Source organism: Telopea speciosissima, chromosome 10 (assembly GCF_018873765.1).
Source record: "Telopea speciosissima isolate NSW1024214 ecotype Mountain lineage chromosome 10, Tspe_v1, whole genome shotgun sequence".
NCBI classification, from domain to species: Eukaryota; Viridiplantae; Streptophyta; class Magnoliopsida; order Proteales; family Proteaceae; genus Telopea; species Telopea speciosissima.
The window spans coordinates 10868760-11146719 of NC_057925.1; the positions used below are offsets into that span (position 1 = coordinate 10868760).

Sequence of the window (277960 nt, forward strand, 5' to 3'; positions counted from 1 at the left end):
TCCTCCCCTGCATTTAACTTCCATAAGATTTGTTAACTCTGATGCGAACCCAATATTTTCAAAAATGACTCTGCCCTTCTAGAAAGCACCTTGCTCAAAGGATATCAGCTTGTGCAAAATGGAGGACAACCTGATTGCCATAATTTTTGGGATGATTTTATAAAAAAAAAACTTCCTAGGCAGAGAGGGCGGAATTGCCCCACCTTGTTGGCGTTCTCTACTTTTGGGATCAAACAAAGAAAGTTGCAATTCACCCCTTTGGTGACAATACCTTCCTTGAAGAAGCTTTGAAATCCATGGCAAACATCCCTACCAATAATGTCCCAGCACACCCTATAGAATGTTCCTGGGTAGCCTTCTGGTCCAGGAGCACTAGTGGGGTCCAAGTCATAAACTGCAGATCTGATTTCCTCATGCGATGGGATCTTGGTCAGCATAGCATTATCCAGATCAGACACTAGGGAGGGAATCCCAGAAAGAAGGCCTGCATCTCTAGCTGTCCTCCCACTTTTGAAGAAGTTTTCATAGTGTGCCACTAAGTGATCTCCAATCTCCACAGGGTCCTTCAAAATCGATCCATCTTCACTGACTAGTTCACGAATGTAGTTTTTGGTACGCCTCAATATGGTTGAGAGATGGAAGTATTTTGAGCATTGATCTCCAAACTTCAACCACTTCTCTCTCGCTTTTTCCCTCCAAAGTTTCTCCTGCAACTCAGTTGCTTTATTGTATTCACTTCTAGCCTGCACTTCTATTTCAAATAAATCCTCAGAGAAGCTTGTAGCTTCAATAAGGCTTTGCACTGCCCCCAGGTTAGCCTTAGTGCGGCTGATTTCATGATCAACATGGGGAAATACCCTTCTAGCTCATTCCCTCATGAGCCCTTTGAGGCATTTCTGTTTGCTATACACCACAAAAATAGGGGAACCCATGACCGGTTCAGCCCAAGAGCTTTGCACCATTCCACAAAAGTCCTCATGCTCAGCCCAGAATCGTTGCATACGAAAAGAGCTATTAGGTGGTCACGACATTGCTTCCATCTACATTGAAAAGCTTCCATCAACATTGGAAAGCAGAGCAATCAATAGCACGCTATGCGACTACCAAACCAAAAAAATAGCACGCTAGGCCACTTTTCTATTAGTCGTGCCAAAAATGATGACAAAAATCCATGATGATACCATTTGATGTATTTGATTTGAAATTCATTAATGATTTACATTCATCCATAATGAATTAATGTACAAAACTTATGACTATTGGTCACGGACATATACTTTTTATGTTAATGGTTTAAAATACATGATAGGTCATCCACTTTAGCTATATGATTGATATGTCTAAACACCTCATTTTGTCACGTGAAGAATGTTCCCGATAATGATAAAATAGATATTCTAAGGATCTCTTTATTATCATTTTTTATATTTGTTTATGGTGTAATTAAATGATTAATTAATGAAAATTATTTTCGATCCAAAAAATGAAAACTGTTTGATATTCATTAGACATAGTTTAGTAAGTATCTAGGTGTACATAATTTTCATAACATTTTCAAAAAAATGGGTCGCGTTCAAACTATAGAAAGTTAGCTTATTTAGAAAGACATTGGGGGCAAAGCTCATTTATAGTTTAACTGGTGGGTGAAGAAGGGATTCTTCCTTCACCTTGCTTCCATCTCAATTCCTTGAGACCTTCACAAAATCGTAACAGAGTATTCTTCACAAAATCGTAATAGAGCATTCTTCCCCCCCCCCCCCTTTATATATTTAAAAAAAAAAAATTCAAACTAGAGTATCCTTCGCCAACTTGTATATAGTTTAAGCCTGCACCTTCCCGTCTTTTTTAATCCGCCATATGTAAGTTCGAAATTATTAAGATACCCTTGAGAAAAATTTTTATTGAACAAAATTAATAAAACTACCCTGAAGAAACTTCGACCTTAATAAATTGGGTGTATTTTATTATAAAATATCAATTATTTGAAGATGGTACAAAAATGTTTTTATTTGACCATTATTTTTTTTTTTTTTGGTACGAATTTGAACATTATTTTATCACTACAAGAAAGCAGCTTAACAGTGGCAACAATTATCATTGTAAAACGTCCAAAAACCGTCATTATTTAAAGGGTAAAGTACATGTACCCCTTAGAATGCACCCAATATTCCTTGTGCCCCTAAGCGGTTCAATATTCCACATACCATTCATCAATATTCCACGTATCACCCCTGTTTTACACCCCAAATGTTAGATAGGTCCAATCCGTTAAATACCACCGTTAGATGTCAAAATTTTGACCATTTTACCCTTTGTTCCATTTTCTTAAATCTGAAAAGACTTAATTACCCTCACTTATTTGTTGCCCTAAACTAATTGAAAATGATCATTTTACCCTTTGTTTTATTTTTATAAATGAAAAGTCCTAATTGCCCTCATTTATGTATTACCCTAACTTAATTTGAAAAGACTATTTTACCCCTAGATATTTATTCTTAAAAACCCCAAAATATCTTCATCTTCCCCAAATCATCATCTTCTTTTATCGCTGACCTTCCAAACTGAAGATCGACTTCTTGAAGCTCTTGAAATCCAAGTTGTTCCCTATAATCCATCCAGAAAAAAAACAGTTTCAGAAAGAAAAATAATCAAAATCAGAAAATTAGATGTAAACAGGAAAGCCTCAACAAAATCCCAAAGAAGAAAAAGTTACCTTCTGGACATCTCTAGCAACTCCATAGCCATTGTAATACATCTGACCGACCAAGACCTGCATACCAGTATCCCCTGCCTTGGCTTCCTTGAGCGCGTCTTGAAACCATCTCTTCACGCAATCAGAGACCACTTCCTTCAGCGGCACACGAATCTGTCTCTCACTATTCTCCATTTTCAACTTTAATTGCTTCGATTCGACAGATTTAGCTGTTTCCGGTGAAAAGTTAATATTTTTCGATATGGGTTTTGCCTTTTTAGGATTTTTAAGCTTATCTGATGTAAGCCTCGCAAATTCTTGTAACCTCGCTGCAGAAGGGAGTGATTTTCCCATAAAACAAAGGATGGCAATATATGATCTATTCGCTTTGTTAGGAATAACAGAAGAAGGTTTATCTTTCCAAGTTCCAACAAATGAAGAAAGAGATTTACTTGACATCCATTGTCTGTTCCATTAGGAGATTTGAAATCTGCCCAAATCCTAGGAGACTGTGAATCTGCCTTAGTAGGATTTTAAAAGGAAGATCATTATACCGAACGGACAGACTTTAGAAAGAGAGAATGGGGAAGAGAGACACTGAAAAAAGGACAAACTCAAAAGTGGATTGTGGTGGTGTTTGGTGATGGTGTTAATGGTGGGTAGGTGGTGGTGGTGGTGGTGGTGGTGGGTATGGAAAAGAAGATGATGATTTGGGGAAGATGAGGTCATTTTGGGGTTTTTAGGAACAAATATTTAGGGGGTAAAATAATCTTTTCAAATTAGGTTAGGGTAATACATAAATGAGGGCAATTAGGTCTTTTCATTTATAAAAATAAAACAAAAGGTAAAATGGTCATTATCAATTTATTTAGGGCAACAAATAAGTGAGGGTAATTAAGTCTTTTTAGATTTAAGAAAATGAAGTAAAGGGTAAAATGGTCAAAATTTTGGCATCTAATGGTGGCATTTAACGGATTGGACCTATTTGGCATTTGGGGTGTAAAGCAGGGGTGATACGTGGAATATTGAGGGGTGGTACCCAAAATATTGAACCGCTTAGGGGGGTACGAGGAATATTGGGTGCATTCTAGTGGGGTATGTGTACTTTACCCTTATTTAAACCAACTACTATTTTTTAATCGTAGGAATCCCCCACGAATTGTATCGTATCTGTTTAATCCCGGTGATTCATGCATGTTTCTTATGAATCGTTATCTTCTTCTGTTACAGCACGGTGCTGTAAGGCATCGTACGGTGCTGCAGAGGCCATGTGGCACAACAGGTCCCACATGGTGCACATGGCCTCTCTAGCCACTGTACGATGCCTTACAGCACCGTGCTGTAACAGGAGAGGATAAAAATTCTGATTCTTACCGTGTTTGTCATTTTTAGTAAGATTTAAAAAATACTGTCGCGACAAAAATCTAAATAGCAGTGGCAATTAGCAATACTAAATACCATTATTTATAATTAATAATCTGGGCTATAATTACAACCACTATTAGAAAGCATTTGTTATTTCAGAAAAATTAATTTTATTATTTATCGCTCTTAATTGATAATGTATGGCCGCAGTAATTAATATAACAACGGTAAGTGATTTCCACTGCTAGGTATAGCAGATTCTTCTCCATAGCACAGATTTTTTTTATTGCTGCATGAAGGGATCATATAGCTGTGGTCAAAAACAAATACTTCCGCTCTAGGCTCCGCCTTTCTATCATCAAAGCACCATTTAATTGTAATATATGTGTTTTTTCGATTGTGTGGGTCCTACACTTATAAAGAGTTTTTAACAATCTTTTTAGTTGCATTAATATTTAAATTTCATTTTATTATATAATGAAAAATTATCCTCTCAGGTTTCTGACTGGTACAGTTCCTTAATGCTTCTAATAAGAAGGGTGGATCCTACCTAAACTGTGTGTTTAGGTAAAAAATAAAATGATTATTTCCACCCCTATAAGAAGAACCATACAAATTGAAACAGATTGGGAACATGAACGGATAAAGATCCATAGATATAACACCATTAATAAGTTTTTATTTTTAGTAAGTTAAATTACTTTCTTTTCAAGTGACACTTGGTTCGTAAAAAAATATAAGGAAGAAAGATACAAAAAATTTTCAAAAGCACAGAGTGACATCTACATTACATTTGTGCTGACGTCAGATTGAGATAATTTGTGGTTCAACCTTTGAGTTGCCCTTTGTTTGTAGGACGGTCGGCTGGCGACGCACATTGATAACGTGGCGTGTGTGACAGATTGATAAGACTGATAGCAGTGTCCTTGCGAATTTTTATCCACTCAATTATATTGTCCGTATTTAACATTAAATACATCTAATAGAAGGATGTGAATCTCAGATGGATCCCACTTTGAGCTGTGTGTTTGGGCAAAGGTTGGATAGTCATTTCTGTCTTTTTTTTATTAGATGTACTTGACGTTAAGTACTGGCAGTGTAATTGAGGGCATAAAAAACCTGTGCATGCTACACGCGTGAGAATGCATAGCCATTGAAAAAATATTAAAATTGTAGACAAATTTTGATACAAATCCAAAACAATCCTAAAGTTATCGAACCTCCCCAAGAAATAATTTCTATAAATAGGTGAACCCCTTATTTATTTTTTTGTTGGTAAACAGGTGAACCCCTTATTCAAAACCAATCTTTTGGAATCCAAGAAACCTATGTTGAACCCTTAAATAATAAAAAATTACCATATTGCCCTTGAAACACTAAAAAAATCCAAAAATTCTTAAAATGAGAAAAAATATATAAATAAATTTTATAATCCTCAAAAAAACGTTATTAGTCCTAGAAAACTCGAGGGAAGCCTTAGAAAATAAAAAATATTTAAAAATCTTAAAATATCCAATTATTGTCAAAACTCTTGATTTTGCATTGAGGGATCATTGCAACTTGGGGCCACACATCATGAGCTCAAGAACATTCTTTTGGCATATTTTTTTAGGATTTTTAATTCTAGTTGAATCTATTTTCTTTTCTATACGTGTACGAGAAATGTATACCTTTGAGGTAGTGCTTCTCTCAGTTCCTCGTTGGAAGAGAGGTTGTTGGAAGAGAGGAACAATGGTTCTCTTGGGAGTTGTCACCTAGATAAGGGTTTAAGATCCATAAATGGCTACATCTTAGGGGAAAGAATGAACTCCAATGGATAATGCTTTGGACTGCCTAAATCTCTGGGTAGGTTCAAAGTTATGGATGACAAAGGTGTTAAACATCCAATCTGCCCTACCGGAGGCTAATCTCCTTCTATTTAGATCATTCTTAAATTTATTAGTCTTATTGACTAGTCCTTTATATTAGCATGCATAGTAGATTTACTTAAATAAATTAAACCAGTCTACGTTGCAAGGTTGGAAAGCACATAAAGCATGTGAAAGCATATAAACTAATATAAACATGATACAAATGGAATATATGAAAAGAAAATTATATACATGAGAGAGATAGAATTTTGCCAAGATGCCTATATACCCTTACTAGGGATCAGGTCATATGTAATTGACGTAATGGAAGGATGGATAGGCTAGATATCGTTCTAGCACAAACGAACCTCGAATCCACAAGATAGAAGATAAGGACGAAAAATGACAGATTTTAATAGATTTCAAGATAATCCTTTACATACCCCAAAGAAACCTTAGATAATAGGTCAAGATACATTTCGAACTAATAAAAGTGGGCCAAAATTTAGAACTCACAAATTGCACCAAAATTTTGAAGCACCAGACGGTCTTGAAAACGAAGGGTTTTTCGGGTGGATACCTTTGTTGAATCAGGTTACTCTTACAATTTAAAGATCTCTACACGTCATTTCCGAAAAGATATTATAATAACGAATCGAATGAGAAATGACAAAGTTACACCATCCGGAAGTTTACGTTGGGATTTTTAGTATTTTCTGTCATATCAAATCACTTTTTGTCGGTCCAAGGAACCAAGGAACTAGGCCGATACTTTCTCTACATCAGTAATGTAGGTAGCTTGGTTGCGATCACATCAGATTCCTAACTCTTAGATGTATTTTAGGTATTTTCCTATTTTTCAAGATTTTTTAAGACTCTTTCTCGGGGTTTTTAGAACTATCTCTAGATTTTAGGGTTCTCCAAAACTTTGGGATTTTAATTTGTTAGAGGTGTGTTTTAAACTATAAACTAATGCGTTATTTATAGCCTTTAAAGAGGGGTATTTTTTTCTTGTAATTTACCAAAGGTGGCACCACCAAGGGGCTCTGGCGGCAACCCTAGGTCTCCTTGGTGGTGTCACCAAGGTTCTTGCTACATGGCAAGCCCGGTTGGCTAGAAAACTATGATTTGCTGAGTTTTGTTGGTTTATTGGCTGACTTTTAGGCGGTGATTTTGAGAGATCTCACTATCGGAATTTATGATCCATATAGCTTTAGAAATGTATTTCCATAGGATCTTTATCGTCCCAAGTACTAGGGGCGTTGCTGTTCGTATCGCGCAGCGCAATAGTGGCCATGTGCGTATGGTGAGGCCTATTGTGCAAACATGGGTGATACTGCTCTACATGATACACACAGCAGCGCCCCCAGTACTGGGGGTGATAATTTTCCGTAATATCCAATGATGTGAAGATCGATAAAATTTTTTACTAGGAACACAATCAAAACTATGCCCAAAGAAGGGGACGCAAAAATAGTAATTTTGATGAGATGATGGCAAAATAGTGTCATTTGCAACAAAGCGTAGATTCAGGCTAAATATAATAAAACAGACATATCGAAAAGGTTTCATTAGATTTAGATAAGGTTTAGGTAATCAACTCATTCTAGTAAAAAATGGTCATTTTTCACTGTACAACCTCTGAGAGCTGTGTGAGGCTCAATTTATCTAGAGGGCCCTCTAGGGTGACAAAATTCAGTATCTATACAATTTTCATTTGATTTTATTTAAACCATCGGAGTTATTGCAAAATGAACAGCAAAGGATTAGTTTCGTTCTAATTTGTGATACAAAATTTTCAAGCTTTTTTGGTTTAGTTTGGATTTATTATGGTGTTTTCATGTTGTTTCTAGGTAATTTACATCTTTTTATGACGGTTATTTTTTAAGTATATTTCATTTATTTGAACAATTTATTTTACCAATAAAAAATATCTTCTAATAGCCTAGGCCATTATACATGGTCATGCGTTGAGGAATCTATGCAGTAGTAATTTTTTGGGTTATTTTCAAATGCCCTCTTGAAAATGATCAAACTTATAATTGTCTCCTGAATTTTTATTAATTTTATATGCATCCTTGCTTTGCAAACTAAGTACCACTATAATCCCTGCCGTTAGACAGATACGTTACAACATAATGGATCCTAGTTTTTGAACTTTAATGGACCATTCTACTCCTGGATAGGATAAAATGACCATAATCCTTACCTGGAAAAAAAAATAAAAAAACTGCAACTCATCTTCCCCAAAACGTTTAAGGTTTGGAGAAAATGAGTTTTAGAAAATGAGTTTTTGAATCAGAAATCAAGAAGAAATTCAAATCTACCCCTCCTGATTTTCTCATGAAAAATTCGGGAATCTGTCCAGACATCAGTTTGGAAAATTGAATTTCTTCTTGATCAAAAGAAGAGAAAGGGAAAAGAGAGTGAGGTCTTGGAGCCTGGTTCAGTTGCAGAATTTTTTCAACTCGGTCAAGATTCGAGGTGCTAGGGTTTTGGCGAGACTTGTTTGTTGTTCCGAACGTTTCAGGTCTTCTCCGCCTTCCATCTCCAGCAAGGGGTGACCACAAGAGATCACATCTCAAGCAAGGCGAAATGGGAAAGGGTACGGGAAGCTTCGGTAAGAGAAGGAACAAAACCCATACACTCTGCAATCGTTGCAGACATCGCAGCTTTCATCTCCAGAAGAGCCGTTGTGCTGCCTGTGGATTCCCCTCTGCTCGCATTCGCAAAATATAACTGGAGTGTGAAGACTATTAGAATGAAGACTACTGGAACTGGAAGGATGAGGTATCTCCGTCATGCGGCTCGAAGGTTCAAAAGCAACTTTAGAGAAGGGAGTGAAGCACCTCCAACGAGCAAGGGTCATCAGAAATCATAGAAACAATGGCATAGGAGAAACATAATTTTGCAGTTGAAGCCTTCTGTTGATTGTATTTTCAAATGAAAATATGCACTTTTGCACAACAACAATTTCAATTAAATTGTCGATTTTGAATTAAAAAAAAAAAAAAAAAACTCGGTCAAGATTAAAAAAGCAACAGTTATTAATCCTCAAGTCTATTGAATCCAGGTGAAGGAAACTTCAGCAAATAAGTATTAATTTAACAATAGATTTCTGAAATTGATTCAGGCGGACAAAGGAGTTGCAGATCTGGTTCGCAAGTTGGTTCTCAATAATGACGAAAGCTCTGGATCTTGGACTTGGAGATTAAATTTGCAACTCAGGTTCCTACTAGATGCAAGCATTTAATCATACCAGAAAATAACATGTACAAATATGAAAAGTTCTGCAACTGAACCAGACGATGAACTCTGAAAAATTCTGATTCAAGAACTCATCTTCCCCAAACCCTAAACCATTTGGGGAAGATGAGTTGCAGGCTTTAAAGTCAGTTTGGTCATTTTATCCTATCCAGGGGCAGAATGATCCATCAAAGTTCAAAAACCGGGATCCTCATGTTATAACGTCTCTGTCTACCAGAGACCGTAGTGGTACTTAGTTTGGAAAGGAAGGATGCATATGAAATTAGTGAAAGTTTAAGAGACAACTATAAGTTTCATTATTTTCAGGAGGCATTTGGAAATAACCCTAATTTTTTTTTCCCTTCAAGTCATTCCTTTGATCGAGGTCCTTTTTTTTGTGTGGCTGTGTAGAAAAGTTCTTTTTATACCACGTTGCTTTATCTTGAATATTGATTTCAATCAATCATAAAGAGTCAATTTTAAATTCTTTTTGGCTTAAAATCTTAATGAAATGTATTTTGTATGGTAAATAAATACTCAAATTTTTTGTTTACACAGCGGTTGTATTAAACTCGTATAGTATCATTGTTGTACACATTTTACTATGCCGAATTTTCAAAAAATATAATTGTCATTCGATCCATTGAACTGACGTAAGTATCTGTACCTGTTTTACTGGCATTCCCGAACTTACCAACTAACGTTCTAATCCTAAGTTGAATATGCAACATGGTTAGGTAACTGTTTGATTTTATTTTAGAAATATTCATAATCTAATACAATATCAAAAAAAATGGAAGATCGATTTTCACTGAGTGGACAGGGTTCCTATAAACTTCTTTGGACCGTAACTTGACAAGTTTTCGATCTCATGGTCAAATTTTTCCTTGGAGTAATTTGGAATCGAATTTTTTGTGGGTTCTTAATTGACTTTAATTTAGGTGGTGACTTAATCTCTTTAGAAAACCCCCTAAGATCTTTTTAGAAGAAGGATCAAATTATTAGTAGCCACTTAAACGTCTTTAGAAGCTCCCTTTCCCTCATAGAGTGTAACAACTAATTTTGCCACCACGAAGACGCTATCGGTAATGATGGAATAATTACCATTCTACGCACATGAAATAAGAAATCTCATCTATATTGATATCCGTACACTTGCTCTCATTGACCCCCGCATTGGTGTAAGAGTTACATTATCAGGCAATGATGTGGGGTGTATTCAATACACGAGGCTCCCGTCACTGTGAGGTCTGAGGAGGATCATAATGTACACAGCTTTACCCCTAACTTTCACAGAGAGACTGTTTCTAGACTCAAACCCATGACCACTTGGTCACGATGGAACAACCTTACTTTGCATTCGAACCATGAGCACAAGCAGCGATCTCTTGCCCAAAAAAATAAATATGTTGGACCGAATCAAGTTGGATCAAAACAGTTTGAACCAACCCAGCCTAATTCGGAACCTAACACCTAGCCTACATCACCTCTACCCCACTTACCACTTACCACTTACCACTTACCACTTCACCTCGTCTTCTCTACACCACTCGTACGCCACTTGCCACCTCACCCTTTCCCATTTACACAATGATAAGCCTTCTCTTATTATATTCTTTTCCCAAAGTCTTCCCCTTCCCCCTCTCTGTTTTAGCCTTATAGACCTCCCCCTTTCTATCCATTATAACTAGACCCGGCCCTCTCCTATTCTACTGCCTTGGTTCCTTTCAGCCTCGTGCCACCGAGACCTCCTTCCCTCACTTTTGACAGTAGGCCACTTTAAAAATAGGAACTCACGCTCTCCTGCCACCCCTCTTTCACATATCACACACACCACTCACATCACTCCAGCTGACACTCTCCTGACACTCCCCACACACATTACACACCCCTGAGACACATCTCTCTCCCCATTTTATTGTCAAAACATCTTTAAGGGAAACCCTTTTCTTATACCTCACACATGCCTCTCTCTCTCTCTCTCTCTTAATCATCTCTCTTACTCTATGAATCAAGTTGTTGACTTTCCAGCCAACCACACCGCAAAATCCAGAAGATCCCAATTTTGGAGGAGGTTTCCTGACTATGTGAAAGAAGATGTTGTTGATCATGATGCTTATCGAAAATCTACATACCATTTTGGGTAGTCTATGGGAAGAACTTTGTCCTAATTATGGAGTTTCTTGGTACAGGATACTGGATATTTGTTTGTCAGTTATGGTTGGGTTGGAGTTTCTGTTGATCACCATGTCGATGGTGGATCCCCAATCTGATGTTGGGTTCTCTTATCATCCTGATGGATATGCCGAAGGTTGAGTGGGGGATTTTCAATATATTTTATCCTGTCCAAGTACGTTTGGACATTAATTCTGTACATTTTTTTTAATATACTCATTGTTTGACTTTATAACAATAAATTAATAAATAAATAAATAAAAGAACATTAATTTATGTATAATTTGAATGCCACAAAATATTATTGTAGAATGTTTTGGAAGAGATTCATTAATGAAGTGTTCTTACAAGAGATTGAAAAATATCAAACTCCAAATATTTTATTTTGGGAGTGTTTCAAATCTTTATAGGTGTTTTTAGAATATTGTACGAAGGTGTAGTGAGTAATGTGAGATGTGTAGGGGGCCAGGGCAAGGAATTCTCAATTACGGTTGTGTTGTATCAAGGATTAGCCCTAAACCCTTATTTGTTTGCGTTTATCATGGATGAATTAACAAAGAGCATCCAGGATGAGGTACTATAGTGTATGCTCTTTGCCGATGATATCATTTTGGTGGATGAGACAAAAGCAGGGTTTAACACTAAGTTAGAGTTGTGGAGATCGACTTTGGAATCAAGAGGCTTTAAGATTAGTAGATCAAAGACGTTGTATGTGATGTTAGCTTTAGTCACACTATGATGGATAATGACATGGTGAAAATTGGGGAGCGAGAGATAACGCCAAATGACTATTTCAGATATCTGGGGTCTATCATACACAAAGAAGGTGACATAGATGATGATGTTTCACAAAGAATTAAAGTAGGATGGACGAAGTGGAGAGAGGTGTCTGGAGTCTTGTGTGATTGATACATTCTTTTAAAGCTTAAAGGAAAGTTCTATAGGACTGTTGTCCGTCCAGCTATGATGTATGGAGCGGAATGTTGGGTAATTAAGAAGTGTCATACAACGAAGCTATGTGTGGCGGAGATGAGAATGTTAAGATGGATGTGCGACAAAACTACGAGGGATAAAGTGAGGAACAAACGTATTAGAGCAGATGTGGGAGTCACCCCGATCAGCGACAAGCTTTGAGAATGTCGCTTGAGGTGGTTTGGCTATGTACAACGGAGGCCTGGGGATGCTCCAGTAAGGAGAAGTAATTTGATGCCAATTGAGGGAGCCAAAAGAGCTAGGAGCAGGCCTAAAATGGCCATAGGTGAGGTTATGTAGAATGACATATATAGTCTGGGCCTTGTATCGAGTATGACCTCAAATAGAGCCTATTGGAAGGCAAGGATCGACATTATTGACACCATGTAGCTGAGATTTTTCTGAATTACTGAGCTATCCTCTTTCCTCTTACTTACATCTTTCACTTTTCACTACTTACTTTGCTTATCCAATTTCTTTTAAGTTTTTCTTATTTTCTTTTCCCTGTATGAGGGTTTCAGTTTTTCCTACTTTATTTTTGAAAAGATCCATGCAACCGACCCCATTTAGTTGGGATAAAGTTTGGTTGTTGTTGTATCTCCTTTTAATTGCCCTTCTGTCTTATTCCTAAAAGTTTTTTAAGATAAGGGTATAAAAGGGTTTTTTAAATAATTTGAAAGTTAAATATAATTATGTCATTATGAAAAAGGGTCATTACAAATTATTTGATACATTGAGGGGGTGTCAATAAGAATATCCCTTATTTTTGTTCTAATTTTGATCCTTACTCAAGCCTGAGTGAGAAGAACTATCTTATCCAAGAGAGAGAGAGAGACAGAGAGAGGAACTTGCAAATAGTTATATGAACTTAATTTATTTAAGGGCAGGATTGTTGCTTGATCATGTAGCGACACTATCGTGGGGATTAATGAGAGTGCGCGCAAGGGCATCAACACATATATGCTAATGCTATCCTAATCTAACTTCTGACCTGATATTGTTCCACTTTCAATCATATATAGAAGGAAAGGAAATGATTTTAATCCTCTCTAATTCCTAAAAGTGTGCAGTGTGGCAGTGCTAGGTGGCGATGTCGACACCTAGCAGCTCAGGCATTCAACGATCTGAACACAAGAGAAGTCAATGAATTAGGACCGTTGGATGTCCAAGCTGCTAGGTGTCAACATCTCCACCGTTCTTTTTATTTTTATTTTTAGGTTTTGTAGAATTAAGACCAGTGCAGTTCAGCCACCGTTAATTATAATTTTTTTTGCTAACCTATCTAAGAGACTGCCCAAGGTGACTTTTACTCCACTGACCTCCCCGGGCGGCTGCAAGAGTTGTAATCAATTCAAAATAGAGTGGAAAATCATCAATTCAAAATAGTGGAAAATCATCAATTTAAAATATAGTGGAAAATCATCTTAGGGTGGACCACGTTAACCTCATTCTGTTTTTCTCTTTCTTTCTCTCATCTATTATCTTATTCACTCGTTCCTTAACAGATGCTATCCTTGTGGTCATGAACCATATCCAGACTCTATAAAAGGGGAGCCAAGGAAGCTTGAAAACTCATAAGATCAACAATGGCATTTCCAGGCATTCCTCTTCACTTTGTTCTTCTTGTCTTCCTAGTCCTTTTTTTCAACTACTTCTCTCTTTCCATGAATGCATTACCATTCGATGATGCCAATGCCATCAACCGTTATGATTTCCCATGGGATTTTTATTTCGGTTCTGCATCATCTGCTTACCAAGTACTACTTCTTTTCATTTCCGGCCATTGTCATTAATAATGTTCTTATTGGATATCTACTTAATTTTCTCTTCTAATAAACATGTTTGTGTGTGTGTGTGTTTCAGTATGAAGGTGCATGGGATAAAGATGGTAGAGGCCCAAGCATCTGGGACACTTTAACACATGATCATCCAGGTCTCTCTTTCACTCAAAGAGGATAAGCAAAAGCATCTACGATTTGAAAGCCAGCAATTAAAAGAGTCTTTTCTACCACATGAAAGCTCTTCTTTACCTAAAGTTAGGGCAACCTAGTTAAGTCAAAATGCCCTATCTCACCACTTGGTTGGATCTCTTTTGTAGTAGACCATCCATGCAAAAGATTAGACCGAGTTTCCCTCCACCTACGGGTGGTAGAGGGCGGCAATGGGTATTGAGAGCTATTTTGGAACATACTAAAACCCCAGGAGGGGTTTGTGAACCCTAGGATGGTGGGTGAACAATCCTCTATGGGTAGAGGAAAACTTTGTTCCAAAATATATATATATATATTAACCATTTAGGTTTATAAAATTTTACCTTCAACCATTTTCTATAAATTTTTACCATTTAATTTTTAAACTTTGTCCTTCATGGAATTGTATGGTGGTTTATATGAACAGATGCCATAGCAGATAATTCCAATGCAGATATTACGGTGGATTTCTATCACCGCTATCCGGTATTGTAACACTGGATCTTATTTTGTTTTATTCTCACCTGACGCTTTTATGCTCTTATGCTTAAATTTTAGTTTTAAGTAAGTTATTAGCTGGTTTTGAATTTTAAACCATGAACAGTACTAGTGTGTGTATTAGACATTATATATGTATTTATGGATGGGGTGTGTCCAATGTTAACAGGAGGATGTCCTCAGGATGAAGGATATGGGGATGACAGCTTTCAGGTTCTCAATCTCGTGGTCTAGAATATTACCTTGTAAGTGAGATGATCATTTGATATTCATTCAAATAAAGATGACAAAATTATAAAAGAAGAGAAGTGCTCTTTGATTAGATCAAATCATTTCTGCGCAGAACTTCACAGTTTAGGGTTATTGGGGCGGGCGAGAGTAGTACTAGAATAGGTGACCACCACCTGGAAAGTCCTCGTGGTGGTCAGGTACAACTCAACCTTGCCCAGAAATCAGCAGAAGATGATTTTTTAAACTTTTTTTTAATATGTCTATACCAAAATACAAATATAATTTTTTTTTCTTATGTGCAAGATAATCCGATATTTACTTTGCTTTCTTTTGAAAAAATTTTAATTTTCAGATGGCACACTAAGCGGGGGAATAAACCCTAAAGGCATCAAATTCTACAGTGACCTTATTGATAACCTGAAGAACAATAGTCAGCTCTCTCTCTCTCTCTCTCTCTCTCTCTCTCTCTCTCTCTTCTCTTCTCTTCTCTTCTCTTCTCTCTGCTCTTTTCTCTTTGCATTTTTCTTATATAGTGGTTGTCCATCTTGTGCAGGTCTTGAGCCTTTCGTAACTTTATTTCACTGGGATTCTCCCTGTTTGAGTTAAAATAAAATCGCAAGCGTACGGGTCAATCGTAGCTACGCGTTGAACACGAGGAGATATACGCCACTCTATTTAACTAACTTAAAAGTAATGCAAAGTGAACCAAATTAAAGAGTTAAATTAAACTAATTAAACTAACGAAAATCAAAGCATCCTAACTCATAAGCATCTAACAAAATTAAGGAATTAAATCGGCGTCCTAACACATGAGCATCTAACCTATCAAACTAAAGCAAATTGAAAGGAATAAAAATGCAGCCACACATACTAACCACATAAAAAGAAATAAGGGAATAAAAATGCATCCATAAACCACAACCATATAAAATTAAAAGAAATAGAGGGAGAAGAAGAAGAAGATAGAGAGAGAGAGAGGAGAGGGAGAATGAGATTGAGAGTTTAGCTAGTAAATCCTGGATGTGCTTGTATGAATGCAATTGAAAAGCTTGAATACTTGCATAAACTTACCATGGCCCCCTCTTCTAAATCTTCAAGTCTTGTCATCAACTTAAGAACTTAGACTAGAAGGCTTAAAACCTAAACTAGAATTAAGAAATTACAACCCAATTGAAGACTTAAATTGAAATTAAAGCATAAACTAAACCTATTATAACCATTAAATGAAAATAAAAAAAAAGTAAACTAGAACTTAGAAAAGCCAAAAATCACAAATTAGAAGGAGAAGAAGAGAAGAAATTTCACTAAGTGAATGAGCCAAAAATTACACTAAAAACTGAATTAAAATTGAACTAGAAACTAACTAAAAACTGAACTAAAAAACTAACTTGTTACAAGCCAAAGGGCAAGGGGTATTTATAGGGGGAAGAGAGAAGAAGAGAGAAGAGGGAAGTGTACGAGAAATATTCCCTAAGAAAAGAGAATATTCTCTTCTCCTTCCTCTTTTACAATGCCTTGAATCTTAAGAAAACAAAGAAAAAAATAGAAAGAAGAAGAAGAGAAGATTGTTTACATAGACCTTCTATTTTTAGAAAAGTAAACTTCCAATTCTAACAAGTGCTTCCTTTTTTTTGTAGATATCTTCTCCAAGCAATAAAATCAAAGCATCTTTGACTTTTCAACCTTCCATAGGTGAGAGAATATCTTTCAAAATAAATCTATCCCAAGTAGAATTCCAGAAGTACCCTTGAGAAGTTGGAGGAGAGAGAGAGTAAGGGTGATGACTAGGATTCCTTCAAGAATAAATAAAATACCCATTCTGTCCTTCAAAAAACTTGGAGCATGGGGTACTTATATAGGCCTCACCATTGTGTTCCTTGCAAAAAATCACCCAAAATAGACCCAAATTTCGTCCAATTTGGAATTCGGGAGCCCAAGGTATCTCAAGTTGAAGTTGGACTGTCTAGAGCCTTCCAAATGGAATCTTTCGGGTAAAGGAAATATAACTTCTGGTTATTGCGTTAAGGCCCCTAGAATCCGAACTTTCACTTCACTTTATCCCCGGGTGACTATCAATAATTACAAATAAACCCCTATAGACCATTTTCGCGCTTCGTTACGGAAACGACCGTACCTTCTTCGTTTCAACTCGGAATCAAGTGCTGTTTGAATTGTTGCGAAGCTGACTCGATGGGCTACGTGTCCAATCCATTAACACCTCTAAACAGCTTAAAAACATTTCCTTAGCATGATATCCTTCATTTCACAAGAATTCACCTAAACCCTGAAAAGCACAAGAAAGCACCAAGTAACTCTGTTCAATGTGGTAAAATATATACTTTAAGCCCTAAGATTTCACACAGAAATGTGCTCATCAGATTCCCCCACACTTGAACGTTACTTGTCCTCAAGTAAAGAAAAAGAAAAACTAACCTAGAATGCAAAAAATCCTAACTCACTTTTGTAGGAATCACGGTTGCACTTAGCATGTGCAACAAGCCTTTGAACCCCTAGGTTACCCCTAGTGGACGAGTTGTGTCTCGTGGGTGTTTGCAGTGAATATACACCCAAAATGCAATTGTAAATGAATGCTACAAATTTTAATCATGGCATAAGTAGGACAGTGCACATAATCCCAAAAAGTGTTCAACTAAAGATCAAGGAGCCAAAGGTTCCCCCACACTTGAATTTTATCACCCCACATCAATTCAAGTAATAAGCATGCATCAAGATTAAGGGATCTCCTCATATTTTCTGAACACTACTCACCTTCAAGTAAACCACTCATAATATCAGTGGAACCAAAGACTTAGGCTTTGAGTATTTTTTACCATACTTTCTTTTTCAGGCATTAAGGCAAAAGCTTTTTTTTCTTTCTCAACAACAAACTTTTTTTCTACTTCACTACTGTTCTCTGAATGACATGGTGGAGCATACACCAGACACCCAAATACTTGGTAGCTTCGCTTTTTGCATATATCCATAAGACATTAAGACATTGATGCAAGAGTTTTTTTTTTTTCTTGAGTTTCCTTCCAAGGAATTTTGATCAAGTCACCCTGCTTTATGAGGCACAGTGCCCTGTCTAGTCCCAAGGAATTCCACTTTCTTTTTTGTTCCTTGTTTTTTTTTTTTTTCATTCACTTCCACTTTCATGCCTTGCCTTGCCACAAACAAATTGGTCTCAACTACTAGCCAAAAGATCAAAGGGTCCATAAAATACATAGAGTAATCTAGCCATCAAATGAAATAACACTCATATTTTCCAATTCAATCCCCATCACCGGATACAAACTAATTACAGTCCTTGAAAATGGATTTCTTTATTATTTCGCATGCTAGGGCACCTAATTCCCTCTCTCTCTCGCTTCACAATTAAAGAAACGTATGCACAAAACCAAACTATTGCCACAATCAAAATTCACCAATTAAGCCCAACATCCCCCCCCCCCCCCCACACTTAATTCATGCAGTGTCTTCAATGCCTGCATAAAAGAAAAAATAAGGATAAGGGAGGAGATGAAGGGGCTTACCAGATATCATCAACAAAGAGGATCATGAAGAGTCATGAGCTCTACAAAAAGTGCTAGGAGCAACAATAGAAATCTCAATCCATGGCCAGTAAATGGAGAAATAGCGTCAGAATCAGAAAACACTCGACCATGAATTTTAGTAAAGTGAAAAATAATACGGAAGTTAAGCAAAACTGAGAAATATCCAATAGAAAAATCTGTCCTCATGGGACAGTGAAAAATGAAGGCAATAAAACTCAGGCCATAAATCCTTCCCTTGTCTCCCATTTGCAATGTAGAACACCTATCATTTTTTAAAAAACCAATCAAAAACGGATCACAATAAGCATAAAAAGGATTATGAATAACCGCATTTAAATAATCATAAAAAATTGGAGGTTTACTCAAATCAATTTTAGCAATACAACTATTCGCTCTTTGCATAACTTGGTTTGCCAAATAAGGATCATGGAAATATGCTTGAAAGGCATTATGACTAACATTGTCCTCCTCAATAAAATCGTCAAACCTAGGAGGTTTGGACAAATCAACATGTGAGACAATGGAATCCTCAAAATGATAATTATCTAAGTTTTCCAAAGAGAGAGGGGGAGATCGAATTTCCTGGGTTTCTATGCAATCATAAAAATCTGATTCTAAATCAATAAAATCACTAGGCTCACTAAAATCAGAAATTTTAGGAAAAAGTTGGACTTCCCCAGGTAGCTCATCAAATCTCGTTCACTAATATCCTTAGGAGACTCAATCTCAACAAATAAATCATCATGAAAAGTAGCTTGTTGGGAATGACTCTCATTAACCTCAAACTGGGGTGGCGGACTTTCAATATCATTAAACTGGGGATGGGGCGGTTCAGGCTGACTAGGTAATGTACCCGTTTCCTCCTCTTGCACCATGGTTATCAGTTGAGAGAGTTGCTTCTCCATGGTATTTTGGCTTGTTGTGAGAAGGTCTATATATTTCTCAAGCTCATTCAGTCTGAACTCCTCACCCATGTTTTGAAACTCAAGGGGTTGGTGATATGGTTCAAGGAGAGGTGGCCCATTAAGATTTAACGGAGGATTGGGCATTGGAGGACCAAAATGACCATGATATTGGAAATTGGGTGGTCCAGCTTGGTTATTCCATTGATCCCACAAGAAATCAGGATGATGACTCCACCCCTGATTGTAAGTGCCAAAAGAATTGTATTGAAATTGAGGACTCACATTCTCATCACCATAGCTACCCCCATGAAGATTAGGGCATCCTTCCATAACATGGATTGTCTGGGGAAGTGACCAATCAAAATTTTCCGAAAGCTCATAGTTGGGTTGGGGAGCAAAATTGTATTGGGATGGTGTAAAATTGTTCTCTATCTCACTACTTTTGGCTTCCCTAACCTGTTTAAACATTTCCTCCAAAATCATGGTTGTCTTAGCATAGGTCCATCTTTCCCCCAAAGTCTTATATGGAAGTGTATCTCCCATTATTCTAAATTAACCACCTATCTCAAATTGAGGTCTCCCATAAAAAAAAAAGTTTAAAGAAAAATAAAAGACTAAAAAAAATAATACTAAAAACAAGAGGGAGCCCAAGGTAGATAGTACATCTATCCCTTAGAAATCGAAACAATGGTTCCAAAGCTGTAAGGTTGCCATATAGGTTGACAGCAAGGGAAGCCGTATAGTCTTCATGAGCCACCTACGGGCGACTCCAAATGCATTCTGATGTAGGTTGGAGGACTACTATACGTTTATGTTTCTAACGCTCTCACTATGTCGATTTCCTGTTATCAAGAGTGGTCACCTCCAAAGATAAGTCACATGCCAATCCAAACCACCCAACGAATCAAGGGGCACCAAGATTGGCTGGGTTTGGGCATATGAAGGACTTTAGATTGAGCGCACACTATTTGAAACAGATGAGAAACAAGAAGAGGTTTTCAAAAACTTTATTTTTTTTTTTTTAAAGGAAGAGGAGAAAGAGAAGAAACTAAAGCACTTCGAATTACTTAAAAATCAGAAAAATAAAGTGGTCAATAATCTCCCCGGCAACAGCGCCAAAAACTTGTTTGAGTTAAAATAAAATTGCAAGCGTACGGGTCAATCGTAGCTACGGGTCGAACACGAGGAGATATACGCCACTCTATTTAACTAACTTAAAAGTAATGCAAAGTGAACCAAATTAAAGAGTTAAATTAAACTAATTAAACTAACGAAAATCAATGCATCCTAACTCATAAACATCTAACAAAACTAAGGGATTAAATCGGCGTCCTAACACATGAGCATCTAACCTATCAAACTAAAGCGAATTGAAAGGAATAAAAATGCAGCCACACATACTAACCACATAAAAAGAAATAAGGAAATAAAAATGCATCCATAAACCACAACCATATAAAATTAAAAGAAATAGAGGGAGAAGAAGAAGAAGATAGAGAGAGAGAGAGAGGAGAGGGAGAATGAGATTGAGAGTTTAGATAGTAAAACCTGGATGTGCTTGTATGAATGTAATTGAAAAGCTTGAATACTTGCATAAACTTACCATGGCCTCCTCTTCTAAATCTTCAAAATCTTGTCATCAACTTAAGAACTTAGACTAGAAGGCTTAAAACCTAAATTCGAATTAAGAAATTACAACTCAATTGAAGACTTAAATTGAAATTAAAGCATAAACTAAACCTATTATAACCATTAAATGAAAATAAAAAAAAGCAAACTAGAACTTAGAAAAGCCAAAAATCACAAATTAGAAGGAGAAGAAGAGAAGAAATTTCAATAAATGAATGAGCCAAAAATTACACTAAAAACTGAATTAAAATTGAACTAGAAACTAACTAAAAACTGAACTAAAAAACTAACATGTTATAAGCCAAAGGGCAAGGGGTATTTATAGGAGGAAGAGAGAAGAAGAGAGAAGAGGGAAGTGTATGAGAAATATTCCCTAAGAAAAGAGAATATTCTCTTCTCCTTCCTCTTTTACAATGCCTTGAATCCTAAGAAAAAAAAGAAAAAAATAGAAAAAGAAGAAGAGAAGATCGTTTACATAAACCTTCTATTTCTAGAAAAGTAAACTTCCAATTCTAACAAGTGCTTCCTTTTCTTTGTAGATATCTTCTCCAAGCAATAAAATCAAAGCATCTTTGACTTTTCAACATTCCTTAGGTGAGAGAATATCTTTCAAAATAAATCTATCCCAAGTAGAATTTCAGAAGTGCCCTTGAGAAGTTGGAGGAGAGAGAGAGTAAGGGTGATGACTAGAATTCCTTCAAGAATAAATAAAATACCCATTCTGTTCTTCAGAAAAATTGGACCATGGGGTGCTTATATAGGCCTCACCATTGTGTTCCTTGCGAAAAATCACCCAAAATAAACCCAAATTTCGTCCAATTTGGAATTCGGGAGACCAAGATATCTCAAGTTGAAGTTGGACTGTCCAGAGCCTTCCAAATGGAATCTTTCGGGTAAGGAAATATAACTTCTAGTTATTGCATTAAGGCCCCTGGAATCTAAACTTTTACTTCACTTTATCCCCAGATGACTATCAATAATTACAAATAAACCCCTATAGACCATTTTCGCGCTTCGTTACGGAAACGACCGTAACTTCTTCGTTTCAACTCGGAATCAAGTGCTGTTTGAACTGTTGCGAAGCTGACTCGATGGGCTACGTATCCAATCCATTAACACCTCTAAACAGCTTAAAAACATTTCCTTAGCATGATCTCCTCCATTTCACAAGAGTTCACCTAAATCTTGAAAAGCACAAGAAAGCATCAAGTAACTCTGTCCAATGTGGTAAAATATATGCTTTATGCCCTAAGATTTCACACAGAAATGTGCTCATCAGATTCCCCCACACTTGAACGTTACTTGTCATCAAGTAAAGAAAAAGAAAAACTAACCTAAAATGCAGAAAATCCTAACTCACTTTCGTAGGAATCACAGTTGCACTTAGCATGTGCAATAAGCCTTTGAACCCCTAGGTTACCCCTAGTGGACAAGCTGTGTCTCGTGGGAGTTTGCAGTGAATATACACCCAAAATTCAATTGTAAATGAATGCTGCTTAATCATGGCATAAGTAGGACAATGCACATAATCCCAAAAAGTGTTCAACTAAAGATCAAGGAGCCAAAGGTTCCCCCACACTTGAATTTTATCACCCCACATCAATTCAAGTAATAAGCATGCATCAAGATTAAGGGATCTCCTCATATTTTTTGAACACTACTCACCTTCAAGTAAACCACTCATAATATCAGTGGAACCAAAGACTTAGGCTTTGAGTATTTTTTACCATACTTTCTTTTTCAGGCATTAAGGCAAAAGCTTTTTTTTCTTTCTCAACAACAAACTTTTTTTCTACTCTACTACTGTTCTCTGAATGACATGGTGGGGCATACACCAGACACCCAAATACTTGGTAGCTTCACTTTTTGCATATATCCATAAGACATTGAGACATTGATGCAAGAGTTTTTTTTTTTCTTGAGTTTCCTTCCAAGGAATTTCGATCAAGTCACCCTGCTTCATGAGGCACAGTGCCCTGTCTAGTCCCAAGGAATTCCACTTTCTTTTTTGTTCCTTGTTTTTTTTTTTTTTTCTCTTTTTTTTTTTTTTCATTCACTTCCACTTTCTTGCCTTGCCTTGCCACAAACAAACTGGTCTTAACTACTAGCCAAAAGATCAAAGGGTCCATAAAATACATAGAGTAATCCAGCCATCAAATGAAATAGCACTCATATTTTCCAATTCAATCCCCATCACCGGATACAAACTAATTACAGTCATTGAAAAGGGATTTCTTTATTATTTCGTATGCTAGGGCACCTAATTTCCTCTCTCTCGCTTCACAATCAAAGAAACGTATGCACAAAACCAAATTATTGCCACAATCAAAATTCACCAATTAAGCCCAACATCCCCCTCCCCACACTTAATTCATGCAGTGTCTTCAATGCCTGTATAAAAGAAAAAAATAAGGATAAGGGAGGAGATGAAGGGGCTTACCAGATATAATCAACAAAGAGGATCATGAAGAGTCATGAGCTCTACAAAAAGTGCTAGGAGCAGCAATAGAAATCTCAATCCATGGCCAGTAAATGGAGAAATAGCTTCAGAATCAGAAAACACTCGACCATGAATTTTAGTAAAGTGAGAAATAATACGGAAGTTAAGCACAACTGAGAAATATCCAATAGAAAAATCTGTTCTCATGGGACAGTGAAAAATGAAGGCAATAAAACTCAGGCCATAAATCCTTCCCTTCTCTCCCATTTGCAATGTAGAACACCTATCATTCTTTAAAAAATCAATCAAAAATGGATCACAATAAGGATAAAGAGGATTATGAATAACCGCATTTAAATAATCATAAAAAATTGGAGGTTTACTCAAATCAATCCTAGCAATACAACTATTCGCTCTTTGCATAACTTGGTTTGCCAAATAAGAATCATGGAAATATGCTTGAAAGGCATTATGACTAACATTGTCCTCCTCAATAAAATCGTCAAACCTAGGAGGTTTGGACAAATCAACATGTGAGACAATGGAATCCTCAAAATGATAATTATCTAAGTTTTCCAAAGAGAGAGGGGGAGATCGAATTTCCTGGGTTTCTATGCAATCATAAAAATCTGATTCTAAATCACTAAAATCAGAAATTTCAGGAAAAAGTTGGACTTCCCCAGGTAGCTCATCAAATTTCGCTTCACTAATATCCTGAGGAGACTCAATCTCAACAAATAAATCATCATGAAAAGCAGCTTGTTGGGAATGACTCTCATTAACCTCAAACTGGGGTGGTGGACTTTCAATATCATTAAACTGGGGATGGGGCGGTTCAGACTGACTAGGTAATGTACCCGTTTCCTCCTCTTGCACCATGGTTATCAGTTGAGAGAGTTGCTTCTCTATGGTATTTTGGCTTGTTGTGAGAAGGTCTATATATTTCTCAAGCTCATTCAGTCTGACCTCCTCACCCATGTTTTGAAACTCAAGGGGTTGGTGATATGGTTCAAGGAGAGGTGGCCCATTGAGATTTAATGGAGGATTGGGCATTGGAGGACCAAACTGACCATGATATTGGAAATTCGGTGGTCCAGCTTGGTTATTCCATTGATCCCACAAGAAATCGGGATGATCACTCCACCGCTGATTGTAAGTGCCAAAAGATTTGGATTGAAATTGTTCTTGTACGAGAAGGTATAATGATCTTTCTCTCTCTCTCTCTCTATTTAGTTATTTATTTATTTATTTTTTAATTTGTTCCTGTACGAGAAGGTATATGGACCCAATAACCAATGGCGATTATCCAGAAATTATGAAAGAACTTGTGGGAGAACGGCTGCCGAAATTTAATGCAACAGAATCACAGATGTTAAAAGGGTCTTTTGACTTCTGGGGCTAAATTACTATACTACCTCTTATGCTTTCAATGTTCCTCCAGCCGACCCCAACTATCTAAGCTATCAAACTGATGCTTGTGCCAATACCACCGGTAAGATGATATTAATACATCCATGGAACCCTAATATTAATTAATGATAGACTTATAATTCCCACTCTTGTTCAATATTCAATGTCAAAGGTGTTCGAAATGGCACTGCAATTGGTACACTGGTATGAGCTTTAATTACAAACTTACCCATCCCTGTTTTATTTTAAGTGATAAAGACAAACGGATCCAGATCCTCTCCAATCATCCATCCATTGGCTGGGAAGACTTGGACATGCATCCCAACATCTCCCCAATATCTGGGGATGCGTATCCAAGTTCTTCTCAACATTGGATGGATGGTTGAAGAGGATTTTTTTTCCAAAAAAATACACAGGTTCATATTAAAGTGGTGAACAGTCATGGTTGGCCGCACTAGTTGAATTCAGATTCTCTACTCATGTAGGGTACCACCCCAAATGGTGAAGACCAATGAAGTGGAATCTCCACCACATCTTTTTTTTTTTGGGTACACTCCACATCTGACATGAGTCAGATAGGTAAAAATTCCGTTTTATTGGCCCTCGCCCCTATGTGGGGGAGGCACACCACTTAGCCCTTCCTATCGATGTAGTTTGCACTTTTTTGTATGGAAAATGCAGTTTTAGGGAGCCTTAATGTTCCCTTGTGACACAGTAATCAAATTAATAATAGTGATGTTGCATTTGATTTATTATTATTATTAATTTTTTTTGGCAGACTGCTTCATCATGGCTCTATGTATATCCAATGGCCATGGGACAAGTTCTGAATTACATAAATGGGAAATTCAACAATCCTCTTATTTACATCACCGAGAATGGTAAGACTAATTAAAGATCCATCTTTTTTTTTTTTGCTAAAAGTTCATTTATATTAAAGGAAGAAAGAATGAAAAAAATACAAGTTGGTTTGAAACCAATACACCAACAAAAATCAGACTCCTACAACCTACAGTAATGCCATCAGCTAGAGGGGAAAGCTCGCAACATTAACATAGGAAGTTTTAAATTTCATTTCAAAATCAATTTCCAATGAAATTAATTTTCTTAATTTTGGCTACCCATGTAGGAGTTTCACAGGAGAAAGCCCCAGAATCGAAGTCCCTCAATGACACCGACAGAATTGAATACCTCAAAAGTCATCTATTTTACCATCACAGAGCCATCAGGTAAGTATCTAGAGCAATCCCCGAAATTGTCTATATAATATCCAAAAATCTCTATTCTTTTTTTTTTTGTTTGGGGGGGGGGGGTGTTGGTGTTAGAAAGAAAATATCATAAAATGCCAAAAGAAAACTACAGCACAGAAAAGTCCTTCTACCCAAAAGACTTATCTAAGTTGCTTTTACTTATGGGTTAGATACGGTTGTTAAGACTTCTCTCTAAGTAGGTTTTCATGATGCATGTCTCTCAACATTTATAAGATCCCCTAAAAAAATATGTTTACTTAGTTGTGAAAACTAGGATGTGGCATTCTTAATCCTACGAAAGCATGGTTTAGTTCATAAGGGACTATAACTGGGTTGAGCTACCTAGCTTGGTTATTTCAAATATGACTCTTCAACATCATCTACATTTTTCTTTTGAAATAGCCATAATGTATTGACTTGCCAATTAAAAGTATTCCATGATGCAATAATTAATTATTATTAAGATCAACCAAAATTTAATCCTCTTTATTTGGTTGTTTTATAGGGAGGGTGTGAATGTGAAAGGATACTTCGTATGGTCTTTGCTTGACAACTTTGAGTGGAACTATGGTTACACCACCCCATTTGGAATTTACTATGTGGATTTTGAGATAATACCGTCTAGGCTGAAGCGGATCCCAAAGGAATCAGCTAAGTGGTTGAAAGGCTTCCTAAGAAATGGAGGGGATATCAAGCTTCCTGTGTCTTCTATGTAGGATATAGAGCAGAGAGGTGTTTTAGTCATTACGCCTCTCTCTCTAATGTAATATTATGTGTGAGTGTATGTAGAATAAAGGGGACCGAGGAAGATTTTTCTCCCATCTATCTCTATCTGAAGATTGTGTGTGGGTGTGAATTGACTGTTTTGTTATGATATTGACGTTGAAAAATAAGTCTTAATAAATAAAAGTTTGCTTCATCAATTGCAATTGTGTTAGGTAATTGAGGTTGGTTTTAAGAGTGTAAGAGTAGAAGAGAAGAAATAAAGAAAAGAAGATAGAAGCATAAAAGTAAATGGGGAAGAATGTAGTGGAAATTCATCCCGAACTAATTGGTACGTATGAATTTAAAGTGTATTATTAAAATAAATATGAAAAAGTAAAAGATTCGAAGATATAGGATTTACGTGGTTCGGTGCGTTTATGGGGCAATCTCACAAAGCTCACTTTACAATTTAGGGAAATATACAAGTCACACACCATGCCCACAATATTGTACGTGGAATCCACTAAACAACAAATCTCACACTCATAGTATCACCCTCACAATCTCCCCAAAATAAAACAATTATAGACACTAATACACACTAAAAATTCCTAAAGTGAAAAACCCAACCCAAGTTAAGAACACCACTCAATGAATTCCTGAAATCTTTAGTTCTCGGTCGCTCTTCTGTGTGCAACTTTTGTCCCTTCCTCCCTATTTATAGGTGAGGTGTGTGGGATGCAATACCTCGTTCATGGTTCTATACTGGTCTCGTCTTTCCCCATTTTCTTCAAAAATAGCCGCGGTAGGTATGGGCTGTACCGACCATGCTGACCCCTTCTTTCAATTTTTCTTCTTCATTCATTTGCTACAACCTACAAAGAGAAGACGTAATGGGAATTGTCTTCTCATTCATTTATACCAATATTGTAATGATGGTGGGGGAGTTAATGAATTTTATTTTTTAATTGTCAATTCAATTTCACATTCTCTCACTTGAAGACTAATTTTGAAAATAACCTTCACAGCTCCGAATTGTTCAAAGGTCATTTTCGATCAAGTAAACACATGCCCAAAAGAAGTTTTGCATCATATGAACGTCTCTTTCGTAACAGGCTTCATCAAAATGACTGCAAGCCTGCAATATTGTCATTGGTGTGAATCTTTTACAGAGAGATTGCTCCATCTTCCACCACATCTCAAACAAAATGATATTTTACATCAATGTATTTAATTCAAGAATGAAACATTGGATTTAAAGACAGATGTAATGTACTCTGACTGACACAATAAATAATTACCACATTTTGCTTCATTCTCGGTTCATCAAGTAACCTCTTCAACTAGATACTTTTTTTACTTGAATCTATAGGTGTGATGTACCACTACAACAAAATCCAACATTAGGGAGCCCTAATTTGATGGATATAAGATATTAGTGAATAGCATTTTAGACCTCCAACATAAGGGTAGAATAATGATGATTGTAAACTTGTGAGTGAACCAACATGAAGGAAAATTTTTGCTGAAAAGAATATGCATCTCGGTTGGATTCAAGCTTAAAATAGAAAGAAGAGGGCATGATTTTACTTCGAAAGGGTAAGTATATTGAAATTTAACAGTAAATAAGAAAGTGTTTGTGGTCACTGAAAGAAGAAAAAACTCAAACTCTTACAAGAGGAAAAAGTAAAAAAGATGTTTGAATGTGATAAACGTGCTACAAGTGGGGCACAAGATTTATATATAGCTAGATGACTCTGTGGTGTGAATTGTACAGGCCTTGTACTTGAGCTTATAGTACGTATGGCTATATGTTAGACATACTAAAAATAAGGACAAAAATCAATGATGATCCACTCCGATGGATTTGATGATGCATGGTTTCACATATATTATTTCTGGGAAAGGATTAGGTATTTTAATTACCAGTTTTTGGTAAGTTAGTGGTATATGCCAACCACAAGGTTGGACATTGGAAGGCAAGGTTTTACCCGAAAAAAAATAAAAGACATTGGTAGGCAAGAGGAGTTCAGATCTGCTACCCACATGGGGATGGGTGGGGATAGATCTGAAACCTCCATGGGGTGTGGGACCCACATCCCATGGAGGGGTCAAATCAATCCCCATCTATCACCATGTGGGTGGTTGATCCTGATTCGAGGTCTTTTCCAAAGGGGAGGAAAGAGAATGACACATGCTGGGTATCTTGCCAGAGTGCCATTCTTTTGGCATTATTTATTTATGACAAAAAGAACATTGTCTGGTTGTGTTCCCCTTGCACCCACACACAAGGGAGTAAAATGATTGTCCCACCCCTCTTATTGGATGACCCTACACATCTCCTCGATACATAATCTGGTGCAAGGTCCATGTGACAAAGCAGCATTCATCTTCCCTTTAATTATTTATTAATTAACTAAGTAACTCCAAGACTCAGGCTAGTTTTCAAAGATTTAATAATAATAATAATAAGAAGAAGAAGAAGAAGAAGAAGAAGAAGAAGAATAAGGGTTGGTGTTCTATGTGGGAGAGCATAGTCCCTGCATGCGTGCGGGGACTAATGAGAGTATGCATGCACATTGGCATCATGGGGGCCAACATTTCTTCCTTTCACGGGGGATGGGGTAGTTATTTCACCTCCCTTTATATCTGGATGTGGATGGTTCACTCTTCGATTGAAAACTTTCTTCCTAATAATAAAAAGGGAGAAAGAATGCTACCTGGATGCGTGTTGTGCACTGTCTTGCACCCAGACACAGAGGCATGTGAAATTACCGCCACGCCCCCAAGAAAAGATAGAACTTTTTAGGGGTGCATTGGTCGTTTCTCGCACCCCTGTGTCTGGACACAAGAGCAATGAACCATACACGCTCAGTAGCATTCTCTTTCCCTAATAATAATAATAATAATATGGAGCATTCTCTCTGTGGAGCACAAGGGCTCGCAAGTGCAGTAACCAATGAAAGCACAAGCACTGACATCTCCGGGATGGGATTTTCACCTTTCATGAGGGCTGGCAATCATTTTGCCATGTCTTCCCCCGCCGGACTCGAGTCACTCGACTCCAAAAGTCCAAAATCAGATGATTATAAATAATAGGAAAATCTACTAAATGTAGATGTTTTAGAGTCTGATATGACACGAAATTTCACATGTAGATATCCAGCAAGGATTGTTCTTTAATAATCTTACATGAGGCTCAAAAAGGCAGTTGTATGGGCTTTCGCCAGTGTAGTTGTGACACGTTGAAGGATGATTTGGCAATTTCAATTATTAGACAGATATGTCTTTTTTTTTTTTTGGTGAAAAACAATTTCACACTGTTTCAACAATAAAATTTCAAGCATTGTTTGATTGCATAAAAATAAATTCTCATGGTGCTTTTTAAAAAAAAAAAATGGAGATTCTTTATGAGGTTTTTGGATAATATTTCATGGCATATTTCACACTGTTTTTGTGAAGCAAACATGGTGGTTGATAAATCGGCAAAATATGCAGCATCAACAACATTATCTTTAATCTGGGACATTGCGCCTTCATTCACTATCCATGATATTAGCTGGGACTCGCATGAATGAATAACCTTTTTTCTACCAAAAAAAAAAAAGATATTAGCTGGGACTCCCAAATGAGACCTAGATATAAATTTACTTAATTATTTGTTATCTTTTGATTGAGTTGTAGTTCTACTGATGGCCATGCCCAAGGTGGAGTAGAGACCCAATATTTTTGTTTTCTTTTTTATTTGTGTTGTATTTCCTTTCCTTTTTAATAAAATCATTTGCTGACGTTTAACAAAAAAAAGATGAAAAAAAAATTAAAACACTAAGCAAAAAGATCAGTATTCAAGTCCTGCATGCATCATAGTTTCCTTAAGTTTTTTAAACTTGGCCTCCTTAGCCAGTCTGTGAGCTATTGAGATCAGCCATTTATCTTAAGGCTGTGTTTGGTATGCATTCTAGGTCGATTTTGTATTCTTGGGCGATAAAAATAACTATTTTTATCATTCGAAATAAGAAATCGACTTTGAATGCATATCAAACGCTGCTTTAATTACTTAAACTTAGTTAAAACACTTAATAGAAATATATGTATATATACAAAAAAAAAAAAAAAAAAAATCTCATGACCAAGTATTGATTTTGCATTGAACCAAAATCATACTTCCTACATATGGTGATATCCATGCATCATACATATATAAATACTATGCTTCTCCTCGCTCAGTATGTACTGGTAAGTTTATCAGTATAGGCATATTAATGTCATAGTCATTAAAAAATCCAGAATGTTTTGCTCATATTTGACATGAAACCCCCTTACACAAGTCCAGTTCGGCTCCCTATGTGGGAACGGTCCCCTATATGGGGATCCACTGTCTATAGGGAGTGGAATCTATCTCTGAAGTGTGGGATCCACACCCCATGCATGAACAATGAATTCCCATATGGAGACCGTCCCCATAGGTCTAGACTAAAACTTCTCACCATTGTTTATCCATATCACATGAGTTAATGGATTTTATCCTTATCTCCTACATGTTATAATGGATCCCATGTGTTTTAGATAGTTTAAAACTCTAAGCCTAAATAATTGGCTAGGGTTTTCCCTTTGTACTATATATTCACTCCTATTGGAGAATTATACTTTAATGAAAACAAAACTCCAATATCATTATGGTTTACAGCAATCAGACTCCTCTACTTCCGCCTTGGGTTGTATTTTCGTGGGCCTCACATACAAGGCGGGTGGTATGTACTGCCGTACTCTTGTTTGAGCGTCTTGCCCAAATGGGGGTAAGGTGGTACTTTCCACCCGCCTTGAGTGTGTGGGCGCACAAAAGTACCGGATAGGCGGAAATAGAAGAGTCGGCAACAAAGCCCCCCGCTCCAACGAGCATACCTAAATCTAGTTTTTTTATATATATATTTTTATCTTACATCTTCAACGTTTTCTCTTCTTCTGTACTTCTACCATCCATGTCTGACGTCTGCTCCATGGCCGACTCCACCTTGCCCACGGCTTCTTATGGCCCTCTTTCTCTCACCGGTTCCTCTACCTTCTTGCACTTAAAGCTCTCCTCCAAAAACTATGTCTACTGGCGCACTCAGATTGAGCCCTACCTCATCCAGCAACGCCTCTATAATTATGTTACTGGTGACAAGCTCTGTCCTCAAGATCCAGCCCTTGCAACTACTTGGCGTGAATAGGATGCTCTTTTGAATAGTCTCCTCATTGCATGTCTTACTGAAAACACTATGGTCCTTGCAGTTGGTCGTAATCCCAACAAGGATTTATGGGATGCCCCTTCACGCTACCTATAGTTCGGCCTCAACGACATGAATATTGTCCCTCAATGTTGCTCTGCAGAACCTAACTCAAAAACCTGATGAGAATTGAGAATGTCATCTCCTTTCTCCAACGTGAAAAGTCTTTCTCACGAGGTGCATTGATGTCTGACCCTACAAAGTATCGGTCTATTGTGGGTGCTCTTCAATATGTTGTGGGTGCTCTTCAATATGTTACTCTTACTCGGCCTGATGTCAGTTTCTTGGTCAACAGGACATGTCAGTATATGCACATTCCAACGGAGGATCACTGGCAGCTTGTTAAACAGATCCTGCGTTATCTTCGGAGTACACAATCGCATGGACATTTCATTGAGCGTTCCCCTATACGCTCTCTTCAAGCTTTCTCGGATGCTGATTGGGCCGGTGATAGCACTGATCGCAAGTCTACAGGAGGATTTGCTATTTTTCTCGGGCCTAACTTAATTTCATGGACTTCTCGGAAGCAACGTACTGTGGCCCGCTCATCAACTAAGGTTGAATATAAAGCCTTGGCCGATGCATCAGCCGAACTAGTCTGGTTGGAATCTCTCATGCACGAACTGGGTTGTCCACTGGCTGAACCACCAATTTTGTGGTGTGATAATATCGGGGCAACCTACTTGTCTGCAAATCCATTTCCACTTTGTTCGTGATCGAGTGTCCAAACTGCAGCTGCAAGTTCAGTTTATTTCTACCCATGATCAGCTTGCAGACACACTTACCAAGCCACTTGGGTCAACCCGGTTCATTTTCTTAAGGGACAAGTTGAAGATTTGGCCAACCGATTCTCCACCTTGAGGGGGTGTATTGAGAGATGTCGACAGATATCCTTTCCTTTCTCAGCCATCCACATGTGATCACAGAATCCTACCACGTAGAACACAATCTCCACATGTGATCATGATATCTTACCTTGTAGGACTCAATCCCTTGAATAGGGAAACACAATATTTGATTGTAAATCTTTTGTAATCCATTCCTAGTTTAGAATAACTAGGATCTCCTATCTTGTATTATGTATATAAACTCTCCATTGAGAGGTATAAATCAAGGAATAATATTCATGTTATCACTGATGAACTAGCTGCTGCCAGTAAGCCTTTACCTACTGAGGATCTCAACATTCACATATTCTGTGCTCTCCACGATGAGTTTCAATCATTGGTTCCCACTATGATGGCCCGATTTGATCCGATTTCATTCACTGACTTCCATAGGCTCCTGGTAAGTCATGAGTATTTATTGCAATCACACTGAGCTGTTATTGATCCTTCTGCAGATGCTTCCGCCAATTTGTCACAAAATGTTGTATGAAACCCGTCTCTAAATCGAGCCTAATTCAAATGCCGACAATTAGGTGCAAATCTTCTCCAATTATTAAAGCCAAATTCATATCATTCGTAATCCGTGCCGATCAATTGTGTTTATCGATCGCCATTATAGACTGTCGTCTTGGCTCGATATCCAATTTTACCCTATGGGCCCCGCATATTCTAATTTTGCTAGCGACCCCGTGTCACGTGTCAGTACTATCCAAACAACACCCGATACCTAAATTTTCCAATTTAGGCATTGGAATCCACTCTGAATCAAATGAACTAATTTTCTAAAATCCATTCTTATATGGCCCCTAACCAATCAAGCCCTAAGGGCGATGTATATAAGCAAAACCTTGCTTTGAGAATTAGTTTCACAAAGCCTTAAAACTAAATCAGTTTGGGAGAAGAAGCTAGGAGTGGGGTTTTGCTTGGTGACTCTTGTTGGCTTGCATGCTTCAATTTCACTAAAATTTTCTTGTTAATCCATCAATAGGTAACCTCTAACTCTAATTTTGGTTTCAACTATGTTGATTTATATCAATTAAGCCCTACATGCTATTGTTCTTGAGTTCTTGTAACTCAATTGTCCAATTCCTTTCCTATTCTTACAATTTCTCATTTGGTATGCCATTGCATGTGTAATCCTTTGATTATACATGCAATTGGACCTAATTAACCTAAAACGTGTGTACATCATCTTCCCGAACCCCTGGGCAAATTACACTGAGTTTGGAGACCAAATTCAGCCAAAATCCTGCAATTTTGGGTTCTATCAAGGACCCGGAGTGTTAGGGACGGTTGACTGGACCTGGCAGGGCCAGAAGATTCGGATCTTTGCTGAGTACTATTTTTGGTCCAGTTTGGGCTGGGTTTAAATGCATGCCCTGTGTACCCTTTTTTAACCCTCTATAATTTATTATGGGGCCTTTCTGGTACCTTGTTTTCTCCTTTTTGTGTTGGGAAAACTTTCTTCCTTGCTTTGCTCAATCCAAGGGACAAGGTGAGTAGGGTTTGGCTTGTTTTTGGTGTGCTTTATAAATTGATGCCTGTATTTGTATGACACTCTTACATGCACTATGAGTAGCATCTAATTCTGGTTTCTTATGCTCTGATCATGTAATGTAATGCTAGTTCAAGGATTCCATGTGTGTTTAATTAGAATGCTGATAATACTATATGGTTATAATGTTGGCTGAAATTATATGATAGGAAATATTAATTTCTTAGGGATTATTTCTGTTAAGAATGATTGGTTGTGGATTCATATATTGTGGATAATTGTTATGAAATGGATTATGAATTGACGTATGCATGTAAAATCCTGTGGCCTTGAGTGAACGTGTATATGGAACACGGTATACTCTTGGATACAGCATGTCATCATCTAGAAATACATGGTTAGGATGGAAACCCCAAGTTACAACCCTTACCAGCAGGGGTTTAAGTGCTGGGTAAAGGCACTTGTTGAGCGTAAGTTTTCTCGTAAAATTAAATCAATTCAAACAGACTAGGGAGGCAAATACCGTTTTCTCTCCTCCTTTTTCAACACTTTGGGCATTGAGCATCAAATCTCCTGCCCTCACATTCATGAGCAGTAGGGGACTGTTGAACGCTGCAATCGTCACATAGCTGAAACCGGACTCACCTTATTATCTTATGGTTTAGTTCCCCACACTTACTGGGATTATGCCTTTGAGGCAGCGGTATATGTCATAAATAGAATGCCCTCCTCTGTCACAAACAACATCTCTCCTTATGAGATAGTTCATAATTGGGAATGGCTCAGATTGTGATCAAATTAATTGGGAATGGCTCAGATTCTTTCTTTTGGTTCGATCCTTGGATTCCAAATAGCCCTGATATTAGGAGCTATAGACTAAACTTTGGTGTTGGTCCTAAATCTCGGATCGATGTTTTTATACATGATAATGAATGATTTGAGTTTAATTAGATCTTTCTTTCCTGCTGATACTAAGCCTATTTTATCTATTTCTATATCTTCTGACTCTGACAGATGGAAATGTATGCTTGCCAAAGATGGGAAATTTACCACTAAACTGGCTACTAAGTTCCTATTGCCTTATACTTTAACAGATCATTCTAACCAACAATCGTCGTGATGTGTAGGAATTATGCTAAAATTCTTGTGGAAATAGATGTGGAGGGCGACAGACTCTACGAGATTCAAGTCGAACACATGCAACCTGGGTCGTGCGATCCGTTTTGGTTTCACCAATCTATTGTTTACGAGGACGAGATGGAGTGGTGTGGGTTCTGCAAGAAGGTGGACCACTCCTTGGTTAACTGTTATGTGAAGGACAAGGTGGACGCTGACGGCGAAGTCATGGGTGATGGCCGGATGACTGAGGTGCACGGCATTGGGGAGGATGGTCGAAGAAGGTGGCGAAAAAAGAGGGATCGGCCCCAGATCCACGCAACAAGCCGTGACATTTTAGGAAACCCAAATGGCGTGGTGATTCCTGATTCAAACTCTCCAATTTTGGAGGAATCTACAAGGAATGTGGAGATTGTTAGTGGAAGGCCAAAGTCTCCTACCTTTTTGGGTAGTGGGGGTGATGTGCTAAGAGAAAATTTAGAGAATATGGCTGAGAATAGAAGATTCTCTGAGATTGGGGGTACGTTAGAGGTGGTGTTACCCCCACTGTAACGAACTACAAGATGGCTCTAGTGATGGATCGGATATGGATTCCAGATCTGAATCCGAACCTCTCATGGACCATGCTGTGGAGAACAACGCAACTGGCGTTGTAGAAGGTAGGGATGCACATCCGACTCATGAGGAGATGCAAGGTGGGTGGACTCAGGTGTTGGGTCGGAAAAATCGTGGTGGTCATAAGAATGCCCCTCAAGGTGGTCGTATGGGTGGCCGTATGGTAACTCCAGTTATTGTAGAACTCGTCGTCAAAAGAAGGCAAAGCCTAGTGTTAAAGCGGTGGACACGATAGTAGAACAACACGATAGTAAAACAACACGATAGTAGAACAACCCTTGGTTGAAAAGGAGACTTCATCTCCCTTTTCACCAGAGGAGGCTTTTTTGGCTCGTGTGACTTTTGATCGACCTGGTGTATATGAGGTCCCCCGACGATCAAATAGGACAAGGACACCATCGGTGCACCTCGCAGATCCCCCATAGGCTAAAGCATGCTGAAGACTTGGGGATTCAGCTAAAGAAAGTGGGCATGAAAGTACAGAAGTGGACCAGTTACTCCCTCAACCAGTTCTGACACCTTGGCCTTTGTATTTGATTCCACAACTCATCTACATCACAACTTTTGCAAAAGAAATTATGATTAAACGTGAAAGACCGTGATCATTTTGAGATCACCAATCTAGATGTACAGTGTTTGTTTCAGTAATTAAAATTTTCTGTTTATCAAAAAAAAAAACAAAAAAAATTTGCAAGCTTTCATCCACACTGAAAAGTAAAAGCAATCAATAGCTAGGCCACTTTCGATTGAATTTCATGGCCTGAAAACAATAACTATAAAAAGGTTTAAAGAAACCGAAAGAGGTTACACAGAACCATGACTTTTCTGTTAAATTTATTAATGATCTACATTCATGCAGAACGAAGTAATGGTAAAAAATTATGACTATGGGTCATGTACATATACTTTTTTTATTTATGGCTAAAAATACATGATAGGTGATCGATCCACTTTAGCTATGTTTGAGAATTTTTGAGAATGGATCATCTGCACATATCAATAGGTGAACGTACATGTGAGAGTCAATCGTACTTTAATTTTGTTTCTATAAAAATCCCTCCTCGTGTTGTAATTGGCAAAAAAAGAACAGGTGATTACTTCACATGTACGTTCACCTCTTGGTACATATAGAGGAATCAAACCAAACTCAATTTTCCTAGATCAGAACGATGGAGTGTCTGGAAATACCCCCTTCCCACCTCCAGTGTGCCTGAAGATGGTAATCCCGAGAACGATAATTGTGTCGGAGCTGGGGAAGATGCTTAGTACAAGCTTAGGGGAGAATGATGGCCCTTCTACAAATCCGGAATCCTCCAAGTGGCATCCCTGTCTCCTCCTTACCTTCCTCGGATAATGTGAAAAAGATCATGTGCATCAGGGCTGCATGTGTAGCGCCAAGCTCAAGGCGGTGTGTTTTGACCGCCTTACCCCTGCCCAAGCGCCTTGCCCAAGTAAGGGTAAGGCGGTTAAAATGCACCGCCTTGAGCCTGGCGCTGCACACGCAACGTGGCTGCCCGGTTGCACAAGAGCCAGGTCCCGGATAATGCCACTTGGAAATGAGTCATTATCAAAAGCCCCTCTACCCCCATCATTCCACCAACAACCCTTCCTTACATGACACTGAATCATCCAATAAACCATCGATCTGTCCCTTGCCTTGATCAATTGGACCACCTTTCACCAGAAAAAATTAATATTTCAATTGGACCCCAACCTCATTCCCGATAATTTTTTTATTTTTTATTTTTTATGAAACAACAACAAAGTGAAGTGTAATCACATAAACCACCCACCAGCCCCACAAGATTAATCGACTTTTGGAACCGTAGAATGGCGAAAATACACAACACATACACCACACACATTCCCGATGTGAGACTAAATCCACCCCCTTTCTTTTGATGAAACAACAACAAAGTGAAGTGTAATCACACAAACCACACACCAACCCCAAAAGGTTAACCGAACCTCATTTCCGACCATGGAACCATCACCAGACAAACCTATATATACCATATCATCCAACGATCAGACACGTCAGTGATGAGCACATTTATGTGTGAAATCTTAGGGCATAAAACATATATTTTACCACATTGGACAGAGTTACTCGGTGCTTTCTTGTGCTTTTCGTGTTTTAGGTGAATTCTTGTGAAAATGGAGGAGATGATGCTAAGGAAATGTTTTTAAGCTATTTAGAGGTGTTAATGGCTTGGATGCGTAGCCCATCGAGTCAGCTTCGCAACGGTTCAAACGGCACTTGATTCCGAGTTGAAGCGAAGAAGTTACGGCCGTTTCCATAACGAAGTGCGAAAATGGTCTGTAGGGGTTTATTTGTAATTATTGACAGTCGGACAGGGACAAAATGAAGCAAAAGTTCAGATGCCAGGGGTCTTAACGCAAGAACCAGAAGTTATATTTCTTGTATCCGAAAGATTCCATTTGGAGGGCTCTGGACAGTCCAACTTCAACTTGAGATATCTTGGGCTCCCGAACTCCAAATTGGACGAAATTTGGGTCTATTTTGGGTGATTTTTCCAATGAACACAATGGTGAGGCCTATATAAGCACCCCATGCTCCACGTTTTCTGAAGGACAGAATGGATATTTTATTTATTCTTGAAGGAATCCTAGTCATCACCCTTACTCTCTCTCTCCTCCAACTTCTCAAGGGCACTTTCGGAATTCTACTTGGGATAGATTTATTTTGAAAGATATTCTCTCACCTATGGAAAGTTGAAAAATCAAAGATGCTTTGATTTTATTGCTTGAGAAGATATCTACAAAGAAAAGGAAGACTTGTTAGAATTGGAAGTTTACTTTTCTAGAAATAGAGCGGTCATGTAAACAATCTTCTCTTCTTCTTCTTTCTATTTTTTCTTTTTCTTAGGATTCAAGGCATTGGAAAGAGGAAGGAGAAGAGAATATTCTCTTTTCTTAGGAATATTTCTCCTACACTTCCCTCTTCTCTCTTCTCCTCTCTTCCCCTTATAAATACCCCTTGCCCTCGGGTTGTAAGGAGTTAGTTTTAGTTCAGTTTTTAGTTAGTTTCTAGTTCAATTTTAATTCAGTTTTTTAGTGTAATTTTTATTTCATTCACGTAGTGAGATTTTCTCTTCTTTTCCTATTTTTGACTTAAGTTCTTAGTTTTGATTTCAAGTTCTTAGTTTTGATTTCATAAGTCTAGTTTAATGATCGTAATAGTTTTAGTTTAAAGCTTCCTAGTCTAAGTTCCTATGTTGATGACAAGACATGGAGATTTAGAAGAGGAAGCCATGGTGAGTTTATTCAAGTATTCAAGCACATCAAGGTATCTTATTCTCCCTTTCCTCTCTCTCTCTCTATCTTCTTCTTCTTCTCCCTTTCTATTTTTTTTTATTTTTTTATATGGTTGTGGTATGTGGATGCACTTTTATTCCCTTATTTCTTTTTATGTGATTATGAAGTGTGGCTGCGATTTTGTTATTCCTTTCAATTCGCTTTAGTTTGATAGGTTAGATGCTCATGTGCTAGGACGCCAATTTAATCCCTTAATTTTGTTAGATGCTTATGAGTTAGGATGCATTAATTTTCATTAGTTTAATTAGTTTAATTTAACACTTTAATTTGGTTCAATTTGCATTACTTTTAAGTTAATTAAATAGAGTGGCGTATATCTCCTCGTGTTCGACCCGTAGCTACGATTGACCCGTACGCTTGCGGTATTATTTTAACTCAAACAGTCAGCTACTCTCCTCTCCCTCCTACCCATTTTATCTGATATCCGTGCCTCACAGCCGGCCCACAAAATCACCTCAATTAAAATCAAATCACTCATGACCTCCATACTTTAACTTATCCTAACCAGCTGGCGGTCCACAACCCTCATTACCCAGTACAAACGAATATCCTTCCCCACCCCCACCCCCCAGCTTGACACTTAACCACCCAACACCTCATAACCATCCGGTAATTCCTAACCACCCAGACATAAGAACCCCCTTCCAAACCCGAGATGAGAATGGATGAGAATGGATCATCTATACATACCAACAGGTGAACATACATGTGAGGGCCAATCATCTGTTCTATTTTTGCCATTTACAAGAAGAGGGGCTTTTATGGAATCAAAATTAAGATGTGATTGGCTCTCACATGTACGTTCACCTGTTGGTACATGCAGATGATCCATTCTTTCCAAACCCTCACCCCAACATTGTCCTCATGTAAATCATAGAACCAGGCTTGTTGTTGCGTGTGGAAATCTCCGATGCTTGGTTCGCCCACGGACGAGCCTGCAAAGACCAAGTGATGAGCACAAGAGAGCCGGTGTGGCTCCTATCTAGGACTCTCCGATGCTAAAGTTAGATCACCAGTGCAACAGCGTAACTGCGTAGTGAAAAGAAAGATCAGAAATGGCGCTCCATACCTGGGTATTTATAGAGTGAGGATGAGATGAGGCGGTTGGGAGAGTCCTAGTATGGTAGGAGTCCTTTCGGAAGGTTCTCTCGCGTAGAGCGGAGTGGAAAGCTATTTTTGGGGTCTGGCTCTTATTAAGGTAAGAGTCCATGTAGAGTATGATTCCGTGTTGCGTTGGGATCGTGGCTCGATCCTTATCCCGTGATTCTCGGGATGCGCTGACGTGGCCTGGAGATCCCCGGTGGGGCGCTATGACAGCTTCAGTGGAGGAGGGCGGCATGGTAGGTCGGCCTTGGCTGTCACCTCAGCCTAGGAGGTCGGCCCGAGAGGTTGGTCTCGGCAGTAAGCTCGGCCAGGAGTCTATGGCTGACCTGTATGAGCTCGGCCTCAGCCACCGGCTAGCTTGCGTGAGTCTGGCTCTGTTAGGTGACTTATCGGAGATGGGGTCGGCCCAGTTTCCTGCTCGGCCCAATTCGGTTCTCGGACTGAGGTCAGGTCGGCCATGTGGCAGCCTCTGATAGGTGGGGTGTTTTATGCCTCATCATAGGCCCCCCCACTCATCAGGGGTCGGCTCGGCACTGATGAGTGAAGTTTCCAGGTCTGCCTGTCTGGAAGATTTTTGCGGTCTAGCCAAGCTTATTTTTTGCCACGGATTTGACGTTGCACGGTCTGATGGTTGGGTGTCAGTGCCATGTCAGTAGAGTCATTATGGCAGGCTCGGGAATTCGAAACGTCCTTTGATTTGGGCCGTTGAATCATGCTGAGCTCTGCTCGGCCGTTGGATCAGTACAACCCAAGAATTATAAATAGGCGACTCCTAACTATTCATTCTTCACTGCTCTAAGTTATTGACTTCTTGCAATCTCGGATTCTTTAGCTCTGTAGCGCTCGGTGTTTACTGGTTCGTGATTAGCTCGGCCTTTGCTTCGTCCGCACTCAGCTCACCCTCAGCTCTTCTTCAACCAGTAAGTCTTCTCCTCCCAGTATATCAGTTGGTAGTAGTCTCATGGGCGAGCTGTTCGTCAGGGCGGCAGAGGGCTCTAGTCCGAGCCAAGAGCTCCCCGCTCATTCTCCCACCATAGACTTGTTGGGCTCGACTTCGGATGAGCCCGATGTAGTGGAGCCTCGTCAGGCCGAGGTGGCCGAGCCTCCGTTGTTCCTGGAGTTCTACCACGAGGCCCAGTCAATTACCACGGACCGAGCCGAGAACTCTGGGTTGTCCTCATCCGATGAGGAGTCAAGTCAGGGAGATTCTTTCGAAATGGGGGTTGGTTTCGGTCAGCTCATCTGCTGACACTCCTGAGCTCGAAGAAGGGAGTGTAGGCACCGTTCCAAGCACGATCACGGATTTTGACCTCTACTATTTGAGGATGACCTATGCCATCCCCGAGGACATTCAGCTCCGAGCTCCTAACCTAGGGGAGATGGCCTGCTACATCAGGCCCGGCGAGGTGGCCTTGTATGAGCTGCCCTTCAAGTATGCATTCAGGCTCCCCGTCCTCGGCCTGGTGGACCAGATCTTGGACCATTTCCATCTGTCCCCGGGTCAACTGGTGCCAAACTCTTGGCTGGTCGTGTACGGCTTCTACGCCTTATTTTGTGAGATGGGCCGAGGCGTAAGCGTGGTGCTCTTCTCTCGGCTCTTCTTCTTGAAGAAGTCTCCAGAAAAGGGGGGGTATTATTTCAGCCGCCGATCCGGGAAGAGTGCGTCCCTGGGCGGCCATAAGTTTTTGGTCGACATGCCAAGCTTCAATAAGCAGTGGAAGCCCCGCTTTTTCTTTGCTTCGATCCCAAACAGCCCTCTCCGAGCCGAGTGGAAGGAGATCCATTTGAATTATGTCAACAGGGTACTACCCCTGACCGAGAACGAGATGACCTCGTTTGAATTGATCTTCCAGGGTCCGCCCCTCGATGTCCTCCAGCTTCAGGACGAGGGGTTTCTTCAGAGGTGGCATATGACCCCTGGTAGGAGCCCGAGCCGAGCTCGTCTCTGTTGCCCGAGTTGACCCCTTTACTTAATCTTCTTTTCTTTTTCGATTTATTTTTTATGTTCTCGATTTCTCTTGCAGTGGTCGGCCACATTCCCTCTATGGATATAGCTCGGCTAAGGGCCGAGACCCTTGCGGACCGAAGGAAGAAAAATGCTGAGAAGAAGTCCCGGGGCGAGTCCTCCAAGGCCCCCAAGGGCAAGGCCGTGATGCCGGGCCCGTCCGACGCTGTGGTCGGCCTTGAGGCCGAGAAGAGTACGGGCCCAGTGGGGTCTCCGAGGAAAGGGAAAGGCCAAAAAGGCGAGAGGAGCCCACCAAAAGACACCAAGCGTCCGAAGCTCTCGGTCAATCTGACGTGTGCTGGCCTTCAGCCCATGGCTTCACCCCCCAACATCTCCCGATATGTCTTGGGGAGGGCCTCGGCCAGCAACGTTCCTGTTAGGCCGACCTGGTGCCTCTTCCCAGGGGACTTGGCATTGACGTCGGCCGCACATGCCAAGGAATGGCTGGACGCAGGTCAGCTGCCGGCCGACAGGGAGAAGCTTGAGGAGCTGTCTGACCCTGAGCTCCTCTCCACGCTGTTTCAGGATTTCAACATAGTGAGTTTCCTAGTCGGCTCTTGTGGTTAGGTCCGACCTATGTAGTCTGTCCTGATTTTTATTCTCATGCCTTTTTGCAGGGCTTCGCCAAGGCCGTGGAGACCATGCTTTGTTTTGAGCAGCTCTTGACCGAGAACCACTCCTTGGGCGTCCAGTGCAAGAAGGCCTACCAGGATGCCCAGGATGTCGTTCAGAGGCGTCGGGAGACCCAAAAGAAGCTTACTGCCACCGAGGCCAAAGTGGAGAGCTCTCAAGTCGAGGTGATCAGGCAGAAAGAGAAGGTCCGGGCTCTACAGGCTCAGCTTATTGAGGCTAGGAGAAGGCTAAGGAGGACCTGGCCATGGCTCGGGACGAGGCGATCAGCGACTATCTCCAATCGAAGGAGTACGCTGATGTGTGGCATGAGATCAGGAAGCCTCCCTACGCCGAAGGTTTTGAGGCAGGTCGGGCTGATCTCTTGGCCGAGATCAAAGCGGTCTACCCCGATCTCAATCTCTCACGCTTTGATGATGACGCGACTACCTTTGCCGGGGAGTTGGGAGATGAGGAGGGAGCCGAGGTCACCCAGGCTCTGCCCCTAGAGGAACCTGCGCAGACCGACCTCTTCGTCCTTGACGCTGAACCCCAAGACCCCCTTGCCGAGCCTGTCGCCGAGGTCGCCCCTAAGTTAATCGCCGAGGAGATTGAGATGTAAAATATATATATATATATATATATATATATTTTTTTTTTAGGACCGAATTGTCCTCATTGTAACCATGCCGAGCAGTCGGCCTGTACTAAATAAAAAGTCTATTTTTGCCAGAATTTGTCCAAGTGTTCTAGCTCAGCACTCTTAACCTTCTCTTCCTTGTGTACGTTGTTTTATTTGAGGTTGTGGCCGAACTGCCGAGTCGTTCCACTAGCCGAGCTTAGGGACTTGTCTATTTTTTACCCATGCTTCACGTGGTCGGCAGCTCGGCTATGCCATGCCTGAGGTCAATGTGATTTTCGCTTTGGTTAGTTAATGCACAATTCCCATCGGTCCAATTGGACAGGCTATCATATAAGCGGAAGCGTGGCCGAGCAGCCTTCCTGGCCGAGCATAATGCCTTAGCTTAGTTTCAAACTTTGTTAGGCTCGGCCAAGGGGGGAGTTTGCTCTTGAGAGGTCGGCCAGGTCTATGAGGACCGGTCTTACGACTTTGCTGCCGACCTCTGAGGGTCGATCTTCCGGGTCGGCCAGGTCTATGAGGACCGATCTTACGACTTGGTTGCCAACCTATGAGGGTCGGTCTTCGAGGTCGGCCAGATCTATGAGGATCGGTCTTACGACTCTGCTATCGACCTATGAGGGCCAGTCTTTGAGGTCGGCCAGGTCTATGAGGACCGATCTTACGACTTTGCTGCCGACCTATGAGGGTCGATCTTCGGGGTTGGCCAGGTCTATGAGGACCGGTCTTACGACTTGGTTGCCAACCTATGAGGGTCGGTCTTCGGGGTCGGCCAGGTCTATGAGGACCGGTCTTATGACTCTGCTACCGACCTATGAGGGCCAGTCTTTGAGGTCGGCCAGGTCTATGAGGACCGGTCTTACTACTTTGATTTAGGAGCTTGCAAATACGTTAAGTGGTGGAGAAAGACTTTATTTAATTGAATCAAACATCAGGGCTGAAGCTGAATACAAGCATACTCAGTTATTGAAAAAATTTCTTCAAATTTTTTGAGTTCTAAGGTCTCGGTACCTTCTTGCCCCCCGGAGTCTGCAAGCGATATGTCCCGGGGCGAATTTGCTTGGAGACTATGTACGGACCTTCCCAGTTTGGTGCTAACTTTCCTTGCTGCCTTAGCTGGGATGCGCTAAGCTTTCTAAGGACGAGGTCTCCTTGACGGAAGTGCCTCGCTTTGACTCTTGAGTCATAGTACTTTGCCGTCCTCTGTTGTTATGCCGTGTTCTGGAGTAGGGCATTTTCTCGAACTTCGTCGAGGAAGTCAAGGTTGGCTCTCAGTCCATCTTCATAGGTCTTCTCATCAAAGTTGAGCACTGGGTACGACGATGTCATAATTTTGACCGGGGCGAGGGCTTCGGTCCCATAAGCGAGGCGAAAAGGACTCTCCTCGGTTAGTGTTCTTACTGTCGTCCTATATGCCCATAGGACACTTGGGAGCTCTTCTACCCATCTTCCTTTGGCCTCATCTAACCTTCTCTTAATGCCGGCGAGTAATGTTCAGTTGGACACTTCTACTTGTCCATTTGCTTGCAATTGAGCTACTGAGATGGGTCGGAAGTCAGTGTAGAAGTGTTCGCAAAACTCTCGGAAGGCCGGGTTATTGAATTACGTGCCATTAACTATGATGAGCACTTTTGGTAGCCCGAACCGGTAGATGACCTTATCTCGGAAGAATTTCTCCATGTTCTTCTCAGTGATGGTTGCAAGGGGCTCGGCCTCAACCCACTTGGTGAAGTAATCGATCGCCACTACCACGTACTTCCTGTTTCCCGATGCCGGGGTGAAATCTCCGAGAATATCCATTCCCCACATAGCGGAAGGGATTGGGCTCAGCATTAAGGTCAGCTTTGTTGCTGGTCGGCTCGGGATTGGTGCAAACAGTTGACACTTCTCGCACGTCTTCACATACCTCATGGCCTCTTCTTGCATTCTTGGCCAATAGAACCCTTGTCAAAGTATCTTGTATGCTAGAGCCCGGCCACCCATGTGACTCCCGCATATTCCCTCATGTACCTTGGCCAAGGCATACTCAGCTCCCTTCGGTCCAAGGCATCGGAGAAGAGGGGCCGAGATTGCTCTTTTGTAGAGCACTCCATCGATCATGGTGTACTTGGCAGCTCGGATCTTGACTTTCCTTGCTTCGTCTCAATTCTTCGGGAGCAGGTCATTCTCTAAGTAGTTGACAATGGGGTCCAACCAGGTCGGCCCGTCCTCTTCAATATGCTTTACGCTTTCTTCTTGTAAGGAGGGCTTCTCCAAGATCTCTATGTACACTGATCGGCTCAGATATTGGAGGTCGGCCTCGGCCAACTTTGACAAGGAGTCAGCCGCGGCATTCTCTTTTCTCGGTATTCGAGTTATCTCAAAGTGTTCGAGTTCGGAAATCAGATCTCGTGCTCGGCTCAGGTAAGCTATCATCCTTTCGTCTTTCGCCTCATAGTCTCCATTGACCTGGTTGACCACGAGTTGGGAGTCTCCTCGCACCTTCAACCGCTTTACGCCCATTGCTTTGCTGACTCGAAGTCCGGCTAGGAGGGCTTCATACTCGGCCTCATTATTCGAGGCGGGAAACTTGAACCTCAGGGCATATTGGATCAGAAACCCTTCGGGGCTTACCAGGATCAGGCCGGCCCCGCTTCCTCCGGAGTTGCTTGAGCCGTCGACATTCATGGTCCAAGTCGGGTCGGCCGTAGCCCCGACCTCTTCTATTGTCTTTTCTTCCCCGACTTCTAGGTCGGGCCCTATGCATTCGGCGATGAAGTCGGTAAGGGCTTATCCTTTTATCGCCGTCCTCGAACGATAGCTTATATCGTATTCACTCAGCTCAACCACCCAGGTGATCAGCTGTCCCGAAACGTCGGGTTTGTGCAATATCTTCTTGAGTGGCTGGTCGGTCAGTACCGCGATCGGATGTGCTTAGAAATACGGCCTTAGTTTCCTTGCGGCCGTAACAAGAGCGAATGCTACTTTCTCGAACCCGGAGTATCTTGTCTCAGCGTCGACAAGAACGTGGCTGATGTAGTATATAGGTCTTTGAGTTCGACTTTCTTCCCTAATCAACACCGCGCTGACCGCTACAGGGGTAGCGGCTAAGTAAACTTGAAGCTCCTCTTTTAGCTTAGGTCGGCTGAGAAGAGGCGGGTTCTCCAAATATTTCTTCAGCTCTTCAAATGCTTCCTGGCATTCGTCCAACCAGATAAAGTCCTTCGGGTTCTGGATATTTTTGAGGGCCTTAAAGAACGGTAGGCACTTGTCGCCCGATGTCGACATGAATCGTGCCAACGCCGCCACTCGTCCGTTTAGCCTCTGTACTTCTCGGATCGTCCTTGGAGGGCTCATCTCTTGGATGGCCCTGATTTTTGTTGGATTGGCTTCGATGCCTCTGACAGAGACCATGAAGCCGGGGAACTTTCTTGAGGTCACGCCGAATGCACACTTGGCGGGGTTCAACTTCATTTGGTTCTTCCTCAATACGTCAAAGGCTTCTTCCAGGTCGGCCAGGTGGTGTTCGGCCTTCAAGCTCATCACTAACATGTTGTCCACGTAGACTTCCATGTTTCTTCTGATCTGCTCACAGAATACATAGTTCACGAGCCGCTGGTATGTCGCTCCGGCATTTTTCAATTCGGACGGCATGACCTTGTAGCAAAAATTTTCTTGGTCAGTTCAAAATGCCATGTATGACTCATCCTCCTCATGCATCATGATTTGGTTGTAGCAGGAATACGCATCCATGAAACTCAACATCTCGTGACCTGCCGTGGCGTCGATCAAGAGGTCGATTCGAGGTAGCGGGTACTCATCTTTTGGACAAGCCTTGTTGAGGTCGGTGTAGTCGACACACATCCTCCACTTCCCGTTCGGCTTGGGGACCATGACGACGTTAGCCAACCAGGTCAGGAATTTTTCTTCTCGGATGAACCCTGATCGGCGAAGCTTCTCCACCTCCTCTTTGATCGCGGTTTGTCGATCAAGTGCGTAGTTCCTTCTCTTCTGCCGAATTGGTTTTTGACCTGGATCTACATGGAGCCGGTGTTTAGCTATATGCCTGGGTATGCCCGTCATGTCGGCAGTCGACCAGGCAAAGACATTGGCGTTCGCCCTTAAGAAAGCTCCGAGCTGAGATGAAATGGGGTCAGGTCTTCCACGGGTCGTCCTCTCCTCTCGATAAGCTCATCCTGCTGATCCTCGGGGGGGTGTTCGACGCACATTGCCATTCCTTGGACATTGCCTTTGTTTTGCTTGACAAAAGTAGCATAGCACTCCCGCGCCTTCTTCTGGTCGCCTCGGACCTCGCCAACACCGTTCTCGGTGGGGAACTTCATCTTCAAGTGCGTCGGGGAGATGATGACTTGGAGAGCGATCAATGAAGGACGACCGAGTATGGCATTGAAAGCCACTATCGACCGTACTACCATGAATTTGACCTGGATCATCGCCTGGCATGGAGCTTGCCCAATCGTGACTAGCAGGTCGATTGAGCCCTTGATGGTCGTGGCAGCTCCCAAGAACCCGTGAAGTGAGGTGCCTTCCGGCTTGAGCGCTTCGTCGCCGAAGCCAAATTATCGGTACGCGTCTAGTGACATAAGGTCCACGGATGCGCCGGTATCGACCAATACACGGTGGATGGGTCTCTTCGTAATTTCTACCTGCACCACTAAAGCATCGTCATGAGGTAAACTTATACCTTCGAGGTCGGCCTCGGTGAAGGAGATCATCGCCGCGGCTTGAGCTTCTTTGTGGGCATCTCGGCAACTCGATGAACCGTACGTTTGCCTTAGCCTTTCAAGTAGTCTCTTGCCCGGGCCCTCCGAGGATAGTGTATATGGGAGCTCCCTTGTCACTGCTCTGCCCGAACCCGTCCTCTTTCTTCTCAGCTCGGACTTTATCTTCATCTCATTCGACTCGCCTATTTTTGGGCATCGGCTCGGCTCTTCTTTGATCCCGCTCTTCAGGCCACCGACCCCCACGCTCTTCACGGCCTCCTTTGACATATCGCTTCAAATGGCTCGCTTTTATCAGCTCTTCGATTTCTCTTTTCAGTTGATAACAATCCTCGGTGTCGTGATAGGTGTCCTTGTAGAACTGACATTATTTGTTAGGATTCCGAGATGACCCCGCTTGCATCGATCGGGGTCGGTGGATGTACCTACCGTCCTGTATTTGCATCAAAATCTCCTTACGTAAGGTATTCAGTGAGGTGTAATCGGGGCTCCGAGCTCGATCCGACCTGTCGGCTCGGTGATCCGTCCTGGGTCGTTTGTCTTCCCTATGGTCGTCTGTTGTCGGCCTTCATTTCCCTTCTGGGCCTGGAGAACCTTAGCCATATTTGTAAATTCATTACACCTCTCCAAGAGCTCGGCCAGGTTTCTGGTCGACTTCCTGGCCAAGTCCTTGATGAAGTCCATGTCTGCGAGCCCGTTGCTCATAGCCGTATGAGCCATGGCCTCATCCAAATCCTTGATGTCTAAGGATTCCTTGTTGAAGCGGGAGACGAAAGCTCGGATCGACTCGTCGGGCCTTTGCTTCACACTGAGGAGGTTGACTGTTGTCTTCTTGTGTTTCATACTACTCTGAAAGTGCGTGACGAAGGCCTGACAGAGTTAAACGAAGCTTATTATGGAGTTCGGCGGCAACCAGGAGAACCATGAGGTCGCTGTGCCCTTGAGGGATGCAAGGAAAGCCCGACAAGCAACAATCTCAGTTCCCCCGTACATGGTCATCATCGCATTGAAGTAGTTGATGTGATCTGTCGGGTTGGTCGTCCCATCATAGTTGTCGAAGGGGGGAGGTTGGAACCCGATCGGCAGTGGCGCTGTCATGATCTCAGGAGGATAGGGGTGATGACCGACCAACGAATAGGCGTCCGGGTTCGCTTATTTTTTCAATCCATCCACTTGCTCTGCCAAGTCTCGTAGCCGCCTCTTCAGCTCGGTTTCAGGTGCTCGGCCAATCGGCTCATCCACCCGGTACAGATTATTTTGCTCGCTCGGCCTAGGTCGACCATTTGGCTCCTCAGCCCGAGGTTGGTAGGCTCGGTCGTCCCGTTGTGGTCGGCCATTCTGGTCAGCTCGGTCTGCACCATCCTTCCTTGTTCTTCTTTCTTCCTGGAAGTTCAACCCACAGGGGCTCCCTTGATGTTCTTCTTGGGCAGGCGAGCTTTGACGCTGGGGGGTATGACGAGATCCTTCTCCTTGTCTAGCAGCACGTCTTTCATTTGGCTCTTTCCCTTGTTCTCGAACTCTCCTCCGCTGTCCTTCCTTTCCGAGCCGTTCAGAAAATACCGACCTCCTCGCTACCGAGCTTGTTGGTTCGATTTCCTGCCCTGTTCCCGGGCTTCGGCAATGCTCTTGCTCATCCCGTCGAGCGCCTCTGCTAGGGCGCGGAGGAGGAGTCTTCTGACGAGACGGGTGTGAGGACGTGGCTAGGCTAGGCTCGGCCCTACGCCGACCACCATTTTGCTGTAAATTTCTCTCTGCGCTGACCGGGGCTAGAGGGGGAGCGACCAGTGGTTGGCCCATCAGCCCGCCTCGGGCCATCTGGTTTATGAAGGTACGTACCATCTCGTTGGTGTGGAGCATCTACAACTGCAAGTCCATAACTTGTCGATTATTTACCGGGCTTCGGGGTCCAAACTCTCCAGTAAGGGGGGCGGCGCAGGTAGGCCTAGCCCGCCCAAGTTTAGCTCGGCTTGTACTCGGTCAGTCGCAGCTGTGGCTAGCACACCTCCCCCATTCCCACCCTCTGGTGGGGGAATGGGACTGATCATGGTGCCCGTGATGGGCTGCGCACCCCCTGCCCGAGGGGGTCTTCTGTTTATCCCCTGCCGCGAGGCTTTGGGGGGCGGTGATCTCCTCGTCTGCCCAACTGGCTGTGGCTCGTCCATACGGGAAGTCGAGCCATGCTGCCCTGATCTCGTGTGCACTATTATTGTTGCTCTTGAAGTTGGTAGAAACGACGATGGCCTGCTGATGTCGTTCCCACAGACGGCGCCAAATCTGTTGCTTGTGGAAATCTCCGATGCTTGGTTCGCCCACGGACGAGCCTGCAAAGAGCAAGTGATGAGCACAAGAGAGCCGGTGTGGCTCCGGCCTAGGACTCTCCGATGCTAAAGTTAGATCACCAGTGCAACAGCGTAACTGCGTAGTGAAAAGCAAGATCAGGAATGGTGCTCCATACCTGGGTATTTATAGAGTGAGGATGAGATGAGGCGGTTGGGAGAGTCCTAGTATGGCAGGAGTCCTTCTTTCGAAAAGTTCTCTCGCGTAGAGCGGAGTGGAGAGCTATTTTCGGGGTCAGGCTCTTATTAAGGTAATAGTCCATGTAGAGTATGATTCCGTGTTGCGCTGGGATCGTGGCTCGATCCTTATCCCGTGATTCTTGGGATGCACTGACGTGGCCCGGAGATCCCCAGTGGGGCGCTATGGCAAGTTCAGTGGAGGAGGGCCCGGCCTCAGAGGTCGGCTTAGGAGGGTGGCATGGTAGGTCGGCCTTGGCCATCACCTAGGCCTGGGAGGTCGGCCCGAGAGGTTGGTCTCGGTAGTAAGCTCGGCCAGGAGTCTATGGCTGACCTGTATGAGCTCGGCCTCAGCCACCGGCTAGCTTACTCGAGTCTGGCTCTGTTACGTGACTTATCGGAGATGGGGTCGGCCCGGTTTCCTGCTCGGCCCAATTCGGTTCTCAGACTGAGGTCAGGTCGGCCATGTGGCAGCCTCTGATAGGTGGGGTGTTTTATGCCTCATCACTTGTCTACTGAACAAACTCAATATCGTAAGCCCATAACCTGTACTGCTTCAAAGCCTAAACCAAAACGAAGGAGACAGACACAAATAGACGAGACAACTGACTCACATCTTGCAGCCGATGATCATTTTTTAATGGAAAACGCCTTGGTAGCTGGGGGAAATCATCCCCAATTAGGATCATGAAAATACTAAGTTGGAATTGTCAGGGATTAGAGAGGTCCCTGACAATTCAATCCTTGGGCAATATCTCCCGCTAGGACTGCCCTGATAGTGTCTTCCTTATGGAGACGAAGTGCCAAACTAAACATATCTGTAAAATCAGTACGAAATTAAAGTTGTTTGACTATTTTTATGTGAAGCCTCATATAAGATCAGGAGGTCTCGCTCTCCTTTGGAGCCCTCAGCTTAAGGTTATTATTATCTCTAGAGACTCAAGAATTATTGATGGTCATCTCTCAAATCCTCAAGGAGACGACTTCTACCTTATATGGGTGTATGGGGATCCTGTTAAAGCCAACAGATAGGCAATCCGGGATAAACTCATCATATTGGGGTCTCAAAGATGTTGGGATTAATCAAACCCACTTGTTTAGTGTGTGTTGAGAAAACAATAATCCAATGTAAAAATTACAAAGCAAATATATAGTCAAACACATAATAGAAATAAAATTGCAAGAAAGCAATTACACAATCAACACCATGAATTTTATGTGGAAAAATCTTCCAGTGTAGAGGGGAAAAAATCACGGGGCAAATATTGCACCAATCCACAATGAGAAAAAATAGGAGTACAATTGTTTGTCCAAACTTGAGATGTACAAACAATTGGAGACAATACAGTAGGGATTACCTCACAAAAAGCCAAACCAAGTTCTCACCACAAATACCACCTCTCACAAAGTCTCCTTGCTTTGAAGAAGTCTCCAAGTTGTAGTAGAAACACCAAGGCTCCAAAGTCAGTCCCAAATTCCTTGCTCCTTTCCTTCTCCTTCTTCTTTTCTTTCCTCTTTTTTTTGTTTTTTTTTTTGTTTTTTCAAGCTCTCTTCTCTTTTTCTCTGGTTTTTCCTTTCTGTTGTTGTGAGTTCTTCTCTGGAGAGCTCACCACCACACAGACACTGCCGAACCTATTCAGCCAGCCACTTTAAAAACCAAAAAACTAATAATAATAATAAAGAGAAAGCAAAACGAACATAGTCAAAATTGGCTTTCTCAAGATCCACCGCTTTAACCCATTTGATGGTTTAAGTGATAGGCACATGAGCCCTTGGGCTGGACATTAGTGGGCATGGGCTCCACCAACAATCTCCCCCTCCAGCCCATGAGGAAGGAGATCCGGCACGCAACTCCTCATTTGGAGTCCATCTCGACCAATGCTGTGCAAAGCTCAAGCTTCTTCTTGGGAACAACCTTGGTCATCATAGCTGAAGGATTCTTCTCAGTATGAATCTTCTTAAGCCGAAGTAACTGCTTCTCCACAACTTCATGAAGCCAAGGATACTCACATCATTATGCTTTGTATGGGAATGATATATAGCATTCTTGCTCAAGTCCATAGCACTATGACTATCACAAAATACCACATACTCTTCTTGCTTCAAACCCAATTCACTAAGAAAACGTTTCATCCATAACATCTCTTTTCCTGCTTCTGTAGCAGCAATATACTCAGCTTCAGTTGTAGATAGGGCAGCACATTTTTGCAATCTGGACTGCCATGACACTGCTCCCCCTGCAAAAGTAAACAAGATCCCTGAAGTGGATCAAAAAATTATTGAAGAGGAAGATCAAAATCAATTGTTTCTTCATTAGATAACAAGTCACTGATGAACAACAAGTACACCATCCAAAACTCGGCTAATCTAACCGTGTCCAGCAACAGAAACATGTTCTTATACTGTTCACTCCTCCCTTCTTCTTTTTCCTTTTATTTTAAACACTCCTTCCTTGATAAACTGTTGAGAATTTTCTTCATTAATAGCTGGTGACTGTTTCCTTCATGCCAAAGGCATGAGAATTGGCTAAATATTCCATCCCACTCCCCTCACCTCAACTTATAAGATTATTCAACCTTCCTTCCCTTTCCCCTTCTCCTCTGTTTTCTCCTTGCTTTTTTTTTTTTTTATTTGGTTTAAGGAGCAACTTCACACACCAAAACACCCATTCAACCAAACCAAAATCTGGTTCCATCTAGCCTTAAATAGCTAGTTTGAAATTCAATTAGACTTAAACTAACCATTAGGATCTGTTTATCCTATGAGATCCAGTTGTCCATTCCAATTTCACAGAGGCCCACAATAGCTAGTTTAAAATTCAATTAGACTCGTGAAAACCTGCACATATTTATCACAAAAATGTTATGTTTCTTTGTATGAATGAAACTCGATCCAAGTTTCCAACATTATCATAGTGTCACAGAGAAGCAGAGGATTCATTACCAATAAAATAAAAAAGTAATAAAATGCATAATTCTTCCTGTAAAGAAAAAAAGTCATATAAAAAGGACATACATATGTTAAAGGTGGAAATAGCTGCATCAGTAAGGCATCATACAGATTATTTTGGATAAATAGGACAGATATATGTTATAGTGGAAATAGTTGCATCAGTATGGCATCATCTAGAAAAACAATACGGAGACAGGAATAAGGAATCATTCATTCTGATATTTGACAAAGTATCTTTTCATATATGAGAGATATGTAAAACAATTAAATAATAATATGAAGAGACTTTGGCTAATTCCTTTTCTTTCTTTCTGTTTCTCTCTTCTTATTTTTTCCCCTTTTCAAACAAATAAATGAATCAGGAGAGGAGGAAAAGAGGAAACAAAAAAACAGGAATACAAACTTACATAGTGAGTTAGTGACCAAACATCAAACCAATACTTTGCATGGCTCTTCCTGGTTATGGCCTGGAAGACTGGATGTCTATGTTAGATGCATTAAATTGGTGTCCAACGCCAGAATCACTCGGTATATTATGTTAGCTATGATTAAATAGTAGAACCAGATGCACGGGTCTGGAAGTACTTGGTTAAGACCTTATAGTAGTCTGGGAAAGCAAAGGGTAAACTGGGTTATTTTGATCAAATTCAACGGGGTTTTCTCCATTTCCCTTCAGCTTCACTCTTCACCGGAATTCTGTCGAAGAAGATAGGAACGTCAGGGTTCCTATTCCCAGCAAATTCCTTCTTGATTGAGCATCTAGAAAGGATAATTTTCTGAAGAACCTGTGATCGCATCAAGAGAATTTCTATCCACTTGATCGGAAAAAGCTCCTTTTTGAATGCGCAATTTAATGGGGGTGTTTTCCAGCATATTCACGATCGTATCTATAAGTTGCCGGTCGGAGGAATCACCACTATAAGCATCTTTCATACTGAGAGGATCCAAGACTCCGGGGGAAGGCTTTAATTGAGCAAGAGATGTGGGGGTCTTATTCGGGGAAATGCCTAGGTCGTCTTCGATCAACGCCTCCTGCTGATGACGAATCAGGTGATATTCGTCATGTACAAAGAGACTTGTGGAGCACAACAGGAGCTTCGGGCTTGGGCTTCTTTGCTGAGCGACTTTATTACCTTTTAGTTCAACTCTGCCATGAGAAAAGACATGAACAAAACAAAATGAAACGATTAGAAGAGATATTACAGGGAAGAAGTTATTCAAAACAGTGCCAGAAAATGGAAAATGTGTGCGTGTGAGATGAGAAGGTGAGAGGGAGGAAGGAATGAACCTGTTATGCTTGGTCGTAGAAGAGAGTTTTTCAGCTGTGTGATAAACTTAGGTTGACGCTGAGAGCGGGGGTGAATCAAGGTCACCTACAATTTTCTTCCAATCTCTAATGGATACCGCACTGGTGATGTTTTCTCAATTACAATTCAAGATTGGTCGTGCAGTCCTGTTATTAACAATCACACACAGACACGTCCACTACACACCACAACGTGGTTGGGTCTACTAGACAGTGTCCCTCCACTCTACACAACACATATCTCAAATATATGTTGAAAATAAGTGTGAGACAGAACACCAGATATTTGGTTCGGCCAGAATGCCCACTTCCACAGAGGAATACCCGTATAGGATTTGTATTCCCTCAATACACTACTCAGATTTTGATATCTACAACCATCTAAGAACTCCCAACCCTGCTTCAATTTGTGCAAGCACACAAATGAGGGCAACTACCCCAATCTCTATACAAGCTCCCACTTGACAGAGTTACAATGATTAATTGCAAATAATAGAACCAAATCCCCCAATATAATGGCCAATATTGGCTTACAATCAAACTATTTTTTTTTTCAATTAAACATGCAACCAAGAAACTCACAATGGGGGATTTAGAATCGAGGATTGCCTCTTGCAGAGTAATCAAGCAATCATGAAGCCTCTGACGCATAGAAATCATGTCTGTGTACGCTTCACTGCTCAAACCATCTTTAATACGGAGTCATCGAGCATAAAACAATGATATCATCGATTTTCTATGCTCAGATAATTCTGCAACTACTTCCAATAGCTTCCTCTCGAAAAAATACCCAATTTCAAAAAAAAATCCGTCCCATTTGAACTTTTGATGGCCAAGATATGACCTTTCAAAGTAGGATGCTCCAAAACTAGTAACCAATGGTAAAATTGTAAATAACTAAATTCTTCGTGACAAAACCTTGTGTAACAAAGACACATGTTAGAGAAATTCACAATGCCATCTTCGTTAGAAATAAGTGGTGACATCATGCTGATGTCACACTCCCCTACCAAATCCTTTATTTCCTTTTTCTTTTCTTTTTTTTTTAAAGAATCCTGCATCAAATCTACGACGTCCAAGAGGAATCTTGCACAAGATGCTGATTCGACGTTTGTGGAGATTCTGAAACTTTATCAAATTAAAGGAAAATGACTATCTACAGAATGGTCATTAAATTTAAGCCAAAAAAATTTGGCTAAGTATAGAGAAAACGACCTTCTCCAGATTCATTCCGTTTTAGTGCAACGACAGGAAAAACTCCATACCTTCTTCGTCTAACATAAAAAATAAGTGAAACAAATTGCGTTGGAACCAAGACTCGACAACTGAAATTCTTGTGAAGATGTATTCACCCATTTCAGCCATTAAGGCTTCCAAAAATAGCTTCAAAGTGGACCCCACTATGCAATCCTATGAAATCGCAGTTTTTGATGTATGAAACCTTCACCTGCTGCTTAGGACCTTTGCCAAACACTTGTTAGAGACCCAAAATACTGCCAATATACATCCTCAATGTTCGGATGCCACCACAACCCTGCCAAATGACCAAATTGCTCTTGACATTGTGTAGAAGCTGTTTGACCATTTCAACTCTTCCAACTCACCAAAAACCACTGCCGCATCATCAAAATGTCTAGAAACGTTGTCAACAAGGACAACACAACTCTAGAGTGCTCCAATTGCCCAACACTATGCAATGGAGTTTCAGAGAAGCCATCATCTCTCCAGTGCGCTTGATGTTGTCAAGAATCAGGCACTCATACTCGGTTAGGGTTTGCGAAGCCATGAAAGCAAGCTCACAAAAACAGAGAGAGAAAGGTACAATAGATAGAAGAAGACAGAGGGTTTTGTGAGAGAGGTTTGTGATTTTATCGGGCAACAATTTCTAGCGGGTAGTAATAAAATGGTAAAAACAACTATTTTTTGTTTCTAACCGTTTCTATTGTTAAAAACAAGCATCTTAATTTTGATTTTTGTTATAAAAAATACTTGAAACAAAATGGGTTTATCAAATGATTTTTCTGTGCTATTAGTCTGTTGGGAACATAAATAACACAAAATCACCAAAAACATAACGTTATCAAACCCAATCAAGGTGAGTCACGTTTTTTAAAAATTTAATGCAATAATAATGTATATATTATTTAAAAATCAGAAAAATACAAAAACAAATATGGGGAAAAAAATTCAAGGAAGCATACAGCAACGCATTTTGAGTTTATACCATTGAACAAGAGAAGAGAATCAATGAGTTAAGGGTTTCTAACTGTTTTAGAATACGGATTTTTTTACGAAAAAGAAAAGAATGCGGAGTTATGATTTTACTCAACTCAGTTTCTAAGTGAACTGCTTTTATAGTAGACTCGTCGAGTTTGTCATGACTTGGGTAAAAATATTGAGTCGTATTTGACTTGGACGATTTATGACCCAATCTTGCCATTTCATACCCTGGCCTTGTACATGACTCTTGACCAGATTTTTCAAAATTTTGACTCCACCCGACGACTAGCCCTAATCAAAACCCAATTTTCCAACTATAGAATTAGTATCCAAATTTCATTCTATTAGATAACACCATGAATAAGCTTTTCAATGACAATTGCTTCGTCAAAATTTGACAAACAGATTGAAAGATATGAATTTTAAAAACTTTAAGCAAAAGAGGGAAAAAAAATTTTAAAAAACACGTGCTGACATCTGCATCAGGTTAGTGTCGACGTCAGATTGAGTCAAATTATTGGTCAACACATGAGTTGACCTTGGATGGTTGGCCACACACGTGGCGTATGTGATAGTTTTGTGCATGTCCCGTGCGCATCTAATTGAAAAAATATGGGGCAATTACTATCACTTCCCTACACTTGGACTATATTTACTAAAACTCTCTTATCTTAAATTTTTTTTCTGATACTCGCCTATTTTTAAACTTTTATATTTCCCTGTTCCCTCATGTTTTTAAATACTTGGCTTGTCCTTCCTTTTCAGCTGGTAACCTGATAATCTATATTTATCCATTCTTAGTGAGTGACTCCCAAGTTTCTTTTACTGAATCAAGAAAGAACTAACCGATTAATAAATTTTTAACAAGTTTGTTTTTGGCGAACCAATAAAGAACCAATCGATTTTTTTTTTTTGGATAGAAAAGAACCAACCGGTTAACAAAATAATAGGGGAGAAGATATCTAAGACCGTATGGAAAAAGAAAAAGACAATGATGTATCGATGTTTGTTAGGGACGAGACTGATTTGATACTAATTTTTATTATTTCTTTATTATTTTTTAGGAATATAGAATGTCACCCGGTCTAGGAGGTGCACTGGTATTTCGTTCATAGTTGTGTCTAATAAAATATTAAATAAATGGAATATCGATTTTCACCGAGTGGATTAGGTTCCTATGAACTTCATTGGACCGTAACTTGACAAGTTCTTGATTTCATGGTCACACCACTCACCTCACTCCTCACACTCTCCACACACATTACATACCCCCGAGACACATCTCTCTCCCCATTTTATTTTCAAAAGATCTTTAAGAGAACCCACTTTCTTACACTTCACACATGCCTCTCTCTCTCTCACACACCTAACACACACCCCTCAATCATCCATCTCTTTACTTTATGTTTTAAAAGAAAATCCTCTTACTCATGTTTTGGGAAAACCCATCTTTTACACCCTTTGAGAAAATCCATCTCTTCGCCCTTTTGTAATTCTCTCACACCGTATTCAAAGGAAAAGAAGAGAGAGAAAGACACATGAGTAGAAGGAGGGTTCTCTTTCAACTGATGAAGGTAAGAGACCCCATCTATTATTGTTATGTGTCTAATGGAATTCAATTTAATGTATGTGTGCTACATTGGGACAGTCTAGTATGGGATAGGTTAAAAGGTTTGATTTAAAACATTCTATCAGTTCTGGAGTTTTTTTTGCATCAGTCAAGTACCTAACATTTGGTATCAAAGTCAGACACTACGTCAGGGGTATGAGTCACAGAAAGGACTACCTAGGAGAGAGTTATCTAGAGTAGAGTGAAAGTTGTTAAGAAATGACTATCTCCCGTGGAACAGAGTGGAGTCCCTTGAAAAGGGCTACCTATCGCCAGAGTGAGAGCTGTCTAGAATGAGAGCCAGCCTAGTATAGAATAGATTACAATACTTAATTTAACGCATTCTATTAGTTCTAGAGCTTTTGACGTATCGATCAAATACCTAATAGTCATTCTCTTGTACCCAGTGAAATCCTCCTTCACAATGTAAGGGGAATGAAGAAAAAGAAGAGGATAGGAGAGAGAAATTGCCCTCTTTCAACTGATGAAAGTTGGGTCCCTTTCTCCCTCTCAGCCATTCTCCTAAATACAATAGAAGCAATACCAAAACTCTCAAAGAACACTTAAACATAACAGAAAAATCTGAGATTTCCTTTGGTACCATAACTGTGCCTATGGTGCCAATGCAACCAAAATATTGCTTGAATTGGGCTCTACGCCTCTAAGCGAAAACGGTCTTCTTGAGCTAAATGGAAGTGAAGGATAAGTATTTTCAACCCCCCCCCCTTCCGTTAATTCAAGATGTAGTACATCCTCTATGGCACAATTGCCCATAGCAGTCTGTGCGGTGTAGACTGGGCAGCACGCGCAATAATTGGCTTATCCCCGCTCAGGCAAGGCGTTTAGGCAGGAGTAAGGCAGTCTTTGCACGCACGGCTCAGTCTGCGCTGCTCAGGCCGCTATGCGCAGCGCACCATAGAGGATCTGGATCCGTGGTTCTAAGGTCCGCTTTTTATTTTTTACTACATGAAAGCGGTCCACCGTTAATTCTTACGGGAATGTGTTAATTAACAACATGAGATGGTGAATATCGTGATAAGAATGGAAATCATCTTTCCTTAAATAAGAATTGTAATCAATTCAAAATATAATAATGGAAAATCATGTTACCGTGGAGGCGTGATCGTAAGAGAACTCATTCTGTTTCTCTCATCTATTATTCTCTTCTTCACTCATTCCTTAACAGACTCTACAAAAGGGGGAGCCAAGGAGGAAGCTTGGAAACACATAAGATGATCCAAACAATGGCATTTCTAGGCTCTCCTCTCCACTTTCTTCTTATTAATGTCTTCCTACTCCTTTTTTTCAACTACTTCTCTCTTTCCATGAATGCATTACCATTCGATGATGTCAATGCCCTCCACTATTATGATTTCCCATCGGATTTTTATTTCGGTTCCGCATCATCTGCTCACCAAGTACTACTTCTTATCATTTCCGGCCATTATCATTAATAATGTTGTTATTAGATATCTACTTAATTTTCTCTTCTAATAAACATGTTTGTGTGTGTGTGTGTGTGTGTTTCAGTATGAAGGTGCATGGAATGTAGATGGTAGAGGCCCAAGCATCTGGGACACTTTAACTCGTGATCATCCGGGTCTCTCTTTCACTCAAAGAAGATAAGCAAAAGAATCCACCACATGAAAGCTCTTCTCTACCTAAAGTTAGGGCAACCTAGCTAAGTCAAAATGCCTTATCTTACCACTTGGTTGGATCTCTTTTTAGTAGACCATCCATGCAAAAGATTCGTCTGAATTTCCCTCCATCTATGGGCGGGAGAGGACGGGAATGGGTATTGAGAGGTATTTTGGAACATACTAAAACCCTAGGAGGGGTTTGTGAACCCTAGGATGGTGGGTGAACCATCCTCTATGGGTGGAGAAAAACTTTGTTTCGAAATATATATTAACCATTTATTTAGGTGTATAAATTTTTACCAATTCAATTTATAAACTTTTTCCTTCATGGAATTGTGTGGTGATTTATATGAACAGATGCCATAGCAGATGACACGAATGCAGATATTACTGTGGATTTCTATCACCGATATCCGGTATTGTAACGTTGGATCTTATTTTGTTAATGTCGCTTTTATGGTTTTGAATATTAAACCATGAACAGTACTATTTTGTGTATTAGACATTATATATGTATTTACGGACGGGGTGTGTCCAATGTTAACAGGACGATGTCCCCATGATGAAGGATATGGGGATGACGGCTTTCAGGTTCTCAATCTCGTGGTCTAGAATATTACCAAGTAAGTGAGATGATCATTTGATATTTTAAAGGATCAGCTACTCATTCAAATTAAGATGACAAAATTATAAAAGAAGAGAAGTGTTCTTTGATTAGATCAAATCATTTCCGTGCAGAACTTCACAGTTTAGAGTTATTGGGCCGGGCGGGAGTAGTACTAGAGTAGGTGACCACCACTTGGGAAGTGCTCGTGGTGGTGAGCTACAACTCAACCTTGCCTAGAAATCAGCAAAAGATGATTAATTAAACTTTTTTTAATATGTCTCCCTTCCACCAAAATACAAATATAAAATTTTTTCTTATGTGCAAAATAATCTGATATTTACTTTGCTTTCCCTTGAAAAATTTTTAATTTTCAGATGGCACACTAAGCGGGGGAATAAACCCTAAAGGCATCCAATTTTACAATGACCTTATTGATGAGCTTAAGAGAAATGGTCAGCTCTCTCTCTCTCTCTCTCTTTTTCTTCTCTTTGTGTTTTTCTCATATATTGGTTGGCCATCGTCTGCAGGTCTTGAGCTTTCGCAACTTTATTTCATTGGGATTCTCCCCAAGCCCTTGAAGATGCTTACGGGGGTTTCTCAAACTCTAGAATCGTGTAAGGAACTTGAGCCCTTTATTTGCTAGGCAGTACGGATGGGGTTTCAAATTTTGTTGATGGGTAAATCTTGAGATTCCTTGCCTATAAATCAAATTTCAGCACAAAAGGAGTTTTTTTTATTTTTTATGTTTTGTTCCCTTGAAAATACAGGGACAACTTTACATACATGGGGAGCGTATTGGATTGAATTTGGGTATGAAGTTTGTCTAGGTGCAAGAGCTACACCTCCAGAGTCTATTTTTTATGATCTCATTTGTGTACATGCAGGAATGATTTTCGAGACTTTGCAGATGTGTGCTTTAAGAACTTTGGTGACCGAGTGAAGAACTGGATGACCATAAACGAGCCTTATTGCTATGCTTTAAATGGATATGGTGATGGAACCTATGCACCAGCCCGATGTTCTACTTGGTTGGGTTGCAGTGAAGGGAATTCATCCACAGAACCATATATTATGGGCCATAATTTACTCCTTGCTCATGCAGCAGCAGTTGAATTGTATAGGTGAAACTATACGGTGTGTGCATTTATGGCTGGCTATAAAACTATTGACTAGTTACCATTGGGAGATTAGTCACACCTAGGCTGCTAACAAGCCTAACAGTTTGAACTTTTGAGATGGAAACTTTACAATTAGGGAGTGAATGAATGAAATTGCACTGTGTGAACCTGCAGGGATCTCATAACGGCACGATTGGAATAGCATTAAATTTTTTCTGGACGATCCCTTACTCCTCACACTTGGAACATATTAATGCCACCCAACGATCTGCTGATTTCAAGTTTGGATGGTGAGTCTCCTCCGTTTACAGTTTCACAGTGATCTCTCTATTTATTTTTTATTTTTATTTATTTATTTCTGTACATGAAGGTTTATTGACCCAATAACCAATGGCGATTATCCAGAAATTATGAAAACACTTGTGGGTGAACGGTTGCCGAAATTTAATTCAAAAGAATCAAAGATGTTAAAAGGGTCTATTGACTTTCTGGGATTAAATTACTATACTACCTCTTATGCTTTCAATGTTCCTCCAGCTGAACCCAACTATCTAAGCTATCAAACTGATGCTTGCGCCAATACCACCGGTAAGCACTCGAAATCCATACATCCATCCAAGCATGGAACCCTAATCTTAATTAATTAATTAATGGAGTTTAATCATCATAAGACTTATAATTAACTCCCGCTCTTGTTCAATATTCAATGTCACAGGTGTTCGAAATGGCACTGCAATTGGTACACCGGTATGAGTTTTACTTACAAACTTACCCATCCCTGTGTTATTTTAAGTGATGAAGACAAATGGATCTAGATCCTCTCCAATCACCCATCCATTCGCTGGGAAGACTTGGACATGCATTCTAACATTTGTCAATACCTGGGGATGCATGTCCAAATCCTTTCCGCCATTGAATGGATGTTTGGAGATGATCTTTTTCCAAAATAAACACAGGGTCAAGGCCAATGAAGTGAAATCTCCACCACATCTGAAACGGGTCAAATAGGTAAAAATTTCGTTTCATTGGCCCTCTCCCCTATGTGGGGGAGGCACTCCACTTAGTCCTCCCTATCAATGTAGTTTCCACATTTTTGTATGGAAAATGCAGTTCTAGGGAGCCTTAATTTTCCCCATGTGAAATAGTAATCAAATTAATAATAGTGATGTTGCATTTGATTTATTATTATTATTATTATTTTATTTTTTGCAGACTGCTTCACCATGGCTCTATGCTTATCCAATGGCCATGGGACAAGTTCTGAATTACATAAATGGGAAATACAACAATCCTGTTATTTACATCACCGAGAATGGTAAGACTAATTAAAGATCCATCTTTTCTTTTCTTTTTTTTTCTTCTAAATGATTATTTATATTAAAGGAACAAAGAATGAAAAAATATAAGCTGGACTGAAACCGATACACCAACAAAAATCAAGGCAGACTCCTACCAACTACAGTAAAGCCATCATCGGGAGGGGAAAGCTCGCAACATCAACATAGGAAGTTTTAAATTTCATTTCAAAATCAATTTCCAATGAAGTTAATTTTCTTAATTTTGGCTACCCATGCAAGAGTTTCCCAAGAGCTAGAATGCCCCATTATCGAAGTCCCTCAATGACATCGACAGAATTGAATACCTCAAAAGTCATCTATATTACCTTCACAGAGCCATCAGGTAAGTATCCAGAGTAATCCCCCAAATTGTCTACATAATATCCAAAAATCTCTACTATTTTTTTTTTTTTTGTTAAATTTTTTCTTTTTTGGGGAAGGGGGTGATGTTAGAAAGAAAATAACATAAAAATTCCAAAAGAAAACTATAGCACAGAAAAGTCTTTCCACCCAAAAGACCTATCTGAGTTGTTTTTACTTATGGGTCAGATACGGTTGTTAAGACTTCTCTCTGAGTAGTTTTTCATGATACATATCTCTCAACATTTATAAGATCCCCTAAAAAAATATGTTTTGTTAGTTGTGGAAACTAGGATGTGGCATTCTCAATCCAGCGAAAGCATGGCTTAGTTCATAAGGGACTATAATTGGGTTGGGCTACCTAGCCTAGTTATTAAATGGGCCTAGCCCAAAGCCACCACTCCACAAATTTTTTTTTTAGCATCATCCCACTCAATTGTTAGCGCGAAAGAAGACAACTACTAGCATAGTTGGTTGGTGCCTTGCCAGTAGAGTGCAGATTTCTAATAGAAACCAAAAAAAAATAGGTACCTACCCATGAGAGAGAGGCATGGTGGTTCAACAATAGGGAGAAGGAGGTTGGAGAAGAGAGAGAGACTACTTTGTAGTCTCTGATACCATGTAAAGTTCTAAGAGTATATGATTTTGAATTAATTACTCTTACCCATTTGACTGAGTTACGTCCTTCATTTATATTGTAAAACTCTTACAATAATGATAAGATTGGGATAGCTGGTTATACAATTTAAATTTAAAAAAATGGTTACACAAGAAGGATAAGATATGACATGATAAAATGGTATTTGAATTTGTAATCGAATTCCTTAACATAGGGGAATGATTGTTTGAGCCTACAACATTTTGTATACTCTCACACAATTAAGGATATGAATGGATAGTTGAAAATTCATAGCTGATTTGTATTCGTATCTGTTTAGAGGAATTTGTATTCGAAAAAAATATTTCCAAAAACTAATCCAAGTTTTGAAACTATTCTACCCAATCTGATTATAAGAATATGAAAAAATAGTAATTCTATAAATAATATTTTATTATGGCATTATCAGTTCATGACATGTTATTAGACAAAAAATTATCTAAAAGAAAAAATATTCATGAGGACATCTATGTAATTTCAAATATGATTCTTCACATCATATACATTTTTCTTTTGGAATAGTCAGAATGTATTGACTAGTTGATTAAAGTATTTCTTGACATAATAATTGATTATTATTAAGATTATCCAAAATTTAATACTCTTTATTTGGTTGTTTGACAGGGAGGGAGTGAATGTGAAAGGATACTCCATATGGTCTTTGCTTGACAACTTTGAATGGAACTATGGTTACACAACCCCATTTGGAATTTACAACGCGAATTTGGAGTTAATATCAGTTAGGCCGCCGCGGTACCCAAAGGAATCAGCTAAGTGGTTAAAAGGCTTCCTAAGAAATGTAAGGGATATCAAGCTTCCTGTGTCTTCTATGTAGGAAATAGAGCAGAGGGAGCAGAGGGGTCGTTTGGTCGTTTCGTTTCTCTCTCTATTCTAATATTATGTATGAGTGAGCGGAGGCGTCTTTTGGTTGTTTCATTTTGTTTGGAATTTACTCCCGTCTCTCTTTATTTGCAAATTGTGTGTGGGTGTGAATTGACTGTTTTGTTATGATATTGACGTTGAAAAATACGTCTTAATAAATAAAAAAGTTTGCTTCATCAATTGCAGTTGTTTTAGGTATTTGAGTTAGTTTTAAGAGTCTAAAAAAATAGAAGAGAAGAAAAGAAGATAGAAACTTAAAAGACAGGGGAGAAGAAGACGAAGGGTTTTGTGAGAGAGGTTTGTGATTTTATCGAGCAACAGTTTCTAACGATTGGTAACAAAATGGTAAAAACAACTATTTGTTGTTTCTACAAAACTGTTTCTGTTGGCAAAAATAAGCATAAATTTTTATTTTTGTTGTTAAAAACACTTGAAACAAAACGGGTTTATCAAACAGTTTTTCTGTGCTACTTGTGTGTTGGGAGCACAAATAGCACAAAAACACCAAAAATATAACGTTATCAAACCCAATCAAGGCGAGTCACGTTTTTTAAAAATTTAATGCAATAAATATGTATATATTATTAAAAAATCAGAAAAATACAAAAAAAAAGGGGAAAAAAATTCAATGAATCACATAGCAACGCATTTTGAGTTTATACCATTGAACAAGAGAAGAGAGACGATGAGTTAAGGATTTCTTACTGTTTTAGACTACGGATTTTCTTACCAAAAAGAAAAGAATGCAGATTTACTATTTTACTCAACTCAGTTTCTAAGTGAACCACTTTTATGGTTTTTAAAAAAGTGACTAGACTCGTTGAGTTTGTCATGACTCAGGTAAAAATACCGAGTCTTATTTGATTCGGACAATTTATGATTCAATCTCATCATTTTATACTCTGGCCTAGTCTACACGACTCTTGATCAGATTTTCCAAAATTTTGAACTCCGCCCGAATGACTAGCCCTAGTCAAACCCCAGTTTTCCAACTATGGAATTAGTACCCAAATTCTATTCCATTAGATTTTTTTTTTTGGGTGAAAAGAGATTCATTGCTAGGAGAGTGAAGTACACATGGAGTCCGAGTTACACAACTGGGTCAGCCATGCAGAGGACAACAGCCAGATCATCTCACTCTCGAGAGAAAAGGCCCTCCTAGCCAAGGTATCAGCTACATTGTTGATAAGCCTTGGAATAAAAACAAAGGAACATTCAACAAAACAGGGAAGTAAAAATGTAATGTCCTCTATTACAGGGAGAATCTCGACTGGAGGCCGGGCTGAGGGGTCTGCCAACAGGTGGATAATAGCCTTATTATCCGATTCCACGATGAGACGATCAATTCCTTCCGGGATCGCATGCATCAGGCCAATTCGAATAGCTAACGCTTCTCCTTGAGCAATGGTAGAAAAGGAAGCCGGGTAGGAGCAGGCTAAGATTGGTTTACCAGCCGAGTTGCTAATAACACAACCGAGTCCTCCAAGGGGATTATCCTGCTGAAGGGAAGCATCACAGTTGAGGTTTAAGAATCCAGCAGGGGGAGGAGTCCATTTAATCGACAGGTCTACCAAAGGTGCTGACGAAGGGGAACACACCTTACCACTCTCTGAGGCAGAAAGAAACTCATGAAAAGCTTTGGAGGCCAGAGCCAAGACATCCATAGGGGAGATCACAGTACCATTATGAAGAGACTCATTGCGTGCACGCCAAATATACCAACACATAAAGGAGGAGAGTCCTTGCACCCAGCGGCCTTGAGCTTTATCCCTCTTTGAAATATCTAACAAGTGAGAGATCCAAGCACTGATATCTGGAATGTTAGGAGCAGTGGTCGACAAATTAACAGAGAGAGGGCAGGCAAACCAAGCTGCTTGGGCAAAAGAACATTCAATAAGAATGTGAGTCGTGGTTTCAGGGGACGCTCCACATCTGTGGCATTGAGGATCAATAGATATTTGACGGTTAGAGAGGCCCTCCCCAGTAGCAAGACCAGAAGCACGTACAGGCTTTCCAAAGAAAATTCCTAATTTTTGGGCGAGTAGGACAGCTCCATATAGCCTGCCAAACCGTTTTAGGTACAGTGGGAATAAATGAGGGCCTTGTTTGAGTGCCATTCTCAACCTGATTATACAGCAGATGATAGGCTGTTTTAACCGAAAAAACACCACTCTTCGCTCCTCCCCAAACTTGTCTATTCTCACATGGAAAGAGAGGAAGCTGGATTCTTTGGATGGCTTGGAGCTCTTCAGGGGAAAAGAGACGGTGGAGCGGCTCTAAGTTCCACGTCCTGCTAATGGCATAGTTGCCCATAGTGGTCTGTGCGGCGTAGATTGGGCCATGCGTGCAATGATCATCTTTTTCCCTGACAAGGCGTTTGGGCAGGGATAAGGCGGTCTTTCCATGCACGGCTCAGTCTGCGCTGCTCAGGCCACTATGGGCAGCGCACCGTAGAGGATTTGGATCTGTGGTTCTAAGGTTCGCTTTTTACTTTTTACTACATGAAAGCGATCCACCCTTAATAACATTATTGCAGTGATCCACCGTTAATTCTTACGGGAACGTGTTAATTAACGACATGAGATGGTGAATATCATGATAAGAATGGAAATCATCTTTCCTTAAATAAGAATTGTAATCAATTCAAAATATAATGGAAAATCATGTTACCGTGGAGGCGTGGACGTAAGGGAACTCATGCTGTTTCTCTCATCTATTATTCTCTTCTTCACTCGTTCCGTAACAGACTCTCTATAAAAGGGGAGCCAAGGAAGAAGCTTGGAAACTCATAAGATGATCTCAACAATGGCATTTCTAGGCTCTCCTCTTCACTTTCTTCTTATTAATGTCTTCCTACTCCTTTTTTTCAACTACTTCTCTCTTTCCATGAATGCATTACCATTCGATGATGTCAATTCCATCAACCGGCATGATTTCCCATCGGATTTTTATTTCGGTTCCGCATCATGTGCTTACCAAGTACTACTTCTTATCATTTCCGGCCATGTTCGTTAATAATGTTTTTATTAGATATCTACTAATTAATTTTCTCTTCTAATAAACATGTTTGTGTGTGTGTGTGTGTGTTTCATTTCAGTATGAAGGTGCATGGAATGTAGATGGTAGAGGCCCAAGCATCTGGGACACTTTAACTCGTGATCATCCAGGTCTCTCTTTCACTCAAAGATGATAAGCAAAAGAATCTACCACATGAAAGCTCTTCTCTACCTAAAGTTAGGGCAACCAGCCTAGCTAAGTCAAAATGCCTTATCTTACCACTTGGTTGGATCTCTTTTAAGTAGACCATCCATGCAAAAGATTGGCTGAATTTCCCTCCATGTATGGGCGGGAGAGGACGGGAATGGGTATTGAGAGGTATTTTAGAACATACTAAAACCCTAGGAGGGGTTTGTGAACCATACGATGGTGGGTGAACCATCCTCTATGGGTAGAGGAAAACTTTGCTTCGAAATATATATTAACCATTTATTTAGGTTTATAAATTTTTACCTTAAACCATTTTCAATAAATTTTTACCATTCAATTTATAAACTTTTTCCTTCATGGAATTGTGTGGTGATTTATATGAACAGATGCCATAGCAGATCAATCGAATGCAGATATTACCGTAGATTTCTATCGCCGCTATCCGGTATTGTAACACTGGATCTTATTTTGTTAATGTCGCTTTTATGGTTTTGAATTTTAAACCATGAACAGTACTATTGTGTGTATTAGACATTATATATATATATGTATTTATGGATGGGGTGTGTCCAATGTTAATAGGAGGATGTCCCCATGATGAAGGATATGGGGATGACGGCTTTCAGGTTCTCAATCTCGTGGTCTAGAATATTACCAAGGAAGTGAGATGATCATTTGATATTTTAAAGGATCAACAATTCATTCAAATTAAGATGACAAAATTATAAAAGAAGAGAAATGTTCTTTGATAAGATCAAATCATTTCTGTGTAGAACTTCACAGTTTAGAGTTATTGGGCTGGGCGGGAGTAGTACTAGAGCAGGTGACCACCACTTGGGAAGTCCTCGTGGTGGTCAGCTACAACTCAACCTTGCCCAGAAATCAGCAAAAGATGATTAATTAAACTTTTTTTATTATGTCTCCCCTCCACCGAAATACAAATATAATTTTTTTTCTTATGTGCAAAATAATCCGATATTTACTTTGCTTTCCCTTGAAATATTTTTAATTTTCAGAAGGCACACTAAGCGGGGGAATAAACCCTAAAGGCATCCAATTCTACAATGACCTTATTAATACCCTGAAGAACAATAGTCAGCTCGCTCTCTCTCTCTTTTCTCTTTGCTTTTTTCCTATATATTGGTTGTCCATCGTCTGCAGGTTTTGAGCCTTTTGCAACTTTATTTCACTGGGATTCTCCCCAAGCCCTTGAAGATGCTTACGGGGGTTTCTTAAACTCTAGAATTGTGTAAGGAACTTGAGCCCTTTATTTGCTAGGCAGTACGGATGGGATTTCAAACTTCGTTGATGGGTAGATCTTGAGATTCCTTGCCTATAAATCAAATTTCAGCACAAAAGGAGTTTTTTTTTCCCCCCTTGAAGATACAGGGACAACTTGACATACATGGGGAGTGTATTTGATTGAATTTGGGTATGAAATTTGTCTAGGTGAAAGAGCTATGCTTCCAGAGTCTATTTTTTATGATCTCATTTGTGTACATGCAGGAATGATTTTCGAGACTTTGCAGATGTGTGCTTTAAGAACTTTGGTGACCGAGTGAAGAACTGGATGACCATAAACGAGCCATATTCCTATGCAGTGTATGGCTACGGTGATGGAACCTATGCGCCAGCCCGATGTTCCACTTGGTTGGGTTGCAATGAAGGGAATTCATCGACGGAACCATATATTGTGGGCCATAATTTACTCCTTGCTCATGCAGCAGCAGTTGAATTGTATAGGCGAAACAATACGGTGTGTGCATTTATGGCTGGCTATAAAACTATTGACTAGTTACCATTGGGAGATTAGTCACACAGAGGCTGCTAACAAGTCTAACAGTCTGAAGTTTTGAGATGGAAACTTTACAATTAGGGAGTGAATGAATGAAATTGCACTGTGTGAACCTGCAGGGATCTCAAAACGGCACGATTGGATTAGCATTAAATTTTTTCTGGACGGCGCCTTACTCCTCACACTTGGAAGATATTAATGCCACCCAACGATCGGCTGATTTCAAGTTTGGCTGGTGAGTCTCCTCCGTTTATAGTTTAATGTACAATGATCTCTCTCTCTCTCTCTCTCTCTCTCTCTCTCTCTATTTAGTTTTTATTTATTTATTTTAATTTGTTCCTGTACATGAAGGTATATATGGACCCAATAACCAATGGCGATTATCCAGAAATTATGAAAGAACTTGTAGGAGAACGGCTACCGAAATTTAATGCAACAGAATCAGAGATGTTAAAAGGGTCTTTTGATTTCCTGGGGTTAAATTACTATACTACCTCTTATGCTTTCAATGTTCCTCCAGCCGACCCCAACTATCTAAGCTATCAAACTGATGCTTGCGCCAATACCACCGGTAAGCACTTGAAATCCATACATCCATCCAAGCATGGAACCCTAATATTAATTAATTAATGGAGTTTAATCATACGACTTATAATTAACTCCCACTCTTGTTCAATATTCAATGTCACAGGTGTTCGAAATGGCACTGCAATTGGTACACTGGTATAAGTTTTAATTACAAACTTACTTACCCCTGTTAATGTAGTTTCCATATTTTTGTATGGAAAATGCAGTTCTAGGGAACCTTAATTTTCCCTATGTGACACAATAATCAAATTAATAATAGTAATGTTTCATTTGATTTATGATTATTATTATTATTATTTTGTTTTTTGCAGACTGGTTCACCATGGCTCTATACATATCCAATGGCCATGGGACAAGTTCTGAATTACATAAATGGGAAATACAACAATCCTATTATTTACATCACCGAGAATGGTAAGACTACTTAAAGATCCATCTTTTTTTTTTTTTTCCTTCTAAAAGATCGTTTATATTAAACGAACAAAGAATGAAAAAATGCAAGTTGGACTGAAGCTGATACACCAACAAAAATCAAGACAGACTCCTACCAACTACAGTAAAGCCATCATCGGGAGGGGAAAGCTCGCAACATCAACATAGGAAGTTTTAAATTTTATTTCAATATCAATTTCCAATGAAGTTAATTTTCTTAATTTTGGGTACCCATGCAGGAGTTTCCCAGGAGAATGCCCCACCATCGAAGTCCCTCAATGACACCAATAGAATTGACTACCTCAAAAGTCATCTATATTACCTTCACAAAGCCATCAGGTAGGTATCTAGAGCAATCCCCCAAATTGTCTATGTAATATCCAAAAATCTCTACTCTTTTTTCTTTTTTTTTTTTTTTTTTGGGGGGGGGGGGGGTTGATGTTAGAAAAAAATATCATAAAATTCCAGAAAACTTCTTTCCACCCAAAAGACCTATTTGAGTTGTTTTTACTTATGGGTCAGATATGGTTGTTAAGACTTCTCTTTAAGTAGTTTTTCATGATGCATGTCTCTCAACATTTATAAGATCCCCTAAAAAAATATGTTTTGTTAGCTGTGGAAACTAGGATGTGGCATTCTCAATCCAGCGAAAGCATGGCTTAGTTCATAAGGGACTATAGTTGGGTTGGCCTAGCTAGCCTAGTTATTAAATGGGCCTAGCCCAAAGCCAAGCCACCACTCCACAAAAAATATTTTTAGCATCATCACACTCAATTGTTAGCGCGAAAGAAGACAATGCTAGCATAGTTGGTTGGTGCCTTGCCAGTAGAGTGCAGATTCCTAATAGAAAACAAAAAAAAAATAGGTACCTACCCATGAGAGAGAGGAATGGTGGTTCAACAATAGGGAGAAGGAGGTTGGAGAAGAGAGAGAGACTACTAGCTCTGATACCATGTAAAGTTCTAAGAGTATATGATTTTGAATTAAACTTACTCATTTGGTTCGTCCTTCATTTCTATTGTTACAATAATGACAAGATTGGGATAAGTGGTCATACAATTTAAATTTAAAAAAATGGTTACACAAGAAGGATAAGATATGACACGATCATATGGTATTTGAATTTGTAATCGAATTCCTTAACATAGGGGAACGGTTGTTTGAGACTACAACATTTTCTATACTCTCATACAATTAAGGATATCAATGGATAGTCGAAAATTCATAGTTGATTTGTATTCATATCCGTTTGGAGGAATCTGTATTCGAAAAAATAATATCCAAAAACTAATCCAAGTTCTGAAACTATTCTACCTAATCTGATTATAAGAATATGAAAAAATAATAATTCTATAAATAATATTTTATAATATTAAAATGGCATTATCAGTTCATGACATGTTATTAAACAAAAAATTATCTGAAAGAAAAAAGATTCATGAGGACATCTATGTAATTTCAAATATGACTCTTCACGTCATCTACATTTTTCTTTTGAAATAGTCAGAATGTATTGACATGTTGATTAAAGCATTCCTTGACGCAATAATTAATTATTATTAAGATTATCCAAAATTTAATCCTCTTTATTTGGTTGTTTGACAGGAATGGAGTGAATGTGAAAGGATACTTCGTATGGTCTTTGCTTGACAACTTTGAGTGGAACTATGGTTACACAACCCCATTTGGAGTTTACTACGTGGATTTTTTGTCAAAATTGGTTAGCCCACCGCGGTTCCCAAAGGAATCAGCTAAGTGGTTGAAAGGCTTCCTAAGAAATGTAGGAGATATTAAGCTTCCTGTGTCTTCTATGTAGGAAATAGAGCAGAGGGAGCAGAGGGGTCGTTTGGTCGTTTCGTTTCTCCCTCTATTCTAATATTATGTATGAGTGAGTGTTGGGGTCTTTTGGTTGTTTCGTTTTGTTTGGAATTTACTCCCGTCGTCTCTCTTTATCTGCAGATTGTGTGTGGGTGTGAATTGACGTTGAAAAATACGTCTTAATAAATAATAAAAAATATGCTTCATCAATTGCAATTGTTTTAGGTAATTGAATTAGTTTTAAGAGTCTAAAAGAATAGAAGAAAAGAAAAGAAGATAGAAACTTCAAAGACAGAGAAGAATAATGCAACGAAAATCAAAATATGTTATTAAGAAGGAATTAAAAAAAAATAGAAGTAAAAGATGCGAATATATAGGGATTGAAACCCCCTGGACTCGGTAGCCGACTCGATCTTTTTGTCATCTTCCCCATTTTTAAATCCCACATCTTCGTTTCTTCGGAGAGACTGAAGAAACCCTGCACGTACGTTGTAAAGATTTTCGTAATCATCATCTTCTTCCCCCAAGAAAACCTCGTCAGCAACGGCGGAGATCGCTTCGTTCGATCTCCTCCGTCGCACTCATCCATGACTTTCTCTCCAACTGTTTGCGGATATGTTTCGTTTTAGGGTTTGAAAGCCATAAGTTACAACGTAAAATATATATATATATAACAGCATCCGACCTTGTCCAAATCAAAGATTAGATTAAGTTAGACGACATACCTGAAAGTGGACAATTTTCTTCCCCGGAAATAACAAGATTGAACCGTAACAAAGGAAAACCTAATCTGGAAACTTGGAGAGAGAGAGAGATTTATAAAGTTTTGAATTTGAGCAGCTGGGCCAGGATTGGGCCTGAAATCAATTTGTTGACGAATCGACAGACAAGAACTCAATCGCCTCCTCTCTATTTTTCCGACGAAGGAGATGAAATTGCAGAGGCTAGCGTCTACGCCGATGTTGTTGATGGCACTGCTGGAGGAGATGACAAGGAAGCCCAACTCATCTTCTTTTTTATCAAACCCTATAAATGATTTGGGGAAGGTGAGTTGCAGGTTTTTTCACCTTAAATGATTTGGAGAAGATGAAGGCAATTTGGTCAATTAAACCACAATTTTACTGTTTTCAGTCACTACCAGTTAATGGATTAGGTGTTTTGATTAATTAATTTGGAAAGCAGGGGAGGTATGTGAAATTTTCAAAACCTCATAGGTGAAAGTATATTTAAGGCAAACTTTAGGCGAGGTAGGTGAAATTTTCCCTTAAAAAAATGATTATCCTTGTAAATGGATTCAAAACATAGTACACCATTTCCTAAAACAAATGCCCTTATGATTGAATATGCAAGTTTACAAAGCACAACGCTTAGCACCATCAATGTACGATTTCTAGTTTCTTACATAAAAATCCTTTGTTTTTTTTTTGGTCGAATTCTTACATAAAAATCCTAGAAAATAGGAAAAGAATTTATGAATCAAATATGCATATTAAATTCACAATGGCTAAATGGAAGAGGTGACGTAAATTTCTGGCTTGATAACTAGTCAGGGTGGGGTGCACTGCTTGACCGTGTGGATGGGGTGGCTAATCTTGATCTTTCAACTCAGGTGTGTGATGTTCTTAATCAAGAAGGTATTTGATATCAGGATGTTTTGCAAAAAATTGATTCGGCCATGGTGCTTGATAATATCCGGAATGGAAATTTTTCTCGGTCAAGTAGGACGGATAGATTGGTATGGACGTGGAAAAGTGACGGCAAACTCTCTATTAAAGCCTTATGGAACGAAGTTAGGTTAGCTTCGCCGGAGAGGCCATTTGCGAAATGGCTTTGGAATCGGATGTTGCAATCTAAAAATGGTTTTTTTCAATTGGCAAGTGCTTTGCGGATCAATTCCAACAGATAATGCAATTATGGCGATGGGCATTCCCTTTGTTTCCAAGTGCTTATACTGTGGTAACCTGTGCGAGAGAAGACAACACATTGTTTGGTGGCGGGAGGAACGGCTAACAAGGTATGGGATTTTTTCTCAAGATTGGTTGACATAGAATTAGTACCTGTGCAATGTAGAATTTTATTCTGGCACGGACATGCTCATGGAAAGGGTCTCGGTGGTGTGATCAATGGTTTGCTTCCCTCTTTTATTATTTGGGAGTTGTAGAAAGAGAGGAACAATCGTAAGCATGGGGAAAGAGCTTGTTCGGTCAGTCACATTGTGGAGGTGATTTGTAATTGGGTGAGAGAAATTCCCTTTCTTCTTGCATTTCGTAAGTACCTGAATTTTCGGGACTCTATGGTTCTTCGATTTTTTGGGATTACTCAAAAATTGGTTGTCCATCGTCCTCCAGCCCCCGTGTTCTGGTGCCCTCCTTTCTCTGTAGTGAAGCTTAATATTGATGGTGCTTGCAAAGGAAACCCGGAGAAGGATGGTGGCGGGGGCATCATCAGAGGTAAATATGGTTCTGCCATTGCTGCGTTTGCTAATTACTATATATGGTGCTTGCACAAAAAGCATTGTTGAACTGAGAGCTTTGAGGGATGGTTTGAGACGTTATGCTAACTTGGGGTTAGTGGGGCCTATTGTTATCTCGGACTTGGAGGTGACTTTCAAGTGTGTGTCAAAACGAAGGTATAGCCTCTGGAAGGGTTGGTATTGGTTCCAGGAGATCATGGACATCATCAAGTCTACTAGGCCTTTGCTCTCCTTCATCTTTAGAGAGTAGAACAAGGCAGTAGACTGGTTGGCCAATTTAGCTTGTGAATCGACTTCTGATATTTATTTTAGTGGAAAGATGAATCTCCCTCTGGATCTTCGGCGGATTACCAGAGAGAATGCTCTTGGTTTTCCTGTGTTAAGGAGTCAGGCTTTCTGTTGCTTGGGCCGGGTTGCTTGTAAGGGCTGTGAGTTTTCTTTCTAGAGAGTTGAGGATTTATTTTCTATTGGGCTAGGGTAAGGCGGGTATGTCCCCCTATGTATTTGTTTCTATTCTTTGATTGAGCTTTAATAAAATCATAGGGGTTGGCCCAGGTCCTAGATAATATTCACGTTAAAAACAAAAAAAAAAAACTATGTAAAACAATGTGAGGTCTTTTTATTATGATGCGAAACCAAAGTTCTTAAGACTTACAGATCTAGCCAAATATATATATACATACATACATACATACATACATATATATATATAAAGTAATACAGATCATCCTGATGATGATGATGACTCTCTCTCTCTCTCTCTCTCTCTCTCTCTCTCTCTCTCTCTCTCTCTCTCTATATATATATATATATATATATATATATATATAAAGTAATACAGATCATCCTGATGATGACTCAACCTTGGAGCAGCATGTCTCCGTTGGAGAAGTTGTGGGCGGCCATTGACCATACTAGAAAACAATGGAATTCACAGAATTAGTACATAAAAAGTACACACAGTAATCAGTTCAAAAACCAATTTTCGAACCATGTGGCAATTTTCCAAAATAACATCTCCAAAAAGTCTGGAATAATTTCTTGTCTACCTTTGTGATAGACAAATAGAAATACAAGAGTGGATATAAATCAACTAAAATTTATTAAATGTTTTTTAACACTTAAGAAATATTACATACTAAATGAATCTGCTACAATGTTGTACTCACAATAAAGACTGGTTGAGAAAACTAGCATAATCAGTGCACAAAACTAATGGGTGCTTTGCATGGAATAGATCGATCGCAAAATAAATCACTTGTGTTACTTGATAAACAAGGATGACTTTAGATAGAAAAGAAAGAGCACAAAATTACATCTATGTCCTATGGGGAATATGGAGCATGCACAATATGATAAATACATTGAAAGCAATGGATATTGAGCCTCTAAAATCAAACATAATGAAAGGAACATTGCATATTTTTTGAAGGATTTTTTACATTTTTGACATTTATTATATTTTCTAAAATGCCATAACAGGGGGTAGAAAAAAGAGAAAAATACTAAACCCATATGTTTTGAGGATGAATTGGCCCAAGCCAAAACATGCCCCACAATTTAATTTTAGCCTTAAGCCTGAAACCAAAACATGCTCCACAGTTTCTGATTGGGCAAGTTCTAAAACAAGTTATAAGGGTTAAATTGTCCAAAATAAAAGCATTTGGGCCCGAGAAAATTAGTGGACATCAAACACAGTGGGGAGCATCTTGCATACAAATTTCAAAAATTTTGAAACACAATAACTATTTTTAAGAACGCTTCTACTCAGAACAGCTTACTTTCATTAAGAAAAATAAAAAATAAAAAAAAAAAAAATAAAAAAAAAAAAAGAAGCAAAAATTAGGAAAAATTACCATTGAAGCGTGGTGGTATCCTATATCAATGTAGTGACCTTTGGATGGCCAAGATTTGTTTTCGGTATCCACCAATAGCTGATCCAAGTGTGATTGCTTCAAATGACAAAATGGATGAACCAAGGATATTTGGAAAATTTTATAACAATATTAAAGAGGGTTTGCAGGCACTATAACTTGCACAAAATATAACAAGCTTCAATTTCAAGTTTTCATTCACATTTAGTAGTCAATACTTGGCCAATTCTGATAAATTTCGGACCCACTCCCCAATGAGGGGTCAATGTCCATTGAAGGGGCACTTTCATTTGCCACCATAAGTGATAAAAAAAAAAAAAGAAAAGGAAAAACAACACAAGGTGACAAAAAAGGAAGGACAATATTTTTTTTTTTTTTTGGAATTGGGAGCTTTAATATATATCTTACTTTTTTAGGTGGATGGGATAGGGAGGGGGAAGGTACCAGCCGGCCAGGAGACTCGAACTTAAGACTTCCTGGGGAGTATGGGCATGAAGCACACCACAGGTCTCCAACTACACTAGGCAATTGTTGGTGAAGGACCATATTTTCATTAGGCCACATTGAAGGTGAAGGTGAAGGTGGAATTTCTTTACTGTTGGTATCATTGCACTTTGATGGATAGTGAATAGCATTTTGGACCTCCAACATAAGGTTAGAATAATGATGATTGTAGACTTGTGAGTGAACCAACATAGATCTTCACCATTGGTGAAGGAAAACTTTAGCTGAAAAGAATATGCATCTCGGTTGGATTCAAGCTGAAAATAGATTGAAGTGGCCATTATTTTGCTTAGATCAGGGTTCTAAAGTACATTAAAATTTAACAGTAAATAAGAAAGTGTTTGTGGTGGTCACTCAAAGAAGAAAATACGCAAAATCTTACACAAGGGAAAAGCAAAAAATATGTCTTGATGCGGGCTCAAGATTTAAATATCGCTAGGTAACTCTTATGGTGTGAATTGTATGGGCCGGGCTTTGTACTGAGCTTATAGCACCTATTATGGCTATATGTTAGACATACCAAAAATGAGGACAAAAATCAATGATGATCCACTAGGATGCATTTGATTATGGTTTCACATTTATTATTTATGGGAGAGGGTTAGGTATTTATCAGTTTTTGGTAAGTTAGGGGTATATGCCAACCACAAGGTTGGACATAGGAAGGCAGGGAGGTCTTTTCCAAAGGGGAGGAGAGCGAATGACACATGTTGGGCATGTTGCTAGCGTGCCCAATCTTTTTCCATTATTTATTTATGACAAAAAGAATATTGACAGGTCACATTCCCCTTGCACCCACACACAAGGGAGAAAAATGATCGTCCCACCCTTCTTATTGGATGCCCATGCACGTCTCCACTGACACATATTCTGGTGTAGGGACCATGCAACCGGGGCAGCATTCTTCTTTCATTTATTTATTTATTTATTAACTCAGTAACTCTAAGACTCCGGGTAGTTTTCAAAATTTTAATAATAATAATAATAGGGAAAAGTTTTCATACACGGTCATGTATGCATGCACGGTCTTGTTCCCTCTCACAATGAATTGGAAAAGTCATAAACCCTCACCCATTAATTAATGCCTTGAAACTCCCACCCTCTCACACAGGTTACACGACCGTGTATGAAAACTTACCCCATAATAATAATAATAATAATAATAATAATAAGGGTTGGTGTTCTATGTGGGAGAGCGTAGACCCCGCATGCATGTGGGGACTAATGAGAGTATGCACATTGGCATCATGGGGGCCGACATTTCTACCTTTCATGGGGGGCAGGGTGGTCATTTCACCTCCCTTTATATCTGGATGTGGGCGGTACACACTTCAATTGAAAACTTTCTTCCTAATAATAAAAAGGGAGAAAAAATGCTACCTAGGCGCGTGTGGTGCGCTGCCCCTGCATCCAGACACAAAGGCATGTGAAATTATCGCCACACCCCCACGGAAAAACAGAATTTTTCCGGGTTGCGGGGGTCATTTTGCACACCCCTATGTCTAGCATAGGGACAGTGCATCGTACGTGCTCAAGTAGCATTCTCTTTCCTTAATAATAAGGGAAAATTACTTGTACACCCCCTAGCCTATTGCCCTTTTTCTTAAAATACCTAACTGTTCAAACAATTACTTGAACACCCCTTGCATTTTACCATTTCTTTCAAATAGGTCCTGTCCGATAGTTTAGTGATGATGTAATCCCTAAAATTTTTTGTAATGCCTAAACTACCCTTAAAGGGTAGCGAAATGATAGATTTACCCTTTCCTATCCTCCACCCTCCACTATCCATTCTACTCTGGTGCCTGTACCGAGATGTAGTCGCCGGAGAAGATGAAGAATGATCCATGGTGTCTCCAAGAGTGCTGGCGATAGAAGAAGTCGCAGGTTTAACCTTCATTCATTCATTCTTCGTTGTTCCAAAGAACAAATCAGTTGACAAAGAATGATGCAGGCTTACACGAGGCGCTTAGGGCATCAGTTTCTGAAGCCATAGCCTGCGTTCTCAATTCTGAAACCCGCTTATTCACTCTCAGGTAACTTCACTCGAACTTCATTTCTCTTCTTCCAGCGTTTCCTTTCTCGTTCTTCTTGTTTTTTTCCCTTTCTGAAATAAAGGGATTCGCTTTCTCTCCCTTTCTATGTCCTTAATTCATACCATTAATCTCATTTCAGTAAAAATCCGTCTGTCTAGGGGATTTTATTTCTGTTATCCACAGTTTGGATCATGAATTTTCTGTACCCATTTTGTTAGAAAAGAAAACCCATGGAGAGAATATTCATATTCACTCAAGATTGGATTTTCCTAGCAATCCATGTCTTTCCTAATTTAGAGAAAAATTGCTTGGGAGATAATTGAGTCACTTATAATAACTCAATATATCTATCCCATGTGAGCTTGCAATATGGGGATTTTGTGAGAGAAATATAAATATTCATGAGATCACAAATCACAAAAGGACAAGGAAACCTAAAAGCAAAATCGCAGAGCTCTCTCTCTCTCCTAGAAAAATCGTCTTCTCCCTCTCTTGTTCTCTTGGTGTTTGATCCTAGAGGTGGTCCAAGCTATTGTGTTCTTGGAACTGTGGAGGAGTAAGCTTGACCGTGGTGAGAACGCAAAGCTTACGTGGTGCGTAGAACGATTGAGAAAGGGCTATCATCGGTTGGAGGTCTTGCACTTGTGAGGCTTAGGTAATAATCGATCTCTGTTTCGTTCTATTTTGAATGACTTCTCCATCAATACTGTGATCTTATTTACGCTTCCGTTGCAGTCGCACTAGCGATGCCTTCAGTGGCATCAGAGCCTCTTTATCGATGGGGTTATTTTCAATTTTATTTGTTCATTATTTTATGATGCTCATAATTTTTATTCTGTTTATAATAAATATAAATAAATAAATAAATTTTTGGAGGTGAGATGCATGTGCGCATAGGGGCCGCAGGCTGGCTGCCTGCGGGCGCCCCTAGTCGCATGCACCCCACCCCTTGGATAGCCCATACCCCCTAGCTGTGTGCACCCTACAGCCTGCGGCATGCGTGCAAGGCTGCCAGCAGCATGCGTGCGTAGGCAGCCTTGCCGCATGTGATGCTATTGTATGAATGTGCACTTGTTTTTCCCTCTTGTTTTGCTTCACTTTGTGTTGCAGTTTTTTATAAATAAATAAAAAAAAATTTTATGGTTTCATTAATGAAAGGGATTTTCATTGGAGAAGATGAGTGGAGAGATTCTTCCTTTCACCCACCTTCCCCAATTTGGCATAATGGCTTACTATAATTGTTAGTTTATTTTAAGCATGTATGTGATGGCTTTGTGGGGTATGTATCATGACCATTATGATATAAGTTGTCATGGTAATGGCTATGTGATGTGCATGATCATAGTGACATTGGATTGTCATGGTAATGATCATGTAATGCACATAACCATTATGACATAAGTTGTCATGGTAATGGTTGCATGATGGATGCATTGGATGCACTTGATCATAATGGCTTGAATTGTCATGGTAATGATGTTTTATATGTTTTTGGGCAATTTTCACATAAATGTTGGAATATTATTTTTGATATTCATGTAAATAATGTGGACCATAGTTATGGGATGAATATAATTACATGCATTAGATGTATGTGTGTGCTAGGCATGGCATGGTTGTGATTTTATATGTAATTTCCTTTATTATTCTCTAAGCAGTCCAATTTTGGTGGACTGGTTTCCTGTTATGTAATTTTGTTTATTTGGAAAGGGTTGTAATATTTTTAGCTTAGTTTGAAAATATTCATTGTAACCTCGTGGATCGTGGATCGTGGATCATGGATCATGGATTATGGATCATGGATCGTGGATCGCAGATCATGGATCATGGATCAGGGATCTTGCCGGTTCGTTGGAGACAAGAATGAAGGAAGGACTTGCCTACTTGAAGTGTCCTTAATTATTACAGTTTTAGAATTTTCCTGTAATAGATAGTTGCATATGCATTATCACACTATAATTGCTGTAAGTGGGAGTGGCATATGAGGCTATGATTACTCCCATCCATTTTTAGTCAAAGTGAGTTTGTCTTGATTATGAACTCACATTGATTAAAGATGTTGTCCCATAACCATTGGTATTTATGTGTTTATAGTTTTCCTTGGATATATGTGTTATTTTGTTTATACATTGGATGTATGCTTGTGGTTTAATATGCGTTCCCGTTTTCCCTCATTATAATACAACTGTGTTATGAGAAGCCCTGGTTAGTGGGATTCTCATGGCCTCCCTTAGTTGGTGAGTGTAGAAATGTCATTGATCCACCCTTATAGATGTCAATAGGATAATATTAGGGTGAATTGGTGAAATTGTCTGCACTCATCTCACATGTAGAGAATATGGTCAGTGGTATGTGTTCTATGATAATAGGCATTAACCCACAAACACCATAGTTCCCTCCGAAATTAAGGGTAAACACTTAACTTGAGTGTGTGTCAGCCGATAGGAATGGGCATGACACTCAGGTGGCCAAATACATCGAAAGTCTAAGTGACGGGCAGAATAGTCCACCCAACCAAGATGCGAATGATGAACCCCGATAGGCTAAGTCAGGAGTATGAGGGTTGGTCGTTTCCAATTCATGCCCTACAAGCTAGAGGGAAGCTTGGGGTGTGACTGACCATTGATTGATCTTACCCCAGTTAATTTAATGATTGTAGATCATGCTAATTAGTAATTTTTGTACATCATGTAGATTTTAAAAATGTCAGCCCAAATGAACTATGCCACCCTTATCAAAGACCATGTTTTGACCGGCCCTAACTATGTTGACTAGAGGAGGAACATCAAGTTACTCCTGTCTGCGGAAGGTCTAATGTCTGTCCTGGACGAAGATGAGCCTGAATTCCCTAATGAGGAGAACCCAGAATCAAAGCCTGCCTATGAGTTGTTTCGACAGAAAAACTCTAAGGCAAAACTCCTCGTATTGAGTTCTCTAGAGAAGACCATCGCTGATTCGGTCAAGGATTTGTACTTGACCAAGGACATGATGGAGGAGTTGAAGAAGATGTATAGGAGGGAAGAATGTCATGCCCATCATCAACTGGTGACACTCCTCCATGGCATGAAGATGGCTCAAGGTACTCCGATTATTGGCCATTTCATGAAACTGAGGAACTTGTTCCTGGATCTGGAGAACCTTGGGACTTCATTCAAGCTGAATTATAAGACGAATGTCATCTTCCACTCATTGCCTCAGGACATCTACTGTCACGCCCCCATCCCAGACAAGGGATACAATACATTGTAAGGGGTGTCTAGGACGACGCATGTCATCCTACTAAGCTACCAGGATCACTGACACAGTGTCCCAACGCACAGTCATAACCAATATTAAAATAATATAATATCAGAGTGCGGAAAGAAAAATATTACATTCCAAAAGATCAATAGTTTTACGGAAGCGTATAAAATCAATAGTTACAAGATGATCAAAGTCTAGATGATAAATACTGTAGTTAATCCATTTTTCATTACCATCTAATATTGATCAACAAGGGTATAACAGTAAATGTTTATACATGGGCCTACACCCTAAAATAAACAAAAGGGGAACAAGTCCCTAGAATTGTCACGGCCCGTAGGTACAATTGTCACAAGGACACCCGTTGCCATGTTCCTCTAACACAGCTTCCGGCTCCTACGTACCTGCATCATAATCTAAAAATTGTGTACACGAGGGGGTTAGCTCTCCACTGAGCCAGTGAGGGGATGGGGATGCACAAACACACAATTCACATAGTCCAATGATGCATGCATATGTTAAGTAAATTTTTCACCTAACATCACAACTAAGTCAGAGGTATATGCTACTGTGACAACTCGGGAGACACTGTGGGTCACTTAACTTATCGCCACAATGAAACCTCAATTGTCACCTAGACCTACGCCGATCGAAGCCTCCAAGACCACTCAGTGGCAGACCCCTGATAACCAATACTACCATGACTGGTCTCTCCCACCTCCACAGAATCCGGTGTACTGATTACCCAACACCTAAACCCTTGTTGGTAAGGGTCGTAGCATAAGGGTGTAAAATCCTAGCCACAGCTACATGCAAGTCCTATCGTCCCGAGAGGTAATTCGGGCGCATCAACTTTTCATCTGGTTTAGTGCCCGGTTACCAGCACGACACGGCGCATACAATTCAATATGACATTCAACATAGTTTCTTCATAAATATATATAGTATCTGGGGTTCCGGCACCAGCACCGAGACCCATCAAAGTAAAGCATCTCCAATTAACATCATAACATTCATATATAAAAGTATGCAATATGCGCAAGCATGCTTAATAATTTATAATGATGACATAATATACAATGCAATAATAATATCAAGCCCAAACAACCAAACCCACTCACAATATGTGTTATGTCCCGATGTTATGAGTTGTAGCCGCAATTAAGTAACACGTCGCAAGACGAAAACTTTAAACCTAAATAAAGAGTGAAAACAGGGTTAATTAAGTAAAGGGACGGATCCCCAAAATGTCTCCCGTAAATCATTTAAGTATAAGGTTTTAGAGGCAGGGTAGTTTTATGGGTGGTTTCATGCCCAATTCCTGCAACCACATGTAAATCCTAGCTAACCAGGGGCTTAGGAAGGTCTCTGCCAAGGGCGGTTGCAGGTGTGGTTCCTCAGAAAATGAAACCGCCCATAAATCCGAGCTTTCTAGGGGCCTTCTCAGGGAGGTAATTTCAGGGTGGTTTCTTACAGGTCTGAAACCACATGTAAATCCTCACACCTGCAGGTCCAAAATCCCAAGGGTTCCATTTTCAAGTGGTTTAAAGCATAGGAACATCAAGGAAACTCCATCCTAAGCTCATTAGGGTTCTAAGACCTCTCTAGGTCCATTCAATCACAATAGGTTCAAGAAAAGGAACTGAGAAGAACCTAACCTAAAGCATAATAGGGTCCAAACCTTAAATCTCTCAAATGGAATGAGAATACTAACATTAGAGCTCATAATGGAGTGAAATAACTCCACCATAGCCTAGGCTTTAAGGTTCCATCGATTCCTTAGGTTCCAAGAGAGCTCTAGGTCGAATCTCTCCCATTACCCAAACCCCAAAACCCAAAATAGATGAAGAGAGGTGGGTTTTAATGGCTTACCTTCCCCAAGGAAGTGGTGCTCCACGTTGAGGGCTCCAAGAAGTGGTCTTCAAGCCTCCAACCAAGATTCTCCACCCTTCTTCCTCCTTTTCTCCTTCCTTCTCCTTTCCTTCTTTCTTCTTTCTTCTTTCTCCTTTCTCTCCTCCACGATATAGGTTAGATGGGAGAAATAAAGAGAAAGAATGCTTCTCCCCCCCCTTTGTCTTATTTATAGAAAATGGACCTTGGGACCTTTAAGTTAAATGGGTCAAGAGTTAAATTGGTGGATCCAAGATAAATGGGTCATTAGGCCAAATGGGTACTTTAAGTTAAATGGATCAAGAGGGCTTAATGGGTTGACCCATTAGTTCTATTTGGGTAAAAGAAAGAAATACCCAACTTTGGGTCAAATAGAGTTAGATGGACCCTTAGGTTAAATTGCCACTTAAGCCCAATGGGCCTCTCAAGCTAATGGGCCTGCCCACTAGTTATAATTAGGAAAGAACCTAATTAAAAGATGTGCCCACAAGTTATGGGTATAATTGCTCTTCACACGTTTTCCCAGGGCAAGTGGGACCCAAAAATAAAATATTTCCAACTCAACTAAAATAGCCCGAGCGGTCCAAATCTTGACCCGCACTTCGAGGGCATCAAGGGAAAGGGTAAATAAATAAAATTAAGGGCTAGAACTTACTATTTCTATGTCATGGTTTGTCCCCCATGACCCCGAATAGTTTTCTCTCTAGGCAAACTCATACTGTGGTCAATAATTTTGTAACTGGGTTTGACCACCAGTGAGAATAGCTCACCAGCATACGTGGCAGTGATAACTACACGTCACGGAGAAGAAATAATAATTAATTATGATCCGGGATGCGGGTATAACATCCTCCCCACCTTACAAGAAATTTTATCCCCGAAATTTGAGGCAGCTAGGGTCTCAAGTGATAAGGGTTGTTGGATAACAACATCCCAAGTCACCCACATCTTGAACTAAGTCAAAGGTCGAGTCAAGATGAGGCAGTGCCTACATGACACAGCAAGTCAGGTTCCACAATTCTCTTTTCCTTACAGGGTCACATTACCACAGGGGTGTGGTTCACAATAACCCTAGGAACATAGGGTTCCTACTACTAAGTTAAGTCTCAAGAAACAGAGGTTGCCTAGGTCTTCCAGATCAGGTGATACCACTCTAGCCTTCACTACTCTGGTCATTCTTGGATTACAGGATTTAACCTATTAATGTCCCAATATAGGGTTCACATTCTGAAGGCTTTCACATCTAGTTGTCTCATTACCTAACCCAACTTTAGAATGATTTGGAATATTGATGGAATCTCCTATTGTTCACTCCCAGTACGGAGGGAACGCATTTGGTGATCCATTACCCCATTCATATCTGTCGTTGGAGAAGGTCTTGTTACATCCTTCAGTTTTAGCTTTCACAACCTTTAAACCTACTACACAGTTATCCCATAGGGAAGAATCCACATCAGTCCTCTTTCGAGAACCAATAATCTTTTAATAGTTTTGGTCCAAGTCAACTCTTCAAGCAGGTCTCAATAATTTAACCTACTCGATCATTAAATTCATTATTCATTATCCTAAGGTTTGATCAACCAAGGTCAGGGCACCAACTAGTTACACAGCAAGGTCGAGGTAAGGTCATACTTGTAGTACCAGAAAATCACTCTAGTCACACAAGTCCAAGGTTCTAAGGGATATCTATATATATTTATCACACCAATACGTAGGCATAAATTCAATAATTACATTCACATCCCTATGGACATATCTGTCATCTAGGTCAATCCACAAGAACAAGAAGTTCTCAGGTACGGTTTGCTAAGTCCTCTTTTGGAAAGTCAAATCACGGTGGAGGACTTTCTCTATGAGTCTAAACAAGGTTTGGATGGACCAAGTAAAGTTCAAATAGAGTCGTCACTAGCTTGAGGTGTTATGAATGACTTCCAAATACACGTGACCTTCATGGCTCAATCACATAGACCAGCCCAAACCAGCCTATTACTTTCCTTTCTTAGTACCTACCCATAAGGTTTGGGTCCTTAAATTCACAGGGTCTAAGGTCTTCATCCTCAAAGGTAACTCTTCTCCTTTTATGTAAGAGAGGAGTCACAGTGGTTACCAATGCCTGCTAGTTCTTATTAGCTGGCCCAGTCGGGTACAAGTCCTAAGCTCTTTCAATTTCAAGGTATTAACTAAATTTAAGTGGTCCCCACAAATGGGTCACACAACGAGGTGTCCGATCTAGGGTATAGGCACATAATCATCACATATAGGTGTGGTCAAAGGTCTCCAAAAATCTGAGCTCAAAATCCTAAAAGAAATCTGGTGGACTCACGAGCGACGCCAAGCCTCGGTGCGTTCGTGGCTTCTCCGCAAAATAGGGAGAGCGAACTAACGGGCGGATGTGGAATGCAAATCCGTTCGTTCATCCGATCTCAGAAGTCTCAATGGCCGAGAGGGTGTAATTCAAACGGATCTACGGACGGACGTATGAGTGTGGATCCGTTCGTGATCAGCACAACTTTAAAATGATAATTTCAAGTGTTTTTTTTTTTTTTTTTTTTTTTTTTTGTGGGGCGGATTCACGACAAGTGGATCCGTTCGTTCATCTGTTCGTAGAAATTTAACAAAATAGAGCCACGAGTTTTAAAACTCACTTTTGGCTCCAAAGAAAGGACATAAATCGCAGGAGAAAAAGCTCTACTGGGACTTCCGTTCAAGCTTCCCTTAGGTGGTTTTTCTTGTAATCTCAAGCCTCAAGGTTCAACTCTCAGTTGTTCAAGATATGGCTTTCTTCCTATTTCTACTTGCTCTTTTCTTGGATTTGGGATGAATCATTTCAAGTTGTGATCAAGTTTTGATTTTTCTTGTAATCCCATGGCCATGTACACCAAATCCATACCAAATCGATTGGAACTAGGGTTTTTGGGTGTAATCAAGTCCTATTTGATCGATGGCACTAAGTTGTTGGATCCTTGTTTGATTATTGCATCTTTTATAAATTTTCAAGTCTTTGAAAACATTTTAGAGATTGTTGCTAGGTTTATCATGCCTAGTTGAATTTTACTTGGATTATGTCCAGGTTTTGGTTGTGGTAAAATCCTCAATTCACAATATTTTGGGAAAACTCTCCAAGTTCAAATCTAATTCTTTTACACGCCATAAAATCTCATAGAAAATTATCACGTTGTCTTATCTTCAAGCATATTCTCTTGTATACATGATTGTTGATAAAATCCTTAGAATCTTTCCTCTGTTTCTCAAATAAATAATTCTTGTCTCTTGTTGGGGTATTTTCATCCAATAACTTGCTCATTTGGTATTGATTGGGATGTAAAGTAACCAAAAGCACATGTTGTTCACATTGATCTCATTATTCACATCCATGCATTAGGGATCTCACATGGATTTTACATGTGCATTGATCTTATTCATATCTCTTCACTCCAAACATCTTCCTATGGTTATCATGTCTCATTTTCCTTATATGCTTTTGTCATAATACAATTTCCACATCTTGTAGACATTTCACTTCTATACTTTTATTTGTCAAGCATAAAGCTTAAGTTACCGGGGTAAGATATGCCACAAGAGGGGCGAGGGAAACATCAAATGGAGGTAATAAACACCAAAAATAGATTGGTTAAACCAAACAGGGCCAAAAATCCTTTCTGGCTTGGGCGGTTTTAGGTGTGGTTTCACTAAGTTGCAACCACAGGTAAATCCGGGCTTTCACAGAACCAAATTTTGTTCTCAGAAATTCGTGGATTCTTGGTGGGTTTCACAAAATTGAATCCGCGGGTGAAACCGCATGGCCCAAAAATTAAAATTTTAAAACCCGCAACTTAGAGGTTTATTTTCCTCCTTTAAAACACAACTCTAAAGCTCCGGAGAAACCTCAACTACGATCGTACTTGCTCTCTCCTCACTCCTTGGTGGAGTTTAGTGCTCCAAATTACTCCTCAACAACATCCAATCGCATTCAGGTAAGATCTCTCTTTCTCCCATCGATTTCTCTCAAGGAGAAACCCCAAAATCGATTTCAGGTTTATAAAACTTGGGATTTTTGTTTCCTTTTGCTTGGTAGGTTACTCACAACCTAATCTTAACCATTTTCTCATCATAAGCAACCTATACTAGGGCTTGCATACGATCTTGGCATCTAACTCAAGGATTTAGGTTGGATTTTGGAAAATCAAAACCTAATCAAATTTTTCTCTTCTCTTTTGCCATATTTGATTCGGTCTTACTATGTAGGCTTAGTCTACACTATTTTGAGTTGCCACAAACCAACTTTACTTGTTTCTCAAGATTCAAACTTCCAATTACAAAATCTGAAAATTCTTTTTGAAGCCCAAGGCATGCTCCATGATCGAACAAGTCTACTTCTTGTTTGAACTTAGGCAAACTCATACCCTGAATAGTTTTCTCTATAGGCAAACTCATACTGTGGTCAATAATTTTGTAACTGGGTTTGAGCACCAGTGAGAATAGCTCACCAGCATACGTGGCAGTGATAACTACACGTCACGGAGAAGAAATAATAATTAATTATGATCCGGGATGCGGGTATAACATCCTCCCCAACTTACAAGAAATTTTGTCCCCGAAATTTGAGGCAACTAGGGTCTCAAGTGATAAGGGTTGTTGGATAACAACATCCCAAGTCACCCACATCTTGAACTAAGTCAAAGGTCGAGTCAAGATGAGGCAGTGCCTACATGACACAGCAAGTCAGGTTCCACAATTCTCTTTTCCTTATAGGGTCACATTACCACAGGGGTGTGGTTCACAATAACCCTAGGAACATAGGGTTCCTACTACTAAGTTAAGTCTCAAGGAACAGAGGTTGCCTAGGTCTTCCAGATCAGGTGATACCACTCTAGCCTTCACTACTCTGGTCATTCTTGGATTACAGGATTTAACCTGTTAATGTCCCAATATAGGGTTCACATTCTGAAGGCTTTCACATCTAGTTGTCTCATTACCTAACCCAACTTTAGAATGATTTGGAATATTGATGGAATCTCCTATTGTTCACTCCCAGTACGGAGGGAATGCATTTGGTGATCCATTACCCCATTCATATCTGTCGTTGAGGAAGGGCTTGTTACATCCTTCAGTTTTAGCTTTCACAACCTTTAAACCTACTACACAGTTATCCCATAGGGAAGAATCCACATCAGTCCTCTTTCGAGAACCAATAATCTTTTAATAGTTTTGGTCCAAGTCAACTCTTCAAGCAGGTCTCAATAATTTTACCTACTCGATTAATAAATTCATTATTCATTATCCTAAGGTTTGGTCAACCAAGGTCAGGGCACCAACTAGTTACACAGCAAGGTCGAGGTAAGGTCATACTTGTAGTACCAGAGAAACACTCTAGTCACACAAGTCCAAGGTTCTAAGGGATATCTATATATATTTATCACACCAATACGTAGGCATAAATTCAATAATTACATTCACATCCCTATGGACATATCTGTCATCTAGGTCAATCCACAAGAACAAGAAGTTCTCAGGTACGGTTTGCTAAGTCCTCTTTTGGAAAGTCAAATCACGGTGTAGGACTTTCTCTATGAGTCTAAACAAGGTTTGGATGGACCAAGTAAAGTTCAAATAGAGTCGTCACTAGCTTGAGGTGTTATGAATGACTTCCAAATACACGTGACCTTCATGGCTCAATCACATAGACCAGCCCAAACCAGCCTATTACTTTCCTTTCTTAGTACCTACCCATAAGGTTTGGGTCCTTAAATTCACAGGGTCTAAGGTCTTCATCCTCAAAGGTAACTCTTCTCCTTTTATGTAAGAGAGGAGTCACAGTGGTTACCAATGCCTGCTAGTTCTTATTAGCTGGCCCAATCGGGTACAAGTCCTAAGCTCTTTCAATTTCAAGATATTAACTAAATTTAAGTGGTCCCCACAAATGGGTCACACAACGAGGTGTCCGATCTAGGGTATAGGCACATAATCATCACATATAGGTGTGGTCAAAGGTCTCCAAAAATCTGAGCTCAAAATCCTAAAAGAAATCTGGTGGACTCACGAGCGACGTCAGCACTCCGGGTGCGTTCGTGGCTTCTCCGCGAAAATAGGGAGAGCGGACTAACGGGCGGATGTGGAATGCAAATCCGTTCGTTCATCCGATCTCAGAAGTCTCAATGGCCGAGAGGGTGTAATTCAAACGGATCTACGGACGGACGTATGAGTGTGGATCCGTTCGTGATCAGCACAACTTTAAAATGATAATTTCAAGTTTTTTTTTTTTTTTTTTTTTTTTTTTTTGTGGGGCGGATTCACGACAAGTGGATCCGTTCGTTCATCTGTTCGTAGAAATTTAACAAAATAGAGCCACGAGTTTTAAAACTCACTTTTGGCTCCAAAGAAAGGACATAACTGCAGGGAGAAAAAGCTCTACAGGGACTTCCGTTCAAGCTTCCCTTAGGTGGTTTTTCTTGTAATCTCAAGCCTCAAGGTTCAACTCTCAGTTGTTCAAGATATGGCTTTCTTCCTATTTCTACTTGCTCTTTTCTTGGATTTGGGATGAATCATTTCAAGTTGTGATCAAGTTTTGATTTTTCTTGTAATCCCATGGCCATGTACACCAAATCCATACCAAATCGATTGGAACTAGGGTTTTTGGGTGTAATCAAGTCCTATTTGATCGATGGCACTAAGTTGTTGGATCCTTGTTTGATTATTGCATCTTTTATAAATTTTCAAGTCTTTGAAAACATTTTAGAGATTGTTGCTAGGTTTATCATGCCTAGTTGAATTTTACTTGGATTATGTCCAGGTTTTGGTTGTGGTAAAATCCTCAATTCACAATATTTTGGGAAAACTCTCCAAGTTCAAATCTAATTCTTTTACACGCCATAAAATCTCATAGAAAATTATCACGTTGTCTTATCTTCAAGCATATTCTCTTGTATACATGATTGTTGATAAAATCCTTAGAATCTTTCCTCTGTTTCTCAAATAAATAATTCTTGTCTCTTGTTGGGGTATTTTCATCCAATAACTTGCTCATTTGGTATTGATTGGGATGTAAAGTAACCAAAAGCACATGTTGTTCACATTGATCTCATTATTCACATCCATGCATTAGGGATCTCACATGGATTTTACATGTGCATTGATCTTATTCATATCTCTTCACTCCAAACATCTTCCTATGGTTATCATGTCTCATTTTCCTTATATGCTTTTGTCATAATACAATTTCCACATCTTGTAGACATTTCACTTCTATACTTTTATTTGTCAAGCATAAAGCTTAAGTTACCGGGGTAAGATATGCCACAAGAGGGGCGAGGGAAACATCAAATGGAGGTAATAAACACCAAAAATAGATTGGTTAAACCAAACAGGGCCAAAAATCCTTTCTGGCTTGGGCGGTTTTAGGTGTGGTTTCACTAAGTTGCAACCACAGGTAAATCCGGGCTTTCACAGAACCAAATTTTGTTCTCAGAAATTCGTGGATTCTCAGTGGGTTTCACAAAATTGAATCCGCGGGTGAAACCGCATGGCCCAAAAATTAAAATTTTAAAACCCGCAACTTAGAGGTTTATTTTCCTCCTTTAAAACACAACTCTAAAGCTCCAGAGAAACCTCAACTACGACCGTACTTGCTCTCTCCTCACTCCTTGGTGGAGTTTAGTGCTCCAAATTACTCCTCAACAACATCCAATCGCATTCAGGTAAGATCTCTCTTTCTCCCATCGATTTCTCTCAAGGAGAAACCCCAAAATCGATTTCAGGTTTATAAAACTTGGGGTTTTTGTTTCCTTTTGCTTGGTAGGTTACTCACAACCTAATCTTAACCATTTTCTCATCATAAGCAACCTATACTAGGGCTTGCATACGATCTTGGCATCTAACTCAAGGATTTAGGTTGGATTTTGGAAAATCAAAACCTAATCAAATTTTTCTCTTCTCTTTTGCCATATTTGATTCGGTCTTACTATGTAGGCTTAGTCTACACTATTTTGAGTTGCCACAAACCAACTTTACTTGTTTCTCAAGATTCAAACTTCCAATTACAAAATCTGAAAATTCTTTTTGAAGCCCAAGGCATGCTCCATGATCGAACAAGTCTACTTCTTGTTTGAACTTACTACTTTGTATAAAATATCATGTCCTAGGCATAATATGACCATGAATCTTTATTATTTATCATGTCATTCACATAATGGCCATGCCTTTCTTTTTTTTTCCCCAACTTCTTAGATCACAATTGGATAAAAAAATCAGAATTTGCTAGCCTAAGAATCTTACTGTAATTTAATTTGCTTTGAAAGGAAAATCAAGGGCTAGGTTTTGAACTTCACAACCTTACATTGATCATCTACTTAGGCCTTAGCATTCAAGGTACTAATTTGCTATCATTCTTGGCTTTTGGATGCAGGTTAAAACAACTAATGGCTCCAAGAACACAGCGTGCATGCGTTGAACAAGTTGCACCAACTGTCCTAGATCCACTATGGTTTCAAAAGATAGAGGACCAAGAGCTTCACCAAGACTACTTCCGCTTCAAAAATATAGTGGAAGGGCGGGATGTAGTGTTGGATGATCTCAAAGCTTACATGGTGGGGCAGAGATTCGAGGCATTGGGGTGGACCAACATTCTCAACCTTCCTGAACCATACTACCTGAAACTCATTCGCTATTTCTATGCAAATCTGGATACCGAGAACCTGGACACACAAAACTATCGGGTTGTTTCATGTGTCAAGGGGGTTCCTATAGCCTTCATTGCAGCACAGTTGGCCGGTGTTATCAACCTGTCCATTGGAGAAGAGAAGACCTACTATTCACCTGGAAGGAATCCCTACTCCTTCATCAGGCAAGAGGTAGTGACATTCTGACGGCTATCAGACGGTTGAACCTGCGAGTGGTGGATGGCTTCGATGAGGTCACAAAGCAATTCTCCGACCAGACTCGACGCCTAGAGGGTATCGAGAGTGGGGTAGATGACATCAACACCTTTCTTGGTCGCGGTGGTGGCGGTGGTGCAACGTCTAACCCAGCTTTCTCTCAACAAATTGAAGTTATTCTGGATCAATTCTTCTAGTACTTGTCTTAGGATGAACAACTGGGGACTTTTAGAAATGATAGACTTGTATATTTAATCTGAGATAAATAGAATCAAATATTTTGAGTTGGAGCAAATGGGATCTTGTATTCTGAGTTGGGAAAGGCACAGTTATGCCGAAGCAGAGAATTTGGAACAATTATGGTGTTTAGATTAGTATCTTTTGATTGAGCTGGATGGAATCATATGTTTTTGTTGGAATACATGAAATCATGAATGTTGAAATGGGAAGGATATGATTGCCTCCCAAGAAGATTTGAAAAATTGAATATTTGTAATTAATCTTATATGTATCTCTATGTATTTGCTTAATTCTTTCTTGTTTAAATCATTGTTGATAATTATGCTTGGTTATAATTGATTCATTATTGTTTATGAATTATTTATGACCTACTTAAGACTCAACCAAGCAATTATATAGTTGTAGCTTAACAGCCTATGGTTCAAATCCTAAGTGCCATGTTTCCTATTATCTTCTAGGTTCTTGTTTCACCACAATCAGTCTTCTCCTATGTCTGCACACAATCATTTATGTTCTTGAAGTTTTTTAGTTTAGAACCTAATTGTGGAGAGTAAATCAAGAGTCCGCAAGACTGTGGTCGATGCAGAGCATCATTGCTCTGATATCACTCTGTCACGCCCCCATCCCAGACAAGGGATACAATACATTATAAGGGGTGACTAGGACGACGCGTGTCATCCTACTAAGTTGCCAGGATCACTGACACAGTGTCCCAACGCACAGTCATAACCAATATTAAAATAATATAATATCAGAGTGCGGAAAGAAAAATATTACATTCCAAAAGATCAATAGTTTTGCGGAAGCGTATAAAATCAATAGTTACAAGATGATCAAAGTCTAGATGATAAATACTGTAGTTAATCCATTTTTCATTACCATCTAATAATGATCAACAAAGGTATAACAGTAAATATCTATACATGGGCCTACGCCCTAAAATAAACAAAAGGGGAACAAGTCCCTAGAATTGTCACGGCCCGTAGGCACAATTGTCACAAGGACACCCGTTGCCATGTTCCTCTAACACAGCTTCCGGCTCCTACGTACCTGCATCATAATCTAAAAATTGTGTACACGAGGGGGTTAGCTCTCCACTGAGCCAGTGAGGGGATGGGGATGCACAAACACACAATTCACATAGTCCAATGATGCATGCATATGTTAAGTAAATTTTCCACCTAACATCACAACTAAGTCAGAGGTATATGCTACTGTGACAACTCGGGAGACACTGTGGGTCACTTAACTTATCGCCACAATGAAACCTCAATTGTCACCTGGGACCTACGCCGATCGAAGCCTCCAAGACCACTCAGTGGCAGACCCCTGATAACCAATACTACCATGACTGGTCTCTCCCACCTCCACAGAATCCGGTGTACTGATTACCCAACACCTAAACCCCTGTTGATAAGGGTCGTAGCATAAGGGTGTAAAATCCTAGCCACAACTACATGCAAGTCCTATCGTCCCGAGAGATAATCCGGGCGCATCAACTTTTCATCTGGTTTAGTGCCCGATTACCAGCACGGCACGGTGCATACAGTTCAACATGACATTCAACATAATTTCTTCATAAATATATATAGTATCCGGGGTTCCAGCACCGGCACCCACCGGCACCGAGACCCATCAAAGTAAAGCATCTCCAATTAACATCATAACATTCATATATAAAAGTATGCAATATGCGCAAGCATGCTTAATAATTTATAATGATGGCATAATATACAATACAATAATAATATCAAGCCCAAACAACCAAACCCACTCACAATATGTGTTATGTCCCGATGTTATGAGTTGTCACCGCAATTAAGTAACACGTCACAAGAAGAAAACTTTAAACCTAAATAAAGAGTGAAAACAGGGTTAATTAAGTAAAGGGACGGATCCCCAAAATGTCTCCCATAAATCATTTAAGTATAAGGTTTTAGAGGCAGGGTGGTTTTATGGGTGGTTTCATGCCCAATTCCTGCAACCACATGTAAATCCTAGCTAACCAGGGGCTTAGGAAGGTCTCTGCCAAGGGCGGTTGCAGGTGTGGTTTCTCAGAAAATGAAACCGCCCATAAATCCAAGCTTTCCAGGGGCCTTCTCAGGGAGGTAATTTCAGGGTGATTTCTTGCAGGTCTGAAACCACATGTAAATCCTCACACCTGCAGGTCCAAAATCCAAAGGATCCCCCTCCAAGGGTTCCATTTTCAAGTGGTTTAAAGCATAGGAACATCAAGGAAACTCCATCCTAAGCTCATTAGGGTCCTAAGACCTTTCTAGGTCCATTCAATCACAATAGGTTCAAGAGAAGGAACCGAGAAGAACCTAACCTAAAGCATAATAGGATCCAAACCTTAAATCTCTCAAATGGAATGAGAATACTAACATTAGAGCTCATAATGGAGTGAAATAACTCCACCATAGTCTAGGCTTTAAGGTTCCATCGATTCCTTAGGTTCCAAGAGAGCTCTAGGTCGAATCTCTCCCATTACCCAAACCCCAAAACCCAAAATAGATGAAGAGAGGTGGGTTTTAATGGTTTACCTTCCCCAAGGAAGTGGTGCTCCACGTTGAGGGCTCCAAGAAGTGGTCTTCAAGCCTCCAACCAAGATTCTCCACCCTTCTTCCTCCTTTTCTCCTTCCTTCTCCTTTCCTTCTTTCTTCTTTCTTCTTTCTCCTTTCTCTCCTCCACGATTTAGGTTAGATGGGAGAAATAAAGAAAAAGAATGCTTCTCCCCCCATTTGTCTTATTATAGAAAATGGACCTTGGGTCCTTTAAGTTAAATGGGTCAAGAGTTAAATGGGTGGATCCAAGATAAATGGGTCATTAGGCCAAATGGGTACTTTAAGTTAAATGGATCAAGAGGGCTTAATGGGTTGACCCATTAGTTCTATTTGGGTAAGAGAAAGAAATACCCAACTTTGGGTCAAATAGAGTTAGATGGACCCTTAGGTTAAATTGCCACTTAAGCCCAATGGGCCTCTCAAGCTAATGGGCCTGCCCACTAGTTATAATTAGGAAAGAACCTAATTAAAAGATGTGCCCACAAGTTATGGGTATAATTGCTCTTCACACGTTTCCCCAGGGCAAGTGGGACCCAAAAATAAAATATTCCCAACTCAACTAAAATAGCCCGGGCGGTCCAAATCTTGACCCGCACTTCGAGGGCATCGAGGAAAAGGATAAATAAATAAAATTAAGGGCTAGAACTTACTATTTTCTTGTCATGGTTTGTCCCCCATGACCCCGAATAGTTTTCTCTATAGGCAAACTCATACTGTGGTCAATAATTTTGTAGCTGGGTTTGACCACCAGTGAGAATAGCTCACCAGCATATATGGCAGTGATAACTACACGTCACGGAGAAGAAATAATAATTAATTATGATCCGGGATGCGGGTATAACATCTACGGATCATTTATTGTCAATTACAATAAGAATAAACTTTTCGTGGAACTCCCTAAGCTGGGCAACATGTTACAAGAGGTGGAAGCTACATCCAAGAAGCAGGAAGTGGAGGTCTTGACTACAGATGACAAGTCTTCTTCCTCAAAGCCCAAGGGCAAGAAGAAGAAGAAGAAGGCTAACAAGGGCAAAAACCCTAAGGTTGGCAATAAGGGAATTCAAAAAAACAAGAGTAAGGGGACTTGTTTCTATTGTAAGAAGGACGGACATTGGAAGAAGGAATGTCGTGCTTTCTTGGCTGCTCAAAAAAAGAAGCAGGAGAAACAGGAAGAAGGTATTTCTGAAACCTTGGTCCTTTATGAGTCTAATTTGTTAGAGGAACCTACTAACATATGGTTGGTGGACTCGGGGTCTACTGCCCATATTTGCAACTTGTTGCAGGGGTTCAAGCTGACAAGAAGACTGAGTAAGGATGAAGTTCGATTGCGAACGGGTACGGGTGCTGAGGCCGTTGGAGATTTTACTTTAGTTTTTTATTATAGTACTTTAGTTTTGAGAGATTGTTTTTATGTTCCTCATTTTAGGAGGAATATTGTTTCTGTTAGTAGGCTTGTTATGGATGGTTATATTTTCCTCTTTAGTAATAAATTAACTATTCAATTGAATAATTCTTTTATTGCTTCTGGCCTACTAGATAACGGGTTATATCTCTTAAAACTGGTACTAGAGGTGAATGAGATCTCCAATAATTCTTTAAAAAGAAAATCAACCCAAGATAATTCTACATACCTTTGGCACTTGAGGTTAGGTCACATTGGAGTAGAAAGAATAAATAGGTTGGTGAAGGATGGGCCTTTGGAATCATTAAAGGTAGAACCTTACCCAACCTGTGAGTCGTGTCTACAAGGAAAAATGACAAACAAACCCTTCTCTAACAAGGGAAGAAGAGCCGAAGCAGTGTTAGAATTGATACACTCAGATGTATGTGGACCCATCAATGTTCAGGCGAGGTATGGTTACGAATACTTCGTGACCTTCACTGATGACTACTCTCGTTATGGATATATTTACTTGATGCATCACAAGTCGGAAACCTTTGATAAATTCAAGGAATTCCGAGCGGAGGTTGAAAAACAGTTAGGAAATTGCATCAAGTGCCTTCGATCTGATCGAGCAGGAGAGTACTTATCAGATGAGTTCAGGGACTATCTGAAAGAAGCTGGGATCATAACCCAGTTGACAGCCTCGGGAACACCTCAACAAAATGGAGTTTCAGAAAGGAGGAATCGAACCTTGTTAGGCATGGTCCAGTCCATGTTGAGTTATTCTGCACTGCCAATGAGTTTTTGGGGTTTCGTACTGGAAACTGCCATCTATTTATTGAACAGGGTACCAACAAAGTCTGTGACCAGAACACCTTTTGAGTTGTGGTATCGGCGTAAGCCAAGTCTTCAACATCTCAAGGTGTGGGGTTGCATAGCGCATGTAAAGAAACAACAGACAGATAAGTTGGAATCCCGAACAGATAGATGCTATTTCTTGGGATACCCTAAGACTACAATAGGCTACTACTTCTATGACCTTGTTAATCAGAAAGTCATAGTTAGTAAGCATGCGACTTTTCTTGAGGATGACATGATCTCACTGAGATCAGATCCAGTGGTCATTAAAGAAATAACTGATGACCAAGTACCTTCAGCATCGACAGAGGTTCCAGTTGACGTACCCATAGTTGAGCAACAGCCTCAAGAGCCTAGGAGGAGTGGGAGGTCTATCAGGCCACCGACTCGTTTGAACCTTCTCACGGAGGAGGATCAAAAGGTGGAAGAATTCCACATGGTGTCTAACTGTTCAGACACAGATCCTTATACTTACGCTGAGGCTCTTAAGGACGTTGACTCAGTGAAATGGCAGGAAGCAATGAGTAGTGAAATAGATTCCATGGATTCTAACCATGTCTGGACTCTTAAAGATCTGTCAGTTGGGGTAAAACCCATAGGGTGTAAATGGATCTATAAGAGGAAGAGAGGTGTGGATGGAAAGGTGGAACATTTCAAGGCAAGGCTGGTGGCGAAGGGATACACCCAGAAAGAGGGTGTTGACTATGATGAAACCTTCTCACCTGTAGCGATGATTAAATCTATTCGGATTCTATTGTCGATTGCTACATACCATGACTATGAGATCTGGCAGATGGATGTGCAGACCGCTTTCCTTAATGGTTATCTTGATGAGGTCATATACATGAATCAGCCATAGGGTTTTGTCTCTCTAAGAGAGGAAAACAAGGTATGCAGGCTGTTGAGGTCTATTTATGGACTAAAACAAGCTTCCAGATCATGGAACATCCGTTTTGATCAAACTATCAAGGATTTTGAGTTTGAACAAAACATCGATGAGCTATGTGTGTATAAGAAAGTCTGTGGGAGTGTCGTCTGTTTCCGAGTCCTATATGTGGATGATATATTGCTCATTGGGAATAATGTGAAGTTACTTTCATCTGTAAAGATGTGGTTGTCCAAAACATTCTCAATGAAGGATCTGGGTGAAGCCAGCTACATCCTAGGAATTAAGCTTGTGAGAGATCGCAAGATGAGGATGTTGGGATTATCACAATCCACCTACATTGACAAAGTGCTTGAGAGGTTCAACATGCAGGATTCGAAGAGAGGTAGTGTGCCTCTCAGACATGGAATCGATTTATCCAAGTCACAAAGTCCTCAAACTCCTGAGGAAATTGAGACTATGAAGAGAGTTCCTTATGCTTCGGCAGTAGGAAGTCTGATGTATGTCATGTTATGTACCAGGCCAGATATTTGTCATGCCATAGGGATTGTGAGTCGATATCAATCCAATCCAGGACAGGAACATTGGACAGCTGTCAAGGGGATCCTCAAGCACTTAAGGAGGACCAAAGATTACTTCCTTGTTGATCCATGAGATTATTCAGCGTGGCGATATAACCATAGCTAAGGTTGACACTACAGATAACCTATCTGACCCCATGACCAAGGCGTTGCCTCCTAGTGTTTTTGAGAAACATGTTGGGAATATGGGGGTGAAGTCCATGGGTGACTGGCACTGATGTACAAAACTCCTTCTATTTGAATAATAAATTCTTGTTTTGATTAGCATGATCAGTTGTTGAGCTCAGTTATTGTCCTTAGGTATTCATACCTAAAACTATTCACCACTGGCCGGGGATGGAACTGGACATCGCATCCGGCATGGTGGTCACATTGTGTATGCTTGGGGAGGTTATTTTCCAAGACACAAATATGAGTGCACATTTGGTGTGTGCATTGGACTGGATCATTGAGAATTTCACATGTGGTGTACTGTCAGTATTAAGAAAATGAGATTCTCTTAAGTAGTTCACGATTGGTCCCTTGACCTGAGGGGTCCTTATCGACGCATTCATATGTTGAGAGTTTTTGTATACCAACGGTTGATGTTTATCTCGACTATATATCGGTGCCTGGATTCTCATGTCTGATCATGTATTCGAAAGAGATGCCCAACACGGAACCTACAACCCATACGTTGCGAATATGTTGAGGAGAGTATTCTATACAGGATTGGACCCAAATCCGGATCCGATAGCATCTTCAAAATGTTTTTGAAATGTTTTTAGTTATATATATAAAAAATATTATCTATTTTCTTGAACATTTTGTTTGAAATGTTTTCTGTTGGTCCAATCAAGGTAATTGAATCTCTTGATCGGTGTATCGGTTCATTGAGGATTGACAGTCCCGTACACATGCCTTATATTGAACCATGCAACATTGTTTTGTGGGGGACTAATGCGTGTTTTAACTACTTACCTTGGGCGTAGGTTATTACATCTGCTTAGCATCTTCAATGGCCTTTTCTTAGAAGCTAAGTAGTATCCCATTGCAATCCTACCCCTTTCCTTTCAGTTCCATTCATCTATACGGTGACGATTGATCGTGATGTCCTTTTCATGATCCTCTTATAAGATTGAATCTTACAGTAGGATGGAGGAGATTGTTAGAAAAGGAAACCCATGGAGAGAATATTCATATTCACCTAAGATTGGATTTTCCTAGCAATCCATGTCTTTCCTAATTTAGAGAAAGATTGCTTGGGAGATAATTGAGTCACTTATAATAACTCAATATATCTATCCCATATGAGCTTGCAATATGGGGATTTTGTGAGAGAAATATAAATATTCATGAGATCACAAAATCACACAAGGACAAGGAAACCCAAAAGCAAAATCACAGAGCTCTCTCTCCCTTCTAGAAAAATCGTCTTCTCCCTCTCTTGTTCTTTTGGAGTTTGATCCTAGAGGTGATCCAAGCTATTGTGTTCTTGGAACTGTGGAGGAGTAAGCTTGACCGTAGTAGCAACGCAAAGCTTGCGTGGTGCGTGGAACGTTTGAGAAAGGGCTATCATCAGTTGGAGGTCTTGCACTTGTGAGGCTTAGGTAATAATCGATCCCTGCTTCGTTCTATTTTGAATGACTTCTCCATCGATACTGTGAGCCTATTTACGCTTCCGTTGCGATCGCACTAGCGATGCCTTCTCATTTTTTATTCCAGATTATGGGAGTGATCATCCACGGATCCACCAGCGATGGAGCACTGCCAAGCTTTTTCTCCAAGGTTGCAAACAACAATAAAGTTTTTGCTTGCCTTCCTTCTCTTTCTTTCTCTCCAGTCCACGGTTCTTTTTCAGAGAGGAGGTTACAGAAAGTAGTTTCTTACTTTTGTCTTCTCTGTTCTCTCTGTTTCTGTTTCTTCTTCTTTTTTCCATTTTTGTGGGTCGCTATTTCTTCCCAAATGTGGTTTTAGTTCTAGCAGAGATGGAGATTATGTTTACAAGGGAGGAGTGTTAGCGCAGAGTTTACAGTTACAGTTTTTTCCTGGATTTTCAAGTTCGTTCATGGTCACCGGAACTGTATTGCCGGTGAACCACGATGTTCAGTCCGCCACTGGCTGTCTTGATGGCAATGGACAACGGGACACTGGACAGAGATCGTGGGCGAGTCTGTTCCCTGGTGGGAAGGTGAAGGTTGGTGGGGGAGACCTACCATTTGTGGAGCCAGAGGTTGTAAATGGAAAAAAGGTTGCAAAGTGCACTACGTAGGACTTGACTGATGAGCAAGATCGATGGGAATCTGCTTTGGTTGGGTACGTGTTTGGTCCCAAGCCTACTTTCTCATCCATGAAAAGGTTTGCTAGTGAGAAATGGAGTCATGTTGGTGCAGTGGAAGTCTTTGGGTTTGAAAGTGGCATCTTCATTTTTGACTTACAAGGGGTCGATCTTAATCAACAGATTTTGGATGAGGGACCTTGGAGTCTTGGTTCCAGACCATTGATCTTGAGACCATGGTCCCCTGAAGTCTCTCTTTCATGCAAGGAGGAGTCTGAGTTACCTTTGTGGGTAAGACTTTATGGTCTAAATCTGCATTTTTGGGGATCTCAGTCATTGGGAAGAATTGCTAGTGTCTTGGGTCGCCCCATTTATATGGATAGCAAGACCTTGCTACGTGAACGGTTTTCTTTTGCGCGCTTCTGTGTTTCCATCAAAGCAGGAGATGGTTTGCCTACGACACTATTCCCATTGCTTTGGAGGATGGCACTATGGTGGAGCAATCAGTTCATTACGATTGGCTGCCTCCCTTGTGTTCTGTTTTGTGTTCAGTTTGTAAGGTTTACGGACATGCTGATAAAGGGTGTCCTATTGCTGCAATTAATCGTGTGAATGTTGTGAGTTCTTTGAGTCCAGATGAAATGCAGGTTGAGCAGCCTTGGGAGACACCGAGGAGGAGGTCTCGTGGCAAGCGCCCTCTGCCTACAGAATCTGCTTCACTTCCAGATGGTTCTCAGGCGCCGACGACGCTCTCTGTTCGTGGTGAGTCTTCGGTTACAGCAGCTATGGATGTGGAGGCGACATCTGGACACCAGCAACTGGGTATAGATGCCTCTTGGCCAAGTGTTGGGAAAGGTAAAGCGGTTAATGTTTCTGGAGGAGCAGTTGGTTCAGGCTCTAAACCGTTACGGGTTCGTGATGATGTGGCCTTGCATGGTAGTAACATGGTGGTTGGTGACACGTTGAAGGCCTCAATGGTGTCTTCTCGGGTTCCTTCAACAAAAAAGAATGGTGGTTCAAAGGTTTTACAAGTTGAAGGTGGTGACTCGTTGAAGGCCTCAATGATTTCCTCTCAGGTTCCATCAACAAAGATGAGCATTGATGGAAAGGGTTTAAATGTTGAAGGTGGTGACACGTTAAAGCCCACAACGAAGATGGCTGCTGGTTCTGGGGTTTTTAAACCTGCAGGTGGTTCTACTTATTTGAATGTTAAAGATGGTTCAGGTCCTTTGAATAAGGCTGGTGGTAATGGAGTTTTGAAGGCCGAGAATTCCGGGGTTACAAAATGTGCAGGCTCGGTAGTTGTGAAGGGTGATGATGGGGCTTCAGGTCAGCAGTTGAGTGGTGCTGCAGCGCCTTTGGTTTCGAAAACAGGAGCAGCTTCAGCTTCTATGAATGTTTTGGAGGGTTGCTCGGGGTCGGTAAGGATCTCATGTGGTGGTGTTGATGCGTCACTACCACGTGAAGCTGCTGTAGAAGGGGGTGAACAACATGAGGATTTACCAGAGGGGACTAATCACTTTGCTGCCCTTCAGCAACTGGGACCTGAAGAGAGTTCTCGGATTGGTGTTGATGTTAGTTCTTCAATTCGAGAACGTGATCGCAGCCCGGGCTGGAGTGGCCCTTTGCGACGCTCCTCCTCTCCCCAATCTAATTGATGAAGTTTGGTGCTAGGAATATTAGGGGGATGAATGACCCTGGTAAGAGAAGAGCAATCTTGGATTGGGCTGCTAGTAATCATTTGGCATTCTTTGGTTTACTAGAGACTCGAGTAAGAAGTTGTAAATTTACCAGTTGTTTTTGTATGTTTGGTAATCGTTGGTTCATTAGTTGTGCAGATTTCTTGGCGAATTTGTTGCATTCCTCGCAAGAGGTTAATCTTTGTATCGATTCCCTTCCCACAGCACTTTCTCTTTTAATGTAGAATGATGCTATGGAGAAGAAGTACTTAAGACTGTAATACATCTTGGTAATCTATAATATATAAGCTCCCTTTTAACCAAAAAAAGAGAAACTTTTCCCAATCCTATTTGCATCGCCATGCCCCTCCATGCTCGTTTGCTGCTTCATATTTTCATTCAGAACATTAAACAAACACTATGATGAGTATATGCGGGTTTTCCCTTCCACCATTGAAATGAAACCCAATGGGTAGTCCGGATCCTCTACTTCCACCTGCTCATACTTCCATGTGCGCCCTACAGAAAACAGGGTGCGCAAAGACCTTCTTACTCCTGCCTGAGAGCCTTGCCCGAGCTGGGGTAAGGTGGTCTTTGTGCACCCCGTTATGTGTAGGACGCACATGGAAGTAGGGGCAGGCGGAAGTAGAGGATGTGGATATCTCAAGGGAGACTGGTATGTTTATCGTCAACAGTTTGGCTCTTGTTGAGACTCTACAATGGTGAGCAGGGAATCTTCACGTACATGAGCGTAAACGACTCACAGTTGTTCGGATGGAATCCAATTTGTGAGAATATTCCATCTAAACGGTTATGAGTCGTTCACGTATGTGAAGATTCACCTGACTAAAATGGTAACCGTCACTTTCAATTGCATGTTTTCTTTTATTTTCTTTTTGGGAGAATGTTTTCTGTGCCGTAGTGCAGCTTGCACCCAGGCACATGGGCAGCCTATGTAGGGGGGCAGGGTGGTCATTGTGCCCACCACCATGTGCCTGGGCATAGGCTACGCTGCGGCACAGAGAACAACACCCCTTTTTCTTTTTTTTTGGAAGTTTTGATTTTGATTTGTTTTTTATTCTATTTATTGTGGAAGAATCGTTGGGCTGAAATGTTTCCTGGACAAGTGTATTTACATTTAACAAGCTTTATAAAAAATAATTATAAGAGTAAAATAGATATTTCTATTTAAACACTAACACCGACAGGTTTCAAAGAGTGTCAAGTAACTTTTTTAAAATTTTCATGGTGTAGAATTTTACCAAGTGAGATAGATGACCATTTGCATGTGACTAATTAATCACTTGTGTTGCTTGTAATTAATACACTTTAATTAATACACTTTTATTTTTTATGTCTTATTGAGATGGTACACTAACTGGGGGAGTATCTCTCTCTCTTTTAAAATTTTCATGATGTGGAATTTTACCAAGTGAGATAGATGACCATTTGCATGTGACTAATTTTTTTTTTTTTTTTTTTGATAAGAAACATATATATGAAAAACAAAAAAGTCTACGGCCCTAATTAACCATTGTTTTGGGAGTTAGAAGTATATAGTTTAAGTCCTATGCTAGCAAAGTAAGGAAATTTTGCATGTGATTAATTAATCACTTGTGTTGCTTGTAATTAAGACACTTCTCTTTTTTTATGTCTTATTCAGATGGTACAGTAAGTGGGGCTCTCTCTCTCTCTCTCTCTCTCACTTATAGGTGTAACTCGACATTTTCTTTTAATTGTCTCTTATCTTCTTTTGAAGGGTTTTTAAGATAAGAGTATAAAAGAATTTTCAAAAATAAATTAAAAGTGTTATATCACATCAAAAACTATCATTGTCATAAACCAAGTTCACATGTGAAATTGCATTATTGCCCTCACTGAAAAAAATTTGATATGTCATACCAAAAGAATAAAAAAGAAAAAATTTTAAATTATTTAACACCTTGAAGGGTGTCAATGAGTAACCAAAACCAAGTACCGAATCTGGATCTAGACCGAATTTATTATGGTTAAGTTCTGGATCTGAAAATATCCTTATAATTCGATTCGGATAGGATCTGTATTTGGGTACCTATTCGACTGATCTAACTTGATCTGAACCAAATACCCGCATTAATAATTAACAAAAACTCTTAATATTTTATTAGGTTTAAAAAACTCTAATTGATGGTTACGTGGTTAACTTAACCCTTCAATTCTCACTTCTTTCTCTTTATTCTTTACCGTTTCATTTTCTCTGGGATAAGCAAACTGCAAACGAAAGATCTGCCGCAGACTAAGGGTATCAATTGAGTGGTTTCTTACAAGTTTCTTATGGAGAAGCAAACATTGATTTATCTCGTGAAGATCAAAACTGAATGAGAACCGAACAAAAAGCGAATGGCATAACTGAATGTAATAACCAGATAAGAACCGAATACAAGAACCAGATTATAACCAGATCCGAATCAGGACCGTCCAGGAACGGATAGAATATTCAATTCTAGAACCATTCTACCCGGACTTGGTCCGGATATGGATCCCACTACCACTGTTTGGAACCAAACTAGATCCAAACCAAATAGCCGATTTCGTATCCAATTGACACCCTTAGTGTCAATAAGAAAATCTCATATATATAATATTGGAGTTGGATCACTACTTCATAATAAGAAAATATGTTTTGGTAATAATAAAATGGGGCGTTGTTCTCTGCCCGCAGCACAGCCTGCGCCTAGGCACATGGGGGTGGGCGCAATGACAACCCTGCCCCCTGCACAGGCCACCCATGTGCCTGGGCACAAGTTGCGCTACGGCACAGAGAACATTCTCCCTAATAAAATATTAACTCCAAGGTGACATTCTATCAATCCAAAGATATCTGGGTGAGGGTCTAATGGTCATGATAATATTGAGAATACTAATGATTTGTTTGAGTGTTGAAAGGTTTATGTGTGTGCATATGCATGCTCGCATGCATGTGGGTGTGTTTTGTGATCTTGTAGATGTTCTCTCTCTCAACAATTGCTTGGTCAGGTGGTTGATGATTTACCGTTTGGAGTGCATGTTCCCAGATTGTGTACGACTTACCTGTCGGTAGCAGTTAGAGTGGCACACTCATGAGGTGCGGTGTAATGACCATCTAACCCCTACCCGAGCGCTTTGCCCGAGCGTTGCTATGGCCGTTACGGGCAGCAGGCCGGAAACAATCACGATCGCCTAATTTGCATATTGTGCCAAAAAAGACATCCCCTCTCCCCCCCCCCCCCCCCTTCTACACTTGGTAATTGTAGGTGTGTGATGGATTGTCTTAACCTTCCCTTTGTAACTTTCTTCATCAAGCCCTTGAAGATGAGTATATTGATTTCTTAAGCCCTAAGATTCTGTAAACAACTTGAGAAAGCTATATTTATATTTGCCATCCCTTTCCTTTCTTTTAATTAAACAAAATCTCAAGGTGTTCATGCAGGAATGATTTTCGGGACTATGCAGAGCTTTGCTATCAAAGATTTGGTGGTAAAGTGACGAAATGGATAACTTTGAATGAGCCATGGACGTTCACCGTTAATGGCTACGCTCAGGGAATCTTCGCACCTCTCCAATGTTCCCAATGGCCGGGAAACTGTACCGTCGGGAATTCCTCGACTGAGCCTTATATTGTGGCCCACAATTTACTTCTTGCTCATGCAGCTGCAATAGATGTTTATAAGCAAAACTATCAGGTACCTAAATGGTTGAAAACAACTTTGACTCTGTAGATTGATATGTGACTCACTGAGTCCATACCATCCAAGTTACTTATATATATGACTTTAAAAAATAAAATAAGATCTGATAACCTCTGAGGAGGAACAATTATGAAGGTGACTCATATTCAGGCTATTCCACAAAATCTGTGAGATTAGCAATTTTCCAAATAAAATATACAAGAATCCTTGTAAAGAAAGAAATCGATAGGAATTCTTTTTAAATTTGTACCAGATCGTTGGACCATTTAGACCAGCATGTGTGGGGAAAGCAGACAAATTGTACCATTTGATTGATTATCTCTTTTCTCTTCCCTTTTTTTTTTAAAAATCAGGGTGGGAGTGTGTCTTGTGAAATGCTGGCCTTCTTTTAGGCCCATGGATTGGAATCGTTATCCTCTCCTGTTACAGCACAGTGCTGTAACGCATCGTCCGATGCTGCACAGGTCATGTGGCATAGCGGGCCTCACATGGTGCACATGGCCTCTGCAGCCGCCGCACGATGCATTATAGCACCATGTTGTAACAGGAGAGGATCAAAATTGTATGGATTGAGATATTGGTATTGGATCGGTTGGATTGATACGGTATCAGTTGATATCGATCCTGGGGCGAAAATTGGTATTGGTCGTTGAATCAATTTCCAATGTTGATCGGACGATCTACCCCAATTGGGGTCACAACTACTTTGGTTTTTGGTTGTTTCACCAAAAAATCCACCAAAACAAAAAATCTCTTTGGTAAACTATTTCAAAGATTATTTTTACATTTTGATTGTATGTTTGTTTATATTATTTCATTGAAATTAAATATTTTTCACCTTTTTTTTTTTTTTCCACTTTTATGACTTTCTTAAAAATTGTAAGATTTTCTTCTTTTTTTTTACCGATTCAGGTTGATACGGAGATTGATCACTAAAATTAGTATTTTTCTACTTTTTGACCAATATAGGCCCGATATAGGCCAGTATGGATCGGTGTCAACGGAGACCAATATCGATACCAATACCTCAATCCCTGCCTAGGCCTATTAAGTCATTCTCGAGGGAATGCATTCGGATGGTAAGATTGCTTTTGAGTGTTGTGATTTAGTGAAAGAGGAATTTGAGAAGATAGTCAAACTCTTCTCGTTCCTATATGCAGATTTGGAACTCCATTAGCTTTTTAGATAAAGCAAAAAAGGCATCTCTATCAATTACCCTTGTAGAGACATTGGGCGTAATCAGTTTATGGCTTCTTCCTGGGACGTCTCCCTTTGCTATACTCATCGACCCCCTCATCCTTTTTCTTTTTGGTGCTATGGTTGGCTGTGGGGCTATTGGATCCTCTACTGCCGAGCTGCCTGGCCGCACCCAACTATCGAGACACAGCAAGACGAGGAATGACCACTTTATATATCCCTGTCTGAGTGCCTTACCTGAGTGGGGGGCAAGGCAGTCATTTACCGCCTTGTTGTGTCCTGCCAGGCAGCTCGGCAGTAGAGGATCTGAATCCATGATTTTGTTTGGGTTATGTTGGGTGTTGTTGTATCCGATTGTACTCTAGGCAGCCTAGAAACATAACTGCCTAACCATCTTGAAAATTCAAATCCTGACCCATGAAATTTCCACCTTTTCATGGAAGCATGGCGGTTAGGTGATTACTATGCTTAGGCGTTCTAGAACACAACAACCCGTTAGCATTCATAAACCTATTTTTTATTCACCGAAAGAAAAAATGATATTAATTAAATATAGGGTAAAGTACACGTACCCCTAGAATGCACCCAACATTCCTCTTACCCCCCTAAGCGGCTCAATATTCCACATACCACCCCTCAATATTCCACGTATCATCCATGCTTTACACCCCAAATGCCATTTAAGTCCATACTAGGTATTAAATGCTATAAAATGACCAAACTATCCTTTGTTCTATCTTTTCTAAATTTTGAAAAGACCTAATTGCCCTGACCTATTTGCTAAAATTTAAAAAGACTAAAATGCCCTCATCTTCCCCAAATCATCATCTTCTTTTACATCCCCACCACCACCACCACCACCACCACCACCACCACCACCACCACCATTAACACTATCACCATCCCACCGTGAAGCCCCACCTCACTGTCTGTCCTCCCCTCCTGTACTTCCTCTCTCTCTCTCTCTCTCTCTCTGCAACTGATTGAAGGCGACGAACAAGTGAAGAAAAATTCTGGTTTGTATCTGATAATCATCCGGTGATGGAAGATCGGTCAGGCCTTCTGTTAGATGAAAGTTGGTGTTGCTGAAGATCAATTAATTCGAGTTCTTTGTGTCATCTACCATTTTCTCATTTTCAACCAAACCCAGATTTCCTTAAGGTCACTGTTCCACATTTTAAGGTAAAATAAACTCAAAGAGGTTTATTTAAGTGACAAAGATGAGAATACTTGTTGTTTATTGCTTGTAATTTGGTGTTGCAGGGCAATCCTGAAATGGAATTGTTTCAGGCTCGTTGGTCCTTTGTAAATAAAATGAAAACCTGTTGGCTAGCCTTCAAAACATTAATCTTTGTTTCCACTTTGAAGTAGAGCAGCAGGTTAATGGGGTTTTCCTAAATTTCTTTGGCTTTAATGGGACTGCTGAGGTGTGGAGAATCAAAGCCCTTGAGGATTTGGGGGTTGGCTAGAAAGGACAACTGTAGAGGGTATGGATATAGCTGTTCGTGCTCATCTCAATGGTTGGAAGTTTATATTCTTAATGATGTCAAGGTAATTAATTCGAGTTCATCATCTCCTTCCTCTTCCCGTTTCCTCCCCTATCCACCTTCAATCCCTGTGTATCAGCCCCACCTCTGGAATTAGCGAGAACGCCATTATTTTCAGAAGAATGGAGGCAACGCTGATGCGGTGAATGGTGGGTAGAGTCCACGGAAACCTCTGCGGATTGATGGCCAGCAGCGGCAGCGGCGCCAGCTCCGCCACCGCCAGCGCAACTATTGTGGTAAGCGTACATCTCCCTGAAAAAGAGGTGCTTTGAATTGAGTAACTTCCTCAACTCCTCCTTCATCTTGAGGGAGAGATTTTCCATTGTGTCTAGTAAGCTTTGGTTCTCCACAACCTTACAAGCCGTTCTCTTTCCGAGATTTTCCATTGTGTATTTGAAAACTAGGGCCTTAGAATCATTAGAGAGGACTCAAGATTCTCGCACGGAAAAGGATAAGAGACAATAGGAAAATTAGGGTACAATGGAAGGGAGGTGGGCGCGACCGTTGAGACTTGAGATGAGACAGTGCGCGAGAAAGTTCTCTTCTCTGAGTGATTCAGCCATCAATGGAGCTTAGCAATTATTTATTTCACTTTGCATTTTCGTGGCCTTCGATCAGTTGGAGAGAGAGAGAGAGAGAGAGACAGATTAGAGGGAAGAGAGAATGATGGAGGAAGTGAGGGGTGAACAAAGAGAGAGAGGTGGTGGTACCTGCATATTCGTTTTAAAGCGGTGGTGGTGGTGGTGGGTGACGGTGGTGGTGGGTATGTAAAAGAAGATGATGTTTTGGGGAAGATGAGGGTATTTTGGTCTTTTCAAATTTTGACAAATAGATCAGGGCAATTAGATCTTTTCAAATTTTAAAAAAAAAAGGATCTTTTCAAATTTTAAAAAAAATAGAAGAAAAGATAGTTTGACCATTTTATAGCATTTAATACCTGATGTGGACTTAAATGACATCTGGGATGTAAAACAGGAATGATACGTGAAATATTGACAGATGATAGATTGAATCGCTTAGGAGGTACGAGGAATATTAAATGCATTATAGGGGAGTACGTGTACTTTAAGGCTTAAATATATGGATGAAAGGTGGCAGGACTCTCAAAAAGGCTCGATTGGAAATAGCGTTAAATTCTTTGTGGAAGGTACCTTACTCCTGTAACTTGACAGACATCGTTGCTTCTCAGCGAGCCACTGATTTCATGTTTAGATTAGATGGTGAGTTTTGTTTTTATAGATGATTTGATCTCAAACCAAACCCATAATTGGCCCAAGCTCTATTATTAAGCTGAAGCCTAGTCAGACTTAGGTCTACATTGTGCTAGCCTGGCCCGTCATGTCTAGTGTTATTCTTTGGAGGGTTAATTATTTGTGTCAACCAATTTCTATCACAACTAATTAGGGATGCAAGTTTGGCTTTGTTCGCCCAAATCCGCCCTGATCCGACTTGAGTCCGAATAGGGCCTAGATTGAGGTACCTCGACCTTGAGGGGAATCAGGACTGAAAATTTCGAACCTTAAGTAAGGATTGATATATATATATATATACATTGTGCTAGCCTGGCCCGTCATGTCTAGTATTATTCTTTGGAGGGTTAATTATTTGTGTCAACCAATTTCCATCACAACTAACTAGGGATGCAAGTTTGGCTTTGTTCGCCCAAATCCGCCCTGATCCGACTTGAGTCCGAATAAGGCCTGGATTGAGGTACCTCGACCTTGAGGTGAATCAGGACTGGAAATTTCGAGTCTTAAGTCAGGATTGATATATATATAGAATGTGGGGATGGATGGATGGATCATCGCATAAGAAAAAGAAGGGGAACATAGTAGTTGTCGCCCTGCCAGGCAATAGCATTGGTCTATCAATATGTGCTTACAATATAATCTTAATCCATCAAAAGAGGGAAAGAGAGACTAACAAATAACATGGTATTTTGAATTTCCAGACCTGTGGTTCAGATTGGGTCAAGGTTTATCCAATGGATGACAGCAATGCTGAATTACATAAAGGGGAGATCTAATAATCCTGCTATTTACATCACTATGAATGGCAAGGGTATTGATTTGTAGAAAAACGAGAACCTAAAATGATGCAGAATAGAATGAAAACCACAAATAAACAATCACACATAATGTACACAAGGATATGATTCTGTAAGATCTAGTGTAGGTTCAAGTCCGAAAAACACCTGTATTGATGTATCCTATTATATATATATTTTTATAAAAAAAAAATAATATGATGCATGTATTTAAATAAAAAAATTCCCAAAAATTCAGGGTATTACATGTGATATCACATGTGATATGATTTCCGTTCAAAAAATAACAGAATATTGAGTGTGAATCAAGCTATAGCACGTACAATCCATTGCTATTGACCAGTATTAACTAGTTAACCCGTTAATTTACAGATTTGATCAATTAGACTCAAAATAATGAAGTTTCTCTTTTTTAATCTCTCTTACAGGAATATGTTAATTAACAACATGAAATGGTACGTGAAGCAACAGGTGGAGATCAATCAACTCCTAAGTTATCTTTAAATAAGAGTTGTAATCAATTTAGCGTGGAGTGTGGACGTAGGTCTCAAGCAACGAGGGATCTGGATCCTGTGGCTACTTCAGAGCTGCCTCTATTTTCGTGCGTCCTACACACAGCAATGCGGAAAAGATCGTCTTACTTTCACTCGGGCATGGTGTTTAAGCAGGGGTAAGGCGGTCTTTTTGCCACCTTACTGTGTCTGGGGCGCACACGGCAGTACAGATAGCTCGGCAGTAGAATTAGAGATATAGTCAGTGGTCCTAAGCCGTGGCTCCACCCATTGCTAGTGACCAGTATTAACAGGTTAACCCATTAATTTACAGATTTGGTCAATTAGACCCAAAATTACTGAGTCTCTCTTAAGGGAATGTGTTAATTAACAACATGAGATGGTACGTGAAGCAACACGTGGAGATCAATTTGATGATAAGAAATAGAATCATTATAAGAATGGAAATCATCTTTCGTTAAATAATAGAACCTTTCCACAATCAACTCCTAAGTTATCTTTAAATTAGAGATGTAAACGGATCGGATTTGGATCGGATATGGATCGGATGTGATCAGATCTAGATATTTTCTGGTCGAATACGGATACCTCTAAACGGAGATGCGGATTAGATTCGGATTTCGATCATCCGTTTACATCTGCCTTGTGTAACTTGGACCTTCCTCCCCCTAGCGGTTACAATTTGCTCTCAATCCATATCTCTTAGATCATGATTCTCTTTTCATCATATTCTAGAACCTATTGAATCTTCAAAAACCCTCAAAATCATTATTTACTTAATTTTTTATTATTAAGTATTTGGATTATTTTTTTTGGGACAGATTTTTATCGGAGTATTCAGATTTTTTTTCCCGGATATCTCTAAACGAATACGGATGTCCCTAAACAGATACGAATGCGGATTCGGATTTCGATTATCCATTTACATCCCTATTTTAAATAAGAATTGTAATCAATTTAGCGTAGACCTAGGTCTCAAGCACTTTTACCCAAAAAAATAAGAAAGGTCTCAACCACTGAGGAATCTAGATCCTCTAATCCCGAGCTGCCCCTACTTCCATGCGCCCCATACACAACAAGGTGGAAAAGACTCCCTTACCGTCATTCGGGCAAGTCGCTCGGGCAGGGGTAAGGCGGTCTTTTTGCCACCTTGCTGTATCTGGGGCACACACGACAGTACGGTCAGCTCGGCAATAGAGGAGCCTCACCCCCTCCCCCCCCCCCCCACTTCATCCAATTTGGATCCTCTACTGCCGAGCTGCCCGACAGGACCGTGCTGTCGAGACTCAGCAAGGCGGGGAATAACCTCCTTACCCCCTGCTCAGGCAAGGCGCTAGGACAAGTGTTAGGTGGTCATTCCCCACCTTGCTGTGTCTCGGCAGCATGGTCTTGCCGGGAAACTCGACAATAGAGGATCTGAATCCCACTTCATCTTTTGCCCTTTTTCTTTTTTTTTTCAATAAAGCTGATTTTAATCATAGATTAAAAAAAAAGCCGTGGCACCACCCATTGCTATTGACCAGTATTAACTGGTTAACCCATTAATTTACAGATTTGGTCAATTACACCCAAAATTACTGAGTCTCTCTTACGGGAGGGAATGTGTTAATTAACAACATGAGATGGTACGTGAAGCAACACATGGAGACCCATTCGATGCTATAAGAGAGTCCATATATATATGGCAGGCAATTAATTAGATGCCGAATCACATGATAAGAGTTGTAATAAATATCTTACCATGGAGTACGTGACGTAGGTCCCAAGCACCGAACCACATTAAACCCATCCTAGCTGTTTCACTTTGTTTTTTTTTTCCTCTCATCTATTCTCTTCTTCACTCGTAGGTTCCTTAACCCTACAGATGCTATCTATCCTTGTGGACATGAACTATATCCATCCAGACTCTATAAAAGGGGAGCCAAGGAGGAAGCTTGGAAACTCATAAGATGATCTCAACAATGGCATTTCTAGGCTCTCCTCTTCACTTTGTTCTTATTAATGTCTTCCCACTCCTTTTTTTCAACTACTTCTCTCTTTCCATGAATGCATTACCATTCGATGGTGTCAATTCCATCAACCGGCAAAGTTTCTCATCGGATTTTTATTTCGGTTCCGCATCATCTGCTTACCAAGTACTACATCTTATCATTTCCGGCCATTGTCGTTAATAATGTTCTTATTAGATATCTACTAATTAATTTTCTCTTCTAATAAACATGTTTGTGTGTGTGTCATTTCAGTATGAAGGTGCATGGAATGAAGATGGTAGAGGCCCAAGCATCTGGGACACTTTAACTCATGAAAATCCAGGTCTCTCTTTCACTCAAAGAGGATAAGCACAAGCGTCTACGATTTAAAAGCCACCACTTGAAAGAGTCTTTTCAACCACATGAAATCTCTTCTCTACCTAAAGTTAGGGCAACCGGCCTAGCTAAGTCAAAATGCCCTATCTTACCACTTGGTTGAATCGATCTCTTTTTAGTAGACCATCCATGCAAAAGATTGGACCGAGTTTCCGTCCACCTATGGGCGGGAGAGGGTGGGAATGGGTATTGAGAGGTACTTTGGAATATACTAAAATCTTAGGAGGGGTTTGTGAACCCTAGAATGGTGGCTGAATCATCCTCTATGGGTGGAGGAAAACTTTGCTCCAAAATATATATTAACCACTTAAGTTTATAAATTTTTACCTTAAAACTATTTTCTATAAATTTTTACCATTTAATTTATAAACTTTGTCCTTCATGCATGGAATTGTGTGGTGGTTTATATGAGCAGATGCCATAGCAGATAAGTCGAATGCAGATGTTGCCGTGGATTTCTATCACCGCTATCGGGTATTGTAACACTTGATCTTATTTTGTTTTATTCTCAACTGTCGCTTTTATGGTCTTATGCTTGAATTTTAGTCTTGGCCAAAGGTTTTCTGTGCCTGGGGCACAGGCTGCGCACACCCACATACATGGGGGTGGGCAAAATGACCACCTTGCCCCCTGAATGGCAGGAATACCTAGCCCATGTGTCTGGACGCAGACTGCGTTGCGGCACAGAGAACATCAGCCCTTTAGTTTTAGTTACTTATCAACTATTTTGAATTTTCGGTGTTTATGCCTGGGAATGCAGGGCTTCTGTTTTCTTGTAAGTTTTTCTCCTTTCAAATGAATCGTTTTAGCCCAAAAAAAAAAAACAAAAAAGCTGTTTTGAATTTTAAATCATGAACAGTACTGGTGTGTGTACAATATGTATCATAAATTTTTCAAACTCAATTTTGGAATTAACTAAACCGTAGATTGGTATTTAAAATATATATATATTTAAAAACTTGTTTGTCCAATTATTTTCTACCAAAATCTGTAAATACTTTCTAGCTCGGTATTTTTTTTCAAATATATATATATTTTGAACCCATATATTTTTTGACCTTTTCAATTGATTTCAAAGTCGTAAAAAAATTTTCTTAAATATTTCATTATGAAAAAAATATTTTCTTCTTCCATTTTTACATTTTTATGGAGGTGGTGTGTCCAATGTTAACAGGAGGATGTCCGCACAATGAAGAATTTGGGGATGACTGCTTTCAGGTTCTCAATCTCGTGGTCTAGAATATTACCTAGTAAGTGAGATGATCATTTGTAATTTTAAAGGATCAACTAGTCCTTCAATATAAAGATGACAAAATTATGAAAGAAGAAAAGTGTTCCTTGATTAGATCAAATCATTTCCGTCTAACCTTCTATTTGTTCTTGGAGCCAAAGCATAAAACTCCACAATTTAGTGTTCTTGGACGAGAGTAGTACTAGAATAGATGAACTCCTGGGAAGTCCTCCTACTGCAACCCTTTTTTTCTTGGAGCCAAAGCGTAAAACTCCATAATTCAGTTAAATTCCCTTTTCTTTTGGTGAAAACCGATTGTTAAACCAGTTAAACCAGAACTAAACATTAAACTATTTTGTAATTCCATATGGTCTTGGAACTACAACTCAACTTTGCCCTGCTCAGCGAAGATCGAGATTCTGTTTCTTTTCTCGATAGCTTTCTTTGTGAGTAACCTGTTAGTCCCTATCATTGATGGCATTGCCGAAGGTGTCAGGGGCTTTCTTGGTTAGGTTGTAGATGTCTCTTTTGTTTTGAGTTTTTTTTTTTCTTTATATTATATTCTCTATCAGTCTTTAAAACAAATGATCTTTAGCCAAAAAAAATTATAACTCAACCTTGCCAAAAAATCAGCACAAGATGTTCTCAAACTTTTCTTATGTGCAAAATAATCTGATATTTACTTTGCTTTCCTTTGAGAAAATTTTAATTTTCAGATGGCACACTAAGTGGGGGAATAAACTCTAAAGGCATCCAATTTTACAATGACCTTATTGATGAGCTTAAGACCAATGGTCAGCTCTCTCTCTCTCTCTCTCTCTCTCTCTCTTCTCTTTGCGTTTTTCTTATACATTGGTTGGCCATCGTCTGCAGGTCTTGAGCCTTTCGCAACTTTATTTCACTGGGATTCTCCCCAAGCCCTTGAAGATGCTTACGGGGGTTTCTTAAACTCTAGTATCGTGTAAGGAACTTGAGCCCTTTATTTGCTAGGCAGTACGGATGGGGTTTCAAATTTTGTTGATGGGAGTGGGGAGCCATGGGAGGGTGAGATACATATATAAATGAGGGTGAATGTTCTAAGCCGACGAAGTGGGGAGCCATGGGAGGGTGAGAGAGGGTTCATAAATAGGAGTATAGGGAGGGGAGGGGAGGAGAGAGAGAGAAAGAGAGAGTGCTGTTGTGGCCTATGCCACCGACTTAGAAACTTATCCGCTACATAATTAGGGAATTGGGGGAAGATGGTAATGGGAGCGCACGAGAAAGCATAACAGGGGTGGGTTGGTTTCTCTTTCTCTCTCATGGGGGTGAGGCTGTCATTTCGCACCATCATATGTCTAGGTGCAAGAGATACCCTTCCAAGTCTATTTTTGATGATCTCATTTGTGTACATGCAGGAATGATTTTAAAGACTATGCAGATGTGTGCTTTCAGTACTTTGGTGACCGAGTGAAGAATTGGATGACCTTAAACGAGCCATATTCCTATGCAGTGTTTGGATATGGTGATGGAACCTATGCGCCATCCCGATGTTCTACTTGGATGGGTTGCAGTGAAGGGGATTCATCGACGGAACCATATATTGTGAGCCATAATATGCTCCTCGCTCACGCAGCAGCAGTTGATGTGTATAGGCAAAAATATAAGGTGAGTGCATGCATGGCTGGCTATAAAACTATTAACTACTTACCGTTGGGAGATTAGCCCACATCCGCTATTAATAAGCCTATAGCCCCCCTTATATACCTGGGAGTCCCTCCACCTAATAGTTTGAACTTTTGAGATGGAAACTTTACAAGTCTACTATTATAATAACCTCCAAGGCCCACTACCATTTTTAGACCGCTAATTGTTGTTAGCCCCCGTTATACACCTGGGAGTCTGTCCACCTAACAGTTTGAATGAAATTGTACTATGTGAACTTGCAGGCATCTCAAAATGGCACGATTGGAATAGCATTAAATTTTTTCTGGACGGTGCCTTACTCCTCACACGTGGAAGACATTGATGCCAGCCAACGATCTGTTGATTTCAAGTTTGGATGGTGAGTCTCCTTCGTTTACAGTATAACAGTGGTCTCTCGAATTTTTATCACCTCCAATTCGCTGCCCACTCCAATGCCCTTCAATCCCTCACATAGGAGCAGAAATGACCACCTTACCCACTACCCGAACACACTGCCCAAGGTGGGATAGGGTGGTCATTTATACTCTTGTGTGAGGGATTGGAGGGAATTGGAGCGGGCAGGAATTGGAGGTGATAACGATTCTGGTCTCTCTCTCTTTCTTTCTCTATTTAGTTTCTATTTTTATTTTTTAATTTGTTACTGTGAAGGTATATGGACCCAATAACCAATGGCGATTATCCAGAAATTATGAAAGAACTTGTGGGAGAACGGCTGCCGGAATTTAATGCAACAGAATCAGAGATGTTAAAAGGGTCTATTGACTTCCTTGGATTAAATTACTATACTACCTCTTATGCTTTCAATGTTTCTCCAGCTGACCCCAACTTTCTAAGCTATCAAACAGATGCTTGCGCCAATACCACCGGTAAGTTGTTGAAATCCTTACATACGTCCATGGAACCCTAATGTTAACTAATTAGTTAATGGAGTTTAATCATAAGACTTAATAATTAACTCCCACTCTTGTTGAATATTCAATGTCACAGGTGTTCGAAATGGCACTGCAATTGGTACACCGGTATGAGTTTTAATTACAAACTTACCCATCCCTGTGTTATTTTAAGTGATGAAGACAAACGGATCCAGATCCTCTCCAATCACCTATCCAATGGCTGGAAAGGCTTGGACATGCATCCCAACATCTGCTCAATACCCGAGGATACGTATTCAAATCCTCCCCGCTATTGGATGATTGGTTGAAGAGGATCTTTTTTCAAAATAAACACAAGGTCAAGGCTAATGAAGTGAAATCTCCACCACATGTGAAACGGGTCAGATAGGTAAAAAATCTGTTTCATTGGCCCTCGCCCATATGTGGAGGAGGCACTCCACTTAACCTTCCCTATAGATGTAGTTTCCACTTTTTTGTATGAAAAATGCAGTTTTAGATAACCTTAATTTTCCCCATGTGACACAGTAATCAAATTAATAATAATGATATTGCATTTGATTTATAATTATTATATTTTTTTTTTGGCAGACTGCTTCACCATGGCTCTATGTATATCCAATGGCCATGGAACAAATTCTGAATTACATAAACGGGAAATACAACAATCCTCTTATGTACATTACCGAAAATGGTAAGACTAATTAAAGATCCATCTTTCTTCTTTTTTTGCTAAAAGATCATTTATATTAAGGGAAAATTATGTTTACGATCCCTGTACTTTGAATCTATTACGTCTACCACTCTTGAAAATTCATCTATTTCAAAAACCTCCTCTGTATTTTGAAAAAATCTTACAACCGTACCCCAACCGTTAGATTAGAACAGTTAAGTGATCCTGTCGCCACCCAATTTTAATCTTAATACCCATATTACCCTTAATAAAATCTCATTCCTTATTTACCCCCACTTGGAATAAAGAAATATTACCTTTTTACCCCCAAAACATCATCTTCTCAAAATGAAAAAACCAAAAAAAAACGAAAAACAGAGGAGAGAAAAACCTTCATCGCCTCTAAACAACCGAGAGAATCTCTGCTTCCATTCCCATCTCCGATCAATCAACGCCACCATCGCCAACCATTCTCATCATCGACGTCGCCATCACCGTCGAGGACCTCCAGTCCCTGCTACTCTTCCTCTCAAAGCCGCCACCCCTCCCCTACCTGCTTTTCCTCCTGTCTCCGTGAGTGCCTCATCATTATCTGCAACTCCTCCAGTTTGTCTCTCAGTCCCGCCTCTAGCTGTAGCTCCTCTGGTTAGCTTCTCTGTCCCGCCACTACCTGCAGTTCCTTCTATAAGCCCAAGTGCCCCACCAGTTACTAGCAACCTGAAAATGGTGTTTGACGCAACCATGACTTGAACCCAGAAATTGAGGTTGCATTCTCAAGAGGAACATGAAGGGGAACAGAAGGGATTAAGGCATGTGGATTATCGTTGTAATGGTATGATTGGATTAATGGAGATGGGTTTGAAAAATTTTCTCTCTCGCCATTGGTATTGAAGGTTGGAGGTACGTTCATGTTGATCCCACAACCATTGTCGGGATTCTCCTCTCTTTGATGGAGAGGTTGTTGTTGGTTGCTTTGGAAGAAGCGGAAGACGAAGGGAATTGGAAAAAAAAAAGGAAGAAAACTAACTCCAGAATCGAGTAATGCGACTGCAACTACAGCGATCAGGGTTAGCTTGAGCTCCTCTCCTGCAATTGTAGTAAAAGCACCTCGTCTGGAGCAAGGGACTCGGTTCTACTTCAGTGCTCCATAGCTTATGTAACGGCTGGCTGCTAGAATGCGACGATTGATTTCTGTGTCCATTTCAAACTCGTTACCCTCAAGGCACTCCCTGATCGAGCTATCGCAGGTGAATCTTTCTGGAATCCAACCTAATTGATAATCGTTACTGGCATCGACTTTGAAGATGAGATTACGAAAGAAAGATGACAGAGCGGGGGTTGCGGCCCTGCATGGATGGGGTTGCACAGGGGTTGCGGCAGGTGGGTTTGCAGGAGGAGGAAGTAGAAGAAGAAGACAATAAGAAGGGGCAAAATTGTCATTTTTTTTCAAAACTAACAGAGTTACTGCTCAGGGGTATGGACGTAATTTTAAAACCTTAGGAATGATAGACGTAATAGATTCAAACTACAGGGGTGGTAAATGTAATTTTCCCTTATATTAAAGGAAAAAAGAATGAAATAATACAAGAAACTATACAACAACAAAAATCATGACAGACTCCTACCAACTACAGTAAAGCCATCAAGGAGGGGAAAGCTCGCAACATTAACATAGGAAGTTTTAAATTTCATTTCAACAGCAATTTCAAATGAAGTTAATTTTCTTAATTTTGGCTACCCATGCAGGAGTTTCCCAAGAGAAAGCCCCAATGTTGGAGTCCCTCATTGACACCAGTAGAATTGAATACTTCAAAACTCATCTGTATTACCTTCGCAGAGCCATCAGGTAAGTATCTAAAGCAATCCCCCAAACTGTTTATATAATATCCAAAAATCTCTACTTTTTTTTTCTTTGGGGAGGGGGGTGTTAGAAAGAAAATATCATAAAAATGCCAAAAGAAAACTACAGTAAAGAAAAGTCCTTCCACCCAGAAGACCTATCTGAGTTGCTTTTAGTTAGGGCTGTAAACGGATTGGATTCGACTCGGATAGTGCTATATCCGCATCCGCATCCGCATCCAATTAGCTATCGGACGGATTCGGATAGTGCTAAACGGATACAGACACGGATAGGGAACGGATATTTTATCCGTTTACATGTAAATATAGCTTTTCAGACAGCTATATTCTATCCATATCCGAATCCGTTTAGCTTTCGGACGGATCCGGATAGTGCTAAACGGATACGGACATAGATACGGAAAAGGATTTTAGCTATTCATTTACACCCCTACTTTTAGTTATGGGTCAGATACGGTTGTTAAGACTTTCTCTCTAAGTAGTTTTTCATGATGCATGTGTCTCAACATTTATAAGATCCCCTAAAAAAAATATATTTAGTTAGTTCTGAAAACTAGGATATGGCACAAAGCTGTGAAAGCATGGCTTAGTTCATAAGGGACTATAATTGGGTTTGGCTACCACGCCTAGTTATTAAATGGGCCTAGCCCAGAGCCATCACTCCACAAAATCTTTTATTTGTATCATCCCACTCAATTGTTAGCGTGAAAGAAGACAACTGCTATCATAGTTGGTTGGTGCCTTTCCAGTAGAGTGCAGGTTTCCAATAGGAACAAAAAAATAGGCACCCACCCATGAGAGAGAGGCATGGTGGTTCAACAACAGGGAGAAGGAGGTTGGGAGAAGAGAGAGACTATTGGCTCTGATACTATGTAAAGAATATATGATTTTGAATTAATGACTCTTACCCATTTGACTGGGTTATGTCATTCATTCATATTGTAAAACTCTTACAATAAAGATAAGATTGGGATAGAAGGTTATACACTTTAAATTTAAAAAAATGGTTATACAAGAAGGATAAGATATGACACGGTCAAATGATATTTGAATTCGTAATCGAATTCCTTAACATATGGGAACGGTTGTTTGAGCCTACAACATTTTCTATACTCTCTCACAATTAAGGATGTAAAAGGATAGTCGAAAATTCATAGTTGATTCGTATTCGTGTCCGTTTGGAGGAATCTGTATCCAAAAAAAAGATATCCAAAAACTAAATCAAGTTCTAAAACTATTCTATCCAATCTGATATAAGAATATGATTAAATAATATTTTATAATACTAAAAATAGCATTATTAGTTCATGCCATATTATTAAACAGAAAAATATCTAAAAGAAAAAAGATTCATGAGGACATCTATGTAATTTCAAATATGACTCTTCAACATCATCTACATTTTTCTTTTGAAATAGCAAGAATGTATTGACTTGCCAATTAAAAGTATCCCTTGATGCAATAATTAATTATTATTAAGATTAACCAAAATTTTATCCTCTTTATTTGGTTGTTTTATAGGGAGGGTGTGAATGTGAAAGGATACTTCGTATGGTCTTTGCTTGACAACTTTGAGTGGAACTATGGCTACACAACCCCGTTTGGAATGTACTACGTGAATTTTGAGATGCAATCTTGGAACTTGACACGGATCCCAAAGAAATCAGCTTATTGGTTGAAAAGCTTCCTTAGAAATGATATCAGGCTTCCTGTGTCTTCTATGTAGGAAATAGAGCAGAGGGGTGTTTTGTTCATTTCACCTCTCTCTCTAATTTAATACTATGTATGAGTGTATGTAGAATAAAGGAGACTGAGGAGGATTCTTCTCCCTGTCTCTAGCTCTCTATCTAAAGATTAAGTGTGGGTGTGAATTGACTGTTTTGTTATGATATTGACGTTGAAAAATACGTCTTAATAAATAAAAGTTTGCTTCATCAATTGCAATTGTGTTAGGTAATTGAGTTGGTTTTAAGAGTGTAAGAGTAGAAGAGAAGAAGAGAAGAAAAGAAGATGGACGCATAAAAGTAAAAGGGGAAGAATGTAGCGGAAATTCGTACCATACTATGGTAAGTATGAATTTAAAGTGTACTATTAAAATAAACATGGAAAAGTAAAAAATTCGAAGACATAGGATTTACGTGGTTTGGCGCGATGGTCTATGTCTAAATGTCAATTTCACAGAGCTCACTTTTTTTTTTTTTTTTTTTTTGGTAGGAACAGAGCTCACTTTACAATAAGAGAAATATATAACCTACACACCACACCCACAATATTGTATGTGGAATCCACTGAACAACGAATCTCACTCTCATAGTATCACACTCACAATCTCCCGAAAAGGAAACCATTATAGAGAGTAATATATACTAACAATTCCTAAAGTGAAAAACCCAACCCAAATTAAGGACACAACTCAATGAATCCCTGAAATCTTTAGTTCTCAATCGCTCTTCTGTGTGCAACTTCTCTCCCTTCCCTATTTATAGGTGAGTGGGATGGGATACCTCGGGCATGGCTCTGCACCAGCCTCGTCTTTCCCCATTTTCTTCAAAAATGGGCACGGTAGGTATGGGTTGTGCCGACCATGGCTGACCCCTTCTCTCAATTTTTCTTCTTCATTCATTTGCTACAACCTACAATGAGAAGACGTAATGGAAATTGTCTTCCCATTCATTTATACAAACAGTGTAATGATGGTGAGATAGTTAATGCGTTTGACTTTTTAATTGTCAATTCAATTTCATATTCTCTCACTTGAAGACTAATTTTGAAAATAACCTTCAGAGTTCCGAATTGTTCAAACGTCACTTTCGATCAAATAAACACAAGCCCAAAAGAAGTTCTGCATCATATGAACTTCTCCCTCGTAACAGGCTTCATCAAAATGACTACACTGTTGTCATTAGTGTGAATCTTTTGCAGAGATATTACTCTATCTTTCTTCCACCACATCTCAAACAAAATGATATTTTACATCAATGTATTTAATTCAAGAATAAAACATTGGATATTTTTTTTTAGTTAAAATCTGAAATACAAACAGCAGTTTTAGTACATCTTGCTTGATTTGCTAGCTTATGTGCTAGATACACAACAAATCTGTCTTTTTTTTAAATCAGAAAGGTACAAAAGTCTCCCAAGATATGTCTACTATCCCATAGGATGGTGAAAATCTCCCACGGCCATTGTCTTGTTGGAGGTTGCATCCAATGAATTAGTTCCTCGCAGTCAGTCCAGATGTTGATAGGTACATCTAGGGATTCAAACATTGGATTTACTCCATCTTTTGCAGAGAGATTACTCCATCTTCCACCATATCTCAAATAAAATGATATTTTACATCAATGTGTTTAATTCAAGAATGAAACATTGAACTTAAAGACAAAAGTAATGCACTCTGACTGACACAATAAACAATTATTACATTTTGCTTGATTCTCAGTTAATCAAGCAACCTATTCAACCAGATACTTTCTTTACATGAATCTATAGATGTGATGTACCATTACAACAAAATCTAACATTAGGGGTGTTGATGAAAACCTCTAAATCTTATACAATTGTCTCTAAACTTTTAGGGGTGTGTTTTACTAATGCCGCATAAACATCTGTAGACACCACATTTTGACACCTTGGAAGTGTGTCTAGGCAATGATGGTCAAGGACGTAACTCGTGTGGTGACTGAATGGCAAGAATTACCAAATTACCCCTACCCCACTTTTTGTAACCAAACTGTCCCAAGTAGAGCCTAAACCCCTAACATAGGCGTATTTAACCATTTTAAGTCCACATTTAAAGTTTCACCCAAATCCAACACCTTTGTAAAAATGACCATTTTGCCCCTGGCACGGTTCTCTATATCTGGACCACCCGATTTAGTCCGAAATACTTTGGATGACCTCATTTGGTCATATTAAGTTTTCACGTAAAGTTTCGGCCAAATCGGGTACTTTTGTGAAAATGACCGTTTTGCCCCTGGTATGGTTCTTGGTACCCAAGCCACCCGATGTGACCTGAAATCATTTGGATAACTTTATTTGGTCATATTGTGCTTACACGTGAAATTTCATGTAATTTTGGTATCATTTGGACCTTGATCGGTGTGAAACACCATTTATGTGCTTTTCTCGATATTCATGCCATTTTTAGGCAAAATCCGACCATATCGGCCACACGGATTGAAAGATATCAATATTTGAATGTGGGCCTTTAAAATGGAATCTTTAAGAAAGAGAGAAAAATAAAATAAAAAGTTGACCGACCCGAGTCAGACCGAATTGACCCAACTGGATCAACCCGGCCTGACCCGACCCACCTGAACTGTCGGCAGGGGACAAAGCCCCACCATTTAGGCTGAGCCACACAAGGCCCATCACCCATGCCCACCTGCCCAGCAGGCCTAGGCACACGCAAGCCCAGGCTGCACAGCAAGCCTAGGCACACACAAGCCCAGGCTGCGCAGCAAGCCTGGCCACACGCAAGCCAACCCATCACTCCTTATCCTAGCCATTAATGCACCAGGGGTCTTTGAGACCTTTCCTCGAACACTTTTTTCCTATAAATAGGAGGTGTTTTAGAGAGGTTAGGGGGGGAGGAAAATTAGTGAAAAATTACCTTCACGTAGTCCTTGATCCCCTCTTTCCATCCATGGTTTTCTTATCCATAGGTTATGCTCCATTACTGATATAAAATTCCGTAAATACCCCTTCTTCACCACTCTTGCCATTCGGAGCAACCACACTTGGAGCGGCTTTTGGAGGTTTCTGGCAATACTTACAGTCAAAAAAAGGTTACTCAAGCTGAGCCCAGGCACTTCCACGCTTCAAGGGTATTTTTCCATATTTTCTACTTATTTCTAAGTATTTGTTTTGATTTTCTTTACAACAAAGGTTGTTTTTCAGTTATAAAAATGTTAAAAATAATTCAAGAGTGAGAAAAATATGAAATTTTCAGGGATGATGCTTGTCACTATGTTTGACATTCTTTAATTTTCTCAAGCTCCAAATCATTTTTTTGTGACATTTTTACCCCTGTAAAGGATTTCGGATTATGTAAAATCTGAACATGTGGGTGGGTATTTGGACAAAAGTGTTATGACCATGTTAAAGATCATGTTTTGATTAGTGGTAATGGGCTCTGGTTTGATCCAATTCGGATCTGTGATGGGGATTATGGAATGCATATTTCATCATGCTTGATTTTATGGAATCATTATCCACTGACATGCATGTTTGATAGTTTTTATACATTTCCCACCTCATTTAGGGGTATAAATGCCATTTTTCTAATTATAATGACAAATTCTGGAAAAATAGGAAAAAATGTTTTTATGCATGACATGCTGTTTTAGAATGGTTTAGGATGTTTTCATATGCATACGTGACCATCATGCTTGATAGATATGCATACAAAGTCATTTGCGCCCTCTAGGGGCATTTTGGTAATTTACCAAACGTGGGCCTAGGCTATCATTCTAGAAATATCATTTGGTGTGTTCAGTCATTTTAGGATGTTTAACATCACTTTCGATGCCTACAATGATTCTAAGTGTCTTTTGACACTTTTGCCATTTTGCCCTTAGGGGCATTTTGGTCATTTTGTGACCAAACCTTGCTTAGGACCCCGGAAAGGCTCCTCCTGTTACTTTCGCCGCATGTTTTAACATTTAATAAACATGTTTTAAGCATAAGTCAGCATTTTCATGAATTATCATGCATTTTCTACATGTTTGCCATAACAAGGGCATTTTGGTAATTTTTACCACCCCACATTTCCTTGCCATTTCATGTGCTCTTGATGATCCAAATGCATGATGTTAATGTTATTTAATCATGTTTTGCTTATTTACAGCATTTAAATATGATTTCATGCCTTTGTACATATTTTGGCCCTTTAGTGGCATTTTCGTAATTTTGGCCTATAAGCTGTTTTGCTTATCAATATAATTGTCCTTCTCCATGATATAATTAGACTTGGTTTTCTTTTTTACAGTCAACTATGTTTTAGACCATAGAATTGGGCTTTCTAATTTAGGTAAAATCCATTAATTAGCTTAACTAGGATGCCTAATGAACATAACCATCTAACCTAGTGATAGTAATCAAGATTAAAACATTAATCTTAATTAGCCTAACTAGGTTCATAAATTTCAATTAAGATAATAAAAAATCTTCAAAAAAAAAAATAGTTTAATTAGGTGCATAATATGTATAACACAACAGTACACAATAGAGTTTGGTCTAGGAAGACCGACCGTCGGCCGGACGATTGCTGGGTGCCTAACACCTTCCCAGCCCGTAACTTGACACTTACCCAGAGATCTGGGGCAGACCATCCATTGAATCATTGGAGTTAATTTAGCACCCCTTCTGCGAAGAAGGGGCACCATTCATGGGTCCTAGACCCTAAATCTAGGTGGCGACTCCCATTTTTCTATTTTTCTTCTTTCCCCTGGGTGCACGCTCAGCAACCCTCCGTCCGCTGCACCTACAACATCTCTAAATGTCATGCCACTAATCAGTTAGGGCCTTTAGAGGCATGCTAAGAAAAGCCTCTATTTTGAGTCATTTAGAGGCAGTTTGTTGTGGCAATTGTGAAACGCCTCTAAATGCTTTTTGTACCACTGCTAATACCAAATTTAGTAATCGAAAAGAAATCTTTTTGAAGCGGTTCATGTTAATATTGGAGGCATTTCACTACCGCCAATGATGCTTTTGCTTGTTAACATTAGAGGCACTTTACTACTACCTTTAAATTTTTTTTCTTATCTTTTAGGGGCAATTGACTAATGCCTCTAAAAAACATTGATTTTTTTTAACCTCTTTTTTCCCATTTGTTTTTGCTCTTTTTCCCCATGTTCTTTATAAGACTACATATACTTACAAAACTTTAAATGCATATCATGAGTGTTTTTATTTTAATTCATAATATGTAAACTATGTAACCAAATGTTTGTGTTTTTTTTTTGGTGAACCAAATGTTTGTGTTTTTATTTCAATTCATAATATATAAACTATGTAACCAAATGTTTACATGCAATTAAAAAAAAATGATTATCCTTGTCAATGTATCCTATACATCCATGTACAACATTTCCTAAAAAAACAAACAAATTCAATCTCTCAAATTTGAATAATGTTTGTCTGCTGCTGCTCCCATGATTGAATATGCAAGTTTATGAATAACTCTCTCAAAGAAACAAGCATTGTTGTAGCACAACACTTTGCACCACAGCCACCGTCCACCATAGGATGTTTGTTCAATTCCTACTGTCCAAACTAGCACCATATCAATGTAACAACTTCTAGTTTTATACATACAAATCCAAGAAAATAGGGAAAGAATACATTAATCAACTCTGTAAAATAAAGTGAGGTCTTTTTTTTTTGGTGATGGGTAAGAAAAGGTTCTTAAGACTTACAAATCTAAAAAAAAAAAAACTCTGTAAAGTAATACAGAGTTTGTTAAACCAGTATCCAAAAATATAGGCTAATTTGAATTTTTAGTTGAAGGTTTGGAACCCGAGGTCAAAGTTACCAGTACACTGTGGTGTAATGATCCCATGGTTGAATTTAATGAGATAGCCCTGCTGGTGAGGACCTACATACCGATAAGAAGTCAAACACCAACTCTTTGTCATTGTACAGTTCACCACCAAATGTATAGCTTAAGGTAGGTATTATCCCTTGATTTCTAAGGTCCTACCCGAATACATGATACATTAGGCCTATGAAATATATGGGGAAGGTTAATACACGAAGGCATTAACAATCGGGGTAACTCAGCATTGTTTCCGCAAGGAGAAAGAAGAGAATTGATTACCCAAATACCAAGCATAGGTAAGAGTTTCTAAACCTACTCTAGCTCTCCTTCTACCCCTTTACCTAGACCTAGTATCATGCACAAATCTGTTTTGTCTAAATTAAACCATCCTTGGTCATGCATGTTAAATCTATCCAAGTAGATACAATTGGGAAAAGCCAATGCAATACATGCATGCCTTAATCTCAGATCTGATTTCTTTCATTTACTCTGTCTTAGGCCAGAATTTAGTTCAGATGTTAGGATAATTAGAAATGAACCTTTTATCATCATTCATGTTTGGGTTTTCATGATTTGATTAAATTATAAACCTAATTCCTTTGCATGCATGCTTAAACCCAACCATAGGACCTAATCCTAGTTCTAGGTTAAACTAATGTTGACCCTCATCACCTTGAATGCTTGAATTAAACCATTTGCAGACCAAACATCAACTTGACTGTTTGATTTGATGATGAGAACTCAATTCCATACATGCATGCTAAATCCCAACTCAAAATCAAATTCTATTACTCTGGCAGATTGACCCCCACTTAGTTAAAATGATGTAACTCTATCATCCAAATTTCATTTGCTTTAATTCTAATTTTGTTAGAAACTAAATTCATAGATCTACATTTTATATATAAGGAACTATTGTCCAATTATGTCTCTAAGTGAGCTGAAATCTCACTTCAAGTTGTTGTCAATAATCGAATCTTTCAATTCTGGTAGATTGACCCTTGTTTAATAAAAATGACATAACTCCATCATCCAAACCTCATTTTCTTTGATTCCGATTTTGTTAGAAACTAGACTCATAGAACTTCATTGTGTTAGAAGAAATTACTGTCCAATTATACCTTTAAGTGAACTAAAACTTCATTTCGATCCAAGCAAAAACAGCGGATTAGAATTCTCTGGACGATTTACTGGGCAATTCCAAATGCCCAGTGAAAGACCCAGAGTTGCTGAATCAAGTATCTTTCATTCCAAACTTATGGGAACCTAATGTTTTGCAATGGGGATCCCCTCAATACATTTGCAATGACTTGTAGGAATCATTCGCCAGCCATGAACCCATGTGGGACCCACCTACCTAGCCTTGCACATAGAAAAGCTAGGAAATAATGAGTCTTTCTTATAACAGTCCCTAGCCAAACAAACCCTAGTGGACTAGGGCCTATAAATAGAAGACTCAGCTTTAGACATAGACTCCTACTGTTCAAAACATTGGAGGAGAGGAAAGAAAGGAAGAAAGAAAGAGAGAAGGAAGAGAAGGAAGGAGAAGAAGAAGGAAAGAAAGGGAGAGGGAGCTTGGACCCTTGGCCGAATACCTCAAGCCTTGAAGGTATACATCCTTAGAGCCCATCCTACACCCCTACCATGCCTCTTATTTATGGTTCTTGCATAAGATTCCCAAAGCTTAGCTATATAACCATGTATTACCATGTTCCCATATGCAAATATCATGTAGAATGCTTAGGAGATCATGGATCCTCGCATGCATGCCATAATTCTATGTTATTGCTCTTCATCTACATTCTTACAAACCCAGAATGCTTAAACCTCAGTTCCAGCCATGAATATAGCTTAGTTTTGTGACAAACCATGTACATAAAACATGAATGGTAGGATAGAATCATGGATCCTTACATGCATGATGCGTTTCTTACTTTATGACTTAGGATTACTACTGTAATATGCTAACATAGCTACTCTTGTACTGTTTTATAGGAATTAGAATGCTATGAGACTGATCTTGGCCTTGTCTTGCTTGAACCCAATCCATCACCCAAAATGGAAAACTATGATTAGAACCATGTAAGCTATCATAGGGACCTAAATATAAGTATTACTAACCTCTGGGAAGCATCCCAAATTGTATTGGGAAGAAATCTGTAGAGAAATTCCAATAGATGTTCAAAAATCCCGTGCTGTACAGACACTGGGCACTAGGTGATGCACTGGGCGATTCACCAAACGCCCAATGAAAGGCCCAGTGGCAGTTTTGTGACCAAACCTAAAACTTTATGGAATTTTACCCAATGCCTCCAAATGGTAATTAGGACCCAAAACCTATTATAAACCCCTAGCCCATACAGCCTTGTTGTTGTCATTACCTTGGGAGCACCAATGGCAATGATCCAAGGAAGGACCATGGGACCAAAACATGAGCCAACCATGGGGAGAACCATTGCCATCACTCCCCAAGGCTGTTGTGGTATAAAACAAAAAAAAACCCAGGAAGAACCCCCACTGTTTCTGTATTTTTCTCTCTGGGCAATTCAATGGGCGATTCCCGAAGGCCCAGTGAAAGGCCCAGAGATGCTGACAACACTGTTTTGTGTTTGGATTGGACTCCAACCTAATTCCAAAGCAACCCTAGGACTCTAAACCCATTCAAACAGTATTTAACATATTCTAATGATCCCATTAACATAGGTTATAGCCCCGGATACGAAGAATTGTTTCAAAGTTCAACTGTGACAATTAGAGGAACAAATAGGAATTAGTCAAGGTGAGTGGGCACCATATGTGTAGGTGTAACATAACTATTGGGTTATAACAAGGATAATTTACTTTACTATCTTTACATACTCTTATTCTTATTGGAATTACATTGGAAACTATTGATGATATGATGTAACTGTTGGGAATGCTTGCATATAAACTGTTAGCCTAGATGGAAATGAGGCTGGTGGTAGCCCATAGAATGGGATGCGGTTGACACCACCCGACTCGTACGATATCATTAAATTGTTAGCTTAGATGTCGTAGCCGGCTTGGAAATGAGGCTGGTGGTGGGCCGTAGAATGGGATGATTGGCACCACCCAACTCATACTATGTCATATAGAATGCATATGGTTAGGGTTTCATCACCCGTGCTACGTACCATTGCCAACAGGGGTTAAGGTGTTGGATGCCTGTGAGAGAACTAATACCAAAGATATTTTTCGGTTGGTTACCATCCATCAAAAAGGGGGATGGTATCACTGGATAATCACAGAGGGCTAGTGGGGCTAACCATGGAGTAGTAGATGCTAGAGCTGACTGATTTTCTCCGACAACTCAATGGGTGTATCGCGGGAAGGGGTTAAAAGCCCGCACCAGGGATACTTATATTGGGGATTGTAGTAGTACCTCTACCTGACTTGGTTTTGTTGTCAGGTGGATTAATTAATATAAATGAATCTCATGCATATAGACTTATGGTTGCGCTTGCATGTGCATGCATGGTTTATATTTCATTTTTGGGTTCGGTGGAGCTCACGCTCGTGCATATTTTCTTTTAGGTGATTTTGCAAGTACTGGTTTACTTTTGGGCGACGACACTGTCAATGGAACTGCAGATCTTCCTCATCTTATTGTTTTGCGACGATTTTGTGATTATTTAAGTTTCTTTCTTTTAAGAAGTGTAATTATCAGAATATTGTACCTTTAAGCATAAATGGATATGAATATGGCATAACGTAGGTATTTGGGATTTTATTATAAATGATATAAATTATCTATGGGTAGTTCAAGTCTTCGGTTGCACTCTGATATACATTTATTATATATCTACCTTTGTTGGTGGTTTGTGACATGTAAGTACTGCTTCTGGATCCCGAAGGATTGGTGGATATCGTAGGATATGCGGGTCACTTGCCCGAATCCTCCCAGGGGATGGTTTGGGGTGTGACAAAGTTTGTAGCATACAGCTGTCTCCATTGAATAAGTTGTGAGCCAAGGTCATTCATCATACCAGAAAGCAATGGCATTTGCAAAATTTGTAGATAAAAAGTACACACACTAATCACAAAAATTTTCAAAAACCAATTTTCAAACTTTCTCTATATAAGTACAAAGATGTATATCCTATAGTAACCATATGACAAATCCAAACATCCCCAAAAGTCTGGAATTATTTCTGGTCTACTATTGTGGTAGATAGAGCAAAAGACAAGAAGTGGATATAAATCAACTAAAATTTATAAAAAAATTTAACACTTGGGAAATATTACATACCAAATGAATCTACCACAATGTTGTACTCACAATAAAGACTGATTGAGAAAACCCCGTGAAAAACCTGTATCATCAGTGCACAAAACTAATGGGTGCTTTACATTGTAGAGATTGACTACAAACCAAATCACTTGCGTTAATTGAAAAACAAGGCTTTAGATAGAAAAGACAGAACAGAAAATGATATCTATGTCCTAGGGGTAATTTGGAGCATGCACAACATGATACATGCATAGAAAACAATGGCTATTGAGCCTATAAAATAATGAAAGAAACATCTCATATTTTTTTTGAAGTTTTTTTTTACGTTTCTGACATTTATTATATTTTCTAAAGTGCCTTAACAAAGGGGTAAAAGAAAGGAAAAGTAGCAAACCTAGGTTTGGAGGATGAATTGGTCCAAACCAAAACATGTTCCAGAGTTTAAGGTTAGCATAAAGGCTGAACCCAAAACATGCTCCACAGTTTCAGATTATGCAAGTTCTAAGAAAGGTCACAAGGTTCAAACGATCTAAAATAAAAATATTTGGACCCCAGGAAAATTAGTGGACATCAAGCATAGTGGGGGTATCTTGCATGCATAGAAATTTCAAAATTTTTTAAACACAAAATATATAACTATTTATAAAAATGTTTCTACTCAAAACAGCTTATTTTTACTAATAAAATAAAATAATTAATAAACCAAAAATTAGGAAAAATAACCCTTAGCTTGGGAGTATCCTAGATCAGAGGAGCGACCTTTGGATGGCCGGGATTTGTTTTCAAAATCCAGCAACAGCCTCTCCATGTGATTGCTCCAAATAACAAAATAGGTGAACCAAGGGTATTTGGGAAATTTTATAGAAATATTGAGAAAAGGTTTAAAGGTACTATAACTTGCACAAAATATAACAATTATAACAAGTGCATAATATTACAATGAATTAATTTAATCTCATTAAATTGAATTTGATGAACACATATCATATATCAAAATCCAACAGTTTGAGCATAGCATGTTGTGCTGACAAGATGATGGATCACTATTGTGTGAGAATCAAGCTTCAATTTCAAGTTTTCATCCACATTGAGTAGTAGTCAATACTTGGCCAATTCTGATAAATTTCGTACCCACTCCCCAATGAGAAATCACAATGTACATTGAAGGGACACTTTCATTTGTCACGAAAGAAAAATGGAAAAAGGAAGGACCATATATTGATTAGGTCACATTGAAGGTAAAGGAGGAATTTCTTTACTACTGGTATCAATGCACTTTGATGGATATAAGATATTAGTGATGATTGGGGTATGGTTTGAGAACATGAACGCTTGGGCATGCCTTGACATTTTGTTTGCCAAAGAGATAAGCGAGAAGAAGGAAGAAAAAGGAGAAGCTAGCAAAGTGCTATTGGAACTTTCCAATTAACAGTGTAAGAGTTGTACCAATTTGGTGGGACTTTGATAGGGTGGGGTGAAGCATATGTCATTAGATAAGGAAAACTTGGCATGCAAATGTTGTTTGGTAACTTTTCCACCCTAGTTAACTAAACACATGAATTTATCTTATTTGTGGGAAAGTAGTATAACTCTAATACTCCTTAAATCACACCCTACCAAAACCCTTCTAAACAAACGGGGCCTTAAGAAGAAGAAAGGAAAAATGTGTACGCTAAATGGATTTAATGCACGGTAAAGGATACGAGATTGTCTTGTGCTGATACCAATACGACCAATCCAACATAAGGGTAGAATAATAATGATCGTAAACTTGTGAGTGAACCAACATCTTCTTCATCATTGGTGAAGGAAAACTTAATTTTGCTGAAAGGAATATGCAACTCGGTTGGATTTAAGCTGAAAATAGAAAGAAGAGGGCATTATTTAGCTTAGAAGAGGGTTCTTAAGTACGTTGAAATTTAACAGTAAAGAAGAAAGTGTTTGTGCTCACTAAAAGAAGAAAAAACACAAAATACCTTTTCATGCAACATTAACTTTTTTTGGCAATGTCAATTATTAGACAGATATGTCATTGTTCCAATTAACTTTTTTTTTTTATACGAGTCATTGTTCCAATTAACACTTCAAATTTTAGAGCCTAATTGATTCATATACCTAATACCTTTTCATGCAACATTCTATATTTATCTTTCTTTAATTTTTTTGGATGAAAAAAAAAATTTATAATTCTAATTGAAAAGTTCAGTATTCAAGTCTTGCATGCATCATAGTTTCCTTAAGTTTTTCAAACCTAACCTCATTAGCCAGTCTGTGAGTTACTTAGATTAGTCGTTTATCTTAAGGCTGTGTTTGGTAGGCATTCTAGGTCAATTTCACAGTCTCAGGTGATAAAAACAACTATTTTTTTCATCTGAGAATGCGAAATCAACTTAGAATTCATTCCAAGAATGCATACCAAACACTTTAGTTAAAAACACTTAATAAATATATGTATAAATACAACAACAAAAAATCTCTAAACTCGTTAGTTTCTTGTCATAATTTTTATCTTTCGTTAGTTTCTTGTCATAATTTTTATCTTTCCACTTGGTGGAAATTCTTTTGGAAGTTGAAGATTCATCTCAAATTTCAAAATATTTTTTAGCATTTGTCAAATGCAGAACTTCCAATGAAGGCAACTTTATCCAAATGGCTTTAGATCGACCCTTCCTGTGCTTTCTGTGGAAGTTGTGCCAAATCCTATTGGTATTTATTCCTTTCATGTGATTGGGTTAAAGACATTTGGGCTGTGCTGGTCCATTGGGGTTACGAACGAAATTCTTATCTCATCCCTCATTGGAAAATTTATGCCTTGAGACCTTGTTTAATAGTAAATTAGACAAACAATCTTTGATTTGGTTTTTTCGGGTTTTTATTATTACTTGTTATTTCATTTGGGCTACTAGAAACAAGGTTGTGATTGGATTAGAAAAGCCTGATCCTACTTGGATAATGAAGCAGGTTGGAAAATGGTTAGTTGATTTAGATCTATCCTCACCCCCATTTTCATCCCATAATGTGTAAAACCTAACACGATGCAAAGAAGAATGGAAATCGCAAACACAATCACACAATGCGCACAAAGATTTACGTGTTTCGACAAGGTTGCCTATGTTCATAGTGAGATGAGATCTATTTCACTATCAATGGAGAATAGGGTTACTGTCGCTCGTTCCTCACACCTCTCTCAATTTGCAATATAGATAAAGAACTCTCGTTACAGATTTATAGCCACACCCTATACAGACAGGAAATTTACCGAAATACCCATATAGTCCTTAAAAAATTTTCCTCGGAGGCTGCGGCCCCCAGAGGCTCCACACAGCAGTCCATCATCAAAAATCAAGACACCAAAACCTCAACATAATGTATACGTAGGTGAGGAGAAGGAGATTGTATTATCTACTTTTTCCTGTCTTTCAAATTTCAACTATCCTATTTTAATCTGTTTAGGATACCAGACACAAAGAGTAATTTCAGCAGGGTTTATTAAGTCGTCCAGTTGCTTAGAACCAGAATTGTTCAGTATACGAATAGGTCTTGACCATGCTTTAAGCTTAGGCAGGAAGATAAAAGAAGTGTGGTGTTCCAATCATCGGATCGCTGATTTTCTTCCTTATCCAACCACTAATCCTTGGCCTTGGCCTCTTTTAAAAGACTTTTTGTATATAAATATTAGGGTAAATTACACATCACCCCCTGGTTGTCAAACAAAACTCAAATCACGACCTAGTTTTTGAAAATACTCAAATCATCCCCTGTATTAGATCCCAATATGACAAATTAGTCTCTACCGTTAGTTTTATGCGTTGCTGACTCCTTGGCTAGGAGGGCTTTGTCGTTACCATGCACAACTGATTGGCCCCTATCCTCTCCATGGTTGAGTGAGTTGTGTTCTTCACTGTCACCATGAGTTTTTGCATGTCTTATCCTTAATAAAGACTTGTTTACCAAAAAAAACTGATGATGTCAGCCAGTTAAATAAATTTAAATCCCTAAACTACCCTTGACCAGTGTTGATTTTCCTTAAATAAAGATGAAATCATGAGAAGATGAATGATAAATAGGAAGGATTAAAAAGAACCCAATGCCCGTTTTCTGAAAAAATGTCAAGAACATAGAAGGAAATGAGATGGGTAATTCTGTAGTTATCCTTAAATTGATGGACTCAGCAAAGAAAAAGCCCTATTTGATCATTATATAAGCAAAGAAAAGATTGTTGGAAGAACACAACATAGTTCTGTTTCTGGTAAGGTGTGTTCATCATCACTTTCCCTCTATTGGATTATTTTTAGTTTGTCGTTGATTTATTTTTGTTCCCTTGATTGATCTGTTTTCCATTGTTCGTTGTTGTTTTTTATAATGTCGTGGGTGTTTTCTCCAATGTTCTATAGATGGGTTTCCCGTTTCCGTTTTCCACTGCTCTACCTAACATTTTTCTTTGGGGATCGCATTTAGGGTTTGTTCGATGTCATGAATCATGATTATGGAAGAGTGCTCCTTGTAGTCGAAGGTTGGATAAAAATTAAAATTTGTGTATCTCTCTTGCTTAATGTTTGCTGGTCTTTCCCATCGTCTTGTGATATGGGTTCAATCATTTGAGTTTGATTTTTCCCCTCTTCTTCTAAGTTCTTTGACTATGGACAGTTAATTGAGTGTAGATTCGGTCTTATGATATGGGTTCAATCGTTTGAGTTTGATTCTTTCTTCTTTACTTATGGGAATTTAACCAGATATATCCGATTGTCTACTGTACTCTTTTTTTTTAGATGAAGATTCTTATTTCAACTAAACTTCTTCTAATTCATTGCAGGTTTTTTTTAGATGAAGATTCTTATTTCAACTAAACTTCTTCTAATTCATTGCAACCTGCATGTGGTCATCTCAGGCGAAAATTGGAGAAACCCACCTGGGTTTGTTGCAGAGAAGGCAAGAAAATGGAACCCAGGACGGGAAACTTGGGTTCCTTAACGTCGGAAAAGAAGAAGAGGATTTGGAAGGAAAAGATGGAAATGGGAATTTGACGCCCTTGTACCTACGATGACGGTGAGGAAGAAATCAGAATTACATGGATCTACTTATGAGGAAGAGAAGTCGATAGAAAGAAAAGAGGAGAGGAACCTGGGAAATGTGAGATAAAAACCAAATGCTTCAGAGGTGTAGCGCCAGTGGTGGTGGTGGTTAGCGAATGAGAATCCGGCGGCTGATCCGATGGTGGTGATGGTGGTGGGAGGGCTGTGAAGCCCCAACTCCCTGAACTCGTAGAGAACGATTGAAATAAAACCCTAATTATCATTTTTTTTTTTTTTTTTTTTTGTTTTATTTGTTTAAATCGAAAGAGGTAAATATGTCATTTCACTTTTTGATTTGATTTAAGTTTACACAGTTAATGTAGAGGGGACAGTTGATTATTTTCAAAAATCCAGGAGATGATTTGAGTTTCATTTGAAAACCAGGGGATGTGTATAATTTACCCTAAATATTATAGGACATGATATCTCGTTTGAACATAAGGGGGATCTGTTTTGTATGGCAGTAGCCCTTAATTTAGCTAAGTACGCCCAAGCTAAGAACTTTATGTATATTTCTGTTGCCTAGTTTAATATATTTTCTTTTATCATCAAGAAAAAAAAAAAAAAAGAAGGGTAAATTACACATCACCTCTGATCACTCCCTTTTTTAAAAAACTCAAATTATACCTTCACAGTACCGGTGTTAATTTGCTGTTAGTTATTAATGTGAAAAGATTATTTTACCCTTATACTAAAACATTAGAATTAAATTTACAATACTACCCTTCCTTCATCTTCAACCTAAAATACCACACCCCTTCCTTACAACTCCGCTGGCAGCACTGCCACTGCTGCCGCCTCTGTTTCGCCCTAGCCCTATGGTCCATACAATTCGAAGAAGAGTCGAACCACATTCTAAAAGAGGAAAAATCTAAACCATCATACCAAACTATCATCAACACGAAACTCAAAGAAGAAAGGGGGAGGGATGGGGCTTGGAGAAACTGATAGACGTGATGAAAGAGGAAAATTTTATGTATTTAGGATGATAGCATTTCTGGTTCTCTGTCTTGAACTTGGGTTTTTTTAAGTTTTTTTTTTTTTACGAAATTGGGTTTTTTAAAGTTCCGTTTCTGGTTACAGCAGCGGTAAAATCTAAGACTAAACAAATGCTTCTATTGTTGGATCCATAATTAAGCCTATGGATCCTTGGGATTGATGGATCTTTTTATATCCTGTAGTTTTGGGTTATGGATCGAGCCAAGGATCACAACCTCGTCTACCCATCCTCTATATTGTCCTTTTCCTTCCGTCTTGCAATAGAAATATTATACGTTGAACAATGTCCATAGTACAAAGGTTGGAAGCCGGAACGAGATCATGTTGCTGCATTTTGGGTTAACTTCATATTGATAAGAAATTATAAACGGAATGAGAAAGACTAGATTTCTTGTCCTTCATTCTTGTCGACCTTGAATGGCACCATCGGATATAGAAAAGCATTTTAAGAAAGTCAAGAGAATTTCACCATAAACGAAGAGAGAATGGGGAGAAAGAATGGAGGAGGGTTTTATATCTGAGTTTCGATTGAAATGGAAATTCAGGCTTGTGGCGACTTCGAATGGGAAAAATAAAGACAAGGACTCGATCTTAAATGAATGAAATCTTACCTCTGCTTCTACAATAGTTTCTCTGTTGGATGAATACCTAGGGTTTTATATCATCACAGACGAAGAGAGAATGGGGAGAAAGAACAGAGGAGGGTGGGGCCTGGGGAGGGGTTGCAAAGGAGAAGAGAGTGTGGCAATGGTGATCAGAGAGTCGCCGGAGAGATGGGGCAACGGTGAAGATTCAACGAAACTTCTGCCTTTTCTTCTCTCCGGTGAACTTTGCTTGAGATTGAGTTGCAGGTGTGAGGAAGAAGATGAATTTGGGGCTTTGGGGGGTTTTTTAGTTACAAGGGTAAAATAGTAAATCAACACTGGTCAAGGGTAGTTTAGAAATTTAAATTTATTTAACTAGCTGACATCATCACTTAACAACATAGAACTAACGTTAGGGACAAATTTATCATATTGGGGTCTAAACTAGGAGATAATTTGAATTTTTTCAACAATCAGGGGATGATCTAAGTTTCAATTGAAAACTAGGGGGTGATGTGTAATTTACCCAAAAAATATCTCATGACCAAGTATTGATTTGAAATTGAATCAAGATCATACTTCCTATGTATGGTGATCTCCATGCATCATACATAAATACTATGGTTCTCCTCACTCAGTATGTACTGGTAAGTTTATCAGTATAGGCAAGCACAATACTGTACTTGTAAGCATTTATGCCATACTTATTAAGAAACCCAGAATGTTTGGCTCATGTTTGACATGAAGCCCCCCTTACACAAGTCCGGTTCCGCTCTCTATGTGGAAACGGTCCTCCATATGGGGATCCCCTATCTATGGGTATTGGAATCCATCTCTAAAGTGTGGGATCCACACCCCATGGACAATGAATCCCCATAGAGAGACTGTTCCCATGGAATCATCATCGTCTATGGTTTCCTGATTGGTGCGGTTCCCTAGTGCCTCTCACAAGAGAGGCATGGGACCCACCCGAGGCACCTGACCGAACATTCTATCCGGTTGGAATCCACCCTCCTCTTGTGAGAGGCACTAGGAAATCGCATCAGTCAGAGAACCACATACGATAAAAATTCGTGAAACTGATCTCTAAGGTCAGGTACATATAATTGTTCAACTTTGCATTACCTCATCTCGGATAATAAACCAATTAAGAAATATAGAGACCATGTATGCCTCAAATATCAGATACACGTTGACATGATGAATCTTGATTTTTTAATCCAAGATCAAAAGTGAGGTCCAAAGAAGTTACATTCTTCTATTTGCCTAGCTAATCTTCTCCTTCTCTTTTCTTTTGCGTAAAAAGTAATAATTTCACAAGCGAAAAGTTTCTCTACATAATCAATTGATGGGTGTAGATTATGCTTACATCCAGAACTAAATTTTTGCCACTTGGAAGATGATGAAGTAATTTCAATCATATTGATATCCAGGTAATGATGTCCATCATATACATTCCCATGTGATGTGGACAAATATTCATCACCAATCGACATGCGCCACATGGCAACCCATGTGCGGCACCTGCAAAGGAACGTATAAATATAACTGCATTCACAATTGGAATTCTACTCAAAAACAGGAAGTTAATCCCAACTTGATACTGATACAATTGGTAACTTATTATGTTCCTATTATAACTCATGTGAATCTCGAGGAAAAAAGAAACTCCAAGGATTCTATTCCAATCAGGACTAGGATCTCGTGCACAAGAAGGGACATAACCCCTAAACCTTATAAATACCATGCTACAAGCAAGAGTTAAACAATTCTGAACTACTCTTCAGTTCCCATTTTGAATAATCTGATTGTCATACTGACTTGATCGTCGAAGAGTTTTCCCCGAAGACCAACTCCGGGCTCTAACTCTCTCCTCTGTTTCAGGTCCTTGGAATCGTTCGTTAAGAAGAAGATAGTTTCTGTCGAAAACATTTGGCGCCGTCTGTCGGAACGAAAAATATCCTTAACAAATATTCATCATGGTGAATACTTGAAACACCATGTGAATGGTTCCTTCAGAGCAACAACAAGGACACCCTGTTCCAGTCAACCCGTAACATCCTCATCCCATTCTGGAGGATGAGCTACAGCAGGCCCACCAGAGCCATGGATCTCAAAGCCACAACCACTAAGAAAATATACCAGCGGAACCACAAGCCTATGCCACCATGGCCCAACTTACTAATTTGTAGCAACAAATACAGCAGCAGATGATAGCCCTACAGTGACAGGCAATTACTGGAGTCAATCCCTCTCCCCCACCACTGATTCAAGTGGCAGTGAGGACTAGTTCACCTTCTCCAGATCCTAGTGCAAACCCTAGTAACTCCAGTGACCAGCATGGATGGGCGAGAACCAAAGCTGCATCCACCGCTTAAAAGGTGCAGTCACAGATGGCATAGGGCGAACTAGCCCTGAACAAACGGGTATGAGAACTGCATGACCAGATGCATCCCTGCCTAGCAAGCCCATGCATCCCCCCCCCCCCCATGGTCAGGGTCAATCAGGGTTAGCCCAGCCTGACCCCGAAGGCGGGTCAGGGTTGGATTTTTCTGGCCCTAAGTCCTGGCCAAGGCCTAGCTAGGGCACTCAGGGTTGGGCTGGGGTTTTAAAAGGCCCGGCCCAACCTGACCTGTTACAGCCTTAGTCTCAACTCTCAATAACATAAAATGGAACTTTTATCAAAAGAGAGAGAGAGAGAGACAGAGAGATGGTACGTAAAGAAGAATGAAGAGACGCATTCAGGTGGTTCTTGAGCATGAGTTCCAAATCCAGAGTCTATAAAAAGGGAGCCAAGGGAAGCTTGAGAACATACACATAGATTCAAAACAATGGCAGTTCAAGGCTATCTTCTCTTGGTTTCTGCCCTCCTACTCCTCCTTGTGAGCTGCGTCTTTCTTTCTGATGATCAGTTTGCAATACCTTGTCCTGATCCAACTTCTGTCAACCGAAGCGATTTCCCACCGGATTTCTATTTCAGGGCTGGATCATCTGCTTACCAAGTATAGTATATATTTATCTATTGCTTAAATTAATTTTAACTTGTCTTCATGGCTATGTTACTTGTGTTTTTAGTATGAAGGTGCGGCAAATGCAAATGGTAAAGGCCCAATTATTTGGGATAGCTTCACCCGCCAGTATCCAGCTCTCTCTCTCTCCCTCTCTCCCTCTCTCATCTGCCAAATGAGTGTTTATGACTTTAGTTGATCCAGTGATGGGTATCTGGTTGAGACTGATCAACAAGAAGCTTTGTGGACCATGCATGCTCTACAAGTCATTAGTTAACAATAATGAGTTTTGGATTATTTGCTATAAGCAAGAAGCTTTGGGTCCAGCAATATTTTCCCTTTGAAAGGCCATCAAAATCGAAAACCTGGACTCAAAAGAGAACAAAATATTCCTTATTTGAAAGGAAGCTCACTAATAAGTTTCTTATACAATGTGGGAAAAAAAATGAATAAGATTCATGATATTAAGTGTATGTTGGTTTTGAGGGATTTGTTGATGGTCTGTTCAGTGCAAAGGAGATGGGAATAAGGGATTTGTGGATTGAGTCTGATTCAGCCTCCGTGGTGATGTCGGTTCACTCTGCAAATATCCCTTGGTTTGTATTGCAAAGATGGATGGTTCTTAGACCCTATCTAGACTCTTGCAACTGGAAAATTATCCATTCCTTCAGAGAAGCTAACCCCATTACGTATTACTTGGCAAAGTAGGCGGCGAAATCTGGGCTGTCATGTTCTAACTGTGCCTTTCCTAGACACGTTGAAGATCAAATGGGACATGATGCCATGGGCATGCCGAGATTTAGATTTCTTTAGTGGTGGGTGGATTCCCTGCTGAAGGCCATGCAGAAGGTGGGGTTCCTGCCTGCTAATTTGGTTCTCGGTTGTGTCTTGTAATTTGTTCCTTTTTGTTCTTTAATGTCAATGACCTTTTAGCAAAAAAAATGTATGTTGGTTTTTGAGCAGAGGATATAACTGAACAGTCAAATGCAGATGTAGCCGTGGATTTCTACAACCTTTATCAGGTCATGTACTATTTTGTTCTCTTTTGATCGAGTCCCTACTCTGTTGATGGCAATGCCGAAGATGGAGCAGTGGCTCAATGGTCTTCCTAGCTCTTATAGTGCTGTACATTTTTACACAATTAATATACTCCTTCGCTGAATCATAGCAAAAAACAAAAAAATAAAGGTAAAAATCTTTCTTTATCCTTTGTTAATGATTTTGGTTTTATTTTGTTCTTGTTCTTATTTTGTTATGGTCTTTGACGTACTTGTATGCATTGGAGGAGCATTACCTTTAGAGAATGTATGCTCTTTATTTTCTTTTCAATTAAATTCCTTTTTATTTCCTCTCTCTATGTATATATCTTTATCAGCTATGATGTACTATGTATGGCTGTTATGTTATGCTGCTACCTATGTGGAGAAACATGCCATAATAAATAAAGCTTCTACTTATGCTTGATTATTGTGCTTCATGCTGATCACTCTTTGTTTACCATATGTTTTGATCTTAACTCGCCGCAGTTCAGTAGCAAAATCTCCCAAAAATCTATCCGTCTAAAAGTTTATCTATGATCCTTCACCTATAAGAGTAAGGTATATTTTAAAATGAATACTCATTTTGGGAGTAAAGAGACTTTTCCCTATCCCCATAAATATCACAATACTATGCTACTGCCTCTACTTATATTGGTCCTATATTTTACTTTATTCGTCGGATTCCTAGGAATTCCAAGGGTTTAAAAGTGGGTTGATCTCATTGCATAACTATGTCTTATTTATTGTTTAGAATTACTTAAAAATCATACACCCCTCTACACCCTCCCATTTTAATTCATTGTCGCTGTTTAACAGATGGTGCTCCCAATAATCTATCAGTTTGGTACACAACTTGATCCATCCTGGTTTTATTAGTCTCCCTTTTATCATGAATGCAAAAATTTTTAAGGAAAGATACTAAAGTTTCTCATTTGATGTAAAAAGAAGGGACATGAAGTTTCAGAATTTGGTCCTCTATTTTATGCCCAAGGGCTAAAGATAAAGCTTGGGAAGCTAGAAATTTTCCCTACTTTACATCGAGACAAACAGAGGAGAAAGAAATAGGATGCATATTAACTTGACTGGTCTAGATCAGCCTGTAGTTCCTGATATATCAATGTGAAAACATAACAAAAAGAACATAAATTGGCAGAGCTATCAGTATTTCAAACAACAGCTTCACAAGCAAAATTTGAATCTTTTCCTTATGTTACATACCCCACTTTTCATCAATTTTCTGAGACATTGTTAATGGCAGACTGAATTTGCTCCAGGGTTCGCCCCTTTGTTTCAGGTACTAACTTGGCTATGAATAGGATAGCTAGTGCATTAGTTATTGCAAAGAGGATAAAAGTACCTGAAAACCATAGAAACAACAAAAACAGGTAATTCCAACTGCTGTTATAAGTGCTTAGTGTTATGACTTTAAATAACATATTACTGAGGTCCTACCACACAGAAAAAAAAAAAGACATGGCAAAAAGTGATTATATTTAGCGACATTTCCACTCAGAGCACTAACCTCCACAATGAATTAATATCCTAGGCATAGTAAGTGGACTTAAAAATAGTGAAGTTTTCATCTTAAACAGACAGACGTTCACTCGATCAAATAGTAGATTGAGATTGGATGGATACTAGTATAGGTTTTCATAAAAGTTGAAAAAAGAAGGAATTTTTCTTTTCGGAAACGCCCAGTCAAGGAGGTAATAGAATGTGTCCCCCAATTGTTTCAGAAGGAAAGTTGGGAGACAATAAAGATTAGATAGATCAACAGGGGGATGAAGGAATTTGATAGATATTTATCTACCTGAATTGTAAATTTTCATTATTTATGTTTGTTTATGAAGAGAACCAAAAGGAATAATATGTCATACTATTCCTACATGCTCCATTAGTAAGGTTCCCTTGGTAATAATAATCTATAGTGCCTTACGATTTTTTCATGAGACCTTGATTTTTCTGCCACATGGCAAACATTAATGAGTATGATAGTTTATTATGAGGACTCCATGCCCATCAAATTGATCAAATTCAAGAACAAGATACACGCAGGAAGTAGTTAAAATGTGGGGTTGAAGTTTCACAAAATTACAACAATGTAATGATATTTTTTTTTAAGGGAGAGGGTTGGGCATGCCACCCGCTTCAGGTAAGCAAGCAGCCTTGCGCAATGGGAGGGACAGGGTGGTCATTTCCCATGGGGAGGGGAGAGAGATAGACACAGGGTGGGCACCCTGGCGGTTGCCCACCTTTTTCCCTTTTTTTATCACATGAAACAACCACAGCAGTGCTACATGGCAAATTGTGAGAAATGTGAAACATCACCATCACATATAACATAATGATGGATTTTCTGGCTTATTATTGAGTTTTGATGTGCCAATACTCTCGTACACACACACACACACTGGCGCACAGATACTCATGAATTCACTTACCATAGGAGCTCCAGCTCATGAGAAAATTAAAAGAATAGGAAACTACCCATGCCCCAATCCAGTTCACCAGAGTTGCCAAGCTGCCACCTGCTCCTTTAACATTTATTGGGAATATCTGAAACCAAAGCAAAGGAATGACTAAATCATAGAAAAGTGTAAATGGGAAAAATGAGTTCTTCAAATGTCAAATTACCTCAGACATTATAACAGAAGGGATTATTCCCATTCCAATTGAGAAAGATCCTATGAATACCTGAGTTTATTGATAAATAGGAAAAATTAAAACACAAGAAAGAAAAAAGGGAAAAGAAAAAGGAAAGGAATGGTTCACCAATCACCATGAAGAAATTAGTGCACCCTTAAACTATAAAAACTGTTGATGACCTTTTGCCAAGATGACCAACCTGCATTGTGGCAAATTTGATAGGTCCATGTGATGGAGGATTCTACATCCATGATCCATCTCATTGGTTGAATTTTATTGAAAGAAGCAGTGGAAATCCCTCAAAAGTGAGTATAAGTAGGACAGACACAGACAAATAGCATTAGATTCTATCTAAATGTAATGCAGTTCTAATAACTTTGTGAGACTTAAAACTCACTTTAACCACTTGTTGTTCATGTTTCAACTTTCAAGATGAAATTTGTTTGGGTCTTCCGCCATGTTGACTAAACATCACTAACAATTCTCACATGTAACTTTAATTTATTAACAAGGAGTATGTGCATAGATTATTATTTCATTACCTGTAACCCAATTAAAGCAAGTAGAGGGGCTCCTGTTGTTGCCAATTCGTGGGCCTGATTGCAAAGCAACTTCACGCATAAGACTACCGGAAAGCACAGATAAGGGGATTTATTAGGGTTAATAGTCTGGAAACTACCTTCAAATAGAAGGAAATCCCAACTAGTATGCAGCCTAAGACCAATCCTGAAGCAGAAACCTACAATGGAAAAACAATAATTTAAATCCATATTAAGAGGATTTATGTGACAAGTACAATTTCCCAAGGCATTTTGTGTCACTTTCTACCAATAGAAGAGGTCTTCTTCCAGCCTTATCAATTAAGGATGCACCCAATATTGCTACTGTAATCTGAAAAAGAAGATTAAAATAGTCAGTTCTAGTGTGAGAGGTCCAAATCTCCAGGTGAAGAGAGAAAGAGATGAACACCTGAATACAAGCATAAGATATTGTTCCAGCATTGGAAGGAAATCCTGAGGGAGAAAGAATGTTAACTTCCATGTTATCTTAACCAATATATTCGCTAGAAAAAATTACAGGGAACCTTCTTCAAAAGTTTTCGGTTGATAAATTCTCTTAAAAGATAGGAAATCCACTACTAGGAAAACTTCAACAGATTGATTGAAGCTTACTATGATCAGGTTGCAAAGGTAATACAAAAGGTATTATAATTATGAAGGCCTAACTTGGGACCATGACACAGTTCTATCAAGAACAAAATAGGGTGCTTGCATATGTCAAAATGCAATCAGCTTTCTCTCTTCCCTCAATGAGGTTGGCATTGACCAGTCCCTTTATGCTGGTCAAAGCTGTAAATCTATAGTCTGGATCAGCTAAGATTGATGATCTGATCCCCAATAACAATGCCTAAACCCTTGCTTCTAGCCGGAATAATTTTAAGCAAGTCCTTTACCTGCAGATACAAAAATCTCACTCACATAAAAACAAACTCCACTGAGTCCACCAAATTGTTGAAAGAACATCAGCCCGACTGTAATCTGATTGTCAAAGAATATTTCCTGATTAGAAATTACAATTAGAAAGAAAAAAGGAAAGAGTTAAACTTCAAAGCTTTTAAAAGCAAAAAACTAGAATGAAACAAGACATATTGCTTCAGTTTCATAATTCTACAAAAGGCTGCAGTACCCAGCCATTTGAGAAAAATGTTTACCACAACTAAACGTAAGTATTGCCTTTGATACAAATCCAGAGTTTTGGCTTTAGGGAGCTTCTGAAGAGCTTCTATATTATCCTGCAACGATATGGTCCCTTATCACATTAATTTCTTGTAGCAGTCCTTAAATTTCCAAGTGTATCAGTTTCTTTGAGTTTAGAACAACTTGAATGTCGGCTGCTTCATTAGAAATATCAGCATCCTTTCCGCGAAGTCGTTGAAGAGCAGCATAAAATTCTTTATGGTGGCTCATCTTTGCCTTGCAATCAAGATAAGAGAAGATTATATGAATGCCATCCTTTTCTCTGTTTCTCATAGAATGAGTAGGAGTTAATAACGTTTACATACTAAAATCACCCTACCAGCCATATGGGAGATTCTGGAATGAAGAATAGGCCTGGAAGCAGGATAAGGCATGGGATAAGTCCTGCAGAAATACATGTTAGTCCGTTCTCCTTTGTGAAAAGAGTGTTAGAGTGACAATTTTAAAAATCCTTAACAATGCTGAATAATGGAATATGTAATTAGCAAGAGTGGTTGACTTTTACCAACTAGAGCCAACATCCGCCATGGTAGAACTGTTCCTATGATGAGGTAACCAGACAATCCAATGGCAAACATAAGCTACAAGAAAGGGTAGAAAAAAAATTCACATGATCCCTTGGCATTTCCTTAATCAGTGATATATCTATAAAGCCTGAAGATGAATAAATATATTATTTTTATGAAATAGTGTGTTCTTTACAGCATTTCATGTAAGTTTTGATAATCTTGAGTCAGTAAAATTGTGTCAGGGTTATCTATTAAACCTGATTGATTGCTGTTAGACCTCCTCGAATATTTTTTGGTGCTATTTCAGCTATGAACACTGGTGCCTGATCATTCATTTTGCCATTACATCAAACTTGTCATTAAATATTACAGAGATGTCTACAATGCTTACATAATATTTATATCTAAAGTAGGATTACAGAGTTTTTTTCTTAATGCGAATAACAGGTAAAACTTGAAAAGGAAAAGAAGCATACCACATAGGAAAAGATTCCGGCTCCAAATCCCAAGGACAGTCTTCCAGCATCCAGTGGCAAGGCTCCCTATATGAAAATCAAGAGGTGGGGAAAGCGATTATGTTATTAAGTGGAAATGCAGAGATAGAAGTACCAAGTTTCAAAATTAAGAGTGGAGAACTAAAAATGAAAAAAAAACCTTCCCAAAGTAGATAGCAAGCCATCCTATGACATAGAAAATGGCTGACATTCTCATTGCCTGCATACATTACATGATACAATGATACACTTCAGAAAAATATGGATTATATTATTTAAGAGCATTAAGTTTTATAAGTTTAATGCTTTATGCCAATAAATCTCATTGGAATTTCCATTTGATTACCCCTTTCCGACCAATGAAATCAGCAATCATCCCACTTGTGATTGCACCAATCATTGCACCAATTGTCAAGATGGAAGCAAACAATGAGTACTGAAAAAAGAGTTGGAAATTTGGAGTCAATAAACTGAAGATTTGTATGTTTACAATGTGCTCATGGGTTACATTACAATTTAGTGGTCGGTTGTAGAAAACTGGTTTTCCAATATCTTGAAGTGCTCTCATAATCAATAATATCCTGATGCAACTGTCTAATTAGATTCCGTTGAATAAATCTGCAAAATAACCTCTGTCAATGATAGATGGAGATCCTTCCTGATGGCAGCCTGAGTTGGTGATGAAAAACCTATCTGAACAAAATAAAGTAATCAGAATGCATCATACTTCTAGGAGAATGTCTTATTTCAGGAATTTATTACAGGAATATGTTGATTTGATCACCAAAACAGAGTTTACAAGTTACATAATTAAGGAAACTAATTTAGACTATAACTATCTTGCCCCTCTAATGAATTTTCTTTCTGTTTAAGGCATCATACTAAGAAAAGTGTCTTAGCTAGGTTTAGGGTTCCATCAGATATTCAAAGATCATGCCCATTAAGTGAGTACTGAGTTTTATATCTTCAATAAGCAAAGATGGAGATGGAAAGGCAATGTAGATACTTTAAAAATCAGTTATGCCCCCCTGCAAGTCATATTTGAAATCAATTTACTGTTGTCAATCTTTGTTTACTTCTTCTGATTGAGACAAAATTAAGGTAGAGATGTAAAGGCTCTAAACTTACAGAGGATCCATATTCGAAAGAGCCACAAACAGTAACAAATGTGGTGAAGTAGACCATCCATAGATGTTCCTTGCTACTTTTGCTAGCTCCATCTACTCCACCATAACAACATTCATCCCTTTCATGATGTATAAGTGGCTCTCTTGTATCTTCTTGCACTCTGTTGTAACCATTTTCTATGCTCTCCTCAATGGCCATTTCTATCTATCAATTACACAAAAAAAAAAAAAAAAACAAGAGGAGAGAAAAGAGAGGGAGAGCCTTCTTCTCTTATAGTAGTGTGAGTCGTTGGCTCACACTCCTCTGTCTTCGTTTCCCCATTTCCAACCTTCCCATAACTTGAAATTCGGTAACAGTCAAAGAAGTTATCAACCCTTCCATGGGAGATTAATTGATTTTGTTGACCTTGCAAGTGATTAAAGAACTATCGAACCAAGAAAAAGTAGTTGTGATTGATCATTGAAAGCAAAGTGCACGACGGTTTAGAGTTGTCAGTTTTTTCAGTTTTCACTCTTCACAAGAAAAGTAAATTTGGTTGATAGCATTAAATGTATTTTTGACTCTTTGAAAACAACATCAACAACGTTCTCTGTTTTTTTTAATATCTAGGCTCGTTTATCGAGTATGCTTCTGCAAACCAGAATCCAAAAAGCTACTTCAATCCTTCTTCTTCAAGACATCAAAAGATGAGGAAAACGGTATAACACAATGCAGAGAAAGAGAAGAACAATGACTTACCTTCTATGTTTGGAGTCTCTTTCCTTAACCCCATCGGCGGATTTCTCTCTCTCTCTCTCTCTCTCTCTCTCTCTCTCTCGCATGGTTTCTACAATACCTGTTTCTCACTCGCAACCATTTTTGGGTGAAACCCACTTCAGAGTTCATCCCTCTTGGCGCTAATTTCTTTCAAGAATTTCAAAAGATAACTGGGCAAAGTGAAATGGACCTAACTCGGAGTTTTTGCACGACTCCGACAAAACTACCGAGTCAAGGGAAAATTAGTCTCACTGGGATCGAGTCTGGGTATTTCTAAGCTTGGGCGAGTTTCCAAGAATCTTGACTTGATTTTATGATTTTATGATTTTTTGACTCGATTCAGGTCCAAACCTGGTTTTCCAAGTGTTTCAAGTGCACATGGTCACCCCAGAAATTGATATGGGATCTGATAGGAATCGGCGTATTGGCCTTGTATCAATTGATACATCAGGATATCTTTTTCGTATCAGCTCAAATTTGTATTGTTAGAAAAAATTTAAATAAAAATCATAACAATTATTCTTCAGTAAAGTAATGTAAAGAGATGTAAACAGATATTCAAAAATCTTAATTTGATTCGCATCCGTATTCATTAAGGGTATCCGTATCCATTTAGGGATATCTGGGACAAAATTCAAATAATCCAAAAAAATATTTATCCGATCCGAATAGATATCCAACTAATAATAAAAATTAAATAGCTAATGATCTTAAGGGTTTTTGAAAATTTAACAAATTCTAAGGAAAGGAATTGAGAATCATGAGACTATGAAAAATTGAGAGACAGATTGAGAGTGAATCGCATCTGTCGGGGAAAGGAAGGTCTAGGATACACAAGTCAGGGATTTGATTCGCATCTGTATCCATTTAGAGATATTTGTATTTGGTCATAGAATATCCGAATCCGATCACATCCAATGCATATCTGATCCGTCTTTTTTTATTTTTATGAAAAGAAAAATATTATAACTAGGAAAAAGAAAGTACATCATGGCTATATTGAAGAATACTACAATGTTCCATTACGACCTTGGAAGCCAAAAACCTAACCTTATCGTAGAATTTATCATTGGCATTCTAGGAGAATTTAATACTAGTAAAATTTTTGGTTAAGTCAGCAAGCTCAAGAAAGAGGTTAACTATGATCCAAAGTAGACACATCATCAAAAGGATGTAGCAGATCGCATAGGTCTCTATTACTGCACCATATTCTTGGAGCTTGGCTATTAGTGAAAGGCATTTGAATCTCTTCTTCCCAAGTGTTAGAAACCCTCCCTAGGTCTGAGTTCCTAAGTTCTTTCTTCTTCCTTTACATCAATGGAACACTAATTTCTTCACCAGTTTTTCTAACCCCAAATCCCTGACCACCTTCAGGAACGAAAACATAACAAATTAGAAGAAAAGGAGCTGCTAGTGAATGATATGCCAAATAGCAAACAGCTGCAGCAAAGCAGTTAGATAGGCAGCTTTTGAGTCGCTTCCTGGACTACTCAGTTGATATAACATTTTCTATTATGCCATTACTGGTCAATGAGTGTGCCATATTTGGTAAGATTATTACTATTGTTTTCAAACCAAATAGCATTGGTTGAGATAGTAATGTACATTCAATTTGTTCTGCGTGGAGTCCCTTAATTTATCTATTAATCTGTTCTTCCAGTAACATATGAAAATGGGCTTGGTGATTTTGGCTATAAATGCCAATATAGGAATGTTATTTCATGTTGCTGTAGAATGCATTCTATACTCAGAATCTATTCCGAGAATGCACATCAAACACAGCCTCCTTTGGTGAATGTCTTCACCAATTTATTGTTCTGTTTTAGATACTGTAATCTGTGTTTTCCCCTTTGAAATGGAATTGAATTTCCCAGACCAGCTTCTTAATAGACTGCAACTCTAACCCCAAGGAATTAGATAAAATGCTTACTACTGCATTTTAGCTCCTTTAGAATTTTTTTGCAGCAGAACAAAATGGAACTTATGGAAGTGAGCCATACACTTGTTAACAACCCTGGCCTCTTTGTGATTGAACCTCAACATGGTGCAATGTTTATTAATTGCCCAATGGATTTAAGATATGTTATCTGGTTTTTGTACCACCAACTTCCGGTGCTAAGTGGATCATTCTTTGTAGCTGGTTGCTAGATCAGATTTCACTTGTGCTGGCATAGGGTTATTGTCCCAAAGTGATTGTGTCAATTACACTATTACCACTTGGGTGCAGACACTAAGCTCCATTTGTTTTCTAATTTTTATCATCTTTTGCTATTCAAATACACTAACATGGTATCATCTTTTGCTATTCGAATACACTAACATGTTTATGTAGATCGGTGAGTCTTTAGCCCAAAAAGGAAGAGCACCTGGGTTTGTTCCCAGGAGATGATGGTTCGAGCCCATCAAGACCCTCATACACTAAACCTTACATTGTTCAACAGCCATCAAGACTCTCATACACCAAATCTTTTGTACAACACCTGGGTTTCTTGTTTTGCATGATCTTGTATTTTGAATTAGGCAGTGGCTGTCCTTTCTTCATTTCACAAGTTTTTGAGAAGTGAAGCCACAAACCAGTAAACATCTTACCACAAGCCAGATCTGAGGTTTTATGGCTGTTTCTTCATTTTCACAATTTGAAAACAGATTTGATATACTGTTTCTTCATTTCATAAGTTTTTGAGCAGTGAAGCCACAAACCAATTCTTAGTGGCAAGTCATGAACCAAAAGACCTAGAAGATTGACGCTGTTTATTTCATTTGAAATGGAAGTTTAAGATACAGAGACGATAGTTATATAGCCAAACCAAATCCTTCAAGACCTTGTTCCAGTTTTAGGTCCTTCTCAAGCTCCTTGCAGGCGCCATTAATGCCTCACCTCTTTGTTCATATTCTGAATCAGAGCTCTCCTTTCATAAATAATCCAAAAGCCATATAAACTGAAAAGCCAGGTCCTTCTTAGAGGTCTCAAAATTCAGAAATAATCCCAAAGGAGAGCTTCATTTTCCCACAAAGTATAGATCAGTGTGAGCATACAATGAAGATGCATCAAGCCATTAAAACTGAAAATTCAGGTGCCAAGTGCATCATACATGAAAGGAAGATTATTTCCTCATGGCCTAATCAAGCCTTTTTTTTTTTTGGGTGGTTGGAGCTACCTTGGTTGTGAACAGTCCCAATTCTAACATTAAATGCAACACACTCCAATACAATGAACTCATCAAAAAACAGGGCTGAAGCAATAGCATGCCAATAGGAAATGAAGCAACATTATCTTCAATTAGGGCCAAACAAAAAATCATGAGTCTTGGTAACAAGTAAGTAAGTATTCACTTCATGATAAGAAATTAATAAAGAACCTACTAATGAATTAATGAGAGTCTTAATGGATTCGAACCACCATCTCTTGGGAACAAATCCAGGTGCTCTTTCCTTTTGAGCTAAAGACTTACTAATTGCTAAGTACTTTTAAGTGGGTTCTCCTCAGAAGAAAACAAATTGAAAAAAAACTGAGTTAGGTGTATTCTGTCACTTAGTAGTAGGGATTATTTTGGTACTCTAAGAAGAAGAAAACAAAACCATGTTCCCCACATCACAAATAATGGAGCTGCAGTTCTGGCAACATCAACTGCTGCACTGAATTTTTATTTTTTTTCAAAATGTCTGAATTTTGAATAAAAGGTGATCAAGTTTAAGTACAATTGTGAACAAGGGTTTAGACAGAGTTGCAAAAATTAGATTTCTTCTTTACAGATTCTTGGCTTGGTTTTAAAGAGGAAAAAAAACAAAAAAACAAAAATCAGTCTCATCATCTCTGATTCTTCCACTTTACAGGTAAGGAGAAGAAAATCCAATGTTATAGATTTTTCAGAGATTATTGCCTGTTCTTGTTGTCTTTCCTTTTTTTTCATTCCTGGTTTGTTCTCTGTATTGTTTGAACGTTCAAGGTTAGGCCATAACTATGCTTTTTGCACGGGCATAGGTTGAGAAGGTAGGAGATTACAAATGGGTTACTCTGATCTGGGAGAGTTCTAAGCTATGATGTTGGGTTAGCTAAAAAGGGATATTGCAAGAGCTATTTGAAGGAGATAATCAATTCAAATACGATTTCAGAAACTCCATTTTCATAACATTGAAAAGCAAAAAGAAAAGGAAAAAAAAAAACAGGGGAAATATTGGGAAATCAGAGGGGAATGCCTTCGAATCAGCAACCTCAGAAGTCGTCGTCGTCACAGCCGCCTTGGAGGAGAGGAGTCGCCGGCAGGTAGTGAGTGAGGAGAGGAGGGTTAGGTCTGCAAAAGAAAGGCAACAAATTCCAGCATGTTTTCCCTCTTTAATGGGTTGCTACTTTGTAAGGGATTTCTTCTCCAAGCAAGGGGGATTTGAAGTTAAGAAAAAAGACTGGCTTTGTTCTCCTTTGCTGCTAGAGACAGTGGTGGGGGTGTAATGCCCTATTGGTTGGTGAAAGACTGACCAAGGCCATGGTCATATCCCTTCTTCTTCTTCTTTCATATCTTCATTCTTTTACTACTTGTTTTTATTTTCTCAAATACTACGCAGGCTATTGCTTGGTTATTTTTTTATGTCTTTTTGCTGTTGGAGGGTTGCTGTAATGGTATTTCACTATGGTATATGTTGTTGTTACGTCTGAGTTTTCTGGTTTGAAGGAGAAAGCATACGGTTCCTTACTCTGGCTTTTCTTAGCCTCCCTTTGACTGGGATTTTGGGGTATTCAGCCTTGTGGATTGAGGGGTATTGTTAGCTTCTAAATCTTTAGTGACTTGCTGTTCTGCATTATCCAGCCATTGGAATGAATGGATTTTACATATGACGATTAACTCATGGAGTAATGTTTTCATATATATTTTGGTGAATATGAATAGTTCATTACAATTCAATGAAATTGCTGATGACAATGCTAGTAAGTGATCTATTTGTAGATTCTAGTATCCATAGTTTTTGGTAAGATCAGAAAAGGTCCTGCAAAATTGTCTATCATGCACCTATGAGATCAGCTGTAGCAGAAACCACAAGTCAAATCCAAAACTATGGAGAAGGGAGAAACATCTCTATCAGTGTAGGAACAAAGGGAATCAAAACAAGGTTTATTTCGACAAACCTTATGTCGAAAATCTTCTGTCCAGGGAAGACTCTGAGAATACAAAGGTTTCTTCTTCTCAGGAAGCCTTTTAAGCAATCCTTCTTCTGCAGCTGAGAGCTCTGTTTCCACGGCACAAGCCTAAAATGATGTGGAATCACAACCACAAAGCTTTATTAGACAAAATAGTTATTGGATTTAGGTCTTTTTGCTTTTCCTAAAGCTTAGGGATGGGATGGGATGGGATGGGATGGTGACTAGCGGAAAAAAAGAAGATACGCAAGGAAGGTTTGGGATGGGATGGTGACTCGTGATCAATCTCTTACATTAAGAAGAAGCAGAGGAAGAAGAAGAAGAAGTAGAAGTTACCTGTTGGATCAAGGCCGGAGCAAGAGGTAGTCGTCGCCGGAGCAGCAGGTGCTCTGAAATCTTCTCGCTCCAGGTAGTAGGTATGGAGTTCGTATCTGAATTCGTAGGTATGTAACGGTAACAAGGGGTGGGGTGGGAGTTGGGATGGGGTTAGTTTATTAATAGAGAATAGGGAAGGGCAAAACTGATTTTTCAAATTAATAGGGAATATAGAAGGGTAAAACTGTCTTTTCAATTTAAAACTAAAGTTAGCACTCAGGGTACGAACGAAATTAATTTATAGGGGCGATAGACATAATAGATTCAAACTACAAGGGTGGTAACTACCAATCATCGAGTCAACAACCAACCTATCAATGATCAACAACAACAACAAATACAGTCTTATTCTAATTTAATGGGGTTGGCTACATGGATCCAAACAAACAGAATAGAAAAAACATAGACATACGCCTAAAAAAATAGATTGGAGAAGAAGAATAGGGTAAAAGATGAGAAAAATAGAAAATGACAAACGGAATATTACAAATAAATAAAAAGATGAAAGCTAATAAGAGGTAAAAGGCACATCTCAAAATGTTGAGGATAATCTCAGTTAAATGGGATCTGTAACATGGATCCTTGCCCTCCAATAGGCTCTGTCCGAGGTCATACTTGGGACTAGACATAGAGTATGTATGTCCTTCCTTACCACTTCTCCTATAATCATTTTAGGTCTTCCCCCAGCTCTTTTGGCTCATTCAAATCTGAATCATATCACTCCTCCTTACTGGGGTTTCCCTAGGTCTCATTTGAATGTGACCATACCACCTTAAGTGACTCTCTCGGAGCTTGTCATTGATTGGTGCAACTCCCAAATCCGCTCTTATATGTTCATTTCGTATTTTATCCTTCCTTGTTTTTCCACACATTCACCGTTACATTCTCATCTCTGCTACACAAAGTTTATCAATATGACATTTCTTAACTGTCTAACATTCTGCTCCGTACATCATGGACGGGCGAATAACAATCCTATAGAACTTTTCTTTAAGTTTTAAAGGAATACGTCGGTCACATAGTACTCCGGACACACCTATCAATGATCATATAATCTAATAATTGTGTCCGTCTTCCGAATCGACCGAACTATAGCTAATGAATAATATCTTTTGCCACAGTAGAGTTGCCAATCGATTGGGCTAGGTCGGGTCTATCTGGGTTTCACCAATCTTAAGTTCTGCACCGTGATCGTCCATTTAACTAATTGGGCTGGGCCTAGACAGACTCTGTTGATCTTAGGTTATAATTAGGCTACTAGAATCGGGCCTTAACCGTGCTAGGATCCTTTTTAATTCTAAACGGTGCAGCCCTTATGATGACCAGATAATTCTCCTTGTAATCGATGTTTATCTAAAGAGAATAATAGAAAATGGGAGATTTGATATAGAACAGAAGATCTAAAGAAAGTGAAAAACTAATAAACAATCTCGCCTAATTGAAAAAGAATCATTGAGCCTCGAGAGTGTTATTACTGAATGTTTATTAGTGGATGGAAGAGAAAACTATGGAAATGAGAGAATCTAACAACGAAATTGGTTCAGCAGAAAAGGTAAATGTCGATTGGATATAAACATTAAACCCATATATAGACCTTTTCCAGAAACTTATTCGATTCGGGTTCTGATTTCCCGCAATTATCTTTCCTCCTTTGCTCTCTACAGTTCATCGATTTCAACCCAAACCCCAGCAAATTACTGAAAAATACCCTCCAAGTTTAAATTTGTAATTTTCGTTGGCATAGTTTATATTTATATTTATGACCTATTTATGAATAATCAATTATGATAATAGATTATGAGTTATAAATAATAATCGTCTGGTTATTATTAGACATAATAGATTATATAATGAAAAATAGGTTTGGTATGCTTTAGTGAAGAATATATTATGTATTATATTTTTGGTCACATAGTCTCTACACAAGTGTCTAGACCGATGTGCACACCTGGGCATCTACCCAAGGGTCAAAGGCGTCATCTCATGGTGCCTTGTGAGAGGATATAGAAAACACCACCCAGTAGAGATCTTTTTCCCATATATTATAATATATAGTAGTATATATCAGATTATAAGATACTATATATATAGTACATTATATATGAAATATCGTATATATAATATAATAAATATTATTTATATTATATATATACTATAATATACTATTTAATATGATATATGTTAAGAGAGAGGGTAGGGTGGGGGTGATTTGAGGTATTGGTTTCGTATCACCCATATTGGACGATACGTAACGATTTTACTAGTTGCCTATCCCAATACTATGTTGATATTGTATCGATGACACACTACGGACAAGGGGTAAAATAGTAAAAAATCTTGTTTTTTAAGGGAAATCAAGGAAAAATTTGTTTGATACAGTTGATCCAATATGGTATCATATCAGTTATGCAGGTGACCAATATCTGATCTGATACCGTGCACAAAAACCACGGAGAGAGAGAGGGCAAAAGAGAGGTTTTATTCAAATTTTCATTAATTTTATCATTTTACCCCTACTTAAGTAGCAATTATGCTCATGTTCATTAGTGGTACCCGCATAAATAAATATTAACAGCTATAAATCATAAACAACTCTCAACCTGTTTATGAATTTATGCTTATATCGATTTATTTTAATGATAGATAAGGGTCATAAATCATACCAAAGACATCTATTTATGTTTATGTATTAGATAAACATAAATTTAAACTATACCAAAGAGAGCCAAGTACGTATAGTCGATCGGGTTATGTCGGGCTTGGAATTGGTTGATTCAGTCGGGTGCTCGACGGGCTAGGACCCCTCACCAAGACCGCTGAACCCGACTCATTTGATAATCGGGCAGGGCTTTAACTGGGCAGGCTCGATTGGGTCTGCCGTGCTGGGTCTGGAATTCACACCCCTAGCTTTTGGAACTCGGGAAGTAAATTATTTTAGACCTTGACGAGTAAACTCAGACGTTAGCTGACCCTTAGCTCGACCCTTCCATATTGTAGTGTCTGATGAATGAATTTTTTTTTTTTGATATGAGGAATTAGTTGAGGATCTACCTAAGTTTTTGCATATTGAAAATGGTTCAAGTGCGGAGTATCGAATTGACAATTGGTCTCGGTGAAAACCGATATGACAACTGATACGCACTGAGTCAACATACCTCTGTAATATCAAATCATATATGGGTCAGTATTGGCAGAAAAAATGATTCTTCAATTGGAATAATGTTTATTACAAGAACCACCATCTCCTCCATTTAATTATAAAAAGAAGGGAGAATGTTCTCTGGGCCGTAGTGCAGGTTGCACCCAGGTATATGAGTAGCCTGTGCATGGGGTAGGATGATCATTGCGTCCACCCTCATGTCCTTGAGTACAACTTACACTACAGCATAGAGAGCAACAACCCAAAAAATTTTCTTCCATAGATACGACACTACATTGGCTATATCCACCACCACCCTCACATCATCCATAACTATCACCGTAGCCTTTGTGGTCACCTCCCTTGTGGTAACCACGATCTCTACCACCCTGATCTGGGTTTATTAGGTTGTAATAGAATTTAAGACATGAGCTCCAAAAAATGGTAAAAACTCTCCTTCAAAATCTTACTCGAGGCCCTTCTATCAGTAGTCTTCCTCACGGCTAAGAGTAAACTTACGCCTTCCCCCTCCACGAACTCCACCAACACCCTCCTCGACTGGACGGCCAAGAGAAACAAGCCACGTGTCCTCATCTCCAGAAACCAAGGTTTCTTCACTAGACTGCAACGGCAGAACTACCTTTAGCCGGCCTCCATTAAGGGAGCCCACAGATTGTAGCTCAGCAACGTTAGGCACCATATCCCTATCATGAACAAGGAAGGGCTTGGTCATTACTCGTTACCCACATTCAAAATATCATTGTGGGCCATATGGGTATGCTTTTCTCCCCTCAAAAGACATGTTATTTAATGAGGTGGGAGCCGCTAAAGAGAATTCATGTTCATTAGTAAGGAAACTTTAGCTCATGTTCTTGCATTCCCTCGACGTGGTAGGACCTCTTTTGATTTTGTTGTAAAAGTTGGGCCCCACTCTCCACAATAGAGAATAGAGAGACTACATTATTTAATTGAGAATCATACAGGCGGCACCTACCTCCCCACTTTGTAATTATGAGAAACAGAACACTGTACTAATTATGGAGTTTCTTGGTACATGATAGTGGATATTTGTATGTCATTTATGGTTGGGTTGGAGTTTATGCTGATCACCATGCGGCAGATGGATACTCAATCTGATCTTGGATTTCCTTACTTTGTTGATGGATATGCCGAATGTGGAGTTGGGGATTTTCAGTGTATTAATTTATCTCGTCCAAATATGTCTAGACAGTAATTATATATCTTTTTTTTTATTTATATTCATTGTCTGACCTTTTAGTAATAATAAATAAATAAACATTAATTTATGTATAATTTGAATTGCCACAAAATACTATTGCAGAGTGTTTTCGAAGAGATTTATTAATGAAGTGTTCTTACGAAAGATTGAAAAATATTGAATTCCAAATATTTTATTTTGGGAGTGTTTCAATCCTTAATTTTGGTGTATTTAGAACATGATATCTTCTTTTAATTGCCCTTTATCTTATTCCTAAAAGTTTTCTTAGATAAGAGTATAAAAGTGTTTTTAAAATAATTTGAAATTTACATATAATTATGTCATTATAAAAAAGGATCATTGTCATTCACTTTTTTTTTTATTATCTATGTGAAATGATACTATTACTCTCATTAGTAAAAAATTATATATCAAACTAAAAAAAGTAAAAAAGTAAAATTACAATTTTTTTTTGCCACATTGAGGATTATTAATATGAAAAAATATTACATAAATACCCTTATAGTGTTATGATGTGTACTACTTATGGTTCTAGCATTTATGCATTGTGCCCATATTTGCCTCTATATTAAGTTTCTTCTTTGTTGCTGAACCTTCAAAGGAAGATGTGAAAACATAACATGATGTTCTATGTACAGAAGACGCTCTACTATATTGCAAGTTTAAACCAATACATAAATTATTGGTTTTATTTCACAGGCTTAATGATTGTGATTGGTAGAAGAGCCAGCACTGCTTTGACCTCTCTGGTAAATGCTTTGAGATTTTACCCCAAAAAAAAAAAAAATGTAAATGCTTTGAGGGTTTATTCATTCTGAGTTGGAGCATAGAGTGAGCCTAAATTTTTGAGGCACTCCAGCAGTTGGGTGATGTAGGCAAGCTTTGCATCTTCTATTATTGGAAGTTCCTATCGGCCATTTCAGCAATACCCTACATTAATTAGAATATTTTTTATTAAGGAAAGTACGGGTTCAGTTCCGGAGATACATTTTCCTAATCGAAACAAGATTTTAAATATGAAAAGCTTGGTTCATAAAGTTTATTATTTTAAATGATTCTTATTATGAAAACATAAAATCTTCTTCAAAATTATTTCCTATTGGATAATGATCTATACTAGAAAGGTTTAAATCGAGAAAATCCAACAATGTGTCAAACTTGCCAATTGGGAAATCTCTATTTAAAAGAAGATTGACATTCCATATTCATCATTGAAGATCTATATTCATATTCCATTCCTATCATTAGAAGGTTTAATTTATGGAAGGCACATTTTCAATCTTGTCTTATTTTTAGAATATTATCATCTCACCCCACTTGGGATGAATTTATGAAGGCAGCCATCATTGAGATGATTTGAAGGTGAGAAAAGAGCATGAGAGCACGATTGAGGTTGGAGGCCATTAAGTTCCCAGACTCTTCAATAGTCTCCTTTCCTCTTTAGTTTGTTATTTATTTTTGGTATTATTTTGTGCCAAGGAACCCAATATGTTAAGGTATCTTGGGTTAGCTAGTTTACCTTGGATTAGTTAAGTTCATTTTATTATGTTCAATCTCAATCATAGGATTAGATGAGGCTTGAGAATTAAGGTTTTCTTTTTATTATTTAAATGTAGGTTGTTGGGATAATGGCAGGTAGTTTTTGAATATTTCAAGTTCCTCAATAATTGAGTCTTAACCTTGGAGTTCATTGGTGTCTAGAAGAACAACATTTTGTCTTGAAGAATAGCACGTGCATTTATTTTATTCTTCTCTTCTTCTTGTCTTCTATCGATTCTTAGCACTTTTTTTGAAGTTCACGCTTCATGCTTGCATCATTGGGTCATTCGGATTTTTCAACGAATACATGGGTTCCATGAAAATGGTTTGATTTGATTTTTTTTTTACTACATTTTCAAGTATAGTTGAATTGATTCTTTTCTCCATGGATCCTCTAAAAAATTGTAATGCTTGGAGGAGTAGTTTACCCGTTTATTAATTTTTTATTCTCTTAATATTGCCTAGCCATCTTCGAATCTAATTTAACAATTACCTTCATCTTCCTTGGTCATGTATAGGCTTCTCTTCTGTTTTTTGTTATGTTTTCACATCAGAAGATTTAAGCTTCTGTTCTTTCAGCCAAAATTCGGTATCCTCCTGGGTACCCATCATTGTTTAAGGAATTGAAATCAGAATCAGATCACCTGCTCCTGCCGATGTAAATAGGAATCCAGCCCAATTCCCGCTAGTGATTGCGGGCAAGAATTCTATGGTTCAGACCGACTTTCGAAACCTTTAATCTTGATACCCATTAAGAGTGTTAATCCGTTCGGTTTCGATGTAAGCGGTTCGGTTCAGTTCAAGCTGTTTAACTAAACAATCTCAACTTTGAAACCATAATCAAACCATTTATTAAACGGTTTCATGGTTTCGGTTTTAAACGATTCGGTTCGATTCTATAAATGGTTTCTATTTGTTTTTTGGCACATTTATGTACATTTAAGAGTATTAAACGATTCAATTAGGTTCAAACTGTTTAACTAAACAGCCTCAATTTTAAAACCATAACTGAACCATTTATTAAACAGTTTCACGGTTTCGATTTAAATGATTCGATTCGGTTTCAGTTTGGTTTTGACACCATTTACCCATTGTTCTTTCATTATAAGTAAGATTGTTTAAGGTTTAACAGTTCATAACTCAGAGATAATTAAACTTAACTCTTCTCATTCATCGCTACTTTTGTTTATTGTAAATCTTATAATGAAAGGACCATGGGTACCCAAAAAAAATCATTTTGTCTATAGAGAACATCATTGCCTAGAGATTTCAAGTAAAGATTCAAACTTTTTTGCCGAAGAAAATGATTTAAAAAAAAATGAATATCAAAAGACATTCATGATTGATTCTAAAATGTATAGTTATTTTGATATCATAATGAGTATTAGACAAATCTCATAGCCAACTGTTATAATCATTTTCATTAATCCACTTCATAAGCCCCCCCCCCCCTTTTTTTTTTTATCCCGAATATTATCTGGGACTCGGGGGAGGCCCCTTTTATTTGTAATAGTAAGAAAAAGAAATACAAGAGGGGACATAGTCGCCTTACCCCAACCGAAGGAGAAAATAATAACTCTCAAACACTCAAGAAGACCCAAACCCTTACACTTACATCAGTAGAGAAAACCAGATAAAAGCTTATTTCCTGAGGACTGGCAAACCAGTTTTATCTTCCCAAAGAATTCGTCCAAGGCCCCCTAGGAGCAAAGACCCAACATGGAAAACACTATTGGAAGTCATCTCGTGGGCCAAGTTAGCAAGCCAATCGGCTCCTCTATTGCTTTCCCAGAAAGCAAAGGTGATGGCTGGTCGAGTGGAATTACAAAACATTATGATTTCCTAGAACTAGTACCACCCCTTTCACAAATTACATTTCTTCTGATTTTTCATATTTACCAGCATGGCCGAGTTTGAATTAACCACAAACTCCGAAAAACCCAGGTCCAAACACATTTTTAGCCCATCTCAAAGAGCTCTCAACTAAGCCACCGAGTTAGTGCATTTCCCATAAAAATTCGAGAACGCCATTAGAACCGCACCTTCCCGGTTCCTAATAATTCCTCCCCCACCACCAAGACTTGGATTTCCTTTACACCCACCATCTACATTTAATTTGACAGCTACAAAAGGCGGGAACCAATAAATAGGGATAGGAGGTCTCCGCTTAGGAGGGTTATACTTTAAGTTAAAGCAATTTAAAATTAAAGACTCTCTGCAGCTAGCCGATTGCTTAAAATTTAAAGGATAAGGAAGACTATTCACCCAATCCTTGATTTTCCAAATAATAGTCCCCGTCGTGCGAAGCCTCACCATGTCTTCTGTTACTCCTTTCTCGCCATAGCTCCCAAACAATAAGAGAAAGCAGAATGCTAGTGATAACACCACATAGGCTTTTGGAGTTAGCAAAATTCTGCCATAATAAGATTCTACTCCTTACATCCTGGGGTTGAATCAAAACCACATCAAAAACATTAGAAAAGTGAACCCAAACCTTAGTAGCAGTACCTCCCTCCACCAGACAGTGGTTTACCGACTCCCTCTTAGGACTTCCGCAGCACGAACACTTGGACACAAGTGGAATGTCACAGGACATCAAAGAATCATCAGTGGGGATCTTTCCGTTAAGAAGTTGCCAAGTGAAAAAAGTAATCTTCATTGGAAGGAAACGATTCCAAATCAATCTAGCATAGGGTGTTAGGGGTTGCTGCTGTCTTATTTCATTCCATGCGGATTTGGTGGTGAACTGCCCATCACTAGAAGGAGTCCAAACCAGCCTGTCATTCTTGTTGGTACTGATAAATTTCCCATTAGTTATGCTATCCCTAACCTCCATCGCATCGATTTGGTTTAAGACCTGTGTGTCCCACGAACTATTCTCTTGGACAACATCCTTCACACACAAAGAAAGATCCCCCGATAGGGCATTATCCACAAAGTCGATCAGGGGGCCCACCACAAACCAGTTGTCCAACCAGAAACTAATGTTGCTTGAACCGAGCATCCACCTGGATCTATCAAGAAGGAAATCCTTGTATGCTAAAGCATTTCTCCAAGATTTTGACCCACTTCTACTAGGCTCTACCATAACGTAATGAGAATTCTTGAAGAATTTAGACTTAAAGAAAGTACTCCACAGGGAATGTTCTGAAAAATACACCATAAGCCCTTTAGTCTCAAAGAGATGCCAACATCTTCCAACAACCTAATACCCAGACCCCCTTCCTTCAAAGGTCTGCACCCCTTTCTCCAACTCACCCAATGACGACATTTGCCCCATTTCGAACTTCCCCAGAGGAAATCAACACAAATACCATAAAATTTTCTAAAGAGTAAAAAAGGAGAAGAAAACCCAAAAAGACCAAGCCCATGGGTCCAGACAAGGCCCAAAATCAAGGAAAAGTGACACTACGATCCCACGGCGCCGTGGACATTTCCATGGCACCGTGGGGGCCCACCACGGCACCAGTGTACTTTTTCCACGACGCCACGGAGGGCTGTGACATCAGCCTGCTGACGTCACCCATGGCGCGGTGGAAAAGTCCCCCACGGCACCGTGGATATCTACACGGCGTCGTGGAGGACAGACCCTCCCCTATAAATAGGAGGGTCCCCCTCCCTCCAAAGAGCAAGCTTTTCTCGGGTAAGGAGACCCTCCAGGGTTTGTTTTGCCCCCTTTTCACCCTCTTTTTCCCCGTCTTTCCCTCATGAGTATGTGAGTGAGTGAAGTTCTTCAACGTGGGTAGATCCTTCAGTTACCCATCCAAACATAGAGCGATTCTGCTCTTAGGTATTGTTATCCCGTCAGTGTACGGATAACGAAAAACCCCCTTCACAACCGTTATTCTGTCTGTATACAGATAACGAGAACCTCTTATATAACCGTTACGCTGCCTGAAGTCTGAGTAACAAAACTCATCTCGTATAGCCTCATTCTGTCTGACAAGAGAGAGACAAGTCGATCGTCCGTCTCCACCTGAGCCGTGGGACATCACATATTTCGCACTCGGTGCGCTTTCATTTATTTTGTGTATTTCTTTACAGGTATCCTTCTCTTTCCTTCTTATTATTTTTTGACATAATGTAGACAATTAAAGTAACTCGTTTTAGTGTACATAGTAAATGATTTTTCTTTCTTTGTCATGATTAGTGCATCATAACTTAGCCTTACATGTTAGTATAGGATATATTATTAAGGAAGAATATTCAAAAACCAGCATCTAGTAGAAAGATCGGTTTATCCGAGCGAGGTGGGTGTCTAACACCTTCCCACCCTCGTAACCTGACTACTTACCCTAAATCTCTGACCAGACCATATGGAATCACGTAGCCCTTTCCGCTAACCCCGGATGGGGCTACACTTAATGGGTCATAGGCCCTAATCCTAGGTGGCGACTCCATTTCTTTATAAAGTATGATCCCAATCCCCATGATGATATATCGGAACGATACGCCGTTATTCATCGAAGACAATCATTGTCGCCAAGAGGCTGAGGAACCTTCATCCTGAGGACCATGATACTTACATACACCATAAGCCCTTTAGTCTCAAAGAGATGCCAACATCTTCCAACAACCTAATACCCAGACCCCCTTCCTTCAAAGGTCTACACACCTTTCTCCAACTCACCCAATGACGACGTGTGCCCCATTCCGAACTTCCCCAGAGGAAATCAACACAAATACCATAAAATTTGCTCACAACCGCTTTTGGCAAATCCAAAGTAACAATAATATGTATAGGCATTGAGGCAAGCACATGCTTAAGAAGAGTAACTTTGCTTCCTACAGACAGAAGTTTTCCTTTCCAACCTGCAACCTTTGTTCTGACTTCACAACCCCCTTCAGAGCAGCTCTCTATCCACATCGTTGATGCTCAGAGGGTCCTAGTCTCCATAAACTGAGCTGACTGTCCTGCTCTGTCTCCACCATGGTTATCACCCTATGGCTACAAACACATAAATCTCAACATCTTCGACCTTATGTCTCCAACAGCTGGACCACCTATAACATGCACATCTAATTATTTTCTATTAACCATGGCTATATGGAAATGAAGCAATAGAAAGAAAAATAAAATGATAACCCACAAGTTTTTAACATACCAAGCACTCAAACAATCTCAGCTGTACTTTCTCCATCACGAGTTGTTAAAATTTTCAATTCTTCCATAACACCATTAAATGTAGTTTCCACCTGAACCAATATCAAGCTAATTATAATGCGTTGCTTGAATTTAAGCCACATCTCAAATTCAATTTCAAAAAAGATACTAGAACAGGATCAAATATTGAATACATTCCCACCAGCCACTAGCACTAGTTATTCCATTAACTTATGGAGGAATTAACACAATACCATAGATGTAAAAGCAATTAAACTAGTTAACAATCTCACCAATGGATATGATCATTATCTAATGGAGGATAATTAATGTTAATTAGTGCAAAAACAATTTATGATTTATGAAGAAATTTGAAAAGGGAATCCATATTGTTTGGATAGTGGAAGCATCATTGTCTATGGTTGTGAAAAAGAATATAAAGTAGGGCAGGCTTTGATGTTACAGGAGCAGATAACCTTGAAAATACCCCAAATTGGAGAGAGATGGTTGTGAATTGGGAGTGGATTGAAGTACTTGGGATTTATTTTTCGTTGTACTATGATAGTGGGGACCTGTCTCTAGGTGAAAACCATCCATGAACAGAGCAATTCAAGTATCCATAAGTTGGTTCTTACCTTTTTAATATGTTCTGCATCCAAATTTGGTTCACTATTTGATCTCAAAACTTATAAGCTTCTTGAAATAGTGTATTAGTGAATGAGCTCTAAGAACCCTTAAAGAATCAAGGTATCTTAAGAAAACCTTGAATCTTCTTTCAAACTCAAGGTTTGGGAACAAGTATCTAACCTTAAGTCGTCATTCCCGAAATCCCTCTCTGCTTGGAGTTAAAGACCTGAAACTAAATCCAAACCTGTACCTACTGTCTGGTTTAGTTTTAGAGGTTTGCTTTTATTTTTGTATCAAATTATTTGGTCTGTTATTAGTTGCATTCAAGAGGGCTGGGTTGAAGAAGATAAACTCTTCTTCTTGCAAATGGGAGAGATCTCCCGCCTAAATCAAGTTCAGTTCTTTGGCCTCCCCATTACAATCGTGAGGTTGAAGAAGATAAACTCTTCTTCTAGCAAATAAAGCCATAATAAGATACCTTAAAGAACCAAGATCTGCAGTCTTTCTTCCTCAAGTTAGGGTAAGCGTTTCACCGATACTCGCACTTCGCCACCTGGGACTCACATTTCACCGCCTTCACTGGAGGTTGCATGTTATGAATGGGAATCAAGGGGTAGGACAGGATAATTAGTTAGGATTATTGGTTAGGTTATTAGTTAATTAGTTAGGATTATTAGTTAGATCGTTTGTTAAAGAGGATTGAATTGTATTGCCCTATAAAAGGGGATCTCACTGTATTCATTGGGTATGAAGGAATTAATCAAAATCTCTATCTCTATCTTTGTTTCTAGGAGCTCGTTGCCCTCGAAGCAGCTTTATCTACTTTCCTTTCCCCTTCTGCAACCCCATCTTCCATTATCCTCCACTTCTCTGTAACAAAACCGTTACATTGCAAGCAAAGTTAACTCACCAACACCGGAGGTTTCTCTCTGCCGAAGGAGTGAAGAATGAGAGATGATGGAAGTTCTTCGTTTTCGAGAGGATTGGGGAGAGAGAGAGAGAGAGAGAGAGAGAGGTAATGAGATTTTTGGGGAACTAGAAAAGTTTTTTCAAACTTAATCATTGGATGATCACAAGCCACGTGTCTTACATCGGCTAGGGAATCGTAGGAACCGTAGGGTGTCAGAACCGTAGAGGAAAAAAATCCGACTTTTACTCACACACACTAGAAGTGTAGGGGAGAATGATAGGGAGAGGGGGGGACACACAATATACAAAGTCGATCCATTGACCTCCCCTGGTGCCTGCTCTTCAAGCGGAAGCTGCAAGCCAGTGCATTGTTTGTCTCTTTCTTTCTGATACAAAGCCAGATGTTGAACAAGGCAAGGCCGAGGTGGTATTAGAGTGAAATATCACTATTTCGTATTAAATTGATTAGTTTATAGAAGTTACAATATATAGGCACGTCATAGGCTCGGCCAACAGTGGCTGTTATCATATGTGATTCAAACTCGTCACATATGTTAACAACTAGATTACATAAGGAAGTTCAAATACAAAAGGAGATCTAGAGTTTAAGTGCAAAAGGGAATCAGAATTGGACATGGATTCTAATTCTGTTGTTACACCCCCTCAAGGTGAAGGGTCGGGGCATCAAAGCTTTAGCTTGTCATGCATGAATTGATAGCAGGCTGTTAGTAAAGCCATAGTGAGAATGTCAGTAATTTGATCATTGGTGGAGATGAACTGGACATTGAGTTTGCACTTTGCAACCCTATCACGAACGAAGTGAAAATCAATTTCTACATACTTTGTGTGGGCATAGAATACGGGATTGGCAGACAAGTAAGTGGCACCAATGTTGTCACACCATAAAATAGGAGGAGATCGTAGTGGCATGCCAAGTTCATCAAAGAGGGACTCTAGCCAGATAAGTTCTACGATGGTATATGCTAGAGCCTTATATTCGGATTCAGTAGAGGAACGGGTGACTGCCTTTTGCTTGCGAGAAGACCAAGGGATTAGGTTATTTCCAATAAAAATAGCATAGCCCCCAGTAGACTTTCGATCCTCACCACTACCGGCCCAATCTGGATCAGTGAAGGCCTGAAGAGTGGTGTTAGAGTTGCGATTCAGGAGAAGACCGTGACTGATAGTGCTCTTAAGATAATAGAGATTCCAATTGACCATGGTCCAATGCTCTTTAGTTGGAGAGTGCATATGTTGGCAAGCACGATTGACAACAAAGGCAACACCTGGTCTTGGGAGAGTAACATATTGTAAAGCCCCAACTACGGAGCGGTACTGAGTAGGATCCGAAAAAGGTGCACCCCCTATGAGAGATGGTTTTAGCATGGAAACCATAGGGTTTGGACCAGTTTGCAGTTAGCCATTCCAGTGCGGGATAGAAGATCCCCAATATAGTGAGATTGAGTTAGCATAAGACCTTGTGATTGCTTTAATGCCAAGGAAAAAATGCAGGGGCCCAAGGTTTTTGGTGGAGAACTCAAGGGCTAGTCGATGGAGAAGCTTGTTGACTTGAGTAGTGTTAGAGCTGGTAACCAAAATGTCATCAACAAAACCAGAACATAGAGACTATGATTACCAGACCGACAAATAAAAAGAGATGGATCAGTCTTGGATGCCTGAAACCCAACCTGAACTAGAAACTGAGAGAGCCTATGGAACCAAGCTCGTGGGGCCTGTTTGAGACCATAAAGAGACTTGTGTAAACGACAAACATGGTTTGGGTGGGTGGAATCTTCAAAGTCTGGGGGCTGAACCATAAATACCTCTTCAGTGAGGTTCCCGTGGAGGAATGCATTGTGAACATCGAGTAACCGGATGGGCCAACCATGACTTATTGCAAGAGCCAAAATAGTTCGAATAGTAGTGGTCGTGACCATAGGACTGAATGTCTTGGTATAGTCAACTCCCTATTGTTGATAAAACCTTTGGTCACAAGACGGGCCTTATACCATTCTAGAGAACCGTCCGTTTTCTGTTTAATCTGATAATTCCATCTGCAACCAACCAAGTTCATGGTAGGTTGGCAGGGCACGAGAGATCAAGTGCCATTACGAAGTAAGGCATTAAATTCCTCAGACATAGCTGTCCCCATTCCTGCACTTTGTTAGCCTGTGTAAAACAAGTTGGTTCAAGAATGTCAGTAGTCGTGGTGGTGTGAGCCTGTGGATGTCGGCGGGTGCAGAGTTACATGGGATGAGGGGTAGGCACGGTGCAGGTGGAAGGAGGGGCGTTATTGTATATGTCAATGAGAGTTCGGGTTCGGGAAGGGGGAGGTTCGGGTGTGGTAGGGGGAGATCGGTAAAGGGTATTAGGGGAGGGAGGAGGAATGGATGGGGTAGAGGGTATAGGGGTGAGGGGTGGTGATGGTTGGTAAGGTGAGGGTGACAACGATAAGGGAGGGGGAAGTGCTGAGAGATGAGGGAGGTGAATAGGGGCAATAGCCCATGGAGTGGTAGATTGGGGGGAGGAAGAGGATGGTGGTGTAGTAAAAGTAAACATGGTTTCATCACACTGAACATGGCGATAAATGTTAATTTTGTTGGTGACTAAGTCAAGGCAGCGGTACCCAGTATGAGAACCCAAAAAGACACAAGGGGTAGAACGAAAATCCATTTTATTGGTGTTGTAGGGGCGCAGATACGGGAAGCATCGACACCCAAAAATACGAAGGAACGAATAGTCCGATGGCTTATGGTGGACTAGCTGAAAGGGACATAAATTATGAGTAACTCTAGAGGGCATTCTATTGTTGAGATAGACAACAGTCTTAAAAGCAAAATGCCAGTAATGACAGGGGTTGGAACTGTGGGCTAGCAGAGAGAGACCCGTGTCAACAATGTGGCGATGTCATCGCTCTACTAAACCATGTTGTTTATGAGTGTAAGGACAAGACACCCTCAGAGAAATCCCAACTAAGGAAAAATATTGGGAAGAGTACGATACTCACCACCCCATTCAGTTTGAATAGCTTTGATTTCACGAGTAAATTGACGTTCCACTAGAGATTGGAATTGACGAAAAATATTGGAAACATCAGATTTAAAAGACAAGGGATAAAACCAAATATATTTACTATGATCATCCATGAAAATTACAAAATATTTATGGCCATGTATGGAGGGGGTGGGAGAGGGCCCCCAAACATCACTGAAAATAAGGTCCAAAGGAAATAAACTACGAGAAATAGTTTTCCCCAATGATAAACGATCAGACTTGCCTAATTGACAAGCAGAACAAACTTGACTTAGCCGTGTGGATTGACACGGTAAATTATTAACACATGACATATGACGAAGAAGACTCTCATGTGGATGACCTAAACGATGATGCCAGCTATCAATGGACGTTCTTTCAGAGAGACTTGCAGAAGGAGTGATGGGAGTGGACGAAAGAGTGTATAAGCCATTGTTATTCGGTCCGAAAAGGAGCACCGCCTTGGTTTTGGAATCCTTGACAAGAAAAAAAGAGGAGTGAAATTCAAAAAATACATTATTGTCTTGTGCAAATTTTTGAACAAAAAGTAGAGGTTTGGTAATGGTAGGTGCATGTAAAATATTAGAACGACGAAAAAAAAATCAGAGTGGAGGGATGGAAGGGATGCATCACCAATGTGTATAATAGGTAAACCCTTACCGTTGCCAACATGGAGTTGATCGTTATCGGAGTAGTCACCGTATGTAGAAAGAGAGCCAACGTCAGGGGTAACATGGTGGGTGGCACCGGTGTCGGGATACCAGGTCAAAGCCTGGAGGGGGGAGGTGGGGGAAGAAGAGGGGGTTGAGTGTTATAGGTTGCGGGTTGGGTAGCTGTGGTGTAGGAACGGTGGGTGGTGGTGGGGGACAGATGGTGCACCATTGGTTGTTGCTCTGGGAACAGCGACCACGGCCATGGCCACCATGACCACGGGGGTACCTGTGAGTGGAGATGGTTTGATCAGATGGATGGGGTTGGATTTTGAGTAAGTACAGAAGGGACGAAAGTCTTCAATTCAGGGAGAAGACCAGGGGTATATATGGACTTTGAAGTCCTCAGGTATGATAGTCTTGCCGGCAGCTTGAAGTTCATCGGCGATGGAATGAGCTTGTTGAAGAAATAAAGCCACGAATGCGTCAGGCTTTTGAATAAGCTCATTGAGAGCCAAATTGAGAGACACAATGTGAGTGGTAGAGATGGAGCCATAGGTGATGTGAAGCGCATCCTAGAGAGCTTTGTTGGTGTCGTTGCCAATAATGAGAGAAAGGACCTCGGTAGATAGGGAGCTTGGTGAAGGAAGTTAAGACTTCATGACTTTGGAGCAGGCCTAGTAAATCAGTGAAGGAAGGAGGATCGAGAGAGGCGTTAAGGTGGATTCTAATTCCGTTGATAGGTTGCAAGTGGGGACACCACTGGTATTCCACTATGCAGGAGTAATAGAATGAGGACCAAGGTTCAAAATCTATGTATCAATCTCAGTAGCGATCATGGCCAAAACCTTTTCGGATCGGTCAAAATCGGCCTGGATTGGTCAAAAGCACTCAAAATCGTTTTTTTATGGATCAGCTCCTGTATCGGTCAAGATCAATAGATGTTGTGCTATCGGATTGGACCGGCCGATATTCTTTGGACTGGTATCGATAAGTATCAATCAAAATAATATATAAAAATAAAAAAAACACTTTAAAAAATCAAATAAAATAAAATAATTTATGTTTTCCTCCGTGAAAAAATTACATCCACCTCCCTAGAGGGAGGGAGTAGGTGTAATTTTTTCGAACTACAGACGGTTGAAGTGACGTTGACACCTGACATGATAAATATAATATCTTATTTAAAAAATGATAAATATAATACATTATGGTAGATATTAAACTGTGACGTTGACATGATTAAGTATAAAATAATATAATATTAGTCATAGTCTTGAAGTGACCACTGGAGCACTAACTACTGATAGGAATCAGACCTTCAGAATTAAATATCGTTATATACTTTTTAATATATATTTTGAAGTTCTCGTATATATATATTATGAAGTTCTCGGATTGGATCGATCGATTTAAACGAGAATCTTGATTCAGGTATCATTTCAAGAGATCGGCCTGATCTTGGGATCGATCTCAGCCGATATTAATCCGATCCAATCGATATCGACCAATTCGATCCGAGAGCTTACGAACCATTGAGGACACGTCCAAACAAATTAAATAATTTCGTTTAATTTCTATTAAGATTTGGGGGATTTGGTGTCAGCTATTTATTATGTTTTGTTTTTTGTGTGGTCCATGTGCCAGCTATTTTGATACGGAAAGATGGTGATCTGTAAAGGCTAAATAAGCCATGATAATATTTGTATTTCTCGTTTCCCCCAAAATCCTATCACTTTCTCTCATCTATTCTCTTCTGTTTTTATTTTTTGATAAGGAATCTATTCTCTTCTTCAGTGGTTCTTTAACAGATGCCATCCTTGTGGGGGGTATGAACTTCACATCATATCTAGGACTCTATATAAGTGGAGTCAAGGAGGAATCTTGAAAACTCATAAGATCAACAATGGTATTTCTAGGCGGCTCTCCTCTTTACTTTGTTCTGATTAATGTCTTCCTACTCCTTATTTTCAACTACTCTCTTTCCATGAATGCATTACTATTCGATGATGCCAATTACATCAATAGGCATGATTTCCCATCGGATTTTCAGTTCGGTGCCGCATCATCTGCCTTCCAGGTAGTAATTTTTATCATTTCCGGCCATTGTCGTTAATGATGTTCTTATTAGATATCTACTAATTAATTTTCTCTTCTGATAAACATGTTTGTGTATGTGTATGTGTGTGTGTTTCAGTATGAAGGTGCATGGAATGAAGATGGTAGAGGCCCAAGCATCTGGGACACTTTAACTCATGAACATCCAGGTCTCTCTTTCACTCAAAGAGGATAAGCAAAAGCATCTACCACAAGAAAGCTCTTCTCTACCTAAAGCTAGGACAACGGGCAGCCTAGCTAAATCAAAATTAATGCCGGATTTGGCTCCTGTGCCTGCAGTGGGGGAGTTGGAGCGTTCAGCACCCCCTATGAGTAGCCGGGCTGCAAGTGCAGCGCCAAACTTAAGGGGTGCAAGGGGGTGCGTTTTGATCGCCTTATTTTGCCCAAGCGCTTTCTCCGAGCAAGGGTAAGGCGGTCAAAACGCACCACCTTGAACCTGACGCTGCACATGCAGCCCGGCTGCCCGGCACAAGATCTTTTTCGCTCTGAGATCGCTCCACTCCACCAGGCATTCAACGAATCCAATGGTAAATATTTCATATACTCTATTTTAAGTCCGTTTGGCTCACTCACCCGATCAGATTGAGTAAACCTGACCCGATGAAAACCCTCGTTCCTCCTCCATCTTCCCGGCGACGAACGAACGAACGAACGAACGGCGTAAGTTCCAGGTATCACACGTTATCGGATATTTCAAGCAGAGAGAGAGAGAGAGACCCAAATGAAACAAACCTATTCGATAGGACTCTTATCCTCTTGTTCCTTCCTATTGATGGATTGTGGCTTCGGAGGGTTACAATAGCTGCAATTAAATGGGAAATCAGTTTCGAAATAATACTGGAAGTAGTAGAAGGGGAAAAGGATAAGAGTCCCGCCACAGCTGCACAAGATTCAAATCCAGTAGAAGAGGGTGCGGCGAGAGCTTTGTCAAGGTCCACTATTTCTGAAGCCTCGCCGTCGGTCACTCCACGCAGCTTTGTCTCAAGAACTTTTTCAGGGTCTACTATGTCTGAAGCTTCGCTGTCAGTCACACCTCTCAGCCAACCTCCTCATCTTCTTCCTGTTCCTCAGAGTGGAAAAACCTTGAGAAATAAATATGCGTAGATACATGGAGAGACTCAAAACGGGAATTTGAAGAGAGCATCTAGCTCCCCTTCTTCTTCTTAGGCTTTTCCCCTGCTTCCATGGCTGCTTCTCTCAGGGCAGGGCAGGGCAGGGCAGGGGCGGCGCGGCGCGGCGCGGCGCAGGGGGTCGAGGTTGCAGGGGTTGAGGCGATGGTCAGGGCGGCAGTGGTTGGGAGGTGGAGGTGGAGGTGGAGGTGAAGGGGTGGGTTTGGGGGAGTAAGGATTCGGCTCGGATAGTACTATATTTGCATCCGCATTCAATTAGCTTTCGGACCGATCCGGATTGGATATTTTATCCATTTACATGTAATTATAGCTTTTTGGATAACTATAGTCTATTCGTATCTGTATTCGTTTAGTTTTCGGATGGATTCGGATAGTTCTAAACGGATATGGATACAAATACGGAAACGGATTTTGACTATTCATTTACATCCCTATGTGGGAGGGATAAATTCAGAAATTTAGAGCATTTTAGAGAAAGAGGTATCCCAAACATCAGTTTTCAAAAATTGGATACCTAAAACAATTTTTATGAAGACACCTGAGGTGTAATTTACCCAAAAAAACAAAATAAGAATCATAATGATCTTTGTTGTTCAGGACGACGGCAATGAAGTAGCTTCAGAATCACTAGTTCCCATCCAAGGAATTTTGTTGTAATCGAAGGTGACCTGAACATTTAATCGGGTCTGAATATTTCTCTCTAGATTTCAAGAATAGATACCCAAGAACAGTTTGCAAACCGTCTTATTATCTTCTTCCTCGAACCACCTTGAAATTTTAATTGAAGGTAATGCTAATGTTTAATCCATGGCTCTATATACATCATTCGTCGCAGCCGTTCAAAATGGCAAGATGAAGTTGATATCCTTAGAGCCAAACCCATTCAAGAGCAGAAAATGTAGAAAGCCAGAAGGGGGGGGGGGGGGGAATGAAAAAGGAACAAGGGTTTTCATCGGATCGGGTTTATTCAATCTGGTCGGTTGAGAGTCAAATGGGATTAAAATATAGTATATAAAATATTTGTCGTTCAATTCATTGAATGCCAGGTGGAGGGATCTCAGAGGGGTGTTGGATGCTCCAACTTCCGCCACTGCAGGACAGGAGCCAAATCCATTAATGCCTTATCTTACCACTTGGTTGAATCGATCTCTTTTTAGTAGAACATCCATGCAAATGATTAGACCGAGTTTCCCTCCACTTACGGGCGGGAGAAGGGGGAATGGATATTGAGAGGTATTTTGAAATATACTAAAATCTTAGGAGGGGTTTGTGAACCCTAGGATGGTGGGTGAACCATCCTCTATGAGTGGAGGAAAACTTTGTTTCGAAATATATATTAACCATTTAGATTTATAAATCTTTAGCATTTAATTTATAAAATTTGCCCATCATGGAATTGTGTGGTGGTTTATATGAACAGATGCCATAGCAGATAAGTCGAATGCAGATGTTACGGTGGATTTCTATCACCTCTATCGGGTATTGTAACACTGGATCTTACTTTGTTTTATTCTCAATTGTCGTTTTTATAGTCTTATGCTTGAATTTTAGTTTTGGCCAAATGTTTTCTGTGCCGGGGGCGCAGGCTGCACCAAGATATATGAGGGTGGGCAAAATGACCACCCTGCCCCCTGAATAGGAGAAATATCCAACCCATGTGTTTGGGCGTAGGTTGCGCTACGGCACAGAGAACATCAGCCCTTTAGTTTTAGTTACTTATTAGTTGTTTTGAATTTTCGGTATTTACTTATTAGTTTTAGTTACTTATTAGCTGGTACGAATTTTCGGTGTTTAGCCCAAAAAAAAAAAAAAACTGTTTTGAATTTTGAATCCTGAACAGTGCTGTTGTGTGTATAATATCTATCATAAAATTTTCAAGTTCAATTTTGAAATTTACTAAACCTTAGATTGGTATTTAAAAAAGAGTAAAGCTGTTTGTAACCAAGGTGCTTACAACATAAATTGTAACCTCATTTTTATGTCCAATATCAAAAACCAACTCTTACTTGCATCAGGGATTAAACTGCCATTTCACTTGTACGGTAGGGTAGAAGAAAAAGTTAAAATTCCAACCGTATGGGTATTGACGTACTTTTATTGCCATATGATGTAGACTGTAGAGAGTGGCCTGTAACTGCAAGTCTGTAATGGAGGAAGATGCTAGAAATGGCCGGAATAGGCCGGCAATCGGAGAAACCTTCCATTAAATGGTCGGGATTGGCCGGTTCTGTTACAATAGCTAGTTTTCCCTTGTTACTGGCTGCAAACTGCCGAAATTGACTGGAACCAGGAAAAGCATTGCCATGATTCTCTCTCTCTCTCTCTCTCTCACACACTCTGTTTGAAGCCCTCCCCCCTCATTTCAATGTTCAGAGTCGACGAAAAACCCAAAACTGCATTTTTCATAAGAGAAGAAAGGGCGCATAACCCAGGCCAAGAGAAGACTGGAAAAGGAAGTAGAACTGAGGATGAATCATCCATGGCCCTCAAGACTCTGACCCCTGTTTTTATGTCTACTTACAGTCTATCTTCTTCGTCTTGTCTTCTGTGAGTTTTCTGATTTAATCATCATCCAAACCCACATGAAAATTCTTCTTTAATTTTCCATCATATCTCCAAATGATTAAAACAACTGAAAAAGAAAGGGAAAAAAAACCCCAAAGCGGACACTCGATTGGCTATTTCTAGTGGTTATTGAGGAGGACAAATAAGAAAGAAAAGAGAGAATTCCACGGGGATTTGAGGTTTACCTCCCCCTCCAAAAAAAAAAAAAACTTCACGAACAAAGATTTGCAACCTATGATCTATTCACTGCTGCGTTTTCACTCTGGAAAGGTCACAACTCACAATAGGTAAGCACGAACAAAGATTTTCCGATGAAAACCTTTAGCGCTCGTACTGGGAAAAAGGGCTACTTTTGTTTGAACGAAAAGATCCTTCTCCGTTTTTGTTTCTTCTTTCTGTGTTTTCTTTTCCGTCTTCCTGGTTCCCTTCTCTTTTTTGTCTTGCTTTCCTCTCCGTCTTCCTCGTTCGTCTTCCCCAGTTTGATTTGATTGGAGTGTGTAATTCCCTTTTTATCCTTTAATCTGGCGAATCTTAATCACTTAAAACCATTTTAGTTCTCTTGTGCGTAAACTACGTCATTGACCTATATATATAAAAAGTGGAACTATACTGAGGGGTATTATAATCTAGTTAAAAAGTCTGTTTGTAACCTTCGTAGTTACAAACAGACGCACCGAAAAAAAAAAAGGGAAAAATATATATAGACTTGTTTGTCCAATTATTTTCTACCAAAAAATGTAAATACTTTGTACCTCGGTATTTTTTTTCAAATATATATATTTTTTTTGACCTTTACAAAATTGTAAAAATTATTATTTGAATATTTAATTGTGAAAAAAAATATTTCCTTCTTCCTTTTGTACATTTTCTTATGGAGATAGTGTATCCAATGCTAACAGGAGGATGTCCGCACAATGAAGGATATGGGGATGACCGCTTTCAGGTTCTCAATCTCGTGGTCTAGAATATTACCTAGTAAGTGAGATGATCATTTGAATTTTAAAGGATCAACTAGTCCTTCAATATAAAGATGACAAAATTATGAAAGAAGAATAGTGTTCCTTGATTAGATGAAATCAATTCAGTCTAACCTTTTATATGTTTTGGAGCCAAAGAATAAAACTCCACAATTTACTGTTCTTGGATGAGAGTAGTACTAGAATGGATGACCTCCTGGGAACTCCTTGTGTTGCAACCATTTTTTTTATTCGAAGTATATGTATATAAATATATATCAAGCTATCGAATCAAATAAATTCCCTTTTCTTTTGGTGAAAACCGACTAAACTAGAACTAGATTAAACTATTTTGTAATTCCATATGGTCTTGGAACTATAACTCAACCTTGCCCTACTCAACGAAGACCGAGATGCCATTTCTTTGTGAGTAACCTGTTAGTCCCTATCATTGATGGCATTGCCAAAGGTGTCAGGGCCTTCTTGGTTAGATTGTAGATGTCTTTTTTTTGTCTTCTGGAGTTTTTTTTTTCTTTATATTTTATTTTCTTTCATTCTTTAAAAGAAATGATCTTTAGCGGAAAAAAAAATACAACTCAACCTTGCCAAAAAATCTGCACAAGATGTTCTCAAAGTTTTTTGTTTTCTTTGTGTAAAATAATTCAATATTTACTTTGGTTTCCCTTGAAATTTTTTAATTTTCAGATGGCACACTAAGCGGGGGAATAAACGCTAAAGGCATCAAATTTTACAGTGACCTTATTGATGAGCTTATGAGAAATGGTTCTCTCTCTCTCTCTCGTCTCTTCTCTTCTCTTTGCATTTTTCTTATATATTGGTTATCCATCGTCTGCAGGTCTTGAGCCTTTCGCAACTTTATTTCACTGGGATACTCCCCAAGCCCTTGAAGATGCTTATGGGAGTTTCTTAAACTCTAGAATCGTGTAAGGAACTTGAGCCCTTTATTTGCTAGGCAGTACGGATGGGGTTTCAAATTTTGTTGATGGGGGTAGACCTTGAGATCCCTTGCCTATAAATCAAATTTCAGCACAAAAGGAGTTCTTTTTCTTTTTCTTTTTCTTTTTTGGGTAAAAGAACAAAAAGAGTTCACCAAGTGGAAAAATAAAGCCTTGAAAAAAGAGGGCCTACAAGTGGGTCCATGCAAATACATAGTTAGCTGAAAATACGGGGACAACTTCACATACATGGGAGTGTATTTGATTGAATTTGGGTATGAAATTTGGCGCATAGATAATCCATAAAGTGAACCATCCAAAAAACTTTTATTGAAACATATATAAATGGGGGTGAATGTTCTGAGCTGACAAAGTGGGGAGCCATGGGAGGGTGAGAGACGGTTCATAAATAGTACAGGGAGGGGAGGAAAGAGAGAGAGAGTGTTGTTGTGGCCTAGGCCACCGACTTAGAAACTTTTCCCCCTACATAATTAGGGAATTGGGGGAAGAGGCTAATGGGAGCTCAAGAGAAAGCATAACAGGGGTCGGTTGGTTTCTCTCTCTCTCTCTCTCATGGGTATGAGGTTGTCATTCCGCACCATCATATGTCAAGGTGCAAGAGCTACGCTTCCAAAGTCTATTTTTGATCATCTCATTTGTATACATGCAGGAACGATTTTCGAGACTTTGCAGATGTGTGCTTTCAGTACTTTGGTGACCGAGTGAAGAACTGGATGACCATAAACGAGCCATTTTCCTATGTGATGTATGGATATGGTGATGGAACCTATGCGCCAGCCCGATGTTCGACTTGGCTTGGTTGCAGTGAAGGGGATTCATCGACGGAGCCATATATTGTGGGCCATAATATACTCCTTGCTCATGCAGCAGGAGTTGATCTGTATAGGCGAAAATATAAGGTGCGTGCATGCATGACTGGCTATAAAACTATTGATTAGTTACCGTTGAGAGATTAGTCCCACATCGGCCACTAACAAACCTATAACCCCCATTATACACCTGGGAGTCCTTCCACCTAACAGTTTGAACTTGCAGGAATCTCAAAACGGCACGATTGGAATAGCCATAGAATTTATCTGGCCGTTGCCTTACTCCTCACACTTGGAAGATATTAATGCCTCCCAACGATCTGCTGATTTCACGTTTGGATGGTAAGTCTCCTCCGTTTACAGTTTAACAGTGAGATCTCTCTCTATTTAGTTTTTATTTTTATTTTTTAATTTGTTATTGTGAAGGTATATGGACCCAATAACCAATGGCGATTATCCAGAAATTATGAAAACACTTGTGGGTGAACGGCTGCCGAAATTTACTGCAACAGAATCAAAGATGTTAAAAGGGTCTTTTGACTTCCTGGGATTAAATTACTACACTACAGCTTATGCTTTCAATGTTCCTCCAGCCGACCCCAAGTATCTAAGCTATCAAACTGATGGTTGCGTCAACACCACCGGTATGCAGTTGAAATCCATACATCCAAGCATGGAACCCTAATATTAATGGAGTTTAATCATAGACTTATAACTCCTACTCTTGTTAATTCAATGCCACAGGTGTTCGAAATGGCACTGCAATTGGTACACCGGTATGAGCTTTAATTACCAATTTACCTAACCCTGTGTTATTTTAAGTGATGAAAACAATCAAATCCAAATCCTCTTCAATCACCCAACCAATGGTGGGGAGGACTTGACATGGACGGTTCATATTATAGTGGTGAACAGTCATGGTTGGTCCCATTTGTTGAATCCGGATTCTCTACTCATGTAGGGTACCACCCCAAATGGTTAAGGCCAATGAAGTGAAATCTCCACCACATTTGACATGGGTCAGATAGGTAAAAATTTCATTTCATTGGCCCTTGCTCCTATGTGGGGGAGGCACTCCACTTAGCCCTCCCTATTGATGTAGTTTCCACATTTTTGTATGGAAAATGCCATTCTGGGGAGCCCTAACTTTTCTCATGTGGCATAGTAATCAAATTAATAATAGTGATGTTGCATTTGATTTATTATTATTATTATTTTTTTTTGCAGACTGCTTCACCATGGGTCTATGCATATCCAATGGGCATTGGACACGTTTTGAGTTACATATATGGGAAATACAACAATCCTCTTATTTACCTCACCGAGAATGGTAAGACTAATTAAAGATCCATCTTTATTTTTTTTTGTTAAAAGATCATTTATATTAAAGGAAAAAAGATTAAAAAGAATACAAGCTAGACTGAAACCGATGCACCAACAAAAATCAAGAGAATCCTACCAACTACAGTAAAGCCATCAGTGGGATGGGAAAGCTAGCAACATTAACATAGGAAGTTTTAAATTTCATTTCAAAATCAATTTTCAATGAAGTTAATTTCTTAATTTTGGCTACCCATGCAGGAGTTTCCCAGGAGAAAGCCCCAGTATCGAAGTCCCTCAATGACACCGACAGAGTGGAATTCCTCAAAACTCATCTATATTACCTTCACAGAGTCATGAGGTAAGTATCTAAAGCAATCCCCCAAATGCCTATATAATATCCAAAAATCTCTACTCTTTTTGGTTTAGGGGAAAGAGTGGTGTTAGAAAAAAAAATATCATAAAAATGCCAAAACAAAACAACACAGAAAAGTCCTTCCACCCAAAAGACCTATCTGAGCTACTTTTACTTATGGGTCAGATACGATTGTTAAGAATTCTCTCTAAGTAGTTTTTCATGGTGCAATAATTAATTATTATTAAGATTAACCAAAATTTAATCCTCGTTATTTGGTTGTTTTACAGAGAGGGCGTAAATGTAAAAGGATACTTCGTATGGTCTTTGCTTGACAACTTTGAGTGGAACTATGGTTACGCAACCCCATTTGGAATTTACTACGTTGATTTTGAGATGCAGCCGCGTAGCCAGAGGCGGATACCAAAGGAATCAGCTAAGTGGTTGAAAGGCTTCCTAAGAAATATAGATGATATGAAGCTTCATGTGTCTTCTATGTAGGAAATAGAGCAGAGGGGTGTTTTGGTCATTTGCCTCTCTCTCTAATCTAATATTATGTATGAGTGTATGCAGAATAAAGGGGATTAAGGAGGAATCTTCTCTCGTCTCTCTCTATGTGAAGATTGTGTGTAGGTGTAAACTGACTGTTTTGTTATGATATTGACGTTGAAAAATACATCTTAATAATTAAAAGTTTGCTTCATCAATTGCAATTGTGTTAGCTAATTGAGTTGGTTTTAAGAGTGTAAGAATAGAAGAGAACAGAAGAAGATAGAAGCATAAAATTAAAGGGGGGGGGGGGGGAGAATGTAGTGGAAATTCGTCCCGTACTAATTGGTACCTATGAATTTAAAGTGTATTATTAAAATAAACATGGAAAAGTAAAAGATTCGAAGACATAGGATTTACATGGTTCGTTGCGATGGTCTATGTCTACTGTGCAATCTCACAGAACTCATTTTACAATTCGAGGAAATGTACAACTCTCAAACCACACCCACAATATTGTACGTAGAATCCACTGAACAACAAATCTCACTCGTAGTATCACCTTCACAATCTCCCCAAAAGGAAACAATTATAGAGAGCAATACACATTAAGAATTCCTAAAGTTAAAAACATAACCCAACCCAACCCAACTTAAGAACATCACTCAATGAATCCCTGAAATCTTTAGTTCTCGGTCACTCTTCTGTTAGCAACTTCTCTCCCTTCATCCCTATTTATAGATGAATTGAGTGGGATGGGATACCTCGTGCATGGTTCTGTACTGGTCTCGTCTTTTCCCATTTTCTTCAAAAATAGGCGCGATAGGTATGGGCTGTGCCGACCATGGCTGACCCCTTCTCTCAATTTTTCTTCTTCATTCATTTGCTACAATCTACAATGAGAAGCCGTAATGGGAATTGTCTATCCATTCATTTATACCAACAATATAATGATGATGGGGGTAGTTAATGCATTTGACTTTTTAATTGTAAATTCAATTTCACATTCTCACACTTAAAGAATAATTTTGAAAATAACCTTCACAATTCCGAATTGTTCAAACGTCACTTTCAATCAAGTAAACATAAATCCAAAAGAAGTTCTACACCATATGAATTTTTCCTTCGTAACAGGTTTCATCAAAATGACTGCAATGTTGTCATTGGTGTGAATCTTTTGTAGAGAGATTACTCCATCTTCCACCACATCTCAAACAAAATAATATCTTATATCAATGTGTTTAATTTAAGAATGAAACATTGGATTTAAAGACAAACGTAATGCACTCTGACGGACACAATAAATAATTATTACATTTTGTTTGATTCTTAGTTCATCAAGCAACCTCTTCAACCAGATACCTTCTTTACATGAATCTATAGGTGCGATGTACCACTACAATAAAATCTAACATTAGGGGCATTCATGAAAAACCTCTAAATCTTATACAATTGCCTCTAAACTTTAGGCGTGTTTTCTACTAATGCCGCATAAACATCTCTAAATAACGTGTCACAAATGAGTAGGGGCCTTTAGAGGCATTGTAAGAAAGGACTCTATTTTGAGTCATTTAAAGGCGGTTTGTTGTGGCATTTGTGAAATCTTTTTGAAGCGGTTCATGTTAATATTGGAGGCATTTTACTACCGCCATTTAAAGGCGGTTTGTTGTGGCATTTGTGAAACGCCTCTAAACGTTTTTCCTTCCGTTGCTAATACTAAATTTAATAACCAAAAAGAAATCTTTTTGAAGCAGTTCATGTTAATATTGGAGGCATTTTACTACCGCCTTTGATGCTTTTGCTCGTTAATATTAGAGGCACTTTACTACTACCTTTAAAGTTTTTTCCCTTATCTTTTAGGGGCAATTGATTAATGCCTCTAAAAAACATTGATTTTTTTTTTACCGCTTTTTTCCCATATGTTTTTGTTCTTTTCCCCATGTTCCTTATAAGACTAAATATACTTACAAAACTTTAAATACATATCAAGAGTGTTTTTATTTCAATCCATAATATATAAACTATGTAACCAAATGTTTACAATTAAAAAAATGATTATCCTTGTAAATGTATCTAAAACATCCATGTACAACATTTCCTAAAAAAACATAAATAAACTCAATCTCTCAAATTTGAATAATGCATGTGTGTTGCTGCTCCCATAATTGAATATGCAAGTTTACGAATAACTCTCTTAAAGAAACAAACATTGTTGTAGCACAACACTTGGCACCATAACCACTGTCCACCATAGGATGTTTGTTCAAATCCTACTGTCCAAACTAGCATCATATTAATGTAACAACTTTTAGTTTCTTATATAAAAATCCAATAAAATAGGGAAAGAATACATTAATCAACTCTATAAAATAAAGTGAGGTCTTTTTTTTTTTTTGGTGATGGGTAAGAAAAGGTTCTTAAGACTCACAGATCTAAAAAGAAAAAAAAAAAAAAAAAAAAAAAAAAAAAAACTCTGTAAAGTAATACAAATCATCCTGATACTGCCTCAACCTTGGAGTAGCATACAACTGTCTCCATTGGATAAGTTGTGAGCCAAGGTCATTCATCATACCAGAAAGCAATGAAATCTGCAGAATTTGTAGATAAAAAGTAAACACACTAATCGCAAAAATTTTCAAAAATCAATTTTCAAAATTTCCCCATATAAGTACAAAGATGTATATACTATATAATATCTAAGATGTATATCCTAGAGTAACCATATGGCAAATCCAAACATCCCCAAAAGTTTGGAATTATTTCTAGTCTATCTTTGTGGTAGATAGAGCAAAAGACAAGAAGTGGATATAAATCAACTAAAATTTATTAAATTTTTCAACAGTTGGGAAATATTACATACCAAATGAATCTGCTGTTAGATATTTTTCAACGGCAATGTGTGGGCTTGATTAATTATCGGGTCAATCATTGATAGAAATCAAGAAATACATGGGCTGACATGGCTTGCTACTTATTTTATTGAGATGGATCGGACCGACCTAGCTCATTGTGGAAGTGGGTTAGGGTTTGGGAAGTATTATAAATACAACTAATGAGAGGTCCCTGCAGTTACTATTCTCTTTTTTTTTTTCTTCACAAGAAAAGAGAGGTGTATGGGAGATTAGGAGACTAGAGAAGATTCCCATCACGGTTATCCAAGATTATTCGAGGATTCGCAATCATTTTTCATCGGATTATTATTGTTCTTCGGATTATTCTTATTTATTCTTCATCGACATACGCTGGTGCAAGGTACACATCGGTTCTCTTCTCTTTATTTTGTTACATCTGTTCTAGTTTACTGTATGGAATTGGTTTAGGGTTTCACAAGAAACCCAAGGATTTTTTAATAATTGGTATCAGAGACAGACCATATAGGACTAGAATCGATGTTTTGTATTGTGTCCATCAATTTTGAGGTTGACTGATCGACCTGTTTGATGAAATAAAAGAAAATTCAAAAGGAAGTAACGTAGATCGATTTGAGGGTATAAGCCGACTAGGAGGGGAAGATTTTCAACAAATCTGTTATAGTTTTCTAATGTTGAAATTCAATTCTTGTAGTAATTCACTGCTTTGATCCCGGTGCAAGTTCTATTGTTGTGCGGCTGAAACTGCTACTTTGTTGGAAGTTTGTTTCGGACAGCAAGAGAGGATTTTTCTGGCCAAAATCATAGTCCATCACCGTCGTCAGGGTGAGTAATATCTCCATGGCCGGCGGCATGACCGGCTGTGGGATTTAGAGGTCACCACTACAAAACAAAAATAAAAACAATTCTTATTCGATCCCACATCGATCTTGTTTCATTATGTTTTCTTATATATATAATATGGGTTTTGGTTCCAGCCGGTGGGGGTTCCGACCATTCGATAGCCAGTAATCTATCATCCAAAAGGTGGCGATGGGCCTCAAGGGCTAGTGTGGCCGGAGGTTGCCATCAGGTCAACCGCGGTCGAGTTTTCAAAATCCAAAAAAATTTTGGGTTCGTTTTTCATGTTTTGCATGTGGAAGATGAAGGAATATTTTGGGTTTTCCATATCATTAAAAAAATTAATAATAAGAATTAATGTGGTTGTACCAAGTGTCATAATGGCACTATGACTCATTCTTTTGAGTTTCACTTCGGTACGGTTTTGTTTTTCCTTGGAATGATAATAGTTGTTATTCTATTAGTTAAAACAAAAATTGTTTTTTAAAAGAAAACTCTAAAGAGAAGAGTCATAAAATGTTTCATTAATGTTTCAATCCCATAATGTTTGGCTTTATTGGAAAGTCGTAATGTTGTTTTAAAAGTAAAAGTTTTTTTTGGGTGAGCCTAGAACTGGTTCAGATCGGATCGGGTAATCAGGTCAACTTGATAATTGGTACAACATGAACCAGATCCCGGCCCAATAACCTGAATTGAATTGAACCAAACCTAATCAGGTTGGACCGTGATTCGGAATAGAATAAACTGGACCGAGAATGGATCACGCGTCACTTTCAAACAGTGTGTGAGGGCGTGTGGAGGCTTTGTTTGGGCCGCGATTGGTTTTGTTTTCTTCGTCTTTTCAAGACTTACAAGATTGTACTTTGTTTCAGTATTTTTGGCATCTCCAGGGACCTATTAATGACGATTATGCCACTTTGAACTATTTGGACTATTTTGGGTTACCCACTTCCACTTTGACGATAAAAGTGCGTGTCATAATACATTATGGTCATTTAATGTATTCCCTTCCACATATATTGCTGCAAATCAGATTGGAAAATTATAAGAGGGTAGAATGGAACCCACCAAAATGGCACATCCAATCCTTTTGTGATTCTGCCATAGCAACGTAATCGGTAACATATGTCCAAAGGTGATATTGTCAAAGTTGACGAATTGACACGCACACAAACTCAAAGGATAGTAGTCTAAGAGTTCCATTAGCCCAACGGTGATGGGATTTAAAAAACTATTGATCATTTACGAAAAGGTAGTGTGTTCACCCAAAGATAGTATAATCAAAGTATTTGGAATACGTGACCTAGGGGTTTTCTTATCACCCAAAGGTGGAGAAAATTTTCAAAAATCATCGATATCTCACGGTATTTGTAGTGCGATAAAATTATTATTTGAGGTGCATAGCCTAGGGGTTTTCTTATTACCCAAAGGTGGAGGAAAATTTTCAAAAGTTATTGCCTCGTGGTATTTGTAGTATGAAAATTATTTTGGAGTGCATAGCTTAGGGGTTTTCTTATCACACAAAGATGGAGGAAAATTTTCAAAAGTTGTTGTCTTCTCATGGTATTTGCAGTGTGATAAAGACGTGGGCATTTGACCCAAAAGGACAAAAATGCAATATGGTGATGATCATTATACGTGTTTGCTAGTAGTTTGTATGAATTGTTTATATTTGCTAGCTGAATTGATTTGATATGATCATGTTGTACTTGAGAAATATATATCCACTATATTTGCATGATTGAATCTTTATTTGTTCCTCTATGATGTCTAATTTTGGAAATAATTTCTATGGTTACATGACCTAGATTTGGATCTTCGGGAGTCCAAACTTGATGCATTTAGAAACACTATAGGAGACAAGATCATGATAGAAAATAGAACATGGAAAAATATAATTGTATATAATAGGCACCCCATGATGAAATTATAGGTCTAGGTGGTACTGGGCCACACAAAAATTTAACGGTTTCAAATACATTAAAGATCAAGTGTAACTTAGTAAGGACACATTAATGTTTTGAATTCAGGCGGTTGTTACAAACAGTGTGAACAATTTACTTGATTTAACGGGGTGAAACATTGTTTGTTTTAGTTAATCAGTAGGAGTTTATTGTCTGTGTTGAGCTCAGTGGGAGCTTGTTTATCTTACTGAACTGTTGTGTTGCATACTTGTTTTGTTTGTATATCTTGGTGCAAGTGGGAGTTTTATTTCATTTACTTAATTTGATATGCTTGTTTAGTGGGAGGACTTAATGGATTTATATTTCATTTTAATCATGACGTTTGATTAAATTTTGATGATTTGTGAATGTGTTTGTTTATGCTTGGTTTAGTATATGTATGCATGCAAATGTTGTTTGATGTGTTAAAGGCTATTTTAGCCTAAGGATGTTCAATTGGTGATGAGCCAAGGATGTTCGATTGGTGATATGCCAAGTCGTTCGGCTATTACTAGCCAAGGATGTTCGATTGATGATAAGCCATGTCGTTCGATCCTGTGAATATGACGATGTTCAAAAGTAATCTGAGTATGATGATGCTCATGATACATTCGAGGACCCACAAGGAATGATGACGATATTTATATGAACACAGACTTGTACGACATTCCTTGTATACAATTTTCTCAAGGTGGATCATGTTAGTAAATAAATCTTTGTTTGTAGATGACAGCAAGAGGTATTTTGTATATTTTGAAGCATATTTTCTGTTGTTACTCAACATTGATGTATTTGCTAACTGGATCAAGGTTTAGTAGCATTATAGTTATATTGAGATTCCATGATCACATTCGATAATTATGATTTTATAATTAATCTAACCCAAGTGAAAGATTATTAGATATTTTTCAACGAGATGTGTGGGCTTGATTAATTATCGGGTCGATCATTGATGGGAATCAAGAAATAAACGGACTGACATGGCTTGCTACTTATTTTATTGAGATTGACAGGATCGACCTAGCCCATTGTGGAAGTGGGTTAGGATTTGAAGAGTATTATAAATACAACTGCTGAAAGGTCTCTGCAGTTACTATTCTCTTTTCTCTTTTCTCCACAAGAAAGAAAAATGTACGGGAGTTTAGGAGACTAAAGAAGATCTCCATCGCAGTTACCAAGATTATTCGAGGATTCACAATCATTCTTCATCGGATTATTATTGTTCTTCGGGTTATTCTTATTTATTCTTCATCAACATACGCTGGTGCAAAGTACACATCGGTTCTCTTCTCTTTATTTTGTTACATTGTGTTCTAGTTTATTGTATGGAATTGGTTTAGGGTTTCATGAGAAACCTAAGGATTTTCTAGCATCTGCTACAGTGTTGTACTCACAATAAAGACTGGTTGAGAAAAACCCGTATCATCAGCGCACAAAACTAATGGGTGCCAACCAAATCACTTGTGTTACTTGAAAAACAAGACTTTAGATAGAAAAAAAAAAAAAAGAATAAAAAATGATATCTATGTCCTAGGGGGAATGTGGAGCATGCACAACATGATACATGCATAGAAAACAATGGCTATTGAGCCTATAAAATCAAACATAATGAAATGAACATCTCATATTTTTTTGAAGTGTTTTTTTTTTAATTTTTTTTTATTTTTACGTTTTGACATTTATTATATTTTCTAAAGTGCCTTAACAAAGGGTTAAAAAAAAAGAGGAAAAGTACTAAACCTAGGTTTGGAGGATGAATTAGTCCAAACCAAAACATGTTCCACAGTTTCAAGTTAGAATAAAGGTTGAACCCAAAACATGCTCCACAGCTTCAGATTCTACGAGTTCTAAGAAAGGTCACAAGGGTCAAACAATCTAAAATAAAAGCATTTGAACCCCAAGAAAATTAGTGGACATCAAGCATAGTGAGGGTATCTTGCATGCATAGAAATTTCAAAATTTGTAAAACACAGGAACTATTTATAAGAATATTTCTACTCAAACCAACTTATTTTTACTAAGAAAAATAAATAATAATTAATTAACCAAAAATTAGGAAAAATAACCCTTGAAGCATGGGAGTATCCTAGATCAGTGGAGCGACCTTTAGATGGCCGGGATTTGTTTTCGAAATCGACTAACAATCAATCCAAGTGTGATTGCTCTAAATGACAAAATAGGTGAACCAAGGGTATTTGGGAAATTTTATAGAAATATTGAGAAAAGGTTTAAAGATACGGTGAGATAACCTAGAGGGAGGTGAATAGGTTATCACTAGTGAAATATACCCTTTTTGAAATTATCTTCTAATTTGATCTTAAAAGTAAAGCAATAGAGAAATAAAGTGCTCAAATAAGAAGACACGGGATTTATAGTGGTTCAGCTAATTCAGCCTACATCCACTCCTCTCAATCTTGAGAAAATTTCAACAGTATCTTTCTTTCAGTACAATAAGTGAAAAGAACACATTTACAATCTTTTTCACAGGATAAGAGGATCCTAACTCTTTTTTCACAGGATAAGAGAATCCTAACTCTTTTTTACAGGATAAGAGAATCCTAATCTTTTTACCGGAATAAGAGAATCACAAGTATTAATCTAAGTACAATCTAGATTAATACACAAATGCTTTTTCAAATCAAAAGCATAAACAAATAAAAGAAATTGTGGTATAAATACCTATCAAAGGGTAGTGACATTTTTACCCTTTGTGTGAAACCGGTGCTTATATGATATGAATAATGAAAATGATGATGATGATGTACCTTTGATCTCTTTACGCGCGGCCTTTGATGATAATACTTAGAGGATGTGTAGAGAATAGAGAGCTTGAATTCCTGAGAAGAACTAGAAGAAGAAGCTTGAAGCTTGATGCACAAATCGCTCTCAAATGATTTAGAAACTCACATCTAATGGTATTTGTTGGTTGGTAGTTGAGGGGTTTCAAGTATTGTATTTGGAGCTTATTTGATGCTCCTTTTATAGCAAAAAGTTAGGTAGAGTTTGAGTGTAAACAAACATAAAATGGTTGGTTGCAAGGGGAATTAAAGGGAAGGGAAGTAAAATTTCATATTTAAAAAAATAACTTTTGTAATCATTACCCCATGTTACAATATCACTAACTCCAAATCATTCCATATTTGATTATTAAATTCCACTTTACTTTGCATACAATTCCCTTTGGTTTAAAATGTAAAATAAAAATGAGTTTTTTTCAAATGCCCCCTTTGAAAATGGCCAAATGTACAAATGCCCCCTTGAACTTTCACTAATTTCATGTGCACCCCAACTTTCTAAACTAAGTACCATTATAGTCCCTCCTGTTAGACAGAGACGTTATGGTATAACGGATCCTAGTTTTTGAACATTGATAGAACATTCTTCCCCTTAATAGGATAAAATGACCACAATGACCTTACCTGGAAGAAAAAAAAAACACCTGCAACTCATCTTCCCCAAATCATTTAGGGTTTGGGGAAGATGAGTTCTTGAATCAGAAGTCATTAATGGAAGTGGCAGGAGAGTGGTGGTACTCATCCCAAAAACTCCCGATTTTTTTTAGGGATTGGTCTCTCTCTCTCCTCAGCTTTGCTGCCTCTCTCTGTATCTCCTTTTAATCTACTCTTTCCCAAATTTTTGTTTTCTGTTCTATCATCGTTGGAGGTGAGGACTCTAGAAAATTTGGAAGAAAAAGCTAGGGCTGATGAAGAAGAAAAATCTGTGAAAGACAAGCAAATGAAGATGCAAAGAAACACTTCAAAACATTGGTTTGCATTTCCATTCGGAGAAGATGCCAAAAGAACAACTTAAAAACAAGAAATAACAAGACTAAGGAAGATAGAAATAACTCGTATCAAGTAACACCCCTCAATTTTGATATATAAGAATACCTCACTCACATCAATTCCTTTCCTATTGAGATTGGGACTAGAAGCTGTTGGTGCTAAACAATCTTCAACCTCAGTATATCTAGGACCTAACGGATAAAGAAGAGGAGCGTGCATATGTATGCGAATGACATAAACCCACCTTTCTTATCAAAAAAAAAAAAACATAAACCCACCAAAGAGTTCCTTTTATAGTGTAACAATGATTGGTGAAGGGAATGATGGGAAGACAAAGCCAACGAAGAACACCATACAGACACAAATCATATTCACAGATCCATAGTTACCAAACCTTTACTGATTCTTCCTCCACCTCCAACACCAATAGATCTGTGGCAAATAAAAATTGGGCCAGGAGCAGGTTGGAAGGACAGAGATTCATAGAGGGGAAGATAACTGCGAAGAGACACGGGGAGATGTTGGGCGTTATGTTGCAGCAACGAAGTGGGGAGAGGAGTGTGCGATGTCAATAGAGTGGAGTTGCAGCAGCGGATGCACTGAAAAGCTAGGATGCAAATAGGGGTATCTGAAGATCGATAAGCTTGGGCCGTGGGGGGGGTGTGGGATATTCCACCCGCCACATTTATTCCTCATGATTTCGTTACACTGCTGCAACACCTTGAGGAGACCAAGTACCACCACTCTCCTGCCACTTCCATTCTTGATTTCTAATTCAAGAGCTCATCTTCCCCAAACCCTAATCGATTTGGGGAAGATGAATTGAAGGGTTTTTTTTTTTTTTTTTTTTTTTCCAGGTAAGGTCATTTTGGTCATTTTATCCTATCAAGGGGCACAATGATCCATCGATGTTCAAAAACCTAGATCCATTATAACATAACGTCTCTGTCTAAGAGGAAGGACTATAGTGGTACTTAGTAGCAGGGGTGCTCATGGAATTAGTGAAAGTTCAAGGGGGCATTTGTACGTTTGATCATTTTCAAGGGGCATTTGAAAAAAACCCAATAAAAATTACATGTAAAATGCATCATTACTAAATATGGTAAGAAATTTAAGTAGTTATACAATCACATGGGGTAATGAATACAAAAAATTGTTTTTTAGGTTTGAAAATTTTCCTTTCCTTCCCTTTACTTTCCCTTGCAACCAAACGGAGCCTAAGGGTGTCAAATCGGAGCCTTAACTAAAAAAAGAAAACAATCGGACTAAACCAAATCGAACCGTCAACTCGTTAAGAAAAGATTTTTGAGCTTCATTGAATATACTAATCATTCACCCAAAAAATTTTGATTTTTTTTGTGGGAGGGGTGGGGGGGACTGGTTTATAATCAATTTGGACTGTTAAGACTTCTGAGTGGTGGTTTGATCGGTTCGAGCATTTGGGTTGATCCAGGTCTTAGAACACTAATAGCAACCTTGGTCATTAGAATTTTTACCAAACAAAAAACCTTGGTTATTAGAATTAACCATGAGGTATAGATGGTTGAACTAGTTGAACAACCCTAATTTAAAAACCGGACCTAATAGTTGAACCATTTTAGTGTTAAGTTCCCTGCTTTTTTCTGGTTTAACCATCGGTTTTCTGTCCCTGTGTTTTAATTTGAAGGTTTATGGATCCTATAAGCAATGGAGATTATCCAGAAGTATGAACTGTCTTGTGGGTTCAAGGCTACCAACATTCAATGAATCAGAATCCATAAAGCTAAAAGGGTCATATGACTTCCTCGGATTAAACTACTATACATACAGCCCAGTAAGCCATGGATTTTCCTCCACCCAACTCTACCCGTTTAAGTTCTTCCACTGATATATGTGCTGATCTTACAAGTAAGTAGTTGAAGTCATGGAAACCTAATTCCTTTTGTTTACTTTTCTACGGAAAGGAAAAGAAAAGCTTAATTATGCGTTTAAACTCTAATTACTATTTCATTTTATTTTACAGGTTTAAAGAATGGGACTAGCATTGGTCTACCAGTAGATGTTTACAATATAATCTTAATCCATCAAAAGAGGGAAAGAGAGACTAACAAATAACATGGTATTTTGAATTTGCAGAGTGGTTCAGATTGGCTCAAGGTTTATCCATTGGGAATGGCAGAAATGCTGTATTACATATAGGGGAGATATAATAATCCTGCCGTTTACATCACTAAGAATGGTAAAGGTATTGACATGTAGAAAACGAGAACATAAAATGATGTAGAAAAGAATGGAAATCACAAACAAACAATCACACACGATGCACAAAAGGATATGGTTCTGCAAGATTGCCTACTTTCACAGTGAGATGATATCTACTTCACTGTTAATGGAGAATAGGGATACAGCCGCTCATCCTCACACCTCTCTCAGATTGATTACAGAGAAAGGACCCTCACTATATTTATAGCGAAACCGTATACTTCATTATCAATGGAGAATAGAGTTATGCCGCTCGTAATCACTATCTATGGAGAACAAGGTTACAGCCGTTCGTCCTCACACCTATCTCAAATTGACTACAAAGAAAGAACCCTCACTACAAATATATATAGTGAAACCCTAGACATGCAGTTTACCAAAATACACATATACCCACTTAGTTGCAAGTGACAGAATACAAGACACCACACCCCCAACATGACCTGATGACCTATATGTCTTCATTAGGTAGAAAGAACTTAATGTATCAAATTTCTTGTTACAATAATTCATTTGAAATTAATTTTCTTTTGATTTGCCATGCATGCAGGGGCTTCAGACGTGAATAGAATTTCATTATCACTTCAGGAAGCCTTGAATGACATTATCAAAATTTGAACACTATCAAAGCTATCTATTTTACCTTCAGAGAGCCATCAAGTGAGTATTCAAGATCTCTATTCTAAATTTCTCTCTACTTGGTTGTTTTATAGGGAGGGTGTGGATGTGATAGGCTTCTTGGCATGGTCTTTGCTATAACTTTGAGTGGAATGCTGGGTACACAGCTCGGTTTGGTATTTACTACGTAAATTTTGATTCTCAGAATCGAACTGGAAAGGCCTCAGCAAATTGGTTTACCAAATTCCTCACAAATGAAGGAAATAATAATATTAAGACACTTGTGTCCTCTATGTCTGATGAGATAGAGTAGAGGATATCCTTTCCTCTCTATCGATATATTGTTAGAAGTCATGTAATAGGGGTAGTTTAGGAACTAATCCCATTACTAGTTGCCTTATTATGTAATTATGTTTTTCTTCTTTATTTCCCTCGTACCTCCCTAGGGAGGTGGATGTAATTTCCTATTTGTTATGATTGAATTAATATAGGTGTATGGAGAAGCCTCTCCAACACAATCGATTACAACCCAAATATTCTCTTCTCTCTTCTCTTGCTATCTTCTTCCTCCTCCAACTTCTTCCTTCTCTCTTCTTACCTCGTAAACCTAAAATCTAACTTGGTATCAGAGCAGGCTCAAGGTTTGAAAGTCGTGTTCGGTCCCTGTTTTCATTCTTTCTCTTCTCTTCGAAATCCTTTGTGTCTAAGGATTCCAAAGAGGAGATTTCTGTGTACAGCTTTGCTTAAAGAGTATGGAATAGGCTCAGTCTAACCTCTTTTGATGATCGAAGGATATACCTGAGCTGTTTTGAAGCTCTCTCGAAGGTTTAGATCTCACACAGCTGCTGCTACAAGTTCCGCCAGGTTTAGGTTCGAGTTGCGTTGCTACTATTCTCGGATTGCTTTTGTGTCTTGGTCGGGCTCATTTGCATCACCCTAGGACACTTATGAGGATGGCTATGATCTTCCTTGCTGATTGAAGAAGCCATATCAGCAGATTTGCTTCTTGTGTGGGATCCTCTGTTCTGCCCAGGTAAACCCGAGAGTGTTTACCCTTTTTTCTTGTTTTGAGCTACAGTTTGATGCTCTCTTGGTTAAGGGATGTGTATGCACAGCCTTTGTGAGGCCTTTCCTCTTGTTTGGAGTTGATACAACTCCTTGCAAGCTTTGTGGTATAGTATTATAAGGGACTGCTTGCTGGACTGATGTTGGAATGCACTAGAAGTGCTTGATTTAAGTCCTCTTAGAGATTTGCTGCTAGGACTGCTTCGGCAGTGTGCTATCCTAGGCTGCTTATTGGACTTTTTGCTTGTTTGGGTTGAGTGTGTACTCCCCACTTGTCTTTGGTGTTCTTGTTTATTGTCAAATCCCTTCCATCATGGCTGCTTCAGATGCATCGTGCTTGGTATGCTTGATTCACATCTCGTTGTCCCTCGGTTGGCTTATGAGAGTACTCACCAATAGATTTCTTTTGTAAAGCTTGATGGTACTAATTACCTAGATTAGTCACATTCTATGAGACTTTCTCTTAGGAGTAAGGGAAAACTTGGATATATCACAGGTGCTATCAAGGCTCCCACAGCTGGTTCACCTACTTTTGATAAATGGGAGACTGAAAATTCTACAGTTATGACATGGTTGATTTTCTCCATGAAGCCAGAGATTGGGAGAAGGTTTATAAGGAAGGAAACAGCCAAAGCTATTCAGGATAGTGTCTCTGTGGCCTTTGACAAAGTAGGTGACACTGCCAAGGTCCATCAGCTCCATCAAAAAATTCACTCATTGAAACAAGGTGACAGCACTATTTCTGAGTACTACAGTGCGTTCCTTAATCTTGTGGATGAGTATGATCATTACAGGGACCTTCATTTGACCAACCCAGAGGATGAAGCAAAGTGTATCTGACTCTTGAAAAGGAGTGTGTTTCCTCTTTACTTGGTGGTCTGAACCCTGATTATGAGCCAGTTAGACTCCAGCTGTTAGGCCGGTCTCCCCTTCCCTCTCTTAGTGAAGTTTGTAGTTACTTACAGAGTGAAGAGACCAGGCGGCTTACTATGGCACCACCACCAACATCATCTGAGAGGTCAGCCCTCAATTCTAGTTCTGTTCGAGACACCCGTGGAGGTGGTAGAGGCCCAGGGCCTAACAGTGAGGAAGCCAGTACTGTGGAGACAGTTGGTGCCAACGGAGTTAGGCGAGACAGATTTAAATATGATCATTGTGGACGCACTGGACACACCATGGATAGGTGTTGGTCTCTCCATGGTCATCCTCCTGGTATGCGTGGTCGTGGTGGCCATAGAGGGGGAGCTCGAGCTCATTCCGCGGTGGCGACTGATGCTGATGCCTCACAGGATGACTCCACCTTCATGGATGCAGTGGTTCGCAGGGTTGTATCACAGTTGAGCACATCTTCTACATCTAGTATGGCTAGATCCTCATCATCCTCAGCTTTGCAGGTCTCCACCTCAGCTTCTACTGTGGCCTAGTCTTGGGTCATTGACTCAGGTGCCACAGACCACATGACTGGTACGTCTCATTATTATGATTCCTATAGCATTTGCTCTGGTAAAGACAAGGTTAGGGTAGCTGATGGCTCCCTTTCCTCCATATTTGGTAAGGGTAATATCCCTGTGACATCATCTATTTCCCTCTCTTCTATTCTTCATGTCCTTAACCTTACACTGGATCTTTTATCTGTGAGTCATCTGACTAAATCTCTCAACTATTGTGTCACATTTTTTCCTTCTCACTGTCTTTTTCAGGATTTGGTGACGAAGAGGATTATTAGTAGTGGAGGTGAGGAGCAAGGCCTCTACTTTTTTGATCCATTTTTGCCCACAGCTCATTCCTATGTGTGTGGATGTAATGATAGTAGTTCTGTGGATTCTGTTATGTTATGGCATCGTCATCTTGGCCATCCATCTTTTGTTGTAATGAGGAAACAATTGCCTCACTTATTTTCTTCTATTACCTCTTCTCATGTTTTTCAATGTGAACCATGTATGTTTGTCAAACATTGTCGGTCTTCATATCCTTATCATGGTAATAGAACTGTTGCTCCTTTTCATATTGTGCATACTAATGTTTGGGGTCCTTCCCCTACTACTTCTTTATTTGGCTTTCGTTACTTTGTGTCATTTGTTGATGATTTTTCCCGTGTCACATGGACTATACTTTTGAAGCATAAGAGTGATGTTTGTGATGCCTTTCAGAATTTTTACCAAATGATCCTTACTCAATTTGAGACCCACATCAAAATTGTGCGATCTGATAAAGGGGGAGAGTACATGTTTCGTGGCCTTCAAACCTTCTTTACTACTCATGGCATTACCCATCAGCTAGCATGTGTTGACGCGCCCAACAAAATGGGGTTGCTGAGAGGAAAAATCGCCATCTATTGGAGGTCACCCGTAGTCTATTGTTTGGCATGCATGTCCCTAAGACCTTCTGGTCCGCAGCTCTTCTCACTGCCTCCTTTCTCATCAATCGTATGCCTACCAAGCTTCTTAATTTCAAATCTCCCTTGGACATCTTGTCTCCCAAGGCCTCTACTTTTTCTCTTCCTCCTAAAGTCTTTGGCTGTGTTTGTTATGTTCATGTTAACAAATCTGCCCGCACTAAACTTAACCCCAAAGCTCTCAAGTGTCTCTTCCTTGGGTACTCTTCTACTACCAAGGGGTACAAGTGTTATCATCCTTCTTCCCGCCGATGTATCATTTCTAAGGATGTTACCTTTCTTGAGTCAGTCCCTTTCTTTGTCCCTTCTCAGCATCCTCTTCAGGGGGAGAATTGTAGGAGTGAACAGGCTACTGATGATTTCTTTCTTTCTCCTCTACCTACATCTCCTTTTATGCTTGACATTAGAAAATACAGGACTGTAGATGTGGTTGGGGTTGATGACCAACCACCAGGGGGGAATACAGATTTGGTTGTTGAAAGTGGTTATGGTAAGGAGAAGGATTACCACATTACATACAAAAAAGGTGAAGGCTTGCATAATACAAGAAAGAAGACCTACCAAGAGTCCTCTTCAAATCCAGATCCACATCCTGAGATTCATTCTTCTCAATCAGGTGACATTTCTTCTCCTCCATCTGATTTGGACCTTCCTATTGCTATTAGGGAAGGGAAAAGAACTTGTACTAATCGTATATCCCAGTTTGTTTCCTATGATGCAATTTCTCCTACAGGCCTTGCCTTTATTACTGCTCTCTCTACTGTTTCCATTCCTAAGAATGTCATTGATGCTATGTCTGACCCAAAGTGGAGACAAGCCATGTCTGAGGAGATGATGGCACTTGAGAAGAATGGTACTGGGCAACTTATAGACCTTCCCAAGGGACATGTCCCAGTTGGATGCAGATGGGTCTACACAATCAAGTACAAATCTGATGGCAATATTGAGAGATACAAAGCAAGGTTGGTGGCCAAAGGGTACAGTCAAGTCTATGGAATTGACTACCAGGAGACATTTGCCCCTGTGGCTAAACATAACTCAATAAGAGTTCTTTTATCTTTGGCTGCCAATAAAGATTGGCCTTTATATCAGTTGGATGTGAAGAATGCCTTCCTTCATGGTGATTTGGAAGAGGAAGTGTACATGCAAACTCCTCCTGGTTTCAAGATGCCTTCAGCTGAAGGGAAAGTGTGCCTCCTTAAGAAGGCTCTATATGGTCTCAAACAGTCACCAAAGGCATGGTTTGAGCGCTTCCGACAGGCTATTCTGAAGAATGGATATTCCCAGAGCCAAGCTGATCACACTCTCTTTACCAAGCGGAGTAATGGTACTATCACAGCTCTCATTGTCTATGTTGACGATATCGTGGTCACAAGAGATGATATAGCTGAGATAAGTAAATTGAAGAGCTACTTGGCACAACAATTTGAGATCAAACATCTGGGTCCCTTGAAGTACTTCTTAGGAATAGACGTATCAAGGACCAAGAAAGGAATCAATATATGTCAGAGGAGGTTTATCCTTGACTTGTTGACAGAGATAGGGATGTTAGGCTGCAAACAAACTCTCCTATTGAGCAGAATCACAAACTAGGAGAGGACTATGGTCCTTCTCTTGTTGATGCGGAGAAGTATCAAAGGCTAGTGGGGAAGCTTATCTATTTCTCTATGACTCGGCCAGATATCTTTTATGCAGTGGGAGTTGTCAGCCAATTCATGCATGCTCCCAAGAGTGGCCATTTGGATGTTGTGTATCGCATTCTAAGGTATTTGAAGTCTTCTCCAGGGAAAGGACTGTTGTATGCAAGGCCCAACCACTTGAGAGTAGAAGGTTTCACAGATGCCGATTGGGTTGGTTCCATTACAGACAGGAGATCTACCTCCGGCTATTGTACCTTTGTGTGTGGTAACTTAGTCACCTGGAGGAGTAAGAAACAACATATTGTGGCTAGATCTAGTGCTGAGGCAGAATTTAGAGCTTTGGCACATGGAGTGTGTTAGCTCATCTGGCTAAAAAGACTTGTTCAGGAACTGGGATTCGACACTGAAGGACCCATGAGACTGTACTGTGACAACAAGGCTGCCATCAGTATTGCTCACAACCCTGTTCAACATGACCGGACTAAGCACATTGAGGTTGATAGGCATTTCATTAAGGAGAAGATAGACTCTGGTTGTATTTGTACTCCTTTTGTGAAGACTGGTGATTAGTTGGCAGATATCTTCATCAAGGCTCTTGGCTCTCCTCAGTTTAATTCTTTCCTAAGCAAGCTGGGAATGCATGATATATATTCTCCAGCTTGAGGGGGAGTGTTAGAGGTCATGTAATAGGAGTGGATTAGGAACTAGTCCCATTACTAGTTGCCTTATTATGTAATTATGTTTTTCTTCTTTATTTCCCTTGTACCTCCCTAGGGAGGTGGATGTAATTTCCTATTTGTTATGATTGAATTTATATAGGTGTATGGAGAAGCCTCTCCAACACAATCGATTACAACCCAAATATTCTCTTCGCTCTTCTCTCTCTTCTCTTGCTATCTTCTTCCTCCTCCAACTTCTTCCTTCTCTCTTCTTACCTCCTAAACCTAAAATCTAACTTATATATCTTTATCAGCTATTATGTACTACGTATGGCTGTTATGTTATGCTGCTACCTATGTGGAGAAACATGCCATAATAAATAAAGCTTCTACTTATGCTTGATTATTGTGCTTCATGCAGATCACTCTTTGTTTACCATATGTTTTGATCTTAACTCGCCGCAGTTCATTAGCAAAATCTCCCAACCATCTATCCTTCTAAAAGTTTATCTACGATCCTTCACCTATAAGAGTAAGGTATATTTTATTACGAATACTCATTTTGGGAGTAAAGAGACTTTTCCTTATCCTCATAAATCGGACTAACTCTAATTATATTGGTCCTATTTACTTTATCCATCAGATTCCTAGGAATTCCAAGGGTCTCATTTACATAACTATGTCTTCTATTTATTGTTTAGAAACACTTAAAAATCATACACCCCTCTACACCCTCCCATTTTAATTCATTGTCACTGTTTAGTAGATGGTGCTCCCAATAATCTATCAGTTTGGTATACAACTTAATCCATCCTGGTTTTATAAGTCCCCTTTTATCATGATGTAAATTTGGTGGCCATAACATGATGAACGCAAAAATAATAAAGTTTCTCGTTTGATGTAAAATGAAGGGACATGAAGTTTCAGAATTTGGTCCTCTATTTTATGCCCAAGGACTGCAGATAAAGCTTGGGAAGTTAGAAATTTCCCCTACTTTAGATTCGAGACAAACAGAGGAGAGAGAAATACAATGCATATTAACTTTAATGGTCTAGATCAGCCTGTAGTTCCTGATATATCAAAAGGAAAATAAATAAGACAGTACAACACTATTGTCATTGCATTTTATCTATGTGAAAACAAAACAAATAGAAAATAAATTGGCAGAGCTGTCAGGATTTCAAACAACAGCTTCACAAGCAAAATTTGGATCTTTTCCTTATGTTATTGTTATCGAGAGTTTGAGACTCTCGGTATTAGCGCCACGCTAATACCGAGAGGAGAAAGAGAAAGGGCAATTTTGGTCTTAGGAGTTTATTTTATTATTTGGTTATTTATTGTTATACCCTTTGTTTTATGTGTATTAACTGAAGTTTTGAGGGAAGAGAAATTTAACTCCTTTTCTCCAAGGTAATACGATCTTGGGGTTCTCTCCCTCTCTCGTTTTCTCTTCTTCTTCTTCTTCCCCTTCTTATGTTTCTGCTGTTATTCACATGGTATCAGAGCTATAGGCACAGTTACAGCTCTCGGTGGGATTCTTTTGCTCCTCTCTACAGCCTACAACTGAAGATTGAAGTGTGTGAGAGAACTTGAAGACTTGCGGTTTCTTCTACTCTTCGTTTGAAGGGGTGCAGCATCCTATGCTGTATTTTGGGACTGTTTAGAGACTAGTTCATGATATAATTAAGAACTAGGTCTTTTTTGGAGGTATTTTATGGAGTTTGATGGAGTAAAGAGTGTATTGGAAGCTGAAAATTAGAGTCGACATCACTTGTCAGGGTTTTGGATCGATTTTTGCAGGGTTTGTTGGAATCAAATTTTTATCCTATATGTTTGGTTGGATTTTTTGGAGAAGTACTGGACTGTTTCAGCCATTACTTGGAAGCAGAATTTGGGACAGAATTTTCATGGAATTCCTTCTCTTTACATTGATTTCTGTCAGGGTTTTGACAAAATCGATTTTGGCCAGGGATTTTGAGGTCCGAATTATTTCCTGAATGTTATCTCTTACTTTTTACATCTTTACTCCATCGGTTTGATCTTACATAATGGGTGATAATCCGAAGGCAGTGATGACTGAAGTTTCCTCTTCCTCCTCCAATCGTATCACTGAAAAGAAATTGGAGGGGATTACCAACTTTCAACAATGGAGAAATATTATTAAGTTGGTTTTGACGGGACGTGATCAGCAGGATCACTTATTCAAGATTAAACCTAATGATGACCCTTTATGGAATATTGTTGACAGTAGAATCTTGGGACAGATACTGAATTCTATGGAACATCAAATTGTTGATTTGGTGACACACATTGATACGATTAAGGAGTTGTGGGAGTACCTTAATGTTTTGTACTCTGGACAAAACAATCTTTCCCGCATCTATGAGTTGTCCCAGGAGTTCTATAGGGTTGATCGAAAGGGTCGTCCTTTAACCCAATACTTTGCTGATTTTAAAAGGATGTATGAAGAGCTTAATTCACTTCTTCCTATTACTTCCAACATGGAAGAAATGCAAAATTAGCGGGAGCAGTTGGCCGTTATGGGTTTTTTGGGAGGACTTGGGAAGGAGTTTGATTTAGTCCGTTCCCAAATTCTTGGTGGTGACAAGGTAGCCACATAGTCTGAAACTTTTTCCAGAGTTTTGCGTGTTTCTCGTGAGAATTCTCCGGTTGTTGATACGTCAGCTTTGGCCTCTTTTCGACCCAACCGTGAGCCCAATAGTAGGGCTGGTAATGGTGGTAGTGGTAATAGTGGTGGTGGTCGTGGACGTGGGGCTGGTTCTGCTAGACCACCTACTTTGGGTACTTAAAGTACTTCTGATGGTTCGAATTTGGTGAGGACTTGTCACCATTGTGGTCACCCAAGACATATCAAACATTTTTGTTAGAAACTTCATGGCAAACCAACTCAGCAACAGTTTGCCAATTCTTCTACAACTACAGAGTCTATAGCTTCCGTATCTCCACAGCCTGAGTGGAAGACCGTGAAGATGCCTGATGAGGAATATGCTCGTAATATGCCAGTTTCACTTAGTTTCAGATTTCTCAATCAACCCAGCCTCCAACCGCCACCTTTATTCAGACAGGTAATGCTACTGCCTGTATTTCGACTGCTACTCCTCGTCCCTAGATCATCGATTCTGGGGCTTCGGATCACATGACTGGGGTTTTAGGTACTCTTTCTTCCTTCCAAAAATCTGCTTCTAGTGTTATTTTAGCTAATGGTTCCTTAGCTAATGTGACTGGTTCTGGTACTGTTCATATTACACCTTCTTTATCTTTGTTTTTTGTTCTCTATTTGCCTTATTTCCCTTTTAGTCTTTTATCTATTAAAAAGTTTTTCAAATCCCATAACTGTTCTGTAACCTTTTTCTCGGACTCTTGTGTATTTCAGGATCTTACGACGAAGAAGATGACTGGTATTTGGTAGAGGTCATGAGTCGGGGGACTGTACATACTTGAGGACACTTCATCTATGGCGTGTACTGGTGTGGCGTCACCCTACTAGATTCATTGTCGTTTGGGTCATCCTTCTTTGGCGAGTTTAAAGCTTCTGGATAGTTATTTTCGGTCTCTTTCTAGTTTAAATTATGAGTCCTATCAGTTTGGGAAACTTCATCGTGTGAGTTATCCCCCTAGAGTTAATAAACGGTTTGACCAACCTTTTTCTTTAGTTCATTCAGATGTATGGGGTCCGTGTCCTGTCACTTCTACTTTGGGTTTTCGGTACTTTGTTACTTTTGTTGATGATTATTCTAGGGTTACCTAACTTTATTTAATGAAAGATCATTCAGAGTTATTTTCCATCTTTTGTGCCTTGGTGAATGAGATAAATAATCAATTTTCGACTCCTTTGCGTATTCTTCGTAGTGATAACCTTAAAAAATATTTTTCTGCTCCTTTTGCTGAATTTATGGTCCAACATGGCATTATCCATCAGCCCTCTTGCACTTACACCCCACAACAAAATGGTGCAACTGAGACGAAGAATAGACATTTAATGGAAGTTACTCGTTCTCTTTTGTTTAAGATGAAAGTAGTTAAATCTTTTTGGGCTGATTCTATTTTGACTTCATGTTACCTCATTAATCATATGCCTCCCTCTATTTTAGATGGTGGAATTCTCTTTTCTTTGCTTTTTCCTTCTATGCCATTGTTTGTTTTACCACCACGAGTATTTGGGAGTGTTTGTTTTATTCGTGATCATCGTCCAAGCGTTTCCAAGTTGGATCATAAGGTTCTCAAGTGTATGTTTGTTGGTTATTCTCACACTCAAAAAGGTTATCGTTGTTATTCTTTTGAGTTGCGAAAATATTTTGTTACCGCTGATGTTTCTTTCTTTGAGTCTACTCCATGTGATAGTTCATCTTTTACTGTGTCTGACTTGGATGATGATCTCCTCATTTCCGTTGTTCAGTCTCTTGTTCACCATGTTCCGCAGGCTACCTCATCACCGGCACCTCTCCCTATTGTGTTTCAACTTCACCAATGGAAAGAATGGGCTCCCCCACTCCTGCGAATTCTGTCCCATCTAGTTCTTCGCCGGCAGATCCTGAAATAGGTAATTCTCCTTCTCCTTTGGAACCTCCTAATCTTGATATTCCTATTACTCATCGTAAGGGTGTTCGGGCTTGTACCCAACACCCCATATCTAACTTTGTTTCCTATACTGGTTTATCTTCCACCTTTCATTCTTGTTTACAAACTGTTGAAAATCATCCTGTTCCTAAGTCTGTTATAGAGGCATTGTCCAGTCCTAGTTGGAAAGCTGCTATGAATGAGGAACTGTTGGCATTGGAGAAAAATCAGACTTGGGATCTTGTTCCTTTACCCTCAGGTAAATCTGCTATTGGTTGTCGATGGGTGTATGTGGTGAAAGGGAACCCTGATGGATCCTTGGCTCATTTGAAGGCACATCTTGTGGCGAAGGGATATGCCCAAGTAGATGGTGTTGATTACTTGGATACTGTAGTGAAGCTTGCTTCTGTTAGAATTCTGATTTCTCTTGCTGCTACTTACCATTGACCTTTGTATCAACTAGATGTCAAAAATGTTTTTTTCATGGGGATTTGAATGAAGAGGTTTATATGGAGCAACCTCCAGGGTTTGTTGCTTAGGGTGAGTCTGGCTTAGTGTGTAAGTTGAAGAAATCTCTGTATGGGCTCAAACAGTCCCCTAGGGCTTGTTTTGACAGGTTTACTGAGATTGTGTTAGCATGTGGGCTGACATGGTGTGGTAGTGATCATTCAGTGTTTTTCCGCCATTCTGGTGTGGAAAAAATATTTCTTGTGGTTTATGTAGATGATATAGTTATTACAGGAGATGATGTTTCTGGTATTGAAGGTTTGAAGATTCACTTGCAACAAATATTTCAGACCAAGGATCTGGGAAAGTTGAAGTACTTCTTGGGTGTGGAAGTAGCTCAGTCGAAGAAAAGAATTTCTCTCTCGCAGCGAAAATATATCCTTGATCTTCTTTCAGAGACAGGAATGTTGGGTTTTAACCTCTAGATACTCTGATGGATCCCAATTTGAAACTTATTGCTAATGATGGTGATGTCTTATCTGATCCTGAGAAGTATCAGAGGTTAGTTGGGAAGTTGAATTACTTAACAGTGACTAGGCCTAATATAGCCTTTCCTGTTAGTGTGGTGAGTCAATTTTTGTCTGCTCCTTGAACGTCTCATTAGAAGGCTGTTATACATATTTTATGCTATCTTAAAAGGGCTCCTGGACGTGGTCTTCTTTATAGTGATCATGGTCATGGGCGGATAGAGGGTTTTTCGGATGCTGATTAGGTAGGATCTCCAGTTGACAGAAGGTCTACTACAGGTTATTGTGTGTCTGTTGGAAGGAACTTGGTGTCTTGGAAGAGCAAGAAACAGATAGTAGTTGCTCGTTCCAGTGCAGAATCGGAGTATAGGGCCATGGCACATGTTACTTATGAACTGATGTGGGTGAAACAGTTATTGGTTGAGCTTGGGTTCGTTGATGATTCTCCAATGCAATTGTGGTGTGACAATCAAGTTGATGTCCATATTGCTTCCAATCCTGTGTTACATGAATGAACGAAACACATTGAGGTTGACTGTCTTTTTGTTTGAGAGAAGCTTCAACAAGGGCTGATTTATCCTTGTCATGTTCGTACAAGAGAGCAACTTGCAGATGTATTTACTAAGTCTTTGGGGAGTGTAAGAGTGGATTATATTTGTAACAAGTTGGGCATGATTAACATCTACGCTCCAACTTGCGGGGGAGTGTTATCAAGAGTGTGAGACTCTCGGTATTAGCGCGAGGAGAAAGAGAAAGGGCAGTTTTGGTCTTAGGAGTTTATTTTGTTATTTGGGTATTTACTGTTATACCCTTTGTTTTATGTGTATTAAGTGAAGTTTTTAGGGAAGAGAAATTTAATTCCTTCTCTCCAAGGTAATATGATCGTGGGGTTCTCTCCCTCTCTCGTTTTCTCTTCTTCTTCTTCCCCTTCTTATTTTTCTGCTGTTATTCACAGTTACCTATCAATTTTCTGAGACATTGTTAATGGCAGCCTGAATTTGCTCCACGGTTCGCCCCTTTGTTTCAGGAACTAACTTGGTCATGAATAGGATAGCTAGTGCATTAATTATTGCAAAGAGGATAAAAGTATCTGAAAACCATAGAAACCACACAAATAGGTAATTCCAACTGCTTTTATAAGTGCTTAAATTTATGACTTTACATAACATATCACTGAGGTCGCTAACCTCCACATCGAATTAATATCCTAAGTGTAGTAAGTGGACTTAAAAATAGTGAAGTTTTCATCTTAAACAGACGTTCACTCGATCAAATATTAGATTGAGATTGGATGGATACTAGTATAGGTTTTCATAAAAAGTTGAAAAAAGAAGGAATTTTTCTTTTCGGAAACGCCCAATCAAAGAGGTGATAGAATGTCCCCCTAATTATTTCAGAAGGAAAGTTGGGAGATGTTGCGTCAAGAATTGGGGACGAAGCATGAGATCCTCGCGTGCCATGCCGATCCTGCAAGGAAGAAAACAACACTAGAGTACCAAGCCGAGCCTAATTTGCCACTCCGATGCCTAAGTCAGAACTCTTTAGCAACAGATAATAAACCTTGAATTTAAATGATCATGGAAGGAAGTTACCCAGTTATTTATAGGCGATTGGTAGAGTTCCACAGGCAATGGCATGTCATATTAGGGAAGGAAGTTCCCTCGACATGAGTTTAGGTGATTTAAGAGTCCTTTTAGAGATATGGATAAGCTCTCCAACTCATTACACCTTGTCAAGCTGGATTGGGGCGATAATTTAGGGCCGTTAAGGCCGTTCTGGCTCTTTATCGAAACATGATTCCGTAGTCTTATCTGGGTTAGATATCGTGACCAAGTCGAACTGCTACTAGGGTCAGGTCGTTAGACTGGGCCTAGCTCGTTCGCGGACTGACCTTGCCAGTTGTATCATCGGTACATTCGGTCCTTAATGCGCATAACGTTACACCTGTCACCCTCCTATTAGGGAGACGATTTTATGACGTATCACGAGCCCCCCACTCCTTCGGACGCTTGCGTTCAGAGGGAGTCGAACAGGCCTCATTGAGGCCGCTTCCCTGCTTGATCTCTTGCTTCGAGGGTGTCATTAAGACATGACGACTGACGGTTGTTAGCCGCGTGATGGCTCATGTCACAAGTGACGCGTGGCTTTGAGCCAGTATGGTGCCTCAAGTAGGACTACCATCGTTCGTCCTCTGCCGCTGATTCCTTTCATCCTCGACCGTTGGATCCCGACGATTCGCTTTCCTTTCGTACCTATAAATTTGCAATCCCTTCTTCCCATTTCTTCTCCTGCTTCTTTGTGTTACCTTGCTCTCTCCTTGTTTTTATTTTTCCTATTCTTGGCTCATTCTTTGTTTCGCTCGTATCTTCGACTCGCTTGATCATTCCTGATCGGCTCATTCTTTGTGCGCCAGCTTGCTTTCTTCTTTTGAGTCATCAATCTTCACTTCGAGCCAGTAAGTTTTCTCTTCTTATTTCTCTTATGCCTTCTGGTACTTCCTCCTGAGGGCATAGTACGGGCTCTCACGAAGTTGCTAGGATGAGTGACAGTTCTGACCCTGATGTGAGTTCCGAGGGAACTCATAATGAACAACCCGTTCTATTTCGGTCTAAGAGCTTCGCAGCTCGGTACAGCCATTTAGGAAGTTCTTCGGCTAACCCGCCAAGGGAAAGCACCCTTGATTCTGCCCAAGCTCTCGAAGAGCAAACTGTTGAGGGCGGTCCGGCCCATGAGGAGGAGGAGGAGGAAGAGGCCCAAGAGGAGAAAGGGCCTAATGCTGGAGAGGATGATGACAGTGAGTCTGAAAGCTCTGACATTGGTGATGTCGATGGGGTCGTTCGAGGGGCAAACTCCTACGAGAGTGTCCTGAACGACTGGGCTCTGGCGGCTTTACAAAGCCAATATCAAATAATCCCTCAAGAGGTCCAGATGCGCGCCCCGACTAAGATCGACAAGGCATGCTACTTCTGCGAGGACGAAGTGTGCCTATATGAGGTCACGTTTATCTGCGATCTTCGACTCCCTGCCCGGGACTTTGTTGTGACCACCCTCCACCACTTTACTCTTTCACCTGGCCCCCTGGTAGCGAACTCGTGGAGACAGATTTTTAGTTTTTATATGTTTTTTACTCGGCTCAATTGGGAGTTAACTGCCTCCCTTTTTGCTTATTTCTTTATGTTGAAGAAGACGGTCGGGGGGTGGTACTACCTTTCTCTCCGCCCCCTGAAGGGGTCGCTGAAGTCAATTCACATATGCCCTAATCGGCCAAGAAGTGGAAGGATCGCTTCTTTTTTGCTCAAATGCCCAAAAATCCCCTTCGGTTGGAGTGGAGGGAAATCCGCCTCAAAGCCGTGAACTGTTTGCCCGAGCTGAGCCCATACAACCAAGAATCTGTCAGCGTGTGCTTAGAGGGCAAACCCTTTGACGTCGGCAAGTTAAAAAGGGAAGACCAACTGGCTCGCTATGCCTTGACCTCGGCTCAGGTTGAGTATCCTCGGTCCGGGTAGGTGGTCTTTTTATCTTGCTTTATCTTGATTTTGACCTGTGCTTCTCTGTCTGTGCTTCAGTGGACGTTCGACTGGACTGTAAGGCGTTTAAGGCCGATGCGGCTGAACGCAAAAAAAAGCTAGCGGAGGACCAAGCAAACCGCCAGAAGGCCGCTGCTAGCTTGAACATCGCAGGTGGATCTTCGAATGTTCTACCCCAGGACAAGGGTCATGTCGCTGAGCGCGTCCCTCAGGCGACTTCTGTTATGGAGGAGAGTCGTAAAAGGAAGGGGAGGGAGAAGCCTCTCGAGACAACGGATCTCCCCCTTCAGCAACATCCCAAGAAGAGCGCCCTTTCTGTGGGCACGAGCGGGGGGGGTGATTACCCTGGAGGACGACACCAGGGAACAGGGGAAAGAATGTCCTCAAAAGAGAGCTCGCCTGGTCCCCAAGTGGGAGATTTACGCGGGCGACTCCATCTTCGAAGACCCATTGATAGCACGGGAATGGCTTAAGCAAGGCCGCCTCCCAGCAGATCGTACCGCCATTGAGGACTTAATCGACGAGGAGCTCGTTACTTCCCTCCACCCGGTCTTGACCTTGGTGGGTTCTTTGATCCTCTATTCTCTCTTTTTTTTGGAAAAAAAGCCGCCTTCTGATACTTTGAGTTCGCCTTTTCAAGTTATTGATGCCGCCTAATGGTTGGAGAAGTATCACAACCTATATTTTGAGGAGAAGAAGGCTCGTAAGGCTGCGGAGGCCCAGGTGCTAGACTTGTCAAAGGACAATTCGTCGCTAGAGGATAAGGCCAACGACTTGGAAGGGGCATTCTCCGCTCTGACCGAAAGGAAGGATACTCTGGAGGAGGAGGTCGTTACCGCTGCCAAGAGGATCGAGGCTTTGGAGAAGGAAGTGGAGGACCTTCGGGTAAGTAGGGACGCGATCCGAGCTAAGGCTGTGGAGGATTTTAAGAAATCTCCTGAGCTTGAAGCCTTCGTCAAGGGGAAATCGTAGGAGGCGTATAACTATGGTGTCAGCGACACCGTTGAGTACGTCCTCGATGAGGACCCCAAATTTAATTTTGAAAAATTCGACGTGTACGTTCCTCCTCCGTCGAAGTCCTTGCTCAGGCTGCTTCTAGCAAGGTTGTCTCCGACGTCCAAGATCAAGATCGCGCTGCTGGTCCCTAACTTTTCCCTTTTCTTTCTTCTTCTTCTTCTTCCTTTTTTTTTTTTTTTTTTTTTTTTGGTAATGTCGGACCAGCCTTTGGACCTTGTAAAAAACCTATTCCTTCATGAAGTGAAGTTTTTATTTGTCTCGTTCTTGTGTTCTTTGTTTCTAGTCATTTTTCTATTCCCTTTGTGAATAGTCTTTTAGGATTGGTCTATTGTGCCCCTTGGGGACTTTGTGCCGACTTATGAGGTCGGTCTTTTGTGCCCCTTGAGGACTTTTGTGCCGATTCATGGGGTCGGCCTTTTGTGCCCTTGGGGACTTATGTGCTGACTCATGAGGTCGATCTTTTGTGCCCCTTAGGGACTTTTGTGCCGACTCAAGAGGTCGATCTTTTGTGCCCCTTGGGGACTTTTGTACTAACTCATGAGGTCGGTCTTTTGTGCCCCTTGGGGACTTTTGTACCGACTCATGAGGTCGGTCTTTTGTGCCCCTAGGGGACTTTTGTGCCGACTCGAGAGGTTGGTCTTCTGTTCATAGCTCTGAACTCGTAACTTGTAAATAATAGGGAGATGAACATGAGATTTTATTGCGAGTATTCGGAAACATACATAGGCCAAAAAGCATGAATACGAACTTTATTGATAAAAAATTTTCAAATTCTCCGAGTTCCAAGGTCGGGGTATTTTCTTTCCCCCCTAAGTCTTCAAGTTGTACGTGCCTGGGCGTATCTGCTTGGCTTGGAGACCACATATGGACCTTCCCAGTTGGCGGACAGCTTGCCTTTTTTTGCGGTTGTGATGCTCTTGCTTTCCTTAGGACCAAGTCTCCAGCTCTGAATTATCGTTCTTTTACTTTGGAGTTGAAGTAGCGGGCCGTTCTCTGTTGATAGGCCATGTTTCTCATCAGGGCGCTTTCCCTAACTTTGCCCAGAAAGTCTAGATTTGCTCGTAACCCGTCCTGGTACGTTCTCTCGTTGAAGTTGAGAACTCTATGCGACCCGGCCAATACTTCCACTGGTACCAAGGCTTCTGTTCCGTATGTTAATCGGAACGGGCTCTCCCCAGTTGGTGTACGAACGGTAGTTCGGTACAACCAAAGCACACTCAATAGCTCGTCTACCCACTTTCCTTTAGACTAGGTCAACCTTTGCTTTATCCCTGCCAGAAGTATGCGGTTCATGACTTCAACTTGTCCATTCTCCTGTAGGTAGGCTACTGCAATGGATCTGAAAACTATATGGTAATGTGCACAGAATTGCTTGAACTCGAGATTATTGAACTGAGTCCCATTGTCAGCGAGAGAACTTCTCCATCTGCTTTTTTGTGATTCTTGCCAAGGGCTTGGCTTCTACCCACTTTGTAAAATCCTTCCCCCTGAGGCTGGGGTGAAGTCACCGAGTATGTCCATTCCCTACATAGCAAACGGTATGGGACTGAGGACGGAAGTCAGTTGTGTCGCGGGATGATGAGGAATTGGAGCGAACTTTTGGCATTGCTCGCACGTCTTGACGTACATTCCTGCATTCTTGGCCAATAAAAGCCCAAGCGGAGTATATTGTATGCTAAGGCACGTCCTCCCATATGGCTTCCAGATATCCCTTCGTGTACTTCGGCCAGGGTGTATTGGGCACAACTCGGTGTCAAACATTTAAGTAAGGGTGCAATAACCGACCTTTTGTACAATTGTCCTTCAATCAAAGTGTATCTGGCCGCCCTTCCTCTAGTCTTTCTGGCTCACTATTGGGTCCATCCAACTTGGCTCAGTATCAATTTGGGCAACCTCATTCTCTTTCTCTTTGTGGGTTGGCTCGGTCAGTCTCTCTAGGTAGACTACTCTACCCATTTGGGATAGGTCGTCATTAGCCTATACAACGCATCCGCCATCGTGTTTTCTATCCGCGGTATTCTTTATATAGCGAACATTCTGAATGTCGCGATTAGGGTTTGGGCCTTTTCTAGGTAGGCGGTCATCCATTCATCCTTGGCTTCATATTTGACGTTCACCTAATTGACTACCAGCTGTGAATCACTCTTCACAACCAGTCCTTCGATTTGGACGACTCGGGCCACCTTCAATCCTGCAAGTAATGCCTCGTACTCAGCCTCGTTATTTGATGCCAGAAAATTGAAGCGTAGCGCATACTGTATTTTGAAAACTTCTGGGCTGGTTAGTATAAAGCCAGCTATGCTCCCCCCTGAGTTACTCGAGCCGTCCACGAACATCGTCCAAGATGCCTTTGACTCGTTCTCATCTACAGCTTCTTCATCCTGCTCGTGTTCGTCCTCGACCAACGTACACTCGACCACGAAGTCAGCAAAGGTCTGACTTTTTATGGCTATCCTGGTTCTGAACTCAATTTGGTACTCGCTAAATTCTACCGCCCAAGCTACTTGGCGGCCTAACACATCTAGCTTGTGCATTACTTTCTTCAGGGGTTGATCTGTTATTACTATGATAGAATAAGCTTGGAAGTAAGGCCGTAGTTTTCTTACCGCGACCACTGGAGCGAACGCGAGCTTCTCGATCTTAGGATATCTGCTTTCTGCATCTAAGAGAACATGGCTCACGTAATAGACCGGCCTTTGCTGCCTGTCCTCTTCCTTTACTAGTACTGTGCCTACTACCACGGGCGAGGTTGCCAGGTAAATCAGCAACTCTCCTTTAGGGTCGGGTCGTACTAGCAAGGGCGGCTTCATGAGATATTCCTTTTAAGTTTTCAAATGCTTTCTGGCAGGCGTTAATCCAGACGAAGTCTTTGGCTTCTTTGAGATTTTTCAGGGTCTTGAAGAATGGCAAACATTTGTCCCCGGATCGAAACATGAATCTAGCCAAGGCTGCTATTCTTCCATTCAACCTCTGGACTTCTCGGACCGTCCTCGGCGGGGCCATTCCTTGAATTGCTTTGATTTTGCTCGGGTTGGCCTCTATGCCTCGCTGTGAGACCATGTAGCCCAAGAATTTTCCTGAGGTGACCCCGAAGGCACACTTTGCCAAGTTCAACTTCATCTGGTTTTTTCTCAGAACTTGGAAGACCTCATCTAGGTCAGTTACATGGTCGCGGGCAAGGGTATTTTTTACCAGCATGTGATCCACGTAAACCTCCATGTTGCGATCGATTTGTTCCCGGAACATTTGATTTACCATCCTCTAGTAGGTAGCCCCAGCGTTCTTCAACCCAAAGGGCATTACTCGGTAGCAGAAATTCTCCTGGTCTGTCCTGAAGGCGATGTACGTCTCGTCTTCTTCCTTCATCAGTATGTAATTGTACCCCGAATAGGCATCCATGAAACTCAACATTACGTAACCTGCCGTGGCATCAATGAGGAGATCGATCCTAGGGAGCGGGTACTCGTCTTTCGAACACGCATTATTGAGGTGAGTCTAATCTATGCACATCCTCCATTTCCCGTTTATTTTGGGTACCATAACGACATTGGCCAACCAGGTGAGGAATAGCTCTTCCTGGATGAACCCTGACGTTCTCAACTTCTCTAACTCTTCTTTCATGGTTGCTTGCCGTTCTGGGGCAAAGCTCCTTTTTTGGTGAACCGGCTTTCTGATAGGGTCAACATGCAAGGCAAGCTCGGCCACGTGACGTGGGATGCCAGGCATGTCAGCTGCTGACCACGCGAAGACATCAGAGTTGGCCTTCAGGAACGACCTAATATGCTCACGTTCTTCTTAGGTCAGCAGTGCCCCTACTTTAACTGTTTTGGTCGGGTCGTCCTCCCTGATTGGGATTTCGAGCAATTGCTCCACTAGCTCGCCCCACTGTTGTTTCTGTTCGTCCCTGTGGTCACTTACTTCGACCGTGAACGCCACTCCCCTGCACTTTCCTTGGGTGTGCTTTACAAAGGCTGCGTAACATTCCCTTGATTTCTTCTGCTCAGATCGGTATTCCCCATTCTCCGTAGGGAATTTTATCTTCAGATGTTTCATGGAAACTATGGCCCCTATATTGTTTAGGCTTGGCCGACCCAGAATGGCGTTGAACGCTGATGCGACTCAAACCACCACAAAATTCACCTTTACAGTTGCCTGGCAGGGTGTTGTCCCGATCGTTACCAACAGTTCCACGGATCCCTTGATCATTGCAGACGACCCCGAAAACCAGTACAAAGCCTCGCTCTCAGGTTTCAACGCCTCTGGCTCGAACTCGAACTGTTGGTAGGCTTCGTAGGATAACAAGTCTACCGAGGCTCCGGTGTCGACCAGTATGCGATGCACCGGTTTGTTTGCTATCACTGCCTGAACCACAATCGCATCATTGTGTGGCCAGCCTAGCCCTTGAAGATCTTCGTCTAAAAAGGAGATCGATTGGCATGGCTTTGGTTTCTTGTCAGGCAATTCTGCTATGCCTACAAACCGTGTATGGGCCTTTGCTTTTTTGGTGGATTCCTATCCAAGTCCTCCGAAGATAGTAAGGATGGCTGGCCCAGTCATTTGGTTGGGCTCGGCATCATTTCTTCTTCCTCTGGCTCGTTCCTCGCGTCGATCACGGTCATCTCGCTGGTCTTCCTGCCTCAGCTCAACATTAGAGTTCTGCCTGTCCCGAGCACTGGCTCTCCGATCGTCTCTTTTCACGTACTGGTGGAGATATCCTCTCTGGATCACATCTTCGATCTCTTTCTTTAGCATTCGGCAGTCCTCTGTGTCATGGCTGACGTCCTTGTGGTATTTGCAATATTTCTTCTGAATCCTGTCTTCGGGCTTCGAGAACATCGGTCTAGGCCACTAAAGGAGATTTTGGTCTTGTATCTCCATCAGGATGTTCTTTTTTGAGGTAGTTAGGGGTGTGTAGTCTGGACTTCGGTCTCGCTCCTAGTGCAGATCTTACCAATCTTACTTCTGTCTCTTATCCCCAACCTTTTTCTCTTCTCGGTCACCCATTCTCTTCTTCTCTGGACCTTTGCCGTCGACGTCCTTTCGCACCTTCATAATGTATATCATGTTGGCATATTGATAGCAACGATCTAGGAGAGCCGTCATATTGTTGACCAGTTCTAGGGCAAGTGCCAGGATTAGTTCGGTGTTTGTGATGCTGTTATGCAGGGCATTGAATGCCATCCCATCGTCCAAGTCTTTTACCTCCAGCAACTCACTATTGAAGCGAGTGATGTAGTCGGGAATCAACTCGTCAGCCCATTGCCTCACTTTGAGCAGGCTAGCAGTGGTCTTCTTTTGCTTCACGTTGCTTTGGAAGCGAGTCACGAACACGCAAGCAAGTGTAGCCTTCGTAGCAACCAAACCATACAACTTTGTTGACTATGTCATTAGTTGAGCAAAGTCAGTCACCCACCAAGTGAATCGATAATTTCGATACTTGGTTCAAAGATCAAAACCTTGACAAGGGGATAGAGCCTTAACTATAGCCAACTCGAAGAAGCTCTTTATGGAATTAGGCTTCATCTTTGAGAACCAGAGGGTTGCCGCTCCTTTTAGTGAAGTGGGGAAGGTGCGACACGACATGACTTATGACCCTCTGTAGATGGACAACCTTGCATTGAAGTAGTTGATGTGGTCGTTTGGGTTAGTCTTGCCATCATACTCTTCAAAGCTTGGAGGTTTGAAGCCCTTTGGGGAGCTCGGCCTGCATTATCTCTACCGTGAATGGATGTTACCCAGGCGGAGAAAAGGTGTCCGTGGCTTTTCCCTTTTCCAGGACTTTTATCTTTTCGTCAATCTCTTTGAGCTTCTGGTCAAGCTCGTTCTCCTCTGGCCTAGGGACGTCCTCCCTAAGGTTCGTGCCTTGTCGATTGTTCTCGCGATCTTTCCCTTACTCTGTCTGCCTTGTATTCTCAGCCCGGTGGGCTTCTGATGAAGATCCCTGAACACTTTCCTGCCTTGTTTCGCTTGCTTCACTGTGGGTTCTCTCGGACAAGTGGACGGTAATGGATCGCCTTGGGAGCGATCTCTCCAGGGTTCCGCGGGAGCGGGTTGGTAGATCGCCTGTTCTTATCTCCACGACTGGCGGTGTTCTCCGTGCTGTCTGAGACGAGCTTGCTCTGCCGTGTTGGGGGCCTCGTCCGGTCTAGGTTTGGGCGCCTTTAGTTGTTCCCTCCACGACTCGAGGAGCATCTCTGGCTGCCCGCGTTGCGTCCTGGGGTGGTCGGACCATGGGTGCCATTATCGGTATCCTTGTCGGTCCTCGTGCTCCCCCCGCAACAAGGTTTCGTGCCGCGGTCCGATTAGGTTCTGGTCTCGGGTTCGGCATCCTGTGCGGTTGTATCTGCCTTATAAGGTCTCTGAATAAGGCCTCATGTTGCAGCAACTGGTGCTGTAGGTTCTAGATTTGTCCCACCGTGGCCGGAGCGGTTGGATCAATGGGTGTGTACGGTGGAGGCGGGGGCAACACTTCTTCATTGTGCCCGTTATTTACCCCCGATTCACTAGGTCCAGCGCGGGTATTCGCGTTGTTCTGCTGCACCCTTGTCTGCAGGTTGCGGGCAGCTCCCCTGGTCAGCCGAGTGACCTACTGAGCTTGACCTCCTCCCCTCTGAGGACTCTTGTTATGGTTTGCAGTGTTTCGCCCAGCCATTGAGTAGTAGGTGTGAGAAAGAAGTAGTTTTAGGAAATCGTTCCCACAGACGGCACCAATCTGTTGCGTCAAGAATTGGGGATGAAGCGTGCTGTTCAAGATCCTTGCGTGCCATTCCTATCCTGCAAGGAAGAAAATAGCAGTAGAGTACCGAGCCAAGCCGGGTTTGCCACTCCGATGCCTAAGTCAGAACTCTTTAGCAACAGATAAACCTTGAATTCAAATGATCATGGAAGGAAGTTACCCAGTTATTTATAGGCGATTGGGAGAGTTCCGCAGGCAATGGCGTGTCATATTAGGGAAGGAAGTTCCCTCGGCATGAGTTTAGCTGATTTAGGAGTCCTTTTAGAGATATGGATAAGCTCTCCAACTCATTAAGCCTTGTCAGGCTGGATTGGGCGATAATTTAGGGCCGTTAAGGCCGTTCTGCTTCTTTATTGGAACGTGATTCCGTAGTCTTATCTGGGTTATAGCTATCGTGACCAAGTCGGACCACTACTAGGGTCAGGTCGTTAGACTGTGCCTAGCTCATTCGCGGACCGACCTTGCTAGTTGTATCATCGGTACATTCGGTCCTTAATGCGCATAACGTTCACACCTGTCACCCTTCTATTGGGGGACGGTTTTATGACGTATCAGGAGACAATAAAGATAAGATCAACTGGGGGGATGAAGGAATTTGATAGATATTTATCTATCTGAATTTTAGTTTTTTATGATTTTTGTTTGATTATGAAGAGAACCAAAAGGAATAATATGTCTTACTATTCTTACATGCTCCATTAGTAAGGTCACTTTGGTAATAATAATCTATAGTGACTTATGATTTTATCATGAGACCTTGATTTTTCTGCCACATGGCAAACATGAATGAGTATGATAGTTTATTATGAGGACCCCTGCCCATCTAATTGATCAAATTCAAGCCTAAGACATGCACAGGAAGTAGTTAAAATATGGGGTTGAAGTTTCACAAAATTACAACAATGTAATGGTTTTTTTTTTTTAAGGGAGAGGGTTTGGCATGCCACCTGTTCCAGGTATGAGGCCTTGCCCAATGGGAGGGACAGGGTGGTCATTTCCCATGGGGAGGGTTGAGAGATAGACATAGGATGGGCACCCTGGCGGTTGCCCACCTTTTTCCCTTTTTTTATCACATGAAACAACCAGTGCATCAGTGCTTGCTACATGGCAAGTTGTGAGAAATGAGAAACATCACCATCAAATATAACATAATGATGGAATTTATGGCTTATTATTGAGTTTTGACGTGCCAATACTCTCGTACACACACACTGATGCATAGATACTCATGAATTCACTTACCATAGGAGCTCCAGCACATGAGAAAATTAAAAGAATAGGAAACTACCCATGCCCCAATCCAGTTCACGAGAGTTGCCAAGCTGCCACCTGCTCCTTTAACATTTATTGGGAATATCTGAAACCAAAGCAAAGGAATGACTAAATCATAGAAAAGTGTAAATGGGAATAATGAGTTCTTCAAATGTCAAATTACCTCAGACATTATAACAGAAGGGATTATTCCCATTCCTATTGAGAAAGATCCTATGAATACCTGAGTTTATTGATAAATAGGAAAAATTAAAACACAAGGAAGAAGAAAGGGAAAAGAAAAAGGAAAGGAATGGTTCACCAATCACCATGAAGGAATTAGTGCACCCTTAAACTATAAAAACTGTTGATGACATTTTGCCAAGATGACCAACCTGCAATGTAGCGAATTTGATAGGTCCATGTGATGGAGGATTCTACATCCATCCCATTGGTTGAGTTTTATTGAAACAAGCAGTAGAAATCCCTCAAAAGTGAGTATAAGTTGGACAGACAAACAAATACCATTAGATTCTATTTAAATGTAATGGATTTCTAATAACTTTGTGAGACTTTAAACTCACTTTTAACCACTTCTTGTTCTTGTTTCAACTTTCAAGATGAAATTTGTTTGGGTCTTCTGCCATGTTGACAAAACATCACTAACAATTCTCACATGTAGCTTTAATTTATTAATAAGGTGTATGTGCATAGATTATTATTTCATTACCTGTAATCGAATTAAAGCAAGTAGAGGGGCTCCTGTTGACTGTTGTTGCCAGTTCGTGGGCCTGATTGCAAAGCATCTTCACGCATAAGACTACCAGAAAGCACGGATAAGGGGATTTATTAGGATTAATAGTCTGGAAACTACCTTCAAATAGAAGGAAATCTCAACTAGTATGCAGCCTAAGACCAACACTGAAGCAGGAACCTACAATGGAAAATCAACAATTTAATTCCATATTAAGAGGACTTACGTGAAAAGTATAATTTCCCAAGGCATTTTGTGTCACTTCCTACGAATAGAAGGGGTCTTCTTCCAGCCTTATCAAATAAGGATGCACCCAATATTGATACTGCAACCTGCAAAAGAAGATTAAAAGAATCAGTTCTAGTGAGAGAGGTCCAAATCTCCAGGTGAAGAGAGAGAGAGAGAGATGAACACCTGAATACAAGCATAAGATATTGTTCCAGCATTGGAAGGAAATCCTGAGGGATTAAGAAAGAATGTTGAATTTCATATGTTACTTCAACAAATATACTCGTTAGAAAAAAATTACAAGGAACCTTCTTCAAAAGTTTTCTGTTGATAAATTCTCTTAAAAGATGGGAAACCCACCCTATGAAAACTTCAACAGATTGATTGAAGCTTACTATGATCAGGTTGCAAAGGTAATACAAAAGGTATTATAATATGAAGGCCTAACTTGGGACCATGACACAGTTCTATCAAGAACAAAATAGGGTGACTGTATATGTCAAAATGCTATCAGCTTTCTCTGTTCCCTCGATCAGGTTAGCATTGACCAGTCCCTTCTTGCTGGTTAAATCTGTCAATCTATAATCTGTATCAGCTAAGATTGATGATCTGATCCCTAATAACAATGCCTAAACCCTTGCTTCTAGCTGGAATAATTTTAAGCAAGTCCTTTACCTGCAGATACAAAAATCTCACTCCCATAAAAACCAACTCCATTGACTCCACCAAATTGTTGAAAGAACATCAGCCCAACTGTAATCTGATTGTCAAACAATATTTCATGATCATAAATTAAAATTAGAAAGAAAAAAGGAAAGAGTTAAACATCAAAGCTTTTAATAGCAAAAAACTAGAATGAACAAAAGACATATTGCTTCAGTTTCAAAATTCAACAAATGGCTGCAGTACCCAGCCATTTGAGAAAAATGTTTACCACGACAATATGTAAGTATTGTCTTTGAAACAAATCCAGAATTTTGGTTTTAGGGAGCTTCCGAAGAGTTTCTATATTATCTTGCAAAGCAGCTATATGGTCCCTCATCACATTAATTTCTTGTAGAAGTCCTTCAATTTCCAAGTGTATCAGTTTCTTTGAGTTTAGAACAACTTGAATGTCGGCTGCTTCATTAGAAATATCAGCATTCTTTCCGCGAAGTCGTTGAAGAGCAGCATAAAATTCTTTATGGTGGCTCATCTTTGCCTGCAATCAAGATAAGAGTAGATTATATGAATGCCATCCTTTTCTCTGTTTCTCATAGAATGAGCAAGAGTTAATAACATTTACATACTGAAATACCCCTACCAGCCATATGGAAGATTCTAGAATGAAGAATAGGCCTGGAAGCAGGATAAGGCATGGGTTAAGTCCTGCAGAAATACATGTTAGTCCTTTCTCCATTGTCAAAAGAGTGTTAGAGTGACAATCTTCAAAATCCTTAACAGTGCTGAATAATGGAATATGTAATTAGAAAGAATGATAGACTATTACCAACTAGAGCCAACGTCCGCCATGTTAGAACTGTTTCTATGATGAGGTAACCAGACAATCCAATGGCAAACATAAGCTACAAGAAACAGAATAAAAGAAATTCATATGATCCTTTGGCATTTCCTTAATCAGTGATAGATGTATAAAGCCTGAAGATGAATAAATATATTAGTTTTATGAAATTATATGTTCTTTCCAGCATTTCATGTAAGTTTTGATAATCTTGAGTCAGCAAAATTGTGTCAGGGTTATCTATTAAACCTGACTGATTGCTGTTAGGCCTCCTCGAAGATTTGTTGGTGCTATTTCAGCTATGAACACTGGTGCCTGATCATTCATTTTGCCTTTACAGCAAACTTGTCATTAAATAGTACAGAGATGTCTACAATGTCTACATAATATTTATATCTAAAGTAGGATTACAGAGTTTTTTTCTTAATGCAAATAACAGCTAAAACTTGAAAAGGAAAAGAAACATACCACATAGGAAAAGATACCGACTCCATATCCCAACGACAGTCTTCCAGCATCCAATGGCAAGGCTCCCTATATGAGAATCAAGAGGTGGGAGAGTGATTATGTTATTAAGTGGAAATTCAGAGATGGAAGTCCCAAGTTTCAAAATTGAGAGTGGAGAACTCAAAAATGAGAAAAACCTTCCCAAAGTAGATAGCAAGCCATCCTATGACACAGAAAATGGCTGACATTCTCATTGCCTGCTTACATTACATGATACAATGATACAATTTAGAAAAATACAGATTATATTATTTAAGACCATTAAGTTTTATATGTTTAATGCCTTATGCCGATAAATCTCATTGGAATTTCCATTTGATTACCCCTTTCCAACCAATGAAATCAGCTATCATCCCACTCGTGATTGCACCAATTGTCAAGATGGAAGCAAACAATGAGTACTGAAAAAAGAGTTGGAAATTTGGAGCCAATAAACTGAAGATTTGTATGTTTACAATGTGCTCAAGGGTTACATTACAATTCAGTGGTCGGTTGTAGAAAACTGGTTTTCCGATATCTTGAAGTGCTCTCATAATCAATAATATCCTGATGCAACTGTCTAATTGGATTCAATTGAATAAATCTGCAAAATAACCTCGGTCAGTGGTAGATGGAGATCCTTCCTGATGGCAGCCTGAATTGGTGATGAAAAACCTATCTGAACAAACATAAAGTGATCAAAAAGCATCATATTTCTAGGAGAATGTCTTATTTGAGGAATTTATTACAGGAATATGTTGATTAGATAACCAACCCCGAGTTTACAAGTTGCATTATTTAGAAAAAAAATTTAAGATTATAACTATCATGCCCCTCTAATGAATTTTCTCTGCTTAGGGCAGCAAACTAAGAAATTTGTCTTAGCTAGGTTTAGGGTTCCATCAGACATCCAAAGATCATGTCCATTAAGTGAGTACTGAGTTCTATATCTTCACATAAGCAAAGATGGAGATGGTAAGGCAATGTAGATAAATTACAAATCAGTAATCCCCTCTGCAAGTCATATTTGAATTCAATTTATTGTTGTCCATCTTTGTTTATTTCTTTTGATTGAGACGAATTTAAGGTATAGAGGTAAAGGCTCAGAAACTTACAGAGGAACCAAATTCGCAAGAGCCACAAACAGCAATAAATGTGCTGAAGTAGACCATCCATAGATGTTCCTTGCTACTTTTTCTAGCTCCATCTACTCCACCATAACAACATTCATCCCTTTCATGATGTATAAGTGGCCCTCTTGTATCTTCCTGCACTCTGTTGTAACCATTTTCTATGCTCTCCTCAATGCCCATTTCCATCTATCAATGCACAGAGGAGAGGGAAGAGAAGGGGAGCTTTCTTTCTTATAGTAGTGTGAGACGGTGGCTCTCATTCCTCTGTTTTCGTTTCCCCATTTCCAACCTTCCCATAACTTGAAATTCGATAATAGTCAAAGAAGTTATCAACCCTTCCATGGGAGATTGATTGATTTGTTGACCTTGCAAGCACTGAAAAAGTGCAATCAACCAAAATCTCTCTCTCTCTCTCGTAAGAAGAAAGTGACTTGTTGGTGGGAGAAAAATAAAAGACAGAAAAAGGAAAGAGGGTCTTCTAATTCTATCGACCATTGAGTCAACGACCGATCTGTGGCTAATAAATAATGGCCTTTTGGAACTCAGGAGGAACTTGTTTTAGAAGTCGATGAGTTAACTCAGAGGTTGACTGACACATAACTCGCCCCTTCCATATTGATTTCTTGACTCAAGGACTCATTGTATCGAATAATTCCAGCTTTGGAGCAAATTGGGCAATAAGTCAACATAAAGTAGTGTATAATGAATGAAATTTTATATGAGGAATTAGTTGATGATCTACCTAAGTTTATGCAGATTTTTTTTCTTTTTGGTGAAAAGACATTTTATTGATGAGTGAAACACAGGCTTCATTTACACAAAAATGATGGCCAAGGAGTGGAATTTGATCATTCTGTCACAACACTCAACGACAAGCCTCCCTAGCCAATGTGTGAGCTACGTGGTTAGCTTCCCTTGGAACATAGTAGAAATCACAACACATAAACTTGGTAGCAAGGTACTGAATATTCTGGATGATGGGGATGACTTGAAAAGAAGCATTCATAGGATTATTCTTAAATCAATGTATGACTTCACTAGAGTCCGATTCAACTCTGATCCTTGAAATTCGTTATTGGTCACGGTTTATGTAGATTGAACATGGTTCAAGTACGCAGTATTGGATTTGCAATTGGTCACAGTGAAAACCGATATGGGATCAGATACGGATTGGCCTAGTATCGGCTAATACACTGAGTCAGCATACCTTTTTAGTATCAAAATCAGCTATCAGTCAATATTGGCGGAAAAAATGATTCTCCAATTCGAATTATGTCTATTATGAGAACCATCATCTAGTCCCTTTAACTATTAAAAAAAAAAAAAGAAATTCTCCTAAATAGCTACGACACCACCGTGGCTATATCCACCACCACCCTCACATCATCCATAACCACCACCATAGCCACTGTGGTAACCACGGTCTCCACCACCCTAGGTCTGAGCTTATTAAGTTGTAATGAAGTTTAAGACATGACCTCCAAAAGATTGTAAAGGCTCAAATATGCCCCCATGGTCTACCCAGAACTTAGCAACTTCTTACCCCTAGAGTTTAATCTAAGAAATTTGGTAATTTTGCCCCCCCCCCAAATGTTTTGCTGAAAAACTTAGTGCTCTTGCCCCCAAAGGTTTATCTGAGAAGTTTGGCAATGTTGCCCCTAGTTACTTGTAAGATTTTTTCCAACCTCGCTTTCCCCCAAGACTTCCACCAAACTCATCAGTTCTTCTCCAAATTTCTCGAGCAATTCACCACTGGGAAATCCGTATACAATGGACCAGGATCCTCTGCAGTATCGGCAAAGCGGCAGTGCACATCTGATGGTACAGCAGAGCTCACGTGGCACACATGGCCTCTACTGTGCCGTCGGATGTGCACTGCCACCCCACCGGGTACTGCAGAGGATTTTAATTCGTAACCCTCCACCTAGTTTCAGCCTTATAGAGGACAAGATAACAAGAACGGAAATCGAAAATAGATAATGGAAAATATGCATGAAATGATGCAAATTCAAATGAACATTCCCCAACCTGCGGCATTAAAATTTTGTCATACATTATTTCAAGCCATGATTTCATGAGACCAGCCCCATCTTGTACTGCAATCTATAACCTTTTGATTGATATAAGTGGTGATCTATTCCTTTTACAAGAACATATCAAATCTTCAAATCATAGAACAACAAATTAAATGAATTACACAAGTAATATAAAATATATATATATATAGAAGAAAACAAATCATGCATAGACACAAACTAACCCTAAAAGCATCAAAATCCCATTCAATCTCCAACCGACTTGCCTTAGAAACATTGATAAGGAAACAGATCCTGATTCCTGCTTAACATCACTACCCCCTTCCTCATTGGGATTATTAAAATTTGAAGGTACAACTGTATCTGGTGCTGAATCTGCATTGTTCATATCAGGGCTTGCTGGACCTGGTGAATCCATTGATGGGTTCTTGAGACTTGGTGGCAATCCTTGGCCATGGGTCACATTAATCTTGAAATGTTGACCATTATCACATTGCTCGCCGTCGTAATCGCCGGAAAAAAAGTATGTCATTCCTTCTTTAACAAGAGGAATAGCTACTGTGACTGGTTGGGGGTTGGTTGCATTTGGATCTGCAGCTGACCATTCTGTGGTATCATCTAATTCAGCATCATAGTAATCACATTGCTTGTATGTTGTGACATTATATGTTTGGACAATGGAGTGATTACTATCAGTGTTGAAAACTGCATTACAGTAAAGAAAAATGTAAGATTTGCAGATGGGTAAACCCAATTAAAATTCTAAAACTTACAATTTTTCACTAAGGATAAGACTAAGTCTGTGTTACAGAGTGGAAGAATAAAATATCTATATATTCAAACTAGAGCTTTCTTTCAAAGAGAACAACTAATATCCACGGTTGGGAGCTTAGGAACTTAACAGTAAACACACTCAAATTCAAGAAATTTCACATAAATTAAGCCTACGTTGAGATATTTAAGATACACTCCTGTGAAAAAAAAAATAAGAACATAGATGGAAAGATCAATTGAAACAAGAAGAAAATTGAAAAGGGGGGGGGGGGGGATTTCATGATGGGAGGATTCTTTTATTTCTTCCATCTGCATCTAGTTCTATACATGCTCAAATGAAGATAGAATCATATAATTCTGCTGTGATTTGATATATCAGACAGAGGAAGAGAGAAAAACAAAATCCTACAAATAAATCACAATTGGGGATCTCTTGATATGTATGGAAAGCTCTCTAAAATCTTAAATAGATGTTAATTCCAAAAAACAATACAGAAAATCCTAAAAAACAAATCTGTGTAGTTGTAAACAGTGAATTGCAGATTTCTTGAATCGGGTGGACAAAATTATATCTCCATCAATGAAAATCTTCACAGCTTTTACTGTTTCTGAGTACAGAGTAGCAGTGACTGTGAGATACAACATAAATAGAAAGAGAACTTGAGAAGGAACCCAAAAAAAAAATACAGAGATAGCAAATAGAGAATTGTAGCTACAAAAAGGAAGAGATCTACAGTTCTATCTAAAAAGTAATTGCATAGTTTTGCTTAAAGAAGGCTTACTGAGGAAATCTCCCAAGCTGAAGTTCTTGCCCGCAACCCATTTCTGGTAATCCACTTTGGGATTTTGAAGTTTATCATACCAACCCAAAGAATCACCAACAGTGTAATTCTTGTAAGCTTGAACAGAACCAGAAAAAGAGAGAAGGAGACAGAAGAGGAAGAAGAATGTGATGATTGAAATGTGAATTCTTCTCTCCTCCATCTTTTCTTTTTCGGTCAGAGAAGTTGGAGGTGGAGATTGGCCCCTTTGAAGCTTAAAGAGAGTGAAGTGAAGATACTGCCAGCTTTTCTTCAACGTAACCTTACTCTTCTTCAGAATTACAAAACTGTTTTCCTTTCTCTGTTTTCCAGGTTTGTTCATTTCCCAATGAGCTGTTTGGCTGGTCAATATCACTGAACGAAGCAAAAAAAAACAAAAGTGTTGGGAAAAGGGATATTGGATATCTATTCCTAATAGCAAAGTCCAAGGATTTTGGCAATTCGTGTGTGCAAGGGTTAAGCCTATATATAAATACATTGCAAAACCCTAGAGAGAGAGAGGGAGAGAGGTCACAATCGAATTGGCTTCCCCATCCCCATCTCTCCTTTCTGATTGTTGTTTGAGTGAGTGAGTGACTAATCAAGGTTTTGAGAAAACATTATTATTCGTGGAGAAACTTGTATTTAAGGGATCGCAAAGTTGTACATGTGTGAAGGATTCATTGAGAAAAAGCTAAGATTGGATGAAGACTTTGTGAAATTTATCAAATGATTTCTTCCACTGGTTGCATTGATCCATTCGTTTCCATGGGATCCTTTTTAAAAAGAACTTCAATTCCACAGGTACAATTGAACAAGAATTAATGACCCTCAAAGCCTCCTTTCTCATCACGATTTAAAAAATCAGGATTGATTCCGACTGATTCCCACCGATGCTGCTTCGTTTTTTGTCAATTCGTATACCAATCCTACTCTGTTTTCAATTGATTCTGATTAATTTTGGTTGATTCTGACCAATTTCAGACGATTGGAATTCGATTCTATCCCCGATTCTGTTTTTGAAACCATGCTTCTCATCCACTTTTTACGAGGGATGTAAATGAATAATCGAAATCCATTTTCGTATCTGTGTCCGTATCCGTTTGGCACTATCTGAATCCGTCCGAAAGCTAAACGAATGCGGATATGGATAGGCTATAGTTATCTGAAAAGCTATATTTATATGTAAATAGATAAAATATTCGATCTGTATTTGTATCCATATCCGTTTAGCACTATCTGAATCCGTCCGAAAGTTAATCGAATACAGATGCGGATATAACACTATCCTAGCCGAATCCGATCCGTTTACATCCCTACTTCTTACCATTGATTATTCAATTGAGTGGCCTAAGTGGCATTGTTGTAGATTATAGCTGAATTAGGGTTATTTGGACGGACAAACCATATAAGTTTTCATTAATTTATCTTTCTAACTTTATACGTGGAGTGATAAGAGTGACAAGGAAATCTATGTCGGTGGCTATTTATGGAACCTAACATGTGATTATAGCTGGATGATTGATTGCTTTTCGAACACTTTACTTATCACACCCCGTCATGCGGTGCCCGCCCACCTCTACAGTCTACATCATCATAGTTTTTAAACTAGACCGGGAAATGACTCGAACCCGGTCTGGCCAATATTTTGGTCCAAACAGTTCACAAATGCCATATTTCTTAGATGAACAAAAAACCAGGTTCTTGTAAACCAGGACTCAGACCAATAAAATCGGAACCCAGATTGATTGGCCGGTTCATTCAGTTCTGGTTCTCTTGTTTGCCTCAACTCAACCCTAATAAACCTCATAGCCCATACAATTCAAGTACTTGGGCTTGGCATTACTCCATAACTACTGTATGGAATCCTCTCCCAAATCTTGTTTTGGATTTTTTTAACTCGACTAACTGTAGTTAAATGAATATTATTTAACTATCACAAGGACTTCCACAAATAAACAAGGACAAAGAATCCATTTAGCCACTTTGAGCAAGTTAATGCTCAGGTGCAATAATTGACTAGGTGTATGGTTTTTTGGGTCAAAATAATCTAGGTTGGTGGCCAACTTATCTGATCTGCTACATGTTAACGCTAGGGCAAGGTAACTTGAGGCTCAAGGCGTTGGTTTTTTTTTTTTTTTTCTTTGGTTTTTAGGGAAAAGAACACTAATCCATCGTGTGATTTCTATACATAGACATACGATTGTGTAAAATTACCACTTAGCCTCTAGTAAATTAACTAAAAGTTTGATGCACGCGCTATATAACCGGTTTGTTGGGATTAGAAAAACAATTTTCCAACTTTTTCTTTGGGATGTGAGAAATGCATAAAATTGCTATGTGCAATACATATTTTTTGTTTTTTGGAATTGGTACGTGCAATATTAATAAAACACAAAAGAAAACAAGAACATATACAAAGAAGAGGCAAGAGACTTATTTTAGTTCGATAAAACTGCCTACATTTACAGAGAGATTCAACTTCCACTATGAGAACCAAGAGAAGAGAAAATAGTAAAATACTTGAGATTGGATACCCAAACCAAAGCACCCATGTACACCCTTCCCTCAAGTCTCTTTCACTCTCCATACATTTACCTTGGGTCATTGCTTAGTTTTTGTATGCATTTTTGCACCCACATTGTATCTCTTGGACCCTCACTTAGACTCTCACATTTTGACTCTTCACTTGGATCAACACTACTCTCTTTAGTAAACATCTTTCTTCTCTCCTTTTCTACTTTGTTGTTTTCTCTCTCTTTAAAGAAAACCTACTAACTCACTCTCCTCTTGTCTTGTTGAATAAGATATTATTTTCTTTCTCCTTAGAAAAATCCACTAATTCTCTCTCATTATTTTGCTTGATGTCTTCAAAAACCAACTCATTTCCACTCTCTTGGAAAACCCAATCTTATTGAAGCCTTAACTCTTCCACTTATTTGGAATACTCTACCTTCTTGAAGAGTTCATCTTCTTGAAAAGTTCATCTTCTTGAAGATTCCACTATCTTAAAAAATCTCCAGTTTTTCTGCTCTCTTGGAAGACTCATCATTGTTGAAGACTCCAATTTCTCCACTAGCACATCTAAACCATTTAATCAACCATCAACTGATATAGATAAAAACCACCAAACCCAACATGATTAGCATTCTCTTGCCCTTACATTATTATTTTTTTAGGATAAGAGATCGTAGCCTAGGCCTCTAGAACTTGTATAGCTACCCTATAGACACTATTAAAACCACTCTAGATACTATTACAATAAACCGAATGTAACTATTACAACAACCACACCAACTTAGTTACAATTACACCAACCACAACAAATTACTACCACACCAAACAAACCATGGTTACTTTTTACTTTTTCAAACCATAGTTACTTTTACAAACCACAACAAACCAAGAAAAACCAAACCGGCTCAATCAGTGTCTGGACCAGTGTCACTGTCATAGGACCCATCTATATAATGGTGTGCCAAGAAATTGTCGTGATTCTCCATAATGCGGTGAATATCAGGGTCTTGGAGAATATCATTAGTCTCCCACGCATTGAGAGTAGTGGTGATGAGGCATTTCGGTAGGCGAGTGGGGTCCACTTAGTTGTGAAGACACATATTGCGCATGAATTGAAGCCATTCTTCTCTTCTTTCTGTGCGCTGATCAAACAGGTCATATGTTGAAGTGCCTAGCAGCTGCTAGAAGGTTGGGGAGAAGGCCATGTAATGGTTGGAGGAGATATTAGGTTCCACAAAAGCGGGGTGAATATGATCTGGAAGTCTGTAAAAAAGGATGGTGACAAATGTATCATCATTAGGGAGAGTGGACAGAATATCAATCCATCGGGAGATTGGGGCAAACAAAGTGAGAACCTTAGCAAAGTAGGGGGATACTAAGAGGCCAGGGTAGTCTCTACGGCCAGGAGGAAGTAGACTACTACTGTACCATATTAGGTAATGATGGAGGATAGAAATGGGAATGCATAATGCTATTTGATGAACAACAAGAAAATGCCAGAAAAAGACATAAAATTCTTTTTCAAAGAGGTAAAACTGATGGATTGTGAAGAGTGTGAGGTATAGGTAGGTAGGGTGGCACACCATTCATTTGTACTGGAGGCCATATTGGTATACTAGGAGAGGGAGGAGGTCCTGGTAGGTTTGTCTACTATATACGATCATAGTGTGACAAGAAATGTTGCTGTAGACCTCTGGGGGAAGTGTCGGTATGAGTGGAGCTGGATCAGGTTCATCTGGATCTTCACCATCAGGAGGATATGATGAGGATGCTCCAGGAATGAGAGGCATACAAAGGGGGAGGACAGTGGTGAAGGACTGTATTGGTTTTTTGGGACGGGATAGGAAGTCTGCTAGCACATTATCTTTTCCTTTGATATGTTTGACCTTGAATGACCATTTCGAAAACCAATCTGCCCATCTGAGAAGCTGTGGCTCTGGGAGAGTCTTCTGCCTGAACTGAAGCATTCTAGGAAATGATGACATGTCAATTTCTACCTGAAAAGTATGACCAATTAAGTAGAACTAGAATTTCTCAATACCTCTTTGAACTGCAAGTATTTCCTTGAAAGTGGAGTGATAGTGTTGTTCAGAAGGTTTGAACTGGGCACTGCGATAACCACAAACATATCTCTTTCCCTGCTTTTCTTCAAGGAGGACTGCCGCCCAATGCGTATCACTGGCATCTGTTTGGAGAATCCGAAGACCTGTTGATGGGATCTGGTATCCCGGAGAGGAGGAAGTTTTTGAGTAATGCCTTTTAGATGCTTGACTGCCGCTGTATGCTGGGATGACCATGGTGGAGGATTCTTCTTGAGGAGGGCATTCAACGGACCTGTATACTGAGTTTGGTTGGGGATGAACTCAATCGTGTAGTTTATGATCTCGAGGAACTACTGAAGCTGTTGAACAGTAAGTAGGCCATCAGAGAATTATAATAGAGATTTTCCAATATGAGGTTGGAGCTCATATTTTCCCTGGTCAATGGTAACTCTAAGGAAGTCTATCTTGGAAACCCAACTTGCATCTTTGAAGGAGAGAGCATGATTTCAGGTTTCAGGGTTATTGCATGGAACTGATGGAGTAATTGATGGTGCTCTTCTTCTATTTTAGAGAATAGTAAGATATCATCTATGTAGATCAACGCCTGAGATTGGATTGGATCATAAATTTTCATCATGACTTTCTGAAAAAGGGAGGGGGTGACCTTTAATCCGAACGGCATTACTGTCCAATGAAAATGGTATCCTAGGATACAAAAAGCTGTCTTGGTCCTATCTTCGGGATGGATTCCAAGCTGCCAAAATCCTACTTTCAGATCAAATTTGCTAAAGATGGTGGCTTCCGAAAGCTGCAACATCAATGAAGGTCTTGTGGGCAAGGGAAATTTGTCATCAGTAAGAAATGCATTGAGAGGCTGGTAATTGATAACCAGACACATCTTTCCACGATCCTTCTCTGCTCCTTTGTTGACATAAAAAGCTTCATACGCCCACGGTGAAGTTGTGTGTTCAATAAGTCCTTATTCGTGGAGCTGGGTAACTTCTTCTCGTGCCAAAAGGAGATGATCTGGGTTCATTCCTGAATGACTTGCTTTGGTTGGGTTGACATCTTCATTCTTCTTGAATGGTAGGTGGATAAAGAACTTAGGATTCTGCCAAAGAGGATGGGCACATTTGTCCAAAAATTCAGTGTGAGAATTTGCACATGATTTTGACAATATTTGCTATTGGATATCTGCAAGGGGTGCTGCAAAGAGATTAGAAAGATTTGTCCAGGGCAAAAACTACTTCTTGTATGTCAAGCCATCTGCACTCCATCGAAGGGATGGAAGTTGGCTAAGAAGGTCAAAGCCTAGAAGGAGATCTCTTCCTAGGAGGGTTGATCCTAAGACTCTATGGCGGACAACAAGGGTAGGGAATAGTTTTATTTGGATAAGTTCTTTGGATATGAAGTCAACTGTAAAGACTTGGCCATTGGCCACTTAGAAGTGCTGCTTGTGAGCTTTCCAACAATAGGAAGGGAGGACCTGGGGTGCAAGTATGGTCATGGATGCTCCTGTATCAAAGTATCTAATTACTTCAATAGGGCGATCATATGCGGTTGGTATGATAGGGACAGGGGCCAATGGAAGGGTAAGGTTGGAGGTGGATAGAGCTGGTAATGGTTGGGGTATAGATGGTGGTGAAATAGGGATAATTTGGTAGAGGGGTTCAAATTCCTCGGACTCATCTGATGTGTCTGAATATTCTTCTTCCGGGACTTCTATGGCAAACAACATGTCGGGAGAGAAATCACCATCAATGGAGTAGAGGGACTCAATATCTCCATCATCATCTGGGGAAGTAAATGGATCAATCATAGAAATAAACTTCTTGCATTTGGATTAATCAGGGCAACTTTTTGCAAAGTGGCATTTCTTACCACAAACGTAGCAACGATCAGAAGTTTTCCCTCTAAACTTCTTCTTCTTCAGATATTTCCATTTCTTCTGATATCCATGTTGATGTCTTCCTTTCTTCTGGAACCTGGAATGATGCCTTCTTTGTCTGCTTACATGTGACTTCTTTTTGGTAGGACAACTGCAATTATTGTCCTTACATTTGATCTTTAGATAAGAAGTGTTGCAAACATTGCTTAATTTTCCAGTGGTCTTTTCCCAATTTCTCCAAAATTCTTACTGGCTGCATAACTTAGACAGGGCAGTTAGGATTTCTTGGTATAGTCGTCTAAGAGAAACCTGTTGGATCTGGATACCTTGGCCTGTTAAGTTCTTTACTGCTTCTTTTTCGAATGGCTCTGGAAAAGAGTTGAGAAAAACCTACTTCATGTTAACATCATCGACTCCACCAAGAACGTAAAAACGTTCTGACATCCGCACATAGTGCTTGTCAAGATCTTTCCTTTGAAATGAGCAACATTTCATTTGGAAATATTCTTCTCTGACCTTGGTCTTACTGTTTTCCACTGGGCCTAGGAATTCGTTGTAAAGGGCAACAATGAATGCCGAGATTTCCATTTGGACCCATTGCATTTGTCTGTAGGGGCCGAAACTCATGTACCATTCTCTCAAGTTACCATGAGTACGGACTAGAAACTTAGTTAGTGCAATCTGTGAGGATGACCCTTCTTGAGCTTCTTCAGTTGTAAGCTATGCATGGAATTCTGAGAACCGTTGAGGCCATTGGGAATAAGGAATATCATCCAAGGTGAAGAACTGCCTGGGTTCCTGGGTAAAGAATTGTTGTTGTGGAGGATTGTCACTCATTGGAGGGAGATTTTCTGCCATGTCTTCTTCATCAGTGAGGTGCTCAGTGTGTTGAGTTTGGTCACTCTGTTCCTGAGTTGCAAAGAGAGGAGCTGGGTCTGAGGTGTCTGAATCAGTCTCAAAAGGGAATGGAAGGATAGGATAGGATTGGGGAGGACTCTGAGAGGGTTGAATAGTCAGGTTTTTGAGGAAAGAACTAAGAGGATTTGGGTTTTCTGCTGGACGGAGGGGATTACATGGGGTATACTGGTTGTAGTAACCGTTGTGGTAGAAGCTGGTGGAAGGTAAGGTTGGAATGGAGGGGGCCTTTGGCACTGAGGGGATCGAGACTAGTGAATGTGGGGCCAAGCTTTAGCCTTACCCTTAGACTGGGCCAAACTCCGTTGTTGTTGCTGAAGCTCCTTTAGCATTTCTGTAGGAAATGTGTGAGGTCCATCTGATACGGGGGAGACCGGGATCTGAATAGTTCCTGGGAACTCTGGGAAGAACGGGGTGTAGGTGATCATGGCTGGTGCCTATATTGGAGGAGGCTTTGGAATCGGGGCTTACAAGGTTTGAAGCTAATTCTCAAGTTGTTTCTTCTCCTCTTCTCGAACAGAGATAAGAAGAGAGGCATGTGCCATATCCTTCACAATAGTAGCAATGTGCATCAGCTCATGATGGAGATCTTCTATTCTTTGTTTGAGATAGCTGATGTTCAAGCTCTGCTCACTGAATTGCAATGCTTGGTCTGTTGCCATTTTGATCCACCGTGTTGGGAGGTGTTATCTTCCATTTATGCATCCTCTAGTCATGGTCAAGGTAATCAGTAGCTGGTGGGAAGTTCTTGCTTACTGAGAAGGAAGAGCTTGTTCGTGAAGAAGAGGATGAATGATGCATCATATAGCATGGCATAGAGGCTTCTGATGGTGGTTCAGGTGGTGGTGGTGGTGACGACGGAGGAGAACCTTGGTAAGGGGGATTTGCTGGGGGCTTGCAACATCCCAAAGGACAGGGTTTCAATGTACCATACTCAACAATGAACTGATACTTTCCTGGGTCATCTCCAAGGGGGCCAACATTAGGGCAACCTACTTTGTACTGTTGCCAAAGGGGGTTTGGGGCCCTCTTTTTCTTTCGTCGAGATCGCAACTGCGACCGCCTGGGTTCATCTTCTTTTGAGTCATTGCAGCAATCTGCACAATCACAGGTATCAAACCATTTATGGCCGAAGGGGCTTTGGAACTCATAGATTGGCTCACCGGCATTATCAAACGCCTTAATGGGTACATTAGGTAGGCGAGGCTTGGGGTCAGCTGGGAAAAATGGGAGCATGGGGCACATGTCTGTGGGTTGTGGAAAAGAGACTGAGACTCTTCCATCTTCAAGCCTTTGGTAAGTGGGATTGGTCGCAACCATAGGGGGTGGTGGCGGTGCAGCTTCTTGGTTCTGCTCATATGAAGTGATCCACGATTCAGGGATCAATTTAACCAGTTCAGTCGTGGAAAGTTGGCAGGGCACATAGGTGACTGTTGGAGTCTGGTCTGAGTCAATCTTGATGAATAGTGCATCATCAGTATGGCCAGTGTTAAGGTCGAATGAGTGGTTCTGCAACCTCAGCACATCTGGTAGTGGAGGGTTGCTAGTGGAGGGTTGCTGCTATTGATGATTCAACTTATGCTGCACCCGTGATTTGGACAAAAAATTACAAAGTATCTGGGAGCTTTGGATCACTCAAGGCAATGTTGTAATTGGGATACAAGATAAAGAACACTATTCCTGCATTGAGTGTGGTCTGAATGTTGATGACGGTGGCATGAGCATATCTCTTGAACTAGGTATCAAGAAGATCAATCTTGGAGGTTACTGGCAAGCCTTTGCGTCCGTGAAAAGTGAGAGCTATCCTAATGGTTCCAATGTGAAGATGCGTATAGCCAAGGGTTATCCACTGCGGATAAGATCCGGGGCTATTTCGATGGGGAAGTATTGCTCTTTGCCTGAGGTTGTGACTTGGTTCTAGGAATAGGGGGAAGCCTGCACATATTCCTTCAAGTCTGGAGTTTTTTAAGGAGTAACAATGGATCTGATCTTTTTGGTGAAGGAGACTTGGTTCTTCGGGAAGACACTGTATGGGTTAATGACGGGAAGCTCATAGGGTAGCTCTTCTCAGAGTCTGGGGTGTAGTTGATTTCATACAAGTAATCAACTTTGGTGGACGTAGAGGTTCGAAGTGTAACCTTTGAACTGGAGGAGGCATTGCTTGGTCGTGGTGGTGTTAACATGATTGAAAATGAGCCGTATCCTTGAGAGATGCTCACAATAGCAGATAACTGAGTTTGGACATAGTAGAGAAAGTAGTATCCTTGCAGAAGGTTTTTCGAGATACACTGGGCATAGAACGGCCTTTCGCCTGAAAACCCACTTTTAATCTCAAGGGACTTTATCGGCAAGAATCCTATTTTATAGGATTTGTCAAGCCAGAGTTTTCTGATGAGGAGGATCCTCAAAGAGGCAACCTCAAAGCATACTCATCGGATGACTAGAAAGAACTCAAAAATTTAACTAAAGGAAGCAGAGCTCCCTTGGATAAGGTAAAGAAAGATTTAGGCTACCATTGGCTCTGATACCAGTGAGATGGTTTGTATTATATCTTTCAAGGGATGCCTTATAATGGAGAGAAGGGTGTTATTTATAGCTACCCTATAGATACTATGGTATCAGAGCATTGCCCTAGGTGGGATTTTTACCCCTCCATAGGATTAACACAATACTTTTATGACGCAAGCGGGCCAAGCAACCAGGTAGCATTATTTTCTTTTATTTTTTAATGTTTTATTTCATATATTTTGTTTTTATAGGCTTGTGTACATAATTTTCGTAAACTGTGTTACATTGAATCACTTAAAATAAAAAAGAATAAAAGAAAGATGTCAAGTTTTATTCTATTTTCACATATTCTATGAGCATGTGTATATACATTTTGTACATCGAGATACATCGAATCACTAAAACCTTAACAAAATGGATCACTAAGGACCAGAAAATGAAACCCTCGATAGTCTCCTGCTCAGTGACTTCTACTCAGGGAGTCCAGCACTAGTTTCTTCAATAACGACTACGGTGACGAACTTCGACCTTGACTCTTCCTCTTAGTAAGTTTCTTTTTTTTTTCTGCTACAATTTTTTTTTAATCTTCTTCTTTTGTGTTTTTTCTTTCGATCATTATCTCTAGTTTTTTCGGAAACAAATGCATATATGGCCTTCTAAAATTTTTGAGACCTTCAATCTTCTTTTTCTATTGTAGTTCTGTTTTTTTTTCCTTTCTTTTTTCTTTTTATCTTTCTTCTTCTTATATTTCTGTGGCAATAGTGGTGTAGCCGGTTACTTTAATTCTGTGGTATATGATTTTGTTAGTCAAATCAAATTGTGCAACTGTTAGTATTATTCGTGTAATTTTGTCATTTTGTGATTATATTATTATGTAATCTGAGATTATTTTATTTTTTTGTTTCACTTATTTTTTAATGCTGTGATTATATGATTATGTATTTCATTCATTATGCAATTTTATTGTGCAATATAACCTTAACAGTAGCATCTAGGTTCAACCACTCATACACGCCCAGGGCACTTAGGCTGTAATGTGTCATGGATTGTTAAATTAACTTATATTAATTGAGTTTGCTATTGCTATAAAGTGTAATGGGCTGTTTTTATTCATGTATGTGTAGCTTAATAGTGACCAGATTTAATGGGCTGTTATACATTTAAAAAAATACTATAATGCGTATGCGGGCGCCTTGGTGCTTAGGGGGCCCTCCAATACCTTGGTCGCCTAGGCTCCTTGACAACTATGTGCCAAATCCTTGCTCTAAATTTTACTTATATATTTGAATGATATATCTTTCATCCTTTTCTATCAATTATATATCTTTCATCCTGAATGTAAATCATTTAGAGTAAGGTCACTTATGCTCTTGCTGTGTTTGGCATCCATTATCATATATCATTTTTCTTCCTTCAAATAACTCAACTCAACCCTACCCAGCCTTATCCCAATTAAATAGGGTCGGCTACATAGATTCTTTTTCTCTATTCAGTTCTTTTCAAAGCCATACTTGTTACTACTTACTAGTCCTTAGCTGTGCATGTTTTTCCTCACCACTTCTCCTAATGTCATTTTAAGCCTACTCCTGGCTCTTTTAGCTCCTCAAACTGAATCAAACCACCTGTCTACATATTTGGAGCACTCAAAGGCCAATGTTTCACATATCCATGCCACCTCAAACGACTTAATCACAACTTATCATTTATTGAAGCTACTCCAAAATTAGCATAAATTTGTCATTTCTTATTTTATCTTTTCCATTTTTACCACTCATCCATCTCAACATCCTGATTTCAGTTACACTAAGTTTGTTTATATATTGTTTCTTCACTACCCAACACTCAGCTCTATATATCATTTGTTGGTCATATATTGTCATATAGAGTTTTTCTTTGAGTTTTAAGGGAATTCATTGATGACACACAACACTCTGGGTGTACTCCTGCACTTCATCCACCCTATTATAATTCTTTGTAACATCATCTTCTATGTCAATAACAACTCAGCCTTATCCCAACTAATTGGGGTGTACTACATGGATCCTTGCCCTCCAATCGGCTCTATTCAAGGCCATACTTGATACAAGGCCTAATCTATGCATGTCTTTCCTCACCACTTCTCCTAAGGTCATTTTAGGTCTGCCCCTGGTTCTTTTAGTTCCTTCAACCTGAATCAAATCACTCATCCGTACTGGTGCATCCAAAGGCCTTCGTTAAACATGATCATGCCACCTCAAACGACTTTCCCTTAGTTTATCATGTATCAGCTACTCCCAAATCAGCTCTAATATGATCGTTCCTTACTTTATCCTTCCTTGTTTTGCCACTCATGCATCTCAACATCCTCATCTCTGCCACACTGAGTTTATCTATATGATGCTTCTTAACTGCCCAACATTCCGCACCATACATCATAGCCGGGCGTATCATTGCCCCTATAAAATTTTGCTTAAAAATTTTAGAGGAATACGCTGATCACACAACACTCTGGATGCACCTCTCCATTTTATCCATCCTATTTTAGTTCTACGGGAAACATCATCCTCTATGTGACATTCTTTATATGATTGAGCCCATTTACTTAAAATAGTCACTTTGTAGAATCTTCCTCTCATCAATTTTCACCATCTCATTATCTGTCATAGTGTAACCAAAGTTATTCACCATACTCCGTCGTTGTTCTACTTATCTTAAAACCTTTTGATTCCATGGTTGATCTCCATAATTCCAACTTGCCGTTAATCCTTGCTTTTGTCTCATCCACCAAAACAATATCATCAGTAAAAAGAATACACCAAGGAATATCATCTTGAATCTTTCTGGTTAAATCATTCATGATAAGCGTAAACAAATAAGGGCTTAAAGCTGATCCTTGATTTAACCCAATTGTAATTGGGAATCCACTACCTTGACCCCCAAAATGCATAAGATTAATTAAGGAATAGTTAAGTCTGAAACAAAAAGTCAGGAAATATTCAGGTATGGTTCAGGAAATAGGTAGAATCAGGGCAAATTTTATAAATTCAGATCAGAAGCTCTGATTGGCAAACCAACCTGGTCGAAGACCTCTATGGATAAGGTCTTGGATGCGACAAAACCTCCCCTTGATTTGATGGACAAATCTATCTCAGGTGGAGATTCAAATCAGACAGAAAATAACTCTAAAACAGAGCAGCCGCGAGTTAATCAGGGCCTTCTCAGATATGAATCATCAAGAACAGATTATTAAGAATGACAGTAGATGGATGAATGATGATTTAGCTCAAATACGGGAATAAATCAAAGCACATCATTATCGATTAATAGTAGATTCAAACAGTACCTTGTCGAAAAAAACAGAGTATAAAAAAGAGGATTGATAACTATGGCTTCCCACCTAAACAAGATTAGAATCTCACTGTCCAAGGATCTTTCCATTGAAGAAGACTTCAACTTTTATTCATCTAAATAGTCAGTAAGCCTTGGCTCTTACAATCTATATATTGAGAAATTAAATAACAGTCCTAATTGGACTAGGAAATCCTAATAGCTAATAGCAAACAATAGGGGTGCAAGTTTGGCCCGGTTGGCCCGAACCCGCCTGAACCGCCCTGAGCCCGAACAGGGCCTGGGCTAAAGATTTATAGGCCTGAGGGTGGGTTAGGGTAAAAAATGCCTGGCCCTGAGTCAGGGTTGGGTCGGGTCTAGGTTGAGGCCTCGTGCTCGGCCCGACCCTGATTTTGGCCCTGATTTTTTACCCTGATTTTGGCCTTGACTTTGGCCCTGATTTTGACCCTGAACTTGGCCTTGATTTTGGCCCTGATCTTAACCTGATGATGACCCCTGATTTTGACCCTGATTATGTGATATGCTAAATATCATATAAAATATAAATATATATTATATTTATTATATGATATATAATATTAAATAATTGAACTAGGTTTCACAATGCAAAACAAAACCAAATTAATTAATTCTTAGATGGAGACAATTATTCCAACATGATGCAAAATATTTTGTCCAAAAACCTTCCCGCAAGGCTGCAATTAGGGCTATCCAGCCTTTGTATTTTGTTTCCCTTTTTTGTTTCAAGACATTTTTTTTTTTCAATTAAAGAATGGAAAGTGGAATAGTGGCTGATCCCATGAATCTCACACACAAAAAATCTGTACGGCTGCACTTCATCAAATGGACATAAACCTTTAAAAAAATAGTAATTATTTAAACTTTAAAATTTAAAGCATAGTTGAAAAATCGGGTTTTGACTTGGGGCGAGTCACCCAAATCAAGTCAGAATTTTGGAGAACCTTGTCAAGAATAATGTAGACTATAGAAGTGCAAAGTTGGTACTTTGTAGGCTCAGTAGTCTATACTTTGTACTTTCGTAAACTAGATCAGGGTAAAATATGACGCGATTGGGTCATAAATTGTCCGAGTCAAATAAGACTTGGTATTTTACCTGAGTCATGATAAACTCGACAAACGACCAACAACAACGAGCCAACGAGGGACCAACTACAACGAGGGTAATAAATTGTTCAAGTCATATAATGTTATAAATATAATCATATTTATAATATTAAAAAAATAAAAAAAATGTGACTCATCTTGACCAAGTTTTACAAGGTTGACTCATTAGGGTTTTTTTTCTTTTCTTGAAAGATGAATCATGTCAAATAAGACATGATTTTCCTACTATATTAAAAAAAAAAAAAACACATAAGAAAGGTGAAAAGTCGAGAACCTTGATCTACAAGGCGACGCCTAGACAACAATGTCGTCGGTGAAGAATCAGAGCTTATCTACAGTAAAATACTAAAATCAAACCATGTCAATAAAGAATTGAATTAATCAAATTGCGACTTAGGTCGATTCAGAACCATATTTGGTTTAGCTCTAGACCTCTAGTGCTTTACTAAAGTACTATACGTCTATACCCATCAAGGCATCAACCTCTATAGCATCAGGGGAAATCGAGGAAAGTAAGACATAGATGTTACTACTTACTGATGTTAGTATGTCACAGAAGCAAAGAGCAAGAGTAAAAGAGAATTAATCATAAATGACCTAACTCAATAAATTATTTTTTCTTTGGATTAGAGCAAAATCATCAATTCAAGGGAAAATTAAACTGACCAACGTCTGGTCATTTTCTAAGATTGACAACTGACGAAATATCCATGAATCCATGATACTTGATCATATTTTATAATTTTTTAATCAACTTAGGTGACTCATCTTGAACGAGTCAAAACCTAGTTCAATTATCCATGTATAATTTAAATGTCAAATTTTAAAATGACCAGACCGATCCAAACTCTTTATTTTTTAAAAACCAGCCCAAAACTGAAAGTTAATAATAGTTTAATTAAAAACCCCAAAGCAAGTGAAATCTTTTTATATTTTTTGGGCTTAAGCAAGTAAAGTCTTAAAAGTTAAAACTTAAAACGAATCTCATTCTCTTAACCTCTTCTTTTCCCATTTTATTCGAACCCTAGCAGAGTAGCAGCCACAGCCTTCCCCCAAACCCCAATCGTCTTCTTATTCTTCTCCATCTCCATCTCTGTTCGGTTGCAGCAGCGACGACTCGGTTCGTCCTCTCCTTCTCCATCTCCGTTCGGTTGCAGCACGACAACTCGGTTCCTCCTCTTCTTCTCCATTTTCGTTCGATTGCAGCGGCAGTTTGCTTAAGGACCCCTCCCTCGCCAACTTTCTCTTGCAGCAATTACATTCGTGTAAGAATCTCTTTCATCTCATTCTATTGTGCATTTATATCTGGTTCTCTAAGATGGGGAACGTGGTCTGTGAATCAGAATTTTTTATTCGTTTCATCTCCCTGTTCTTGACTTTCATATAAAAGTCTCTTTATTTTTTTTTGCAGTGTAGATCTGTTGCTCCTCTCTGCTGCTACCACTCTAACAGGCTTGGTTCTCTGACTTCTCGGTTGCTAATACAAGAAGGTATAGCCGAAACCCCCTTGTGTCTTCTCTTTCCAGCTCTTGTGTTGCTTGTGAGTTGTGACAGCTTAATGTGACAGTTTAATACATTAGAAAATTGTTTATTATGATATTTTGTACAAGTTTTATCTATGGCTTTTGAATTGAAATCTTCTCTAAGATGGGGAACGTGGTCTGTGAATCAGAATTTTTTATTCATTTTTTCTCCTACTTCTTGACTTTCATATATCAAGGGTTAGGGTTAGGGTCAATAGGCCAGGGTCAGGGCCAATAGGCCAAGCCCGGCCCAATCAGGGCCAATCAGTGCGGGCTTGAGCTGGGCTTGGCCCGTCAGGATCAGGATCAGGATCAGGGTCAGGGTTTTTAGGCCCTGAGTCAGGGTCAGGGCGGGTCTGGGCCGAGCTAAGGGGATTCAGGGTTGGGCTAGGGTTTTAAAAAGCCCAACCCAACCCGACCCTGTTGCAGCCCCGGCCCAAACATAGCTAAAAAAAGAAAAATAATCCTAACAGGAAAACATCCCACGTGTAGTTGAGAGTGTTCAAAGCTAACTAAACAACTTAAAATAAAAGACTAACTAAACTATTGAAGTAAATCTCATATGTCTACCTTCTACCCATATTGTAGGCCCACTATAATGAAAACACATGGAATCAAAGGCCCATAACCCAACCCAAGGCTTATTTCTAATAAAACAAACCATTTATATGATTTATCTGCATCACTTTTCTTATCACTGGCCAAATTAACTCTCTAGGGACTTTATCATAAGTTTTGTCTATGTTAATAGCTTCAGTGGTTGATGTTCCTGGCATAAAACCAAATTGGTTATCCAAAATATTAGTTTCTTGTTTCAGGCGGGTTTCTCTTTCCCACAATTTCATAGTATGGCTCATAAGTTATATTTATCTATATTTATTACAGCTTTGAATATCACCTTTATCTTTATTAATCGATCAGAACCATAATATTTCTCCTCCATTCATCTAGCATTTTTCTTTCTCCAAAATTGGAAATATTAGGTGCTAAAAGGTTCATTTTGAGGCAGCCTTTTAGTATTTATTATACACCCAGCATCAATAATTATTACTTGGGAGCTTACCTAGTGGTGCAAGTAGATGTTTTGATGATAGGGTTCAAAAAGTTTATCCCACACCTGCTGAAACTAGTTTTGCACCCGCTTTCTGAATTCTGACAACACATAGGTTGAAGTTATATTGATGATACTCCTATTGTAGCAAATGCTAGGGATAAATGTGACATGGTTTGATTCTGGTGCTCTTTGCTGTTGTTAGTGGAACTTTTGTTCCCTTTGGATTTTGGAAGTTTGTATGCCTAGAATATTTAGAAAATAATCAACCTACTATGTAATTAATACATGAGGTCCCAATCAATCTAATCGTATCACCGAATGATCTACAGTTCGTTCACAATATATGATGGAGCAATCTCATGATGCTGTTCCTCCAACGGCTCAAGTTAAGGCTACGCTACGCCTTGGCTTAGAAACATATTCTGTGAATGCAACCAAAGGCATCATCTCTGAACAGCTGGTTTCGATGAAGGAGGAGAGCATGAGTATACTGAAGGGCTTCATAACTAGACACAATGCCCCTAATGATGTCCCTGAGGAAGCTGTGGAGGGCTCTTCTGAAGATGATGGTGAAGAACTTGAGAAGCCTCCTGAAAGACCCAAGAAGCGAAAATGACATGATTTCCCTAACATTCAAGAATTTGTATGGACTTGTTATTTGGTTACAAAGAGGATTATTGTAAAAAAAATTATGACATCTATCGCAGGGAGTAACTTGCATTTATAACATTTTAAAACATAGTCCTCAACTGGCTCTTGTTTTGACTTTCATGTACACTTTATGTTTCCTTTCTCATGTTTTTCTTAGCAGACAGTTACAAGGACAAAGGTCCAATAGATTAACTGAAGATTCTTTCTGGTAGCTTAGTCATATTTCTGGTGTTGGTGTTTGTATTGGCATTGGTGAACAGATACATGAAGAGATGGTATGATTAACAAGCCTATGGCTAAATATCTGGTTACAAGAAGTGAAACCCCCTGGATTCCCTTCTTTTATTCATATAATAAAGTTAGAAAAAGATCAATGTACTCAGCCAGTGGATAACTAAAACAGGGATGATGCTTCATCACCTCCATTTGACTTGTCCCCTGGAGACAAACATGGTAGCATGGTTCAGGCAGTTCGACCTTGCAAGGACATGTAGTACCTCAGTTTCAGGACTATTCAACTCTTAATATAATTCTACCAACACCAGAATGGAGAATGTTTACTGATCATTTATGAGTCTCTTTATTTATGTATCTCTGTTCTTGTTGTCGTTGGTTTCCATTCTTGTGGTTAACTTGGAGTTGCATCTTAGCATCACTTTGTGTACAAATAGGTATGGCTTGTATTTGGTGCAGTTTTTGATCAAACCATGTCCAAAGCTTTTGATACTAATCCCAATATGAACCTTAACAACCATAATAGTAGGCAGGGTTGTAGCAGGATTAACAAAAGAACTGCAGTCCCTCATTAATATTGAGAATGACAAAATTGATTAAATTCATCTAATTATGCTAACTCTTGCATTAAGGACTGCCCATGTGTGAAACACCTCTAGGGCTTCCTTCTCTAGCTTCTTGTTGCTTGTTTCTTGTGTCACTGATCTGTTACTCTTCGTAATAAGACTAATTGAGATGGGGATCTGTACTGACCTATTGGTAGTGCATTCTCCAAACACTCTTTGATTTGAAAATAACTTGGTCTAGCTGATTATGGTTAATTTCATTTCAGTTCAATGGGTTGTTATTTCCTTCACAGTTTTCCTGTCTTTCTGCATGTTGAGTTTAACAAAATTATGTATTTGACCTATTAATCGTAATCTGATAACACTACTTTAATGAATGCTTCGACTCAGGTCTGTCCTCGATCTGTAGACTTGCTGAATTGAACAGAGACCAAATACTCGGTCCTGAATGCCCAATTGATCCGAGTTTTATAACCAAATTTCTATTAAAATACATTATCTACTGTTAGAAAATAAATAACGAAAACTTTTAAGTTTGTTAATCTTGGGTAACACATGTTTCATTCTGTGCTACACATGCCAATATTTTCATTTGATTGATGTAGAGGTGAAGAAATCACAGGCACAACCATATACAGAAGTCCGGATGATCAATCATAATTGCTGGTAGTTTGAGAGATTTGAGGAGATTAAAGCTATGTGAAGGTATACATTCTCAAAATAGATTTTTGGTCTAGAATGCATTCTGATCGAGAAAACAGAGAAGAACTGGGTTTCAGATTGCAATTTATTCCTAGAATGCATATTGAAACACAACTTAAGGCTTTATCACTTCCATTGTCAAGCTCTGTGTTTTCATTCCCCCTTACCAAACTTATGATCTTTTACACTACTGTGTTACTATCTGATTTGACATTCTTATCACTTCCATTCTCAAGCTCTGTGTTTTCATCCCACCTTACTTGTGATAAAGCTATTTCTCTTTGAAAAAAAATGTTGACACCAGGTGAGACATTGTTCTCGGAATCGGGGAATCCACATGAGTCGGAGATTCAGGGACTATTTCAGGGATTACAAAGAGCAATGGAACTAGGCTTGACAGAGATGATAGTTTGGATGGATTGTTAGCAGATGATTTCTTGGTTGCAGCAAGGAATAAATGAATGATGGCTTTGGGAGGTTTTTAGTTTTTTGATGAAAGAAAATAAGTCTATAAATTAAAAAAGAAGATTAACTACAAAGTCAGGGTACTATACCTTAATGTTCCATTTTTAAAACTTGTGACTACAGAAATGAATATCAAGTATTGTTTTAAAACATCCCCATAGCCATCTTACCAATTCAGACTTCGGAAATAAATCCTCCATCTCTGAAGAGCATGTCCATATCTCTACTTATATGTATCCCATCTAAACACTTGCTTTGATCCCCACGAGGAAAAAAAAAGCTGTACGCAGTGCACAAGACTCTTGTTGTTGCGGGGTCTGGGGAGGGTCATAATGTATCTTTTCTTTAAATCCCCCTCGAGCTAGTATTGATCGACAAGGAATTCCTTCATGCAAAGCTCTCTCCCAAAAAAAAAAATTTGGGATGTACCTTCATAGAATACACTTCCTTGTTCACTATAGTAATTTATCATAAAATTAACGACTCCCTTGGTCGAAAAATAAACAGTGTTAGTGGTAATACAGAAGTGGGATGTTCCACTGAACATTCCAAATAAAATCCTTAACCATCAAAGTCAAGTGATCCATACACGGAGGAGGAATTCTAAAACTTATCTAACTCAGGTATCCATGGATTTTTCCAAAACAATGTAGACACCCCATCCCCAATTTTCCTAAAAAACATCTTCCTAAAGATCAATCTTACACTTGCTATACTATTCCATGACCAAGAACCCTTTTTTAGCTTATGTTCCATCCTCGAATAAATATTTATTATGGAAATACTTAGTTTTCAACACAAGCGTCATAGGCCATCGCTTCCAACTAACAGTCTCCAAACAAGGTTAATAATTAGAGTTCTATTGTGATTTATTGCATCTCTTATTCTTAATCCCCCTTTGCAAAACTTCCTCCATTACCTGATTATGTTTTTTGGAATTACTCCCTCCCCACAAAAGAATTGCATTGATCGAATCGAGGTTTTATTTTATTTTATTTTATTTTTTTGTGAAAGATCAAATCAAGTTATGACACAATCTTGGGAAAGAGGAATACAAACATCCAATAAGAGGAAACAAAAGATAAAATATATTGAATTAAAATGATGAGCTTTCCAACCAGCTAAGCTTTTCTCCACTCGATCTATAACCGATCCTACGCCCTTCACCTTAGATCTTGGGTAGAAAAGGTTGGTGCCAAGTTAAACTGCGTTAGTCCCCATATGATTTAACATCTGGCAGATCACACATGCTTCATTTGGCATTTGTTGATGCAATGTTACTGAAGTACACCCCACTTTCATGAAAATTTATTTTTTATCTAAAAAATGTCAGGAAAAAGATCAAGCACATCTTTAGTTGAAAGAACACCATCTTAGTGAACCTGCAGAATATAAACGTATTATCCGCATTCAAGGTGTATGCGCTCTTCCGGTATAGGAGCTGGTGCATGGGCTTTAGCTTGTAGTGGCAAGCCATAGCTTTCAATTGCTTACTCCCTGTTCTAAAACAGTTGTTCTTCCGGGTAAAGGTATCGTTAATTTGGTAAGTTATCTAATTTGGTAAGTTATCTAATGTCGAGACAAGCATTAGCAGCAAACCCAATATCGACTAAAGACTTTAATTAATACCTTTAATAAAACCTTAGGCTCTATAAACTCTAAGCAATCTAGATAAAACCTCCATAATAGTGATAAAGATAGAGGGACTTAGAGGGCATCATTGCCTAATAGCCCTAGATGGTTCAATAGTTTCAAAAGAACTATCTTCCAATTTGATTAAATATGAAGCAAAAGATATCAAATATCCAACCTCAAACCCTAGATACTAGAAATAGCTCTAATCAAACCCCATTCCACCCTTTCATATGCCTTTACAGGTCTAATTTCAGTGCTAAATAACCCAACTTGCCTTTTTTGTGAGATAAGGAGTGAAATATCTTTTGAGCAATAATGATGTTGTCAGAGATTTGTCGCCCAGAGACAAAATCAATGTGCAATGAGGAGACAAAATAATTTAACAAGAGTCTAAGTTTCTTAATAAGGATTTTAACAATAATCTTATAAGAAACATTACATAAATCAATCGGGTGAAAATCTAAAGATTGCACAACATTGGCTTTCTTGGGTATGAGAACCAATGAAATTAAATACAATGTATGTAACTTAAGTCTTTTTCTAATATACATATTGTCAAGCAGGGGAGGGACATGGTTTCTATTACTCATGGTTCCTAACAAGGCAAAAAATGGCTAAGTTGTACGTGGACTGATGGTAGATTGATTTGAGCCCAAATTTCATTGGGAGATATGACCTACCTCTCCTGCTCATGTGTCATTTTGGCCAAAATATATTCTTCCATGTACCAAAATCAAATGGACAATAGTGGTTAAAATGACCACTAATTGGATGATTCAGAGGATCCAATTTAAGTTGAAATAGTTTAGACAAAAAGGATTGAGGTTTCTAGTCTACACAAAACATGTAACCTTATTTGCTCCGTGCACATTTGTATTCATGTGAGATGAGATTAAATTTTATGGATATTTAATCCTCAAGGTTCCTTGTTAACACATTAAGTTTAAACTAAAATAAACTTTTTAGAGTAGCAAAGTAAAATAGAAAAATCTAGGATCATCGAAGTGGTGCATGAACATATATGAAATAATAAAGGACTAAGTTTTCTTCCACCCATAAAGAACGGTCCATCCACCTTCATAGGATTCACAAATTTCACACCCTCTCTCGCCCTACAGTGAATGAGATCCCTTTTTCTGCGGGTAATAATAAATAATGGAATGTCTCATTAAAAAAAAAAATAATGAAACATAAAACTAAAATTTGACACATAACTAATTAAAATTATTTTCAAAATATCCAATGATTAGAATTATCATATCATCATTTCATGTAGCATAAGTGGTGCACAAAACTTACACCAAAAAAAAACAAAAAAGTGGTGCACAAAAACCAGGCAAGTTAAATGTTCTATGCAAATTATGAAACCTTTCAACCTTTACTTCCCTTCTTTCTAATAATTTTGCAATATTAGAACTCCAAATTCTTCAATTCAGTAGCAATGGTGGCCATTAGGTAAGAATTTTGATTTCCATTCCAATCTCAGTGACTGGAGATTCCATTCTCAGAATCTATTCCAATGCAACAAAGGTTCTTCTTGCTTTAGCATCCAAACCCTCAAATCCCAACCCTTCTTTTACCTCCTCTCATCCATGGAACCTCGCAGACCTTCAAGAATGGTCATCGATCCCAAAATCCGTCAGGTCGGCTTCGTAACCTTCAACCCTGACGGTGGCTCTCCACGTCCTGAACGGACCCAATTAGGCACCTCCGCCTCCTCGCCGACCGCCAAGTCTCTCTCCCCTGTCATGATCCCTCCACCTCGCCACGCCTCAGATAATGTCTCATCTTCTCGTGCAGTTCAAGTTCATGTTCCCATGTCTCCCCTTCGTAGGTCTTCCATGGGTGATGATATGCGACATGGAAACTGCGATCCTTCTGACTCTCTTCTGGGTACTTCTCCTTCTCCTTCAAGTAAGCTTGATGATGGGGATTTCTTTGAAGAGGATAATATGTCTTCCACTGGTTGGATTGTTGGGGGATATCCCGGAAAACTTGCGTCGTCTTTTCCTGGCCCTGGGTTCGATTCTTCGGCCGCAAAATCGATTAAATTTCCGACGGTAGCAACCAATCTGATCACTGCTTCTGTGGTGAAAATCCCTACTGGTGTCTCTGGTATGCAATTACTTGTATGTTATATTGTAGATTCTACTTTGCATTATTACCTTTTTGTTTTTGTTAAGGAACCCAAATTGGCCAATTAAATTAGAGGCAGAAGAAACCCAATTGAGCCAACTCTGTAATATAATTTGTTGTTCATATACATGCTTTCACATTGAAGTCTATGAACTTTCTCTTGTGATAAGGTAATTCAGTGCCAACCCTGAACCAGTGAGATCCAGATGGAGATCAGCTTGCAACAGGATCGTAGGGGAAAAAAAGACGAACCAAACTAGGCAAGCGAAGACAAGAAAGATGGCAGATAGTTTTGGTCGATTGGTCTAGTTTGCAGGGAGAATAATCCAATAAAATTTGATCAAGATTATATAATAAAGAATTTCTCTAATTAGGACATCAGAAGCCAATCAGAATTTCAGGGAAATTGGTAGCAGGGAAGTGAAGGAATGAAATAATATCAGTGGTTAACAGTCAACAGAACTAGAACAACAGAGATTGAAATCAGGTTCAAAAAGATAGAATTTTTAAGAAGTTCAGTTGAAATAGGATTCTGAAAAATCAATGGAAATTTCAGGTTTCTGAAACCAGAATGAAACTAGAAGATAACAATAAATCAAAAGAGGAAATTAAAGTTTAAACAGAGCAGAAACTTAACTAACAGAATTAAGAGAGGAAAATAGCAGGCACAGGATATGGAAAAAGTGTAGAAACTAACCTGAATATCGATGGAAGAGAAAAGTAAGAATGGGAATGATATGATCAGGAATCCACCTGATCCGTATGGTTGGAATCCCACCATGGTGCACTACTGAATCTCACAGCAGTAAAACACTCTTGAATCCCACAAGAGTAAACACACTTGAATTTCACAAATGCAAGCCTGAATCCATAGACCAAAACAAAGCAAAAACCTTCCATTAATTCATCAAAATTCATTGGTAGGGCATAGCCCTTACATATGTTCAAATAAAATTTCAAATAACAGACTCAAACTAGGCATTAAATTCCTCCAGCCAATAGTTTACTATGAATATGGTCTTAACTGACTAAAACTCTGCATTAAATAAGAAAGAAACAACTTAAACAAGGCTGGACTCATAGAGACATATTCCAGCCTAGCTAAAACACTTTAATAGAAAATAAAAATAGAGAATAGGACTCTAACTAGACTAATTAATAAACTAAATCCCATATTCCTATATCTTATCCATATTTTAAGCCCGTTAAAGTGGCTTATTACAAAGAAAATCCATTACATCAAAGGTCCAAAACATATGTAACCCAACCCAAGGCTTATAACCAATAAACTAAGCCCACTTCTGTGTATTTTTCTGCATCATAAGTTTACTTGATGTACTTAAAGAGATTCTGTTCCAATATTTAACCATATCCAATGATACTTCATCCTGTTCTCAAAAGTTTTTCTTGTTGTATATCCTGTGTTGGTGGTAGTTGAAGTTTTCCCTGTAAGCTTATGTCATTTTTTACATCAGGCATTGAGTTGGAGATCAAGTACATTTGTCTTATACAGTCCATGTCCTTGTTTCCTGGAGTAATGATAGATGCTTAGAGACAGCAACTTTCACTCTTCAAGTATGCCTATCCATAACAAAATGTAGCCTTATGGTTATCCTCTCCTCTGTTTTGAGCTTTCCTGCTAAAAGCAGTACAATAGTTTATTAAATGATTGCCTGCCATGAAGTTTAGATGTGGAATTTCTTCCTTCATTTTAGTCTTATCGTAATGTTTATGTAACTAAGAACGAAAAAGCTATTGCAGAGAAACGTGGAGAATCAGGGGTGGAACTGCAAAATGAATGGGTGGAAAGTTCAAAACCATTGAAAGAAAAAACTTCAAAAGCTGAAAGGCGTGCCCTTCAAGAGGCACAACGAGCTGCCAAAGCCGCTGCAAAAGGTGCAGCTTGTTCTTTGCCTTTTTTCTTCTCCTTCCAATCTTTTCCCTTTAGAAGATTACTGCTTTCATGTAGAAAACCTAGGACCTGTAACTGGTAACTTGAGAGAAGAGAAAAAAGAGAGAATGAGAGAATAATAACTTGTTGTTCTCATTGATAGGAAAGCCCCTCTATTTATAATAGAGGGGAAATTACAAATAGAAAGGGGAACTCCTAATCAGATTAGGAATTCCTAATCATGATAGGATTCCAAGTTACAATAGGAAAAGAACTAGAACTAACAACTCAAACTGAAACTAAGACTAACAACTCACAGTAGAATTAGGACTTGACATAATTAGAAACTAGGACTCCAACTAGGACTAGGAAAATAGAAGATACACATATCAACCAAATCACTGTTCATGTGAACAGTGTCACATGAACAGTACTTCAACACTCCCCCCCAAGCTGGATTATACAAATAAGTAAAGAAAGAAGATCCAGCTTGAACTAAAGAAAAAAGAACTCCTAATAATGCTGACATTTCATTATGTGACTACATTGTTTGGCATCGAGTATCCAATTATTTGTTTTGTAATTTTACTTCTGTATCCCATTTTTGTTGTTGACTATATGGAAACTTACTTTTCCATTGAGGTTTGCTGAAAAACTGTTTAGATCTTCATAGACATTTCGAAAGGCAGTTACGGAAGCCTATTTTCTTTTATGTTCGTGGCCCGAATTTTTTATATATCAATTTGTAGTGTTTTTTGTGGGAGGTACCATTTTATGCTTTAATGCATGGAGAAATGATGGCACCATGGTTTGAGAACTCGGTTTCGTTACTGGTTTTGCTCAGCCAAAAAACTGAGTTGGGCCGAGAGGCCCGAGATCTCGGCGAGTTGGTGTACTTTTTTTTTTGAACTCGTTTGATGGTTTCGGTGGGCTTTTGGCCTAGTTTGGTCATGAAACTTGGTATACAGCCTATTTTGGGCCATTTAAACACAATGACACTATCAAATTTTCCAAAATCAAAGTCCAAATAGGAGTTTGACTTTGGATCCTAGGTTGGTAGGCTACGATGTACTAAACTACCAATAGGCCCTATTCTACACATAATTTAGTAATAGAAAGCAATCAAAGCATACAATTAATGTAAAACGACTCAATTACTTAAATAAGCATTAGAAATGTAAAAGTGTAAAATATATCAATATTAACATATACTTCTATGATTCCAAGCCATAGTTTCGAAGCAAGTTAGCCTCTGTATGTGACACATAGGCTTCCCATGTTATAGTGCTGCTGAAGCATTGCACGTACTCTTCCACATAATACATAAAAGTGTTGTCATCAACTATCCGAAGGAACCCTATCCTAGGGTATGGATGAGGCGGTTGCGATGAGATTGATCCACTGTTATTGCCACCAGGCTGCTGAACTACCATTGGCATGTATGGCTGGGTTTGTTGTAGATCTTGCAAATTTAATGATTGTTGACGTATCTCCGCGCAATCCAGCGAGTTTTCCGTCGATGGGATCAAAACCAAAATTTCAAGTTTCTTGGAGCTTCCTTGTCAAGATAACCGAAAGCACTAAGACCAATCGAGATGTCAACTGGTTTGGTCGAGTTAAAGCATAACCTGAAAACTTACTTTTCTATTGAGGTTTGCTGAAAAACTGTTTAGATCTGCATAGACATTTCGAAAGGCAATTACGGAGGTCTATTTTCTTTTATGTTCGTGGCATGACTTTTTTATATATCAATTTGTAGTGTTTTTTCTTTTTTGTGGGAGGTACCATTTTATGCTTTAATGCATGGGGAAATGATAGCACCATGGTTCGAGAACTCGGTTTCGGCACTGGTTTCGCCCAGCCAAAAAACTGAGTTGGGCCGAGATCTCAGCGAATTGGTGCACTTTTTTTTTTGAACTCGTTTGATGGTTTCGATGGGCTTATGACCTAGTTTGGTCATGAAACTTGGTATATAGCTTATTTTGGGCCATTTAAACACAATGGCACTATCAAAATTTCCAAAATTAAAGTCCAAATAGGAGTTTGACTTTGGACCCTAGGTTGGTAGGCTACGATGTACTAAAACTAATAGGCCCTATTCTACACATAATTTAGTAATAGAAAACAATCAAAGCATACAATTAATGTAAAACGACTCAATTATTTAAATAAGCATTAGAAATGTAAAAGTGTAAAATATATCAATCTTAACATTCCCTATGATTCCAAGCCATAGTTTCGAAGCAAGTTAGCCTCTGTATGTGACACATAGGCTTCCCATGTTATAGTGCTGCTGAAGCATTGCACGTACTCTTCCACATAATACATAAAAGTGTTGTCATCAACTATCCAAAGGAGCCCTATCCTAGGGTATGGAAGAGGCGGTTGCGATGAGATCGATCCACTGCTACTGCCACCAGGCTGTTGAACTACCATCGGCATGTATGGCTGGGTTTGTTGTAGATCTTGCAAATTCAATGATTGTTGACGTATCTCCGCGCAATCTGGCGAGTTTTCCGTCGAAAAATGGGATCAAAACCAAAATTTCAAGTTTCTTGGAGCTTCCCTGTCAAGACAACAGAAAGCACTAAGACCTATCGAGATCTCGACTGGTCTTGATTGAGTTAAAGCATAACTTAAAGGGGGGTTTGGTTCAGTGATGTCGATCTCGAGCAAAACATTGTAGTTTTCCATTTCGTTTTCCATCTTGTCTCACCTTTTGAAAATAGCAAGATATTACCAAGATCTCGCCGTTCTTGTTCCATGGATGGCACTTCAGTTTATTATAGAATTGCCATCATTTCTTTGTAACTTGGGTATTTGATATTCGGTTGGATCCATATTGATCCGAATAGGGTGTTTTGAAACCTGGATTCCGCATCAATTGGTATCAGAGCAAACCTGGCCGATAGATCCAACCCTCTTACTGAAGATCCGTCATCCATTAACAAATTCAACTTACATGAGAGAAGCTCGATGAGATTCAGCGACAATGCAAGGAGACTCCAACGACAATGCAAGGAACTTAAGAGCCAATTGTTGGTCACATCTGATCCTATGGACACTTCCTTCGACCACTTGATCTTAGTCGTTGAGCAAATGGTGGAAGAGCCAGAAGACGATTCACCAATGATGGGAGACGAGATGGCATTGATTTTCGTTGAAGATCAACTTGTGGAATTGGATAAACTGGTTGATCGTTTGAGTGAACTGGTCGATTTTATATTTCCATGTTACTACTTCAACAACAAACTTCACGTCGCGGATTTATATTGTTCGATCATGGTTTAATCGATGATTTCATACAGTCAAGGATAGATGCCGATTGAGTGATGCTGATTCTCCCATTCTACAAAACTCAAGGTTGAGTTTTTCTCGTCACAGGGGGAATTGATGTAGGTGCACTTCCTTGGACTGACCCAAATCTGTAGGGAGCCCAGATGGAGATAAACCGGTCCAATTGGGTTTTTAAGTCTAGTAGGATATTTAGGATTCAATTTTGGGATAATCATGTAATCTTTCTTTTTTGGGTAAATTATGTAGGATATTGGGTTTAGTGGTTTGAGTTGATTTTAGTTTCCTAGTTTAAGAGTTACTATTTTTAGAAGTTTATTTTCTTATTAATATGCATGTAACCCTACATCAGAGTTTAGATTTGAAAGAAATGAGAATGGACTAAGATTGAGTTTGTGTTGTTGAAGCCTGTGTAGCGTGCGATCTCCCTCCCATCTCTCTTTTCTTCCCTCTCTCCCCTTCCCTTGGATTCTCTCTTTCTCCCTCATTCTTCTCTTCATTTTTCTTCTTCTTTTCTGGATTTTCTTTTCCCCATTCCCTGCTCTGGCGCAGACACAGTCTCTCACGATCAAGGCTGTTCTTTTTTCATCTCGTCTTCTTTCCTCTTTATATACTGGGCATAAGATCCCCATCCTTGGGCATCGCTACCTGTATGATCTGGTGGCTGAAACCCATGTGGGCTGTGAGATAGCAATCCTAATCCACACTTGTTTTATTTCTACCTCCAGGTTTGAGTTCAGACATCAAATCCTCTCTCTTCACTTGCTGTTTTTGGGGTGACCCTTAGCTGCATTCAAGAGGGTTATTGAATTGGGAACTTTGCCCTAAAATATTATATCCAATAAAGCTCCAGAGAAGAAGATCTCTTCTTCGAAGTCGCCCCTGGTTTCTGCCTCTGGTTTGTGCTGGAGGTAGGAGATGATAACCCTCCATTCATGATTTCACTTCCTTTTTTAATTTTGACTGACCCACTTTCTATATTACCCCTCACTCTCTCATTATTTACTACTTACCCTTACTAGCCAATAATTATAGAACCCTCTTGTATCCTCTCCCTCATTAGCTACCAATATCTTATGCAGAGCTACAGCCCATCATCCGCAAGAAGAAGAAGAATAAGCTGCTGTCCAAGTAGTATAGTCAGTAGTGTTAGTGGTGGATCATACTTAGTTTTTTTTTTAGTGTTTTTTATGTTTTAAGTTGAACCGGCCCAAACTGGTTGAATCAGTGGTCCAATTTAAGTGACTTGAGTTACCTTCATGTTATTATGTAATTTTCTGTTTTTTGTGTCCACACCACACTCCCACGATTTAGAAAGGAGTGGTTTAATTAAGTCGGCTAGGGGTCCTTTAGACTCCTAGGCTGAGTAGGAGTAGAGGCTTTTCAGCCTATTTAAATTAATGGAATTCGTGGAGCTTATTCATTCTCCACTTTATGAAATTAAAAACTGCTGTTTGCAACTGCTGCTTCTCTTCTCCTTGTGAGATTGCTCTGTGTTTGATCTAGGCAAGGTGGGATTGGTGTGTGATCCAATCGACATTTTGCAGTGCGAAGCCTGGGTGGTTTGAACAAGCTCTCTCTCATGTGTTCTTCTTCAAGACTCGATTTTTCTTCAAGTTTCTGCTGCTGCCATCATTCCCCCTGCATCTCCAAATAAGTATGAAGCTCCCCATCCCTAATCTTCTGCTCCTAAACCTTCTACAGCCCAACCCTATCATTCCCCTTTTATTTTCCTAAATTTTCCTAAACCTAATTCACTCACAGCCTTAACCCACCATCAGAATCCATTCAAATTTAAACTACAGCACCCTCACAACCTCCCTCACACTCGATCCTGACTTTTGCCCCATCCCACCATCAAAACCCTAAATTCCTTTAACTTCCATTAAAAACCCAAAACCCTAAATTTCATTCCAACAACATCCAGCCATCACCAGTCCATCATACCTTGGCCGAGTGACTCTCTCTACCCCTAGAGAACTCGACCTAAAGCCCCTGCCCTAATTCCATCTCTAAACCCTAGATCCCCTCACTTACACTTTTTTAAAAACCCGAAACCCGAAACCCTAACCTGCTGTCCTTTGAATTCTCTCACTTCCATCCATCAAAACATCATCACACCAATACTGATAGACTCTTCTACACCTGTGTAGCATAACCAACCCTTCAAACCTTAACCTAACCCTAACCCTAATCCTAATTTTGACCTAAATTCACATTTTACCCCAATCGGACTGCCTGTTCACAGCAGATCCTGAAGCTTTGGCTCCTAGCTGGTCTCTTTGCCACCTAGGACTACATTAATAGCCCTTTCATATTTGGTTAATTACGTCCCTACCACTTCCCCTTGATAATGTAGTTTATTACAGAATTGCCAGTGCTTCTTTGTAACTTGGGTATTTGGTATTTGAATGGGCCCATAGGGATCCAAATAGGGTATTTTGACCTGGGTTCCGCATTTGGAAAAGAGAGTTACCTGCAAAGAGAATGGTTATACGGAGAGACCGGTCCTTATTACAATGAATAGCTCTTTGAGATTTTCATTTCAAACTTGACTGTCTCATATTAGGGGTTGTAAGTTGGGCTGGGTAGTTAGATCAGTGTGGATCCAATTCCAGTCTGTGTAGTCTGGACCTAAACCTTGACCAGGTCTGAATTCATCATAAACTACTGTAACTTAGCAGCCCAAAATTCTTGTTTCAGGCTGAACCATGCAAGCCACAAACTTGGTAAGCTTGAACACCATTTTCTCAAGGAAATTTATGTTCTAAAAATTATGTATGTATACATGTATACAGTATGCATGTGAGGAAGCATCCCAAAACAAAGTTCATTGAGTATGGACCAGTGTAGGATCATAGGCTTAGAATGGGTAACCCAGATTCTAACATCAGATCGGGCTCAAAATTGAGTTTAGTTTTGGCTCTGCCCTTGCTTGTTTTTGACTTAGTTTTCCTAGCACAAGTTGCAACACTAGCCTCAATGCATGAGGCTGAGCAACATGAATTCTTGAAAGATGGATCTCGTATGTGCTTTTTGTGGTGCCATTTTTAAGCATGGCTGTGTTTCCCTGATGCTGATATTATCAAAATCATAGGCTTCTTTCTTATTAAGATTTTTCTTTATGAAAAGTATCATAATTATTAATATCTTCGTGTAATTTTATGAAGGATTGCTGTTATGATGCTGTTGAATTTCAAGCTTGCTGTTATGTGGTTTTCTGCCATGAAGAGGCTAATGTGGCTTATTCCAGCCAAAAGCATGGGGTGGCCTCTGGATTAGCCACATATAGAGTTCCCTTCTCAATGCCAGCTCCATGGTCCATCTTGTACTGCACTTTTCTCTGTTAATAGCATTTGAATATTCTTAAATATAAATCAGGCGTCGAAAAGTGACTTCTGTTGTCATTAGAGAGACCATGTAACATAATTTTTCCTGATAGTTGACCATAATTGAAATAAGATGAAAGAAAAAGAAGAAGGTCCTTATTTCATTCTCTTTTGGTTCTTGATATTTTCGTCTACAATGGCTTATATTTGTATGACTTAAAAAGATTTGTGACCATTTACTCATATAGTCATATCTTGTCATTTATCTCAAATGCCTTGAAGGTTTGACGGTATTCCTGACCTGGTTTATCTATCTTTTCTCCATTTAGCCTCTATAATATTTTTATATTAGATGTCTTTTAAAGGTTTGCTATACCCTCTTGACGTTTGGATTCTATTTTAGTGTCTTATACAATCTATCTTCTGGGTTTTTGTTGTCACTGCTGTTCATTATTTGTTCAGCTTTGCTCAATTTTAATATATTCCGGCATACTGCCACTAATCATCTGACCATTGTATACTTCTTTTTAGTTGGTGTAGCTGAAGGAAGTAAGACTCCTACGGCTTCTGGAGGACCACCTCCAAAGAATGCAAAACAAACTAAGACTCTGAAGAATTCACAACAGAAAGATGTTTCTCCTAGAGCAGCTTCTGTTGCAGTTTCGGAGAAGAAAGGAGGTGATCGCCCATCAGAAAAAGATAGGAAGAAAGATGTTCCTCCTCCACGCATGCAATTTGATGACAAGCAACGGGTTGAAAAGGCTAAAAGGCGTGCAGTGGTCAAACAAACTGAAGCTAGAAACAGAGTTGAGTTGTTTAGGCATTTGCCTCAATATGAACATGGAACTCAACTTCCTGACCTTGAGTCAAAGTTTTTCCTACTTGATCCAATGCATCCTGCTATTTACAAGGTACTTGGTTTAGCAACTTGGTGGAAATGTCAACTTAGATCTTTTTATCATATGTATATGACTGTATACTGGTAACCTCAGACATGGCAGCTGGACTTCCAAGATGGTTTTCCTTTTTTTTTTTCTTTTTTTTTTTCATATTTTAATTATTTTTTCTGTTTGTCCTCCAAGTGGATTCTGAGGTTAATCATCTTTTTAGTTTCCAAATTCAGATATGGTGTGGATTTGTTGTATTAGTTTGGTGTTGGTAGAGTACTTTTAGTTCTGGCTCTTTTTATTTCATTGTACCACTATGTATTTCTATGTATTAATATGTACCACTATTTTGCTTTATAAATAAAATGATGTTAATTATAGAGTAATTTTTATTTTACAGTTTTCTCTTTTCTAATATTTAGTTTATAAATTATTGTCAGGTTGGATTACAGTATTTGGCTGGAGATATATCTGGTGGAAATGCTCGTTGTATTGCAATGCTCCAAGCTTTCAAAGAAGCCATTCGAGACTACTCCACACCTCCAGAAAAAAATCTTAATAGAGATCTGACTGCAAAAATCAGTAGTTACGTTTCTTTTTTAATAGAGTGCAGGCCCCTTTCAATCAGCATGGGAAATGCAATTAGAGTTTTGAAGAATCTAATCAGCAAATTACCTGTGACACTTGGTGAGTCAGAAGCAAAAGTAGCTCTTTGTGCAGATATTGATCGTTTTATAAATGAGAAGATAGTACTAGCGGACAAGGTGATAGTCAGGCATGCTGTGACAAAGATTAGGGATGGGGATGTACTTCTCACATATGGCTCATCCTGTGTTGTTGAAATGATGCTATTGTATGCCCAAGAGCTGGGGAAACAGTTCCGTGTTGTGGTAGTAGACTCCCGTCCAAAGCTTGAAGGACAAGCATTAATTCATAGATTGGTGGCGAAGGGCATCAGCTGTACATATACGCATATAAATGCTGTTTCTTGTATCATGCATGAAGTCACAAGGGTTTTTCTTGGGGCTGCTTCAGTTTTGTCTAATGGAACAGTTTACTCAAGGGTTGGAACTGCATGTGTAGCCATGGTAGCTCATGCATTCCATGTTCCAGTTTTAGTATGCTGTGAAGCATATAAATTTCATGAAAGGGTGCAGCTTGACTCAATATGCTTTAATGAATTAGGTAGGTCCATCTCTGAAACAGTTTGTGCTATGCTAATTTTAGTTTGCATCATGTTCTTTCAACACTTTTGTCTTGTACAACCATTACTTTTTGCAGGTGATCCAGATGTTATTGCAAAAGTTCCTGGAGGAAAGGATGTGAACCATTTGGATAATTGCACGCATAGTGAGAATCTTCAACTTCTGAACCTTATGTAAGTTCTCTGGAGATCAAATACTAGAACCCTGACAAGCTTATTTTTGACCCAGCTGATTTTCATAGCTCTTACCTTGGTTTGACACTGTTACAGGTATGATGTGACACCTTCAGATTATGTCTCAATGATTATCACTGATTATGGCATGGTAAGTTATATTTATTTTAACCTTACAAGTTTTCAGCCTATCTTTATCTGGAAGTATATTGCAAAATATGCTTCTAGGCCTTCATAAGTGGAAGGTTCAAAGCTTGGTCTTGGAAATTTAAACCGATTTATTAGAATCTAAAGTGGTCAATGTCCTTAGCTAAGTGTACATTGAAGTATTAATCCAATGGGTAGGGGAGGGGTTAACTACCTTTGTGGGAGTCTAGACCACTAATCCTTAGCTGTGCAAGCTCTTGCATGTTCAGTGGTAAGAGAGAAGTATTACTTGTATATTTTCTTTTTCTCTTGGATTTCTATGCTAGGATTGAAATTTAATACGTAGATCAGGAGGTTTTTGAATTGCATTGAGCAGGATTTGTCTAGGTGACCCAATGTAATTGGGTTTGTCGGGGTAGGATTTTTTTTTCCTTGGGTGGTGGGGGTGTAATTGGGAAAATTATCTGGCTCCATTTCCTGCCCGGTCCATTTCCCCAAGTCCCTCTAATAGGGGGGGGGGGGGTGGACCCCACCCAGGCAGTGTGTTCGGGCAGGGGTAGGGTGGTCATTTCTGCCCCCTATTAGAGGAACCTGGGGAAATGGAGCAGATAATTATCCGTGTAATTGTCTTTGTTGAATTTGAGCTTGTGAATGTGCTTGAATACATCGTAGATAATGCTTGCTTGGTTGTTGTATTGAGCATGCAAAAGTTCTTGGTGGTCTTTTTCTCTTTTCTTTTCAATATACCTTTGATATTGGTTACTACAAGAAGGTCCACGATTGCCACTTTGAATTAGTTCTGAATGTTCATCTGCTTTCAGGTCCCAACTACAAGCGTCCCTGCAATTGTGCGAGAATACCGAAGAGAATGCTTATGGATATAGAGAGGCCCCACATGGCCTATTCCATTAGAGAACCATGACAACATAAACGTACGTTTCTTAACCAATTACCATACTGGAATTCTTCCTACAGGCCCGTGGTCATGAAGCTGGGATAATAAGACATTAGAAATCTGTATCATTTAGGTCCTTTTTGGAATGATTGATTTATGCCTGTGAAAACTTTCTAGTGATTTTTGTGGCCAAATGTGTGAGTTATTACTAAAAGTACTGCAGAAATATGTGCAGAGCTGATTTGGAACCAAGGCTGTAGAAGGGTTCTAAGTCAAGCTTCCCAAGCCTCAGTTCAGACCAGAACCTACCAACTAATGGCACATTGACATCCCCACAGACTGCAGGTCCTTACGAAGATGACTGTGGCAAGCCATCCTTAACGTACCTTTATGAGGGAACCAATTAGTTGATCGTTCTGGGGTTCATATTCACTGTTGACATTGTCTATGGCCCATGGGAGTTGTAAATATAGAGAGAAGCAACCATTTTGCTTAAAATGTTAAGTTCTGATCTTGTTTTTGACAACGGACCATGCATGCATTACTGTTTCTCCCATTGTTTGTGAAAATAAAACGCCAGACCAAAACCAGGTTCAACAAATACATGCTTTCATCAATGCAAACAATGGGTTTTCCTTTTGTGATTGTTTTCTGTTTGTATAATGGAAAATATAGATATTGTAATGAGGAATGTCTAATTCTGTTCAATGGCAATGTAGCATATCACTGAAGGTACAAATCTGATCTTTCCTTTGGTTGAATATGGAAAATATAGAGATTGTAATCAGGAATGTATAATTGTGTTAAATGGCAATGCACGTGTATGAAAGAAAAAAAAAAGTTTGATCAAGTGTATGTCATTAGATTGGGTCAGTCAAGTATGGGATAGGTTAAAGGGCTTGATTTAATTCGTTCATTAGCTCTAGAGTTTTTGACATATCGATCAAGTATCTGACATTTGGTATTAGAGTCGGGTATCACGTCACGTATTCGAGTAACGGAAAGGGCTACTTAGTGAAATCTGTCAAGAAATGGCTGCTTACTGCCAGGTACCCCAACCTAGTATGAGATAGGTTAAAGGGTATCAAGAAAGGGCTACTTATTGCTAGACAGAAACCTTGGGGCTGAGTGGAGTTAAGAACGAGGGTTGTGGAAGTGTGGTAGTTTGTTATGTGCCTAATGGGATTCGATCTAGTGTATGGGCGATAGATTGGGTCAGCTTAGTATGAGATAGGTTAAAGGGTTTGATTTAATGTGTTCCATCAACTTTGGAGATTTTGGCATATCGGTCAATTACCTAAGACAACTAATCCTTGAGGATAGAAGAACACCCGACAAGAACAAGTATTAAAAGAAGCGTTAGAGTTTACTACGATCTAAAGAGATTCTTGCATAAAATCCTGATCAACCCGGCGAAATAAGGGATGCTAGGTTTCTAGCTAGTGAATCATTCAAGTAATGGGATGTATATCACCAAATAGAAAGCATAAAGTCATTCTGAAACTCCTTCAGTGTAGGAAGATGGAAGGCACATGTGCCTTGGTAAAATATTCGAGCATCTTGTGAGAACAAGATTCACTTTAACTTTTCGAAACATAGAAGCAGGGTTTTAAAACATAGAATCAGGAACGGAATCAGTCATTGGTGTCGGTGCTCAAAAGCCCTAGAATAGGTCCTCATATCCAAAAATAGGGAATTTCTAGGGTTTTTGGGTATTAATAGACCATGTTGGAACAATGGAAATCGGGATTAATAAAGGTTGATTCACTGATCTGATTCCTGATTCTTAAAACCCTACTATCAAGTGCTTCTCTCATTATTAGTGTAATGATTTAAGATCATCTTATTTTTTGTTTAGAGGTCGGGGACTGATCACGATCAGTGCATAAAGAAAGAGATGAGCAAGAGACGAAGGTTTAACGTGGTCCAGCTTCCCAGGATAGGAAGCCTACGCCCACAGCAGGAAATCCCTCTCTTCACTCTTTATTGGGGGGAGGGTTATCTTGTTCCTTAAATAAAGAATTACATATGTGATTGGATAAGAATGAACAACTCATAGAGCCCCAATTACGCCCATTATTAGTTGTAGAATCCTGATTATACTCCTCTACCATATATGCGGGATTTCCTTCCTTATCTGATGCGCTAATCTCGCTAACACTCCCTCTCCAAGTTGGACCGAAGATATCGACAGAGGTCAACTTGGATAGCAAGCTTTGGAAGACTCCTCCAGATAAAGCTTTGGTAAACATATCAGCAAGTTGGTCTTTACTCCGTATATATGGAGTTTCAATGATCTTGGCTTGAATTTTCTCACGAATGAAGTGGCAATCGACTTCGATGTGCTTCGTTCTCTCATGGAAAACTGGATTGGAAGCAATGAGTATGACTGCTTGATTATCACAAAACAGCTTCATGGGTAGGCTAGAGGATCCTAGGCTGAGCTCAATAATCAAGGAGCTCAGCCAGACTAACTCACTTGTAGCTAGTGCCATTGCCCTGTATTCGGCTTCAGCACTTGAGCGGGCAACCACACTCTGTTTTTTGCTTTTCCAAGTGACCAAGTTGCCCCCAACGAAGGTACAAAAACCGGTAGTAGATCTTCTATCAATAGGAGACCTAGCCCAATCGGCATCAGCATAACCCACAATAGTAGTGTGACCGTTTTTCTTCATCCAAATTCCTCTGCCAGGACATGACTTTAGGTATCGTAAGATATGATCAACGAGGTCCATATGCCATTCAGTAGGGGAATGCATGAATTGACTAACGTAGCTAACCGCATACATAGTATCAGGTCTTGTAATGGTCAAGTAGATTAACTGTCCAACTAGTCTCTGGAACCGGCCACTATCTGGCAGCTGCTTATTTTTGCTATCAAATTTGCTACCATAATCCATGGGGGAGTCAACAGGTTTAGCTCCAAGTTTCCCTGTTTCTTCCAATAGGTCTAAGGCATATTTTCTTTGTGACATAAACAGCCCTTTACTGGACCTAGCAATCTCAATCCCAATGAAGTAACGTAACCTCCCTAAGTCTTTAATGTCAAACTTCTCATTTAGATATTGTTTGAGCTTAGTTATTCTGAGGGAATCGTTCCCTGTAATAACAATATCATCCACGTACACAAGGACTACAACAATTCCGGTTTTACCTCTCCTAGTAAACAATGAGGAGTCAGATTGTCCCTTTTTAAAACCAACAGCCAGGAGAGCAGAGCTTAATTTTCCATACCAGGCGCGTGGAGATTGTTTTAATCCATCGATAGCCTTGTTGAGTTTGCAACAATAACCAGATTTATTCCCAAGAGTGTGGCCAGGGGGGAGGTCCATATAGACTTCTTCTTCAAGGTCACCTTGCAGGAACGCATTTTTAACGTCCATTTGAAATAAATCCCAATCATAATTAACAACCACTGATAATAAAACACGAACGGTGTTCATTTTAACTACTGGAGCAAACATTTCCTTGTAGTCGACACCATAGGTTTGGGTATATCCTTTTGCAACAAGTCTGGCTTTATATCTCTCAATGGAGCCATCACTTTTGTGTTTGATCTTATAGACCCACCGACACCCAACATGGCGTTTTCCATCGGGAAGAGGAACAATATTCCATGTGTGGTTTTTATCTAGAGCCTTGAGCTCTTCATCCATAGCCTTGACCCATATTGACAAGGTCTTAGCTTTAGAGAAATTACAGGGCTCTCTATGAGCATCTATTTTAGCCAAAAAAACCTTTAAATTTAGGAGCAATATTATCATAACATAAATGATTCTGAATTGGGTAGGCAGTGGCATAGGTAAAATCATGTAACCTGACAGACGACTGAGTGACCCTTGTAGATCGACGAATTGGAACAACCTGGGTATGGGTAGTTTGAGGATCCCCAGCAGGTTGAGTATTACCAGTGTCTGGTTGAGTATCATCAGTGTCGTTTCTCACATCATCCCCATTTTCATCAACTTGAGTTGTATCAACCTGGGTATTACTCCCAGCAGCTTCAGATACAATAGGCAGAGGAGCAAATTCAAAATCCACATTAAATTGACTATAATCAAAGTCACCACAATTGGTCTCCCCCTGAATTTGATCCCTGTCAGGAAATAACATGTTAGGTTCATCAAAGTGAACATCAAGATAAAAAATCACCTTTCCAGCCATGTAATCATAACACTTGTACCCCTTTTTAACAGAGGAGTAACCAAAAAACATGCACCGACGAGCCCGTGGGTCAAGTTTTGCACCGGTTTGAGAGTGGACATAGCACACACTTCCAAAGACATGGAGGTGGGAAATATTAATTGGCCGGCCAAGAAGCCCCTCCATGGGAGATTTGAAATTGAGCACCTTACTAGGAAGGCGATTAATCAGGTAACAACTTGTGAGAATGGCATCGGACCAAAAACGCTTAGGAGCGTTGGCATGAAAGAGGAGAGCCCGGGTCACTTCGAGTAAGTGACGATTTTTCCTTTCTACAACGCCATTCTGTTGAGGCGTGCCAACACAAGAAGTTTGGTGAATAATCCCACGGGTTCTAAGAAAATTCCCAAATGGGCCATTGGTATACTCTGTTCCATTATCAATACGTAAAACTTTAATTTGGGCATTGTACTGAGTTTGGACCATGTTATAGAAATTTTGGAACTCAGTTAACACATCGTGTTTGGACTTCAGTAAATACACCCAAGTAGCACGAGACTTGTCATCTATAAAGGTGACAAAATATTTAAAACCATCTCGGGAATCAACAGGAGCTCTCCCCCAGACGTCAGAGTGTACCAAATCAAACAAATCTTTAGAAATAGTAACACTATGAGGGAAAGGTAACCGATGCTGTTTAGAATAATGACAAATCTCACAATTATTGGAATTAATAGAAAAAGACGGATTCAAGGAATGTAAAGTACGATCCGATGAATGTCCTAATCTCCAATGCCACAGACGAGCCATCGTTTCTTTATTTTGCTGAGCTGCAAGAGCAATACCAAGAATATCCAAAAAATAAAGACCATTTTGGAAATGGCCTTCACCAATCTTCCTCGAAATTCTGTCTTGAAAGGTTACCTTATCAGATGAAAAAATCACATCACAGTTTAGTTCCTTGGTCAGCCTACTAACAGATAGTAGATTAGAAGACAGGGAGGGAACAAATAATCCATCAAAAGATCTAGAAAAAAGATTAATCTTTCCAAGTCCTTGGACCGGCACATGAGTGCCATTGGCCACTGTGATAGGAGAGGCACCAACATTGGTGTTTAATTGAGATAATGGATGAGGGGAGCTGCACATATGATGCGTGGCTCCAAAGTCTATAATAAACACATCTTTAGACAAAGTATTAAGGGCAAAAAAGTTACCAGAGGTATGAGCCATGTGCCCTGCATCAATCGGTCCACCATTTCCTGTAGTGAAACTACCATTTTTCATCAAAAGAGTTTGAAGCTGCTGTGCCAACGTTCCAAGAGATGTATGTAAATCTGGATTTGTAGTATTCTTAGCAGCAGTATTGGCATCAGGAATCTTAGAGTCCACCCCTTTCTCTTTACTTGGACGAAGGTGTGGATACAAAACCCAACAACGGTCTTTGGTATGGCCATCACGACTACAATGGTCACAGTGATATCGTCCTTGATTTTTACCACCACGGCCACGAGACGAAGAGGAAGATGATCGCTGTCCTTGAGAAGCACCAGCGGCAGCAAGGGCTGAATTTTCAGGTACCCCCTCGCTACTGGATTTAGGTGTATTAGTCATGGCACGACGACGAGTTTCTTCTCTATGAACAGTGGCGCAAACTGAAGCAAAGGAAGGAAGAGTATGACTCAATAGCATTTGTCTCCTTAAATCTTCATATTCAGATTGCAAGCTTGCCAATAACTGAAAGGTTCGATCCTGCTCCTCTCGTTGAGTATAGATTTCAACAGAGGCAGCAGGGGGACGATACAGCTTTAACTCGTCCCACTTGCGCTTCATATTACTGAGATGTTCGGTGAAAGATTGATTTGGGGCTTGCTCCATGTGTGAGAGCTCTTGCGCCATGTATGAGAGCTCTTGCTGTAATTCAAACACACAAGTAGTGTTTTCAGCTTGCCCATTCATGTCCTTCAATGAATCCCATAAAGCTTTAGATGTATCTGAGTAAGCAAAGATTTCATAGACTTGTGGATCCATTGAATTGAACAACCACGACATGACCAAGTTCAAATTTTGGATCGATTGAATCAGGCGCTTTGGTGGCACCATTGATGTAACCGAGCTTAGAATGCCCACCAAGAGCGACGGTCACGGCTTTCGCCCAAGGCAAATAATTAATACCATTAAGGGTGAGAGACGTGAGGCGATTATGTGTCTCGGTCACCTTATTTGTTTCAGATGCAGAAGATGAACTAGAGGATTTTTCCATTGCAGCAATAATAAAAAAATAGGAGAACAAAACTTATCTATAGAATGACTGAAGACCAAGATGGCAGCGAACAGATTCATCCCAGGATATCACGATCAGTGCATAAAGAAAGAGATGAGCAAGAGACGAAGGTTTAACGTGGTTCAGCTTCCCAGGATAGGAAGCCTACGTCCACAACAGGAAATCCCTCTCTTCACTCTTTACTGTGAGGAGGGTTATCTTGTTCCTTAAATAAAGAATTACATACGTGATTGGATAAGAATGAACAACTCATAGAGCCCCAATTACACCCATTATTAGTGTAGAATCCCGATTATACTCCTCTACCATATATGCGAGATTTTCTTCCTTATCTGATGCGCTAATCTTGCTGCTAACAACTAGTTGGGTTTTGTGCCTCTTATTACCAAGATCTCTTCTTGACAGTCAACACTCTCATTATTGGTACTTAGCTTCAAAAGCACTGCATACGACAATTTGGAATGGAGGTTTATAGAGCAGCTTCATTGAAAATGGGTTTTTTTTTTCTCTTCTTAGGTCAAATTAATCATGTTGTGCATTACATCGATATCCTACCATTTCTTGATTAATGAATCTACTAAGCCCTCTTTGCAGTGATAAACAAGGTTGAAAGGAGGATTGATCCATTTGATCAAAATCAGACATAGTGGTTTGCTGATTTCTCATTTGTTATTCGTCAATGATTGTCTCTTATTTTCCGAGCTCCATTTGCAAGAGGTGTGTAACTTAAAGGCTTGCTTAGAGTTATATAGCAATGCTAGTGGCCAGGCGATAAACTTTTCCAAATCATCGCTCATGTTTAGTACTAACACACCTTCCAAATTCAAGAGGTGGATCTCCCACGTCCTCAAGACCTAATACGGTTCAAGCCCGTATAAGTATCTCGGCTTATCTATTGAATTTGGACAAACCAAGACTCATGTCTTCCATGAGGTTCAAGATAAGCTATCTCAGAAATTGTAAGGCTCGAAGCAGAAGCTTTTAACGTACGCAGTTAAAGAGATTATGCTCATGTTGATGGCTTTCTCTCTTTGCAATTACACTTGTTCCTACTTCAAATTGCCAATTTCGCATTATGACTTTGAGGAAGGCTGTTGCTAACTTCTTTTGTGGGGAAGAGGCTGGGAAATCTAAGATCCATTGGGTTTCATGGAACCGTCTATGCAAATCAAAGGATAAAAGGGATTTGTAACTTTTGGAATTCCAAACTTCAATACCTCGCCTTTCTAACCAAGGTGGTGTGGAGATAGTGGTATTCCCTAGAGAACCCATGAGGTGCAATTTTTAAAGTCCATATATTACCCAAACTTAGAATTTTTTGTAAAGAAAAAAGGTAGGAAAAATGGGGTTTGCTGCCATTAAACTTGACATGTCAAAAGGCATATGATAGGGTAGAATGGCAAATGATTACTAACCTTTTTCGTTTTCTTGGCTTTAATGAACATTGGATTTTCCTGGTGTACTCCCTTATTTCTACCTCTTCCTTTTCTTTCAAAATCAATGGCAGCCCTTTTGGTTTCCTTTAACCCTCTAGGGGCCTTCGACAAGGTTGCCCTTTTAGCCCTTACCTCTTTCTCCTAGCTATGGAAGTCTTATCTAGGCATTTGGATGCTTGCAGGGACATTGGACTTTTTAAAGGTATTAAAATTGCCCGAAGTTCCCATGAGATCTCCATCAGTTCTTTGCGGATGATACTTTCATTTTCTGCAGAGCTACTGAGGATGATTTTTTAACAATAAAGTCTATCCTTGAGCTTTTTTCTGATATTTCTGGTTAAGAAATTAACTTTAATAAAAGTGAAATCTCTTTCAGTAGTAATGTCTCCCATGCTCATAGGAAACATCTTTGCACACTCCTTCACATGAAAGAAATGACCTCTAAATCTGTTTATCTCGGTACTAATCTGTTTTGCAACAGATCCAAATACAAGGACTTAAGCTTTTTAGTGGAAAATGTGCGCTCTAAACTTGCCACTTAGAAAGGTAATTTCCTTTGTTTTGCTCGAAGAAGAATTATGATCCAATTTGTCCTTGCATCCACTCCGTCTTACATAATGTCAAGTTTTCTCTTTCCCCAAAAAACATGCCAGGAATTAGATTCTATTAATCTATGTTTTTGGAATAATGACCTTGCTGGCAAACAAAAATGCCATCTGGTTGGTTAGGATTCTATCTGAAGACCTTTAAATTAAGGAGGCCTGGGAATTAGGAAGTTTTTTTACCCATAGTAAGGCCTTAATATTGAAACTTGGATGGAGGCTTCTTTCTGAACCATCTTCTACTTGGGCAAATGTGCTTAAAGTTAAATACTTTCCTAATTCCTCACTTTTTGACCCTAAAACCATGTTGAAAGAGGGTCGTGGACTTGGAATAGTATTACTAAGACCTTACCAATCTTGAAGAATATGGTCTTTAGACAAATTGGTAATGGTTTCTCTACCTCTTGTTGGCATGATCCTTGGGTTCCATCAGACACAGGTAATTCCTCTCCTCAAGCTTTGTGTTTAAATCCCAATTATATCCATGTATCAGACTTTTTGACAAATAATATGGGATCAAATTAAATTACAAGCTTGTTTTTGTCCTACTTCGGTGATGAACATTCTAAGGATCAATAACTCATCATCTAATGATACATGGAGATGTTCATTAACAAAGAAAAACTCAACTTACATCATCGATTTAAAATTTTCTTTTGGCGTGTCTTACATGCAGGACTCCCAGTTAGAGCCTCTATTTCGAAATGGCTTCCAGTCGACTCTTCATGTATTTTATATGGCTCTTGTGATGAATCGATTTAGCATATATTCTTATCATGTGATTGGACTAAGCGTATCTGGGCTTCTATTCCTCTTGGACTAAGAGCTGAGCATCTCTCTGGCCCATCCTTCATCACTCTATGTGCATCTTTACTTGCATCCTCCGATCTTGATAAACAATCTATTTCCTGGGTTTTCTCTATTTTCATTAGAACTTCTTATTATATATGGTTTGTAAGGAACAATGTTATTATGCGTGGTACTTCAGCTGATTCCTTATCGGTTATCAAATATGTTTTAAAATGGGCAAATGATCTACGTATCTCACCATCTACAATTAATTCATTTATAATATATTCACCATATAATGGATCGCCTAGTATATCTCATACCTCTGGTTCTAACACTATAATGAACCTGTCTGGTATAATTGTCGCAGGAGTTTTTGAACCCGCTTCTAAATTAGTCCAGTGACACTTTAACATTTTGATAGATGGACAAAGTTTTCTAATAGATGCAGGTTGCATAAGTGTACATGACCCCATGGAGGCAAAACTTTTTGGTCTTCTACAAGGATGGGAAAGAGCTAACAAGGAGCAGATCCCCATAAGACATGTAAGGTTATGCAACAAGGACCTCGTTTAGCTCTTTATTTCCAAGGACTCTTACCTTATACCCTGGAACCTTATACATAACTTTTTTGTTTTAATTGAAAAAACTGATAACTTTGAAAATATTACTTTTCATCTTTGTAGCATCCTGCCTGGTCCAAGGCTCGTCCATTATTGTACTTACCCGTTTAAGGTTTATATATATGTTTTTCTTTCATAAAAAATAAAAAAAAAACTTTGCAGCTTCCCATTTTAAGCTCCTGACTTCACAACACAATCTGATTTGTTAGGAGTCCACTCATTTCTTTTGAGGAGATAGGTATAAGCCAAATAAAATCTAATGGTTATCTTGAAAGCGTCTATGTAACTCTAAGGATATTGGGGTTTTTTACATGAACTTGATTTTGCTTGGGCTTCTTTTATTAAATCAATTCACTTCCCTAGGGGTGAGTTTTTAATGTCACGCTAAGATAATCAACCATCATGGGCATGGTGTAGTATCTTAGAAGGGAGGAAGGTGCTAAAAGTGGGGATTCTTTGGAAGGTTGGTATTGGGGAGAAGATTAGAACTTGAGAAGATAATTGGATCCCCTCTTTATCAAATTCAAAGTCCAACTTTCTCAACTGTAAGGGAGTACAACGGTTTGTGTATTTAAATTGATTGATCAGAATAATCAGGTGTGGAATGCCGTGCCACTCGAAACTCTCTTCCACCTATCTGAGAGGGCAACTGTTTTGCAAATTCCACTTGCTCTTTTTTTAATCTAAAGGATCATTTGATATGAGGGCATCATGGGATGGTCATTTTCAAATCAAGTTGGCTTCTCACCTTCAGTATGATCAGTAAAGATCAAAGGAGGCTACAAATCCTTCATCATGATAAGCTCTTGGAGCAGTACTCTGACTTTGATTTGGAAGAAACTTTGGAGACTACAGACTCTTTCAAAATTTAAAAACTTTATTTGGAGAGCATGTGCAGGTTTGGTTTCGGGGGAAGGGCTACTACTTAGACATGTTCCTATTAATCAGATTAGTCAGAGGTGTGATGAAGTAGTAGAAACCCCATCAAATAAGTTCCTCAATTGTCCATTTTCTCAAATTGTATGGTTTGGATGCTCCTTATCGTATCGACCTCATTGAACAGGTGATTTTCAATTCAAAATTAGATTCAAAGTTGGGATCAATTTAACCACCTTGGGGAGAAGATAAATAATGAGCTTCTCCAATGGTGCCACCATCATTTGTTATTCAAGATAGTCTGCAAAGGGAGAGATGTGCCGAGGATCCGCCCCCTTTTTCGTTCTAAAGCTAAACTCTGATGTTGTACGGAACCAATATCAGCACAAAGGTAGTCTCAAGATTGTTATTAGAGACCATTATGGCCGGATACACTTTGCCAAACTGAACTTGCATCCTTCTCTTTTATTCTATTGGGTGAAGCTACGTCTATGCGTGATGGAATGCTTTTCTTTTTTTTTGGTCGAAAGAAAGTTATTGAAGAGAACGGGAAACACTCCCGGATTCTGAGACAATAACCTCAGATAACCAGGGATCGGAAATGGGCCAGACCATCCTTCCCGAAACGGATAGGGCCCTCCTGGCAATGCAATTTGCAATAGAATTAGCAGTCCTTGAAACAAAAGAAAAACTATAGTCATCCAAGTAGGGCTGCAACAACGTCGGGTTGGGCTGGGCTTTTTAAAACCCAAGTCCAACCCTGAGTCCCCTTAGCTGGACCCAGGCCCGCCCTGACCCTGACTCAGGGCCTAAATACCTTGACCCTAACCCTGACCCTGTCCCTGCAATAATTAAATTAAAATAACAAGTCTAGAGAAGATGTGAGAGAGGTGGCTTGAACCCAAAACCTCTTGGTAGCAATTGATTTTTCACAACACAAACTACTAAGTGCGCTAAGCACTTGTTTGTATTGGTAATAGCTTCTATTTTTTAATAAATAAAGAAATTTCTTCAGTGCCAAAATCAGGATAAAAAATCAGGGTCAAAATCAGGGTCGAGCTGAGCCCGAGGTCTCAACCCTGACCCGACCCGACCCTGACTCAGGGCCAGGAATTTTTGGCCCTAACCTGCCCTTAGGGCCAGAAATCTTAGCCTAGGCCCTGTTTGGGCTCAGGGCGGGTTCGGGCCGACATGGCCAAACTTGCAGCCCTACATCCAAGTATGAAGTGATATGTCTAATATCCTCCAAGATCGGCAACACCTTCAGATCAGTGGGCTACAGTCATCCAAGTATGAAGTGATATGTCTAGTATGCGTGATGGAATGTTAGAACACTATCAGATAGTGTTGCGAAGATTATAATGGAAATATACTGCAAAGAGCTCTGGTCTTACGCATCAAATTCATTGGCTACAATGCCTATAGCAGTGCAACCTATGATAGGTGATATCATTCATTTGTCCGGTTGTTTTTAGGAATCTAATTTCAATTGTTCCTAGGGAGTTGAACAAAATCACAGACTCCCTAAGTAGGAAGACCATGTCGGTGACTTGTAGGACAATTTGGCCCAATTTCACCTGTAGTTGACGAAATCATGTATCCTGCCAACTATGAGTTTGCCACGTTTGAATGAATAAGTTTCCTTCTACAAAAAAAAAGGAAGAAAATTTAGTATAGCCTATGTGATATATATACTAATCTCTTTTTGTAATAAAATGCATAAGTTGTGGTTTAAACTTTCATTTATATACTAATTCCTATTTATTTTATAAATTTTGTGGTATTTCAGTTTTATTTTCGAACATTTATATCAATTAAATACGAAGACCGGTTTAATCGGGTGCACCGAGGTGTGTAGCACCGTCCTTGGTCCACAACCTAATTCGAACCCATTCTCATGGTTTGGCTAGTCTTTATTGGAGTCATGTTTTATATGTGGGTGTTAGGCCTTAATTTAGGTGGCAACTCTCTATTCTGTTTTTTTTTTTCACAAGAAGAAGATAAAATGGTCCCTTAGAGTAGATGAGGATGAAAATTCAATGTTTTTTGTGTGTGTGTGTGTGTGTGTGTGTGTGTGTGAGAGAGAGAGAGAGAGAGAGAGAGAGAGAGAGAGAGAGAGAGAGAGAGAGTCCTAACTAGCCTAAGGTTTCGATTTTCTTGTACCTTGTGTGATCAAGAGGAAAAAGCTGGAGCTCTCATAAGCATGGTTACATGAAAGAAAAGAGAAATAAAATGTATGAAAAGCTAAAAGTTGAAGAGAAAAGAGGAGGGAGATGGAGGACATATTGTGAATATCTATGAATAAAATTCAAATAATTTGATGTTTATTTTTCTTGTTTGAGAGCAAGTATGAATCTAGAATTATTATTTTACAATGGAAGAAGTTGTCAATTTTCCCATCATGAGCATTAGCCTTAACGAGCCCAAGGTTGCTTAGAATACCTTAACATTTTAATGGTTGTAGGAGCAACGCACAGACGAAAAATTGTGTTTTCCACGGATGAAGCCTCATGGAAGCCAAGGGAAGAGGAGCAATGACAAGGTCTGGTATTGTTGCACGAGGGAAGCGGGTTAGGGACGATGTTTCAAAGTTGTCAAGCAAAGAACCATAGCAGTAGGAAGAGGTGATGGGAGCCTTGGTATCAGGATTGGTGATGTTTCAAAAGCTAAAGTTGATGGAATATTGGTAGAGAGAAAAGTCTTACCCCTATATAAAAGCGCAAGTCAGAACAAGCAAGCAAATCCTTTAACCCCATGTTGGAAGGCCAAGGACAGGGGCTTTGGGCCGAAGACTAGGGGAAGTTTAGGAGAGATGGGGAGACCCAACAGCTGCCAGGCAGACGGGCATAAGCTTGCTTCTTCACCATCTTATCTCCCCCCCCCCCCCCAAAAAAAAAAAAAAAAAAAGAAGAAAAAAAGACCACATGTCGGACAACTGTGGAGATCGTCTTGCAATGACGACAAGAGGAACAATGGAAGAAGGGGGAAAAGGATAATGAGAGATTGAGAAGACGTCGAGGGTTGAGTGTTAAGGCTCGAGGAGAGAATGTTGATCTCATAGAGTTGTTTCGGATCGTGTAGAGAAATTTTCTTTTATTCTTTTACTCTTGTTCCTATATTAGAAATTGGACCGATTTAATCTGCAGGAGCATAAAATCAAGCCGAATTTGTCCCATATGATTCCGCTCCCAAACTACTCTTGAAGAACA

General features: G+C 39.4%; 6 protein-coding genes, 1 long non-coding RNA gene and 3 pseudogenes across 7 annotated transcripts; 6 read left to right on the forward strand and 4 right to left on the reverse strand.

The window, feature by feature from the left end:
- The first annotated feature begins 256 nt into the window (after nucleotides 1-256).
- On the forward strand, nucleotides 257-8900 carry LOC122643074 (annotated as a pseudogene).
- Nucleotides 8901-13886: 4986 nt separating this feature from the next.
- Nucleotides 13887-65845, forward strand: LOC122643217 (annotated as a pseudogene).
- A 1105-nt stretch (nucleotides 65846-66950) lies between these two features.
- Nucleotides 66951-68009, reverse strand: LOC122643218. Its single transcript, XM_043836864.1, has one exon. The coding sequence runs from the start codon at nucleotides 68007-68009 to the stop codon at nucleotides 66951-66953; it is 1059 nt and encodes a 352-aa protein (XP_043692799.1).
- A 769-nt stretch (nucleotides 68010-68778) lies between these two features.
- LOC122643219 lies at nucleotides 68779-73730 on the forward strand (annotated as a pseudogene).
- A 34216-nt stretch (nucleotides 73731-107946) lies between these two features.
- Nucleotides 107947-124510, forward strand: LOC122643220 (beta-glucosidase 24-like). The gene is made up of 15 exons (XM_043836866.1): nucleotides 107947-107988; nucleotides 114521-114530; nucleotides 116137-116216; nucleotides 116325-116394; nucleotides 116863-116921; nucleotides 117622-117697; nucleotides 118395-118472; nucleotides 118552-118639; nucleotides 119073-119322; nucleotides 119604-119719; nucleotides 120010-120227; nucleotides 120349-120380; nucleotides 120843-120945; nucleotides 122671-122770; nucleotides 124306-124510. Exons 1-15 carry the CDS (start codon nucleotides 107947-107949, stop codon nucleotides 124508-124510), a joined length of 1527 nt encoding a protein of 508 aa, XP_043692801.1.
- Nucleotides 124511-146445: 21935 nt separating this feature from the next.
- On the reverse strand, nucleotides 146446-225465 carry LOC122643221 (sugar transporter ERD6-like 7). Its single transcript, XM_043836867.1, has 18 exons — nucleotides 225262-225465; nucleotides 224763-224825; nucleotides 224491-224568; nucleotides 224305-224364; nucleotides 224129-224194; nucleotides 223910-223975; nucleotides 223649-223724; nucleotides 150005-150069; nucleotides 149809-149901; nucleotides 149640-149720; nucleotides 149382-149466; nucleotides 148898-148941; nucleotides 148757-148819; nucleotides 148608-148667; nucleotides 148471-148524; nucleotides 147917-147976; nucleotides 147724-147838; nucleotides 146446-146639 (listed from the first exon to the last, which is right to left on the reverse strand). The coding sequence occupies exons 1-18, from the start codon at nucleotides 225463-225465 to the stop codon at nucleotides 146512-146514; spliced, it is 1461 nt and encodes a 486-aa protein (XP_043692802.1). The 3' UTR covers nucleotides 146446-146511.
- Nucleotides 150468-151389, reverse strand: LOC122641529. The gene is made up of 5 exons (XR_006329923.1): nucleotides 151319-151389; nucleotides 151035-151124; nucleotides 150849-150908; nucleotides 150671-150736; nucleotides 150468-150517 (listed from the first exon to the last, which is right to left on the reverse strand). It is a non-coding gene; the product is annotated as an uncharacterized LOC122641529 (long non-coding RNA).
- Nucleotides 176226-185050, forward strand: LOC122642155 (beta-glucosidase 24-like). The gene is made up of 13 exons (XM_043835580.1): nucleotides 176226-176399; nucleotides 176517-176586; nucleotides 178988-179046; nucleotides 181032-181107; nucleotides 181794-181871; nucleotides 181945-182032; nucleotides 182715-182964; nucleotides 183101-183216; nucleotides 183301-183518; nucleotides 183619-183650; nucleotides 184102-184204; nucleotides 184456-184555; nucleotides 184840-185050. Exons 1-13 carry the CDS (start codon nucleotides 176226-176228, stop codon nucleotides 185048-185050), a joined length of 1575 nt encoding a protein of 524 aa, XP_043691515.1.
- Nucleotides 225466-227370: 1905 nt separating the features above from the next.
- On the reverse strand, nucleotides 227371-229238 carry LOC122644118. Its single transcript, XM_043837722.1, has 2 exons — nucleotides 228872-229238; nucleotides 227371-228020 (listed from the first exon to the last, which is right to left on the reverse strand). The coding sequence occupies exons 1-2, from the start codon at nucleotides 229230-229232 to the stop codon at nucleotides 227518-227520; spliced, it is 864 nt and encodes a 287-aa protein (XP_043693657.1). The 5' UTR covers nucleotides 229233-229238; the 3' UTR covers nucleotides 227371-227517.
- A 22395-nt stretch (nucleotides 229239-251633) lies between these two features.
- LOC122643102 (translation initiation factor eIF-2B subunit delta-like) lies at nucleotides 251634-264636 on the forward strand. The gene is made up of 8 exons (XM_043836734.1): nucleotides 251634-252156; nucleotides 253939-254073; nucleotides 261232-261602; nucleotides 262019-262763; nucleotides 262860-262956; nucleotides 263053-263107; nucleotides 263925-264004; nucleotides 264090-264636. Exons 1-7 carry the CDS (start codon nucleotides 251634-251636, stop codon nucleotides 263985-263987), a joined length of 1989 nt encoding a protein of 662 aa, XP_043692669.1. The 3' UTR covers nucleotides 263988-264004; nucleotides 264090-264636.
- Nucleotides 264637-277960: the final 13324 nt, after the last annotated feature.

What these genes read in the sequence shown, in the direction of transcription:
- LOC122643102 (XM_043836734.1), top strand. Translation starts at nt 251,634, where the DNA reads ATGGAACCTCGCAGACCTTCAAGAATGGTCATCGATCCCAAAATCCGT. An exon ending in CTTCAACTTCTGAACCTTAT is followed by an intron (nt 262,957 to 263,052) that starts GTAAGTTCTCTG and finishes ACACTGTTACAG; the next exon opens with GTATGATGTGACACCTTCAG. An exon ending in TTATCACTGATTATGGCATG is followed by an intron (nt 263,108 to 263,924) that starts GTAAGTTATATT and finishes ATCTGCTTTCAG; the next exon opens with GTCCCAACTACAAGCGTCCC.
- LOC122643218 (XM_043836864.1), bottom strand. Translation starts at nt 68,009, where the DNA reads ATGGCACTCAAACAAGGCCCTCATTTATTCCCACTGTACCTAAAACGG.
- LOC122643220 (XM_043836866.1), top strand. Translation starts at nt 107,947, where the DNA reads ATGGTCATGATAATATTGAGAATACTAATGATTTGTTTGAGT. An exon ending in TATGTACATTACCGAAAATG is followed by an intron (nt 120,946 to 122,670) that starts GTAAGACTAATT and finishes CTACCCATGCAG; the next exon opens with GAGTTTCCCAAGAGAAAGCC. An exon ending in TACCTTCGCAGAGCCATCAG is followed by an intron (nt 122,771 to 124,305) that starts GTAAGTATCTAA and finishes GTTGTTTTATAG; the next exon opens with GGAGGGTGTGAATGTGAAAG.
- LOC122643221 (XM_043836867.1), bottom strand. Translation starts at nt 225,465, where the DNA reads ATGGAAATGGGCATTGAGGAGAGCATAGAAAATGGTTACAACAGAGTG. An exon ending in AATACTTACGTTTAGTTGTG is followed by an intron (nt 149,467 to 149,639) that starts GTAAACATTTTT and finishes TTTGACAATCAG; the next exon opens with ATTACAGTCGGGCTGATGTT. An exon ending in GAAGAAGACCTCTTCTATTG is followed by an intron (nt 148,668 to 148,756) that starts GTAGAAAGTGAC and finishes TTTCCATTGTAG; the next exon opens with GTTTCTGCTTCAGGATTGGT.
- LOC122642155 (XM_043835580.1), top strand. Translation starts at nt 176,226, where the DNA reads ATGGTATTTCTAGGCGGCTCTCCTCTTTACTTTGTTCTGATTAATGTC. An exon ending in TTCTTAAACTCTAGAATCGT is followed by an intron (nt 182,033 to 182,714) that starts GTAAGGAACTTG and finishes GTATACATGCAG; the next exon opens with GAACGATTTTCGAGACTTTG. An exon ending in TGTATAGGCGAAAATATAAG is followed by an intron (nt 182,965 to 183,100) that starts GTGCGTGCATGC and finishes TTGAACTTGCAG; the next exon opens with GAATCTCAAAACGGCACGAT.
- LOC122644118 (XM_043837722.1), bottom strand. Translation starts at nt 229,232, where the DNA reads ATGAACAAACCTGGAAAACAGAGAAAGGAAAACAGTTTTGTAATTCTG. An exon ending in CAGCTTGGGAGATTTCCTCA is followed by an intron (nt 228,021 to 228,871) that starts GTAAGCCTTCTT and finishes ACTGTAATGCAG; the next exon opens with TTTTCAACACTGATAGTAAT.